Raw genomic sequence first — 256,421 nt, forward strand, 5'->3', positions numbered from 1 at the left:
GACGAGGGAAAGTGACCACTAAAGTGTCACATTCTCCACTAGACTGGAGGGCAGGAACCAATATGACAATAGATGGCTCACTGGGAGTAGGTGGGATATCATCAATTTGATGACAGCATGATTTTGTCCAGACTCAACCCTGCCTACCTCCGGCTTCTGAACACCACATGCTACTAGCATCCTCCTGCTCCATCCCCCAGTCAGAACAATCAAAAGTGTCTCTCTACTTGCCAAAAGTCGCCCACAGCTGTAAGGAAAGGGACACACATGAGGGTGTCATGGTAGGGTGTCCACAGCACATGTGTCTGTCTCCTTCCATCATTCATCACTTTGTAATCCCTGGGCAAAGCCACTTTGTTTCAGCTGAAGGTATTTCTTGAAATACGGAAGGAATTTAGAGTTGACCTAAGTCAAGGCTCTCCTTTAGAGATTAAGGCCCAGAAGGGAGCTCCGTTCACAGGACTAGTAAACTATGATTACAGCCTCATTTCTTGAGTCCTTCAAGACCTCATCATGCTGTCATTCAGATCTCTGGCCTACAGCGTATGCCGTCCAGCCCTTCCTGGGCTATCATTTACCGTGGTGCAGGTAGTAGAGCTTTGAGCCAGCCTTCCATCAAGGGGTGCCCAGCAGGCCCCTTGTTGGGAATGGGTGTATCATATTGTAGATATTTGTTTTGGAAATAGTTCCTTGAGAACGAGAAAAGTGAACTTAGATCATTTACTCATTCATGCAGCAAATGTTTTGAAATGCTTTTGTGGAATACTGAAGACACGAAGACTCTGCTCGTTGTGGAGCAGATGAATGCATGAGAAATAAAGAGATTATTATAAAACAAGGGCACACATGAAATAATAGAGGCATATTGTAGGTGTTGAGGTTGTGCAGAGGGGCCCTACCTAACCCCACAAGGGAAGGCGAGGGCCACATCCAGGAAGAGTGAACCCCTGAACTGCGTCTGAGTGCCTGAGTTAGCCGGTAGCTAGACAAAGTAAGAAAGTGAGCCGACAAGGCGTTTCAGGTATAAGAGAAAGCATGAAAGAAGCACGTGGCCTCGAAACAATGCAGCGAGGACACAGAACACCAACATTCTGGTGTGGGTGGAATGCAAGAGTGGAGGAGCGGTAGAAATCAGATTGAAAGGCCTTCACAGCTGTCCCGAAGAACTTGAACTTATTCCTGTGGGCAATGAGGAGCCGCTGGAGGATGGAGTTGAGGAGCACGAGCCCAAGGCAGAAACGCCACGGTGGGACAGTGCAGCAGTGAGGGAAGAGGGGATGAAACACAGCCGTGCAAGGATGGAGAAGAGGGGAGAGTCAACAGATACTTATGAGGGTGTCAGGAAGAGTCAAGAACGGCTCCCAGGTGTCTAGTGGTGCCTTCCAACGAGACCGCAGACACAGCAGGAGGGGCAGGTTGGGGCTGGGGAGCTGCTGAGCTCTGTTTGGCACATGTCGAGCCTGAGGTGTCCGGGGGACTCCAGGTGGAGCTCTCAAATATGTGTGTGGGGGACAGCTCTGGTTTGGATGTGAACCGTGAAATGTGAACAATGAGTGGAATTGCCCAGGCAGCTTATAACTTTTGTTTCCCAATTGCCCAGACAGTTTACAGACTTTCATTTCCCACCACAAGCCTCTCCCAGAGGCACCAGAATGCTAGCTGGCACCCTAGCCCGGGATCCAGGATCCTTCTAATGAACTGTGAACCTAACATTTGTGGGAAACGTTGTGCAACTTCTAAGGTTTGTGGTCAAATGCGTTCATCCACAACTTAATCGTAAGTGTAGACTCTTAAGAACTAGATTACAGCTTACAGAGGTTGTGGACTGTTTGTTGAAAGCCAAAGACTAGTTCACTTTGGCCGTGTATTTGCAGCTCTGTATGTTTGCAGTGGGGGACTGAGGTTTTCTTTGAACAGTCCTCTCTGCATGTAATTTCCCATGATGAATACCTATAGTGTCTGTGTTTCGCATTAAACATAACGACTTTTCCCCCTGGCTTTTTCCCACGAACTTGACCCTACTCATAAGCTAGAGGCAATAGTACTTGCTCAAACCTTTCACAAATTCTTCTCAACTCCTTAGATGCTTCATCCTTTTGGCAATAATCACATCTTTCAGTCATTCAGCTATTTAACCCTGGGATCAGATTCCTGGGAAAAATGATATTTGAATGATGGGCGTTTCCTAAAATATTTTGTATTTTATTTCATACTCCTATTTTCAATGCGCTTTTATGTATAGTAATTTTTGCTTCTTTTCTTAAGCTTTATATTATCTCTTTTTACTGATGAAAAATTAAAGTGCAGGGCTGGAGGCAGGACTTATAGCCGAGAAGTTGCCTTTATGTGGGTCCAGGTCTGGGTATGGCCCCAGGTCGTGGCCCCAGGCCCTGCCCAGCCTCAGGTGTTGCTGACTGGAAGAAGATTTAGTAGTCACTGGAGTACAAGAAGAGATTTTTTTCCTGTTAGGAAGGAAATGCTTCATAGAAGAATGAAGTCTCCGTTCCTTCTTCATGCACGCTACACTCTTTATTGTGCCTGTGATGTGTTTGGGGTATGCAAGCTGGTATCTCCTCAAAGGTCAGCTTAATAGTGTTCTGGAAACACAGGCCTATTGTGAAGTCCTGACCAATTTCTTACAGCAGAATATAAGCCTGTGAGAACTGTAGGGTTCTAAACCCTACAACTCATAGTCAGTATGGCGAAGTGTCTGGGCAAGGAGACCGAAGTTCTAATCGGGATTCTCCACTAATTAGCCCAGTAATGTTCCTGTAAGTTGTTTCTGCTCTCTGAGCCTCAATTTTCCAATCTATAAAATACAGGGTTGAAGTAGATCAATCTTTCTCACACTGCGGGGTATAGACATATCTTAGGAGCAGTGAATTCTCTATGAGAATTTATTTTTTCCCCAACCTTTTAATTAAAAATATTTCAAACCTACAGAAAAGTCGGAAGAATAAGATGAGAACATCCACACATTCTTCACTTGGTCTTACTAATTATTTGCTTTTTGTCTTCGATTAGTTTTTCATGTTGATAAAAAGTCATACAAGCTTTTCTCTGAATCCTTAAGCTGTCCCCCTTATAACGTAAGGCCGCTGCCCCCACCAGAGCTGGTGTTGGTTGGTGTGTATCTTCCCTTTGGCTCAGGCAGTGCTACTTTCATTTCCGTGGGATGCCCAGAAAAGAAGAGTTCTCAACAGTACTCACAGTGATAGAAGGCCGAACGCTATCACGGGGCCCCATGTAAACGAAGGCTGTCCTGTAACTTTAACAAAGAAAGGAGTGGGCGTGTCAAACACAGAAGAACCTTCTCCAAAGACGTCATTACCATATTCGTATTACCAGTAGCAATTTAGTTTGAGCAAAACAACATCATTTGGCAAATTAAATTAATGTTATTAAGTTAAATTTCATTGCTTTGGTGGTAATCTTTTTATTGAATTTGTACATCTATTTTATTATAGTTGTTCAAGAGCCATGAGCATAAGGAATTTATGTCTATAATAATGTTGGTGCAGACTTGAACAGTACTACTATAAAAATAAAACTGGGGCATGCAAGAATATGTTACTGGGAGCATATCCATTAACCCTGTTTATAAACTGTGAGTTGGAACGTCAACTTCAGGAGCTGTGCCTCCAGGGCTGCCTTGGGGAGAGGATCGGGAAAGAGAATAAGGCAGTTGAAATAAGTGGATTCCTTTACCCCATTTTGGTATATTGGAATTCTGTGCAAGATTTTGTTTGGAAAAAAGGAGTATGAACACCATGGTTCTAGATTATTTCTAAGAACCAATTCAGCTTTAGTAACTAAAACCCACTTATTTTCACTGACAGTGGAAAGTATTGGTAGCTATGGACCCTCTCTCATCCCCATTCCCCTTGACATCTATCTCATTGTCTTTAGTGTGTGTTATGTGAGGTTTTGTGTGTGTACACACATATATATATATATATATATATGAGACAGAGATTCATTTTGAGGAATTGACCCACACAGTTGTGGAGGTACAAGTCCAAGATTTGCAGGGTAGACCAGCAGGCTGGAAACTCAGGATGGAGCCAGTGCTGCAGTTCAAGTGTGAAGGCCGTCTGCTGGGAGAGTTCCTTCTTGCTTGGAGAGGTCAGTCTTTGTTCTATTAGGACTTTCAAGTGATTGGACGAGGCTCACCCATATTCTAGGGAGCAATCTGCTTTCCTCAAAGTCCACTGACCTAAATGTTAATCTCATCCAAAAACACCCACACAGAAACATCCAGAATAATGTTTGACCAACTGTCTGGGCACCATGGTCCAGCCAAGTTGACACATAAAACCAACCATCACAACATGTATCAGCTAGTTTCACCTAAAAATGTTAGAATGGAGAAAAGAATTTGTTCTCAACAATGTCAAAATCCTTCTGAGTGGTGCAGGCCAGGTAGATGCCCATTTCTGAAGGCCTCCAAGTGGCAGGGGCTGTGTCTGTTTTGTTTACTCCAGCACCCTCACATCTAAGCAGCGCCCGGTGGATGCAATCTGTGCTGTCTGTATCTGTGGACTGGCGGAATGAGATGGGATACCAGGCCATTTTGTAGCATGTACCACAGCTGGGAGAAACAAGCTTTATTCAAATAACATTCTGTAAGTCAAGAAGGACAACTAATTACCTGGTTTTATTCATTCTTAGAAGCTGAGTTTTGATAGGGGAAGTCAAAACCTTCCACAATACCTGGCCAGATTCCTTAATGTGAGACTGTCTTAAAGTAACAAAAGTATTTGCTGCGAGTGACTTACACTCTGAGATCTAATGACCCGCGTGGATTTTCCAGCACACAACTCAGGTATTCTTACATACAAGATAAAAAGACTATACCAGGAAGCGAGGACCCTCCAGGCTCCCCACTGAGCGAATGACAGACTTAGCCAGTGAGCAAAGAGCTCTGGCTCCGGTTTGATCTGATTCTCAGCCTCTTGCATTGCCATCCGCCGCTGACGCATCCCGAGTGCCTCCTTTATGGCCCGTTCTGGGAAGGCCTTCTCCGTGCAGCCCATTTCTCTGCAGCCTCCCTTGCAGCTCTGCAGCACAATAGGGCCTGTGCAACCTCCAGGACGATGGCCTGACGTGCTGACTGAAGTGCAAGCTGAAGACGGTGCCCTCCCCACACGCCGCTTATGTGCTTACCTTTGACCTAGCTGGAATTCAACACAATATAGTTTCATTCTATGCCACGGCGTTAAACGTTTTTATTCTGCTCCTCAAATGACTCTGTTCACAGAGTTTGCGCCTTCCAGTGTCATCTCTTTATAAAGCGTAGGGCCCAGGTCCAAACAGCTCTCCACGTAGCACCTCTCTCACGGCGCCTGTGTATAAGCAACTCCTCAACACAAACTTTAAAAAGATGTTTTCTTATCAGAAAAGAAAAATATGCTCCTTAGAAGATATGTGAGAAATACATGAAAGGAGAAAAAAGGTATTGCCACTAATTTCGCCACTGTTAACATTTGAAGGACTGTATGAAGTTTAAAGATTCAGAAAAATGTATAGTAATTAAATCACCTCCCCAAATATCATGTTAATATTTTGTCATAAAAGGTTCGCAGAGACCTTAATTTTATAACGGAAATAGAAGATTACAGATAAAGTTGAGGCTGTCTTTGTTCCTTCCGCGGTCTTGCTCCCTCCTCTCGCCAGAGGTAACTGCTGTCACGCTGGGGAGGGGACGTAGGAGGACAGGAGAAAGGTAAGCACACAGGTTCTAGACAGACACAGCCAACAAGAAAGCTGAGCTTGGGCGGTCCCATCGCAGGCTGCTCAGTCCAACACTGCTCCAAAAGGAGCCGAGGGACACTGGCACTGAGCGTAGGGGGCCAGTCCAGAAGGCCAGGCTTTGAGTCAAAGTGTGGGGTCCGTACAGACCGCGTGATCATTTCTCATTTAACATTACTTTGATTAGTTTCCAAGAGCTTGGGAAAAAGCCATCTGGGAAACAAAAGGGAGATTTGGGTTGGGACTCAGACCACCAGGGAGCCCCTGAGCTGGCCCGCCTCCTAGGACAAGTGGAGCTCGCACCATGGCCCCACGCCAGGACTCCACGGGGCGGTTTCCATGGGTGTGAATAGGCCCACATCAGAATTCCAGGGCACAGAAGCGGATTCCAAACAGAAAGGAACTCTCTGAATAGAGAGTGAAACTTTGAGCGTTCGCATCTCTTCCCCCATCCCCAGCCCACTCTCAGAACCTCCTCCTCGACCCCTTGTCACCTCCAGGTTTACTCACTGGGTGAGAGGCCACACTTGGGAGCCTGGTCTCTCTCCCTTGTAAGCGTCCAAGGGGAGGGCTGTTGCCCCTAGAAACCCGGCAGTGCGCTGTCCTGTCCTAGAGGAAATGGACTGTGAGGCAATGTGAGGCCATCACGCTCTTTTTCTTTTACCACACATCTGGTCTGGCTCCGATTTGTGACACTTCTGCCTATGAAACAGGACAGAGCGGTGACGGGGCCTCCAGCACTCAGCCTTCACTGAGCATGGCGGTGAGGCTCAGCACAGCATTTGCCACATTCTTGGTGTTTTGAAAAAAATCGAGTTCATTTTAGCTGGCAGCTTGTATGTTATTATCCCATAGGGAAGGTGTCAAAAGGCCACATTTCTTACTGTGCGATTATCCTCTAATTTAAACTTAAACCAATGTGGTGAAAGAGACGCCTAAGTTGTCAGACTCTCAAAAGCTCAAGAAAACATATTTTATTCCAGTCCATGTGACCCACCTAGGATCATGAGATGAATAAAATTCACGTCTATGGTGCTGCCAATTAATTCCTTTACTTTTTGGTTTTCTTGAATGAAAAACTGAAACGTTAAATATATTGCTATTGAAATGTATCTTTTTCACGGATGAGGCACTAAAGACTGCTTATATAATAAAGAATTTTTGCAATAATATTTGGAAAGTACTTGAGCGTTTTCAAATCATATACACACAATCTCATTTGTGTGTTTGGATTTTCAGCTCTTGCTGCCTGCTTGTAATCGATCTGTGCGGAAGTCGACTCCATGACGGGCCCTGTTTAACCTCCAATGTCCTGTGTTCTGTGGAGCTGCTCCAGGAGCTGCCCTTCTTTTCTGAAAGAAAAGAAAACTTTCTTTCACAGCTCCGAAACACAACTTCCAGGGGGGGTAGGTGGAACCACATGAAACTGCCGTTTGTAGGCCAGAAATGTTGAGTTACTGGTAACTTCACATAGTCCAACCTAATATTTTGGTCTAAACAAGGTTTGTGAGCAAAGATGCCATTCACTGAAAGTTTACCTTGTCTGGATTCTTCTTTTCTGGATTGCCCAAGGTGGAAACTGTTCTAAATGCTTTAAACATATCAGGTCCTTCAGTCTTCACCATAACCTCCTGAAGTTTGGCCCTCTTATTAGCTACATTTCACCAATGAGAAACCAGGGACCAACAGATTCAATAATTCGCTGTCTTCACCAGCTGGGATGTCATTAAACCCAGCTTTGGGCCTGGCAGTCTGGGTCTAAGACTGTGCTTTTCACTCTGCTATGCTGTCTTCTCACCCAAGGGAACCAGAGAACGGCGTGCCGGGTGGGGGTGGGCCGGGGCAAGAAAAAATGATTCATATGAATGTCAGGAGGGTTTTAGATATTTTCAGCTAAAAGTAAAGGTGAACCCTCACTGAAATGGTGTAAGCCATAGGAAATGTGTTAGCTACCTAAGAAATCTAGAGATTGGGCAGTGGCAGGGCTGGTTTTACAGAACAACAATGTCATCAAGGGCCAGGGGGCCTCCATCTTTGTGCTCTGCCATCCTCCACATACTGGCTTGTTCACTCGGCTGTTTCCCAAATGGCTGCTGTGGGTCTGGGCTTCATGTGCCAACAACAAGACCCAGGTGGAAAAAGGGAATCAACCCTGTCTCTGTCCCATATTAAGACTGAGGAAACCTTCTGGCTCCTCAACAGACCTCTCACATGTCATGGGTCAGAAATTGGTTTAAGCATGGTCTCACAAACTTGCTTAAACCAATGACTTGGCAAAGGGAAGGAGATCGCCATGATTGACAAAACGAAGATTCCATGTTGGGGCTGGAAGGGCCCTAGACTGTTATGAAGGTCAAGGCCATCTAGAGCAGGGGGAAACAAAGCTGGGCTTCTGTCAGCAAGAAGGAAGGTGGGGGATGGCTGCCACAGGTAAGTTCAGAGGTGGGTTGTAGAGAGGGAGCCCAAAGTTTGGAACTGGCCAGCAGTGGAGCCAGAATGAGAACTAGTGTGAATAAATGAGGAAAGCTTCAGCTGAATTAACAGCCTCAAATACCCATGACTTGATTTTATTGGATTGGTAGGTATGTGATAAGTAATATGCAGAGCAATGGTTCTCAAATGTTCCATATGTATATATTCATTAAAAAATAACAATAATAAACTCTTTACCTGGTAACACAAATGACATTCCTTAAACTGTATTTAAACTATAAAAGATAGTTCAGTTAGTAGAGTAGAATTGTTTTACATTTTTACGAGTCTCTTTAATGTCTGAGCTAATAAAAGACAGCTCTCGTGTCTGCTTCTACATTCAATCTGTTGTGATGTGTTGCTTGTTTGAAGAATATGAAGAAAATCACACAGATAGATAGTTGGAGAAGGGAGGAGTATTTTAAAAGCTTTTCCAGATAATTGTGAATATTCTTTGATACTACACCAAAACTCAACAAGAGATAGAATTTAATAGCTGCAACGTGGAATCAGAAACCATAATAATGAACTTTTCATACTTTGTTACATTAAAACCCAGTGGTCTATTTGATGCTTTGAATGGATATTTTACTCATGGATGTTTCAATAACATCACACATTTTGCATTTGAAAAATATTGGTTTCCTGAGTTATGGAAATCTTCAAGTGTCGATAAACCATTACAATACAAAAGAATTCATTAACATCACCACCTATCCTATAAGGAAATTATTAGAAGCTGTCAAACTCACGGTGATTAACTCAAGTTTTACAGTATTCTTATTTTACCCTGAAAGTTCAATTTTATCATTGGCAAGAAAAACTGTCAATTGTTTTCCTTGAAATGGAAGGTCCACGTTGTTCATTCTCAGTACAATGTCTGCCAGACACTCGTCTGAATAATCAGAATTTATTTGTCTGCTGTTCTTTCGAGTAAAAATGGTGTTCCATGACAAAAGTAGCTTGTTTAGCGCACAACCGACACAATTGCGCAGGTGTTTTTCTTTGAGACTACCATCACACTTCAACACACAGCACAAGTGGTTCCCATGTTGTCATGCAGAAATATTAAAAAGACATGCTTTCAAGGAGTAGAGTTTTAACGAAATTAACAACTTTTATAGCTTTATCAAGGACATTCCGAAGTGAAACTGCTTTTGTTTTGTTTTTTAACCGCACGATGAAGAATGCAAAGTCTGATAGTACAATTTAATGCCGCCGCCTTGATCATGCCAGCAGTTTTACTCACTTTGGCTTTTGTATCATCCGTGCAATGTCAACAGACTTGTTCCGGGATAAACCATGAGATTCAAAGAAGTTACTCAACACTTTGTGTTTCTTGCCAAGTGTTCCTGTAGAAGATCTTCGATAATTATTGGTTGGGGCTGATAACAGATGAATACATGCAAAACAGCGAGCCCAGCCACATCTATGGATTTGTCCCATTGCTAAAGCAAAAGTATAATTTCCGCAGATGAGATATTGACTCAGTTGTCATATTGGGTAGTCAAATCTTTAATGCAACAAGCTCCTGTGTCCTTGGAATGTGGCACTACCACGATTTCCGTTACTGACCTTTCATCCAGCAGGCATTCAGCAACATCAGCTGTAAAGGTTTTGTAAGGCTTTCAACTACTGGGTACGTTTCTCCAGCCAAGGCAATAAGATAACTTATTCTGTAAGATACTTTGGAAGTTTTCTTATTTCTAATATGAAAAACTGTAATAATTTTTAGCTTTTAAAGAGTTCATCACATCTACATTTAAAATATTTAATTCGTTTTTCTTTAAACACTGAGTGACTGGTCTCCAGGTGATACCATAACTTAATTGACATCATAATACTTTCTTTTTTCTAAATTAGCAAACTTTATTTTTTAGAAAAGTTTTAAGTTCGCAGCAAAATTGAGCAAAAAGCACAGAGTTCCCATATAGCCCCTCTACCAAAAATACACACAACCTCACAAAATACACATAACATAGTCTGCAAATGAGCCCCTCAACGGCATTCTTCATTTCAGTTACAGTGTTTTTGATCTCTAGCATTTCTTTTTGATTATTTCTTAGAATTTCTACCCCTCTCTTTACGTTATTCTTCCATTCTTGCATGTTGTCTGCTTTTTCCATTAAAGTCCCTAGCATTTTAATCATAGTTTTTTAAAATTCCTGGTCTGATAATTCCAGCATTCCTGCCATATCTGACTCTGGTTCTGATGCTTGTTCAATCTCGTCAAACTATGTTTGTATGACTTTTAGTATGCCTTGTTCTTTTTTGTTGAAAGATGGACACAAAGTACTGAGTAAAAAGAAGCATGGTAAATAGGCCTTTAGTAACGCAGTGGTAAAGTGTGGGGTAGGGGTAGTGTTCTCTGGTTCTGCGATTAGGTCTCAGTCTTTTGAGCCAGGGCCACTAGACTGGCAACTTCCCCAATGCTTCTCAGTTTCCTGCCCCTTCTTTGGTGGGACAGAATGTCTAGATGGCGTAGAGTTGGATGTTTCTCTCCCTGCATGTGGAAAGCTAGATGGGGCTGGAGTTGAGTAACTCCCTTTCCCAAGGTCAGTAGACTCTGATAAAGCCCCAGCAGGTTAGGTTCTGGGTAAACTGTTTCTTCTGAGGGCAGACCTTGTTAAACAGACTTCTCTGGGAATGTCGAAATGGTTCCTTTTCCCTCCCCTGCTGGCCGCATGAGGGAATTTTTCCTGCAGTGTTCACTGTGAGGACCTGGCAGAGCTCTTGGAGGTAAAACTCACAAAGTTACAGGGACTCTCCTATGATTGGGTCCCCCTAGAGTTTTTTTTTTTTCTTTTTAAAGATTGGCACCTGAACTAACATCTGTTGCCCATCTGATTTTTTTCCTTCTTCTTCTTCTCCTGAAAGCCCCCCAGTACATAGATGTATATTCTAGCTGTAGGTCCTTCTAACTCTGCTATGTGAGACGCCACCTCAGCATGGCTTGATGAGCAGCGCCATGTCCGCGCCTAGGATCCAAACTGGGGAAACCCTGGGCCCCTGAAGCAGAGTGTGTGAACTTAACCACTTGGCCACGGGGCTGGCCCCCGACTCCCCGCGGAGTTTTTAACTCTCAGATTGTCCCCTTTGGGTCTCCAGCAATTTTCCATTATAGTTCAGGTCTCCCTAACCTGCTCTGGTTCCCACGGAGTTTTCTGCTTGGGGATTTCATGTCTGGTGAGTTGTCATTCTCTCCGTCCACCTGTCTGTCTCTCTAACTTTTCGGACAGCAGTTTGCCCTATGACCTCGCTTCTCTGACGACAGATCGAAGAAGAGTTGTTGATTTTTTCAGTGTGTTTAGCTTTTTACCTTTTCTAAGGATAGAGTGGTGACTTCTAAGCTCTGTACGTGCTGGACCAGAAACTGGAAGTCATCCATGATAATACTTTTAGAATAGTAACAAAATAAATTATTAACACATATACAGCCAAGGAAAAGATAACATTTGCTATATTTTCATTTCTTGTTCACAGTTTCACCCTGTTTCTTGGAAGATTCCTCCCTTCTGAGTCAGAGCAACATCTTTATACATACACGGGAGCTGTGGGCTGAGGAAGCTAATTCACCTTAAAAATAAGAAAGGTATATTATAAATAAATTTTTTTATTTTGGAAACAAATGCCATGAAATTTTAAAATAGTAAGTTTTAGATAAAGTTTTAAATTTTAGAAAAGTTTTTTAAAATGTAAAACTATATTTACAAATCGAAATAACAAAGTATGCTTACTTTGTGAGTTTCCCCATAAGCTTGAGGCAAACTTCAGGATTTCAAAATAACAATTTACTGGACAACAATGAGTTTAAAGAGATTATAGCAAGTAAAACTGAAGGTCGTATGAGCTCAGTAAAAGTACTGAAAACAAATTTGTTAATCTCTGAAAATGCACGTATTTATATCCTAAACCTACTTTCTTGGAAAATTCTAGAAAACATTCCTGAGCAAATGAAAGTACAAAAGGCAAATAATGTTTTTGTTTTTGTTTTTTAAAGATTTTATTTTTCCTTTTTCTCCCAAAGCCCCCCCAGTACATAGTTGTGTATTCTTGGATGTGGGTCCCTCTAGTTGTGACATGTGGGACGCCGCCTCAGCATGGCCTGACGAGCAGTGCCATGTCTGCGCCCAGGATTCGAAGTGGCGAAACCCTGGGCTGCTGAAGCAGAGTGCGCGAACTTAACCACTTGGCCCTGGGGCCGACCCCTAAAGTTTTAATATTATTACAAAAATAGTTTTAACCTCGCAAACCTCCTGAAAGGGTCTTGTGATCTCACAGGGGTCCCCAGACCACATTCTGAGAACTGCTAGATTAGCAAAAAGGTCCAGAGACAAACAGAAGTCAAACACAGCCACTTGGCCTGACTTACCGATGAGTGCATTTTGTGGTGGACCAAGTGTTTTTCACTTGTGCTTACAATGGAAAACAATGACTATTGTAGAAAGTTCCTTTGAAACATTGAGATATTTTCAGTTAGAGGAGGAAGGAACAGTTTAAATTAGAAGAGAGAACACCACTCCGGCGTCCGAAGTCTTCAGTTTTAATGCAGCCCTTTTTGACTACTGTCTCTTCATCACGCCCTTCATCTGTAAAATGAAAGCTTTAGACCAGGTGTGTGATTTTAAAAATCTCTTGCTGTTCCAACCATTTCTCATTAATTAATGTGACAAAAGCATAGTAATTTTTATGCTCTCACCACTACAAAGCTGTGTCAGTTCACAAGAGGGCAGGAAAATATGGCCTTAGCAGTTTCTACAGACTTGCAGAATGATCCTCGCCAGCGGGGTCCTCACGAGAGATAACAGCCCTGCTGGCCAGCTTCCCGAGATCTCAGTTTGGAGACTTAAGGAGATCAAACTCTGGTTTTAACCAAAAATATCTCCACTATTTGGCCTGCAGAAAAAAAGCAAAAACAAAACCTTTGATTTGACTAAAATACCAGGAGAGAGGGACACCATCTGTGTGACCTTACTAAGGAATTTTGAAACTGAGTGGCTAAGAGAGAAATTTGCGAGTGAGTTGCAGTACTTAATTTACTGTTTTTAAGACTGCCTAGGAAACTTATTGAGGGAAAAAAGAGCAACAGTAACTGACTTGCAACAGTTCAGGTGTCCCACTCAGAACCCAATAGAAACAGACAGTGCTGTGGGGCTGGCCCCACGGCCGAGTGGTTAAGTTTGTGCTCTCTGCTTCAGTGGCCCAGGGTTTTGCCGGTTTGGATCCTGGGCGCAGATCTGGCACCGCTCATCAAGCCACGCAGAGGCGGCGTCCCACATAACACAACCAGAAGGACCTACGACTAGAATATACAGGGGGCTTTGGGGAGAAGAAGAAGAAAAAAAGAAAAATACAATTGAAAATATAATTGAAGAAAACACCTATTTCAATTGTCTCACAAAAAGATAAAATAGCTAAAAATAAACTTACTAATAAATGTGAAGTTTCTACAAAGAAAATTTTTTTCCAGTTTTATTGAGAAATAATTGACATGTATCACTGTGTAAGTTTAAGGCATACAGCATGATGGTTTGAGTTACATATGTTATGAAATGATGGCCACAATAGCTTTAGTTGATATCCGTCAGTTCATATAGATACAATAAATAGAAAGAAAATTTTTAAATTTGCTTTTGGACACGAAAGAAAAACTGATCAAGTGGAAAGTAAACTGAGTTCTTAGCTAACAAGACTCAATATCATAAAGACATCAAGTCTCCCTAAGTTGATCTATAAATTTAGTAAAATTCCAATAAAATTTTTAAATAGATCTTTAAATTAGAGGAATTGAGTCTAAACTTTGTGTGAAAAAAATAAACATTGGGCCAGCCTGAGGGCACAGCGGTTAAGTTTGCACATTCCGCTTTAGTGGCCCTGGGTTCACAAGTTTGGATCCTGGGTGCGGACATGGCACTGCTTGGCACGCCATTCTATGGCAGGTGTCCCACATATAAAGTAGAGGAAGATGGGCACAGATGTTAGCTCAGGGCCAGTCTTCCTCAGCAAAAAAAGAGGAGGATTGGCAGCAGATGTTAGCTGAGGGCTAATCTTCCTCAAAGACAGAAAGAAAGAAGGAAGGAAGGAGGGAAGGAGGGAGGGAGGGAGGAAGGGAGAGAGAGAGAGAGAGAGACTGAGAGAGAGAGAGAGAGAGAGAAAGAAAGAAAGATTTGGCAGTAAAATTCTGAGAAAGAAGAGTAATTAAGGGGGTTGGACCAACCAGATATTTTAAATATTATCAACTTTAATAATAAAATAATATGTTACACACAAATCAATAGAAATGATGAGAAAGTCCAGAAATAGAGCCAAATACATATAGAAATGTATAATATGGTGCAGATGGCATTAAAATCAATGGTGAAAAAACAAGAGTGTTCAATAAATAGTCTTGGAACTACGGGGTAAACACATGGACAAATTCCAAAGGGCTACATATTTATTTATTTATTTATTTATTTGGAAGCCTGGCCCTGAGCTAACATCCGTGCCCATCTTCCTCTACTTTATATGTGGGACGCCTGCCACAGCACAGCTTGATGAGTGGTGCGTAGGTCCACACCCAGGATCCGAACTGGTGAAACCAAGGCCACTAAAGCCAAATGTGCAAACTTAACCACTGCACCACCAGGCCAGCCCCAAAGGTCTACATATTTAGGTATAAGAAAGTAAGCTGCAAGAGCATGAGAGTGGCCAGAGCAAAATTGTTTCTAAGCTTAAAGTGGGTGCAGCCTGCCGCTCCACTCTGAGGAGCTGAGGTGGCAAATAAGCAACAACTCTCGTGAGCTACAAAACCCCCTGGTGATCCTGCCCGACCTTCCGAGGTGAAAACGATACACTGCATCGTCGCTTCTCCTCCCCCATCTCACGTGACAAAAATGCCTCTTCGGCTTGTCCTAACAGGAAACATCCGTGGTTCAGCCTAATCCAGCTGACACATTTCAAAACCACCACCATGAAATGGCACACAATCAAAGTTTTCTATCCTGGCGTTGTTAGTTAAAGCAAAATATTGTGAAGAACCTGTAGGGCCATCGCAAAGGTTCCGGTGAAGCAAATTGTGGTCATCTGTAAACTGAAATACTGCACAGTCACAAAAACAATGAAACAGCTCTTTATTTACTGACATGACACCATCTCTAAAATGTTGTATCAATTGAAAAAGGGAGTTGAAATAAGAGGGTTTTTAAAAGGAAAGAAAATATATTCTTATTTGCTTGTATATGCATAAAATATTTCTCAAAGGATACATAAGAAAGTGTTAATATTCATTGATTCCAGGGAGGGAAAATAGTGGCTGAGGGACCGGGGTTCCAAGAAAATATCCTTTCATACCTATTGAATTTTGAATCATATGAACTGACCTATTTTCGAATTAATCAAATTTAAGAAACAAATGAAAACAAACAAAAGGGTGTGCACTGAACATCCAACACGTACCTGGCACAGTGCTAGATGTTGTCTAGACCACGAAGATAACTCAGCCTTGGAATATCTCCTTCCCTGAAGGAACTAAGCGTCCTCCTGGGTTTTTCTTCTTCCACGTTCCTTAAGTGTCAGTGTTCTGCAGGGTTCTGGGAACCACTTCTTTTCTCATTCCTGGATAACCCCATCCACGCTAGTAGATTCCACGTCATCTATTTGCTGAATTGTCCCAAATGTGTGTCTCTAACTTTGTAGTCACCCCTGGGTTTTAGACATGTGTATCTGTTTCTAGTTCATTTTGACAGAATGGTTCCCACAAGTACCAACACGTCTAAAGTCAAATCAACCATCTTCCCGCTCCCAGAGAGGGCCCCTGGATTCCCGAAACCTGATCTTCCTCCCAAATTTACTATCTGAATGGATTTTTCATTCTGTGCTTTATCATTACCTACTATTTATTATAACAGAAGAGTTAATTTTTACAAGTCTGTCTTTTTTGTTGGCTCATTTTCTGTTTTTCGCTTGAATGCTAAGAAAGGCTTTTCCTACTCCAAAATGAGAAAAAAGAATTGTTCATGTTTTCTTCCATTTCTCTTATGGTTTAATTAAATCTTTTATCTTTCTGAAATTTATTTTGGTGTGAGGTAGGGATCTAAAGTCCCGACACCGCTTACTGAAAAAAAGAATCATCCTTTCTCTTATTTGTTTGAATAAGTTTTCAGCTGAATAAGTTTTCAGCTGATTCTTTGGGGGTTTCCAGGTAGTTAATATAACTAGTGAAAATTTTACTCTCCTATCCAATATTTACACCACTTATACTAGTCAGAATGTTTTGGTTGCCCATAATAGAAATCCAATTTAAACTGTCTTACGCAAGAAATGAAAATACCAGAATAGGCAGAAGTTGCTTCTGTCATGGCTGAATTTGGGGATTCATACAATGTCTTGAACAATTTCTCTCTGTCCCTTGGCTCTGCTTCTTTCTGTGTGGTTCTCTTTTTCAGATAGGTCCACTATAAACAGAGGCCAGATGCTAAATCAACTGCAGGCTCTCACTTGACAGACTTTTTTTTGTCCTGGTGACTTAACTCCACGGAACATTAGTAGGCTGCCTGACAGTGTTATTTTTAGTCACTTTATTTGCCAAAACCCAATGCAGAGGTTATCATCTTGTCATGCTGGGCTAGGCAGCTCTGTGAATAACTTTACCAGCAGTTAAACAGTTGGAGTTGGACCACACCTTCTTGTCTAGTTTTTTTGACAGAAAGAGTTGGCTAAGCTCTGCTTCCCACCAAAACTTCTTAGTTTGGGGTTATGGAGGAAAAATGGACTTTGGAGTTTGCAGAAGGGGTCTTTCCTTTGCACGAACATCCACTTCTGCTGCATTTCAACCCTATTGTCCAAAGAAGTCTCCGGAGGGAAGCCTCTCCATCTCTGTTCCACAGCCGTGCAGGGAGGCAAATGTGAGCAAGGCCTAGGAGTTTGAGTTTTCTAGTAGTTCACGTTCCTACTATGCACCCCCCATTGCAATCGCCAGACTCCAATTTTTAGGGTTTAAACCTTAGCAATAGAGGTGGGAGCAAAGTACAAAATTCAGTTATTGCAGCTTGGCATGATTATTAGACTGGATCTCAGCATTTTCAAATATTTGGCTTTTGTCCCTTTTTGTTTCCAGCCAAGCCACCTTGGTCTGGAAGCTGTCAATTTGCTGGTACATTTTACTAAAGGCTTTGAGTCTGATTTAAGCCTTACTATCAGAGGGCTGAGGTGCAGGGGTCTTCGTTGGTGACTTACGGTAGATTACCAGCTTCCCTTCCTGGGGTGGGGAAGTCCAGTGGCCCCCAGCTCCACATTTTCCCCGAGGGTCTTTTACTTATAAACCAACTCTCTGTACCAATTTCCACCTTTGTTAAAGCCTTTGTATTTGAAACCCTAGTGGAGTGTTTATGCCTACTGTACTCCCTCAAAGTTCTCCCAGGGCTTAGCTCTCTGCCCTTTGCCCACCCCATTTCCACACACACTCCATGCGCAGGTTCTCCTCCCTCGCTACCTCACTGGGTGTCAAAGTCATCTTTGGTTTTACTGTTGCTGGAGGAGTGGAGGGGAGCAATATTCCTAGAAGTTGTCATAGTAAAGCCAGATGGCGGCAAAGCAGACACCAGTGGCAGGGGCCAGGCATCTCTCCTACCTTGGCCTCTCCTACCAGTCACCAGTGGCTGACTGGTGAGGGTGTCTGTGGCAGACAGAGTCAGGTTTCCACTCGTGTGAAGGCTGAACAGTTGACTGGCACAGGTTCCGGATGCAGGCAGTTTGAATTTTCTAACCACATGGGAAGCGAGAGACCATAGTGAAAAATAACAGTGAGATCGGATCGTGAGACGATATTTGCGGTATCTTAAACCAGACATGGTTTAACATCTAGAGTCCACAAGGATAGAAAAGAAGACAGGAATCCAACTGAAAAAGAGGGACTGGCAAACCCAAACGGCAACAACAACAAAATAGGCAATTCAAGAAGAAGAAGCCCAAAAGGCTAATAAGCATGTGAAGATACGTGCCATCTTGGTGGCAATGACAGAAATGAGATCAAACAAGAATGTCTCTCTTTATACTTGCTAGATTGGCATAAATAGAAAGCTGATGATGCTGAGAGCCAATGGAGATGTCTGTTCTGCAATGGGAATGGGAATGGTGCAGCCATTCTAGAGAGGCAGCTGGTGGTACTTACTCAAATCAGGTACTCTTAGCCTGTACCCAGCAGTCCCCTCCAGAAGAGCAGTTCTCACACTGGTCCACCAGGGGACATGTAAGAGGATGTTCACTGCAGCATTGGTTGTTACAGTGGGGATTTGGAGAGAACCTGAGTGTCCATCACAGACAGAATGGATAAGAAAAATGTGGTAGATGTACACTATAGGATACTCCGCAGCAGTGAGAAGCAATGAAATAGATGTGCATGCAGCATGGATGGACCTAAAGAAAAAGTCATTATCAAAAATGGTAAGAAACAGAATGGCAATATAGAACAATATCTTTATGTAAATTAATAATACATACACAATAGTGGTGATGGTTGCACAACATAGTGAATGTACTAAAACTCACTGAATTATGCATGCTAAAAGGGTGAATTATATGATATGTGGGTTATATCTCAATAAAAAATATGTAGTAAATGTTTTCATAAGAACAAATAAAAGAACACAATATCTCAAACACTTTAAAATGCTTGCCTGTAGAGGTTAGGAAAAAGGGAGTAAAAATGAGAGCAAAAATAAATAAAACAATAAAGCTTTGTGTGGGCCAACCATTAAAAACACGGATTGTTGGTCAGTGAGGACTCTAATCCAACAGCTCCAGGACTCTCCACTTCCTGCAGAGGGCCTTCTCTTGCCCACTCACCTGGCTCTTCCTGGGAAATGGTGCCATTTTCAGAATCTCCATCAACTTCTCTCCTACCCTCCTCCAATGTTGAGGCCAAGGTCCCTTCTACACCCAAAAGCCCTATTCTCTTCTTTTCTTTTCTAATAGCCCTTGACTCTACATTAGAAAAAGCCCTGATTGTCAAGAAAAACTGAGCAGTTTTTCTTTCTCATGGACACAGAGGGTTCAGTATTTAGATATCACAATTTTCTGATCTCCCCTGCCTCGAAGGGAGGGCAAATGTTTCCTTCTCTGGGGCAACTTTCTCTCCTCCACAGAGTGGGACAAACCACTGCTAATGGAACAAAGAAAAAACGAGCTCTGTTTTACATCCAAATAGCATGAATCTTCATACCTTGCTTTAACAGGTAATAGAAATCTATTCAAACTACCTTAAGCCAAGAAAAGGAGTTGCTGGTAGAATATAGGAGTATCTCTTGGAACTCAGAGGTTGAAGTATAGTCAGACTTTGGGAAGAAAATAAAACAGGAAGCTGGAAGCTGGAAAGCCGCCAAGAGCCAATAATTTTGTCTCCTGCCTCTCTCTCTCACTCTGTCAACTTTCTTTAATTTTCCATGCACAAGGTAGAATATGGGTTCCCCTACAGTTGGAACAATCAACAGAGATCCATATCATCAATGAACCTCAATTTCCAATTCCTGGGAGAAAAAACTTGATTGGCTCTACTTGAGTCCTATTGATTTAGCTGTTGGGGATGTGAGGCAGGTGTGGTGTTGGAGTGGAGAGTAAGGTCACATGCTCTGAAACCCATCCTGGGAGAGCGAGGACAATCCTCAAAGAAAGGGGCATGAGCTGGCCAGAAAGCTCCAGGAGTCTACTAAATTATCTATAGAAACACTCAAGTATTAATCAGAAATACAAATTTCATTTAATTTCAAGAAGCCAAAAATATACAGGCCACATTCTGTTGTCACAATACAATAATTTTAGAAATTAAAAACAGAAGTTTCAATTAAGACAGTCAATAAACATTTAAAACACTCCAGTGCTCGCTTCGGCAGCACATATACTAAAATTGGAACCATACAGAGAAGATTAGCATGGCCCCTGCGCAACGATAACATATAAAATACTCCAATTATGTAGTAAGGCCAAACCTGTATTCAAGAAAATTCACCAGTTGAAATGATTTCATTATTAATTAGAAAAAAGTTAAAATAAATAAATCAAGAATTCTTCTCAAAAAATTAGTAAAGAAATAGCAAAAAGAAATTTTTTAATCCAAGGAAAGCAGAAGAAAGAAACTGAGAAAGTTAAGAGCTAAAATAAATAAATTTTGAAAAGCAAAATGATAGAATTAAATTCAAGAGCTATTTCTCCAAAAACAACAATCGACAATAAAATAGACATACCTCTAGCAAGTATAATTAAGAAAAATAAATACATTCATTAAATGTTAAAAAGGAGACAAACTTAGATGCAGAAGAGATTTAATAAGTATGAGAAGGACTTCTACAAAATAATATTAATACACTTGAAAAGTTGGACAAAATTAATGATTTTACATAAATGAGCAAAATACTGCAAAAAAAGTGGTAAAACTGAATGGAACAACAACCTTGGAAAAGTTGAAATTGGCCTTGAAAAAAAAAATTGCCAATGAAACAGACACATATTCTAGCTGACTCTAGCTGAGTCCTTTTCAAACTTTCAAAGTGTAAATAGTGCTAATGTTATTTAAAATGGTGCAGAACACAGGAAAAGATTCGCAATCTCCTCTTCATTGTACCAAGATCGCATAACTTTACTATCAAAACTTCATACAGTTAGACAATTAATGCCCAGTGTCACTTCCTCATGCCTCAGGACAGCCCCCTTTTTTGGCGAGTGTGGTGGGAGGTGGTGAATTGATCATTTAGTCCATATGCCCTGGGATGGTAGGGAGGCAGAGCTGGACCAGGTCAAGCCTGGCCGAGAAAAGGAATGAGATGTGGGCTTCCCTCCTTTGGTGTGAGGGATGAGGGCAGCTGTGGTTGTACATGGGGATTCAGCATTTGGTAAACTTTTTAGACTAATATGTATTTCCATATAAAACAAATTAAAAATCTCTAAACAATAGTTAACCTTACAGGTAAGACATTCTGATATTTTCTGTTATTTTATTTCATTTATTAAAGTGCCAAACAACACACTAAATTGCTTTTATTACCATTAATAGGTTGCAACCCACAATTTGAAAATCACTGGAGACATGGGATCACGTTAGGAGGTGCCATCCTTGGAGGAATGAGCATCTGTGTGAGCATGTGTGTGTGTGTATGTGTACAAACACACTTGTTCTCTAAAGGTTGTCATGTCACAGATATCTTCTGAGTATCTGCTTTGATCCTGATCCCCTTTTCTGACAATGCCTTTTTCCATGCATGGGGTGGGACCTGTTTCCTTGGTCATAGCCACTTGGACCAGGGTTGGACCTGAAGCCAGTTGGATTATGGCTTCTGAGAGAGGACTCTGTGGCTCTTAATAATGACTCCTTCACCACCTAAGCTAATTCAAGAGGGTTTCTAAACTTACGACCAAAACATCTCTCATTGTATAAGCATAGAAAACGTAATGTACTAAGTTTGAGATACAACTTTTAAATTCATTACATTGCCTTATTAAATATATTATTTGAATTTTCCATTTCAGGGGTTGGCAAACTATGGCCCAAGAGCCAAGTCCAGCCTATGGCTTGGTTTTATATAGCCCACCAATTAAGAATGATATTTACATTTTTAAAGGGCTGTGAAAAAAACAAAGTAGAACATGAGACTGTGTGTGCCCCACAATGCCTAAAATATGTACTATTTCCCTCTTCACAGAAAAAGTTTGCCAACTCCTGCTCTATATCCCTGACATTTCTTGTCTATTTGATCTGTCAAATATTCAGAGGTATATTAAACACACTCCTATTAAGTTTTTGCTTTACACATTTTGATGCTCTACTCTTCAACACATAAAAGTTTGTGAAAAGCATATCTTCCACATCTCATCATTTTACAAAACATAAAGTCATGTGCCACATAATGGTGTTGTGATCAACAGCAGACTGCATATATGACGGTGGTCCCAGAAGATTGGTACCATACAGCCTAGGCATGTGGTAGGCTATACCATCTAGGTTTCTATAAGTACTGCAGAGGAGGAAGAAATTTTCCCTTACCCTTCTAGGTTCTTCTGGCTGGCCTAAGGATTAAATTGACATGAGACAGATTAACAGGAGAAAAACAAACAAAAGTTTAATAGCATGTGTACCTGGGAGAAACCCAGGAAAACCAAGTAACTTGACAAAATGGCCGAAGCCCTCACCTTAAATACTCCCCTCAGCTAAAGACAAAAGAAGATGGTGGTGGTGGGGAGGGTCAGGGACTTCAGAGGGGAAGAAGGCAATTCATAGGCAGGTGAAAAGAAGCAAACATTTGAAAAACAAGTGTTGGTTTGGCCACACAGAAAAGAACAGAGGGGAGCCCAACAAACAGGTTTTTCTAGGTCCCTCTCTGTCCGTCATCTAGTTCACGTTATGCTAAGGTGATAGCTCACTTCCTGAGAATTTTATCTGAATTCTTTTAAGAAGTTAAGGAGGAGGTAACAAGAACAAGTTTGTGAGTCTTTTGTTTCTTAAAAATAATCAGCCTAAAATAATCCTCATGTTAAAGAGGCACATTTTGGAGTGGCAAATTTTGTTCCTGTTCAGTACACTCCATGATGTTTGCACGAGGACGAAATCACCTAATGATGCATTTCTCAGAATGTGTCCCCATCATTAAGTGATGTGTGACTGTATCGTAATTCTTGCTGTAGGTTTTGTTTGCAGTAGCCTGATATGTTTGCTCATCCTTTATCTTAACACTCTTTTGACAAAATTGTTTTAAGCTGCTTCTTACAAGAAATATAGATTGGTCTTGTTTTTTACTCAATCTGAAAATCTTCGGCTTATAAGAGAGAATGTAATAGCTAGAGTAAAGCATTTATTGCTATAATTTGTTTGAAGCTAGTTCCATTATCTTGTTTCTTGCTTTCAGTCAAAGTTCGGACTGAAATAGTGTATGCCCTAGGATGCTTTTGCCTACGAGTGATAACCTACTCTTTCCTAAACAACTAAGAAAGTTATCATCTCATCAATATATACCATATTCTGGGCCACAAAACAAACTTTAACAAATTTTCAAAAATTGAAATCATATTAAATATGTTCCTTGACCATAACAAAATAAAACAAAAGTCAATAAAAGAAAGATACCTGAAAAAAATCTCAAAATATTAAACAACATGTATATAACCTCTGGGTCAAAGAGGAAGTCTAAAGGATAAGTAGAAAATATTTTGAACTGAATTAAAATAAATAATCAACATGTCAAAATTTGTAGAATGCACCTAAAGCAATTTAGGGGGAATTTATAGCACTAAACACTTATATTAGACAAGCAGAAAGGCCTCAAACAGTCTCAGTCAGTGTGGGCCGCTATAAAAAAATTACCACAGACCGGGCGGCTTGAACAACAAACATTTATTTCTCACTGTTCTGGAGGCTGGAAGTCTGAGATCAGGGTGCCGGCACGGCTGGGCTCTTGGCAACGGCCCTCAGAGACAGATTCCGTGTCCCCTCCTCTTTTTATAAGGGCATTAATCGCATCATGAGGCCCCCACTCTCATGACCTCATCTAACCCTAATCGCCACCCCAAAGCCCCACCTCTAAATAGCATCACATAGGGCTTCAGCATATGAATCTGGGAGGGAACACAAACCTTCAATCCACAACACACAATAATGTAAACTTCCACCTTATGAAATAGAAAAAGAGCAAATTAAACCCAAAGCAAGCAGAAAGAAGAAAATAAAAAGATAAGAGCTGAGATTAATACAATTAGAAACAAAAGAGAAAACAATAGAAAAATCAATGAAACCAAAAGCTAGTTCTTTGATAAGATTTAAAAAAAAGAAACTTTGAAAAACCTCTAGCCAGCTGACCAAGGAAAAAAAGAGAGAAGTCATGAATTGCCATTATCACTATAGAACGTACAGCCATTAGACAGATAATAGTGGAAAACTAAGAAAAAGTCTATACCCATATATTTGACAATGTGGATAAAATCAATCAATTCCTTGAAAGACAAAAACTAAAACTCACTCAAGAAAAAATAGATGTCCTGAAATAGTCCTGTGTCTATTGAATACATTACATTTGTAGTAAAATTAAATTAAAACTTTCTCACAAAGAAAATTTCAGACCCAAGTGATTTCACCAGCAAATTCTACCCAACACTTAAGGAAGAAATAATACCAATTATACACAACCTTTTCCAGAAAATAGAAAAGGAGGGAGTTTTATGAGGCCAGTGTTACTCTGATGCCAAAACCAGACAAAGATATTACAAAAAAAACTATTGTCCAATAATTTCAAATTATGGACTAAGAACAGGTTAGTGGATACCAGGGGAAAGGTGGGGTGGGGGGTGGGCACAAAGGGTGAAGTGGTGCACCTACAACACGAATGACAAACATTAATGTACAACTGAAATTTCACAAGATTGTAACCTATCATTAACTCAATAAAAAAAAAAGTCACGCACACACACAAAAAACTACTGTCCAATATTTCTCATGAACATATAATACAAAAATTCCTGATAAAATATTAGCAAATTGAGCCCAGAAATTTACCAAAAATGATAATACATCACAACTAAGTGGGATTTATCCCAGGAAGGCAAAGCTATTTCAACATGCAAAAGTCAATCAATGTAATTTACCATATTAAAAGACTAAATAAGAAAATATTCATGTAAACAAAATTTGTTAGATTGTGTCTTGATATAAGCCTTTTAAAATAAATTTTGGATGTACATCTGAAAGCTATATAATGTTATAATCCAATGTTACTGCAATAAAAATAAATAAATTTTGTCTTAAAGTTGATGAACACTTTTAATCTGAGCACATAGGTTTTCTTCATCCCAGAAATTTTTTTTTTAATTTTGTTTTTGATAATTGCTTCTGTTTGATTTATTCTGATGTCTTCTGCAGAAATATCTATTATTTACATGTTGGATTTCCTTTCTCTGTCCTCCATACCCACATTCTCTCTTTTTGTTTCTTTGTTATTTCCTTGTTATTTACTCTAATTCTGGGATACTTTCTCAAGTTTGTGTTATCAGTTAGCTACTGCTGTGTAACAAATCATCTCAAAATGTAATGCCTTAAAATGATAACCGTGTGTTATTTCTCAAGAGTCTACAGGTAGGGAGGAGGTTTTGCTAATCTGAGTTGAACTCAGCCCATAGCTTGGCTTGCTCTTATTCTGTGGTCAGCTGGAGGGTTGACCAGCAATTGGCTGTCTAGGTACCTTTTGCTGGAATGATTCAGTTCTGCTCCGTGTGGTCACTCATCCTCCTGAAGGCTAGCCTAGGCACAATCTCATGGCAAAAGCAGAGGGGCCGGTGAAGAGCGAAAGTGCTCAAGCCCTTCTTCAAGCCTCTGTGTGGGTCTCTTTGGCCAGTCAATGGCTGAGACCAAAGACAAAGCGGAACGAGCTTCAAAATTATGGGGCAAGGAGCATGGATAGAGGGAGACTATAAATTAGGGCCATTAATGGGGTCAGTCTCCCACATTTTTCCTTTATGTTACTTATTCGATTTTCTGCAGAATCAATTCTCATCTATAGATTTTATTTTGCTGTTTTCTTTTTAGTTTCCATGTTTTTTTTTTTTTTTATCTTATCCATGGCCCTTTTAATTTCATTCTGATGTCTTTTCATCTTACTCTATTTACTCTTTATGACTTTTCTGTTGTTTTTCATATTGACCATATCTTTTTGCATTCTATTAAGGACACAGTTTCTGAAAGTTTCTTCTGGTTTTTGGAGGTCTCCTCAAAGTCTTCAGTATGCTGTTCCCTTCTCTTTGTTGTGATGTGTTTTTATAGGCCTCATTTGATTTTTTTTGATTGGATAATAAGACTACATTTTTCAATCTATAGTGTACATGTGCTGCCTTTGGCCTCACTCTGTGTCTATTTAGTGATGGTTAAAATCTTGTCATCGATCCTCCAGTGGAGAGGAGGCGGGTGAATCCAGCTCACAGTCCAAGTCTACGTTTCCAGCCAGTGCTTCTGCTCTGCTGAGGTGACACAATCTCCAGATTCTTCAGAATCTGCCTAATTCTGGAATATTCTAAACAAAGAAAATACAATTTGGGTATGCACAGCTTCCAGGATTCTTCCTGTCTGCCCCGACCAGCAGTTGTTTACTTGTGAGGAATATTCTGTACCACCTCCAGTTATCACCTGGAACTTCCTGTCTCTTAACATAGGTACATAGACGACAAAGGGGTGTGGGTGGGCTGGAGGTGGGGCTGGTGGCAACTGTGCTCTGGTATTGTTTAAAAAAAACACAAACCAGTCCCAGCTAGGAGGAGACTGCTTCCCCATTCTTCTGGCTAGGTTCTAGTTGCGTGATGGCCGTGCCCATGAGTATCCCACACACCGTCTCAGCACCAGCACCAGGACAGTATCTCACACGATACTTGAGCACTTAATGTTTGTCATGAGAATGAATGAACAATGGACCCTAAACCTCTGAGCTGTGAGTGGGGTGTAAGCTTTAAAGCATTTTCCACCATTAAAAATGTATTCTCGGGGCTGGCCCGTGGGCGACTGGTTAAGTTCGCGCGTTCCGCTGCAGGCGGCCCAGTGTTTCCTTGGTTCTGGTCCTAGGCGCAGACAGGGCACTGCTCGTCAAGCCATGCTGAGTCAGCGTCCCACATGCCACAACTAGAAGGACCCACAACTAAGAATATACAACTATGTACTGGGGGGCTTTGGGGAGAAAAAGGAAAAAAATAAAATCTTTTGAAAAAAAAAAGTATTCTCTGTTTTGTAAACTGAAGGTGGCATGCCCTGAAATGAAAGTTGGGTATGTGTTTGCAACTTACCTTCATTTGACTTATAATTAAGAATGAGTCCTCCTAGAATCTTTATTGTTGTCCATCAGTCTTAGTTTTTTGTGATAGTATGAACTTTCATCTTCACAGATATTTTAATAAAAGCTTTGGAGCTACTGCATTTAAGAGCTGCTTGCTAAACATTACTTTAAATCAGATTTGGATGAGTAGAATTTTCTTTTAATAAGTAAAAAAAAGCACATAATGCAGAACTCAAAAAATAAAAAGCGTATGCCATGAGAAGTCTCTGTCCCAGCCCAGTCCTCTGACTATCCAGTTTCCCTTCCCAGAGTGAACCACTCCTGTGAAATGATTTTACATCTTCCCAGAGAGAGTCTATACTTATATGAGCATTGCATACACATGTATACACACACATAGCCACATACCAACCACTGTTTTCCTTTGTGATTTTTATCTCTTAACAAATCTTAGAGATATCTCCACATATCAGTATATATATAGATTTCTTTATCTTCCAGCCTTTCTACTGAGATTTTTAAAGTATATTTTAATTTCAATCAAAGAAATAGCCATAGTTAGTTTAAAAAGTCAAATAGTATATAAGAATTGTTACAAAAAAACAGTACCTCTCCTTGCCAGTAATTCCTAATCTTCCCAGAGAAAACATGTGCAACTCTTTTAGTTATTTATGTGCTTCTATTTCTCATATTTCTAATTATTATAAAAATATTAAAATTCTTGGATTTGTTTTCCATTTTAAACATTATCCATTAACTTTTTACAACTCTCACATTTAGATGGCATAAAAAGAGCTAGTGAACGAGATGGAGGTCAGCAGAAGGAATCTCAAGAGAGATTGGAATATTGGAAAAGCCAAGAGAAGTTTGAGTTTCAAGAAAAGGGAGTAGTCAGTGGTGTCAGTGCTTTAAAGCCGGTGAGGATGGAAGGACGGAAGAGCACCCCCTCCACGTGGCTGCTTAGGGTTGACTTGCGCTTCCAGCTACAGCAGCTTCAGGAGGGCTAGGGGTTTGTCATGAAATAAACAGAACTGTCTGAAACTGGTGAACGAAACTAATTCTGGGTTGTCTGGACAATGAGCCAGCTGGGATGGGGAGAGGGGAGGGTACAGGAGGGGGCTGAGAGCTAGAATCCCTGTACCCTTGCTCAGCTTTCCATGGGACGGGTAGCTTCTTTCCCCGAGCAAGGGGAATTGCAATATTTTATGAGCCAAAAATTCTCCCCAGGTTGGGCATCTGGAGTTCCCAGATGGCTCCTTAAATAGCAGGCACCCAAATCCTTCAAACAAGACAGTTTCCCTCACTTGCCCTGAAAAGGAAGACTGATGGAGGGAGACTCCACCACACCTCTCTCTGGGGTGATGGAAGGATCAGAAGGTCCATGACTAACCTTCTCTTCAGTACCTGTAGCCAAGGTAAGTTTTCCCAAAGAATATTAGAGGTCAGGGCGAGACAGCTTCGCTGAAGCCATACTGACTCAGTCACAAAGAGGAAGTTCAAGACCCAAGACCTGGTGGTTCTAACGATACTTCTTGGGCATGCGTGTGTGGGGTGCATACGCTCTGGGAGAGGGTGGGGACCATGTCAGAGCTAAGTCAATGGGTTTATATAGATCATTTTCCTAGAAATTCTGTAATCCACATTGAGAACTCTCTTTAGAAATTCCTCTAATCACAGATAATGCTTTCTTTAAAACAGTCCCATAAATACTCAGCTTGCCTCTTTTCTTCTGACTCTGTGATGTGTGTAACCTTATATTCTTCAGAGCTGTGGAGAAAACCCTGCTCTGTTTGTTCCTAGCACTATTCCTGTTCTGGTAAATTTGCATCCTTCATCTGAGCATTGGGTATCAGGCTGAAAATCCTCTGAACGATGATATCGCATCAGGAACACGAGCTCCTTCGACCTGGGCTGGAATTTCCGTTCTGCTCTTACATGCTGTGCAGCACTGAATGATCTTTTTAACATCTCTAAGCCTTAGTGTCCTATCTGTAAAATGGGAATAATAGTAGTTCTTATGTAAACGTTCACCACGTCAAAATAGAAACATGTAAAAAGTGTTAACATAATATGCAGTGCGTTCTAGACTAATTTAAACTGAAAAAAATATTAGCATTTTTGTCAGATGAAAAAACATTGTAAAGGGATTAAAAGAAAGTAAACAGTCCCCTGTCCCACTCCTCTCTGCCTCCTCTCCTACCGCCATAGTCACCACTTGTAGCCTTGTTCTGTTTTCGTTTATTCTAGTAGTTAGCTCCACGTCAGTAAATGATACATCAACACCGCTATGTATTTATATTACTCTCAATTCATCAGCTTTAAATGTTATCTATCCACTTCCTGCTACGACAGCTAAGGATTTAGCTCCCTGACACCGTTGCAACCCTCAAAGGACACTTAAACCTCGCTCTCTTGTTCCCTACAATGGGCTGTTTCCACAACCTCCCAAGTTGTGTTGTGAATGTTAGCAGCCTGGCTCTTTCTTTCCATCTCCACCTTCGTCGGCTGAACCTTTGTTTTAAAATACCCAAGTTGGTTACATTTATAGACTGCTTTGCAACCATAATGAACTTTTCTGCTCTTTGTCTATAAGTTTATTCTAAACATTAAAAATAATTCACAGAATTTACGACATTACGACTGTAAAAATTGTTCACTAAGTAGTTAAATAGCATCTATAAACACAATGCTTTCTCCTGAGCACGTGCCACTCAAATACGAAGGGTCCTAACACAAAATCAAAGGATGTCACATCTTAGATTACCTTATATTTGGAAAAGTCTTTCTTAGACTTTCCCTCTGGGGTTTCTAATTACTCTTTTGTGGGTATTCTGAGAGGAACATATGTGTTAACAGAATACGTCTTCCTGAACTCCCCACTATCTTCCAGGTTCTTATTCATGTTATCCATTGCTGGAAACTATTCCATGTTTCTTTTTGAAACTTCAGTTTTCATGCTAGACTGTGGGATTTTTTTTCTACAGCTTTTTATTTTCCCTGGAGTTTCTGGTTACCTTCTTGGACCCAATGCCATTATTATGTCTTCATTTACTTTTCCTGAGTGCACAATCATTCTATTTGGTCTAAATAAATGGTCGTACCATTTTGTCCCCAGGGACCTCCCTTCCAGGACCCCCATGCTCTAATCTGGACCTGGTTGTTTTCTGGGACTGCTACACAGATGTCATCGTGGCACCATCCTTCATTACTCCCCTGCCTCGCATCCACTGTATCCTAGCTCCTACTCCTCATTTTACCAGAAAACCTTCCCAAGTGTTTGCAGTAAAGGTAGGGTAGGAAGTAAATTTTCTTGGAACTGCCTATCTGAAAGTGACTATTTTTGCTCTCATTCTGGCACAATGAATATCTTAGCCTTCTTCCTTCCTGTTTTGTTCTCTGAAGGTTTTTAGAATTTTAATCTCTGGAGTTCTCAAATTTCACAGTGAAATTTCTAGATGTGGCTGTTTTTTTTTCACTTATCTTTCTGGACATCCTGTAGTTTCTTTCTCTACAACTTCTGGAATTTATGTTTTGGGTTTTTTTTTTTATAAACTCATTCCTTCTGTTTTCTCTGTTCTCTCTTTCTAAAATTCTTACGAGCTGTATGTTGGGCTTCCTAGATTGAGTCTCCATGTGTCTTATTTTTTGGTTCAGTTTTCTGTATGTTTGCTGTTTTGGTTTACTTTCTTTCTTTCTTTTTTTTTTTTCAAAAAAAGATTGACACCTGAGCTAACATCTGTTGCCAATCTTCTTCTCTTTCTTTTTTTTTAATTCTTCTCCCCAAAGCGCCCCAGTATATGTTGTATATTCTAGTTGAAGGTCCTTCTGGTTGTGCCATGTGGGACGCTGCCTCAGCATGGCCTGATGAGCGGTGCCATGTCAGCATCCAGGATCTGAACCAGCAAAACTCCAGGCTGCTGAAGTGGAACGTGCAAACTCAACCACTCGGCCACGGGGCTGGCCCCCTTGGTTTACTTTCTGAAAGAGTTCTTTGATTATCTTCCAACCCTTCTATTGAATTTGCATTTTCAGTAATTTTTTTCTTTTCCTTTTTTTTTTTATTTCCAAGAGCTGTTTCTGATTTTCTCTTTCTTTCCACAGCCTTCCATCCTTGTTTAATGGACATGCTATTTAGTCGTGTCTCCATGGTGGTACCAGTTATATCATTTAAAGGGCTACTCCTGTCTCATTCATTAGTTCCATCTCCTTTAGGGACAGTTTTGCGCTTTGTTTCCTTGTTCTTTCTCTTCCATTTTGCAGGTTTGACTCAAATGTCTGATGATCTTTGGGTGTCTGTTTATATTTGACAATGAGGAAATTCAAAGACTGAGTGAGAGTCCTGGGCGCAGAGGTAGGAGTTTCCACCTGGACGCGCTCCGCTGTGGTCTGGGCAACAGGCTGGGAGGACGCCGTGGGGATGCAGTGTGCTGAGAGGAAGCGAGCCTCCTCTGGACCACCAGCACCGCTCTAGCCACTTCAGTCCTTCCTGGAGAGTTCTTTTGATTTCTGTAGAAATGATATTTTTTCTCTGCTTAGGAGTTAAACATCTGGCTACAAGACACCTTGCACAGGGCAGTCGGGCAGAATTATGGTAGGAAATTGATTTTAATGTATAGATCTGTAACTAATTCCCACGTTAGTCCCACTTCACTCAATGCCTGCAGTATAGTCCCACCAATAATCTAGGCTTTTTAGAGTCTTTTTCATCAGTCTATACACTTTTTGTTTTACAGAAATTTGTTGAACTCCCTTGATTGTTGATGACAGCCCCTCCTATTCTCTTTATTGTTGGAATTTTCAAAATATTATTTATTAGCATTTTGATGCAGAGTTAATAAATTTATGTACTCAGTCTGCCATCTGAGACTGAAAATCTTCCGTTTCCTTTAGTCATCAAGAAATAATTTCACTGTTGCTGCTTAGGAAGAAATGGGAAGGGTGTTTTGAATTGGAGGGAATTTTGATGGCTAGAATGCCTGGAGTGGAGGAAATTCATGGGATATGAGAGTGTTTCTCTTGTCCTGGCCCCAAAAATGGCCCCTTAAGGGATCAGGACAGGCAGAACTATTGACTTTCCCTGGGCCACTTTACATGTATTTGGTTTCTTTTTGCCCACATCTAAGTGGGCCTAAATGGACACTAATATTTTCTTTAATGAATGCCTTTTATGTGCCATGTATAACACACACATCATTTTATTTAATCCTAGCCACCCTACAAATTAGATGTTATTATCTTTATTTATAGTTGACTAAAAGGAGACTCAGTGAGGTTAAGTATTATATCCAATCTCACACAGCTTCTAAGAGGCAGAGCTAGTGTTTCAGCCCGGACTGTTTCCCACACTCTTCCACTTTCCACTGTGGTGGGAAAAAGCATATTAACGCATAGGTGCTCATCTCCTCTTCCCCACCCCCAAAGGCCGAGTAGTGTGGTGTAACAGAAAACGTACTGGTTTAGGAGTTAGAAAATTTGGATTTTGGTTTTGCCTCTGCCACCTTTGGTGATGTTGCCTTGGATGGACGGCTAGACTTTTCTGAACTTCAGTCACCTCATCTATGTAGAAAGTACAGTAAAATCAGTTCTATGTCGATTACAGGTTGCAGGAGGATCACATGAGACCGTGTGTATTAACAGGCTCTGAATAATCACGGCAGTAGCCCACAGCTGTGTAGAACTTTATAATTTGCAAAGTGCAATAACATTGTGAAATAATGCCTGTTTTACACATGAAAACTGTGGCTAAGAGCATTTTGATGTAATACAGGTCATATTTTGCAAAATCAGAACTGAAACCTAGCACTTATTATTCCAAATTCCATTATTTTCCCACTTGATAATGCTGCCATCGTATTCACTAGAGGAATTTTTTTTAAAGATTGGCACCTGAGCTAACATCTGTTGCAATCTTGTTTTATTTTTTTTCTGCTTCTTCTCCCCAAAGCCCCCCAGTACATAGTTGTATATTCTAGCCGTAGGTCCTTCTGGTTGTGCTGTGTGGGACACTGCCTCAGCATGGCCTGATGAGCAGTGCTGGGTCTGCGCCCAGGATCCGAAACAGTGAAACTCAAGGCGGCTAAAGCAGAGCAGGCAAACTTAAGCACTCGGCCATGGGGCCAGCCCCTGATTCTTTAATTATCAAGTAATTAACAATAGAATTTCTTCACAGAGCTTAGTAGTTTAAAATTCTATTCTTTCTATTCGTAATTTTCTTTACATACTACTTTTCAGGAGCTCTCCTATCGCATTAAGTAGAGTACAGCTATGTTAATTTTCATTTGTTACTAGAGTATAGAAAATCGTATCATAATGGTCAAAAAGTACGAAGCAGTTCTTTAAAGGTGCTTAAGACCAGTCAGGAAATTGGGTCTGGCAGAACGTGGCAGATTTCATAATGCCTGACACAACTCAACACCATTTCTAGTAGATGGGTGATATTTTCAACAAAATAAAGAGCTGACCTGCATCCCAAGAATCTTTTTTTTTTTAAGATTCTAGCATGTAACATAATGTTTACACGGTTCTTTGACTTTAGAATACACCACTGCTGAACGAGCATAAATCCTCCATCCCCCTCTCTGTGGGGTCCTGTTGGTAAAGACATTCTCCCCAGATTGTCTGTTTGTCTAGACTGTGTCTAGGCCTCAACGTCATCTTCTCGTGGATTAATAGAAAACACGCCATCAAGCCTATGACACAGGGCACGAGAGGAAACACAACAGACTGCGGCTGAGACAAAACAGAGAAGCAGAGGGAGAAAGCAAAGTCAGAAAACTAGAAGCAAATAAGAAAAAGGGCTTTGTGTATTCTCAGCATGGGCATCACCTGCGATGGGAAGATGCACAGGAAAGAGAAAAGGGTGCTAATTACTATTCAGGTTACAGAAGCCAAATGAAAAGTCTCTAAGAGTGGAGGTAATTAAATCTCTGCACATACGAAAGAGAAGCTAACGAACACTTACTGACCGCCTACTTCATCGGACTGGTGGGCTTCATGCCTTCGAGATCACAAGTTCTCCGTGTGTTTCATCTCTACATAGACTCGGCTAGTGGCTGGGCCTGACTTCCCACACTCCTCGGGGCAACGGCTGTTTTGCTCACCGGCTGAGGCAGCAGTGACATCAGCTACTTGCTGGACCAACCAATTAATTTCACAAGAGAAACCAGGTCGGCTTAAAGGTCTACAATTCCATTGGAATCCTACCTAAAACAAACCCTAAATTCATCTAAATTATAAGTCAGAATTTAGTTGGAAAAATGGCACATTGTGGGGGTACAACCTCATTGTAGAAACGTTAGAAAATATAAAACGTTTCGAAAAATCATCCATAATCCCATAAACTCAGAATAGTTACATTCTTTAAAGAGTAATTTATGTAGAACTAGGCTCTAAATTTTCCTAGTAGTCATATAAAAAAGGACTGTCTGAAACCACCAAAGGATGCCAACACTTCACCTGCCAAGTAGGATCAAAGGTCATGATTCTATTTCAAATCTCTGTGTACCTTTTTAAAAAATAATGCTTTTAATATTTAGACTCGAATTCTAAACACATTTTGTACCATAAAAAAAATCATAAACAAGCTGCTGCACAGGAAAAAAGAAACCTGTGAATGCTAAATATGATGTTTAATTCCAGATTCACTTCTGGTTTTTTTCTTTCAAGATTTTATTTTTTTCCTTTTTCTCTCCAAAGCCCCCCGGTACATAGTTGTGTATTTTTAGTTGTGGGTCCTTCCAGTTGTGGCACGTGGGATGCCGCCTCAGCATGGCCTGATGAGCGGTGCCATGTCCGTGCCCAGGACTCGAGCTAGGGAAACCCCAGGCCGCTGAAGCGGAGTGCGTGAGCTTAACCGCTCGGCCATGGGGCCGGCCCACTTCTGTTTTCATTGAATGTATTCTGCCCTTCTCAGATACACAAGTAGCTGGTGTGTGCATACGATTTTGCATTCTGCTTTACTCCCTGTATGTCATTTTATATATACATGCCCCTTCACTCATTGTCTAAGCTGCCATCTGCCCCTTACTCTGTTTTGAACTCCACACTGCCATGAGTTTTGTTCTGGCCATGTCACAGCACTGGCCTGATTAAAATCTTCTCTTGGTTCTCCATGGTCTTTAGAATCGAAATCAAACTCATGACACAGAAAACCCTTCCAAGGTGGCCTCTCCCTTTGCCCCCTTCTCCCACACTGGATGCAGAGTGTTAGTGCAGACTCGAGGACACCGCTAGAGCGCTCTCAGGATGCACGCACTGATCAACACTCCCTGCCAGAGCCGACGCCCCACGGCGCCTGCCCACCCTGGGCACTATCCAGCTTGCTGATTTGCTGGTCTACCTGGTGTAAAATGATTACAGATGAGTGGTGCTGGATGCTTTTGGCTTTCTCCTCTGGTGATTGCTTGTTCACAAGGTTCACCTATCTTCTTTTGGAGCATCCATCATTTTTCCATGCTGATTTGCATTAGATGCTTGTCAGTTTTAGATATTGCAAAAATCTGGACCTGTCAAGACTTTATCCATAGTACCCTTTGTGGAAGAGAAATTCCCAATTTTAATGTAAGTAAATGAACATGTTTTTTTCCCTGAGTGTGCTTTTTGAGTTCTAACACTCGTTCTTCAAGATTGTTCTACTATAATCTTCTCTGCGAAATTAGTCATTGCCTCCTCTAGGATACTGAAAGAATTTACTCAGACCTCTTTTATTTTGTCCTCTTTAAAGAATTTCTTTAGATATTCTGTCTTGTTTTCTGAAGTCTGACCTCCTCAAGGGTAGGAACTGGGCATTATTCATCCCTGAATCCCCAGCAAAGTCTGACTCCTGGTAGTTCAGTGTTGGTGCAATGAGTGAATGACTCATTTTGGTGGCCCTGTCATTATCTGTATTGAATTCTAGTAAGTCATTTCCTCTCACTCCCACCATGCCTTCCGCTCCCATGGTCTCTTTTGCCCGAAGTTATTTGGAATTGGGGCTCAGACAGAATGAGTCTGCGGTAAGCAGACACTGGCCCCAAGAGATCTGGAAGCATAGGACAGCCATTCAGGGACATGTATGCTGATCGTCATGGAGTGGGAGGTGGACTACAGAGAGAAGAGGGCAAGAGCCCATGGCGGCAAAGGGAGAGAGACTCAGTTTGCCCTGGTTCTTGACAGGCTTTCTGCTTCTGATCACTCAGGAAGCTGTGGAGATCATAAGATACCTCCAAATTCCTTGACCTGGAGAGAGCTTGAGGAGTTTCCTCTTTTTCAAGTAAAACATCCCAAAGAGACCTATTCATATATTTTCCACATACTCACAAAATCATTGCAATTTTCGCATTTTTCAGTAGATATAATAGTAACTTGTTCAATAAATACTTACCATAGCTGGGACGTCGTTTTACTTTTTTAATAGCCACACAAAAGTGGACTCACATTCACCTTGTCATCCACTGACCTCTTTTTATTCTTTAAGTGGGCACTATCATGCTTGCCTCCACTGAAATCATGAGAGTTCATTGCAATCTGGTTTGTCTTTTCCAATCAACAACATTGATCATAGGCATTGCCAAGTGAACTTTGTTACTGTCTAACATGACATTAATCCTACATTATACTTACAGTTGTTGGCATCCAAAATTTTTCACATGAAAATAGAAGACTCAGATAGCAATTTGGTGCATTCGTGGAAGGACACAATAAAGAGGTAGGAATCAAGATCTCTCATTTATCTGTACATGAATTCTATTTTGTGTTTTAAAAACATAGTAAAACCTCACTAAATCAATTCTCTGTAGTTTCACCTTTGTAATAGTTGATACAGTAACTGGTATGAGTAATATTTTATTCAAAAATTTTTCATTGTATAATAACACACAGACACCAAAACCCACACAAAACAAATATATAGTTTAATGAATAATTATAAGGCAGATGTACCCTTGCGATTACCACCCAGGTCAAGAAATAGAACTTTGCCACTCACCCCAGAAGCCACTCCATGTGCCCCCTCACAGTCACGATCCCCTTGAAGTTAATTTTTAATCATATAAATGACAAAAGGATTAGGTAAACAATAGTGCAAATAATTTCAAAGAGAATGTTTACATATATCAGACTAATTTTTAGCACTCTAATTTAAAAATTCTATTTGCAGTAGAAATTTATTATAATGTTGGAATAATCACCACTCTCTATAGTTTACTGTGTGCTCTTTATAGATAGATGATAGATAGATGATGGATAGATAACAGACATGTATATACTCTTAATAATAGTTTTAATATAGTCATGCACCACATAACGACATTTCGGTCAACTCCAAACCACATGTGCTATCGTGATCCCAGAAGATTAGTACCATCTAGTCTAGGTGTGCAGTAGGCTATCCCAACTAGGCTTGAGTAAGTGCATGCTATGATGTTCGCGCAATGACGAAATTGCCTAACGATGCATTGCTCAGAACATGTCCCTGTAAAGCAATGCATGACTGTGTATCTTCACTACCGCCCTGAAAGGTGTTGATTTAGCAAATGAGGAAGTCAAAGATCAAAGATAAAGAAATTTGCTCAAGGGCCAAAGCTAGAATTGAAATCAGGTAAATCTAACACCCCTTTCCAGTATATCCTGCTATGATAATTCTAAGTGGCTCTTATTTGTTCATTAAAACAGGTTTGCCACAATTTATGCAGGTAGTTCTGATGCTGTATGTTATTGAAAGTAAGAAACTCCATTGTTTGTTAAATTATGTAATACAAATATTTCACTCCTGAGAATGGTCTCTGTTCTCAATTCATCCTAGTAATCCTTCATTTTATTTTTAGCATAAATTATATAGACTGGCTCAAAATGAATATATAACGATAACGACTCTTATGGTTATGCTTTCTGTCAGACTCTACGCAGAGCAGTTAACATTGGAGATTTCATTTAACTCTGAAAATAGTTCTCTATAGTCCCTTTTATAGATGAGGGCACAGAGTGCTGCTGGTAAGAAAAAGAGCTGAGATGTAAGCCCAGGTCTTTCTCTGGCCACACCTCACAGTGCTAGCCCCTCCAACACGTGCCCACGGAACACACCTGCTGACTTCCGCGCTCCCTCAGCCGCCAGGGGGACCTGAGCTGCAGGAGTCTTTTTTTTTCTATCTTGGATATTCTTGCATCACTGAACTGAAACTGTAGCAAAAAGAGATACTAGATGAAGCAAATGAACGAACTCCCAATCCTACATGTGTTCCTAAGGCTGTCTTTTGGCTTCCTTTCTCTGATTACAACGTGTCAGGATAAGCGTTTTGAAGGAAAAGCTAGACTTCATCCAATCGTCAATAGACAGCCCTACTGGCTGCAGTTTCCATGACGGAAAAATGATACACAGGAGAAGAGGTACTGAAACTTTCATGTCATACTTGTTAATTACTTTGGATGTTTTTTAAAATATCAAAGAGTGTTATGTCAGAATGGCAACGAAAGAATAACCTGTTCAATGTGAACTAAAGTAATTTTGAATTTAGTTTGTGCAGCAAGTTACGTAAACCTGCCTATCACTGTAAAAGGGCTAGTCTTCTTTGGTTTTCAAAGTCATAACTTAAATGACAACCAAATATGTTAAGTGGCTTTGTAAACACCCTACAATTTTTGCGTGCCCAGACTTGTCTGGTACAAAGTGTACAAAACAGACATGTGATTTATAAACTACAGGGTACTCAAAAGAATACAAAGGAATAAAAGAATCCTCTGTATTTGAATGGGAGCAATACTTTTAAAATATTCTAAGGAAATCTTCCTTGCTACCATTTGCTTGAATTTTCTTTGATCTCAAAGGGACTTGACTGAGGCTGATAAATTATTCCCCAGGAATAATATCTGCATTATTTTTTACTGGAAACAATGCTTGAACCTCCAAATCATTCTGCTTCTATTATGAGAACCATAGAAACCTAGGGTAGAAAGAATCTCAAGAGATAATATAATTTTGGTTTTTAACATTGGGCCTATTCCCTAATTTCTCTGTGCCCATATTTCCATCTGAAAAATGGAGATATTATCATTACTTGAAGGATGACACAGAAGACTGAAGGTTTTTAAAATGTAGTCGAAGTGAATGATACCCAGCAGTGTGTTCACAGAAGGCAATTTTGTTGATCCATGCACTTTGTAAGTTTTCGTTAGCTAGCTGCTTCTCCTGGGCCCGTAGAGAAAGTAAAGAATGCACACCCCAGTGGCCTGGGGGCACTAGAGTCATTTTGCTTTTTCGAACTCTTAAATATATAAATTGGTCACACAGTAAAAGAATATTGCACGATGACCCCATCACCAAGGGTCATTACATTGCCTTCCAAGGGGCTCAGGCGGCAAATCGTTGAGCATCTTGACCATCCCTGGGGTAAAGGCAGTCTTATTCCTGTTTAACAGATGAACAAATTCAGGCCTAGTGAGGTTATGATATGCTCAAATTCAAACAGATGCAGCACAGATCAAAACTGGCTGGGACTCAGGTTTCAAATTCTGTGTTCTATTAACTAAACCGTTACCTAGTTCATTTTCTGTGTATACTGGTGCTTTCAAAATTGTCCCAAAATATGCAGAAATGGAGTCGTCTTTGATTGTATTAAATGTGACTTTATACAAACTAAATCAAATTCAAATTTTATTTTAACTTAAGAGAAAGATGATCTAGAGCCTTTTGATCGGCCAAAATTACAAGTTGTAATAGAGTTCAAAAGGAAAAAGATGATTTGGACCATGAAGTGACTTCCCTCCATTCAGAATTGTTTCAAGCTAAATTTACTCTCAAACAGCTTGAAAAAGCAAACATCAAGCTTCAGTCAAAACTGTCAGCTGGCAGAACAGTAAGTATCTACATTTGTCTTATGTTGGGTAATACATTCAGCTTACCTTTCTCCACAGCTATAATTCAGGACTAGAGTTCCTAAAATTTTATAATCCTTTTGAAGCATACTAGATTTGCCAGGCTCCTTTTCTTTTTTTATAAACAAAGAAAGGGTATATTTAACAAGTATTAAGTTGGCATAAGTCAGAATTATTAATTCCATTTCACTATGGCAACGGGCCACAGGCCAAGTAAGGCATCTAAGAAGGAGCCGAAGACATCCAGAGCCTTAAGTAAAGTTAGAATGCAACTAAATAAGCAAATTTTGAGTAATTAAGTTTCCAGCCACTTTTCTTCCTTTATAATTTGTAGATAAATAAAAATCCATCCTTAGAACTGGCATTACTAAAACCCAGTCTCCAATCCTCTGCAGAAAATGTCACAGGTCTTGAAGATGAAAAGAGAAAACTAACTCTGACGATCAAGTCTCAAGGAAGAAAGGGAGCAACTCTTTTCCCAAAAAGATTTGTTGATAAAAGCCGTGACAGCCCAAACAGGGTGCATGAAGTGTGCCTGCAGTTGGCCAGGCCAGAGGCCCCTTCCCTGTTCTCGGCTGCTGAGATATTTCCTCAGTCGTTGTTGGTTTCTAATCAACAATATCTTCTTGATCCACGTTTTGCTGGTGTACAAAACAGTAGTGGGATGTTAGATTTTGCTTAAGAACTACAAATTATGGAAGGTGGTGACCTAAGTAAATTCAAAATGTGACCCTGTGTTAATTTGCTAAATCTGAATACTGTATAACCATGGAGAAAGGAATTTGTAAGAACGATCACCTGCACCATGACTACTCTTAAAAAATGGAACTGGCCCCTCAAGGTTGTCTGAATACCAACTGGCAAACTTGGAGGTTACCCGCAACCCCTTCACAGTCCCAGGCCAGCTTCCCTCCCTTTGGAATTCAAATAGCTTTGATTTGCTGGCTGTTATCATTAGGTGCAATGAGTTTAAGAAATTGCAAACCAATGAAAATACTGGTATAGCAAAACTAATTTGGAAAGACAAACTTATAACAAGAAAAAGGTTAACCTTTTTAGTTTGTTTTTGGACTTTCCATGCAACCACTTTCACTGATGTGATAAATTGAGATTTAATTGCTAAAAAGTTTTTGAGGAATAATTATATATTAAAAAAATTATAACACCTTAAGTATATGTAATGTACTGTGCTCTGGAATATTTTGAGGAAAAAAATCCATCCTCCTTTTTTTTGCTTTTCGGAGGGTGTAAATACGATACAGGCCGCATGGCAAGGAGCTGAGGGAGCCATCTTGGAAGCAGCTCCTCCAGCCTCCAGCTGAGGGCGCGGCCCCTGCCGCCAGCTCGCATCCTCCCTGCAACCTCCTGAGAGACTCTGAGCCACTCAGCTACATGGCTCTGAAATTCTTCAACTGTGCAACAATAAATGTGTGTTGGTTTAAGCCACTAAAAAAAATAAGTAAAATAAAATATGATATGTTGTTGGGAGTTAACTACTTTCACAAAGTATACTGGTCTGCCAGCAGGAGCTGCACGAATGGTAGAATCACTGTTGCTCCCTGTGGCACTGGGAAAAAACTCAAAAGCGATTAAAATAGGGTTATAGCATCAGCCTGACTGCTTTTTGGGATAGCACAACATTGGATTCAACCTGGTTTAATTAAGTGAACATTTGTTAAACACCTAATATTTGTAAGATACTACGGTGGATAAAGAAAAAACTTGACACCAAACTGTATGTTCATCAGAAATTGCCTTCTTGTAAACCTGCTTTCATACCTCCCCCTGGTTGCCCCTGGCGATATTTCCTCCCATTTAAGCTTCACATTTCTCAATATTGCAAAAGGCCGGGACTGGAAGGGTCATTCACATTGTTCACTTTCACTCATTTGTAAAATGGTAACCAAAAGATCATTATCTGTTATCATCTGTCTTTCTACCTCACAGAGATGAGACAATAGAGCAGGATTGACTGTGCCGTGTTTTAACAGATACGAAACTGTAAAATCACTTTTTTTGAGGAGAGCCAATGCATTTAACAATTTTGATGGAGAAGAGGTGACATTCTGATTGCTAATTTTAAACTAAGATGATGGCGGAGGGTAGAATTGGAAGTGGTACCCAAATGATTAGGTGGACTTAATTGCTTAGATGACATGACTTCAGAAGCCATAAAGGCTATCTTATCCTTAAAACTTACTACTGCTCTCTAATGTCTGAAAACTTCATATCTTTCCAATTGAAGGCTCTTTCTGTTAAAATGCAGAACAAACACTCTGTGAGAAGTAACACTTTAACTGTTATCAGTCATTTATACGTTTGTAGAAGTGTGTTTTAGATTCTCTCTTGGAAGCAGATTTTGATAGAGAACAGAGGGATATTGGATACTGTGGGATGAAGTAGAGAAGAAAGAAGCATGCTGTTATCCAAGACACCTTCAGACACCCTGCCTGTTTTGGAGTTTTCCCAATGATTGGTAAACACAAAAAGTAGAATCTGATTTACTAAGAAATTGATTTACAGATACCTTTTCTGTAACTTAAAAGAAATAATTTCAAGCATATAGAAAAGTTATAATGGTGCAAGAAACTCCTATATACTCCATCCTCAGTAGGTGAAAGCCCCTACTTGCTGTATCATTGTCTCTTCCTAACTGGACATTTATTATGCCCAGAATTTGCTTAGATTTGAGTTTCCACCTGCTATCGCTTCTCTTTTGGCCACAGAACCTCCTTTAGTATTTCTTGTACAGCAGATGTGTTACGGATAAGTCCTTTTAATTATCACTTATCTAAAAGTATTTCGCTAATCTAAACATACTTGTAATAGCCACTTTAAAGTCCTCGTCTGCTAATTCAACATCTGGGTCACCACAGAGTCAGTTTATATTGGCATTGTTTTTCTTGACTAGGGACGACATTACCCTATTTCTTCTCTTGATTGTGGGTCTCATTTTCCTGTTCTCATTCTTGTAATTTTTGATTGTATATTGGACATTGTGGATGATACGGTGTAGAGATTCTAGATTCTGTTATCTTCCTCTGAAAATTGCTGGTTTTGTTCTTGCAGGCAGTTAATTTGGTAGGACTCAAACTACATCTCCTATGGTGGGCAGCAGCTGAAAACTCTGCTTAGTACTTTCATCCTTTTAGCTATTTGCTTTCTGCCAGGCTCCTTACAGTCTCTTATATAGATTTGTAACTCAGGAATCAGCCAAGGATTTGGCAGAATTTATATGCAGATTTTAATGTTGCCCCTTCTGTGGTTCCCTTCTTTCTGTGATGTTCCTCCTCACTTTTCAGGCTCTCTAGAAGCCCTGAACTCTGTCCTGTTCCTCAAACCAATTTCACTGTAGCTTTCTGCTTGAGTTCTGGCTACTCTCGACTGGTGGACTGGGAAATGAGTTTAGGCAAAAACAATATAACCACAAATCTCGACCAGTGCAGTCCTCTTCTTTCAAAGGCCATCTTCCTTCTTTTTTGTCTGCTTAGAGTTACCTTCGAATAGTTTTTATGTTTTGTTCTGAATTCATAATCATTATCTGTAAGAGAGTTAGTCTGACACAATTACTCTTCCATTACTTCAAGCAGAATTTACAAACACTTTTTTAAAAACATAAAAAATGAAACATCAGGGGCTAGCGCTGTGGCTGAGTGGTTAAGTTTGTGCACTCCACTTTGGCCACCCAGGGTTTCAATGGTTCAGATGCTGGGTGTGGACCTACACACCGCTCATCAGGCCATGCTGAGGTGGCGTCCTACATAGCAGAGCCAGAAGGACCTCCAACCAGAATATACAACTATGTACAGGCGGGGTTTTGGGGAGAAGAATAAAAACTAAAAAATAAAACATCAATTCCATAAATTATTACAAGTAAATTAATTCCACAAGTATTTACCAAGCATTTCCTTTGGGCTAGTTATGCTAATAGTATGTGCTAGAAAGCATTTCAGATATAAGAATTATATTAGATTGTAGTCAACATGAATGGGCCTCGTTTTTTAAACCTCAAAACATTAGAGACACTTGCAATCCCTTCCCCCAGAAATGAATAAAGTAAACATACATTTACTTGTTCTGTCATAAATACTCTATATGTATGTGGTACATCTTTTCAAGAAATTCAGATTTCTAAAGCTGAAAATATTTGCTATTAACACCAAGAGTTGGTTACAGTGAAAAATCCCCTACTTTCTTCAGTTAGTTTGAAATTTGTCAACAATTTTTTTTTATAAACATCCCTGGGATGGAGTCACTCATAACAGTGAGACCTCCGTTGTTTCTCTATTTGGAAGAGAAGAAAGAAACTCTGGAACGAGACATATCAAAAACAAAAGAAATGAACAACATAGTGCTCCTTCAGTGTCCTATTTGGGGCTGAACTGCCACCAAGAAGCCTGGACAGTAAGCAGCCTCCCTTTGACTTGTCTCATCTTCCTACCTAGAATGTAGGATATTACTCATCTACATAAATGGCTTAGCTTTTTACTACACCGAAATAAAATAAAGGTAGAGAATACATCAGTGTAGAATCCAGCGCTGAATGCCACGCCTTCATTTTGGGGTGAGAGGTCAAAGACAGGAGGACCATCTGCTGCTGAGGGTTCACCATCTTAGTTCTCTGCTTAGTTCCGCATGCTTACTCCTAAATCCTCATTCAAGGCCTGTCTCGCCCATACAGACTTACAGGAGGCAGAAGAGGAACAAGAAGAGAGGTGGAAAATTTCTCTTGCTTTATAGCTTTGTGTAAATTTGGCTCCGATTTTATTGGGGAGTCAAGTGGGAAATGGATTAAGACTAAGCTCCAGTCGCTGTTCTATGATGCTATTTTGTATACAGGTTGGAGGTAAGCCGAATGCCCTTTTCATTTCCATTTAGTTTCCCAGCACCTGTTCCTAGTCTGTTTCTCTTATTAGAACCAAACTGTCTATAGAAGTTCACACATGTTGAATGAAAAGTATAATTTACTTTTGTCCCTTGTGTCTTTAACTATATTTTCTAAGATCCAGTTAATCTTATCTTAATGTCAGAAATTATTTTTATCGTCACTATTTTATCTCTTATTTCTACTCAATACTTCAAATATTTCTGACATTACAGAGATTTTACCGTAAACCCTGAATCTCATTTTCTGGTCAATCACATACATAACTCCCCCCGGAAGTGTGAGGTCAACAGCAAATACCTGTGCCCTCTGGAGGCAAACTGTTCCCTCAGTGCAGCTGGCGGGCCCAGCTAAACATCAGTGACTTCACACGCTCAAGCCGTGCAGCGAGAGATGGAGCAGAGCTTACTGCCCAAAGTCTGAGGCGTTAAAAAGAGAAGAAATGAGGAAAAGGAGAACACAAGTGTTACTTACCAGTTTATTAGTCATTCCGTTTTTCTTCCAAAGAAAACAGTTCCATTGAATCCTTGGTGGCTGTGGGGGCAGAAGCAGGACCCTCAGCTGTGTTGCTCTGTAGTGTGGCCGCAGGGCTGCCCCCTACCCCAGCTCAGCTGTTGAAGCAGAGAAGAAACTTCAAAGGCCGATTTGCTGTTGTTCCTGCCAGTGGGGGGTGTGGCTCCCATCAGTTAGTTTCAGAGAAAAAACGAGGAGGAATTCATCCTCTCACTTCCCAAGGTTTGAGGCTCAGCAAGGATCCACCAGTTTTCAGTTATGACTCTCCTCTATCTAGTGGGTGCAAATAACAATCGCAGTCAATTTCATCGTGTTGTCTATTTATTTATGTACACTATTTTTACAAACCATCTGAGATAGTCAGTTTTTGTACTTTGTCCAGCTGGTGCCACGAGTCAGCGACAGCGAATAACCACTCTTGCTTCTGCTTCCATTCTCTGCTCGCGGAAACATACAGTGGTTCTTCTAAGAGCAAAGCAAGGTTTAAGAAGATGCTCCCCTGCTGCTCCGCTCCCCCCAGCCCATAACTGCAACTGTTTATAAGCCTTTAGTCAGTTTTTCATTCTTTGTAGAGGCGGTGCATTCAAACTCATTTGTGAGTTAAGAAAAAATTATTCCATTTGGTCAACACTTCACCTTGTACTATATATACATTTTTGAATGATATAAATTCTAAAAGTAAATGCAATTTCCCTGAATGATTTTATTTGGTCTAAACCTTTTCATTTAAAATTCATATTCTTTTCTTCACAATCATAAACAGGAAAGGAAATAATGCTTGAAATATTAACTCTACCTCTTACAATTAAGAATAGCTGTGATTAAGGCTGGCCTGGTGGCAGTGTGGTTAAGGTCGCGCACTCTACTTCGGTGGTTCGAGGTTCACAGGCTCAGATCCTGGGCACAAACCTACACACCACTTGTCAAGCCAGGCTGCGGTGGTGTCCCACATACAAAATAGAGGGAGACTGGCAAAGATGTTAGCTCAGGGACAGTCTTCCTCAAGCGAAAAAAAAAGAGGAAGATTGGCAACAGATATTAACTCAGGGCCAATCTTCCTCATCAAACTAACCAAAAAAATAGTTGTGATTCAAAAACTAATTCTTTGACAGTTACATGGGCAGTTAAACTTCCCTGCCACTACCCGAATCAGCTTTTAAATAAATATGAAAAATTAGGTAAAAACATTTCATTGTACAGTACAAAATGGTACAAGATATGAGAATCTTCAGGGAAACTTATTATGCTAAAAACGTCTAAGTAACTAGACAGTTACATTAAACATTGATAGTCACACGACCGAAAAGCCAGTTGCTAACAGCAATACAGAGGTGCTCATTTATTGAGCAGCATGTCTAATTCCAGTGTGGCCTAAAGACGACTCTTCTGGTGGAAACGAAACTGTGGAATTAAAAAAAAAACCAAACAACCTCCTAGGAACACACTTAAGGGGAAAAATTCCAGTCACAGAAGCTTCCTCAATTAGCAGATGGATATGCTCCTTGAGGTGGAAAAGACAGTGTACTGTGCAGGTTCGGAAGACTCGAAGATAGTTAATTCAATTGAGGAGTGGTAACAGCAGCAATCAGAACACAAATTAGTCTGTTATCCATAACTACATTTATCACAGAATACAATCTAAGAGGAAGTTATTCCAATGACTGGATTTCTATTTTTTAATTTTACAAAATGCTCAAATCCAAGCTGCATAAGCTCCAGATTCTCACTTCCAAAGATATGTTTATACTCCTGACCGATTGTATCCTGAAGAAATCACAGATCGCAGGTAAAATCCCCATCCTCGTTCTATTGTGTCTCCCTAGCTATGTGCAGACTCCCTGTGTTCAGGCTTTTTGAGCCATTATTTATTTGTGTAACAAATGACCAGGAGATGCAACAAAGCGCACAGAAAAACTGAGAAAAAGTCACAAGTAAAATGCTTTTATGGAGACAGAAGTTTTAAAAAAATGCTGTTCATGATCTAGCGGAATTAGGAGCTGGCTGCCATAGTGTTTAACACCTGCACGCGCTGCTCCCTTTCTGAGGTTTCATTCCACCGAGAGCTGCACACTGTCAGCTTGGTTTTGTGGCTGCTGATAGTCATATTTCCTTGCTATTAAAAACAAACAAAACAGAAACAGAAAAAAAGAGAAAATTAATAAAATAGCAAAATAATTACTAGCTAACATCACTAAATTACAGTCCAGTCATGATTCTCAGTAAAGAATTAGCTTAGAATGAAACAACTTCTCTTCATTAGAGGAAATTTATTATACTTTGTGATCCTCTAACTTCTCAGCACTGCTTATATTCATTTTTATATGTTTATTACCTTTTGTATATCAGGATCATTCAGAGCTTTAAAATATAGGGCAGATATTAATTAACCTATTAAAATTAAATTAACATTTTGTAATTTCCTTCTTTCCTATCTCCTACGTCATCTTAAGATAAGTTAACAATAATGCTTTTTCCCACATCAGAAGGAAGTGGACTACATTTTAACTTATAAGCATAACAGACTTATTATTGAACATTGTCATTCATATAAACTAGAAGAAAAAACCGTTATGCAATTCTGTATTTTTCCATACTTCTGAGAGAGGCTTATTGAAGAAGAATGGTCTTAACCTGAAACTAGAGAAAGTACAAGGCTAAAATCTTTATGAATGTCATTTACTGCTTAGCTTTAAAACTTGCCTTCACGAAGTTTTTACTAGCCAAGAAAGAGATTCTGTTTATGCTACTCAAGGTGAATCCAGATTTTTGCGGCCTAAAGTTTAGACAACTCTGGGAGTCCTTTTTAAGAAAAAGAATTTTGTTTGCCATTTCCTCTTGAACTGCACACTTTGTCAGGACTAGACATGTCACAAACATTAAGAATGATCCAATGTGATGGGATTCGTTAAATGTGCAAATCTACACATACGCTCACTGTTTATAAGAATAATGGCTTCCAAAGATGTCCTCATCCTAGTCCCTAGAATCTGTGAAGATACCACCTTACAGGGCGAAAGGGACTCTGAGGATGATTAGGGTAAGGACCTCGCCAGGGGAAGACTACCCTAGATCACCTGGCCCAACCTGATCACATGGGCCCTGAAGATCAGAGCACCTTTCCTGGCTGAGTTTAGAGAGAGAGGAGACATAAAAATGGAAGAATGACCAGAAAGATGCAATGTTGCCGGCTTTGAAGATGGCGGGGTGGGGCCACAAACCAAGGAATGTGGGTGGCCTCTAGAAGCTTGAAAAGGCAAAGGAACAGCTTCTCCTCTGGAGCCCCCAGAAGGAAATGGAATCCTGCTGACACCTTGATTCCAGCCCCGGGAGACTCGCTGTAGCACTTTTCCCCAAAAAACCGTAAGATGATAAATTTGTGTTGTTTTAAGCCACTGAATTAGTGCTAATTTGTTACAGCTGCAATAGAAAACTAACACATCTTACAAACACAGGAATTGTGATAAATTTTCTTTCATGCAATTGCCATCAAAGAAGAAAAAAACCCATACACTGGGTTTATAATTTATCCTATTGAATATATTACCAATAGGAGATAACTTCTGTCTTGACTAGGCATCAATGAAAACTTAATTCTTTACTTAAACTTTCCATACAGAGCTTCCGGCTCTGTATCTTTTTTTTTCAAATACTTAAGTTTTCTTAAGGATTTTTTCATTGTGGTAAAACATACATGAAGTTTGCCATTTTAGCCATTTTTAAGTTTACAGTTCGGTGGCACTAACTGCATTCACATTGTTGTGCAGCCATCACCATGATCCATCCACAGAGCTCTTCTGATCATCCCAAATGGAACTCTCGACCCACTGCACAATGGCTCCCCTGGCAAGCGCCTTCTACTCTCTGGCTCTAGGAATTTGCCTCATATGAGTGAAATCAGACAATATTTCTTCTTTGTGACTGGCTTGTTTCACTACACAATAAGAATAATTATGAAGCATAGTGTCTTCAACGTTCATCTGTGTTGTAACATGTGTCAGAATTTCCTTCCTCTTAGGGCTGAATAACATTCTATTGTAGTCACATACCGAATTTTGTGTGTCCATTCATCTGTCCAGGACAGTGGAGTTGTGCCCACCTTTTGGCTATTGTAACACTGCTATGTTAAATTAAGATTTACTTCTTATTTTGAACTGGTAACACAAGCATACGGTACAAAATGCAAAAGGAACAAGAGGAAACAGTGCAAAATGTTACCTCCTCCTACCTCATCAGTATTGCAGCTACCCACCCAGTTCCTTTCCACAAAGAAAGTGCTGTTCCAGTTCTGAGGGTAAAATTTATGCTGAAGAACTTTTTAAAGGTTCTACTTGTGTAAGATATATATGTACATATATTTTTTCCTACTTTTCACCTGAAATTCCACTCCACCCAAGATATATACTAGTAACATCTTACCAATCATTCTTTCTTGTTTATTTCTATGCACAAACAGACATTAAAATTTTTTTTTTTGTTTCCGGTGAGGAAGATTGGCCGCAAGCTAACATCTATTGCCACTCTTCCTCTTTTTGCTTGAGGAAGATTATCCCTGAGCTAAAATCTGTGCCAGTCTTCCTGATTTTCTGTGTGGGATGCTGCCACAGCATGGCATGACGAGCGGTATATAAGCCTGTGCCCAGCATCCAAACCCACAAACCCCAGGCCGCCAAAGCAGAGTGCGTGAACTTAATCACTACACCACCAGGCTGGCCCCTTAAATTTTTACTGTAAAAATGTTTCTTTAAAAAATGTCCAGTCTTTTTTCCTTAAGTCCCACACTGTCCCTATCAAGGTAATGAATGTTAATAATCTAATGCCCATCTTTCCAAGCCTTCCTCCATGCTTGCACGATTCTATAGAATATTTATACTATAGGTAGATAATACAAGGGAGGTTTTGGTCATTTGATTTTAAGAGTGGCATCCGAGAATATATTCTTGATATCTTGCTTTTCTCGCTTAACGATACAGCCTGGAAACTACATCTCCTTCTTTTAAACGGTGGCATGAAAGGCTACGGCTTACAGGCACAATTAATTCTGGCTCTATACATTTTAAACTTTGCTTATCCTCTACTACCTACACACTTCTGGTTTCAGTACTAGAGAACATATTGAGACACAACCTCTGGCCTGGCACATTGATGTCACATGCTCTATTCCTGGAAGCCATTCCTATACTGCTTTGGCTTGCAATAATTTAATTATAATAGAAGTGACTGCAAACTCCCTAAATACAAAATCCAAACCTAAACTAAAAGTTGCAGCATCTTGACTTTCCCTTAGCCAGATCCCCAAATGCTCTTGGCCACTTCAACGCCACTCCGTATGAGGGGAAGTGCAAAGGAGGGCCAATCAGAGTAGGAAGAGGCAGCAATCTTAACTGATTCTTAAAATAGCTAATTTTTGCAAACTGCACAGAAATAGGATCACATGCACACACTGCTAGGGCCCTCTCAGGGTCTTAGAAGGGTCCTATACAAGTAAAGGTCCTAAGTATTAACCTCATGCAAATCTGCCTTTGTCAATACTGTATTGAACATCTAAAACAGGTACTAAGTTTCCATTACCAACTATTTCTGATAACCTTTTGCTAACTGGACTCAATTCCGAAAAATCTATTTAATCATGCTTATGTACGCAGTTAAGCACAGAACATACTTACAAATGGAATACATTTCCAGTTGCTGTCTTAAACGAATTTTGCTCATTGTGTCATAAAAGTTGGGCTCTGACAAAGTTTCTGTTGTAGGTGGCACACTGAATATCCTCATAATTTTCCTTTTATTCCTAAATCACAAACCGAATGCAGAAGAGAGATTTGTATTAATATCTACAGGATTGTAATATTCTCATGATCATAGTAATCAGAAGCTACATTAAAAGGACTTAAATGACAGTAAGATCATCTTCTGTTTTGTCTCTGTGAGATGCTTCCTTGGCTCAGGTATTCTTTCTTTCACTAAAAAGTATGCAGCTGTACACGTACAGCCATGGGGCTTTACGTGTAAGAAAGTAGCTGAACGCATCCACCAATATGACAGTCACATACCCCCACTGTGCTTCCACTCTCTCCCACGGAAAGCCTGATGTTGTATGGAAAGATGCACAAACAGCTCATGTCATCCAAATAAAGTTAAATTACCGGGTTAGAGAATAAACGGAATGTGAGCAGACCTCAATGTTAGAAAATAATAAACAAACATATTTCTTAAATACAATAGTATAGCCTCAGTAGAACCAGCTACTTAAAATGAACGACAGTGTGTCCCTGCTTTTAAAACAGTGGTGTAGGAAGGAGGTGGCAGCTATTTTCAGAGGAAAGTTGTTACCGGAAGTGGACAGTGATGATCTGTGGCACCTTTTCCCACCCACCCTGCAGAGTCTAGGCAGCCAATGGGCCAGCTGCTCCAGGGGCCATGCAGCCGGCACGGGTGCATCTGAGAGCAAGTGCAGGCTCTGAACTATTCACCTGGCCAAACACAATTATTTGGGGGTTACTAATTATTTTGAATTATCGAATGTCTTTCTACCTTGGTAGAGGATACCATGAAGCATGCGGCTATAAGCGACTCGAGTTTCTGTAGAATGGACAGACAAGTGATCAGATAACACCAATATTGTGCAATAAGTGCCATGCTATAGTCATGCACAAGAAACAGAAGGGAAAGCTTGAAACGTGTGAAGCGAGAACTGCTGAACACGCAGGCATTAGTGTCTGCATTTCAGGGATGTCGGCCAAACAAATGTGCTCATCCAAGGATGACAATGAACCCAGGCTGGATGATAAAACCGAGCTAGATAAGAAACGATAGAATGAGAGGACCAAGGAGCTGGTCCGGGCAGGTGCTGAGAGTTGCACTTAAATCTCTATCTCTTAAAGCAACAGAGTTTTCAAAGCCAAACTTTGGTGTCCAGGGCTCGAGGACAAACCTGAGGAGACAGTGCTTTCACAGCAGAACAAAAATGCTGACGAAATTATTTCTGTGCATTTAATTCAGATAAAACAAACAACCTGCAAAACTGTTAAATGCCCAGTTTCTTATCTACTTTGAGATACTCAAAAATTACCTCTTGGCATACATGAAGAGACCAAAGCTAACAAGGATCACTACCAAGTAAACGTTGGTGGCTTCGTTCCAGGCCTCGTGAACGCTGTAATCAATTGAGCCATCGTCACCCATCACTCCGTAACCTCCAGGCATGGGGCTGTAAGACAGAAAAGAGAGCACGGCTTCTTTGAGTTAGGAAAGAGATGGCCATCTGGAGAAGGGCTGGCAAACATATGGCCTGCTGGCCACCTCCAGCCCACCACCTGTTTTCGTATGGCCCTGGAGCCAAGAATGCTTTTACATTTCTAAATGGATATACATCTTAAATGGTTAGAAGGATCTATATAATATCCTCGATTTTTGCTTCACGGCCCTCCAAAGCCTAAAATATATATAATCTGGCCCTTTAGGAAAAAGTTTGCCGAACACTGGTCCAGATAACTCAGGCACGTATTTTCCCTTATTTTCAACTTTGAAACATTACATCTTCTACACAAAGGTTAAAATTTGGGATTAAAAAATCTTATTACTAAAAGGATGTAGGCTGAAACGTCATCACACAGTTTCCACCCTGTAACTATCACCCAGAAGAAAGCCACCCAGTACTTTAAAACACAGACCCGGACAAGCGGCTGTCCCGGTGACAGCAGCCTGGAGAGGCCGGGAGCCCTAAGGGCACGGCACAGGCCTCCCCCGGCAGTCGGATCTGGTTGTGGCCTCCCAGCCAAATGTGGTTAAAGGAAGCTATGAGATAAGAAGTTACTTTTTGCTATTTACACAGCTGTGACTTCTATTCAAGGAAATGCATTCTTTGGACATTCCCACAAAAGATAAGAGTGGTAATAGCAAGTGTGTCAAACAGCAAGCAAAGAGTAATGGTTTCTTACTTGTATTTGAAAAGTTGATCAAATTTTTCCTTAAAGAGAAAGTTCCTCCCTTGCGTTAGACTTAAAGGCAAGTCTAAGTAAAATGACCTAATATGTGAAAGAAATACAGAGGCACTGATTTAGACATTCTAGAAAAAGGAGAAAAACTGCACAAAGATAGGTGATAAGTGTGCTGCAGTGTCTAAGAATAAGATGGCCATTTTCTAATACCAAGAAAAAGAGTATCTGGAATATCCAAGAAATGGTGTTGCCATTTTTTTCTAGACATCCTACACTGATGGCACAGCAGAAATTCTTCCACAAAAATATCTTGCAATCTCTCCTGTAAGCTTCCAAAATGTTCTTTAATGTAGATTTGGCTCAGTGAGTTAATAAGCGTATATTAAGGGCAGAATCTGTTTTCTTTCTTATAGCTTGCCTTGCATAAAATGAATGAAATTTCCCCTGAGATGTGCTCCTAAGCCACGTGGTATGTGTGCCCCTTTCTGACATGTGAAGTCTTTGTCACACGTTGGGGGATATACTGTATTCATTTACAATAAAGTGAGTATCATAAATAGGCATTTAACTTAAACTCTAGCCACTGAGGGCAAGAGTAATTTCCCTAAAACATCTATTGATGTCTGATGAATATAAAGACTGGTCTTGTAAAAATTAGCCAGCGAATAATAAAAACAGAACTTACTTTAAATTATAAAAATTCATAGATACATGATCTAAATATTATTTAAATATTAAGCCATACTCAATTCCTAGATATTAAAGACTGGCTATGTATTTTTTTCCCCAGGAGAATCGGAGGCACAGGGGGATTCGGCATATTCACGGTTTCAATTCTTCTTTCTTAAAACTGAACTCCAGAGTTTCTCTGAGTCTAACATTAAGATTTATAGTGAGTAATCAGCCTACTTTACAAATGGAAACTTTTGGAAGACCAGAGACTATAACTGTCTTTATGCTTTATGGAATCTAGAATTTTGTTGGTGCCAAAATGTAAAATATCGACTGTGTTTCTGACAAAAAGAGATAACTTTAGCTGTCTGATGTGAGATGCTGCGGAAGGTCTGGGCTGCAAAGGTGGCAGGATTCAGAAGTGAGAGTTATCGATAAATTGGGGAAGAACAGGGAACGTATAGCAACGGCCACTAGAACATTCTGCAGATGCCCTTTGTCTGACAAATTACAAAGGTGTTTCCTACCTGTTTTCTAACGCCTGAACGGATCTGAGCCAGGTTAATTTCTTGCTTCAGTTTTTCACAAAATTCTGTTCATGTGCCACTCAATAAACGGTGTATTCCCACAGGACTTGTCTTCCTCCTGCTACAAATATGCCAGTGTTTAATTATATGTACAGAAGGACTCGGAATTACTGCTGACCCAGAATGGTAAAATTTTAACGTGAATTATACAACATATGTTATACAACTCGCTGGTATGGAATGACACTAGCATTCCCCAGTTCCAGGGACATGCACTGGAGTTATTTTTAGTAGTGGAGTTGTGAAAGACCTGCGCCGAGGGCAGGCCTTTCCTGCCCAGTCACCCATCATGACCAATGGCATGAGTTCCAAGGACTGCCAGGAACAGGGAACGGCCTTGTGCAGAGTCATAGTAAAGACCCACAGCCCACATGCGGCCTGAACTCTGACCATCCCCGCAGCAGGCCCCAGTCTAACCGAGGGCACACGTGCACACCACCACCGCCGCCTCTGGAGTCTGAAGCGAAAGGCCTGGGGGCCTTACAAGGGTTTCTTCCTGGCAAGTTAAGGCTAAAGACCACCATCTAGACAGCCAGCCATGTGCGTGGATCATCATTCAGGGCTTCTGAGAAAACTGAAGTTTTCTCACATATTTTTTCCTGTACAGTAACGCTTGAACGATTTCAGCAAGGAGATGCTAGGACGAGCTGAATCAAGTCCCAGGTAAACATCAGTATCCAGAGATAAAGCTGCCAAAACGCGACAAATAGGGCTTGGTTTTAGTTTGGTAAACTTTCAGGTGGAGAACTAGAACTTTTCGGGCGATCAAGTGACTGTAAGCTTTAAAATTAGTGCGCTGATTTGGGTTCCTGATACCAAGTCTCGGTGGTTCTAAAATCGAGTATCGCTTGTCATCATGCCTTGAATGTTAGCACTTTTGTCCCTCACTTGGAGCTCTGGTACTTTGATACAAATTCAGATCAGCATCAGTTGCGCAGTTCCACGCGTTCCTCACAACGCGCCCCATCCCCGCGTGAATGGGACTTTCTCGCGGTCCCCTGACCCAGCAGGGGGGCTTTCTGAAGCAGCGGCGTGCCCGCCAACAGGCTTCAACCAGCGGGAAGCGGACACACCGCGGGCTCCCGCGCTGCGCGGCCCGCAGACGCGCCTCCCTCTCCCGCCCCGCTGGCAGGCACGCAGGCTCCCTCCGACAGAGGGAAGGGGGCGGTGGCGCTGGCCACAGGGCTCGCCCCAAGTCCCACAGGCTCGGGGTGGAGCGTCAGGGCTGTCACACGCACCTGCCTCCCCCACCTCAACTCCTCCGGCCCTGACCCCAAGCTGGTGCGACCTGCTCCTCCCGGAAGGAAAGCCAGTCGAGCGGGGGGAAGACGCCACCCCGGCCCGGGCAGCGCCGGGAGACGCCCGCTCCCCCGACCCCGGGAGGCTCCGGCGCGCGCGGGGCAGGCCGAGGCGCCTGGGGCCGGGGCGGGGCGGGGCGGGGCGGGGCCGGTGACGCGGCGCGGGGCCCGGGAGGCGCGGGGCGCGGGGCCACTCACGCTGCTCGCTGCGGAGGCGGCGCGCGGCCGGCCGGCTCGCTCGGGCTCTCCCTGGAGTCGGGCCGGACGCGCGGGAGCGGCGCCCGCCCGGAGCGGACCCCCTCTGCCTTCGTCACTTCCTGCCGGCCCGGCGGCTTCCGGACGCAGCGAGGAGCCAGGTCTTTCTCCCCCGCCCCCCTCAGTTGTGAATGCGAGAGACGCCGCGACGGCCCCGGTGCCGCCCCGGGCGCGTGAGTGGAGCCGGGCTCCTTCCCCCCGCCGCGCGCCCCCGCCCGCCCCGCGGGCTCCCGGGGCGGTGGGCCCCGCCCGCGCCGCAGGTCCGCGTGCGTGTGGCCGTCGCGCGCCGGAGCGGGCGGGCGGAGCGGGGACGGCGGTGCCGCGCGCCTCTCCCCGGCCCTCCTCGGCGCGCGCGGCTCGTGGCGTGGGAGGGGGAGCTGCCCGGTCCCGAGAGCCGAGGCCGAGCTGGGGCTGCGAAGACCTTGTTTTTGCCTGAGGAGGGCACAGGGTTGCTTTTCAGATTTGCGTTCATATTTTCTTAAGAAAGCATATGCTCTCCAAACTGCTTTTCCATTTTCCTTATAATAAATGATGCGTGGCTGAGACTACTGAAGTGTTTTAAAAGCTGCAGGTGCCCAGGACGCTGTAAATAGTGTCAGTTTGAATGACTTTTGGGTATTTTTAAACAATTTTGTGTAGGGACCTGAAAGATGTATTTTTTAGCGAGAGGTAGGAAATGAGTTTATATAGGATTTCAGCATCAGTGTTGGAGTAATCAGATTTCAGTGGTTGGTGCAGCCTTGCAAATAAATGGCCACTTGTCCTTGTGCTTGAGTCTTAAGTATTCATTTTGAGCTAGTTCTTTAGGATCAGCTGACTGCTAATTGTAATTCATAGTAGACCATGTAGAGGTTGTATTCTTAATTGATGAGCAGAGATAAAAGCTAACAGTTAACACTATACCTCTTAGCGAGTTTTCTCTGCTTCTTTGTGGATCATTCTGGTACAGTTAAACTAACCTTTGTCTAGATGAAGAGCATCACTTGGTAAAATAATGCACTAGCTTTGTTTCTACCATTAGTACATATTAGCTTATATATGGGTAATCATATGTATAATTTTTTAACCACTTAGTTTGACTCTAAAGTTGGAAAATTAGGGACAATAATAATGGGCAATGTTGAACACTGTTTGTTTGCCAGGCCTGTGCCAGATGGTCTCCATGCTTTATCTCATTTAATCTTCCCGGATAACTTCTTGCATAAGCATAGATTGCTCAAATATCTTTGAATACACGAGTTTGATTTGAATGTGTCCAAATGTGGAATATGTACCTTAATTACTTCTGTTTCTGCTTCTGTAAAATAAGGGTGTTGGCAATATAAAATGACTCATGGAGTAAATTAATGTGTTTTTCAACTTGAAAGAAAGCTTTAAAATTGCATAGAGCTGCAATTAGTCCCTTTCTTTGGGTATTCAGTAGTTCCCAAAGCCCTGTGTCTCCTATGTATCCAAGTTCCCGTTACATCTCATTGTCACCCAAAGAACAGGCTATGCGAGGACAGAGGAAAAGGCAAATGTTGGCAAAGCCTTTATGGCTCCTTCTGAAAGGCCCTCTCTTTCCATATTCAGTTTCTAAGTGACATGCCTAATTAAGGGTTAACAAATGACAATGAAACAGGAAGAGTAATTTTCCGGTACCAAACCAAGGAAATGAAAAACTGGGTTGACTGTTACTGTGTCGATGAGTCAGACGTTCATGGGTATGTGAATGTAAAGAATGTTAGATCATCTACATTGTTGGGGTCTACCTGTTTCAGTTTGCCTTTAAATATCTTGTACATGTAATTCAGTTTCAAGTCCAGTACTTTGTGCATTAAGTTTTTAATTGGATTTAAATAAGTATTTTTGACTTCCTTAATCTGTTTATTTTGGCTGTGTTTCCAAGATACAATTTAAGGGTTTATAGAGTCATAACAGTGATGAGAATGATGGTGGGGTCTAACAGTTTGCATCTTGTAGGAGTAGAAGTGTTTGAAAGGAGTGGGGAAGATGAGGGAAGTGCTTGGAAATGTGTCTTAGTTGTGATTAGAGCATATTGGACCTAACCTGTCTTCTGATTCTAGAGGGCCATCGTTGGAGAGGAAGAGATTGTGCATGCGCTGCCAGTCAGCATTTTCCTTTACCTAGAGGCGTTCTCTGTGGGGAGGGGCTGAGTGGAGAGTTGACCTCAAGTCTGGATGGATGGAAGGATGGAAGGATGGAAGAAGAAAAGGATGCACTTGTTGTTTCTGGAGTTAATGCTTCCACCCATCGTGACTAACTGATACTTGCCACCACATGCGTCTTCAGGCACTTTCCTAGGAGATATTTGATACTTATGGGCAGGTGCTAGTAGATGAAGTAAAGAGGGGAAAGAAAGGAGGGGAGGAGACGAAGCATAAGGGTACACAGCACAGCATCAGTTGGCTTTCATTTGGGCAGTTTAGGAACTGAGCCTCTGCGATGAAAATCATCCCAATAATGTTAAGTGTATGTGTTCATAAACTTTTACAAGTTATTTGTGTCCAGAAATATGGAGACTAACCCTTTAATGTGCTTTATAAACAATGAAACATGTTTAGAATACAGTACATGAAAAGTTAGTGACTTTTGCATGACAGCCGTTTCTGTGTGTTTGTCCTTGGAAACTGGAGTGACTACGATGCCAGCATTGGCTCCTGTTTGTAGGGCATGTAAGTGATGTGTTTCATCAGATTGGAAGACAAGCCCTTCTCATTCCTTACTTCAAAACTTGGCTCTCACACGGGGTGCCCTTGAAGCCGGTGTCACTCATTGCCATATCCCCACAGCCTAGAACAGAGCCTGGTGTATGGAAGGTGCTCAGTAAATATTTGTGGAATGAACAAAAATCCATTGGAATCATCTTGGCTGGTTTTTCCACTAGTGAAGATCTCACTTTACCTTTCCAGGCAGGCCCACTCAGTCTTACCCTCTGCAGAGTCCGCAGCCGGTGAGAAGCCCTTTGAATATTGCCTGTTTATACCACGTACTTTGGCATTTAATCTTTTATAGGTTTATATTGTTACATAAGTGTTTCCTATGTTATGTTTCCCCACCTAAAATATAGGCTACTCGAGGGCAGGAAATATGTATTTCTACAGTTCTGTGTTTGACAGCTTCCTTGTGCATGCAGTATAATAATATATACAGAGTAGGTTTAAATTTACTTATTGAGTGAATATTAGATACCGTGGGGGAAGCATCAGAGATGCTCACAATGTGGTCCCAGTCCTCAAGTAGGTAGTATTTTAGTTGTGCAAACATTGTGTACACGTGTGAAACAGTATGAGGATTTGGAGCTAAGTAAAACAAAGTAATACGTGTACCTAACGTTTATGTAGTACTTAAAACGTGCCAGACGCTGTCCCAGGTGCCTTTACATGTTAATCTATTTGACTCTCACAATAATCCTTTGATTGCTTTATGGAAGGCAGAAGACAGGTCTAAAAGCTGACACAAGTTTCTCAGCTGTAAAAGGTGCTGTTTTTCGAATTTCAAAGTAGCCTAAAAGATTGCAGTGACTTTGAGCTGCAGAAATACTGCTGGATTTTCTAGATAGAAGAGGTTGATAATGAAATGGGTAAGGGTGCACTGTATTTGGAAATGACTAAAGGCAAGGGGAAAAAAACTGAGTTTTGAATCTGAAAGCTGAGTGAGGATTTTAACTCTTCGTAGGTATAGAATTCTAGGACAGTCATTCACCAAGACACGGGACAATGACTGTTGAAGTTACTAATTTAGTGTCAAAAAATTTAGGTGCAATAAAATAATATTGAATGACACTTGATATCTTAATTCTTTTCTTTTTTAAGCACTTACTAAATTTAAACCCCTGGTGGTAGTAATTTAGCTGAGTGTGTTACTGAAGGGTTCCTGTGTACTTCTGTCTGTTGGCTTTGTCCATATGTGCAGTCTTGATCCACTTTTTCAGCTTGTCTCCGGCAGTAGAGAACACTGTTGGGGCCAGGAGGCCTCTTCAAACCAAGTAATATGTCTTTGGTGGAAAAAACACACAAAACTGTGCTGTTGATTTGGTGACAGACTTGGAGTGGAGTCAAACAAAATCCAGCCAGAAGAAAAATGGTATCCTCTGAGAGCCTAGTTTTGCATCTCTTGTCGGGAGCTGACAGTGTTGTTTGAGGGGTGTTGGGCATCAGCAGAATCACTGAATCTCAGTGACTCCACAGAGAGGGGAGTACATACGTCACCACACCCACGGTCCAGGATCAGAGGAGGAAGTGCCCTTGAGTGAAGCGTGGGCCACAAACCTGGTTAGCAGCTGGGCAGGACTCACGCTCTGCAGGTATGGTATTCTGTGTCACAGATCATTTCTGCTGGGCAGGAGGTCATGTCATTTATCTTGAGGGTAGCTTATAATTTGAGTCGGTGAAGCAGTGACATATGCTGCTGTCATTTTCACATCACATATTTTGGGTTGGCCTCTCAGGGGAGCAACTTGTAACTGAATATTGTCCCAAAGTTGTGTTCTGTTTAAGTATCTGAGGAAATGATTTGGAAGATTTGAGTTAAAATGATCTATATTGAAGTGTTTATCCAATTGGCATGTTAGCCTTCATCTTAATTTTAGGCTCTTCTCTGAATGGGGGAGGTTTTAGGGAAAGAGAAAATGATACACCGTTTATTTAAGCCTCTCAAGCTGGGATAGTTTAATGAAATCTCGACTCCCAGTTTTATGAATTTTAGGGTTGTCGAGCTGGGTCCTGAAAATGGTCTAGCGTGGTAGTTCTTTAAGTAGGATGCTACATCAGAATCACCCAGGGTTTATTTTAAAAGTAACAGATGTCTTAGCCTTGCCCCAGAGATTCAGATGCTTTGGAGCTGGGCCTGGGCATCTGCATTTTAGACCAGCCTCCGGTGACCTATGCCCCCCTCCCCCTGTGGGGAGAACCACCCCTGCATTTTATAGATAAGAAAATCGGGGCAAAGTCAAATGATTGCCTACAGCTGGTTTAGTGACACTAAGGTTTTAATCACCAGATAATATGTATTTCCAGAATTTTATGGCTGAAAGAAATTTTCCGGGTCATCAATTTGCTAGCTCATTTTACAGCTGAATATAAGCTGTGAAACCATGCTTGTTCACACCATTTCCAAGTAAGATATGAAGACAGAGAAATAGTGCTCTCTCAAAGCCTGTCTTCTTTCCTGGCCATGGTAAAGATCAAAACATCAGTCACCAGAATTTCTTTACATTTTTAACTGATGTTTTTCATTAATTTCAGGAAGTGTCAATTATTTGCAGTATTTTCATCATATACCACGTGATGCCCTTTTAAATTTCTTTTGAAAATATATTTAAAGCTGAAGTGAAAGATTAAAATTTTTTATTTGAATTACTTGTTTTCCAGTCTTAGCTAAAATGTAATATTGTGTGAGAATTTGCATTGCTTTGTTAGAGTTTTGTGTTTTTGAAATCTGGTTGATTTCTCATTTTTTTTTTCAGGGCATCCTACCTTGGAAATAACACAATTTGGCTTCCATGTCGTCTTTGAGTATGAGAGAGAATCCTAGTTTCAGCATGTCCTCAATAGAAACCAAAGAACCAGGTTTGTTCCTTCAAGAAGTCTCCTAAAGCCTGTGGAGCGGCACCATTTCCAGGAGTAAATAATAATGTGTCAGATTCCTGTCAATGGACTGTATGGCAAAGGCACTGCTTAAGATATTCATGGAAGAATGATAAAAAACCGAAGAAAAGGCACATTTCAAGAAGCGACCCCAATGCCATTTAGGATTTTTGAGCAGCTGAAAGAAGATAGTTCTGAAAATATGAGTGACAAGACTCGAGCATATTTCTTTACATGTTTCTTACATTATCTTTGTTAACCCATCTGCTTTTGTGTCTAATTTTGGAGTTATTTTCCTCTACTGTAGTAGCTGGTAATCTGCTTATGGTCAGAGTTTTATTCAGTGTGGGTAGGGAAACAGTAGATATAGTAGGAGAGAGAGGAAGGTTGGCCCCCGAAACTGACTGAACAGCTGCTGCCGGGCTGGGCTGGTGCGGAATTGCTCAGCACTGCGTCGCGGTGTGCTGCTGCTTGCTCACCGTCTTGACTTTAGACCCTTCTTCCTTTATCTGCTCTCAGCCTCTGGAAGTGCCTACCTTTTGCTTGCACAGTTTTTTGGACTGAAGATCTGATGACTGTATTTTTTCAGTTTAGAGATAAAATTCTGTCTTCATAAATAGACCTTTCGTATGGCTGCTCTTCTACCCTTGATCAAGAATAGGATCATTTCTATTCTTTTCCAGAGTTGCTCTTTACTATTTTTATGTTCTCGTTCAGTATTTTGTTTTCCTTTACTGGTTCTAGATGAAAATGAAGGATGATCTCTATGTTCTTTTTTCACTTGTCTAGGAGACCAGAATAACATGAGTCAGAAATTTATAGAACATTTAAACCACCTTTTAACCATTATTGTTTTAACCCTCCGTCAGACTTCTTTTTCTCAATATTGATGTCAACGTTACCTTCTCACTCTGCCCTTTCCTTTTTGGGGCAGGTAGTAAGAAGCAGGGTTTTCTCCAAACGCTGATAAGCATGGAGAGAGAAGGAGTGACAGAGAGAGAAAGCTTTTGTAATTAACAAATGAAGCAATTGGTCGTTAAGGTCATTAATGTGTATGCACACATTGTCAGTATGAAAATTAGTTTGTGGATTAGAGCTAAGATAATTAACTGACATAAGTAAATTTTGGTGTTTCAGCTCTTTTTTGCAACTAAGTTGACCTCATAAATTTTTCCTCTGTAAATTGAGGAAAGCTTTGTTCTTATGAATTGAGTTTTACCCAACAGAGAGAAACGTAAGCAAAAGAACAGATTTAAAATTTTAATTTAATAAAGTGAAATTCCAGAAACCATTTTTTTTTTAAATTATTTCTTCTCTGGTAGGCATGTTTCACTTCATCTTTTTTCCTCTCTCTCCCCTGTCTCCTTGTCACCTGGTCTCACTTTTACATTTTTCCTCATCTGTCCAGAATTTCTCGTTTGGTGTCTGTGTTTTGCCTACTTCCTGCCTTTTGCATGATTCAGCCTCCCACTGAAAATGCTTTTGCTCTCTCTGCCCTCTGTTTCCTGGGGCATGCCTCCTTCCTCATCTGCCACCTCATCTCTAGTTGTTATCTCTTGGAATTCAGCTCCCGTCGCAGCTCCTGCCTGTCTCGGCCCTCCCCTCTGACCGCTCACTTGTCCGCTTGCATTCCACTCTTGTCTCCCGTCAGTGGTGATCTCTTCTCTTCCACCTCTGCTTCAGTCTATCGGTCTGTATCGCTCACGGATCCCTCGTGTTTCCGCTAGCTCTGATCCCTTCTCTTCTCTAAATTTGGGTTGTTTTCTTCCCGTACTTTTTAGTCCTTGTGCATTTGCTCCCTGGGCTCTGTTTTGATTTTCCTTGTCCCTGAGTGGTAGGTATTACTAGATGAATTTGTTGTCAGTGTTTGCGTAGAACACAGATCCTTGCTGTGTCTTTCCTGGGTAGCCAGGATGAATCAATTATTACTAACTTTTCTTAGAACATTGAGCTTCCTGTGTTTTTGCTTCTAAGAATTAGATTGGTATTCTAGAAGACTAATATTACTTTAAAGAGAGAGTAGTCATATGATGCTGTCGTTTTAACTCTTTATTCAAGAGTTCATGACATTTGAATCCACTCCCTTGTCTTGAAAGATTAAGGAAGACATCTGAAGCAGGTTTGGGGATGGAGGTGGCTGGAGGGTGAGAAGGGAAAGGTAAATTCTAGAAAAGGACTCATAGTGAATTTCTAGAATTAGAAAGAAAACAAGCCACAAACCACATGCTTTAATATTTATTAGATAAAAGCTCCCCTAAAAGGATGAAAGTATCAGTAATTCTGTTAACCAGTTTTAGTACTAGGTCATCAGTATTTTCACATTTCCCTTTAAATTCCAAGGCCTTTATTTAATGTTTAACAAAACAGAAACTTAATCTTGTAAATATTCATTTTATTTTGAGAGACTTGATGTCTCCTTAAATATTAACCTGTGTCGTTTTGTAATCACACTGCAGCATTCTCAAAATGCCATTTACAACCAACCCTGTTAGTTCCTTTTGTGGGAAAGCATGTGCAGTTGTGTCGTTGAACGACGGGGACACATTCTGAGAAATGCATCGTTGGGCGATTTCGTCGTTGTGTGAACATCATAGAGTGCACTTACACATATCTGATAGCCTACTGCACACCTAGGCTATGTGGTACTAATATTATGGGACTGCTGTCGTATATTCCATCCGTCGTTGACTGAAACGTCATCATAAGGCGCGTGACTGTAAATTGTATTGTCTTGCCCCTCTGGATTCTGTAAAGGTAGCTTTTTGGCAAAATTTTATTCTATACTGTTGATGTCTAACATTGTCTAACGTTGTTCTTTTATTCTTGTGTATACTATGAATGTGGTGCTAGCCTGTAGTTTTCCATAATGTGTATGAACTACTGGAGGTAGACTAATGTGAGTGCAGATGTAGCTTTATCACACTTAAAAAAGAAAAACCTTATACATCACATAACGTGGTGTTTAAATAAGATTTTAAGAACAATCCTACACATTGAGGTTGATCATATTGAATATTCTTTCTGCCTGAGCTTTCCCTCGTTGTGATGGTGGTTGTTGGGTATCTTGAAGCTAAAGGAATGGCTAATGGTCTGATGGTGGTACTGTAAGGTTCGCCACCTGTGAACAGCTAGTACAAACAACATCAGAATCACAGGTAAGCTTACTAACCAGACATTTATGCAGATGTGCTAAGGACAAGACTGTTCCGGGATTACAGAGATGAACAAGGTCTGGTCCATTCTCTCTGGAAGCTAATAATTGAGTAGAGAATATTGATAAGCAAACAATTGCAGTACAACACGGCACATGATAAAATATACATAGGTAGGAGCTGTTATAGGAACAGACTAATTGAGAGAGTCAGAAATTATAGGTTAAAGTAGAGGAAGATGGGCACGGATGTCTTCCCCAGTCTTCCCCAGCAAAAAGAGGAGGATTGGCAGTAGTTAGCTAAGGGCTAATCTTCCTCAAAAAAAAAAAAAAAGAAAGAAAGAAATTATAGGTTAAAAACCTAAAAATGTCATATATAATATGTATATAATGTGTGTATGTATGTGTGTATATAAATTCTGACTGAAGAACTTGCTGGTCTATCTCTTATTACTTTTGTGAATTGGGCAAGTTACTTAAAGCTTTCAGATTCGGTATCTTCACCTTGAAATGGTGATAATATCTAGTAATGTTATATGGATCAAATAAGATAGTCTATATGAGGTGCCAGTATGGCCCCTTATTCAATTATTGTTTAGAATTTGGAGAACTAAACAACCATTAGAGAACATAGTATAGGAATATACTCTTATTTTAGATAATATTGCTACTCAAAATGCTTGGAATTTCCGTTTTAAATTTGCTTTTATAATTTTTAAGAAAACTAACCTTATTAAAAACCTTATAGTCAATCCCTTCTTTCTTTTAACCAGAAGAACTTTAGCTTGATCTGTTTGCCAGATGTAGTTCTCAGTGACACTTGTCTCTTCCCATAAATCAAATCCATTCTCAGAGCATCCAAAATTTGCTACAGTTAAGCATATTTTACAAAAATATGCCAGTCTTCTGGAGTGTTCAGCCAGAATGACAACATCATTGGAGTAGGCCTCCATAATGACTGCGTTTAGGAGGGTTGGAGTAAGACTAATGGGATACAAATCTTTGGAGTGTGTTATGCAATCAGTCCTTGTGTAGTTGTAATCCCAATGCTCAGTTGTATATACTAACCTGAATATAGTTCCTGGATTATATCTATGTTTTTGTTATTTTAAAAGTTGTTTAAATTAACTTCCTTTAACAGAACCAAACTGAACGGTCTGCATTTTCTAATAATGTAGTGGAAAAAAAAGGCACAATGATTTAACATTATTTTGTTTACGGTTAATTTCTTCCTAAATTAGCAGTCTTTAAAATATGGGTCTATGTCCTAGACCATATGATAAATTAGGTCGGGTAAACTTTTCACTTGAAATAAACTTTTCGCTGCGTTGTTTGGCCTTGTTATAAAAGTCCACTAATTCACAGCGTGATTAGACTTGTCTGTTATATCACGGTTTTGTGTATTACAAGGGTTGTATTTGGGGCAATTTAAAAATATCAATATTGACACAGAACTGTCAGCCCAGAATTTTGATAATGATCAAAATAAATGCCTTGTCTAAAACCTCTTTGCTAAAGTTCATTATTTACAATCAAGAGATTTAAATAAGTTTACTTTGTATTTAATGGCTGATGTTAATTTGTATTGACATTATATTCGTGTGTAGGGAAACTGTATTTCCATGGAAAGGGAGATTTGGTGTATTAATATTCCAAAGCTTAATTTAAGCTGGTTATGATTAGAAAAGTGGCTTTTACTTGTGTTCTCTGGAAGGTTCTTGGTAGTCCTGTGAGCATGTTAACAACAGCATGTTTAATTGCCATAATGAATATCTAGTTAGCAGAGATAGAGATGTTTGGGAAATCGTGGCAGATGGTGTAGAATGAGCTGAGTGTACTGGTTTTGTCTTTCACTGCTCCCTGTTAGATTCTTTGAGAAACTGAATTTTTTTCTGGTAATGTTTTATTTTTTTCTTGGATTTTTATTTTTTATTATTGATAACAGTAACACTGTGATGGGGTCTCAGTAGGGCCAGGCTCTTGACATACATGCATTTGCTACTACTTGTGTAATTTTCTAATAAAATTTGATATTATACAATGTATTTTATGTAATATATATTCGTATACAGTCTACAGTATGTGTTTATGTTGATAAATAAGTAAGTAAATAACTGTTAGGCAGTTCTGCTGATCAAGAGGGTGTTAGGAGTATCACTATAAAAATATGAAAATTGAGGGAGGTTATTGAACTGTGCAAGGTCACAAAGGTAGTGAGACCAGGATTTTACTCTGGGTCTGATTAAATCGCATGTTTTTGATCAGTTTTCTATATTACCTTTTAAAATACTTCCCCTTGAGAAAGTAAAATTAGCTGTTTTATAAATGCCTATTATTTTGAGTTAAGGAGTATTCTCTTCTACCCTGTACACCTATTTTTTTCTAAAATAAAATAACTTTGTTCCTGATTCTGGAAGTAATGGGGCTCAGTGTTAAAAGTAATCAGTACTTAGTGGAAACACAAAACCAGGTAACATACAGAAAAGTATAAAGAGGATTGTGAAAATCACTAGTAGTTCTACCTCCCAGAGGTTAACATTTTGATTATAATCTCCCAGACTTTGGTGTATTAATACGTAAGTGTATTTTTAAAACAAAAATAGGTTTATAACATGCATGTTGTTTAATAAGTCCTTTCATTTGTTGTATATTGACCATCATTCCACATCATTATAACTTTCTATCTTCATTTTAGATTTTCTTTTTCATTATTTAGAAATAACATTTTCATTTTAGAGAAGTTTTGGATTTATAGAAAAATTGCAAAGATGGTACAGAGAATTCCCAGTTTCCCCTAGCGTTCACACGTTACGTTAGTTAAGGCTGTTTGTCACAAGTGATGAACCAATGTGGATACGTTATTATTAACTAAAGTCGATCCTTATTCAGGTTTCCTTAGCTTTCACTGCGTGTCTTTTTCTGTTTCAGGACTCTGTCCAGGATTCCAACGACATTTAGTCCTTATGTCTCCGTAGGCTCTTCTTGGCTGTGACAGTTTCTCAGACTTTCCCATTTTTTATTACCGGACAATTTTGAGGAGTACTGGTCAGATATTGTAGAATGCCCCTCCATTGGGATTTGTGTGATGTTTTCTCATCGTTGAACTGGGGTTCTGTGTTCTGAGGAGGGAGCCCACGGAAGCAAAATGCCATCTGCATCACATCGTTGCAAGGATGCGTACTATCTGCATGACCTGTCAGTCTGACGGTGACCTTGACATCCTGCCTGAGGTAGAGATAGTCAGGCGTCTCTACTGCAGGCTTGCTCTGTTCTCTCCCCTTCCATCTGGGGCTCTTGGGACCGAGGGCAGTTTACACTTGATAGAGTTGCGCTCCACCTCCTTGAGGCCAGAGGCAGAGGATCTACTGAGATTATTTGGGATTCTTCTGCACGGGAGATTTATCTGTCCTCGTGTATTTATTTATTCAGTCCTTTATTTATATGAGTGTAGACTAATGGCTATTTATACTTTGAGTTAGAATCCAGTACAACTTTATCGCTCTAATTGTTTCATCTTTAGCCACTGGGTGCTCTTTCAGTTGGTTCCTGTGTCCCTTTGCTATACCCCATCATTGTGGGTTAATATCTTCATTTTTTACATAGCTGCATGGTGGTCCGTTGTAAGAATATACTGTAATAAATTTAATCCCTTGTTGATGGCAATTTAGGTATCAGATTTCTCACTGTTATAAACAATACTGTGATGAGCAGTCTTCAAAAAGTATGTTTATGAAAATATTGTTTGATAGTTCAGGAAAAATTGCTATATTAAAAGGACTGCCCATCTTTCCATATTTTATGTGATATGTGAGTCTTTCTTAAAGATATCCTCAGCAGGTTTCTGAGTGAGGATTTTCATGTCACCTAGGGAAAACAGTGGTGTGTTTATCCCTGGAGTTGCCTGTTCTTTTTTCTTCCCATGTGATCAGAGCTGGTGGCGGGGTAGCACCCGTGGCCCTGAAGAGCTGCTTGGAGATTACCCCTTGTCTTGAGACGTCCGTGCCTTCTCAGTGTGGAATCAGTTCCTGTAGACAGCAAGATGAATTTAAACTCAATTCAGAACAACAAAACAGCATTCTCAAAAAGCAAAAACTTTAGAACTGGAAGAGACCTTAGAAATCGTCTTCCATCCGTGCATTTTAGAAATAGGAAACTGTGTGCTGTTGGGGGAGATGATTAGCCTGGGATTGTGCAGCGAGCAGCAGAAGCATTCAAGAACCTGGATTTCTGCATAAGTCTTAGAGTTCCTTGTTACGTGGGTATATTTTATATCCCATACAAAGATATACAAAACTTCTTATGTTGGAAAATTTCAAACTTGTACCAAAGAAAACAAAGTAGTATAACTAATCTCCATGTCCCTGTCACTGTAGCTTTATCTATTAATTTGTGCCCAATCCTGTTTAAAACTCCCCCCCACCTTATTATTTCTAAGTATATCCCTGATACTAACTCATTTAATCTGTAAATATTTCAGTATATTCAAAAAGAAAACCTTTTTTTCAAAACACAACCACAATACCATTATACCTTAAAGACGTTTCTATGCAAGGAAATCTAGTTATAAAAACTTCCAAAGTTGGTATTCACCGTGGATTAGAATCTGGCATTACTGAAAATACAGTTGGTACAATTCCCCCGGTGGTACCAAAATCCTTGGTGTAATCACCCAGAGGTTATAGAGAGATTCTAGTGTATATCTGTCCACCATACAAAATGGCCTAGGTTATGGCTTTTATCTAAATCTCTAAACCTATTTTTGTTTTAAAAATAGACTTACGTATTAATACACCAAAGTCTGGGAGATTATAAATCAAAATGTTAACCTCTGGAAGGTAGAATTACTAGTGATTTTCACAATCCTCTTTATACTTTTCTGTATGTTACCTGGTTTTGTGTTTCCACTAAGTACTGATTACTTTTAACACGAGATTTAACAAATTGGAGTACAATTCCTAGATCAAAACTTTTTAATGGATTGTTGTAAGCTTGTTTGAAACTACATGCCAATACCAACCACGCTTGTAAATATATAAAGGCAACTATTTCTTAATGCCAGCCATTATAAATAATATATCTGTCCTTTGTTTTAAAATATCTTTCTGTATCTTATGCAGCATGAGTCCAAGTATAGAATCCTGTTTTCTTTTTTGTACTGTAATATATGTACTAAATAAATATTTCATTTTGTTAATGAATCTCCTTTCATAGTTTATTGACATTTTTTTTGTGGGGTGTATTACTGTTCTCAAATAGTGAATTTAAATGGGGGTGATATTTCAAGTAATGGTTTTCTTTTTATCATTCTTTGCAATGTAGTAGATGAATTTTTTAAATATTTATAAAGATTAGCACAAAAAATCAGAAATCCATTAATTGACTAATGTCCAGGAGCATTTCAAATAATTGGTAGAGCGGTGTTGGTTTTGTTTTCCAACATAATGTTTGGGGTCCTAAGATGTTTTATAAAATCATTGTCTCCAAGTTTAATAAGAAATGATAAATCATTAAGGTGAAACTACAAAGACTTGATATGCGAAGGGCTCTTACTTATGACAGCCTTAAATTTAAGTAACTTAGTCTGGCATCAAAAGTCAACATCAGGACAATATAAATTGTGGATGGCAGATTAGTTTTGGCTTTCTCGAATGTATCTACTAGCCTTAAAATAACTGATAAAGGAAAAGCTCTGTAAAAAATTGGAAGAAAGGAAGGAAAAGGATAGAATGTAGAAAACAGTGATCCTTAACTCTGACTGCCCATTCGAATAATCTAGATAGCTTTTATTTATTTATTTTTTTAAAGATTGGCACCTGAGCTGACAACTGTTGCCAAGTTTTTTTTCCTGCTTATTTTTCTCCAAATCCCCCCAGTACGTAGTTGTATATTTTAGTTGTGGGTCCTTCTAGTTGTGGCATGTGGGATGCCGCCTCAACATGGCCTAACGAGCGGTGCCATGTCCGCGCCCAGGATCCGAACCCCGGGCTGCTGAAGCAGAGCACGCGAACTTAACCACTCGGCCACAGGGCCGGTGCCCCTCTAGACAGCTTTTAAAATGAAACACGCACCCATGCCCAGGCCAGTTAAGTTAGAATCTCTGGGAGTGGCACCCAGGCATTGGTGTTTTGAAATGCTTCCACGTAATTCTAATGATCAGCTAAGGTTGGGAACCACTGAACCAACAAGGAACCGCCTCTGCGCTCCTATTTCTTCCCTGTAGAATTTGGTAGTATTTGTGCTCCATGCTTCCCTCTCCTAGGTATTGGACTAATGTGTGTTCCACATCCTTTTTATTTATGGCTCTGTTGAGATGTGTATTTTCCTGAAGGGGGAAAAGTCACACTTGTGAATTGTGGACACATTTAAAGTATAAAACAGCTGTAATATGTATAACAGGAGAGTGCCTATGAAGTGGAATCATTTACCCAAAACTGAGAAACTCAGAATCATTGAAAAGTCAAAAAAGCAATTAGGTTTCATCCAGGACATACTATGGGTGGGACACTTTTTGAGAAATGAGGCATTTACCTGCATGGAGCGTAGGGGTGAGAGAGCTGAGTCCTTACTGATAGATCCTATTGTCAGCCTTCTTTAGTTTTTCTTTCCTTTTTTAATTTAAATTTTTGCTTTGCAAAAGCAATATTTACTTGTAACAAGTGAAAGTATGCAAGGATGAATAAAGAAAAGAATCCGTCACGTACATTCACAGCCCGATGTGAATTCTTCCACACCTTTTTCCATGTTCATAAAAGTATGTTTAATGACAAAACGTTTGTCAGTGTTTTTTGTTTTTTAAATAAGATCATACCCTATACATTATTCTGAAGCTTGCTTTTCATCCTTGATAATATATCCTGGATATTTCTCCAGGTCAATAGAGATAGATCTAACTCTTGTTTTCAAAAAGTGAATAAAAGTTTCAAAATACCATAATTTATTCAACCTTTTCCCTGTGAATGGAGATTCAAGGTTTATTTATTAATTTTTCTTTTGGCCACAAACAATGGTGCAACGTATGTCTTTGTTTATATAACCTTAGGTACTTGTGCTTTTGTTTCTAAAGTATTCTTATAATCCATGGTTTGGTTTTGGTCAGATTTCCTAGTTTCAGGATACCTTGTCTGATAGTGAGAATTAGTTAATGTTAGTTGATTCCAGTTAATCGGCTCCTTCTGGGTATTAAGTTGGGCATTAGATAGAATCAGTGATTGTAGAAATAGATATTAATAAATCCTAGTGACCAGGACTGCCTTTCATAGGTCCTAGAATCCCTGAAGAAGAGCGCCTTACAGAAGGCCAACGGATGGGCTTCTTGGGGGTCCAGGAACCGTCTAATGTTGATTACAAAATTGCGTACAACTGTCCCTTGAATGGCTTTCATCCAATTTTCAAAGGGGCTGTTGCCCCCCCAGAAAGGTTAAAAGCTGATAACACATGTATCAGAGAGTAGTATTTATCTGCAGAACTTGGAAAGTACTTTGAGTTCCCATCGGTAGCGCATGTTTAATCATAGTGTCCTCTTTCTGTAAAGGTCTGGATTGAAATAAATTTCATTTCCAGATGACGTAAGCCTAGGAGAGATGACTAATACCATAGTCTAGATAGCAAACTCTAGATTCTGAATAATCTGAGTAGGTTGTAATAATATTCTAAAATGAGCAAGATGAAATACACTAAGGATAAACCATCTGCAGGGGTTGAGGAAGCTTGGGGTGGAGGACAGGCTCAGATGCACCTGAGATGAAAAGAGCCAGGCGTTTATTTGACCACAAGCTTATATGAGCCATCTCTGTGATGTGGCTGCTAAAAATAGGAGCTAGTTTTAGACCACATCTGATGAATTGTGTTTATGTCCGTGAACCCTTTAGGGGAGACATTAGCAAAGGAGGGAGACGAAGATAGTGTTGGGTTGAGAAGTGACGTCACGTGAGGAGCCACTAAAGGAGTTTGTTGATCTCGGGAGGGGTATGGAGAACGGTGGTAGCAGCTCTGGTGACGAGGGGACAGGGAGACTAGGAGGGCTGTGGAGAACTTGTACGTTGTCGGACGGACACACAGGTGCTCAGTAGGTGTTTGAAAGAATGAATGAGTGAAAATTACAGCCAAAAGATTTTGACTTGATTTAAACTCTGGTGAGATTTCTCCAGTAATGACTTCCTGTCGACAGAGCCCTTCAAGCATGACGATGGGTACCTGAGATAAGTCTGTAGAAGGAGTTCCTGCTCTAAGTGAAAGGTTGTACAGCAGGACTTCAAAACTCGTTTAATTGGAACTTTATATTTCTCCTTTGAGGTACTTTAATTCTAAAACAGGAGAAAACTCTAGGATAATATTGTAGGCTCTTTAAAACTTTACGAGTATTTTTGTAGAAGGAAGGCTTTTGACTCAAAGCTACATGATTGTCATTATTTCAAAGGTGCTGAAACATTAAAATATAACAGGTTTTTATCTGAAACCGCGGTGCATAAAATATTCTGTTAATATGCTGTTAACTCTGAAGTAACTAGCCTAGACTTGTGGAGTGTGACTTAAGATTTTATTTTCGTTACTTCAGAGAGGAGAAAGACTGCATTCTTTTCAAACTAGAAAACGAGAGTAAAAAAGGAAATTTCACCACTTCTTGGCCTTTTTGTGCCCTCAGGAAACAGGCACACTGCCTCCGTTAGACTACCTATTCTGAATCCTGCCTCAGATAATAACAACACAGTATGGAATTAGTGTCATTCTTTCTGATTTACAGAGGATTGCACCCAAGTTTGCATACTGACCTGTGAAAAGTTATCTCTAATATTTTTAAGTTGGTTGAAACAGCATATCCCTTATTACCCTTCAAATATTTGAAACAATATAAAAATCTTTTAGGTTATGGAGATGGATAAATACTGTCAAAATATTTCTATATAAATCTTTAAAAAAAAAACCCTTTGTCTCTTACGCTAACAGTCTTAGAACAGGTGTGGGGCTGCTGCCGCTTACGCCTCCATGGTTTCCACTCCTAACATGCTGGAGAGGCCTCGCTTAGGCTTAGGAAGGTGGGCCACCACTGGCTGGCGGCGAGAGCTGCATCCCTCATGTCTGCTGCCTGGCTTGGGGAAGGCAAGCTGACAGTGCTTAGGCTCAGTGAGAGAGCCCTCAGCCTGGGGCGGGCACATGGAGAGGACTCGATGAACATTCTAGAACTGTATCTTCTGCTCGCCCTCTTGAGCTCCTTTCTATTTTTTTCTGATTTAGCAGATACTGTCATTTGTATGTCGTGCACTATGTTGAAGATGGCATGTTGAAAACTAATTTTTTTATATCCCTACCCGCCCCCCCCATCCGAAACCTACTCTTGCTCTATCCTCCTGTCTCCTCTTTTTAATAAATGGATATCGGTCACCAGAGGTAGTACGGGAAGAAATGAACACCGCAAGTTCTGGTCACGGTGTTAGAACTCTCAAGCTAGAAGTGGTCGTGTCATCCTTAATGCCCCTTCTTTCCCCTCCCCTGGAAGTCATCAGTGCTGTTGCTGCTACCTCAGAAGTCTCTCCTTTCTCATCTGGTTCACGGGTTCTTAACTGAATCCATTTCTCAAAGAGGTTCATATATGTACGTTTTTTGACAAGATGTGCATTCTTCCTAAGGAAAGGTTTTTAGGCTTTATTGTTGCCTCTCACATAGGTCAGTGACCCATAAAAGGTAAACAACTATTGGCTTAGACTCATCCCTCGCCTGTATTCTGTAGCCTGTAAACTGGCATTCTTGCCCCAGTCTCTGTGCCTCTCATCTACTCGTCACACTGTTACTCACTTAGCTTTTTTAAAAAAAATATTTTTACATTGCCGTACTATTTATACAGTTGTGTGGACTCCTGTTGCCTGCAGCAGTGGTTCTCACCCATGACCACATACGAGAATCACATGGGAAGCTTTTTTAAAAATAGTGATGCCCGGTCCCTGTCCTAGACCAATTAATTGATACTGACAAATACCAGACATCAGTATCTTGTTTTAAAGCTTCCCAGGAGATTTTAATATGTAGCCAGAGTTGAGCGCCTCAGGCCTAAAGGGTAATGGACTAATTGTTAGTGTGGCACCTAAGGGCCTCAGTGACCCAGCGCTCACCTCATCTCCTCTTGCAGAGTAGCCCGGCTCTCGCACTCTGCACACATACTTTCTGCTATTCCCAGAACATGCTCTGTTGTTTCCTGCCTCTGAGCTTTTGCCTGTACTCTTCGCTCTGCCTCAAACGCCCTTCACTATTTTTCTGCCTGGTGATTTCCATCGCAAAACCTTCCTCCAAGCCTCAGAGAGAATCGCAACCCTTACTTTTACAAACTTCTATTATAGGCCCTACGCTATGTTATAATTACTTGTGTATCTGTCTTCCACACTACACTGAACTCCTAGAAGGTAGGATCCTTATTTATTTCATTTCTTTAGTGTCTGGCACCAGGTTAAGAAGCTTCCTGAGAATCTGATGAATAAGTAAATGAGAAGGAACAAAGAGCAGCCCGGTCTGGGGAATCAGGAAGTCCGTGGGTTGGCGAAAGTGAGTAAATATGGTGTACTAGATGTGGGCAAGAAGGCTCAGCAGAAGTTTTATCCTCTACTACTACTTTTTCATACTTTTATGAAGATGAAAGATCAAAGTATATGAAGTTTCTCATCTCGGGCTAGGAAAGTGGAGACCAGCTTTGAAAATACCTGTAGACGTTGTTGAATGTTATGGAACATAATAGCATAAAGTCTGTGTCATGTTTGTCTCCTGGGACTCTCCAGAGATTTCTGAATGAGGGATGGAGAATCAGCCAATATGATGAAGGCAGCTGTTTATTTTACCCAGTGGATTATTCCTAACTTAGTAAGTGAGTTAAAGATAGCCTTATATGGACAGTTCTCCAGGATATATATTTCTAATTTTGATCTCACCCCTGGCCTTTGTGTTTTAGCTGCTGCCTATTCCTTTTCTTGGCTATTTTTAGTATTTTTTTTCTCGATATATCTCAGAATTGCCGAATACATTCTAAAGACTCGTAACTTAAATGCGATTTAATCTTCCCGTTTCTTCAGTGCCCAGGATTAATTTAAGTTAATGGTGATTTTGAAAGAGACTTCTTCAGTAAATTATCTCAGAGAGATTCTTTTGGATATTGTACTGGGGATGTTTTGGGTTGCTTATTTGCCCTTTTTCCTGAACGCTGACCCACCACTACACTTTCAGGAGAAGAGATGACTTATTTAACACTTATACAGAAACCAGTGAGTGCGAGTCCGATGGCATGATTTGGGTATACGTCGTTCTGTTCTACTGGGTATGAACAACTCAAATACCCTTTGTCTAACTGGCTGCCTATTATTTTCTAGTCTTATATCTTATAAGCTTGAATAATAAGGACAAGATTTTTCTTATTCAAAATCAAAATGTTAGTTGGATTTATTAATATGCTACACTTTTATGCTTCCATCATCTTATTTTAAAAGTTTTTTAAAAAGCCTTAAACAAATCTGGATCTAGCAAGAGCTCCTCCTTTAAAATGTGGTTTATGTGGAAGGATCTCAATTTGTAAAACTAAAAGGAATAATTTTTAGTTGCTTTTTAAGAGCACTTTTAAAAACAGATCAGAGTCAAAGAACTGGAATATGTACCCTCTCCTGGCTAGTGAGGAGACAGGAATATGATGTTAAGAAAAAGAAGAAACCGGCTGTTAGAATGAAAACGTTAAGGTCTAAAATGGGTAGTTGTCTATTATGTCACGGTCTACGATCAACCACAGCTACCCCAGTACTGTTTGTCCGCTCTTCTTGTTGTGAACCAGGACCTATGTAAGGAACTGGTCTCTGGTGTTTCTGAGAATGGCCTCTTGGATTATTATAATTACTGGGCAATTATAGTTCTTAGAGCTGAGTTGTTAATCCTTCTGATTTTTTGTTTATCGCTGCTGTTTTGAAAAATAAGCACTTACTGGAGCACTTTTTTAAATGAAATACTTAGTGCTTAAGAGGTACAGTCATGTACCATCATCAAGAGACTAGGCCGTGCCCTCCTCAAGAAACTGCCCCCTGCTGGATTCTTGTAGCCAGGAGAAATTAGAATCTCTTAGGAGTATTTCATCTCTTCCTGTGTGAGGCTGATTTTGAAGTGCTTACCCTAAAAGTGACCACTTCTAAGTTTATCTGGTTGGGAACAGGCAGCATCCATTTACAGCAAAACTACTAACAATTAGAGAATAAATTCTTGATTTCCAAATTTTCTGAGTAAATTGGTACCAAGTGTTGTGTTCTACCACACATTTGGGCATCTACTCTTCAAACAAATCTTACAAATGCTTGGGGACTTGAGAGTGGAATAGCCACGAGAACCATGAGCCAGGAGAACATATTTGAAATTATTAATAGTAACCCTGGTGTCTCTGGGCTGTTAGGAGGTTTCTTTCGGTCTTACCCTGTAGGCTCTGTCCACCTGACAGAAGTTGGAGAGAGAAACTAAACACCCAGAACCCAAAGCACATCCTCTCACTACCACGCACAGGTGGTTCAACCAGGAATTCCCCTTCATTGTTATTTTATACAAACTTTTTTTTTCCTTTTTCTCCCCGAAGCTCCCCGGTACATAGTTATATATTCTCATTTGTGGGTCCTTCTAGTTGTGGCATGTGGGACGCCACCTCAGCGTGGCTTGATGAGCAGTGCCATGTCCGCGCCCAGGATTCGAACTGACGAAACCCTGGGCCACCGCAGCGGAAGCGTGCGAACTTAACCGCTCGGCCACGGGGCCGGCCCCCACTGTTATTTTATATAGCTAAAATGTATATTTTTTAAAAAATCTGTTCCAGGTACTGTTCTGAGTGCTGTATGTGCATTAACTCATTTTCACAACATCCTAGGAGGTGGATTCTCGTCCTCATTTTACAGATGGGCAGAGAGAATTCTGTTAAATAACTTGCCTGTGGTCGCAGAGCTTAGTAAGCTTTGACTTGAGTGACCCCAGCTGTATGGCTGTATTCACGTACCCCCTACAGCCCTCTTTTCCTCAGAAAGTCTTACATTTCACGTTAGAAAGTGGGGTAGCCCTTACCCTAAAAAGATTGTAAGTGCTCTGGGAGCAAACTTGATTGCTTGTGAAGCAGAGTGGCTTGACATAAGTATAGTTAATCTTTGGTGCTAATGTACCAAAAGATTTTGGGAGCCAGTGGCTTATTGCCTGATTCCTAATGGTTTCCGCAGAAGTGGATGGAGGAACTGAGAAGGAGGCGTCTGGACTGGCAGCGCAGCACGCTGGGTTAGTTCAGACTCTGCCCTCCAACGTGGCATGGGCAGTCAAGTTCAATTTGTGATGGGTAAAATTTACCTTTGCATTATCTGTGAAAAAGGTTTCTAAACAAATAAATAATGCAAGATTGCAGGAAACTTTTACTTATTTCAACAGCAGAATCTTTTCAAATACTTTTAGTAGTATATATATATTTTAGTGTTATCTGTTAACTGTCTTTAGTACGTCCATCTTAAAAACAGACAGAACTCAGTTTAACATTTTGTTAATAGATTCAAGTAATAAAACTGCATTTAAAAACATTTTCTGTGTGGATATATAGCTACCTGAAGCCAAACTGGACGGGAATTAGTAGAATTTTATTAACCTACCTTTTGAATTACTGTGGCGTTAAATAAATATGTTTTTTACAAAATCTCAAATTACAGTACATTTAGGGTTTCTTGTTTTAGATTAGCCTGAATGCTTATAAATTATAAAGGTTCAGATTGTACTTAATAAACCTATGCTTATTTTCCATTTGAGGTGTATTTATTACATAAATGCTAGTACTCCTTTGTTTGACTCTGGCAGCTGGGCTGTGTCTGTCTAGCAGTCTCAAGTTTAGCATCTTATATCAGCAACACAGAACTGTTGCCCCAAGAGAACGGAGGAAACCCCCGATTTCAAAGTGGAGGAGGGAGAGTCTCTCTTCTTTTAATTGAGTGGAGGCTAATGTTGGGGCAAATGAAAACATGTCCGATCCTTGTGCTCTAGGGCAATTCTCTATGAACTCCAGACAAAGGGGAAAAAATAAAAATATATTTATCCCTACTGCATACCAAGTACTGTTCTTGGTGATATAGCTATATTCATTATGTCTGTCTCTATATTCATACATATCTATCTGTCTATCCTGCTGTGTATGCATAAACATGTGAGTTTATTTAACAAAATGTGTTTATATTTTAAGCACCACACACTGTTCTACATACTTTGTAAATATAAATTCATCTAATCTTCATAGTACCCTATGAAGTATGTATATTATTATCCCCATTTTAAAGATGATGAAGCTGAGGCATAGAGAGAGTAATTGCCCAGGGTCAACAACTACTAAATGATAGAGCTGGAATTTGAGCCCAGGCAATCTTGCTATAGATACTATGCTCTCATTGGATACTTTATGGCATAGACTTGGAGATATCAAGGAGCTTCATGAGTAGCCAAAACAGCTGTTAATTGATAGAGCTGAGTTCTGAATCCAAGCCGTTCCCTGACACATATTATAGCTTTCCTTGTTTTTATCTTTGCTTATGTCATTGGTTCTGTATAATGTTCTTTCCACTCCTTTTGCTATTGAAAGCTTATCAGCCTGCAGAGGCTCAATTCAAATGTCGCTTCTAAGATGCTTTTCTTGATTAACCCAACTGGAAGCTTCTTCTTTTTTCCTTAGATTCCTAATGGAATGAGATTTTACCATTTAGGATACTTACTGATTACTCTCTTATGTGGTAGAAAGTTTGTATATGCTCTCATGTCTCTCATCAGATTGTAGGCCTCTTGAAGGCAGAACTGTCGTTCACACTATTTTCTGTTCTAGTCGTGGGCATCCTGCCATGCATACATACCTTGGAAATGCTTGGGAGTTTCATAATGGCAGGAACCAACTGTTTAATAAATATTTCTTAAAAGTGGACCACTATTAGGAATGTATGGCAAGGGTAAAATTTCCCCATATTATTCTAAGATACTTTAAAAAATCAACTATGTTAAAATAAGTATTCAAACAACAGCAGTAATAATACTGCCTTCACATTCACAGTCCTGCTATAAATTATGTTATAAAATCATGCTGAATTAGCTATTTATCAAAGTTTTAAAAAGAACTGTCTTTGAGAGTTTGCTACTATGTATATGTCTTTTTTTTAGCTTACAAAAAGGTGAACACTAAAGAAAAAATGATTTATTCTTTTTAGAGTTAGATTTCTCTGCTCATATGTGCCATTATTGGTCCCCCAATCCATTTCTGAAGTACTGAGACAGACCGAGTAGCTATGAACTGTGCACTGTCATCACTGTGAAGGCTGGGATGGAGGGATCGTTTCTTTAGCATATATAGTTGTAGCATTGAAAGCCACATATATTTGTTTCAAATTATAGGATGAAATAAATAGAGCACTTACCATTCTAGCAATTTTATAATCAGACCATATCACTGTTTCCTTTTTGTTTAATTAACATAGTAGTTGATATACACCAGATAGAGTAAATATAGTAATCAGAATTGTGAATTTTAAGAATAAGGTAAACATTGATTAATCTTAAAAGGTTTCATTTGGAGATAAAGGGTGGGAATATTGTAGACTTTTTGATATAGTCATGTATTGCTTAATGACGAAATTATGTTCTGAGAAAGGTGCTCTGGGCGATTTTGTTGCTGTGTGACTATCACAGAATGTATTTACCCAAACCTAGATGGTGTAGCCTACTACACACTTAGGCCACATGGTACTGATCTTACAGGACCACTGTCGTGAATGCGGTCTGTTGTTGACCGAAACCTTGCTCTGTGGCGTGCGACTGTATTAGTGAGCTTTTGCTGCATAACAAACCATCTAACACTAGTGGCTTAGAAAAGGAGACATTTATGATGTCTCACAATTCTGCAGGTCACCTAGGTGGTTCTTCTAGTTTGAGCTAGCCTGGCTGGCTTCAGTTAGTGGGCAGCTTGGCTGGGCCTCATGGTCAAGGATGGCCTCACTCACATGTCAGGCATCGTCATGGGGCTGGTGTAGGAGCCTCAGCAGCAGACGGCATGTCTCTGCTCCGCGTGGTCTCCTCATCCTCAGTAGGCTAGCCAGGGCCGCTTTGTGTGGTGGTCTCAGGATTCCAGAGGACAGCAAGGAGAGGCAAGCCCCCATGGGTCAGCACTTTTCAAGTGTCTGGGTTTGCTGTTGTCCTGCTGGTCAACCCAGGGTCAGTGTGGGAAGGGGCTACCAAACGGTATGGATACAGGGAAGCAGGAACAAATAGGGGGTCATTCCTGCCAACACTCTACCAAGATGAGGAATTTGTATGTACTGTTTAGTCAGTGTCCCTAAATTCTGAGTCAAATTTAGGCTAGCAACACAAGGGATAGAATAGAGAAAAACTGAGCAGGCTCTCACAGCTGCAGTTTTCAAAGAGATAGTTTATAGACCCTGTGTTTCCCTGAAATTCTTGACAATCATTTGAAACCACCTTCAACTTTTTATTTTTTGAAGCTTTGAGCTATAAAAGCATGGAGCCTTTAACCCTCAGTCAGTAAATATCGCAAGTTGATCTTCGGGAAGTACTTCACCGATGGTGGAAGGGCTGTGATCATAATGGCCACAGCCTTTGCAGAGAGCTCCTCTGTGCTGATGCTGCACACCCTCTCGGGGTTCTGACTCTGCCCCTGGATGTCGGCCCTAGCCCTGTGTTACAGGCGAGGAGCCGGCTCACAGAGGCTAGCTAAGTTGCCTGAGGTCACGTGGCTGGTAGGTGGTGGACTACGTTTTGGACTCGGGTCTTTCTGACTCCACCACTACAATCTAAAGGAGAGTTTCTTCCCTAATGGGTTGATAATGGTTTTTTACAGCATCAAAGCCTTTGAGTGTTTTATATCATCCTCTGAGGAACTGGGAACCATGGTGAAACATGAATTTTTTTTCTCTTTCTACTCTTGCCCTACTCTACCACCTTCACTAGTTGGATCAAATAGCCAGGTTTCATTTGAAGATGATAAATAGCTCAGAATGGAAACTTTACTGCTGGTTTTAGATGTAATTTTTAAATATTTTGGAATAATTGATCTCCCCCTGACCTCTCCATTGCCTCTTCTAAGATTCCAAAACAAAATTCAGAACCCTGAGATATCCCAAAACATATATTTAAAATTTCATTAGAAAATAACTTTCATTTAAAAAATAAACTGTGTCCCCCTTGTGTGCTTCCACAGCTGTGCCTTCATACTTACCAGAGTGTTGTATTTGCCTAGGTGGGTCTGTTCCCCTCACTAGAATGTGAGCCCCTTGAATACAGACCCTGGTCTTTCCTCTCTGTATCCCTAGCACCGCGCCCCGGAACGGGAACTTCCCAATATTTGTTCCATGATCTTATAACTGAATTCCATGCTAGGGAGAGCTTTTCTTCTCCTTTCCTTTTGGTCTGTTTGGCCTTGTTTTAGTCCTTTCTTTCTCCTTTCTAAATCATTTTTCCTTCTCTTGCAGTCTGTCTCAGTTCTTAGCTTTCCTCAGCTTTCCATTTCTCCCACCATCTCATTAGTAATTTTTGAATTCCTACGTGTTCAAATAATAGTATCTTGGAGATACTGAGTTAAATAAAATCTATTGTTAAAATTAATTTTGCCTGTTTGTTTTTACTTTTTTAATGTGACTCCTAGAGAATTTTAAGTTATGTATGTAGCTGCTCTTTAGGGTTGATATCCAGGTTAATTCATTAATGCGAGTTCGTAAAAACAGTAGTTTTTTTGTTTTTAATGTCATAGATCTATTGGACTAAAGATCCCTTCGATCACCACCCTCCACTTGACTATGCTGCCCATCCCTGCTCCCCCACCACCAAAAATTCATGAGAACAAATGGGAAGAAATTACCTTGCTTTTAATGATGGACACAGATTTTTCTCTACTATCTTAAGTATGCCTTGAACAAATGTACAGTTGACTCTTAAATTATTTTCGCTAATAAAAAGGAAGCAGCAGAATGACTAATGTAATTGGAAGATGCACCATTTTCTTTGGAATGTTTTGGTTCTTACACTTTGGAACAGGTGTGGCTGCTGTTGAAAGAAACGGTGGAGTCATACTCAGCATATTTGAGATATGAGGAGCTGGAAAACTGTTCCATGTCCCCTGCCTTTGTATAATGGGTGTAGGATCCACTATCTTGTTCCTCTGTGATGCGAAATCTGATGCATAAGTAAACTTGGCATATTTGCTTTTTCTTCCTGGTTTAGAAAAGAAATAATGTTTTGGCTTAGAAACTCTTCTGTGGAGCTATCACATAATAGGATAAGGATAATTGTGTCAAATATAGCCTCAGACTGTCCTCTTTTGGCATTAAGAATTCTCGAGTAAGTTTGCTGCGGATCAGAAGGAATTAATTATATTAATCAGAGGTCAGCTATCTTTGATAAGTGGTAAGTTCTTCCTCTCGGTTCTGAGTGGGATGCCCACCTCCAGTGACTGTGTTGGGGAGGTGGTGAGCATGCATCAGCTGCCATTTTGTGGAGGTGGAGCAAGTGTTGGCTACAGCTGCCCACAGTTGGGCAGTGGGGGTGGAATCCCAGCTAGCCACCAGCAGTTTCTGTGAACAACCAGGAGGGGGGTTGTGCTGGTAGTTTCCAGCTCATGCCAATGAAAATCAACCCATTTGCCACTCTGGGTGTGGGTGCCACAGGTGGACAGTGCTTCCTAAGGACATGGTCATGTCTTAAGGATCCATGGTTACCGGATACCTGCCTGCAATAGAGAGTTAAGGAGTAAACCCCTGGAGCTCAAACCTGGGATTTGGGAGTTGACTAGAATAAATCTCCTAAAGTCTAAATTGACATATGACATTTTTTTTTCTTCTTCTTCTTTTTTTCTTCTTCTCCTCCTTCTCCTCTTCCTCCTCCTCCTCCCTTTCCCTCCCCCCACCCCCCCCCCCAAAGTCTCCCAGTACATAGTTGTATATTCTTATTGTAGGTCCTTCTGGTTGTGCCATGTGGGATGCTGCCTCAGCATGGCTTGATGAGTGGTGCTATGTCCACACCCAGGATCTGAACCCTGGGCCACTGAAGCAAAGTGTGCAAATTAACCACTCGGCCGCTAGGCTGACCCCCTGACATATGACGTTTTTAACTTAGGAAAACAAACAGCGCTAAAAAGATCTATAGCATTATAGCTAAATAGTTAATCTGGAAGGCATGCCATGGAGGTTAGGAGGGAGATGGAGTGGTTTAGTGTGGATTCAGAGAGAAGCCTAGGACAGGGCATTGAGTGTCCCTGTCTGTTTACCTCTCTGTTAAAAAAAATGGAAAAATGACCTCTCCCAGAGATGTTTGGAGATTTGATTGATGTTTTTAATGTGCTCTGATATCATTCATGAAGTATGCAGTAAGAGCAAAATATGTCATTAGAACTTAGATGTCTAAAACAAACTAGTCTGAACCCTCTTGAGTAGATATTATGCAGTTCTGTGTCTTTGATATAGGTTGTATTTATTAAGGGAGTTTATATTTTTTAAGGAAAGGTCCCTGGTACTTCTAATTTTTTTAAATATCAGCAGTATACTTAGGGTCTTTAACTGTCAGCTTGAACTTCCCCTTGCTTTATAGATGGCCGGTCACCTCTAGAGGACAGTTTAGCAGTTCCTGCCAGCCAGGTAGTTAAATGCACTTCAAAATGCTTTTTGCCGTGGATGATGCCTTTTGCAAATATTTGAGATGTTTGTTCTTCGTTGTAATTTATTAGTGACCGTGTCCACATGGCAACTCCTTGGGAGGTACAGAAGACAAAGCCAGAAAGCAAGTAGACGAAATGAGTTCATTATATATCAAGAAAAAAGCTTTCCTCGAAGGCTACTTGTTGATAGACTTATTGGTATGTGTATCTGATGTCTATTCAGTTTCCCTTAGCCCCTTATCTAATCCTACTGTTTAAATAATCTGACAGTCTTTTGACTTGGCTTTTCCTTGTGAAGAGCATACAGCACTGCCACCTTGTTGCCAAAGTTTTGTCTGATTTGAAAGCTTAAAAATCAAGTGGACGCCCGTTGTGAAAAACAGCTTGCTCTTTCTCTTTGTCAGTACTTGCGAAAACAACTTAAAAGAAGTTAGCATTATTGGACTGGGTTCAATAATTAGCATAATCATGATGCTATGTATTGTTCCCAGAGCACGCCCCTTGGCCAGATTTCCCATTAAGAGGACACCGATGTTGTCCTGGTGAATAAATCCCGGCACACATGATGCATAGCAGCGAGTTCCTGCCTGCTGTGCTGGGGCAGTTAATTTTAGCGAGGATTTGTTGTATGAGTTGTAAAACTGTTTACCCAAGTAGAAGTTAGTAAGCTGAAATGTGACTTCTCGGCCTAGTGTGATAGGATATCTATTTTAGACTTCAGATTGTGTTTATGATCCGGAGAGCAGGCTTCTGAAGAATTGCGGCTCAGATTTCCTTTGAAAGGACTTGTAAGTACTGGGTGAACTTTTAAGATCTCTCTTTGTTCTTTTCTTCTTAAATCTTCCTAATGTTGCCATCATAGTAATTTTTTATCTCTTGGGAAAACTGGAAGCCTTGGGGTGAGTACTTTAGAGGATTCTAAGGATGGTAGCAAAGGTTTTTCTTTAAATCTATCTTACTGCAAGAAACCTGCCTTATTCAATTTTCCCAAGAGAAAGTATTTCATTCTTACTGTTTCTATCTTTGCAAAAGCAGGCTGTAGATTATTACTTACTTTATCTGTTAAAATATTTGGTTAATGGAAATGGTTGTGTCATTGAGCTTTATTGTCCATAGTAAACTAATTCTTATTAGAAAAAATGTTAAAAGTGGATTCCTGTAACATAGTTACCCTGAACTACAAGTTTATGCTCCAGAAATAATGAATGTCAAATGTAATTTTGTAAAATGTATAGATGGACAGTTTTTATTTTTTTAAGGAAGATTTTGTTTTTTTAAGGAGGATTTTATTTTGCTTAAAAATAGACCATATTCTCCTAAAGAGAAGAATATACTCCTAAAGAAAAAAAGTAAATAAATTTAGGAGGCAGCTTTTAGAAAGTACTTGAAAGCATCCTCTGGAAGATTGTGTTAGTTATCAAAATTAACCAAAGGCCATGAAATTCTCTAATCTTAACTGCTCTTAACAAGTCATTGCCAACTTAAATTTGGACTGAAGAAAACTAAAGGTTTTAATATCGAATATTTTAAATTAAATCTGAATCACCCTGCTTAAAGTGTTTTAATTCAGAGTACACTGACTTCGTGCCAGACAACTTGCCATAACACAGAACCAGGCAGGAATTTCTTTATCAATTAACACGTAAATTGTATCCCCTTAGGAATGTTGATTTTAATGAAACGATTCTAATAGGCGGTGTAGTAGCTGCTTGCCAGGCATCTATGTCTCCTCAGTCCTCTCTGAGCATGCCCTCAAATGCCAATTTCCCATTTTGAAAAGCTTTATTTAAAGACTTTTATGTTATTATGTATTGTCTGATTTTAAATCCAAATGACCTAAGGTGTCAACAATGAAAGGAAATGTTTCAGTGGTACATTTAGTAGGAAAAGAATGTATGAAGGGAAAATAGAACTGAGTTCTTCTTGGGCTATTTTTAGAAAGAAACTTTTTTTAAACTTAAGTTTTTTATTGAGCAGAAGAGAAATTTGCAGTCCAGATTAATGTAATTATAACAGATGCGTCTGTAATGTTATCGTCAGCAGTGAAAGGGACTTTGTTTCAGTATATGCTTCATAATACATACTTTTATCCCAGGAAAGTAACCGTTCTAATTCTTACTCTGGTTGTCCGTAAGGTGCCATCAGGATCTCAGTGGAGTGTTTTTAAAGGTATACTGTAGTTGGATATTAGATAGTTTTCAAGCTATTATTCATAAAATCAATTGTAGTTTAGTCCTGCAAAAAAGAAAAGCTGTTGAAAATTTATCCAGTTTTCAATTTAACAGAAAGAAGTTTCCATAGGTCTTTTTACTGCTAGGAAGCACGTGTTCTTTTAGGTGGAGTTGCTAAAATGCTTGTAAACACCTTGAGAGTGTTAGTTGTAATGATTTATGTGCTGTGAGAGAGTGATATATGTGAAAGAAAGAAGAGAACAGTTAGATTATGTAAGTGTCGGGTCGGAATTTCTCGTGCTTGATGGTGCCGTGATTCTCTTTGATGCTTCTTGTCCTGTGTGCCTGATGGAGTGATACTGGTCATGGCTCCCTCATGAGTAGAGGCTCTGTTGACTAGTTATGACCTTGGGTGTGACAAATCTCACTGAGCTCAGCCCAGAGTCACACATGGGGGCTCCAGATGCTGAGAAACATGGGCAACTCTGTGGCCTGTGGCAGTGCCCGGGAGCCCAGCCTACCCATGTGCCGTGCACACCTGCACCTTCCATCGCCGTCACCTTCGCCGCAGGTAGCTGTGCTATCTGTCCTGCAGTCCTGTTGAAACCGCCCTCGCTGGTGGCCCACCTTCTTGTCCTAATCTTCTGTCTCTTAAAGTAGTTACCGACCCAGCGCTCCTGACTGCGGTAGACGTGTTTTCCTGTGACTTTGTGTCTTGAGAATAGCCATCTGCCCTGGAGCATTGAGGAATTTTTCAGGGAAGCAGAAAGGAATGTTTTTTCTGGGTTCCCTTCATCCACATGAGGTTTTTAATAGGTAACTTGTCTGCATGCCTGTGTGGGAACTACATTATCCAACAGCCTGCCTTTTGGATGTCCAACAGCCGAATGCGAGTGCTCAGTGATCACATCTCTAGAATGTTCTCTTTCGAAAGGAAATTTTGTGGGAATAGGCTTTGTTGTATTGAGTTTCAACCATTTTATCTAGAATGAGCAGTGGGCAGAGGGCTGCCTTCAGCTTCGCTGTCCTGTCCACGAGCGTGTGGTGATGGGGTCGGACCCTCAGCAGGAAAGCAGACTTCTCCGGGAAATACTGGGCCTGCTGTTCTTGTTTAGCATGTGTTAAGCACCCCAAGCACATACAATGCACAAAGCAAGCATAGTTCCTACTCTCAAAGAACTCACGTGATAGAATTAGGCAGTGCACAGAGACTGGGCGCCCGACACACACTGAGTAAACGGGCAGAAAAAAGAATATGAGCACGAAGAAAAAGAAAACAAGAAGGAGTGGGAAGGGTCAAGGGCAGCTCGTGGGTTAGCTTTCAGTTCATCTGGGCTTTGGCTGAATGGATAGGACAGACCGCAGTGCCACCCACGGTGCTGCTTCCTTTCTCTCCCAGCGGCTGGGGAAGGGATGGAGAAGAGTGAAAGACTGACCCGAGGAGCATACCCAAAACTCCACTTCTCTGTCACAGCTCCCCACAAAGGGAGGGAGACCTGGTGGTTTCTCCTGGACCTGGAACTGCCATCGTTCTCTAGGGGAGGTAAACCTGGTATCTCATGAAGTGTGATAAATGTAAGAAGCATCTTTCTGCATGTAATGATATTTGGATAGAAAGCCGAATTTGGATTCCAGATTTTTCTCCCCTCTGAACTGATATGCATTTGAACAAGCTCCTTAACCCTGCATTGGTTTAGGAGGCTGAGTCAACTGTTGAATTAGTTAGAGGAGTGCTTTGAGCTTCTCGGAAGAAAGCATTAGGAAGGTCAGCTAAGCATTACTGCCGCCCATAAAGGAGTCAGAAGAACGTGAATCACAAGGGCGCTAGTGAGGCAAGCTCGGATACTGGAGACTAATAAATAGGAGGACACTGTATGAATCTGTGAGTCATTTTTCCCTTTATCCTCAACCTCATCCAGTCTGACTAAGGTTCTGGGTCTAGTTCATGGCTCCACAACTGAGAGAGACTTGGAGAGGGCTCAACAAAGAACCTCAAAAAATGATTAAAGGGTTGAAAAATGATACCTATAATAAGATGTTAGGGAACTTCTATTATTTAGTCTGGAGAAAAAAAAATGACTGGGGGACTCTTGAATGATTGTTCAAGTATATGTATGCCTTAGTACGAAGGAATGATGACTAGCTAGTATCTGTTTCCATTGAGAATCTAAGGGTTCAGTCCAGCAAAGGTTGGTGAGAACCGTGGTCCTCACAGTGTGGTCCCAGTACCCTCAGCAGCAGCACCACCCGGGAGCTTGTGAGAAATGCACATTCTCGGGCCCCACCCAGGACCTGTTGATTCAGAAGCTGTGGGGGTGGGACCCAGTAATCTATGTTGTAACAAGCCTCCCAGGAGATTCTGATGCATACTGAAGTTTGAGGGTCACCAGACGATATATGAGGAAGAAGGGTATTATAAAATGGAGAATTTGGATACTAGAAAATGTAAACTTTTTTCCTGAAGTCATCTAAAAATGGGTTTATATTTGTTTGCAAAGTTTTCAATATTCTCTCTGATGTCAGGAGATAAATGACCTCTCAAAGTCCCTTCCAGCCCTGACTTTGCTCTGAATTTCCTCAGTCCCTCAGGAAGATTAATAATTAACCAGGAAAATTTTGCAATTACTTTCCTGAACTCGGTAGTTAAGACAATGCCTGCTTACAAATGAGGATCAAATAGTAATGTTGATCAAATAGAATCAAGTAGTAATGCTGTGCTACCAGATATAGCCTACTTTAATTTATCACAATGCTGTTAAATAGACTCCCTCCTGCCGGGTGACTTTTTCACAGCCACCTGAAGGGAAATTTGGGCACAGGTCAAAATGAGGAGGCCCTCAATGTTAGCCTGTGATCATTTCACAGACTGCTGGCTAAACTGGTTGCTTTCTTCATGAAGCCCGTTTCAGAAGATGGTTGTCTGGAGGGGAAGTTCGACTGTGCCCCATTTTCCCCACTCTGTCACTTGCACAGGAAGAGAAGTCAGTGGGGGTGCTGGCACTCCACCTGTGGGAATGCCATTCCCCATCCCTGGTATGGAGAATGCCGTCTGACACCCTGGAAGTAGGGGCAAAGTGGGAGGACTCCAGAGGATGCAAACGCAGGATCCTGTGCTGGCAGCTCAAGGGGTCTCCCCTAGAGGTGGAGGATGGTGACCTACTTCATCTTGACGTGTTTGTATCTGCAGCAAATAGCCAATGGTACACATAGTAGGCACTTAATGCAAATAAATGGTTAATTATCCAGCTAAAATGTGCAAGGCCACAGATGCCCTGCCCTCTTCCATGCACTTAATTATCTAGAGTCAGGAAGTCGGCAGTGCTTGCCCTTCCCAGTCAACATGGGTACTGCTAAGAGCCCCTGTGCTGACCCCTCCTTTTGCACATAAAATAAATGCTTCTTGATTTGGTTACATCTTTGCTTTTGTATATCTTTCCTTTGTGCTCTGGCTTAACGGAATTGTCTTAGGTTGAAAACACCAACTACTGAGAGTGTATCTATTTGTTATACTTTGTACAGCGTTTAGTACAATAAAAGTTCTTTGTGGTCTTAAGGAAGAAAGCGTTCTCTGAGGACGTGTGTTGCCCGTGCGGCTTAAGTGTCACACCAGTGGCACGCTGCCGTCTCCAGAGAAGACATGCTGTCCCGGGGCCAGGGTGGCGCGGCCCTACTATTTCAGTGCTGAAAACCCGGGTGGATAGAATCCTTGGCTTTTATAGCTGTAGTTAATGACAGATTTGCAAAGTATTAAAAACCTCTTGACGTGAGAAAAGATAAGTGAGGGCACTCCGGCTCAAACTCTAGTTTTGCCTTGTCATGGGAGCCAGAGAGATGAAAGTGGCAAGTGCATACACTGTTGTCACACAGTCCTTGGACCCCATTATGTTTAAAAACACGGACTCTCAGACGTTAAGCGCATCAACCAGTGCAGACAGGGTTGCTTTCTCTGTCTTGTCTGCTTACAGAGTAGATGCAGCCCGGGGAGCATGGCACTTGCACACTGATAAGGCAGACGTCTCTCTCCAGTCCGATGGCAGAGAGAGTGAATTGCTCACCCTGAATTAGTGTCTGAGTATAAAATATTTTCTTTAAAACCTTGCGCTCTCAATAACTATAACTGAAATAGGGAAAATGCCAAATGGCTGGTTGGTTCCTAATGATAGCAGGCAGAAGGCTATTTTCATTTCTATACGAAGAGAAATTACTAAATAGTCATTCTTTTCAGTATTTCACCCTGGCAAAAAATAATTTTGTTTCTAAAATCAGTCTTGTATCTAGCCCACATATGTATCGTTAAAGACGAAAGTGGTTAAGTGGTTTGGGATAAACATCGTCTCATTGTAGTTGTTCAGTCGAAAAATTAAACGTGAAGAGAAAGGAGGAAAAAAGCTTTTCTTATTATTAGATTACACAAGACTAACTGACCTAATAATTCAGTAAAATATCCCCAGAAACAACCCAATAAGGTACTAATTAAATAAATACAGCCACTTACAATGATGACATTAGATCTATATTGAGTAAAACTAGCAAGTTACAAAATACATATGTATGACCCTATTTTTTTTAAATGGAAGGCATTGTTTTTAATGGCTTAATGGCTTGAATTCCTTTTTTTGTGTGAGGAAGATTGGCCCTGAGCTAACATCTGTGCCAATCTTCCTCTATTTTGTATGTGGGATGCTGCCATGGCATGGCTTGATGAGCAGAGTGTAGGTCCATGCCCGGGATCCGAACCCACGAACCCTGGGCCACTGAAGTAGAGTGCAAGAACTAAACTGCTATACTACCAGGCCGGCCCCTCATTTTTATTTTGACCTTTTTATTTAATTTGGCAGTGGCCTCTTAGTGGCTTACATAAGTAATGCCCACCCCAATGGATAAAACTAGTACACCAAAATGTACACAAAAACAATGGTTATTTTGTATTGGCGGGCTAGGAGCATTTGTCCTCATTTTACTTTCCACTTTTCTGTTTTTACCAAATATTTTATACGAGTGCATATTTTTTATTTTAGATTTTTTTTAATTTTTTTCCTTTTTCTCCCCAAAGCCCCCCAGTACATAGTTGTATATTCTTCGTTGTGGGTCCTTCTAGTTGTGGCATGTGGGACGCTGCCTCAGCGTGGCTTGATGAGCAGTGCCATGTCCGCGCCCAGGATTCGAACCTACGAAACCCTGGGCCGCCTGCAGCGGAGCACACGAACTTAACCACTTGGCCATGGGGCCAGCCCCAAGAGTGCATATTTTTTAAATGGAAAAATTTGTCTTGATCTTGGCTCTTGGGAAGAGACCTACACGCAGACTGAGGTGTAGCAGTTATTAATAAAGGTTAATTTTGTTAATTCTGCAATGTGAAAGGTATTCAGCAAGGCTCTGCTTTCACTACTTACTGCTCTAGAGGTTCAGTGAATTCTAATATGATCTCAAGTTGGGCAGGATCTCAGGTTCATTATTATTGGGAGAGCAAAATGGAATCCAGCATATTTTTGTCATTAAAATAATACTTCTGGTGTTAGGATTATTCATTTAAATTTTATAAGGGACCATCATTGTAGATCTTAGATGTGAAGTGATGAATGATGGAACCATGTGCCGTAGACCTTGGATAATATTTTGAGTGGCAGTGATGAGGGATAATGGAAAGAACAAGTCATGTAGTATTTCTAAAGCACTTATCTTTGTGGTATCAAAGTGTATCGCACCAGTGTTTACTAAAAATGATAGCACATTAAGAGAGGACTGGCTCCCTCAATTATTTCTGCCAAATACTGCTAGGATGTCCTTGTGGCCTTAATCAGAAGGTTATTTTGGGTAACTGTTTTGGTACTGGTGGCAGTTGATTTAAGGAAATCTTGAGCAAAAACAGTAGGCCTCCCTTTCAACCCACTTTGTATAGTGACACATGAGAATAAGTACTTTCAAGGGTTATTTAAAAGGTCTTTCTTTGAAGTGTATTACTAAGTCTGGGCCTAAGTGAGTAGAATCTGTTACCAGCTTTACCTGGGGACAGAGGTTTAGATTGAGACTGGTTGAACCCACTTTCAACAGGACTGATACGTTAAACTTAATTTAAAGCCAAGGTGCCTTGAGAAACCAAAGGAATCTAGTATCATGTACTACCATGTTTTGGCCTGGCTTTTGGTTCAGACCCTTTGTTACTCATAGAAGAGTGTTTCCTGGAACACTTGGAACTCAGAAAGCTGGTTTGTCAAGTTTCCTGCTTACCGTTTTTATCCTTACAAGGAGTGCTCTTCTTTTTATCCTCTCCTTTCTTTCTTTATCATCTTGTTTCTTTCTCCTGCAAGTATGTGAAAGGAATAATCATGTAATTCTGCTCTACACTGTTGCCTCCTCAAGAAAGTAAAGACACATCCCACATGTCTTTTTCTCTGGGCTGGGGAGAGGAGAAAGAGATGTGGGTGAACCATTTAACGAGAATCATCAGATAGTCCGTGGTCAGAGTACTGTCCCCAGTGAGAACTGTGATAGCCACATCAGCATGTCCTAGCTGCCATGCGGTTTCAACTCAGGTGAGTCACAGAGCTCTCCTGCACACAGTGTGAGCAGGGGGTGTGAATGCCACCTGCCAAGTCAAGATGGACTCAACAGGCAGTTCTGGTTTGTTCACAGAATGCTTTGCAAGTTGAGTGGTTCAGAGGAAGAAAGAGAACATCTTTTTCTTTCATTTTGTGGAAGATTAGCCCTGAGCTAACATGTGCTGCCAATCCTCCTCTTTTTGCTGAGGAAGACTGGCCCTGAGCTAACATCCGTGCCCTTCTTCTTCTACTTTATATGCGGGACGCTTACCACAGCATGGCCACATGCGCACCCGATATCCAAACTGGCGAACCCTAGGCTGCCAAAGCAGAACATGTGCACTTAACCGCTGTGCTACCGGGCCAGCCCCAGAGAACATCTTTTTAAAAGTGATAGAGCAGATAAAAATATTTCCTGAGACTATAGACTAAGTTAGAAAACGTCGGAAAACTGTCTGATGTCTGTCAAGGGAAAGGGTGGCTTTGTAAGAGCAAGAGCAGAATGGATCTCAGCTCTAAGATGTGAACTGACTTTATTTTCTTCCTTTTTGTTTCTTGTTTGTTCATTCCTTTTTTATTTTGTTTTTTTCTGCCTTTACTCTGAAGACTAAAAGCAAAAATAAGAGGTTATAAATGCACTCAACACAGTGGGGTGGTTGGGAGTTATAAATGAGCTCATCTGTTACTCCAAAGGTTTTAAACAGAAAGAGTGACTGCTTTAGACTTGACTTGAAATTGAAGTGGCAGCTGGAGCAGGAAGAGAGAATCACTGGGAAGTTCTGTCACTCTCCGCCTCAGCCTGCTGTGCAGAGTTAGGCGTCCCTAGGGACTGAGAGAGTCGGGCGTCCAGCCATGCACCCCTTTCTGTCAGACCTGATTTTTGCCATCCCTACTTTTGTTTACATTTGTTTGGTTTTCCCCTGATCTTTAAGTCATACTATCTTCAGGCTCTGTGAGACTTGTCAGAAACAATTAAGTAAATCAAGAATTTTTACTTGAAGAAAAATGACTTGAATCCTAATCCAGAAGACACTTCTTTTGATCAGGTATAAAATCTTGACATTATGATACTAACTGTTAATATTAGAATGATGCATTTTTTGAAGTTTAATTTTTATTGTGTTCTGAGGGGAAATGACCCTCAGTAGGCAATAGTATAATAAGAAAGATTTTGTTTTCCATCTCTCCATTAAATATTAAGTAGTGAACTTCTAAGAACTCAAGTGATTAAATTGGATCCAGCTATGCAAGAGCAATACAGGTATAGAGGTATCTTTTTTATAAAGGCAAATTGTGGTCACTTTAAAAGAATTACGTACAGTAAAATTCACTTTTTCTAGTGAAACTGTGAGTTTTTACATACACTCAGGTTTTATGACCACCAGCACAGACAGGATACATAATAATTCCAACTCCCCAGAGATTACCCTTGTGCTGCCCCTTTGTGTTCAGACCTTCCCTCCATCCCATCCTCCCTGAACTGGGAACATCGTCTCCAAGCCCCACACATCCATGGCAAAGCAGGAAAACCTAACTAGCTAAGGGGGCTTGCACACAACCTGTGACAGTAAATGGCTTATGCTGCCCTGTGGGTGATCCCTAGCAAGTCAGACTAAAATATAAAAACAGGGGGAATAAATCTGAGCAGGGATGTTAACAGCTGCTCGCTGTGGGAAAAGTAGACTTCACAGAATTACTTTAGCCAAATAAACAAACAACCAACTAGCAACAACCTCTAGGGGGTGGAGGTATCAGTAACCAGAGTTGCTACAATATATTATCTAAAAGTTCAGGTGTCAACAAAAAATTATGAGGCATGTAAAGAAAATGGAAAGTGTGGCGCACACAGGAGAAATAAAGCAGAGAGTAGAGACTGCTTTTGAAGGGCCCGTATTGAACTTAGCAGACAAAGACTTCAAAGCAGCTGTTATAAATACATTCAAAGACTAGAGGAAACTATTTTTAAAGAATTGAAGGAAGGTACGGTGGTACTGACTCACCAAATAGAGACTGTCCTTAAAGAGATAGAAATGATAAAAAAGGACAAAATGCAGACATGACACCAAAAGCACAAACAGCAAAAGTAAAAATAGATAAATTGAACTACATCAAAATTAAGAGTCTGCACATCAAAGAACATAATTAATAGAGTGAAAAGGCAACCTGAAGAATGGGAGAAAATATTTGCAAATCATACATCTGTGTCTTAGTCACAAAAAGACAAACAGAGTAGGCGCCCACTCGTATGACGCACTTAGAGTCATCAGATTCACAGAGACGGAAAGTAGACTGGTGGTTGCCAAGGACTGGGGTGAGGTGGAATGGGACATTATTGTTTAATGGGTGAAGTCCCAGTTTTGCAAGATGAAAAGAGTTCTGTAGATGGATAGTGGTGATGTTTGTGTTTAAGGTGAATGTATTTAATACCACTGAACTGTACACTTAAAAATGGTTAATTGTAAATTTTATGTTTATTTTACCACAATTAAAAATTTTTTAAAAACAAATGGAAATTCTGGAGTTGAAAAGCATAATAATAAAATGAAAAACTCACTAGAGAGGCTCAACAGTAGATTTGAGTTGTCAGAAGGAAGAATCAGTGAACTTGAAGACAGAACAATAGAGAATATGCAGTCTAAAGAACAGGAAGAAAAAAGAATGAAGAAAAATGAACAGAACCTCAGAAAAATTTAGGCCACCAGTGAGTGTGCTGATGGTAATACCAGAAGTAGAAGAGAGAGAGAGAAAGGGGAAGAAAAAAATATTCAAAGAAGTTAATGAGTGACTACTTCCCAAATTTGATGAAAAACATTAATCTACATCCAAGATGCTTAGCAAACTCTAATTAGGAAAACACAAATAGATCCACACCCAAATATGTTATAGTCAAAATTTTGAAAGACAAAGAGAAAATCTGGAAAGCAGCAAGAGAAAAGTGACTCATCAAGTATAAGGGAACCCCAAGAAGAATAACAGCTGACTTCGCCTCAGAAACAGTGGAGGCCAGAGGCAGTGAGGTGACATATTCAAGTGCTGAAAGAATCCCATATCCTGCAAAGCTACCTTCAAAAGTGAAGGCAAAAGAAAACATTCCCAAGTAAGTGAAAACTGAGGAAATCCATTGCTAGCAGAGCTGCCTTACAAGAAATAATAAAAGACGTTCAGTAGGCTGAAAGGATGTGATACTAGACAGTAATTTGAATACAGACAGAAGCACGCGCACACACACACACGAGTGCTCCAGTAAAGGGAACTAAGTAGGTAATGATAAAAAGGTATTAGGTATTTCTTCTTCTTTCTTAACTAATCTCAAACATCACTAAAGAGCAGCTTGTATCTGGTTGCCCTCTAGTTATTATGAAAAAGCTCTTTGTGTTCACATCAAAGCATCCTCCCTAGCTCCAAGTTTTCCAAAGGAAGAACTGAGGTGAAGAGAGCTGGTGCTCGCACAAGAAAGTTTATCTTAATCGTCCATAAGGAACAAAGTGCCAAGAGCACTCTCAGAATTAGGAGATAATTTTCAAAGAAATCTTATAAACTGTCTTACCTCTCTTATATTTTTTAACTTCTATTTCCATGGTTCTTTGAAGGTGATATCAAACAAATGCTTATGGTTTCTTAATTTAGTAAAAACTTTAGTTTCAGTAGTCTCAGTGGAAGATATGAAGAACTACTCAATTCTGACCTGACTTACTAATCAGAGGAACAATTTTATGGACTTATTGCCTTGTTTAGACTGTTTATACGGCTAATTTGGGAAGTTATTGGTAGAATTGAATCAAATTTGCAGACTTCTGACAAAGCACTTTAGAGATTTGAACAGACTTTCATACATTGCAAAGAGGAAAAGTCTGACTAAATGAGTTAATAATTATTTGTACCCTCTTGCTTTTTCTGCTGTCTACAAACTATTGCTTAAGAACCTCTGGAAGAAGAACAAGAAATATGGGGCTGTAAGTTGAGCATGGAAAATAGTTAAGACAATAATCTTCATCTATCAACTCTTCTATTTATATTAATGTTCCATTAATAGAAAGAACAAGTAGAATCAATGTTTTTATAAGTACCATTCATATTTTTATTGAGCTTCCACTATAATCAGAACAAAATTAGCAAATAAATATGTGAGAACCAAGATATCTATTTACATACGTAGTTCCATTTTAAACTGTGGCTGGAGGGAAAGTATTTTCCTAATATAGCTCTTGAAACTTAGCCAAACAGTCCAACACTTCAGGGCATGGAATTGGAACACGGGCTCTTCGGTTTGCCATTTGACAGAAGTGATGTTAAGTGATTTGCTCATGAAAACTAATCTATTTTTGGTTGTGAGTGAAGAAAAAAAATTACCTGAAATATCTGAGGGAACTTCATCTCTAGTGCATAAAGAAAGGGAAAAATGTTTAGAAGCCATTGCTATCTTAGAGTGGCAATGAATGTATAAAGCTCAGCTGTTCTTGTCCCTTGCTTTCAAGCAGTATTGGACCCAAAACACTTCAGCCAGGTGGTAATCTTTTAAAAAAATCTCTGTGCAGGTGCTTCCACCTTTCCAATGGGAGCTCATTTCAGTGTGCGACAGCCTATTCAATTACATATTTTTTCCCTCCTATCTGAGTGTAGTCTTTCTTAATACAATGAAAGACTGTTTGCTATGTCTTCAAATTTGATAAAAAGTAGGTATCAGTCTACTTCCTTATAGTAACATTTTCATGGAATTATTGAATTGTAAATTTAAAATGGAAACAAGACATAAAAACTTTCTACAATCATCCAGCATACCATCATTCAGATCCACCAGAACATCTTCAAGGAAATGGCATTACACCTTCTGAGGCTGTTTTGCAGCTTTTAAAAGCTATTTTTCATCTAAGTCATGTAGAACCTTCTAAATCTTTTCTTCTTCAGGCCAAATCATTCTAACTCCTTTAACTTTATCTCATTTTAATTATTTTTGCTGTTTATTTCTTTATCCTTTTAAAAATATTTTTTCTTAGTAGATTTACATAATGCCTTCCCAGAGAGCAAAAGACTGTGTGGAGAACATCTAAATAACACAAATGCCTTATGAGCCAACAAGAAATTTAAATGTCGGAATGACAAAAATGCAAGAGGGAGAGTGACTATAGCAGGAATGAGGCCTGGAGAAGAAAAGGGGTGCAGAAGGCCTGAGCCGGCACGGTCTGCAGTGGAAACTTGAGACAGAGGACCAAAACAAGTTTGTTCATGTTCCATAAATTTATGAAGACCGTTGATTGCACTGCTCAAGGAAGGGTCAGAAATTTCCACCCCCGCTCCCCACAGCACAATCCTGTGGTTCATAGTTCCAGGCTAAACCGCCTTTTCTTGGTCCTGTGGTCTCTAGTTGATGTAGTATAATAGAGTTGGACAGAACTCGAAGTATCATCTGATCTTGAAGATTTCCAGGGATGAAGGCTCTGCAGCATTCCTAGTAATCCATTCTCTTTATTACCCTCTTCTCTCTCCCCATTGCCTCTGCCTCCCTGTTCCCAGCTTAGGCCAGGACCCTAGGGAATCTCAACTCCCAAAATAGGAGCTATTATCATTAAGAAGGCCTGATGAATGTCAAGCAGGAGCATCACTTCCTAGTGTCTTTGCTTCCATCTGAGTACCTCCACTGTAGTAAGTAGAGAAAGCATTTAGGGTACCATTATCTAACCTACACTTTCTGTTATGCCAAGTCACGTCCTCAACATGACCAGAATTGGATTAGATGACCTCTAAGTCCCTTCTACCTCTAATGTTCGATGATGCTCTAATTCTGTAACCCAAAGTAGGAATAAAAGAGTAATCATAGGTTGTTTCAGTAAAAAAGGCCTGCAAAGTACTTGGCACTATCAGGACATTTTCTTATCCAGTCCTGATGGCCACCCTCAAGAGAAGCATAAGGAAGATGAAGGAAGAATCCTAAAGAAAGGCCAGCAACTGAGGATGGACGTTTAGAAGCCTGCAAATGGGAATAGAAGACTCTAGAACCATGCAGAGACCCTTCACCAAGTGCTCAGATATCAGAACAAAGGGATGTTCTTGAAAGTGAAAAACAAAGATAAGATAAATAAAACGAGTAGATGTGTTTTACATCTTAAATTGTAGGTAGTAAGCTTGAAGAAAGAATTGTCTGAGAAGCCTACGGTGAAAACAAACACATTTGTGGTAAATTCATTTTGTTTATTAGCAACAACTGAGCGTATTTGATGGTACATTCCTAACTTTTTAAAAAATGTACTTTCCTTTGTAGTGTTTTGAAGAGTTTTTCCAATAATACAAGGAGTCATTGCTCATGGTAGAAGGTTTGGGATGGTAGCAAAAATGTAAAGAGCACCTGGAGAGAGCCACTCTTAACCTTGGGCACGTTTCCGTAGTCTTCTTGCCAGTACATTCTTCCCTGTGGTCGAGATTGTATGGCATGTGACACTTTGTATACTGATTTTTCACTTAGCTTTACCGTGCTCTAATGTCATAAAAAACTCTTAAGTTGCATTTTGGTGGCTACATGATATTCCATCTTTAGGAGTCGCCAGTTTGTCCTCAGCCATTCTGCTGTCTGGGGACAGTTAGATGGTTTCCTCTTTTGCATGATTGTAATAAGTGATGCTAATAAACATCTTTGTATGTAAGTGTTTATTCATATTTCAAATTATGTGCTTATTTTCTTGAATTTTTGAGATTAATGTTGTAAAGAACACCCATGCCCTGCCTGAGTACTCCTCCATCAAGACAGAGTGCTAGGACTGCTGTGCATCTGAGCCCGCCTGGCAGCTTTACAGGCGCCATTTCCAGATGAAAATAAACGCTGTTTCTTAGAACTGTTCAAGTCACAGGAGGGAGCATTTCAGGACTGAGTTAGAGCTGGGATTGGGCTTGTAGCTCAAGGGGCCGCTGCTTCTCGCTTGCTCACATTCTCACTTACTTTAATTGACTCCTTGAAGCTTTTGGTGTGTGAAGTGTCCACAAGTCCAGTCTGGAAGTATCTTCATTTTCTTGTTCTCCGTAGTAGTGATTGTCAGCTGAAATGTGTGTATTTGCCCTAAATTGAGCGCTGCTGAATGGGCTTCCGCCTTTTGGATCCTGTAGAGCCGTGGAAAGGCCCGGCTTTGCTTCTCTCTGTGGAAGTACTGAGCGCCTGGTTTGAAGGGAGGTCAGTAGTCTGTCCCAGCAGCAAGCTTCTCGGGACAGTGTGTCTGAGTACCTCTCTGTGGACTTCCTGTTGGCAGTGCTGGCAGCCACCTCCTCTAGTTGCTCTGTATTGGCCCTTTGCTTCCTGTTGCCACTGCTTTGGACAAGGTGGGCAGCCTGCCCTGAGCCCTCCATTGGTTGAACTGGCTGGTTTTACTTTGTCTGAGGGGAGTGTTCCTTCTTTCACTGAATAAGGGAGCTACTCCTTCTTTCTTTATTTAACTATTTAAGTTTTATAACTTATAATAGGGTGCTGGGGGTTGGGGGGAGACAATGCTGGCAATATAGGAAAGGAAAAATATCAAAAGTGAATATTACCCTTTGTGACTGGTATTTTCCTTTTTTCCCAAATTTAATGAGGTATAATTGACAAATAAAATTGTAGGATATTTAAAGTATATATTGGGATGATTTGATATATGTATACATTGTGAAAAGATTTCTCCCATCTAGTTAATTAGCACATCCGTCACCTCACGTATCGATATGTACCAGTATTGTTTTCTAATCAGTTTTATTGAGGTATCATTTATCTACAAGGAAGTTCACCAGTTGCAAGTGTACCGTCTTGTGAGTTTTGACACAGATGCACAGTAGTGTAACCACCACCATACTCAAGGTACAGAACAAAACGTTTCCTGTGTAGACACATGCTTTCATTTCTCTTGGTAGATGGCCCTCGGAATGAGACTGCTGGCTGTGTGCTGAGTGTAGGCTTTACTTTATAAGAAGCTGTCAAACTGTTTTCCAGAGTGGCTTTACCATTTTGCGTGATTTTTTTTCTTAGCCCCTTTTAGAGTTTCATTTCTCTACCTGTTCATCTCCCTCCACCCCTCAAAAAAGTGCTCGTGCCTTACAATGTATGTCAGTCTTGAACCAAAGGCGAGGCCAGAGTTTGTACACTGAGGAGGAAGAGCAGGACTAGGGGGAGGCAGACTGGATCTATCCGCATGACTGTGAGAGGAGGTGGGGGCGTAAGAATGAGAAAGATCCTTCTAGAAGGATTTTGGAACCTCAAGTTGTTATTCTTCCTGTGACTATGGTGATACCAGTCACTTCAAGTTGCTTGAGGCTAACCACCACTTACAAACCACTTTCGTGTGCATTAGATTTGATCCTAACAATAATTCTGTATCAATAATGAGATTTGATCCTAACAATAATTCTGTAAAGTACATGTGTTCTTACGACCCCATTTTACACGCGATGAAATGGGATTCAGAAAGTGTACATGACTTACCCAAGGTCACACTGCTAGTTAGTAGCAGAGCCAGGATTAGGCCTCAGCTGTCCTGTCCATTGCACCAGGGCTTTGTCCACTAATAATAATTGTCACCGTGTATTGATCCCTGGCACGGAGCTGGGGCCTGTACACAACCACCACATTATGTAGCATTCTTCCCATTTTTCAGATGAGTCATTTAAGTGGCTTCCTCAGGCTTGTGTAGCCAGACAGAGGGCCCAGGGCCTCTGACTGCAGGTCCTGTGCTCTCTCCCCATCTTCATGCAGGAGAAACAAATGTTCCGCATTTAGCAGCAGAGAGAAAAGAAGGTGAAGGACACAGTGCTGGGCGGGAGCCATAGCGTGCTAGCAGACTGTCTTTGCCACTGCTTTTCCAGTTTACATGGGGTTTGGAATCTGTGCCTTGTTCACTCTGGATGTCTTCCATCTTTATCGTCAGGCTTTACGTTCCTCCTCTTTGTCCACAGAGAGTAAACCTGCTTCTATTATCTGTGTCCTTTTTCCTCCGTGTCCCCTGTGTTCCAAGTCAGGTCTAACATTTGGCTTAGCTGTCTTGCCTTTCCTTCTGATATCATTTCCTTTCCCCATGCCTCCCTCTCTTTGTTTCCCCTTCTCATTCTCTCTACCCATCCCTTCCTTCCTTGCTCCTGCTTCAGTCCCAATAGCACCTGCCCTTCTCCAGGCTCCCACACTCCCAAGGACTGCTTTCATATTTGTAAATATGCCATTTAAAGACAGTTAAGGCAAGTTTCAGAACCCTTCTACTAATGTTTCAATTTTTTAATCATCAGTGTGAAGATACAAAAGTCGGTATTTACTATCATAAATATACTGTTACTTATTAAATTATTTTTTTAAATTTAAGAATGTAAAGGAGGTGTTTTTATAAGCTGTTTAAGAATGATCTTAATCGAAACTCCTTAGGACAAGATCTGCATCCTAAATGTTGAAAGAAAAAAATTTCTGCTGTACTATTCTGCAAACAATAAGATTCCAAAAACCTTCCATTTTATTTAAATATTATCAGGAAAAGCTAGTCATTTTTATGTCTGAATAGTCAGGCTCACCCACATGGAGCAGAGAGCATTAGATTTTATATCTATGCATTGAAGAGAGATCTGTGTCTTCCTGTTTTGACCCTAGCTTCCAGGAAGATAAGTTCCACACTTTTAGAGGGTGGGTGTGAGGCACTTAGGGCTTTCGGGGAGGTATTGGAAAATTACTCTATGCGATGCTTCCACTTCAAGGGTCCTCTGCGTGGGGGACCTGGCTCCTTCCCTTCCTCTGTTGGAGGGAGAGCTTGGCCTGTGCAGTCCATGAAATCTCAGGGAAAAGCTCCTCATAGGCCAAAAGAAAACCAATGGAAAGGAAGTTGGCTGTGGGCCGATCCTTTGAACCTGCAAGGTCCCTGGAAGGAGTCATAACTTAAGCCACCATCCGCCACAGACCTGGTTGTCTGGGCCTGGCAGTGCCAAGTGAGGAAAGGGCTGGACTCTAAGACTGAGGGAGGAGAGGGGTGCTGCTGGGAGGGCTGGACAGACACCTCCGCACGTTTGCTTGGAAAGGTCATGGGTCATCGTGGATGTTACCTTTGACAGCATTTCACAGCAGGGACCCTTCCACCCAAACTTCTTTTTGTATAAATGTCTATTAAGTGCTACAACTCAGCAACATTCCTGTTTTTAAACCGTGTGCAAATCTACCTAGAAATATTCTGAGAATGTTTGTTTTCACTTTTTCTATAATGTTGCTAGTAAAATTCCTAGTGTGGATAAGAGGATATTAGGTAGAGTTGAAGCAGATGCTCATAGAGAAAATTACAGAGAGAGGATCTGTAAGCATTTAACTCAGGAGTCCTGCCGGGGCTCTCGTGGGGCCTGGGAAAGACGTAGAGCTGGTTCAGACATCAAGGAACAGAAGGGATGGCAGGCAGAACTGACAGTTGAGAAGCTTGTTCAGAAGGCATTGAGGCTACTGAGAAAAGTTTGGGAGACAGAACTTATGAAAGCCCTCAGTACCTCTTGCAATAATTCAAAACACTGTAAAGTCTCTGTTCCTCAAATGCAAGAGGTCGGTGGCATTTAAAAATTGAAGAATATCTTGTAACCTTCAGTCCTGTGAATCCTAGCCATACAGGGACTTTCATGTAGGGGAAGGAGAGAGAGTTAGGAAGCCTGTTCTAACCCTCCTTTGTGTTCTGACCTTTTTCAGAAAAGCCCTTGAGGAGAGTTAGAAAGAACCAAGGCATTAGCTGGGAACTCTAAATAGCATCGCATCCTTGTGAGAACACTCCCTGAGGAAGAGACGAGGCGTCTCTGTGATGCGTTCACACGTTAGACCTCTCTGCCTCCCCACTACGTGATTTGTGTGAACTCACGTGTTGATTCCTTTTCTTAACTGTCTTTGATGTCATGTCTAGGCTTCTTCGTCCCAATATTAAGTAAATATTTACCCAAGTTTTTACTTATTCTCTTCAGGTTTCCATTTTTACATTTAAATCAACTTTAAATTATAACTTTGGTGTGAGGTAGGTAATTTTTTCCCCTTTTCAGATAGGTAGCAGTTAACAAGTTGTCCCAACATCATTTATTGACTAAGTCAACCTTTCCCCACTGATTTGATTGCCCACCTTCGAAAGCCTACTTTCGAACAGCCAGCAATTTCAGGTCATACCTGGTCAGACCTCAGCCACTCCGAATTTGGGCTTTCTATATTCTTGGCAAATTACCGTCATGGCCTTCTGCATGACGGTCCTCTGGCCTGCCAATGGCCCGGTTTCAGCAGCATTGCCATCTTTTTCTATGCAACAGATCGTGTAGTTATTTAAGCACTTTGTCTTATTTTGCTCATGTGGGATAAAAATTAATGGAAAAGGGAGAAAATCAAGGTGTTGATACTTGCAATAAAAGAGGCCTTATAAATATAGTACAAGATAGAAATCATTTGGTCTCAAAAAAGTGGTAAGCTTTTCTCAACCAGATGCTTATTGGACTTAAGCTGGTTAGCTGAGGGTGTGAACATGAAGGAGAAAAGCCAAATTAAAGAGCATAGACATGATTGTGGAAATTAGTTATGTAAGATTAACTCAGTAGGGGAGGGAATCCCTGGTCTGAAATGATACCTTTGGCACCATAAAGACGGTTAAAAACCTTCTCGAGCAAAACTGGTCTGAGAACATACCTGCTTTGGCGCCTCGTCCACCTGCTGTCTCTTCCGTGCTCCTGTCATTTACTTCTGTGTACAGTGTGTCCACAGGTGAACTGTGGTGGAACCCCGCCCTACGACCTAAAAACAAAACTGAATACAATGCGAAAGAGAAAAACACCTACTCAGTTATTCTCAGCCAATTCCACAAGTCAATAACTATCTACCCTCTCTCAACCCCCATATGCAAACCTCACCATCCCATTGTCTTCAACCGCTGAAATGCCTCTTTAAATCATTTCTCTTCCCTTGATCATTACTACCGCCCTGGGTCCAGGATACCTCATCTTATGCCTGCACCGTGCAGTAGCCGGGTGATTCGTCTCTCCACATTCACTCTTGTCTCCCATCCAGTCCATTCTCCACACTGCAGTCAGAATGACCTGGAAGTCTGAGCATGTCAGTACCCCTCTGATTAGAAGCCTCCATCGGTACCCCGTTGTTTGCATGGTGGCCGCAGTCTTTAATAGGGCCCACCTCAACTTTCATCATGGTTTCCTCACACTGCCTGCCTCCAGCCTCCTGTCCTCATTCTGCTCCTTCCCACCTGCGAAATGTCTGGAATGCCTCCTCCAGTCCCCGAGCCCACTCCCACCATCCTTAGATTGCAGGTGAGCCTTTCCTGCCCTTTCGGACCAGTCGTGCCCCCAACCTTTGCTCTCGTGGTGCTGTGTGACCCGTGCCTCCTTCCTTTGTAGCACTTTTCGCAGTTTATAGCATACATCCCTGTGTTTGTTTGATTAGTGCCTGTTTCCCTCCCTGGACTGTGAGCCCGCGTGTGCCAGGACCACATCCTTCTTCCCTCCTCGTCTCTGGGGAGGCTCTCGGTAGATGTTTGTGGACTCTTCCTCTTCTTTGCCCTGTTGGCAGCCAAACCTGACAAAGCTTCATCAAGAATTCTGGATAATATTGGTCCAAATATTTTTATTTTGCATTTTCATTTATAGATTTAATGTGCCCATCATATTAATAAAATACTCTTTCAGTGGAATATTGTCTTTTGCCTTATGGGTGGATTTTCCTTTGTCTCACATGGGGTCTGAATCTGCAGAAATGCATAAGCTACAAATCTTAGAAAATGATAAGATCTATCAGTGTACATTTTCTATTTAATTTTATGCCTGTAACATTATGTACATAGATGGTTCTCCATGTATGTTTATTGATTATTATATATTACTTTAATGTGAAAAGCACATAACCACAGTATATAGTTTTGGAGGAAAGGAAAAGATCATCTATAGCACTACCACTAAAACTCAACAGCTGTTACAATTTTAGTATGTTACCTTTTAGTCTTTTTATATGTCTTCTTAATGTTGCCATAATCACAATGCACATAAAATTTTGTCTGCTGTTTTTCCCAAATAACCTTAATGTTGATGGATCGTTATATTGTATATGAGCCTAATTTATTCACTTCAATTCAATAGACATTTATTAAGAACTACACTGTGCTAGGTACCATTCTGTACACCTAATCCCATTCAAAGAAAACACACAGGTTTTATATTTTGACTATATTATAATAGAATACCATAGTTCTGAAGCTTTCAGTCACATTTTTACTTCACAGATATATTAATTTTGTGACATCTTCTCTTCATCCCAGAGGGAGGAACATGAAGGCTTTTCTCCATTTGTTAGGGCTTAGCACATGCCAGGCACCATTCTGTGTGCTGGAGATCCAGCAGTGCATCTGACAAAGTCCCTGCGTCCTAGTGAGAGGAGACAGACAAGAATGAGTGAGTGAGCGAATGAATGAGTACGGTGATAGTAGAAAAGAAAGAACGCCGGGTGAGAGGGATGGCAAGTGGCCTGGGGGCAGGGCTGCTCGTTCACAAGGTCAGGGGAGGCCTCTCTGACGGTGACATTTGAGCAGAGGCCCAAATAGAGTGAGGAGCAGCCATGCAGCTGTCAGGGAGGCTTTTCCTGGCAGAGGGCTCAGCAGGTACAAAGGCCCTGAGGTGAGAGAGCTTGGTGCTTTCAAGGAATAGCGAAGAGCCGGTAAGGGAAGGAGTGGACAGGAGCGGAGGTCGGCGACAGGATAGGGACAGGATTTGGCACGGGCTTTAATAGGATCATTTTGTTTCCCAGGCTTCTCTGTTCCTTTGCGAGGCCCTTCAGTTCCCACTCTTGTCACCCTCTGGATGAGTCACTTTGTACCAGAAGCTGTAACCTCTCTTTGAGACACACACAATGGATCATAATGTAAAGTGCGCATTCCTTAGGTGTAAACGTGCAAGGAGAGAATTAGCCACACCCCGTGGTGTCACAGACTCACATGTGGTAATCCCTGTTCTAAGAAATGAGGGGTATTTGAAAAACTTGCTAACTCTGAATTTCTCATTTCTTTATCTTTTGCTCATTTGAGGCAATTTTTCCTTTTTGAAAATAATGACTGCATATATTTTTCAAATTGTGTGAAATCGTATCCTATTAAGGCTTACTATCAGTCTGTAATTATAAAGTATGCTCCAACCTCTGACATTCTAGAAACCAGCTTTTTTAGGGGGGAGGGGACAGTTAACCTAATTATAATCTTCCTAGAGTTGCTTTTTGGTTAGATTTGTCACATGCCAAAATCAGACCCCATTAGCAGGCTTAAGACCTTGATTTCTGAAAGGACGGACTGTTACAGGTCTCGCAGGGTGAGTGATTGCTTTTGTTTTCTTTCTGTTACAGGAGGAGACATCACAGCTTTCCCAGATTGGGAGGAAAAATATGGAATGTGTTTTACTGCTGACTGAACACAACCAAATGAACTGTACTGACAGGAGTTTGAAAACCAGCAGTTAGCAGTTTGCTTGGGCTCTGACATTGTCCAGCACTTTCCAGAGCAAACTCACTGTTTACAAGAACTCTCAGCCTTAGGACGTTAATAACCTCAAGCTTCGTTTATTTAAAATATTTCTGCAAAAGAAAAGTACCCGGAGCTCGCTTTCCAAAATGGCCATGGATGAGTATTTGTGGATGGTCATTTTGGGTTTTATCATTGCTTTTATCTTGGCATTTTCTGTTGGTGCAAATGATGTTGCCAATTCATTTGGTACTGCTGTGGGCTCTGGTGTGGTGACCTTGAGGCAGGCGTGCATTTTGGCTTCAATATTTGAAACCACCGGCTCAGTGTTATTGGGAGCCAAAGTAGGAGAGACCATTCGAAAAGGTATCATTGACGTGAACCTGTACAACGAGACAGTAGAAACACTAATGGCCGGGGAAGTTAGTGCAATGGTTGGTAAGTAGCGTCATTCTTTACACCCATGAGAAATGTGTCCACTTGCTACTTCCATACAGTACTTTTGTTATATCCATAAATGTGGTTTTTGCTTTAATTTTTCAAAAACTGGTTTGATGCTTCCTATTTACTCTATCGTATTTTTGCTTTCTGCATTTTAATTTAATTATGGTTTTTTCAGTGTTCAAATGTCAAGCAAACATTTATTTTCTCATTTTTAGCAAACTTGGTTGTTAAAATAGATTTTGGCTAAGTGAATGCTTTTCATAAAGTACAAAAAAAGATATTTGTAGAATAGCTGTTTGAAAGTTATTAAAGAAATATCATGTCTAAGTGAATGTGTTTGAAAGGTTTACTTATGAGATTTCCTTGAAGGTTTATTTCTGTTTTTTCATAGATTTTTCATCAGTTAGGATGCAATTTTTTGAAAGCTTGGATGCCAAAAAACAGGATTTATTAATTTAATGATGTATTCTGAGTTTAAGTTTCAGAGCAGTTACCAAATGAATCTTAAGTGCTTATGTTTCAAGAGATTCTGATCTTCTGTGTTATTTGTAATCCTGTTGTTGGGTTTTGTTTTGATTATCTGATCCTACCTCTGGGAGCTCCATTTGGTATGTTTGTCTTGTTTTCTGGCCAAGAGATCATTGGTATGTCACCTGTGTCCAGGATGACCTTTTATTGGTAGTTTCAGGTTGTCCAGATGAAGAGACGTGTTGAGGGCCGTGCGCTATGTTAACACGCAGATTGACTGGTCGGACAGTGATTTCTCCATGGCCCCGGTGGCCGTGGACCTGAAGCGCTGTGGGGTGCTTCCTTATGTCCTTGCTGCAGCTGGAAGAAGCCTCAGGCAGGAATGCCTCCAGTGCAGCTGCCAGCACGCTCTCTCTGCTCGCCTCTAGGTAGATGACGGCACAGCCACGGCTGAGCTGTACAGGTAATTTGGTTAGGGAGGAAAGGGTTAGAGAGGAATTCTGCCACCTTCTGCTTTCAACAGGACCTATCCTTTTGTAGGCAGAGTCCTGCAGTAGGAGATAAGATGCTGGTGTACCAAGAACGCAGCTACCTTCCACAGGTCCCTAGGTATTTGTGATTATCACTAGCATTTCTTAAGCACCCAGAATGCGGAGATTATTTGCCAAATTGAAGGTGGCCCATCGTGTTTTTGTTACAGCAAGTTAGTCTGAGAAGTTGCTGAGGCATTCGATCTGCAACAGACAGTGTAGGAGGTATTAACTGTTACCCAGCACAGCAGGCTGGTGGGCCATGCTCTGGAGTTCGTTTCTCAATGTCTTGTGGTTTAAAGATGTGAGGTTCACGATGCTTTAATCCAAAAGCTATTGTAATGACTGAATTGTACTTGCCTTCACTGAACTTGTGTTTCCATTGTAGTCAGATAGGATCAAAATTACAGTTATTTGTAAAATTTACCCTGATAGCCATGATAGATATGAGACATAATATCAAAATTGAGATTTTTCCAATCAGGATGACGTGGACAAGATATGTTGAAAGTAAGGGAGAAATAAAGAAAAACATAAAGTTAAATCTTAAGGGAAGTGTCTCCGTTCGTTGGATGATCTCGGGAATGGTGCTCGTTAGCGACTCGTTAGTGCATCTGCCCCGAGGCTCCAGCAGTCAGAAAGCCTCGTGAGCTGAGCTTCACGTCGCTGTGGACTTTTCGTGTGGACGGTATAACTTGTCCGATGTTTCAGTTTTCCCACCCCTGGCCTTTGGCTCTTTACTGAAAGAATGAAGAATACTTACCTCAACTAGAATTTAGGTTAACCAAAGCAATTTGGGGTTTTGCTTGAATAACTTGATTTTGTTTGCTTTGGTTTCTTCTTCTTTTTTTGTTTTTGGTGGGTGGTTAGAGGAGTCTCAAAGCCTATTTTGTTGGGAATTTGTGTGAGTTACCTAGATTTTTTTAAATTGGATTCCTTGCAAATGGGAGCTATGTAAATTTAACATGGTGGTATAATTATTATTGGCCAAAACCAAAGCTGAATCTATTCACGTGCCTGAATTCTCCCCATCTTCCTCTTCTAAATTCAGCATCCGTTTCTTCTCTCCATCTCTCTCTCTGTCTTTTTATTCTATTCTATTTTATTTTTTCTCTTTTTTATTAAGAAATGTCTCCTCAAACCCTTGGGTCTCTGTGCTTTCTGGTAGAATTGTGGTAGCGTTAAGTTGGTTGAGGGAAAGAAATTGTTCACACCAGCTCAGCTTCCTGAAGAAGTTATCTTCTGGGCCTCTGGCTCAGCCCGAAAGCAATAGTTAGTCTACTTCGTATAGAACCACCAGTGGCTCCAAAAACCTATGAGAATTCAAAACTCACCGTCTTCTCAGGGAAATGCCCACAACAGCATGAAGAAGCCATCTCCTTGAACCACCCCACGAAGGGCACAGCCCCCTTACAGCTTCCTCTGCACCCATGACTGCTGAGCCTTCTCCCCCTCCCCCGAGCCCCTGCCCTCACTGACCCCTGCCTGGTTGCCTCCCTTGTAAGCTTGACCCTTTCTCCTGCCATTCTTCCATCTTCCCAGGAACCTGTAGCCTCAGAGGCACCCATCTTTCTCCCCACTTCCCCTAGGTTTTGTCTTACGCCCTTATCCCGTACTTAATCCCGTTCCTCTTTGTAGCATATCATTATCTCAGGTTAAAATTATCTCTTTCTTTTCCCCCCCGCTGTTTTTCTTAACGTTAATGTAATCACACTTGCCTTCAGAAATTCTTGAGGTTAAGGAGGGCTGTCACACACTCTCACTTTGCTAGGCCCCCTGCCACTGCTCCTTCCTCCTGCTCCGTCTTCCTCTCCTCCTTCCCTCTCTCAGGCAGCCCCATCTTCCGTACCTTTCCTTACAAACCCTCTTGCTCCAGGACATATGTTACAAAGTTGGGCAGAGAAAGGATAGCAGCTTTCAGGAAGGAAAATCTCAGTCTGAATTCATTAGGGTGAGTCTATACCATTCTCTTAACATCACTAGATTATTTTCATTTTTGTAAGAATACAAGTTACGGTTCTATGCCATGAAACATTCTCCAAACTCTGGCTTTATTTTTAAAACAACTAATCCCTGAGGAGCCCTAGGCTTAGATGTGAAGGCTTAAGGAATTGTCCCCGGGGAGGCCTGGGTGCTGCCATGGAGCCTGTCGCCGGCTTGGCAGCACAAGGCTGGCCTCTTCTCCTCCCAACACGCTTCAAGGATAGCATGGGCCACAGCCTACTTGGGTTCAAAGGTCAGCATGCCTGGTGCTCATGGAGCAGCTGTCAGTGTGGCTTCACAAACTGGGACCTGCACCACCTGTGTGATCCTCTGTCACGCAGATATTTTTGAAGAAAATGCCAGGGGTCTGCTTAAAAGTGCTGCTGCTGCCAGGCAACCCGATTTCCAGAGTTAGCATTTGGGATTAATAACGTGCCCTGCCTATCAGCCAAACCCTTTGCTCCCTTACAGTTAGCGCTATATGAGCTTTTCAACAACTGTTTCTGAAAGTGATCTCTCCCAGCCGATGCTTTTAATACTCACTGCAGAATCCGATCTGCTTACGAAAGCGTCCGGAGTGAACTGTAGCCTAGAAAAGCGTTCAGCCTGGAAAAGCATGGTGAAATTGAGGCAAAAGGACACGAAGCAGCCCAAACTAAGGGACCCTCTTAACTCCTAGAGTTAGAAGGCTTGCCAGAGCAGACAAAGGAAAGGCCCACTCCTCAGGGCAGGGGCTGAGAGCAGGTGCCCAGCTCTGGGTTAAATATCCTAGTTACTGCTCAAGTGAGGGGCAGAAATACAAAAAGCAGTGTGGGAATACACTCTCTTTCTTTTTTTTATTGAGGTATAATTGACATACAATGTTATGTTAGTTTCAAGTGTACAACATAATGATTTGATAGTTGTGTATTTCATCTCTCTTGTACAGACTAATATGACATAGCCAGTACATAGCCCTCCTCTTTACGTGACCATCAGTCATAACTACAGCCAGATCTTTGCCAGCATGCAGCCTTTCTTGTTTCTCTTGTTCATCAGCATCTTTAATCTCTTGCTTCCTCTTGGCCACACTTCACGTCAGAACAAGTTCATTGTCAGCACCCTTAACCTAAGTGTGACAAAGGCAATTACTAGCTGGCATCAGGAGACTTTTCTTTAAATACTTTTAACTACTTTTCTTTAAATAAGTCACCATTATTTCTTCAGTGTTGAAGAATGTTCCTCTGACTAAAGCTAATTGAGTGATTTTTGTCAGAGCTTTAGCACTTTGTAAAGAAACAATCCATAGAAAATCAGCCCCAGGGAGTTGTTGCTATGGAGAACAGTAATCTGGATTTCTTCCTGTGGGGCTGTTTTAAGAACTGTACTCTGTATCTGACTTTTCTTTTTTCATCTTTCAAACTGTAGGTTCAGCTGTCTGGCAGCTGATTGCATCCTTCCTGAGGCTTCCAATCTCAGGAACTCATTGCATCGTTGGCTCCACAATAGGATTCTCACTTGTTGCAATTGGTACCAAAGGTGTGCAGTGGATGGAGCTTGTCAAGATTGGTAATTGCCATTTCTTTTACCTGTAAGAAGGAAAGTTTACATTTTCTAGAGTAAGTTTTATTAGAAGTTACCATTATAATATATTTTTCCCTCAAATGGTAAGCTCTAGAAGACCTACATGGGTAATATATTTTCCCTCAAAATTTCTGTTCACAGGAATTGTGAACTACTATGTGTTAGACAATTTTTTTAACTCCAGGCACTCTTTTCAAATATCTGTCTCTTGTTCCCAGGCAGAAAAGAAGTTTATCTGATTGAAGTCAGCCTGTAGTCAGAGGGAAAAACTAGGTTGTGGTGAGTCAGAGTTCATGGTCATGGGGGAGCCTGGAAGTGAGCCCCGTGTTCTTTACCTCACAGCATTCACGAGGTCGCCAGCTGCCCTGTAGAGGAGGCACTCCAGTGTTCCTTCTGGGTTGTAGGCTGCCCAGAGGGGCTGTTCTGGGGGGTCTGATGGCCTGCCTCCTGGCTCTGGCTTTTAGCAGGAGGGAAATCCATTGAGACCCATAAGTACCAACCCGCCCATTGTGAAAAATATTCTCTTTCCCCGTCTCTGTCTTCTGGGTTGCTCATCCTTTTAAGAATCACAGTGGCCTCAAGAACTCTAGGTTGAATGGATTCTTGACCTGCCAAGCAGGGACACAGAAGCCAGGAAAATTGCCTTAGATCCCATTCTTCTAGAATAGTGGTTCTCAACTCTGAGAATTACCTGGGGGAGCAATTTAAAAATATTAATGCCAGACCTCATTCCAAACCTTTTAAATCAGAATTATGGGGGTAGAGCCAGAGCATTACTAGTTTTTGAAAACTCCCCGGGTGCTCCCAATGTGCAACCAGAGTTGAGAACTACTGGGCTAGAGGCTAAAGTGTCATGATGGCAGTACCAACTGAACTTGGACAACGCAATGGAAGGGAGCCCACCATTTAGATAACCCTTCCTGTTGGAACAAGGACCGGTCTCCCTATGGACTGATAAGAAGAGCAGGCAGAAGGGGCTCAGAGGGAATCAAAGGAAGCTGTCCTCTGAGGCTAGAACTTGCTGGACTGTGTGCCAGAAGTGTGCTCAGTTCTGCAGGACTGTGCGTCTGCGTCGAGGATACGTGTGTGAGGGCCAGCTCTGCCAAGGGAGTAGGGCTTGTTAGGTTCTGAGTTTAGGTAGTGATTCCAGGATTATTTATTAATATATGTGCTTATGTTGGTTATCATTGTATTATATAAATATGACCTGAATTATGTGGCATTTTAACATTCATTAGATTTCTTTTTTTAACTATTCAGTTGCCTCTTGGTTTATATCTCCCCTGTTGTCTGGCTTCATGTCTGGAGTGCTGTTTGTACTGATCAGAATTTTCATCTTAAAAAAGGTAAGTGAGGCTTTTATTTTTTTTATTAAGTTTTAGAACTAATTTTGGTTCTACTCAGAAGAAATCTATAGTGAGAGGGTCATAGGAATAATTGTATTTTTACGTTGTTTGGGCACAGCACCCTGGAGTCAGAATCAGACTTTATCATAAAGTATGCGGAAAGAGTCAAGGCCGAGTACACAGGGCTCCCCAGAAACCAGCCTTGCAAATAGTGTTTCTTGCCCTGTGGTTTGGTGCATTAGTCAGCACTCCCAGGCATTGTGCTCAGAACTCAGAAAGGAAAGGTAAGTATTTCCTGAATGTTAAACAGAATAGAGTCAGAGATAGTGTTAAGATTTTGAAATTGACTGTCACTAAAAACAGCTGGAGAATTTCTTTGCCCAAATGTGAAATGTTTTCTATTTTTTAATGGAGAAAGCCAGCTTGAGACACTGCCTTTTTTCTATCCTTGAGGAAAGGATAAAAAGAAGGAAATATATCTATTGGGGTGCGTTTTATCCAAAATAAAATGAGGGGCCGGCCCCGTGGCCGAGTGGTTAAGTTTGCATGCTCTGCTGTGGCAGCCCAGGGTTTCACTGGTTTGGATCCTGGGCGCGGACATGGCACCTCTCATCAGGCCACGTTGAGAGGGCTTCCCATATGCCACAACTAGAAGGACCTGCAACTAAGATATACAACTATGTACCAGGGGGGATTTGGGGAGATAAGGCATTAAAAAAAAAAACGTGGCAACAGTTGTTAGCTCAGGTGTCAATCTTAAAACAATAAATAAATTAAAAAAAACAATGAGATTAAAATAAAAACTTACTGAGATCAGTATTCTAGAAAGAAACTTGATTGCATTTTTCTCTTTGACTGTCAAGTGGTTGTTGCAGCGTTTTCTAAGCCGTAGCGCATGCCTTTGATCCCTGTGTTGCAGCACACGCTGAGCACACGAGGTGCATGCCTATCTTCAGCTGTCTCCTGCTGGAGGAGGCAGCCATTTTTTCTTGGCACTGCCTTGCAGTCTGTTGACGGGCTCATTCTCTTGGATCAGGACAAACTCGCCCCTCCTTCCCCTGGGCTCCCGCCATACTAATATTTCTTTACATCTTGGAAGACGCCACCTTCTGTCACCTGCTAGCCTTCACTTCTTTTATTTCCTCTGCCTGGAACCCATCCTTGCCTGGCAAACTCCTGCTCCTACTCAGCCTTCAGGTGTCACTTCCTTGGAAGCCTTTCCTCTCCCACCCCAGGTTCTGTTGGTTCCCTCTTTTTTATACTCCCGCAACACTCTGTACTTTCCCCTCATTGCTCTATCATGTCGTACGCTGTTTTATTTCTTGCTTAGTGGCCTGTTTGCTATTTGCCTACAAAATCTGAGAGTAGAAATCATGACTGTCTTGTTCACTTTTTATTCCAGTACCTAGCACTGTGCTTAGCACTTCAAAGTTGGAATATTTATTGAGAGGGAATGATGGATGCTTGGATGGGTGGCGGGTGAGGGATGGATGGATGGATGGATGGACGGGAAGAAGGAATGAAAGGAGAGAGGGAGAGAGATAGGAGGGAGGAAAGGAGACAAGTCTTAATGAGACGTTGTCATTTGAGTTTTAAGGATAGGTTATTTGAGAAAATGTAAAGTGATTCAATTGAAAAACATAAACTCAGGACATATGTACCTTCAGGACTTGTTGGTTGGGAGTCTTTCTTTAGCAACTCTTATCCCCAAGAAAACAACATTTTGGAAACCAGGGTCAGTAGGCATTTGAGCATCCCAGCGTTTGGTTCAGTTCAGCCTGGGTTCTTTTCACATGGTCCGTAACAGGTGAGAAGACTGCTGTGCCTCTCATCCCTGGCTCCTGCCCGTCACTTCTTCGCATCTGCTCTTCACATCCCCTGCCTGGTCTGGCTGTGACTCTCATGCAACTGAATCTCTTTCTACCCCTGCTCTTACTGCTCCTTACGCCTCACTATGTTTAACTCAAGCCTCTTGACAGGTGCTGTTGGCCTCTTGAGACATTGCAGAAGAGGCTCTTGATGAGTTTGCTGTTGTGCAAACTTACTTGATTTCCATACATGTTTGCATTTGGCACTAGGAATCTTTGAGATCATCTCTACTTAGCCTTACTCTTCTAGCTCACATCAATGTTGAAACCTGTTTTTCTTTTTATGATGAGTACGTAAGAGATTTGTATAAGTGTACAAGAGTGTCTCACATGGGTATTAGAAATGAGTCCTTTTTTGAATCATTTAAGCAACAACTGTATGCCAGTGCTGCATTGAGGAGTTCCCAATCCATATTTGTGCTTCAGAAGCTTCTGTAGATCTGCTGAAAACTCTAAATTTCTAATACTGTCCAGATGTCATTTAGCCTAAAATGTGCGCACTACTATTCTCGTTGAAGTCTTAGGTGTTGGGAATGTTGTACCAGAAGCCTAAAGTTGTAAATAAATGTTTTATTAGACAGAGAACCCACAGTTCTTTTTAACTTTTAATAGCTGAAGGTTAGATACTGTACCTTATGAAAAGATTTTGAGAATCGTAGCACATGGTAACGTACGTGCTTTACGTATTTTAATAGAGCTGAAGTGTTCTGTGTGATGGAGTGCCATAAAATCTAGTAGTGAGGCAGTGGTGTGTAAGTCATTTGACTCTCTTTGGGCATCCTCAGAGGGTCGGGTCTCAAAAGATTTGTTGAAAGTAGATTGTTAGGGCCAAACCTGAACTTAGCCACAGGTTTTGAAGTAGATGCCAAACTCTGGGCTTCAGCCCCCAGGAGCTGACCTAACAGTTCTTCACTGTTTCTCAATCTGACATCAGCTGGTGTGATTCCAGTGCATGAACGGGTCTGCTGGGCACAACGGTGGGGTCTTTGAAACAGCATTTGTGTAGGAGAGATGGCCCAGGCCACTGCTGTGTCTGTAGTGTGTGGCAGATCACACAGCAGTGGCACTGCCAGCTGTTTGGGCCACGCCAGTGTTTGGGAAGGTTTTCTGGTGACAGTGTTTTCTATCATTCTGCCTGTGTTGGCTCCAGATGCTCCTGGAATCCTGACCTTCCGCTTTATCTCATTATCATGCAGGAGGACCCTGTTCCCAATGGCCTCCGGGCACTTCCGGTGTTCTATGCTGCTACAATAGCAATAAATGTGTTTTCCATCATGTACACAGGAGCACCAGGTAAGAATCCCTTGGACCCTGAAACCCAGCAGGCGAGGTGTATCGCCACTTAACGGTGTTGGCTTCTTTCTTGCTGGCACTGTTGTTGGCTGACAGTAAAAAGCATTACTCATGGTTATTATGAAGTAGTAAAAATAGTAGTAAGTGCATTGACTTGTTTTAAATACCCAAGAGACAGGCGAAATAAAAAGGCAACAGACTTTAAGCCTTAAAAAAAGGAAAATTGAAATCCCCATTCTGCCATTCACCCCGCTGTGTTACCTTAGCAGCTTCCTCGGCTCTCAGAGTCTCGGCACATGACTGACACCACATACCTCACTGAGCTGGGGAGGGGCCAGGGAGGCGTGTGGAGCACCTGGGGGTGGCGGCAGACCACACATGGGTGACAGGCCAGGGAAAGCTCTGACGTGGTCTATGGCTCAAATGTCAAACTCCCTGGACTTGTCAGACCAGTGAATCCAGTAATTAGAAGCTACCCTTTTTTTTCTAGACACTGAAGCCAATGATGATTTCATTTTCAGAATTACTCCCTTTCTTCCCGTTCTGTTGACTTTTGTTCTTTTTTTACAGGGTTTGGGGCTTTTTAGGGGGCAGGGTTAAAAGTTCTTTTCTTTTGCATTTTCAATCGGTAAAGAAAAACTTATATACAGTGTTCTTATTTGCACACATTGCAATGTTGATGAACTGGTAACATTCGAAAATGCAGTGTTTCTGTACATGTTTTGGTTGAGAAGATTCCTCCTGTTCCCCTTGGTGAGGTGCGCCTCCTACAGCCAGACCCTGAGTACACCCGTTATTGTGGGTGTGAGTACCTGGAGTCAGCAGATATGTTAGTTTTTGTTGTTTTTCTTCTTGTTAATGTCTATGAATAAAGATTCAGTTACTTGCCATATCTGACAAAAATCTCCCCCTCTCTGTTCAAAAGAAAAAATTTCTGCTAAACGGCTTGTCATGTTAAAGTTGAAAAGTGCCCTCTTCCAGAATGAGGGAAAATCATTATTATTTTCCCAAACTAGGTTTTCTCAAGGCAGTTTTGCTCAGATTTTATTTTATTAGGCATATCTAATCATCCATTTGTGTGCTTCAGTTTTCTCAAGGCAGTTTTGCTCAGATTTTATTTTATTAGGCATATCTAATCATCCATTTGTGTGCTTCAGTACAGAAAATGAAACCCTGTCTGTGAAGGCTTCTTAGCATTGTCTACCCTGCTCTGGCATCTCGGCACCATTCAAAACCTTTATCTAAAGCTGTGAATCCTCGGGATCAGGACTCCCAGACTCTGGGGGCAGCCCGGGGCGAAGCTGCACGGCTGCCGTAGGTCACAAGAGAAGCACGAGGCGAAGGTCCCAGCGATGGGAGCCGGAGAGCTGGGACCTTGGGCTCAGGGACAGTGGCTGGTGGCCGCCAGGGCTTACAGTGCACAGACTGTGCAGCGTGTCTGTCACAGACTGTTTTCAGGATATAGAATGAAAACCAGAGGCAGGGGAAGAAAAAACAGTTCCATACCACACAGTGAAGCCCGCTCCCAAGTGTGTGACTCTCCAGCACGTCTGTAGAGCCGGGCAGCCGCGGAGCGCCGGGGGAGTGCGCTGCGGCCCCCTCTGTCCACCGTCCGCGTGCTCCTGAGTCCTTGTTCCTAGTTCCCTACAGGCCCATGGAGCTCAGCTTAGCTGAACAAAAAGCCAGGCAACTGCCAATAGCAGACGCCTCCGGCGTGGGTCTAAGAGGCGGCGTCGCAAAGGCTGCCCTGCCTTTGTAGCGCCGAGTCCTGGAAACGGCAATTGGTACAAATAAGGATGATTTATTTTTTATTCTGCGTTTTATTTTTTTCTGCCGTCTGTTCTTCTTGCTCCCTGGATCTTCTTCCGAATGTCAGCAGAAATCAACTGTGTGATTTTCATTAAAATTTGACTTTTTCTGTACTTGGCCTATTTTTTCCATCTCTTCTTTTTTTTCTTTTCCTCATCTTTTGCTGGAGTTTTACTGCCAGTTTGCTAAAAGAATCATCTTAATGGGAGAGTAAATTATTCTAGAGAAAATTAAACTATATAATGGATGAGACACTAAGGGTAATATAAATGCTTCATGGAGAGGTTGTGAGAAATAAATAATGTAAATGCTAACTTTTATTGAGTTGAGTTTTACATGAATTAACCCTTTTAGTCCTCTGAACTCCTCTTGGAAATTGGTAATATTGCTAACTCCACTTTACAGATGGGAAACTGAGGCACAGCAATGCTGAGTACCCATAGTCATACACATAGTAAGGTGCAGGACCAAAATTTGAAGCAGGCATTCCAGTCCTGAGCCCCAGTTCTTAGTTATGACATTGCACTGCTGTATGACGTGGCCTGGGTGAGGCACCTAATACACAGCGCCTGGAACCTAATGTCACCGTTAATGACAATCAAAATACATCCTCCTTGCTATGTTCTTTCCCTTGTCTTCACTCTCTTTAAAAATGGCTTCCTGTATATTGGGAAACCCGGCTATATGTTTTGTGTAAATATTTAATATACAGGTTATGTGAAGAGGGTGGTGACCTCTTTAATTAGGAATGTTAAAAAATCTGTACAAGAATCTTGAAGATCATTACTTAGTTGAAAGCACAGCATATTCCCAGTGCTAGAGTTAATGCTAAGTAATGTGTTTGGGCAGCTGTGCCCAACCAAACGTCACATCGCTTCACCTCCCTGAGCCTCTGTTCATTATCACAGGGGACAGTGGGAGGACGTCCGTGAGAGGATGCCGTGTTACATGAGATAACGTGGGGAGGGCGCTCAGCACAGTGCCTGGCACAGGCTAACTCTTGATGCTGTTAGAGGCTATTGTAGTACCATCAACCAAAAGTAGCCTCATCGTTTTGGCCCTAAGTTGCCAGCATATCCTGAGTCATCCTATCTTTCTATTTTTTCCACACATATTGATATGGAAAATTTCTTACTTGAAGTTTTCCGGGGGGCTTGCCTAGAGGAGAAGGAAGGAGAAGAAGGTCATGCCTCTGAAGGACCCTCCATTTTGTTCCTCCACTAAGTCAGAAAAGGACTTTCCTAATATTTTGGTTCCTGGGGAATGTTTCTAGAATATCCAGTAGGTGAGTCCAAGTCTTATTTTTATTTAAACATTGAAGGTTAACTTTGGCCCTTCAAACAAGACTCTAATTACACACTCTTTCTTCATGTGGGACCTCTCTGCCTGTGCAGCCATATCATAAATAGCCGTGGTGTCATCTTTGGTGATAAGGCTGAGCTGAGAAGAGTCACTTCAACAATGACTCAGTTCATCTGCTCCTTTCAGAAGAAGTCTGCCTTTCTGCCAGCCTGGAATTTATGCTTCCCAGTTCCCTTTCTTTCCTCCATAGAATGTTTCCATTCAACATAGGGGCCTCAGAGATAAAAGGAAAGATGGAAATTCCCTAACAAAAATGAGTGGCAGCATTAATCTTCCCAGTTTCAACTAAGAGGTTTTGATAAATAGCATTTTTATGCGAGGAGATGAATTCAGTGAGGACCCACTGGATGTTGAGTTATGATGTTTTGATTTCCTCTCTTCCTCCATTCTAAGTTATTTTGAAATTGTTTATGTCTTAGGCTTAGTTTGATTTGTTTTGCTTTGCATTTGACATGACTTTTCTCAAAAGTCATTCTTATACTTCAAAGACTGAGTGAGCACTTTAAAAAATCATCTTTGCATTTTTGTCCTTAAGAAAATAATTTGCAAGAAGCAAAAATAACTTTGGGAAATAAAGTGCTCACTTGGTTTGGACACAAGCCTGAAGTTTATTTTTAATGAAAAAGTCTTTGGTTGTGTGGGACCTGGTTTGTGTTCAGCATGTAAAGAATGAATCAGCTGAAATTCATTGCATGCCTCTTTGCGTAGTCAGAGCAGATCACCTAGTTAAGCTTCTGGTCGTTATATATAACTTCTAAGTCAGAGTGTGGTTCCCTAAACCAACAACATGAGCATCACATGGTAACTTGTCAAAATGCAGGCTCCAGGCCCAGCCCTAGACCCGTAGTCTGCCATCTGGGTTTTAGCAGGGAGCCCTGTGGGTGATTCTGATGCGTGGTCCATCTGGAGAACCACTGCTCTGATCACCTCTTTACCGTAACCTTCTACCACAAACACTGCTACCTTATTGCGGTTCTTATGTAAAACCGGTGTTCTTCAAAAGTTCCAGCTAGCAACCCTCCATCACTCTTTTTTACCAGCAAATGAATTCTCAGACTTAACCAGGCCTGGTTTCTGGCTTCCTCAGGACAGTCTGCACCTGAGACAGGGCTGACATTGCCTCTCCTCCCCCTCCCCTCCCCTCCCCTCCCCCTCCCTCCCTTCCCCCTCCTCCCTCTCCCCCTCCTCCCTCTCTCCCTCCTTCCTGTCCTTCTCCTCCTCTCCCCCTCCTCCTTCTTCTCCCCCTCTTCCTCCTCCTCTACCTCTCCTCCTCTCCCCCTCCCGCTCCTCCCCCTCTTCTTCCTCCTCTCCCCCTCCTCCTCCCCCTCCTCCTCCTTCTTTCCTCTTCCTCCCCCTCCTCCTTTTCCTCCTCCAGTTGCAGCTCTTCTGATCCAGTCCCAAGGAAATCAGAGCATCAACAACCCTCCGGCCCCTGCTGTCTTTGTGAGTAGGAGCTTTGTTCCCAGAGGAGCTCTGTCTTCCTTGTTACCATTTTAAGGTTTCAAGCTCTGAGCTGTAGAGCAACCACAGTGGCTCTTAGCCCTGGGTTGGGGAAGCCCTGGGGTAAGAAGTCTCCAGTATCACCAAGGGCTGGATTCAAACCACACGCAGTGATTTAAGTTCACTTCCTTTTCAGAATTATTATAAATGAACCCTGATTTGAGAATGCTGGTACCATACACACACACACACATACAAATCCCAGTTATAGGACACATTAGGCAATAGCATTTTTTAATTTCAAAGGAATGCTTTATTTTCTTAAGGAAGCTGCTCCAGGATTCCCTTTATGCTTTTTATGCTTCCTCTAATGCTTTGAACATGTTGATCTAAAACCAAGAGAACAAAATGGAAACTAGTAACAGCTATCCGGTAAGGGAGGACTAGTAAAAAGTGATTCTGCAAGGGAGGTCAACGTGTGTGTGTGTGTCACTGTGGAGTGATGTCCACAATATACTGTTACGTTAGGAATGAAAGCACAGGACAGTCCAGACAGTCTGATTCTACGTCTGTTAAGTTTAAAAAAAAGGAAAAAAAATTCTGGCAAACATTCTACACTGTGTGTTTGCTTGTATCTAGAAAATACATGGAAAGATACACACCAAATAGTTAGTGTTTCTCTGGGAAGTGGGTTCAAGAGGGGAGAGTGATGAGGAATTTTCATCTTTGTACATCATACAGTTTTGTCCTGCTGGTATTTGTATAATCACGTATTATTTATAAAATTAAAAAGAGAGAAGAAAGAAGGTTGGAGGGAGAGGCTGATACCCATCAGGGGCATCGGCACACTAATATGGGCTCCAGCCCTATTGGTTTTAGACAAGTTTTATTTATTTTGTAGATTCTAATGATGATTGTTAGACATGAAAAACAAGAAGTGTAACAAAGTCATGACTCTGAAAGACTGTGTTTCTAGAAAGTTCTATTTTCTTCTTCCCCAACTCACTTGAATATTCTGATGTTTGGGGGATTTGGAACAGAACTGTAAAGATGCTTGAGGTTAGACCTAAATCACTATTCACCGTGTCTTTGCTGTTCAGAAACTGGAGGAGCTTGAGGGGAAAGGCCGCTGAGCGGCTGGGGGAGGGCTGGTTCAGAGCTCCCAGCCTTGGCTCCTGGCAGTGCTTTTGGCTGAGGGACCTGGAGCAGGTCAAGCCGTGTCCTACTTTGCCTGTCCACGGAGTGCAGTGGCGCCAGGCCTTATTGCCCTCTTAAGGAGTAATTATTGGAAAACGATTAGAGCCTCACAGGAAGAAATAGAAAAATATTTTTGTCTAAAATTTTGTTATGTATAAGTCAACCTTAAGTTTTCAGAAGAAAAAAGCTTTCCCGTGGAAGCACATTGATTCAAGTGCTTTTCTTTGCTGACGTTTTGTGTTTAATTATTTTTTATTCATGAAACTTGATTATATATATTTGGCACAATTTGGAGGTATATAGCATAAATAACTGCCAGCCTGCATTTGTTACATGCAGGCTTTAAACGTAAATCCTCATGTTCTTTTGATGCTCTATTAAATTCCTAAACTGCCGCAATAATTTGGCAAGATCCAAATTCGGTCCCCATTCTGTCCCCCTCTCGTCTCTTACTCGCTGTCCATGATTTCCCCCTGGTTTCCTGTGCTCCTTCACTCTTTCCTCCACCTTGATTTCTTACTCTGTCTCCCCCCTCCACTTGGTGGTGTCTATCCCCTGCTCTCCCTTCCAGTTTCTTGTGACTAGGAGGGTGACTTCAGAGCTTTCTGGCCATTGCCCAGCCCAGACCAATGGCAAAGACGGTTGCCATGGTAAAGGTTCAAGGGGCAGGTGACATTGTAGCTTACTGTCTAAGCCAAGGATCAAGTTTCTCCTTTTCAGGTGTTGGTCCTCACACCCTCTGGAATCCCCCGTGAGCCCACGGAGAGCGTGGAGATGGGCCTGGAGGGATCACATCCAGCAGCCCTTGTCTGCTTTTGCTGTGGGCTCTACTCAGCATGGATGGGGGAAAAGGGCCTGAGAGCAAAAATGTTCACTTATTTAAAAAACGACTTATATAACTTACAAATTGTTTCTCTCTCCCCGCAGTTTCCAGGGCTTGTCTCTCTTAGATCAGGTTAACACAATGAAGTCAAAAGTAGCACAATTAACAGTTTTACCATCAACTAAACCAGGAGCCACAAGGGAAACCTCTTCAAAAAATCAAATACTTTTAAGCCGTAAGAGTGATTGGTGTTGATGTTAATCAGTTTGATGTTGGTAATTAACAGTTACCACTCAGTTGGGCAAGAGGCAGCTGTGGAGTGATCCTTTCTCACGTGTTAGACGCTGCTGACATGAAGATAGACAGCAGAAACCAGGCAGCCGGGCGCACAGGCACAGCTCAGGGAGGTCAGCTGGAGTCATTTACAAGCAGCTCCAAGCCTCCGTTTGGGGCGGAACCGGGCCGGAGCGGGCTGCAGCTTACACAGTGCAGGCCTGCTGGATCCACTGTTTCCGATGTGATGGGGAGTTTGGGAGTGGAACATTCTAGCCCCTAAGAGTCTGTACTCCTGCCAGTGAGCTCTTAGCTGTAATTAAGCTAGGTGATTCTGATTTTTTGTTTTTCATATTTATAAATGCTAATTCTCTACTCCCTGTTTATAGAATTAACTACCTATTCTATCTTTTACAATTACCAAAATATTTAATAATACCTTAATTGAATAACTTTGAGTTGGTTTGTATGTATAAAATGGTTAACGATGTAACAAAGCATCATTAAAGATTTATTTAATCTAAGAGCAAAGATCAAAGTTTTAAATAGTTCACTCCTTTAAAACTTTTTAAAACCTTTTAACAATTCACAAAAGTGACGTGCTTATTAAATATTTTAAAAGTTAACAATACAGAAGTATATGTAGTAAGAACTGGAAACCCCCTCCAATTCCCATCTCACCACAGGAGTAACCCTTGGATCTTTCCAGAACTTTATATATTCCCACATATGATAGGGTGTAAATGTGAGGCTATTTTCTTTCTCTCTCTTTTTTTCTTTTCGCTAAGGAAGATTCCCCCTGAGTTAACATCTGTGCCAGTCTTCCTCTATTTTGTATGTGGGTCACCACCACAGTATGGCCACCAACCAGTGGTGTAGGTCTGCACCCAGGAGCTGGTCCAAGACTGCCAAAGCAGAGCACACTGAACTGAACCACTAGGCCACAGGGCCGGCCCCTGTTTTCTTTTTTTAAACATAAATTGGATCATGCTACACATACCATTATCCGGCTAGCCTTTCTTACTTAACTAGATCTTGGGTCTCTTTCTTTATCAGTACACATGTATAGATCTACCGCATTTTTATGACTGTGCATTGCAATTATTTCACATTTCCATACTAATGCGTATATTCATTGTCTTGCAAATTCTTATTATTACAAATAATGCTGTATAGTTCGTTTTCTTGTACATTTATCTTTGTGTTCCTGCACAAGCATGTGTGTGTAAGTTGTACACCTGTGAATGTGTGTGACATGTGCCTACTGCCACCAGTGACAGAAGATGTACAAAATTCAGAGTGTTGAGCACTGAGGATGTTACACTGTTAGGGAAATACAAAGTTCCTAAACTGTGTGCACTTCTCCCCTTTTATTGGCTAGTGTAATTGCAACTTGGTATGCATTATCAGATTTTAATGAAAAGTTTTTCTATGTTGTAATTCCATGAGTTGAGACTTCAGAGAAGTGTTAAGTTTGAAGGTCAATGTCTTTTTAAAAAAACTTATTTCTAAGCTGATTTTAAGAAAGGTTTGTATATGTGGTCAGAGCATCATGTCCATTTAAAGCACGGCTGCTGACTACTGAGGAACCAAAGGAGGCAGCAGTCAGCGGCTCCGTGCAGCGTTTCCAGACCTCAGCTTCTCACTGCCCGTGGAGTGGGCTGCCTGTTAGGAGAGAGGATGGTGGGCTGCTTTCTTAGCCACGTTTAGATATTGAGATAACACATACGTGGTTTTATTCCCAACTTAATATGCTGTTTGTGCCAAGTTGGTAAAATTTTAATAATTAGCTTACTAACCAGTTTAACCGCATATTTACAAGGTGTAGTGTGTCTTAAACACACAGCTTTCTACCCCAAAAAGTATACCACATTTTTTTGGTTGAGAGTTTTATTAAATACAAAATCCAGGTGATTCGTTTAGGTTTGGGGAATGAAACATATGCTGACGTGAGGCTTGGCCTTTCAGAAAGTGCCCCTGACAACACTGCTGTCCTTTTTGTTTCCAGTGCTCGGTCTGGTCCTTCCCATGTGGGCAATAGCGCTCATCTCCTTTGGGGTTGCGCTGCTGTTTGCCCTCTTTGTGTGGCTCTTCGTGTGTCCATGGATGCGGAGGAAAATAGCAGGTGAGGGCTTTTGGACTCTTCTGATGTACAAGAGTGTTCCTGATTCCTGAGCCTTCGGATGTAATCCCCGGTTATCCTCACCGTCAGAGGGAAATGGAAGTGTGGATAACCCTGCAACATACACCAAGAAACATGCCCAGTCCTTGTCTCTTGGCTCCTGACTGCTTTCTTTCTAAAACTTTTTCTTGATAACTTGTGACCCAAGTGAGCAGCAGTTCAGTCCCAGTTGCATGGAAACCGGAAGTTGACTGTGCAGTCAAGTTCTACCAGCCTGATGAAAACATGCATCCTTAGGGAAATGCAAATTAACACCATAATAAGATATCACTTCACGCTCGCAAGAATGGCGAAAAGCCAGAAGAGCAGCGATTCCAAGTGTTGATAAAGAAGTGGAATAACTGGGGCTCTCCAACCTTTATGGTGAAATGTAAAATGGCACACCCACTGTGGAAATTAATGTAGCAGCTTCCTATACAGTCACCATGACCCAGTAATTCCACTCCTAGGCATTTATCCAAGAGAAATGAAAATATATGTTCATAAAAAGACTTGTACACAAATCATTTAGTCACAATAGCCAAAAACTGGAAACAACCCAAACGTTCATTAGCAGGTGAATGGATAAACAAATTGTGGTATATTCATGCAACAGAAGACTTCTTAGCAATAAGGAGAATGAACTACCTGTAAACGCAACAACATAATCATTTTCACAGATTATGTCAAGCATGTCAAGCAAAAGAAGGCAGATACAAAGAGTACATACAGTATGATTCCAGGGAAAATTAATCTCTAGCATAGAAGTCACTGGTTGCGGGGGCCTGCAGTGGGTTCAGGAGACTAGCTGCAAAGAGTCAGGAGGGAACTTCTCGGGGACATGGAAGTGTGCTCTGCCTTAATTGGGGGAGTGGTTATGGGGTGTACTCGTTTGTCACTGGTCATCCACCTGCACATTTGAAACGCACAAATTTGGGGCTGGCCCATGGCCGAGTGGTTAAGTCTGTGCACTCTGCTTCGGCGGCCCAGGGTTTCACTGGTTCGGATCCTGGGCACAGACATGGCGCCGCTCATCAGACCACATTGAGGCAGCATCCCACATGGCACAACCAGAGGCACTCACAACTAGGATATACAACTGTGTACAGGGGGGCTTTGGAGAGAAGGAGGAAAAAACAAGATTGGCAACAGATATTAGCTCAGGTGCCAATCTTTAAAATAAATAAATAAATAAAATGTATTAATTTTATTGTATGTAATTTATGCCTCAAGAAAAACAACTTTTGAAAGAACAAGAATATGGCTTAGAAAGCTGCTGGAACTATTTTCCTGTCACTAACAACATAATTGAATTCCAAGCCTTGAGGCCACATGCTTTTACAGAGCTCGCAAAAGAAGTGTTTCCTTTTGTCCTCAGAGTGTGCCTCACAATTATGTTTTAGTGTGGACATACCTGAATTTGAAAACTCATATTTCGGAGAAGATCAGAACAAATGAGGAACATACCATGCTCATGAATTGGAAGACTCAATCTAGTAAGGATGTCAGTTCTTCTCAAATGATCCATAGATTTAACACAATTTAAATAAAAATCCTAGCAGGAGATTTTGTAGATTTAGACAAGCTGCTTTTAAAATTTATCTGGGGGCCGGCCCCATGGCCGAGTGGTTAAGTTCGCGCACTCTGCTTTGGCGGCCCAGGGTTTCTCTGGTTTGGATCCTGGGCACGGACATGGCACCGCTCCTCAAGCCATGCTGAGGCAGCATCCCACAGGCCACAACTAGAAGGACCCACAACTAAAAATATACAACTATGTACTGGGGGCTTTGGAAGAAAAAGGAAAAATAAAATCTTTAAAAAAAAATTTATCTGGAAAGGCAACAGAACTAGAATAGCCAAAATAATTTGAAAAAGAACAAAGTTGGAGGATTCATACTTCTCAACTTTGACCCCCTGTAAAGCTACAAGAGAGTGGGGTATTAGTGAAGAAACAGACGCCTGGATCAAAAGAACAGGATAGAGTCCAGATATAGACCCAGGCAAATATGGCAAATTGATTTTCAACAAAGTACAAAGGCAGTTCAGTGGAGAGAGCATAGTCTGTCTGACAAATAGTATCAGACTAATTAGACATCTGTAAGCTAAAAAAAAAGAACCTTGACCTAAGCGTTATACCTTGAAAAAAAATTAACTCAAAATGCATCATAGATCTAAATGTAAAATAGGAAATACTTTTAGGGAAAAGAAATAAGGGAAAATTTTTGTGATCTTGGGTTAAACAAAGAGTTTTTTTTATATGACACGAAAAACAATTCATAAAAAAAAGTTGATAAATTGCACTTCATCAAAATTAAAAACTATTGCTCTGTGAGAAACATTATTAAGAGAATGAAAAGACAAGCTACAGACTGGGAGACAGTTTCAAGTTCCCTATCTGACAAAGGACTTGTTTTCAGAATATATAAAGAAATCTCAGAAAACAACGCAGATGAAAAATGAGCAAAAAATTTGAACACACACTTTATCAATAAAGATATGTGGATGGCAAATACATCCATGAAAAGGTGCTCAGCATCACTAGCCATCAGGGAAATGCGGATGATAATCACAATGAGATATCACTGTACACCTATTGGAACAGCTTTAAAAAAAGCAGACGATGCTCAGTGCTGATGAGGATGAGGAGCAGCTGGAACTCTCAGACACTGCTGATGGGAGTGTAAAACGGTGCAGCTGCCCGAGGAAACAGCTTGGCAGTTTCTTATAAGGTTAAATATACACTAGCCCACTCCTAGGTTTTACCCAAGAGAAATGAAAATTTAAATTCACCCAAAAATCTGTACATGAATGTTTATAGCAGCTTTATTTATGATCACGAAAAACTAGAACAACCCAGATTATCCACAGAATGAATAAACAGGCTATGGTACACCCATATATTGGAAGACTTCTTAGCAATGAAAAAGAATGAACTATTGATACATGTAACAACTTGGGTGAATCTCTAAGGCATCATGCTGAGTGAAAGAAGGCAGTCTCAAAAAATTACATATCTATGGTTTCATTTATATGGCATTCTGAAAAAGACAAACTGTAGGGACAGAGAGCAGATCCGCGGTTGTCAAGGGTTAGGGCTGGGCCGAGGGTCTGACTACAAGGGCAGCTTTAGGGGATGATGGAACCTTTCTGTATCCTGACTGTGGTAGCAGTTACACAGATCTAGACATGTGTTAGAATCAGCATGCACACACACACACACACACACACACACACTCACGCAGAGGCAGTTTACTGCATGTGAATTTTAAAAATTTCCACATTAATACATACAACTTCAAACTCAGTAAGTAGTAAAGCCACATGGACAATGGATTGACACCCAGCTGCTGCTTCCTCTCCCGTGTGGGCGCTCCCTGCCCTCCGCCGAGAGTAGACTTCACCTCCTCCAGCATGCAGAGCACTAGCCTAAGAGGAGCCCCTCACCCACTGCTCAGCTGCTTTGACCCCGGGGGATGATAAACTATACGTAGATGCTTTGATTTTTAAAGGCTTTTCCCAATAGCTGAACCTTCATGTCAAATGGAGCATAAAATCTTTGCTTTCCAACTTTAGGCTATAATGTCATAGAGGGAAACTGACATTGCTCCCCATTCTGGCTTCGCCGGAGACTTTTTTGTCACTGCTGTATATTTTGATATTTCAATGTGTATTTCTTGCTCTGTTATTTTAAATACAGACTAGTGATTAAGGGCACGGACCGTAGAGCCAAACTGCCTGCCCTTTACTACCTGTGTGACCCTGGACAAATCACTTAATCTCTCTGTGCCTCAGTTTGCTCTTTAATAAAGTACAGAAAATAATACCTGTCTTGTGTAAATGTTAGCAATTTTTGGTTTATTATTATAATCTTTACAAATGTTATCTTCTCTCAGGTAGATTATAAGCAACTTGGGGTCAAAGATCTGTACGTACATTTTTTTGTTCCCTGTAGTTCGTAGCAGAAACTTTGTTTTAAAGAGCCTGCCTGTAGGTCTGACTCACGGTAGACAGATGATAATCAGAGAGAGGGATGGCGGCCGAGCGCCTCCAGCAGAGGGACCGAGAAGAGTATTTCCATTTCAGTTCTGGAGGTGAGAGCTTAGAACTGTGCTCAGAAAAATATGCAAGCAGCAAGATCAGTAAATCAGGAGCACCACATAACAGGTTTGATTAAAAAGAATGCTGTCGGGCTTTAAAAGCGCTTTTTTGAAATCCTTTGTCTCTTTTGAAAGTAAAGGATTTTTCAAAGTAGGTGGGATCTCTCGGTTCCTTTTTGGAAGATGATTTACTTATTTCCTAAGATTTGGTGACCAGAAGAAATCTGAGAGCAATGATTTATTGAACAGAAGAAAGCCAAACAGACCATAACAATATCTCTGAGGACAAAATGGATAAACATTCAGTGATTCTGTGGTTCATTTAGGAAAGTGGAAGCCGGGGCTCAGTAGTCGTGGAAGGTTAGCGCTGGAAGGGCCAGGGTCGAGGCTGGAAGGGCCAGGGTCGAGGCGAGGCCTCTGTTTTTGTTGGTTCTGGATGTGCTCACTCAGTCTCAGCCCCTATCTTCTCCTCAGTAGCTGAGTTTTCTGTCTTGAGTTTCCCAGATAATTGAACTCTCTATTTTCTCTGTGTGGCTCTCACCTTTTTTCTCATTTCCAAAGTAAGTACCAAGTATGAAGATAAATATTCACTTTTTATATTCATTTTTCGATAACAAGATTGCTCTTTCAAAATTTTCAGTTACGACTACTATTGTTTTTTAGGCAAGTTACAAAAAGAAGGTGCTTTATCGCGAGTCTCTGATGAAAGTCTCAATAAAATTCAGGAAGTGGAGTCCCCAGTCTTTAAAGAGCTACCAGGTGCCAAGACGAATGACGACAGCACCGTCCCTCTCACGGGGTCAGCTGGGGAAACGGTTGGCGCCTTGGAGGGCAGCTCCGTGGGACACCACCCCCGGGCCACCTACGGTAAGACCCATGTGGCCGGGGAGGTGTGCGGGGGCAGAGAGCCAGCGGGGCCTGGGGGTGCTGGCGGGGCCCGCGTGTGAGCAGTTAGGGTTTAATGCACAAAAATGCCCCCCAATTTTATGTTTTGAGAAAACTCAGGGGCTAAAGAGGCCTCGGGAAACCATTCAGTCAGTAGAGCAGACTCACTCTGTTCTGGGGTTTTCTCCCGAGAGCTGCTTCCAGGCTGGCCCGGTGCCCACGCCGCCTCCGTGTGCGAGTTACCTCCGCTGCGGGGAAGGACGCCTGCCGTGGGGAGGACGCCGCGGGAAGGCTCCCACGAACCAAGGAGGGCGTCCTACTGTGGAATCAAAGAAACCTCCGAAGCATCCAGACTGCCCTGGGGGGGTCCTTTTGTCTCAGAACATTTGTGGACAATGAGGGGCTATCACCAGCCTCTGCCAAGCCTGTCCGGGCAGCTTCCCGCCTCCCTGCCACGTGGGGCCCTGGCACCCACTTTCCATAGGTGCCACTCAGACTTGGCCCAAAGAAAGCAAAGTAGTTTTGCCCCACTGATCTGCCAGATGCTGCCTGTGACAGTCGGGATTGGCCTTCCAGGGAGCATCTAGAGTCGCTGCCTCACAGGGCACTGGGTTTGGTCCTTCATGTGTCAAGTTTTTCTAAAATAAGTTCTATGTACAGATTCTCCCTTTATTGGTTACTAGAAACAGGAAGAGTGCCACAGTAATTTCTGGAGACACTTTTTAGGAGAGCATAAATAACGTTTGTTAAATACCATGTTATTAGTTTTACCATTTTGTTGGATATGCCCACATTGCCTTTTTATTTAAAGCATGTTACATGTCCTTTCTGGTCAATTTAGGAAGGAAAACGTGCAAAAAAATTAAAATCACCCATAATCCAGCCTTCCAGAGATGACCACCACATAAAGAGCGGGGAGTATCTCCTCCCTGACACGATTTATATTCAAAAGACTGGAAAATAAGACCTTTTCTTTCCACCTGTTTCAGGAAGGGCACTTTCCATGACTCAGGGCTCTGGGAAATCGCCCATCTCCAATGGCACGTTTGGCTTTGATGGCCACACGAGGAGTGACGGTCACGTGTATCACACTGTGCACAAAGACTCGGGGCTCTACAAAGACTTGCTGCACAAAATCCACACAGACAGGGGCCCTGAGGAGAAGCCCGCACAGGAAAACAACTACCGGTTGCTCCGCCGGAACAACAGCTATACTTGCTACACAGCAGCCATCTGTGGGATGCCAGTGCACTCGACGTTCAAAGCTGCTGACTCGTCATCCGCACCAGAGGACAGCGAAAAGCTGGTGGGTGACACTGTGTCCTACTCTAAAAAGAGACTTCGCTATGACAGCTACTCAAGCTACTGCAATGCAGTAGCAGAAGCTGAGATAGAGGCAGAAGAGGGAGGGGTGGAAATGAAGCTGGCCTCCGAGCTGACGGATCCTGACCAGGCTCCAGAGGACCCTGCAGAAGAGGAAAAGGAGGAGAAAGACACACCCGAGGTCCACCTCCTGTTCCATTTCCTGCAAGTCCTTACTGCTTGCTTTGGATCTTTTGCTCATGGTGGCAATGATGTGAGGTGAGTACATTCATTCATTCAACAAGTACATCTCCAGGGTCTACCATGTGCCAGGCATTGTTCTGGGTGCCAGGATACAGCAGCAAGCAACATGGACAAAATCCTGGCCAGGAAGGATGAGGGATGGGGCACAGACAGTAAACAAATAAATAAGTAGCTCGTGTAAGATGCTAGACAGTGATCAGTGTTAACGGGAAAAATAAACTAGAACGGGGGAGGGGCGCCTCTGGGTGATTGCGATGTTGGAGAGCCTGCTCAGGTAAGGGCTCACAGAGTGAGATCTGAAGCGGGTGAGGGAGCCAGGCATGTGAGCACCCAACGGAGAGCGTCCCAGAAGAGGGAACAGCAGGTGCAAAGGCCTGAGGCAGGAGTGTGCCTCGTGTGTTCCAGGACGAGCAAGGAGGCTACAGAGGGAGAGAGTATAGACTGCAAGGTCAGCAGGTGATGGAGGCCTGGAATGTGTAGGGAATACGCAGGAGTATGTGGAGAGTCTCCGCTCTCTTCTTACTAGCTGGGTAGCCCTAGACAAGTCACTTGACTTCCCAAAGCCTCAGTGTCTCAATCTGTAAAATGGGGGTAAAACTAGTAGCAAGCTCATGGAGTTTCCATGAGGATTAAGTGAGCTGCTTTATTTAACATGCTTAGGACAGGGCTCCTTAATCCGTATCTATACATTCTCACTGTTACTCTCAGGATGATTTTCGTGCAGGGCAAATGTTTCCATCCAGACCAGGACAGTGTGCTATTGTTGCATTTTTTATTGCCCAGTTACCAGCTGTGGGTTTCCATATACTGTCTACCCACGTGCAACTGCATTTCTGTTCTCTTTCAAAGAAGTCTTCCCGCAGACAAGAGGCCTGGATGTCTTGTGTTCTGCTCAGGGTTACATAGGTGTCGCATGTGGTTTTATTTGAGGCACCACGTTCCACCCTATGTTCTTAATTTTTGACTCTCTCGCTCCTGGCACGACCCAACCTCCTCATCCTTATCAAGAATTCTTTTCTTAAAAAATTAAAAATTTTTTTTATTGCAGTAACATTGGATTAATAACATTATATAGCTTTCAGGTGTACATTGTAATATATTTCGAATTCTGTGTAGATTACATCATGTTCACCACCAAAAAACTAATTATAGTCCATCCCCGCACATGTGCCTAATCGCCTCTTTTGCCCTCTCCCCTCCCCCCTTCCCCTATGGTAACCACCAATCCAATCTCCGTTGCTATGTGTGTGTTTGTCATTGTTTTTATCTTCTACTTATGAGTGAGATCATATAGTATTTAACTTTCTCCCTCTGACTTATTTCACTCGGCATAATACCCTCAAGGTCCATCCATGTTGTCACAAATGGCAGGATTTCATCATTTCTTATGGCTGAGTAGTATTCCATTGTGTATATATACCACACCTTTATCCATTCGTCCCTTGATGGGCACCTAGGTTGCTTCCAAGTCTTGGCTATTGTGTATTATGCTGCAGTGAACATAGCAGTGCATGTATATTTATGCATTTGTGTTTTCAAGTTCTTCGGATAAATACCCAGCAGTGGGATAGCTGGATCATATGGTAGATCTATTCTTAATTTTCTGAGGATACCTCATACTGCTTTCCATAGTGGCTGCACCAGTTTGCACGCCCACCAGCAATGAACAAGCATTCCCTTCTTTCCACATTCTCTCCAACATTTGTTGTTTCCTGTCTTGTTAATTATAGCCATTCTGACCGGAGTGAGGTGATACCTCAATGTAGTTTTGATTTGCATTTCCCTGATAGCTAATGATGTTGAGCATCTTTTCATATGCCTGTTGGCCATCTGTATATTTTCTTTGGAGAAATCTCTATTCAGATCTTTTGCCCATTTTTTAATTGAGTTGTTGGTTTTTTTGTTGTTGAGCTGTATAAGTTCTTTGTATATTTTGGATATTAACCCCTTATCTGATATATGGTTTGCAAATATCTTGTCCCAATTGTTAGGTTGTCTTTTCGTTTTGTTGATGGTTTCCTTTGCTGTGCAGAAGCTTTTTAGTTTGATGTAGTCCCATTTGTTCGTTTTTTCTTTTGTTTCCCTTGCCCAGTCAGACATGGGACTTGAAAATATGCTGCTAAGACCAATGTCAAAGAGCATATTGCCTATGTTTTCTTCTAGAAGTTTCATGGTTTCGGGTCTTACATTCAAGTCTTTAATCCATTTTGAGTTGATTCTTGTGCATGGTGTACAATAATGGTCTACTTTCATTCTTTTATATGTGGCTGCAGTTTTCCAAACACTGTTTACTGAAGAGACTCTCCTTTCTCCATCATATCTCTTGGCTCCTTTGTTGAATATTAGCTGTCCATAAATGTGTGGGTTTATTTCTGGGCTCTCGATTCTGTTCCATTGATCTGTGTGCCTGTTTTTGTGCCACTACCATGCTGTTTTGGTTACTATAGCTTTGTAGTATATTTTGAAATAAGGGAGTGTGATACCTCCAGCTTTGTTCTTTTTTTATCAGGAATCCTTTGGCTATTTGAGGTCTTTTGTTGTTCCATATAAATTTTAGGATTCTTTGTTCTATTTCTGTGAAAAATGTTGTTGGAACTTTGATAGGGATTGCATTGAATCTGTAGATTGCTATAGGAAGTATGGACATTTTAAATGTGGTAATTCTTCCAATCCAAGAGCACGGAATAGCTTTCCATTCCTTTGTGTCTTCTTCGATTTCTTTCAACAATGTTTTATAGTTTTCAGTGTACTGGTCTTTCACCTGTTTGGTTAAGTTTATTCCTAGGTATTTTATTCTTTTTGTTGCAATTGTAAATGGGATTGTATTCTTAATTTCTTTTTCTGCTACTTTGCTGATTTTTGTATGTTGATTTTGTATCCTGCGACTTGAGTGTATTCATTTATTATTTCTAAAAGTTTTTTAGTGGATTCTTTAGGGTTTTCTATATATAAAATCATGTCATCTGTGAAGAGTGACAGTTTCACTTCTTCTCTTCCAATGTGGATCCCTTTTATTTCTTTTTCTTGCCTGATTGCTCTGGCTAGGTCTTCCAATACTCTGTTAAAAATAAGAGTGGTGACAGTGGGCATTCTTTTCTGGTTCCTGTTCTTAAAGGGATAGCTTTCAGTTTTTCTCAGTTGAGAATGATATTTGCTGTGGGTTTGTCATATATGGTCTTTATTATGTTGAGATATTTTCCTTCTATACCCATTTTATTTAGAGTTTTTATCATAAATGGTTGCTGTATCATGTCAGATGCTTTCTCTGCATCTATTGAGATGATCACGTGATTTTTATTCTTCATTTTGTTAATGTGGTGTATCACGTTGATAGATATGTGGATGTTGAACCATCCCTGCATCCCTGGAATAAAACCCACTTGATCATGATGTATGATCTTTTTAATGTATTGTTGTATTCGATTTGCTGGTATTTTGTTGAGAATTTTTGCATTGATGTTCATCAGTGATACTGGCCTGTAATTTTCTTTTTTTGTGTTGTTCTTGTCTGGTTTTTCTATCATGATAATGTTGGCTTCATAGAATGAGTTAGGAAGCCTCCTCTCCTCTTCAATCTTTTGGAGGAGTTTGAGAAGGATAGATATTAAGTCTTGTTTGAATGTTTGGTAGAATTCACTAGGGAAGCCATCTGGTCCTGGACTTTTATTTTTTGGGAGGTTTTTGATTGCTGTTTCGATCTCCTTACTGGTGATTGGTCTATTCAAATTCTCTACTTCTTCTTGGTCCAGTTTTGGAAGGTTGTAGGTTTCTCAGAATCTATCCATTACTTTTAGATTATCCAATTTGTTGGCGTATAGCTTTTCATAGTATTCTCAATATCTTTTGTATTTCTGAGGTGTCTGTTGTAATTTCTCCTCTTTCATTTCTGATTTTATTTATTTGAGCCTTCTGTGTCTTTTTTTGGTGAGTCTAGCTAAGGGTTTGTCAATTTGGTTTATCTTTTCAAAGAACCAGGTCTTGGTTTCATTAATTTTTTCTATTGCTTTTTTAGTCTCTATTTCATTTATTTCTGCTCTGATTTTTATTATTTCCTTCCTTCTGCTGATTTTGGTCTTTTTCTTCTTTTTCCAGTATCTTTAGATGCACTTTTAGATTGTCTATTTGGGATTTTTCTTCTTTGTTGAGGTAGGCCTGAATTGCTATAAACTTCCCTCTTAGAAGCGCTTTTGCTGTATCCCATAGATTTTGGCATGTCGTATTTTCATTTTCATTTGTCTCCAGGAATTTTTTTATTTCTCCTTTGATTTCTTCACTGACCCAATCATTGTTCAGTAGCATTGTGTTTAATGTCCACATTTTTGTGGCTTTTCCGGTTTTCCTCCTGTAGTTGATTTCTAGTTTCATATCTCTGTGGTCAGAAAAGATGCATGGTATTATTTCAGTCTTCTTAAATTTATTGAGACTTATTTTGTGGCCTAATATCTGATCAATCCTGGAGAATGTTCCATGTGCATTTGAAAAGATGTGTATTCTGTGGTTTTTGGATGGAATGTTCTCCATATATCCACTAAGCCCATCTGGTCAAATGTGTCATTTAAGGCCAGTGTTTCCTTATTGATCTTCTGTTTGGATGATCTATCCATTGGTGTAAGTGAAGTCTTAAAGTCCCCTACTATTATTGTGTTACTGTCTATTTCTCCTTTTATGTCTGCTAATAATTGCTTTATATATTTAGGTGCTCCTATGTTGGGTGCATACATATTTACAAGTGTTATATCTTCTTGTTGGATTGTTCCCTTTATCATTATGTAGTGCCCTTCTTTGTCTCTTGTTACAGTTTTTGTTTTAAAGTCTATTTTGTCTGATATAAGTCTATTTTGTCTGATTGCTACCCCCGCTTTCTTTTCTTTGCCATTTGCATGGAATATCTTTTTCTATCCTTTCACTTTCAGTTTGTGAGTGTCTTTAGGTCTGAAGTGTGTCTCTTGTATGCAGCGTATATATGGGTCTTATTTTTTTATCCAATTGGCCACCCTGTGCATTTTGATTGGAGCATTTAGTCCATTGACATTTAAAGTAGCTATTGATAAATATGTATTTATTGCCATTTTGTTACTTTTTTTTCTGGGTGTTTTAGTAGTTCTTCTCTGTTCCTTTCCTTTTCTCTTGCTCTCTTCCCTTGTGGTTTGATGGCTTTCTTTAGTAATATGTTTGATTTCTTTTGTCTTACTTATTTGCTTAGTTATTATAGGTTTCTGGTTTGTGATTACCATGAGGATCCTATATAATATTCTATGTATATAACAGCCTGTATTGAATTGATAGATTCTTTAGCTTGAACTCTTTCTAAAAGCTCTACTTTTTCACTCCCCTCCTCCCACATTTTACGTTTTTGAAATCATATCTAGCCTCTTGTTTTGTGTGTGTCTATCCATTACCCTCTTATCATTGAATAGGTAATTTTAGTACTTTTGTCTTTTAACCTTCATATTATCTTCACAGATGGTTGATCTGCTACCTTTACTATATTTTTACCTTTACCAGTGATTTTATTTCCTGGCTTTTTTGGGAGGGGGGGTTGATAATTTTTTTATCCCTATTTCTGGTCATTGCTTTCCCACTTAAATAAGTCCCTTCAGCATTTCTTGTAGAACTGGTTTCTTGGCGATAAACTCCTTTAATTTTTGCTTGTCAGGGAAGCTCTTTATCTCTTCTTCCATTCTGAATGACAGCCTTGATGGATAGAGTATTTTGGGCTGTAGGTTTTTTCCTTTTAGCACTTTAAATATGTCATGCTGTTCTCTTCTTGCCTGTAGGGTTTTGGCTGAGAAGTCCACTGATAGCCTTATGGGGTTTCCTTTGTATGTCACTTGTTGCCTTCTCTTGCTGCTTTTAGGATTCTCTCTTTATCTTTAATTTTGGACATTTTAATTATAATGTGTCTTGGTGTGGGCCTCTTTGGGCTTATCTTGTTTGGAGCTCTCTGTGCTTCCTGTATTTGAATGTCTGTTTCTTGCCTTAGGTTAGGAAAATGTTCATCTATTATTTTTTCAAATAAATTTTCTGCCCCTTTGTCTCTCTCTTCTCCTTCTGGGACACCTATAATACGAATGTTAGTGCACTTGATATCGTCCCAGATTTCCTTTAGACTGTTCTCATTCTGTCTAATTCTTTTTTCTTTTATCTGTTCAGCTTGGGTGGTTTCCTCTAGTCTTTCATCCAGCTCACTGATCCGTTCTTGTGTACCCTCTACTCTGCTATTGAGTCCCTTTAGTGAACTTTTCATTTCCAGTATTGCATTCCTCATTTCTGATTGGTTCTTTTTTATATTTTTCCAGTTCTTTGTTGATGAGCTCACTGTGTTCATCAGTCTTCTCCCAATATCTGTGAGCATCCTTATGAGTTTTTGTTTGAACTCTTTGTCGGGTAGGTCACTTATTTCTGTCTCATTTAGTCCTTTTTCTGGGGCTTTGTCCTGTTCCCTTGCTTGGAATGTATTTCTTTGTCTCCTCATTATGCCTCTTTTTCTGTGCTTACATCTATGTATTAGGTGAGTCAGCTATGTCTCCTGATCTTGGAGATGTGGCCTTATGTAAGAGATGCTTTTTGAGGCCCAGCAGTGTGCTTCCCTCTCATCACCAGTCCAAAAGATCCAGGAGTGACCCCTTTGTGGGCTACTTGTGTCTTTTTGCTATGGTAGGGTTGCTCTTAATGCAGGTACCCCAGGAGTCTAGTCTTTCCTTCCCTGGCCAGCTGTTTGTAAATCCGGTTTGGGGAGCCTCAGCACTGTTGGCTACAAGGTCTAACAGCACACTCCTGTTGCAGTTTTCCTGTTAATTGGGCAGGTACCCAGTGTAGCTGGTTGCTAGGCTCAGGGGCTTACAGTTGCTATAGGCCTCAGGCCTACAAGGCTGTTGTCAATTCTCTTAGGAGTGCAGCTGAGTGGGGATGGCCCTTGGCATGGGAGCACTCAATTGTTTCAGGTTTTGGAAGGTGAGGCTGATCCTTTTTATGGCTATTTGTGAAGCATAGGTCTTCTGCCACTGATAAGCCTCACCCCCCACAGGACCACACACACCGTCAACACAGTCCTGGTCCATGCACACTTCCCAACCCCCTGGAGCATACCCCAATGCCCAACTACAGAGGCCCCCACCTCTCCACCAAGGCCCCCCACTGTTCACCTGGTCCTCACACAGGCCCTGCCCCACAGAGGGAGACACTCCCCTGCCTGTGGAGGATCAAGGCACCCAGTCAATGCAGGCTGAAAAGTAGCCTGAGGGCTTGCTGTTGCACAGGGCTGGTCCCTAAGGTGGGCTGCCTTCCCTGGCTGAACTGGATTAAATCTGGGCTCTAGCAGGTGTGACAGACCCCTGGGCTAACCGGCCAAGGGATGAACCTCAATGGCATCTGCAGGGTCTGTGTCAACATGCCTGGACCGGTCAGAACAATGGCCCCCACCAAAGTCTCAGTCTCTGGAGAGGTCCCTCCTCTCACCGAGATGCACCCAGAGCCCACCAGGTGACTCTCATTTCATCAAAGGACTGTCAGCCTTCTCTCTGGTGATTTTAGGTTGCAGAGACGGGTGAGTTTGTGTGTGGGCCCTTTAAGACCCGGGTCTTTCAGCTTTCATCCAATAGTTTTTCTGGGGGTATCCTCGCTGTAGTTAATAGCCAGCAAAGCCAGACAGTAAGACCCTCATCTCAGTTGCACTGAGTCTGAAGGATGCTTATAGCAGCATCGGCCCCATTCTGGACCTCACTCCTCCAGGGAGGGCTGCGTACCTTAGGGTGGCTCCTGCCTGGCTGGCTGAGAAACTCTGCTGCTCCCAAAGCTGGCTTTATTTCTCTCCAGCAGGAATTTCTGCCTCTTCTGCTTAAGTCAGGACTGTCCCTTGTTGTGGGGGTTCTTTTTATCCAGTTTTCTGTTTTCTATCCAGGGTTATTTTTCCAAAAATAGTTGTAACCTGGTTGTGTTCGTGGGAGGAGATGAGTTCAGAGTCTGCTTACACCGCCATCTTGATGAGATCTCAAGAATTCTTTATTGAAGGCCTGTTACTGGCAATGTGTTATGAATTGGGTCCCTGTCCTTTAGGAGTTTAAACTCCACTTAGGGAGATAAGAAAAACATGTACATGGAAACGTAACAAACCACCCAAAAACAGTATTTCAAGGCCTAAGAAAGAGTTTAGGCAGTCACGGCTACAGGTGACCAGAGTTGAGAGCAGTTGCTTGAGGTTTGGGGGCTGGTTTTGAGGCTTTGGAGCAGGGATATGGTCTGATAAAAGCAAAGGTCCGAAATAATAATGACAGTGAAGAGGGAGCTCCTGTCCACTCCACAAAGGCTTTAAGTTTTTAGCAGCCTTCAGTGCTGAATCATTTATCTCTTACTCTATTCCTCCTCAGAACAGCCCTCTGAGGTCGTAAGTAGTGTCCTTCAAAGATTGGGAACCTGAAGCTCAGAAATGTGATGTTTCATGCCCACAATCACACAGCTAGAGAGAAGCAGACTTCAGAGCCAGTTCTTCATGACTCTTAGCCCGCACTCTGTCTACACGGAGTGTAGAGTGGGCTGGAAGGAGGAGACTAGAGCTCCAGAAGCTGTTCTCAGCCTGTGTGTGGTTCTGCATGGAAAGAGCGTGGAAGTTGTCGCTCTATCCTGACAATGAGTAAAATACTGAACAGACTGAAAAATCAACAACCTTTATTTGGATCCATAAGAGAGAGGACACAGGGCAGACCACCGCCCCCAAGATAAGAGAGACAGACAGACAGGGAGTCATGGAGGAGAGACTCACGAATGGAAACTGCCATGGAAACCAGGGCCGGGTAGGAAAACCTGAACTGGAGTGATGAGTCCTGGAGGCTCCTTGTCTCCTATGGAGACACGTCTGAGAACTAAAGACTCCAAGGGCACCCAGTGATAGGGGGACCCCATGACGTGGTGAGTTTTACCTTTAGAAACTCTACCAGGTTCTCACAGTGAACATCTGAGGAAAAACTGCCTCCTGCTTCTGTCAGGGGCAGGGGAAGTAACCACTTTGACATACCCAGAGCACTGTGTTTTAACAAGGCCCGCCCTCAGGGGAAACTAGTTAACCAGAGCCTAACTTGTGAGGGTATTATCAGAGCCTAATTCACCAAGGAAGGGGAAATACCCAACTCCAGCCCACCCGAGCCATCCTGTCCTACATAAGAAGGAGAAAAAAGACTGAGAAGCACCTGTCAGGCTCGCAGTCCAGAGGCACAGGCTCACTGAAAGACTGAGACCTGGTCCTAGGACTCCAGAAACTTCCCCTTCCACACTCCTTCCCCCCACGCCACTAAGGCCTGTGTACAGTGCTTCCTCTTACCCAGTACATCATATCTGGCTATCAAGTAAAAATTACAAAGCAGACCGAAAGGCAAAAAGCACAATTTGAAGAGACGGAGCAAACATTAGAACCAGACATGGCAGGGATGTTGGAATTATCAGACTGTGAGGTTGAAACAACTATGATTAGTATGCTTAATGGACAAAGGAAACAGCATGTAAGAAGAGATGGGCAATGTAAGGAGAAAGAAGAAAATCCTAAGAAAGAACCAAAAGAAATACTAGAGATTAAAAAACACTGTAATAAAAACAAAGAATGCCTTTGATGGGCTTGTTAGTAGACTGGACATGGCTGAGGAAAGAATCTCTGAGCCAGAGGATATCTCAACAGAATCCTCAAAAACCAAAAAGCAAAGAGAACAAAGGTTAAAAAAATACAGACAGAATATCCAAGGACTATGTGACCATTATGAAAGGTGTGACATACATATAATGGGAATACCAGAAGGAGAAGAAAGAGAGAAACGGACAGATGAAACATTTGAAACAATAATGACTGAGAATTTCCCTAAATTAATGCCAGACACCAAACCACAGATCCAGGGAGCTCAGAGAATGCCAAGCAGGATAAATGCAGAAAAAATCCCTAAACCTAGGCATAACATTTTTGAACTACAGGAAATCAAAGATAAAAAGTCCTGAAAGAAACCAGAGGGAAAAAACACCTTACCTATAGAGGAACAAAGATAAGAGTTACATCCCACTCCTCTCAGAAACCACACAAGCAGAAGAGAGTAGAGTGAAATATTTCAAGTGTTGAGAGAAAAACGACACCAACCTAGAATTGTGTACCCTGTGAAATTGTCCTTCAAAAGTGAAGGAGAAACACTTTCATAAACAAACAAAAATGGAGGGAATTTGTTGCCAGTAGACCTGCCTTATAAGAAATGCTAAAAGAAATTCTATAGAGAGAAGGAAAATAATATAGGTCAGAAACTCAGCTCTGCAGAAAGTAAGAGAGCATCAAAGAAGGAATCGGTGAAGGTAAAGAAATTTTTATGTTTTTTATTCTTAATCTAACATAACAGTTGATTCAAAATAATTATATATGCTTATGTATTATTATATGTACATGTATATAATTACATATATGTACATATATCTATAGTTTACTATATAAACACATCTGAACAAATTTGAAAGAATAGAAATAATACAGTGTCTGCTCTCAGACCACAATTGAATTAAACTAGATATATGTATATATGTATTTTATATATATATATATACACGCACACATATGTATGCTTATGTATGCGTATATTGAGTGAAATGAATGAAAGCAATGATACATGGAATAGGAGGGAGGAATTAGGATTATTTTTTTATTTCAAGGACCTACACTACCTGTGAAGTGGTATAGTGGTACTTGAAAGTGAACTGGAATTAGCTGTAGGTATATATTGCAATCTCTAGGGCAACTGCTAAAAGTTTTTTTGAAAAAGCATAACTGATATGCTAAGAAAGGGAAGAAAATAGAATCATATAAAATGTTCAATTAAAACACCAAAGGTAAAAAAAATTAGAAGAGAAAAACAAGAACAAAGAACAAGGGCAGCAAATAGAAAACAGTAACAAATATGGTAGGTATTAATCCAACTGTAGCAATAATCACTTTGACTGTCAGTGGTCTAAATGCACCAATTAAAGGACAGAGATTGTATCAAAAAACAAGACCCAACTGTATGTCGTCTACATGAAACCCACTTTAACTATAAAGACACAGATGGATTAAAAGTAAATGGAAGGAGGAAAATACACCATGCTAACACTGGTCAAAAGAGAGCAGGAGTAGCTATGTTGATTTCAGACAGAGCAGACATGGACAGATCCAGTAGCCAGAAAATCAGTAAGGACATAGTTGGACTCAACACCACCATCAATCACCTGGGTATAATTTACATCAATAGACCACTGCATCCAACAGCAGGATTTACATTCTTCTCAAGCTCACATGGGACAGTCAGCAAGACAGGCCACATTCTGGGTAATAAAACAGACCCTAACACATCTAAAAGAATAGAACCAAGGTAGGGGGCAGGGTAGGGGGGAAGAAATGGGTGAAAGAGGTGTAAAAAAGTTATCGAACAATTTCAATGAAGGTAAAATTAAAATCCTATAAATATTAGCGAATTCATTTAATCAATTTTCAGTTCACATACAGACACCCCATGCAGAATTGGCCAATAAAGTTCTAATAGTGAAATAAAATTTGGTTTCCCATTAGAAAATATATTAATGCAAGGTAGCATGTTAATAAGTTAAAAGAGAAAATTATATGATCACTTGAGTAAATGTATCATGAGTCTTAAATGTCTTTAATACCTTCAACATCCACTTTATAAAAATAACTTAGAAAATTAGGGATGGAAGTGCACCTGTAAAAATAAAACAAACAAAAAGAGTAAAGAAAGGGGGAAGAAAAAAAAAAACAGCCAACAAATAGTTGTAAAAAAAAAAAACAAGAGTAGAGAATCATGGGATAGCTGATGTGACTGCTCTGACTTCCTCCCCTGCGTCTGTGATAAGGCTGGTTGGGCTTTTTAATAAACTGTTACAGCTTTTCAAGAAGAAACAAACAAATACCCAAACTTTTCCAAGTTTTCCAGCTTAAAAATCTGATTTTGGTCACCACTGCCGTTTCTAATTCTTTTGGGATTGGTGTGATTTTTTTTCCAGCCATATTTGTCTGAGCCACATTTGTCTCTGTTCCTTTTAAGCCAGTGTAAAAGGCTCTCAAGAAAAGGCCTTGGTGCAGAAGACCTACTCCTACACTAGCCATGATATTGGCTTATTTCCATGTAGCCTAAATAAATAAATAACACTGAGATACCATTTGGTAAACACTACAGGTAATAATTGTTGTGGGTAAGATCAACCAATAGATGCTAAAATTAGTGGGCAAAAGTTTAAGGAGAAATAGGATATTTGCATAGTCTTAAAGGATCTCTCCCAAGATATATATTAATTATAAAGGGAAAAATAATAACTTTATAGTGAGGAAACTTAGCAGACACTATCTTAACCAAGTGATCAAGGTTAACATCATTAGTAATAAGACATATCAACATTACGTACCCTGACATGATGCTCTGAAAAAATAAAAAGAACTAATAAAATGTCTGCTCTCAGACCACAATGAAATTGAGCTGGAAGTCAATAACAGAAACATAACTGGAAAATCCCAAAATACTTGGAGATTAAACAACATACTTTGAAATAACACATGGATCAAAGAAGAACTATCAAGAGAAATTTTAGAATATTTTGAACTAAATGAAAATGAAAACACATCAAAATTTATGAGAATCAGTGGAAACAGGGCTTAGATGGAAATGTATAGCATTGAATGCATATATTAGGAAAGAAGAAAGATATAAAATCAATAATCTAAGTTTTCCACCCTAGAAAGCTCAAAAAACAAGAGCAAATTAAATGCAAAGTAAGCAGAAGAAATAAGAATTAGAGTAGACATCAATGAAATTAAAGTCAATAGAGAAAATCATTGAAACTAAAAGTGGGTTTTTGAAAACATCAATAAAGTTAATAACTTCTAGCCAGACTATCTAAGAAAAAAAGAGAGGACAGAAAGTACTAGTATCAGAAATGAAAGAGGAGACATCACTATAGACCCCATGGACATTAACAAGATAATAAAGCAATACTGTGAACAACTCTATGCCCACAAGTTTGATAACCTGGATGAAATGGACCAATTCCTTGAAAGACACAATATGCCAAAACTTACACAAGAAGAAACAGACTATCTGATAGGCCTACATCTATTAAAGAAATTGAATCAATAATTAATAACCTTCCAAAACAGAAGCATTGGGCCCAGATGGGTTCACTGGTGAATTCTACCAAACATTTAAGGAAGAAAATATACCAATACTCTATAGTCTCTTTCAGAGAATAGAAGTAGAGGGAATACTTCCTAACTCATTCTATGAGGCCAGAATTACCCTTTTACCAAAACCAGGGAAAGACAATACAAGAAAAGAAAACTGCAGACCAATATCTCTCATGAACATAGATGCAAAAATCCTCAACAAAATATTAGTAAATTGAATCCGACAATGTATAAACAGAATTATACACCATGACCAAGTGAGGTTTATCGCAGGTATGCAAGGCTGATTTAATGTTCAAAAATCAATTAGTGTAATCCATCACGTCAACAGGCTAAAAAATAAAAATCACATGATCATGTCAATACATGCAGAAAAAGCATTTAAAGTCTACCACCTATTATGATAAAAAACTCTCAGTAAACTAGGAATAGAGAACTTCCTCAACTTGATCAAGAAACCTACAAAAAAACCTATAGCTGACATCAGACTTAATGGTGGGAAACTCAAAGCTTTCCCACTGAGATTAGGAGCAAGGCAAGGATGTCCCCTTTCACCATTCCTTTTCAACACCGCGCTGGAAGTTAAAGGTGCATTGGTGTAAAGGTGTATTGGTGTAAAGGTGTATTGGGAAGGAGGACATAAAACTGTCTTTGTTCACAGATGATGTGATCGTCTATGTAGAAAATCTGAAAGAATCAATTTTAAAAAACCTCCTGGAACTAATAAGCAGTTATAGCAAAGTTGCAGGATACAAGGTTAACGTGCAAAAGCCAATTGTTTTCCATACATACCAGCAAAGAACAGATGGAATTTGAAATTAAAAACACAACACCATTCACATTAGCACCCCTGAAAATGAAATACTTGGGTAGAAATCTAATAAAATATATACAAGATCTATATGCAGAAAAATACAAAACTGATGAATGAAATCAAACAACTAAATAAACGGAGAGATTTTCCATGTTCAAGGATAAGAAGACTCAATGTTATCAAGATGTCAGTTCTTCCCATCTTTATCTATAAATTCAATGCAATCCCAATCAAAATCCCAGCAAGTTATTTTGTGGATATCGACAAACTGATTCCAAAGTTTATGTGCAGAGGCAAAAGACCCAGAATAGCCAACACAGTACTGAAGGAGGAAATTGGAGCACTGACACTACCCAACTGCAAGACTAACTATAAAGCCACCGTAATCAAGACAGTGTGGTATTGGTGAAAGAACAGACAAATCAATGAAACGGAACAGAGAGCCCAGAAGTAGACTCACGTAGATATAGTCAACTGATCTTTGACACAGGAGCAAAGATAATACAAAGGAGCAAAGAGTCTCTTCAGTGGTGCTGGAACAACTGGACATCCACATGCGAAAAAATGGATCGGAACACAGACCTTACACTTGTCACAAACATCAGTGCAAAATGGATCACAAACATAAATGTAAAGTGCAAAACTATAAAACTCCTGCAGATAACACAAGAGGAAACCTAGATGACCTGAGTATGGTGATGACATTTTAGATGCAACACCAGAGGCACAATCCATGAAAGACTTCATTAAAATTGAAAACTTCTGCAGGGCAAAAGACAATGTCAAGAGAATGAGAATATAAGCCGCAAACTTAGAGAAAATATTTGCAGAAGACACATCTGATAAAAGATTATTATACAAAGAACTCTTAAAACTCAACAATAAGAAAACAAACAACCCAATTAAAAAATGGGCCAAAGATCTTACCAGACACCTCACCAAACAAAATATACAGATGGCAAATAGGCACATGAAAAGATGCTCTACGTCATATGTCATCAGGGAAATGCAAATTAAAACAGCAATGAGATCCTATTACACAACTGTTGGAATGGCCAAAATCCGGGACACTAGCAACGCCAAATGCGGACGAGGACGTGCAGCAACAACTCCCGCTCACGGCCGGTGGGGACGCAAAAGGGGACAGCCACCTCGGAAGACAGTTTGGCAGTTGATTAAAAACTAAACCTAGTCTTCTCAGCCATACAAAAGGATAAAATCGTCCTATTCACAACAACATGCATGGACCTGGAGGGTATTCTGTTAAGTGAAATAAGCCAGATAGAGAAAGACAATTTCTGTATGACTCCACTCATATATGGCAGCTGAACATGTAGACAGAGAACAGATTAGTGGCTACCAGGGGAAAGGGGGTGGGGGAGGGCGCGGAGGGGGAAGGGGTGCACCTACAACACGGCTGACAATAATGTACAACTGAAACTTCACAAGGTTGTAAACTATCATAATCTCAATAACAAGTTAAAAAAAAACTAAACATAGTCTTACCATGTGATCCAGCAGTCACACTCCTTGGTATTTACCCAAAGGAGTTAAAAACTTACGTCCACACGAAAACCTGCACATGGATGTATATAGCAGCTTTGTTTATAACTGCCAAAAGCTGGAAGCAACCAAGATGTCCTTCAGTAGGTGAGTGGGTAAAACTGGGCCATCCAGACAATGGAACATTATTCAGTGCTGAAAAGAAATGAGCTGTTAAGCCATGAAAAGACATGCAGGAAACTTAAATGCATATTGCTATGTGAAAGCAGCCAATCTGAGAATACCGTATGATTCCAACTATATGACGTTCTGGAAAAGGCAAAACAACGGAGACAGGAAAAACATCAGGGGGTTAGGTGGGGGGATGGATGAACAGGTGGAGCACAGAGGGCTTTTTAGGGCAATGAAACTATTATATATGATACTATAATGATGGCTACGTGTCATTGTACATTTGTCTAAACCCAGAGACTGGACAACACCAAGAGTGAACCCTAATGCAAACTGTGGACTTTGGATGGTTCTCTAGTGTCAGTGTAGGTTCATCAGTTGTAACAGATGTTCTTCCCTGGTGGGGGATGTTGATGGTGAGGAGGTTATGCATGTGTGGGGCAGAGGGTATATGGAAAATCTCTGTACCTTCTCCTTAGTTTCACTGTGAACCTTAAACTGCTCTAAAGAAATGGTCTTAATTTTTTTTGCTGAGGAAGATTTGCCTTGAGCTAACATCCACTGCCAATCCTCCTCCTTTTTTTGCTTGAGGAAGATTAGCCCTGAGTTAATATCTATGCCAATCTTCCTCCATTTTTTTGTATGTGGGACACCTCCACAGCGTGGCTGGTGAGTGGAGTAGGTCTGCACCCAGGATCCAAACCTGTGAACCCAGGCCACCGAAGCAGAGCACATGGAACCTTAACCACTCGGCCATGGGGCCAGGCCCTAAAAATTGTTTTTGAAAGCTGTAGCATTAAAAACAAAAGTCAGTGTGTGGCTACTAAGAACCTGAGTGGCAGGTCTAGGGGAAAGGGCATGAGCGCCTGAGTGAGTCTTGAGCTCCCATCCCAGTCCTGCCTGCTGCTGGGGACGTGACTTTAGCATGAGTTTCCTCATCAGTAAAATGAGAGGTGCAACACCTAGTTTGCAGGATGGGTGTGAGAACTAATGGTTAGTAATAATGTTTGTGATCCCATAGTGTGGAGCCTGACGCGGCGGCCCAAAATTGGTAGCTAATATTAGCAGCAGTGCTGGTGGTGAAAAGAGAACGAAATAGAGAAAAAATGGAAGAGAAAAAAGAACTTGTTTTTTGTGTCCACTTCTTGTGATTTTTCAGTACTTCGAAGATAATTGGTAAATCACAAGCCCATTAAGATGGCTACTATTTCAAAAAAAAAAAAAAATCCCAGAAAATAACAAGTGTTGGCAAGGATATGAAGAAATTGGAATCCTTGTGCACTGTTGATGAGAATGCAAAATAGTGCAGCTGCTATGGGAAACAGTCTGGAGGGTCCTCAGAAGATTCAAAATAGAACTGCCGTGTGACCCAGTGATGCCCCTTCCGCGTATTTACCCAAAAAAATTGAAAGCAGGGTCTCGAGACATTTGTCCGCCCGGGGCCCTTGCAGCATTATTCACTATAGCCAGGAGGTGGGAGCAACCCAAATGTCCATCATCTGATAAGTGGATAAAGAAAGTGTGGTATATATAAATATACAGTGGAACATTCAGCCTTAAGAAGAAAGGAAATTCTGATTTATGCTACAACATGCATGAATCTTGAGGGTATTATGCTAAGTGAAATCAGCCAGTCACAAAGACAAACACTGTATGATTCCACTTAGATGAGGTCCCTAGAGGAGTCACATTCATAGACACAGGAAGTAAGATGGCGGTTACTGGGGGCAGGGGGCAAAGGGGATTACTGTTGCTTAGGTATAGAGTTTCAGATGTGCAAGATGAAACGTGCTGGAGATCTGTTTCACAGCAGTGTGCAGATATTTAACATGCTGAACTGTACACTTAAAACTCATTAAGGTGGTAAGTTTTCTATTACCTGTTTTTACCTCAAAAAATATTAGATCATTTTTATCACCACTAGATTCTGTAGGCAAGCCACGGTAAAACGGGCTGTCCTCAGGCCTGAGAAGTACTGCACGCTGTGCACAGGGCCGTTTGTGTGCGCACAGGACGTCTGCGTAACTAACCTCTCCTCCTCCCAGTAATGCCATTGGCCCCCTGGTGGCCCTGTGGCTGATTTACGAGCACGGCGCAGTCCTGCAGGAGGCCGCTACTCCCGTCTGGCTGCTGTTCTATGGAGGCGTTGGCATTTGTACGGGTCTCTGGATCTGGGGGCGAAGAGTTATCCAGACCATGGGGAGAGACCTCACTCCCATCACCCCTTCCAGGTAAGCCAGGGTGCGGGCCGGCCGCGGGCTCGTCCCGCGGCTGCAAAGCCCTCGCCGCTCTTCTGCCCCGACGCCCGGCATGGCCGCTCCGCAGCCACAGGGAGGAGAGGGGCCGAGGGGAGCATGCCCCCGACCTTTGCTGCACCCCTCCCCCCCGTCACCGCCCGCCCTCGTGCACTCCTCGGCCCCCACGCACAGTGGCACTGAGATGAGGGAGGGAAGACGAGAGGGGTGGGAGGGTGGAAGGGAGGAGAAGCTGAAGCAGAGCAGGAGGGAGGAGGAACAGCAGCGGGCACTCTGCAGCCCCCGTGCGCTCCCACTGGCGGTCTTTCCCGCGTGACGTCCAGGAGCGAGTGGGAGGGAGCCCACGCAAACTGCCCCGCGGCGCAGGGCCGGCCGCCCCAACATCCTCGGCCACACCAGCCACCCTTCTCCCCCGCCACCCTCCTGAGGACCCCTGGGGACCCTCCCCAGCTCTGCCGGGGGGGCGCCTCGGCGGCCTGGGGGCGTCTGGGAGCTTCTCCCGCAGGGTTTGTCTGTGGTCCTTCTGTTGTGTAGGCGTCAGATGTGTTAGGGGTTAAATAAACTTAGAAGAGCACTTTCAGGATACACCTAAAACTGAGAACTACCTAGTGCAAGAAATCTCCTCCTCGAAAGTTTCCCCCTGAAATTCATTTTAGTGAAAGTTTCTAAGATTGATTTGAAGAGAAGTTAGTAATCTGAGAAAAAATTCACTTTTCATAATAAGTACACATTCTAAAAATAAGAGCATCATTTTTCCTATGCCACTTGAGAAATGACTGACCATTTCCACACCGCAAGCATTGCTGACCCAGTTACTGCGGCGTGTGGTTTTGGAGAACGTATCAGAGGACCAGGCTGCGTGGCCTGTAAGCAGTGTCATGCACTCTTCGTGTGAACGTGGCCATTGTGCACAGGTCCTGCTCTGTGAATGTCATCTGGCCCAGTCAGCAGTCCACGGGCCGCCCAAAGAGCGTTCCGGCGAGACTCTGGGCCCCCGGGGTGTGGGTGAGGCCCCCCAAACAGCCCCTGTGATGTGTCCCTTGTCCCCTCCGCAGCGGCTTCACCATTGAGCTGGCCTCGGCATTCACGGTGGTGATCGCCTCCAACGTGGGACTTCCCGTCAGCACCACACACTGCAAGGTAGGCCGAGCGGGCGCCCGCCGGGCCGCGGGGTCGCTGCCGTCCGGGGCTGAGCGGCGGGGCTGTGCCCGCGGCTGTGGGGCGCGGCCCGGGGCGCGGGCTCTGCGAGCCAGCCGCGTGTGCGCGCGGGCCTCCTGCGGCGGAGCGGACCGTGCTGCTGCGGCGCATGCGCGGCCGGGCGCCCCGTCGAACGCGTGCGCGGCACCCTCGCTGCGCCCGTGGCTCGTCGTTCCCACGGCGAGTTTGCCGGCGAAGTCGCGTCCCTAACCACGCTCCGGGCTCGGAGGGGCCCGGGAGTGGACGGCGGCGCCGAGAGAGCAGGAATCCTCTCAGTGGGATTCTCAGACAGCTGGTTCCCCTTTTTCCTGAGATGACGGTCACAGGCCCACGCTGCCTTAGAGTGAGTTCCCAGTGGGGTGAACGCCAGCTCCTCGGGGCTGGGCGAGACGGAGCTCCTGGTCGCGGTGGGGGACGCTGGGGCGAGGAGCCTCGACGATCCAGGAAGAGGAAGAGGCTCGTGACGGACGCAGTTATCCGAGGTCACCCAGGGGGCAGGCCGGTCTAGCACGCAGGTCTGAGACCCGGGCTGCCCAGTCCCGGAGCGAGTTCTTGGACACCCTCAGCGGGCCTCCTGTACACACACGTCCACTCACCTCAACAAGGCAGACGGCGCTTCCAGATTTCTCCTAGGTCCGTGTGTTCGCGTGATGCAAGAAGAACTCCGCTGCACCTGCTGCGGGGGGACAGCCGCAGGCCCCAGGGCGGCCGCAGCGACCGCACGGGGATGGCCATCTACACTACCCACGGCTCACCCCCGGCCACGTTAGAAACGGGTCCCACCAAACGGGCACGGCCGCTCAGCGGCGGCTGACGGCGCGGGAGCTCTGCGCTGGGGAAGCAGCCTTGTGGGAAAGGGGTTTTTCTGTGTTTTCCTTTTTTGCCGTAGAAGATAAGCCTACAGGACAGTATAGGAGAACCTGAATTCCGACGAACCTTCCTTATCAAAGTCCCTTCCCCTCTGTCTGCAGAGCGCCCGGCGCGGGGTGCAGTGCTCGCACGCACAGCAGGCGTGCCGTCCCCACGCAGCCCTGGCAGGGGGGCGGCGTGAGCCCCGTTTGCGGTGGAACACGGCGGCTTCCGGAGGCGGGGCCCCGGCGCAGCCCCACGCGGGCGCGCGCCTGCTCGTCCCGGCCCGCGGTCCCGGCGCCGCCGCCGCGGCTCCTCTCGGCCTCGCAGGGGCCTCTGAGGTGGGTGCGGGCGCTCCGTGCTGGACCGAGGAGGAGAGCGAAGCCCAGAAAGGCCGAGTCCCCTGCTCCAGATCACACGGCCGGGGAGGGGCCGAGCGGAGGGGCCGGCACGGCCGTGCGCGTCGCCCAGAGGCCCGCGGCCCGCGGGCGCCCCTCCCGGTGGTTCGCGGTCGGCGTCTGACTCGGGGCGTTTCGGACTTGCGCGAGAGCGCGCGGCCGTGGAGTGTTTCCCGCGTGGAAGCCCGCGGAGCGCGCGGCCCTCCCGCCCGCGCCCGCCTGCAGCCCTGCTCGAGGCGCCAGGAGGCTTCTGGGCTGGGTTTAAATGCACGTTCCTTCACCTTCTTAGTGGTTAACCCTGCACGTGAGCAAGCCCAGTGAGGCACACTCCTACACACCACTTGAACGGTCTCTGGAAGACACAGCACAAGTTTGGTTTTCTAGGTTCTTGTTACTTAACTATGTTGGCAATCTAACCTATACTAACGTGTGAAGTGTTATAACTCACAATGCTAAGGTTGCTAATAACACTAAACTCTTTAATACGTAATAGAAGTAGATGAAAAGTATAAAATGTCTGTAAAATACTAGTTTGATATTATCTTTAAATGGCATTTCCCCGATATTTATATTTATAGTATAATAAGGGGGTACTACTACAGATTTATGTCCAGTTCATACAGGACCTTACTGAATAAATGTGTGTTATCATCATCCTAAAATGTCTATACAGATCGTACGGTGGGTTCTGTTTCCTTAGAGCTGACGATAAGTAGTGTTAGGATAGCTCATTGGCGCTTAAAACAAGTCTCCTTGACGTGGGACCACGGTGGATTTCGTCCCTCAGGCAGACGTGAGACAGGGCTCCACTTGGATACTAGTGGATTTGTCCACTGTCGTCGACTGTGGCCAGAGCCAAGAGCTGGTCACTGCAGCAGCTAACGGACCGAGTCCTGGCTCTCAAGAGCTGGCAGTGGACGGGAGAGCAAAGTGCAGATCACAGGAAGGCCAAGTGGGCTTCACAGTTGCTGTCACCCCATCAGCCTTATTCTCTCAGACCACATGTTTCTTCTGTATGCGACAGTCCCCAAATGGCAAATGTCGGATGAAATATGAGACATAGGATGGCGTTAAGAATGAGGCCCTGTGCGAGCAAAACCGCGAGTGTGGAAGCATTCAAACGTGTTGGTGTCCACATGAAATCGTCACTGAACCCCGTCGTATTTTCAGGAATAATCATAGCCTGTGTTGGACTTCTCCAGCTCTTTGCTTCCTCTCCCATCCACATGTTAGGTTTTGTGCTTAGAGCCACCTCTGTCAAAAGGTGGGCAAAAGTTGGGAAATTGGCAGGAAGAAAGATGGAAACTATTATTGAAAATGAGCTTTTGAGGACCGGCCCAGTGGTGCAGCCGTTAAGTGTGCACGTTCCGCTTGGGTGGCCCAGAGTTCACCAGTTCGGATCCCGGCTGTGGACATGGCACCACCTGGCAAGCCATGCTGTGGTAGGTGTCCCACCTATAAAGTAGAGGAAGATGGGCACGGATGTTAGCTCAGGGCCAGTCTTCTTCAGCAAAAAGAGGAGGATTCACAGCAGATGTTAGCTCAGGGCTAATCTTCCTCAAAAAAGAAAAAGAAAATGAGCTTTTGAGTTTATCTGCGTAGATTTCGTTTATTCGTGCTTCCTTCTAAGTGTATATAGCGAAGTGCATAGTTTAAATTTTATGGTATCCTGTTTAAAACGTTTATAAGTGTTAGCTGAATGTATAATTTGGAAGAGAATAATTAGAAAAATGTTGTCACATTTTATTCCAGAAGGCATGCATGAAACAGTCTCCTTTGATTATAAGTTTCACTTTCTCTAAGCATTTCAGTGTTACACATTTTTCTGTTTCATGTCAGAGGGCACAGCCACTAGATATTTTCCTGGGATAATACCTGTGGTTCAAGTCAAAAGCCTTGATTAAAGGAACAGAAATGAGTCTTTAAAATAAAAGCATCCACAGATGTACGTTTCAGTAATTTGTTAATTGTTCTTCCCTTCTGTGAACTGAATCGGTGTTGGTCTGCAGCCCTAACTTACGACAGACGGGGCCACTATGGAACCCAGACACTCACCTGTGAGCTCTCTAATAGGAATTCACGCTGGTGTTATCCAAAATGCTTTAGTTCCGCGTTGAGGTGGTTTAGGATCATTCTTTTTTGTGAATTACGTTATTCATCTCTGTTGATGACTTTGATGATTATTCAGCTAGCCTTTGGATTTGGAACAGCTTACAGGAAATACTACCGATTTAAAAATTTAGGATGATAATTTCTAGTTTAGTTTTCCAATTCTTGCACCCTGGGTCCCCTACTTCTCAATGATTCCATTGCTGTTAGTGCCTGATGGTGGCCTTCAGCTGGAAACACACTCAACTTATTAGGAGGGAAGTTCAGAACACAGCTAAGAATACCATTTTATATCAGCCAAAGACATAATCAGTAAAGTATTGAACAATAGATTTAGAGCACTATAATTAATAAAGGTACATCAAATTTTACACTACTGATCATATGCCTTCTTGTCAAGTATCATGAAACATTTATAAAAATCATAAATTCAGAAAGCCACGATAAAATTCACTATAAAATAAGAACAGGGGCTGGCCCTGTGGCCGAGTGGCTAAGTTTTCACACTCCGCTGGTGGCCCGGGGTTTTGCCAGTTTGGATCCTGGCCCCGGACCCGGACCCAGCACTGCTCGTCAAGCCGTGTGAGACGGCATCCCACATAGCAGAGCCAGAATAACCTACAACTAGAATATACACAACTATGTACTGGGTGGGGGGGGGAAGGGGGGGGCTTTGGGGAGAAGAAGGGGGAAAAAAGAAGATTGGTGACAGATTTTAGCTCAGGTGCCAATCTTTAGGGCAAAAAAGAACAGAAGTTGTACTAAACATAATCTCTAATCACAATTAAGCTAGAAATTTATTATGTGTTGGAAAAAGGAGCTGTGTCCCCTTGGACATTTTTAAATTCTCCTTTTATGTAACAGTTGAATCAAATAGTCTAAGAATTACAATGGTAGCTTTCTTAGGAAAAAAAAAACAAACTGTGTGTGTGTAAGTGTGCGTGTGTGTGTACATTGCAAAAGCTATGGCAACCAGAGTTATTCTCAGATGAAATTCGTATCTTTAAATGGTTTAATTGAGCAAAGGGAAAATAGAAGAACTAGACATTTGGGGCCGACCTGGTGGCATAGCGGTTTAGTTTGTGTGCTCTGCTTCAGCAGCCTGGGGTTTGCAGGTATGGATCCCGGGCACAGACCCACACACTGCTCGTCAAGCCATGCTGTGGCAGGATCCCATATATAAAATAGAAGAAGCATGGCAACAGATGTTAGCTCAGGGCAAATCTTCCTCAGCAAAAAAAAAAAAAAAAAAAAAAGAGCCAGACATTCAAAGTAGGATTTTATAAAAGTGCAGAACAATAAAAATTCTGAGGCAATAGTAAGAAGGATATAAGTATAAAAGCAAGATAAATTTAAAAAAAAATAGTGAAGGGGAGGGAGAGAAGAAAGTAGTTACTAATAAAATAATATCAAATCACAGTACGAAAAAGCAGGGAGGGGAATTAAGTTAGAAGGAGAAAGACATCATAACAACAGATATAAAGGAGAATTTTTAATTTCTAAAAGAGACCATACAGCTGTATGCTAAGGATTTGAAAACATCCATAAAATGAATTACTTTCTGCAAAAATATACCTGACAAATAAATATTGACACAAAAAGTGGAAAACCAGACCAGAGGAATAGGAAGAAATTAAGGAAGTTCTCCGGAACGATTCTTCTCACCTGAAAAAGCCAAAAGGAAGGGGACAGGCTCTCTCCACTTCTGGGTGGATTCATTAGTTCATCTTTTCCATTTTAAAAGAATAGATAATTCTTACATGGCAGAAACTTTCCAGAATGTCGGAGAAAAAATAAAACCGGCAACTTCCCAATTTCTTCTATAAAGCATGTACTACATAACCCTCATACCAAAACCTGCTTTAAACCATCACCGTGAAAGCTATATGTACATGTGAATATTGACAGAAAACTTTAAGATGCTAATACATGACATCAACAGTATGGTAAAAGAACATTTCAGCAGGGCCAAGTTGATCCTCTGGATTACTGGAAAGCAGGCTCTGAAGGCAGGTCTTCTCCTCCGCCAGCACCTACACAGGGCTGGCTCGTCAGGTGCCCAACAGGTGTTGAGTGAATCCCAAGAAGGTATGCAGACATCTTCAATATAATATGGCGTAGCAGTCCTTTAAAAACAACCATCAAAAAACAACAAATGAGGGGCTGGCCCCGTGGCCGAGTGGTTAAGTTCATGCGCTCCGCTGCAGGCGGCCCAGTGTTTCGTTGGTTCGAATCCTGGGCGCGGACATGGCACCGCTCATCAAACCACGCTGAGGCAGTGTCCCACATGCTACAACTAGAAGGACCCACAACGAAGAATATACAACTATGTACCGGGGGGTGTTGGGGAGAAAAAGGAAATAATAAAATCTTAAAAAAAAAAAAAATTCTTAAAATAAAAAAAAAACAACAAATGAACATCTATTGAGATATGTGCAAAAAAGACATTTGACAAAATTCAGAAGGTATTTCTAAAACACTACTAGAACTCAGTAAAAATAACCAAGTCCATGATAAAAATACAAAAATCTAGAGCTTGTCTGTCAGCAATAGCCAGTAAGAAAATGTAATAAAAACAAGAACACCTCAGAATTGCAGCAAAAATAAAAGGTCTTTCAGAATAATCCTAATAAATGTGAGTGATATATTGGAAAAAGGCACACAACTTTTCTCAGAGGTAAAAGGAAACCTGAGTATGAGATGTGCTGTTATTGGATGGGGAACTGAATTTTGTAAAAAGGTCAGTTCTCCTCAAATACAACCCCAACTGAACTTTTCTTATAACTTTACAAGATGAGATTTGATTTGGGAGGTTAAATTAGCAAGGACATAAAATGATCTAAAAAGAAAAGTGATGAGGAGGAACTGACCTTACCACGTGGAAAGATATTTTTTAAATGCCCCCTTTAACTAATGATCCATTTCAGGGAATATTTTTTAAAGCCTAAATATAAGCTATATGAATGAATGAATTAGTCACAAAACTATTTCTAATAGGGAAAAATTGGAAGCAAATTGGAAATGGTTAAATTAAGGTACATTCACCGAAAGGGTGTACCATTTTACGTGATAATCCTAGAGGCTGTGAGCACTATGGGAAAATGTTTATAAACAGTATAATGTTAATTCTTTTTAAAGAAGGGAAATGGTAGTGTACCCTATTATTTACAAATAAAGGTGTATTTATAAAAATACTAGAAAGGAATATATAAATATGACAAAAGTGGGGTTCTGGGTAATTGTTCAACCCTCCTATTATAGAAACTTGCTATAATATTATTATTACTTTTATCCTTTTTTTAAAAAAGTGTTTTAAGAAAGGAAGAGGGCGTGGATAAATATTGAAACTTGAGCGCATTCTCCCTAAGGAATCCAGGGCACGTGAGAGCGCACTGCTGAGGGACGTGCTCTGGAGGGACAGTGAGTAACAGGGAGAATTTAATCCCAGGAGCTGGTGTTTGTGGATTTGACCGCATCTGGACCAGCAGAACGTAGCTAATCCTTATGCGTGGGAATAGCTCCATTGTCTGGCGCGGTCTAGGATTGGCTCAGCAGTTCAGCTTCATCCAGTAGACTGGTTATAGCCAAGAGTTCGCATACAATCATCGTGTGGATGACCCCTCCTGTGGGTTGTCAGTTGCTGTCCTGGAGCTGTCCGGAGTTGCTGGTTAATCATGGCTAGGGGTGACAAAATGTCAGGTTAACTGCCTTTAAATATGCTGCTGTTTTTGGTGTCCCAGTTTGCTTCCATAAACAATTTGCAGTGTTGGGTTTTATGTTTTCTGCGATTAGACCCCGCTTGCTATTTGAACCTGCGTGGCCACTGCTGATTCTGCAGTGTCTGAGGGTCGGTAGAGACAAAGCCTGCTTTATGGAGATCTTCAAGATCCCCCCCCAGGTGGTCAAGGGCACCCCGTTGAACTCTGAGCTTCCCCATAGCCTGAGTGAGGCATGCGGGTTACAGGCATTGTACTTTCTTATGAGTTTCATTTTTAGAATACTTAACATTGTGTCTTTTTTCCTTTTTCAAACTTTCAACAAACCATAATATGTGCTGTGTTTAGAAAAATATTTAAATCAGTATTAATATTCTGATTTTCAAGTATCTCTGTCATTTTGTGAGGCATATGACAGTTTAGATCCAATAATATTTATGCTTCATTAATTTTTTTAATGAGCTAAAGTACAAGGACTGCAAGGCAGTTTGAGATGGTGGAGCCCAGTTTCACAGGAAGAGGCCTGGGTTCTAGTCCTCGATCCGCCGTAATTTAGTGTCTCCCCGTGCCCCAGCCCTCCGGGGGTCTGGCTTGTCCTCTGTAAAACGAGCGACGACATGGATTGGATATTCTCAAAGGTCTTCTCCAGCTCCAACATTTCATAATGCTGTTATTCTAGAAGGATACATTCCTGCCATTTCATGATGTAATCAAGCAGGTTCACTATTGTAGTGAGCAGCATCCTACACGGGGGAATGTGTAGAACAAGGGCGTTTGTAGTTAGTTTATAAGGTGCGAGAAAACCATTTAATTGGTTAAAGTTCCACGCAGATGAACAGAATATAGGGGGAAAAGCACATCAGAAATGTATACTGCGTAGAATAATCCTAAAATAACTATACCTAAAATATAAAGTATTTTTAAAACTTTTAGCAAATTTAGGGGAAGGAATTGGTAATTTTATGTAGTTTATTTCTAAGATGGGCAGTTTGCGTTGGTTGAATGTACCCCGGTGTCTCCTGTTTAAATTTGTGGGCCTCCATTTTCACATTCTGTCTGTGCTCCTCCAGGTGGGCTCCGTGGTGGCCGTGGGCTGGATCCGCTCCCGGAAGGCCGTGGACTGGCGCCTCTTCAGGAACATCTTTGTGGCCTGGTTTGTAACTGTCCCGGTGGCTGGGTTGTTCAGTGCTGCTATCATGGCTCTCCTCATGTACGGGATCCTTCCATATGTGTGATTTGTCGTCTTCCAGCCAGTAAACAGGGATAGTCTGCTGTGGGTATGTGTGGGAGGCGTGTGCCCACATTTCACACCCGCATGCTCGTCCTGCCCACGCACGGGCTGTCTCCCAGCCGGCTTCTCTGTGTCCCTTCCCAATGGTTCCAAACCACACTGTTCACCTAGGCTGTAGAGAGGCATCCTCCAGAACTACTTAACTACTGTACATAATAATGTGCATTAAACTGGTGTCGTGGTCATGTAACGTGGTGCGGTTACTTATATATTAAATATATATTGTATACATAGAATAGGTAGCATTATTTCAGACATACTCACAATGGGAGTGGAGAGAATTGCCTAGAACCCAATATTCAGAAATCTTTGTACATAATGATTTCAGTGGCAGATTTTAAGAACCTTTTAAAAGGAAAGTATGGATGGGAAAATGATATTTTTCCTCTTTAATATTGCTGTAAGATAAGTGAGATACAGGATGGATGATACAGATTTGGGAAGGTGTATGTACGTCAGTGTGCTCTTGAGTAATACTGGAACCAGAGTTCACAAGTGCTTTCACTGGGAAATTTGTTCACATACTGTGTATTGATGTGTAATATATCATAATGGCTTCTGTAAATACTTCAAACTGTAATTTTGTAATGGTGTGCTTCTCTTATGCTTTTGTGATCAGAGACTTTTGGAAAGTACCAAAGAGGCGGGGGAATAGTTTGCCAGTATTATGTTTCATATTGTCTGTCTCCCCTTCTCATTAATCGCACCCTTACCCTGGGATGTGGCGAGACCACCATGCCCTGACCTGCCCCAAAACAGTGTGGTGGTGAGGCACCAGCCCGCGCCGTGGGCATGTTGCACGGTGGCTTCTCCACCCCGCTGCCCCGCCACTGCCGCCCCAGGCCAGAGCCCGGCGGCCTCGCGCGTGGCCCTTTGTGTCGTCAGAGAATGTACAGACGTGAGGACGTGTGATCGAGCACTACATTTCAAGTCCGGTGCATACTGCCGCCCCATCCTCCCCTGCAGCCTGAGGAGCGGAATTCCTGTCTCAAAGGCGAGGCGAGAGCTTTGACCCTCTAGAAACTTCGGGGGGGGAGGGGGAAATATTGGGCGGTACAGTGGATTTGAGGATTTCCTTGAGGCCTTTACTAAGCTGAACGTCCCGATGCTCTGCTGTGGCCCCATGGGCCTCTTTTCTGACAGCGGGAGGGAGGGAGCACGGCTAATGCTAGAGCCTGAAACTGTGGAAATGCTGCTAAAATTTTTATATCGACAAACATTTTCTCGGTACTTCATTGTGATTTTTCATTAATCAACCATATTAAATTTATAATTAAAATGCCCCTCAAAAGTTTGCTTCTGAAGTCTTTTTCTAAATATCTATATAATGTTTTTTGTTCAGTTCCCACAAAAATAAAAGCTATATAATTTGGTTACTTTTATTTTTCACATACCTTTCTGTTCTTAGTTTACTGTTACCTGTTTGTGCAGAAAACACACAGGAGCAAGAAAAGGCAAGACTGGCCCCCACAGCCCAGCACCCAGAACCCCTGTGCTCACACACACTGACCCTTCGGTGGAGGGCTGTCTGACAAGAGCGTTTGTCCTGGACGCGGCTCCTGTGAAGGGAGGACCCCTGCTGCCTGGCCTCTGCCACGTTGCAGCGGAGGAGGGGGTCGCGTCACATGGTTGGGACTAAGGACCTAGCAGGAGAATGCACATCTTGTCTTCTTGGCTCAAGCAGCCAAAAAGCAAAAAGCAAAACACACCTGCTTGAGCTTTGGGAGCTTCTGAAGGAAGCTTCTCCAGCCTCTGAAGCTCAGTTGCCTTTCGGAACCAGGAAGGTAACAGAGGAGGAAAACAGGCCGGGTGGAAAAAGTCCTTCATCTCCACGAAGAAATTTGCCCTCTTTTTTAAGATGGCATTTTAGGCCTTTCATTTCCCTACTTTTGATAAAACCATAGATTCAAGAAGTTCAGTTTCCTCAATTTATTTATAAGAAAAATAATGGCACAACACAGTGCCCATTGGCAAGCCGTATGCTGGGAGAAGGGCTGCCATCTTGGCCCAGCACAGCCCCAGCAGCCAGGGTGGCGGTGGCAGAGACCTGGAGCAAAGTGGGACAAAGGTCACACCCACTGAGCCTTTGAGTGACTAAGCTCCAGCCCTGTCACCAGCACTGTGCAGAGAGAGGCCCGGCCCACTGCCCCTCTGCCCAGCCCCTCTGTTCCCTCGCAGGGATGGTGAGCTCAGGCAGAGGCTGGGTCACCTTGGGGGACTCTGGTGGAGGGCTCCCCAACCAGGCCACCTGAGAGTCTCTCCTGAGTTCATCAGTCTCATCCTTTAAAAATGCAAATACTCCTCAGACAAGGGTAACGCCTGCGTCCCTGGCACTTACTGTGACTTTGTCACGGGATCACTGCGTAAGAGAGCTGTGTGGTGCTGAGGAGCCCCTGCGACGGGCCTTCCCAGCGTCTGGGCGCCACCCAGAGGGGCAAAGTCTGCATGCAGCACAGGCTGGCAGAGGAGCAAGAGCGCTGGAGACAAGTTCTCTTCATTTTCTGCCTTTCCAAAAGCACTGACCTTTTGAGCAAATATGTAAACACATTCATTCGTTTTCAACAAGGCAATTTTTAAAACAAATCCTGTCTCCTCAGAATAAGTTGCACAATAAAAATTAAAAACAATTCCATCGTTCAGAAAGTAGTGCAATTTATGGCATCAATGAGCCGATTCAGTTACAAAGCGAGGCAGGAGAAAGGGCGCTGGAAGGGGAGCCAGCGCTGTGTTTGGATGCGTTACTCCCCTGTCCCTGGGGAGACCACGTCTGCCCCCTGCCTTGCAGTGCTCCTGAGGGCATGACTCCTGGGTCGGGCGGAACTGGGCTCCGAGCGCCAGCCTCCTCACGTGGGGACAGTGAGACTGTCGCAGGGAGCTGTAGGGACTCGTGCGGACTGTAGTGAATGGGCCACTTCAGGCCTGGCCCAGAAGAGAGTTTGTTCTCCTTCCCTTGCAGGTGAATGGGTATTCACTACCTCATTTTTATGGATGATTCCTGTCGGGAGGACTGCTCGGAGGAGCATTAAATTAGCTGGTGGAGAAAAGGAACGGACAATAAACCACAGTTAGCTGAATGAGACAAAACAGCTAGACTAAAAGAAACGGGAGCAGGATCCTCCGGATGCTTAGTAGGGGCGTGGAGGGGGACTGGTGAGACATGTAGAATATGGTTAAGTTCTCATACTAGGAAAACGTAGTCCTGTTCTTGGGTTAATTAATTGTCACCCCCTTAAATGTTTTTATAGCATATCATCCTTTATTATTGAAAAAACAGTGAAACAACCCTGAAGTATATTATGAAAAAAGGAAAAAGTCACCTGCATTCCATCATCCCACCACCAGCCTTTTTGGAAACACTAGTCTTTGAAGCACCTGGAGCTGACCAGACACTGGGGAAACTAAGGCACAGAATGAGGAGACGTTCAGGCAGCCAAATGGTAACAGGGCCAGAGTAGGCCCCAAGCTTCCTGACCTCAGTCTCTTCCTGTCCGGCGGCTGTCAGACTGTCCACAACGGTGGTCTCCAGAGGAAGGAGCACTGTGCCACGGGCCTGGGAGGAAGGTTCAGAGAAGGAAGGTTGATAATCGGTGATTGAGAACCTGGAAACAAAGCCTGGGAAGAAAGGGCGACAAGTTGATCCTGCCTGCTTTTATAAAGAAAACGTGAGGAATTAAGTCTGATTTTAAGTAAGGAATTTCAGACTCAGCAAGGGTGATCAACTGTTCTCCATCTCCACCTGCTAGAACAAAACAGAACCTCAAACAGAACAAAAAGGATTGGGGCCTGAGTCGGATGAGGAATTTCCTTGTCTTTCCCCAAGGCTTGACAGTTAGAGGTTAAACCAAACCCTGAATGTAGGGATTCCAAACTAGGAGTCATAGGTGTTGGGGGAGGGAGCAGGGAGGTCAAAAGGAAGGAGACAGACTGATCTCCAGGGCAGAAGGCACGGAGCCCAAAGCTGGGCCATCATCTTCCGTTGGCAGCGACAACAGCGGCACCCCGTGGGCTCACATGTAATTGCAATTATGACCATCTTTCCAGAACCTTTGTAAATTGCAGCAGTGGTCACCTCACAGAATGTTAATTATATATCAAGAGTTGCTAGAAATGGCAGAAATTACCTGTGATTCTTTGATGGCCACAGGGAACCATGAGCACTTGCTGAAGGAGAACCTCAGGCCATATGCAGAAATCTCCATGCCTGGGAAGCCCAACCAAGCCCACCTGCCTGATGGCTCATTTTCACTCATTCAGCAAACATCCATTGGGTGCCTATGGTGTCAAATGCCGGCCTGGCCACTGGAGGTAGGAAGACAAAAGGATAGGCCTCCAGCAGTTCACAGGCAGGTGGGGAGGCGGGTCAGCAGAAGTGCCACACTGACAAGAGCACACCTCCACAGAGGGTAGGACCCCAGAGAATGGCCGGCAAGCGGCTTCGGGAGGTCACGGACGCTTTCACAGAAGAGGCCGAAACTCGGCTGGGACTCCCAGTGCAAAGTGGACAGTGAGAACACTGGTTCAGTTTGGGCAACAGTGAGTTTCGGATCCCTGCCGAAGGTCCAGGAAGAGGCGTCTGACAGGTAGCGTGCAAAAGGGTCTGGAGGTCAGCAGAGCCTCTGAGATGGAGACAAGGTCTGGGAGTCATTAGCGTCAGGAGGCAGCGTCCAGGAAGATGGGAGCAGTGGTGTTCAAAGGCTGAGCAGGGTGGCTGTGTGAGGACCCCCCAGGAAGATGTGCTGAAGCATATACTCCAGTCACCCCAACACCTCGAGGTCTGGATACATTTCCCAGGTGGACACCCAAGTCTCGGGGAGGAGGCAGGCATTGGCTATGGCTTAAACGCACACTTGGAAAGCTGTGCCCCATTCTTAAGGTCTCCTTCCGTGACTAGACGGCCTTTAGCATCACACTCCTGCCTCTCTCTACCCTTAGATTCCCTCTGCCAGAGGAAGGGAGTGCATCTGATTGGTACATTTGGGAAGGATGAACTGGGCGTGTTGGAGTCAGTTCCTCCTGTCTTCCTCTTGGGAGGGAGACTGACATCAGAGCACAAGAACTCCCCTCTCCTCCACGCCCTCCAAGCTGGACAGGAGGGAAGGCCTGCCCCGGCCCAACACTGCTGTCATTCTCACCCTAAGCAAGAGTATCAGCTAGTCTTCACAGTGGTAAAGATGAAGCTTTGGGCTCGATCCACTGACACCTTGTCCTAATTTACAATTTGTTTAACACCTAAGTGAGGAAGAACAGCGTTATCATCAGACCACCCTGACTCTGAGAAGGCCCCTGAGACTTACCACAATCTCCGAGGACAGGCAGATGTCATTGGAAAAAGCTCCTCACGCAAACATGCCAGGGTGTGGAGTTAGAGAAGGCTGAGGACAGAACCTCAACGTCACCATTTAAGTGGAGGGAAAAGGATTTGTTTCTAAAGGGAAACAGGCAGAGGGAACTGAATCAAAGAGTACACGACACATGAGCAATCAGAGGCTACAGTCTTAAAGGGAAGGATGGTCGTCACGCGTGTATACGTAGATAACACTGGAGGATGGCCCCAAAAGGCTCTGGCTCGCTCTTAGAGCTCCTCTTGTCCGAGGTTCTAGAACCTGAGGCTTGGCCAAGTTGACAGTGAGCTTCCAGGGCCAGACATAGTAACCAGATGAAACTCTGGGATATTTACTGTCCTCTGTCCTTCGAGCAGTGATGCTGAGGATGATGGATCAGCAAAGCAGCATGTCATCCTCCCGGTCTCTTTCAGAAGTAATTAACATTTCAAATATAACACGTGAACTGTAATCTCTTATTCTGACAAACTTTAATAAAAACCTCATGCCTATTAGTTCCTAGTCACAAGTAACACCAATACTTTGACCCATGTCTCTATTTGGGTAATACTTTGACCCATGTCTCTATTGGGTAACTTTCTTAACAGTAAGAACCACTGCTGTCTCTTGCCTGGGCCAATGCCCTGGGATTCGCTGCCCTCCTCAGACCAGGGGGCACAGCACCTGCTGAGCCGCAGACAGACTCGCCACCCATCAGACACGCTGCCTGCCGTGCTGCCACAAGGGGCCCTCTACCTTTTTCAAACAGTAAGATTAACTAGAATTTTTCCCTAGTTACAGAAAGAATAAATTCTTTTTTAGAAAAATATAGTAAAGTATAAAATAAAATTACTTAGGATTCCACCTTCCCAAAATAATAGTAATATTTTGGAGCATTTTCTCATATATTTGCACATACTTTTGTAAAAAATAAAATTGAGATTAGTTTTTTACTTTGCTCTATTTAACATATTGTGAACAATTCTCAGTGGCTATTATTCTTCAAAAACATGAATTTTAGTGGCTGACATTCTATTTGATGACCCTGCATGCCATCGTTTATTTAACCCCTCCCCTGTTGTTGCACATTTGGATGGTGAGCAGTTTTTCTCTATTATAAAGAACACTGCAATGAGAAACCTTGTACATAAATCTTTATGTGTCTGATGATTTTTTTAAGGCCAATTCCACAGAGTGGAGTCACTGAATCAAAGAATCCACTGACATTCAATACATATCTACTAGAATGTTAGTTCTCTGCTCCAGGTGCAAAGCTCACAGGCTGTGGTAAAGGCCAAAATAAGTTATCTTGAGAGGAGGGCTCAAAGGCAAGATGGGGGATCCCGGCAAGGTCCTGAATGAATCAAGTTAAAAAATTAAAGAAATCAAATAAATGACTGGCCATAGGAGGCTAACTGGGGAGAAAGAGGAGAGGGAAGATGAGGAGGAGGAAGCTGGGGGAGTAGAGGGAGAGGTGCTTGCGTGCATTTTATGGGGAGAGAAGGGAGCTATTGAGAATCCCCATTATGAGAAACCACAACAAACTGCGCCATGCTAGAACACCTCATGGCTTTCTTTCCTGGACTCCAAGATGTTCGCAGTTATTGTTATGAGAATTAAATAGATTATGTCATATAAGACAACCAGCACAGTGCCTGGCACAGCAGCTCAAGAAATGTGCTCTCCTTTCTGCTACAATTTAATGACTCCCACAATGATGAGGGTACTGAGAACACAGCCTCGCCAGCCATATGATGCAATAAAACGACAGTCACGCGCCACTTAACGATGAGGATACATTCTGAGAAATGCATCGTTAGGCAGTTTTGCCGTCGTGTGAACATCACAGAGTGTATGCACACTCCCAGATGGGAGAGCCCACCATACACCTAGGCTCTATGGTACTAGTGTTACGGGACTGCGGTGTGTGCAGTCCATCCTTGATCGGAATGTTCACACGCGCGTGACTGTACTGAGGAAAGGCTGGATTTAAACTACCTACGTTCCTATCTGGATTACTGTACCAACACACAAAATGCAGCTTTTTAGCAATGCAGTGACAAATAATTTAAAAGGGATAGTATGAAAAAGGAAAAAAATACAACCTACAGCAATCTCCTTCCCATCTATTTCAGGCCATAAATTCAACGACCTCATCAGATAAATAACTGAGAAATTACCTGGGGGTGTATCTCATCAGTGTTCCCTTGCATTTTCTCATGCCCCCTTGCCAACTAAGGGACTTGGGCATCTGCAGATTTGGGGATCTGTGGGAGTCCTGGAAGCAGTCCCCACCAGATACCGACTGAGGACTGTCAAGTTAACTAGACACAGGTGTCAACAAGCCAGAATGCATCTGTTGTTCCCTCCCTCTCACTCCCTTTTCCTTTCCTGTCATACTTTATCTCCTGTAATGGTGGTTCAACCACAAATATAATGAGAAAATAAAATTGTATCCTGTTGTTGGTATCATAGATATTTTCCGACAGAAGAAGTGGTGGTTAGAATTTCGGTTCTAATAAAGATAATCTTTGGTAGTGTAAAGGTAAACCTTGCGGCACTGAAATTTTTCAAAAAGCAACTGTGTCTAGATTTTTTTAGATGACTCATCTGGAAACTGAGCAAGGAAGTTTGAATAGGCAAATCAGAGAATTATAAATGATCAGTAACATGAAAACAACTCCATCTCACTGGCAATTAGGGAAATGCAAATTAAAACAAGATACCATTTCCCAGTTTCACTTGAAACCGGTAAAAATTTTAAAGTTTGCTATCATTCACGTTATTGAGGATGTGGGGAAATGGGCACTCTTAACCTCCACTGGTAGAAACACATAGTGATACAAAATTTCTGAAGGGCAGTTTTGTACTACTTATCAAAGGTTCAGGCCCTATGACTCAGCAGTCTCATTTGTAGAAACCTATCCTATAGAAAGACTGTAGCACAACAGCCACTAGCCACATGTGGCTATTTAAATTTAATGATACACAATTACAAACTGAGTTCTTCCATTAACCTGTTACATTTCAAGTGCTCACGAGCCACATGTGGCTAACAGCTACTGCATGGGACACTGCAGACACAGATCACCTTCGTCACACAGAGTTCTACTGGGCGGTGCTGCTGTGGAAATGTTCAGAGTGGACAAGGATATTCAATGACGGCAGTCTTTGTAAAGCAAAAACTGAATACAGCAAAAGGGCAGTAGATAAATAATTAACGTATAAGATGATAAAAAATGAGGCAGAGCTATATGAACAAACAGAAAGATGTTAAATTTAAAACTATGGTGCAAAACAAGATGTGCACTTTAACATTTATATATATAAGTACATACGTAATCTTTAAAGACACTGAAAACTATCTGCAAGGATATGTATCAAACTGTTAGCGGTAGTGGAGGAAAGGACGACCGGAGAGGGCAATGGGAATTTTCACTTTTATTTATATCTAAGCTGACTGAGTTTGTTGCAACCAGTATATATTCTGTGTTTAAAAAAATACCAAGATTTTCAAAGGGAGTTCTACTTTTAGATGATTTACCAGTAAGCCCTGAAAATAATATTCATTTCTCTTCCAAACTGGTATTGCCAGCCTTTGGTTATCATTGTCCTTGATCTACCCGTTAACACGCATTTTCCGGAGCCTGCGAGGAGCCAGACACACCCTCGTCCATGGCTTCTCTGACCAGTCCTGCCCGACAGCAGCTCCGCCAGCTGTGCTCTTGCCTTTGCCCGTCTCTTCGCCCACTCATACCCTCACTCCTCAGCAGCTTTACAGAACAACCCTATGACACCGCTCCATCGCACTGCAACAGGAAGCAAGTACCCTGACACGTGTGCTTCTGCCCAGCATGACCAAACCCACTGTCACTACTTGGCCTGACCGCAGAGGAGCAGGGAGAGAGGTGAACAAGAGTGGAGGGACAGGCAACAGCACGCAGATTTCAGACATCCCACTTTAGAAACAAACCCCACCTGTGAGTGTTTTTCAAAACAAAATCAATCACGCGAATATAAGAAAGCCACCAGCAGCAAGTCAGATAAGCAATTATGTTCCAAATGTGATGGGTTTATTTTATTTTACTCTGATGCAAAACCAAAAATTCCACTATAGCACAGAGACCGATATATTAAAAGGTCATGAAAAAGTGGTGTGGGACATGCAGGACGTGATGTACAAACTGGAGGATTGGGTCATTTCCTTTATAACATGACACTACATTGTCGCTGAGGAACACATTTAAAAATAACACTGCGGAACTGAACTGAAACGTGGCACGAACGTGACAACTTCCAAGCATGCCTTCAAGCACCTCCCATACGACGGACCTGCGATCTCTAGACTTCAGGGTGGGGAGGATTATAATTCTTTGGAAGAATAAAAAGTTCACACTTGAAATTTCACAGAAGAATTTTAAGGCCAAAACATAGTGGGTTCATTTCTCTTCACCTCCAGATCAATCTGATACTTTACTCAAAACCACATTAAGCTTCTAGTTCAAATCCCAACCCAACCTTGTGACCTCCTGCATTGAAGTTCTTTCCATCGATTAAAGCTGACAGGGTCAGTTTGACTCCTACGAAGAAGAAAACACCACAATCATTTGTATCACGTATTACAACCAGATCTGAATTTTCTAGAAGCGATATATGGAGTTAATGGCATGGATTACAGCTAGGTGCAGGAGTTACAAGCATACTAACTCAACACAGAGTTATATCTAATCATCTAATCTGTAATGAGTAAAGTATAATCATGGCAAACTTTATTTAGAGTTCAGGGTTAAAATAATGAGTGATCAACCAAACTCACAAGCCAGGGTGAGCTAGGTAGAAACAAATAAATAAAAATAAATATTAAAAATACATAATAAATATTTTTAATAAGAAATAAATAAAAAAAATATTTTTAAGCAAAAGTTCTTCATCTGTTTCTTTGTATGAACCAAATGTTATAAAATGTTTTGAATCAACCTACAGTGATGGTAGGTTCTTTTGTAAGTGATTTTCATTACTCCTCTGTCATAACCCCATTGTTATTAATTCCTTTACTTACCTGGTCGAAGGGTCTGAGTATAACCCAGTCCAATCAGGCTGGCATTGTTTACTTTAGCCTAAGATTAGGAGATGAAACAGAAACAGTTAGAAAACAATCAATTTTGTAACCTGTAAGTCCAATACAACCACCATTTCAGGCACCATATTTCCAAAGCTAAAGCACCTTAGGGCCAATTTAGAGTTATTGAAACTGAAAATTTAATTAATAAACAGATAAATCTTTTAAGAAGTTAATACGACTGGTGGGGACAACAGGGACCTTGAGAATGCAAGCTTAAAAATGCCTCAAATTTTTTTAAAACACTGTGCAGCCAAACATCCCCATGTACTGAATTCTGAGATGACAGTTTACAACTTCTAATGGTGCTTAGAGCATGAACTCTGATGAGAGACAGACCTCGGTCCAAATCTTGGCACTCCACTTATTGTGTGACCTTGGGCAAGTTACCTGACCTCTCCAAGCCTCGGGTCCCTCATCTGTAAAATGGGGATGAGGATACTATTCACCACGTGGAGTAGTTGTGAGGATTAAAGGAGATCATACATGTAAAGCCCTTAGCACAGTACCTGAAACTTAACAGCTCCATTAGTGTTATTATTAATAAGAATTACTAATAGCAACCAGAATAGCACTCAAATCCCGTGAATTTACAAATAGGAAAATTTTGAGGCCAAAGAGATAAAATGATTTGAAACGGTCAGACAACAGCCAAATCCAGGAGGAAGTAGGACTAGAACCCACGTTTCGTGACTTCAGGTGTGTTACTCTTCCTCACCACACAATGACTAGCTAATTCAAGTTAATAAAGAACACACAAACTACAACGATATCACAGCATCCGTTCACAGCTTAGACGACGCCCCAGGAGCAGACCCAATCTGGCAGCACAGTCTTACAGAGAGAGAAGTTCTGCAATCCAGCTTGTATTTAGCAGCAATGCCAAAACGGGTGTTGTTACTGCCAGCCGTCCAAGCGAGGTTTATTGACGTCTCAATCTTCTCGTTAACCTTCTGGTAGATAGACCCTCCAAATTCAGTGCCATCGTTCCTATTTTCACGGTATAAGAAAAAGTCATAAATATCTAGTTTGTACCACCATCATGATATGGAAACACATTCTAAGACCATCTAAACAAGGATTTCATTTTGGAGCTCTAGATTTCAGCCGACTTCTTGCATAATGACTACCAAACACAACAAAGAACTCAATCCAGTTATGTAATTTTTAACCCCTAAGTGAAATGTAGTTCACACCTGATTCGTTTACTTGGCTCCTCCACAGATGTACATTTCTTAGACATAACTCAATTACGCACGAAGGCAGACACCTCAGGTAAATATGATCTATAAGATCTCTTTGAGATGTTCACAGAATTTAGAAACTTAGAAGTAGAGTTCAATGAAGATTCTGGCAAAAAATATATATAGCAGTACAAGTACGGTCATGCGCCATACAACCATGTCTCGGTCAATGATAGACTGCACACACCACAGTGGTCCCATAAGATTAGTACCATATGGCCTAGGCGTGTAGTAGGCTATACCATGTAGGTTTGTTAAGTACACTCTGATGTTTGCACAACGACGAAATCGCCTAGCAACTCATGTCTCAGAACACACCCCGTCGTTAAGCAATACATAACTGTACAGGAATAACGGCAATTCTGGATTTCATTAGAAACACAATCCTAGAGTTAGAAAGCACCCTCCCTACAATACCTAGGGTGCACTGCTCTAGAGAATTACCTAAATTATTGCTTCAAAGCATCCCAGAAGTTAGTCCCTGAGTTTTCATGATTTTCCTAATAGTGTTTCATCAATTTTAATGCCACTGTCTGTACCACTGCTTGACTTTATTTTAGTCCCCATAAGTGAATTAGAATGCCTAATGGAGAGCAATCTGCAACACTTCAAAAAACAGACAGCTCATCCTTTGCTTTTTCTTCCTGGTATAGTAGCAGTGCCCAGTGCACCAAGACATAAAAGACAATTTAAAAGTTCAAATTCATTTAACCAAACAGCGTGCAGCCTACTGAATTGAACCCAGGATGGCTTTGAGGACTTCTGCTACATCTGAATGCAACAGGGGTGGCTGGGTTCTGACCAAGGGTACCTGAAAACCTCCACAGAATTACTTCGGATGCTCCAGGATGTTGGACCTATTAGGTACTTGTTCTTCAAGATTCAAAGAGACCTGCTTCCACATAATGCCAAGCTGTGTAGGGCACCAGAGTTAGCTGGAACATCTCCAAAGGATCCCTTATATCAGGAGGTGACCCATGCCCTGTGCTCTCTCCACATTCTAGAGCTTCCTCAAGTTTGGGGTACAGGTTGAGAGGCCAGTAACTACCAGCAGCACAGCACAATGCACCAAGTGCACTAACATCTGGCAATGTTCTACTGACTATGAAAACAGCACAGCGAGGGTGGATGTCCACCAAGGCATATGAAACGCAAGGACCATCACTTCTAACCTTCTCAACTGCTAATGGCTGCCATCTTTTTGGGTGACTGCACTGGCACTAAAGGAGTAATGAATTATAAACACTCACACATGAGTGTGCAGCTGGAAGTCTGCAGCCTTGTAACCCAGGGCAAAATTATTCTGTGACAGTTTGGATTTGGCTGTGTCAAAACTCATCTGATAGCCAGCAAGCCAACCTTCAAAGGCTAACACAGCCCAGCCATAGATGGTTGGTCCAGAAAAATCTATATCAACATTACTGCCAAGACTGAAACAATCCCGTTTATAGGAGGCCTTCAATTTCCCACTCTTCTTTCTGTAAAAAACAAAAACAACCCAATGAAAACAACATACGTTTCTATTACTGTCCAAAATATTTAGCATAAGATCATCTCTCTTCCGTAATGTAAATATTACTTTGGTAGATGGCATATATATAGTAAAAATGTTTCAAATGACTTAGCTCTGCAAATATAATTTTGTTAGGATTAAAAATATATATACTATTTTGACCTAATCCTCACTATAAGTTCAAATGATACGGTATTTCGTGATTAATTTCATGAAGCCATGAACAAAAGTATAAAAAGGAATAAGGTATTTCAGTACCAAATTAATAATCTGAATATGTATGTAGACATACAAGCAGCTAAATTTCTTTAAATGTTTCTAAGTGTCCAAATGCTACAAAAGTTAACACTCCACACGCTTCATGTCTAAATTATTAACCTATCAGTGGAGAGAAGTGTCCTTGTTTTTTTTCAAGGGTTCAGCCCTTTGGTAAGCATATTTATTTCCCTGAGGGTCACTGTTTTCTCCTTGGACAATGCTAGATGGATGGAAGTACACATTTTTGAAGGAAGATACTGAAAATATGAAATTAGTTCTTTTTTTTTTAAAGATTGGCACCTGAGCTAACAACTGTTGCCAATCTTTTTTTTTCCTCCTTCTTCTCCTCCCCAAAGCCCCCCAGTACATAGTTGTATATCCTAGTTGTGAGTACCTCTGGTTGTGCCATGTGGGACACCACCTCAGCATGGCCTGATGAGTGGTGCCAAGTCTGTACCCAGGATCTGAACTAATGAAACCCCAGGCCACCGAAGTGAAGCACACGAACTTAACCACTCGGCCACGGGGCCAGCCGCTGAAGTTAGTTCTTAATAAACCTTACCCCATTCCAATCAGGCCTCTTATAAGAATATTTCTCCTGAAGATAACTAAAGTGTGTGGCAAGAAGGACACACCTGTTGCCACTCGGCCTTTACCTAGCACCTCTGTCCTTTAGACAGCACTGGCCCACATTAGCCAGAGGGGAAACACCACAATCCCCATTTTTTAGATAAAGAAACTGAGGTGGAGAAGTTGGGGGATTTATAAAGGCTAAGAAAGCAAGTCGGTAGCAGAACTACTGGTTACAGGTTCCACAGCCAGGAGATTACACTGTTTTCTTAAGAAAGTAACTTCTCAGCAAAATACCGCATCCATGAATCTCTAGAGTAGCTTAAGAAATGTCTAGTCTCGAGCTCATCTAGCTCCTAAACTTTTTCTACTAGATGCCTCTTTGGACTAGATTTATATTTCTGTTCATCTGTTCAATTTTCAAATCAAAATCTGACCCTGCCTCAAGAGAGTCTTGCTTTCTCTTTACTGCATACACAAGGTCTCTAGGATTCCTAACAGCAACCTCCTAAGCTCTTCCTGCATTGAAACTTCTCATTGCAACTCCCGATTCTAAACCTCTCTATCCCAAAGGGCTACAAAGACATTTCAAAAAATGGGGTTTGGATAATTACCCTGTGTTCGGTACAAATATGGTATCAAGAGTCAGTTTCAACCCTTCAGCCAACTGAAAAATAAAGATTTAAAATTAACCATTTTTAATTTTCAATTCTTCTTTTGACTCAAGAAAACAATTCTAAAGTTTTCTCTAACTTCCTAACAAGAAAAGCAAGACATGAAAGAAAGTCAAATATTAAATTATTTAATGAATTACCTCTTTATCCTTCCCTGTCCCCTTGCCCCTCTCCCCGCACTGCCAGGCTTTATCATGATTCTCTCACCAGAGTTTAAAATGTGTAGGTCAAATCCTATTACAGCCAATAACATAAATTACAAAACAAAAACAACAAAATTCCAACACAACAAAATAATCTTGATACTCTCCTGAAATCACTGTAATGAGATAACCTGACATTTAATGAGCCAACCTGAGTAATTTATTCAGCTACACATATATATTTTCCAAATATGGTAATATGCATATAGACATACCTCAAAAAATAGTGCCATGTACATAGCAGGCACTTGACAAATATCCGCTGATAATTTTCTCTCTTTGAAAACATTATAGATTTTAGAAACATTTTTCTGTGGAGCCAATTTTGCAATGGTTACAAAACAAAATTAAACTAAATCATTGCAAACAGTGTGGTCTACCCAAGAGAGACTCAGCTATATAACAGAATAAGGACAAAAGGCCAGAACAAAGATGTGATATGATAATTATGTACTCACAAACGAAGCCTTACTTCCTAGAAACATAAGACATACCAAAGAAGGCCATGTGCAGAGAAAATATATGACTACTAGATAGGTCGTAAGATCTCGTTCAGATTATATTTGGGTTTGTTCATCATTTTATCTGCAAGATAAATTAACCTACAAATAACTTCTGATGCTTTCTCTTACCTTATTCTCCCAAGAGATTTCTGTTCCAAGAGTATTGTCTGTGTTCCATTTCTGGGTGAAGGTAAGTCCATAGTTACAGATCTTATATTTGGTCTCTAGGTTGCCTGATGCTTTCCCTGTGTCAGTGTAAGCATGACCAGAAGTAGAAAATTCCTGATAAGCAAGAAAAAATAATTACTTTAAAATCAAATAGAAAATATTTGTTTCAAAAAGTAGTAGTCAATAAATCAGAAACCAATACAATTTACTTTTACCACGGCCCTACTCTACAGCAACTTATTTCCTGCTTTCCTTCTTTCTTTCTAATCTCTAAATACTCTCACCAGTTTTAGATCTTTCCATTACTCCACCTCTTTTATTGATATTTCCTATTTCATATACTCTCTTATTAAATGGGAATCTTAAATTCCTTTCTTTAAAAGAGAAATATCTTTACTGAAAATAAACGCCTTTACTAAAAAGACAAAATATTGAATTTCGAACATTTTGCTCTCATGACCTGAAAAAGATTATCCATTCTCTATCATATCTTTCAGACTATCAGTTAATTTTAAAGTCCTTAAAAATCCCAAGACACCAGGAAGCACCCCCCCTCCCCTTTAATAGGGTCAGAAATTTATCGCATTTAGAATTTTTTAAATTTTTATTGCAGTAGAATACACTTAAGATAAAATTTACTTTTTTTTTTTTTTGAGGAAGATTAGCCCTGAGCTAACATCTGCTGTGAATCCTCCTCTTTTTGCTGAGGAAGACTGGCCCTGAGCTAACATCCGTGCCCATCTTCCTCCACTTTATATGTGTGATGCCTACCACAGCATGGCTTGCCAAGCAGTGCCATGTCTGCACCCAGGATCCGAACCAGCGAACCCTAGGCTGCTGAAGCAGAATGTGCAAACTTAACCGCTGCACCACCAAGCCGGCCCCAAAAATTTACCATTAAAAATTTAAAAAGTGTGGAGTTCAGTGGCATTAAGTACATTCACATTGTTATGAAAACTTTATTGCTTTTGTCCACAAAGCAATCTGTAAAACTTTCAGCATAAACAATTTCAGTATTTGAAAGTATCTACCCATATTTCACAACAAAATGAAATAATTTCTCTCTTTCTCCCTTCTCCCCCATCTACCTTTTAAAGTGCTTTCTATTAAGTAGTTACAATGAATGCCTAAAAATATATCCTTCTCCCTTCTTAGGTGTCCTTTCAGTCATATGACAATATGCAATTAGAAACAGATCTCCTTCTAGGGAGAAGCAAACAGTCAACACCTGTCACTGACAATCTATGAACTGTCAAGAAAAACACATTCTGATTGGCCCTGTGTTTAAAGAACATTTCTGAAATACTGCCAGCAGTGATGGAATGCGGCCAATCCTGCGCAGCTCTGGCTCACTGTCTGCAACATGAATCCTCCTTTACCAAATACCCGGTTCATAACTCTAGTTCTACAGGCTGATGAAACAACTGGGAAACTATGATCTGTTTATCAACACCACACAGAAAGCGTTCCAACAGAATCTCATGCTGCACAGTTAGGGCAAGGCCTTAGTAAACAATGATAAAGTGCTAGTCATGTTTAACAGCTCACACACATTATTTAATGTGACCATTGCTTTTTTTGTAGTAGATCCAACCATCCACCGTTTTATGTTTTACGTTTACCTTTCACAAACTTGAAACTATAGCAAATATAAACCTTAATTTTGGAGTTAGGAAAACTTTATGCACAAAATTAAGGTAAAAGAATATTTAGTCCATATTTCTTGTTTTCATCATCATTTCTTAGTCTGAAGCTCTGTCAAAAGTCTAAAATGCCAGAAGTATAAATCTCCAAAAGAGGCTAGAGTTTTTCTAAGTTGAAAATTTAGAATTGGCGCACAATTGCTTCAGTTTTTGTCTAATTTCATAATTAGATCTAATAGTGCAAAATATATTTATAACATGCATGTAACATCTATTGCTCTAAATTAAATGCTAGTAAGCAAGAAAATAATCATTAAAATGTTACTGTTAAATAGATAGCATATGATAAAAATATAGATACAATCTAAGAAATTTGGAGCAATGGATAAAATTTACCCTAAATCAATACCAGAGATCAAAAGCAGCCATAAAAACAGGCACACAAATATGCTGTTTTTCTTACCATCTGAATGAGTATTTCCACATCACAGCAGCATGAAAGGGAGATAAAATTTTTAGATGATGATTTTTGCAACACAAACCTAACTTGAACAAATTTTGAAACCCTACTCAAAATGAGTGTAATTTTCCTATTTTAACAGAACCGTTTAACAATATGTCCATCCTAGTAGGGTAGCTGCATATGTATTTGTTTACTACGAGAAAACTCAGAGAAAGAATGAGAGTGACAAAGCAGGATTATACAGAGTATGAGACATGCCTCCAGCTCTTCCATTAAATGCATATATCCAGAAATAAAATTTGCACTGGTGTGAACATGTAAATACCAAAAAAAGATGCAGCCAATGAGGACAAATCAGAGAACGAGGTGAATGTAAAGTTAACCTACTCGCTGAGATTTACTGAATAAAAGCTCTGGTTAATGATGCTTTGAAAATATACCCATATATCCTTTACTATATTCCTAACTTCCAGTAAAAAAGACTTTATGAACATCAATAAAAACTGTAGACTAAGCTACATGCATTTTATTTCTACATTTGTTTCAACTAATCATGAAGGGACAGAGACTAAAATTGTTTTGTAAAAGGGCAATAAAACTTACATGAACCCATTATAATGGAAGCAAAGTTTTTAGCGCCCATATACGTTTTCATGAAAGTATAAATATGACATGGGTGAAGAAAATATATATATATGTTTTACATCTTCTGAGAGTAAGACTCATGACAAACACAAAGGCCCTCCAAACTTCAATCTGTTTGTCCCCGGGCCTCCGTGGCTCAATGAGGATGCACCCTGAAATCTGAGAGCAGGACAAGGCTGTGGGGAGGACAATGAATTGCCAAGAGTACGCTGTTTCATATAACTAAACAATGATTTCTAAACAACTGCCTTTATTAATTATGCTACATCTATTAAAAATATATTACGTACTTACCACTCCACTACATGACTTGGTTTTCAGATCTATTTTGACCATGCCAAACCCTAGACACACAAAAACATAGTAATGTACAAAATGTGACATTCACTCCAGTTTTTGCAACTTAGAAATCATGAAAATAGTTCATAGTACCTTCCATATGGAAAATACACAGTATTTTCATTAGGTGAGAATTTCATGAGAAACTGAATTATAACAAAATAAGAATAATTTTTAAGCCCCTCAAAATAATAAAGACATATTTTAAAAATATAAGTTAAAGAACAAATGAAAGGGATACATACTATTATAAGCACCAAAATTAAGAGAAAATATTATACTGATATAAATACAAGCTTATACAATTAACATTACTAGTTAATAAGAAAAAATCAATGTGTACAGCTCAAGAAATTAAAAATTTAAAGATTAAATTTTAAATACCAAAAAACAAATGTCTATTTGGGATCAAAGAATATATATTCCTCCAAAGAAGTCAAAAGTTGTATCCTCACTGTCATGAAAACGGTGCCATTATTTGGAAGAGGAAAAATGTACCCCCACTTTAACTGTCCCCAGGACTAGCCAGAGGAGGCATAAATATTATAGATTTATTTATATTACTTCATCTTACAGATAATATGAAATATGCATATGTATGTATATATGTAGATAAACAGCTTTCAATGCTTGCAAAGCACTCAACCTCTAAAGAGTGACGTCTAATAACGTGTTAATAGTTATCCCCTTAAATCTTGTGAAGGAGATTAATATTGACAACCTCATTTTACTAGTATAGTATCTTGCATATAGTAGGCATTGAATACTAACCCTTACCCCAAACTGGATATTTCCAATAGCACACTTACCATATCCTTTGTTGAAGACATCCTTAGCAGCCTTTCCTAGGTCACAGTAAGTCGGTGTGTTACACATATCTTATAAAGAAAAATGGAGAATAAGGAATAAAAAGAACCATTTAGCATTTATTCACCCACAGTCCTACCTTTTAGTCGTGTGAGAAGAGGTATACAGTTTTCTCTTCCTTTGCAACGTTAATGCTTATACCCTAATGCACGCAAAATTAGGAGAGGGCATTCTGCTCCTTTAAAAAGAGCTTTCTAGAACACTGGAGAATAAAAGAATTTTTTCATGAGATTCACAGAGGTCATCTTTCTGATTTCATTTCAAAGAAAAGAAATTTCTCTCAGGCTGAAGATGCTTTGTTAAATGGGACTTTTTACTTAATTTATTCATCCTGAACATACCCTCTCTCAAAGCTCTTCTCAAAGTGCTATGATCTTCCCCATTAACCAGAAATAGGACAGATTCTACCTGCAGTAATCTGCTTACAAAAACTGGCGTACACTTGAAGGTTAGAGCCTTCAAAAACGCCAGATGCCTTGACTCTTCATCTTCGATACTTAGAATGCATCCAGAGTTTCTACTGCCAATATGACCCTCATATCAAAATTCTCAGAAGCTCTATCAACACTGCTGAACATACCATTCCTTTGCCGTCTTTGTATAATGGGAAACCCTTTCCAGCAGCAGCCTCAAAAGCCACGTCTACCAATTACAGAACCACGTCCAGCAACCCCATTAGCCCGGTTACTATACCAGAAAAATCCAGAGCACCAACCAGCCCTTGCAATTACTATGCCTGAACCATCTACACAGTCAAACTAATATTTATTTGTATTTAGCCTGGCTCTTAATCTGGCCTTCTGCTAAGTTTCTGCCTATACCATTATACCTGAACATAACATACACTTATGATGCACTTCTTAATCGTGAATTCATTTAAAATTTGCTCCTTAACCTAAATCTGTCAAATATGACAGACATTATGATATGTTAAGAGGACAGAGTATAGTGTAACTATACATAAAAGTTAAGAAGAAAGAATAAGGTAAAGATGAATCGGGATAAATGCACTGACTCATACCATAACTAATCTTTGTTCTAAGCCACAGGGTTTCATAGTTCACTTCCAGAGCAATTATTTTACAATTCAATCCCTTGTAGTCAAATGACCAAATCTAGACTTTTTACACATTGCCAATTGCAATTTCATATTACTCTTTATAATCACAAGTGACACTGGTAGCTGTCGAAATTTTGCCAGAAGTCTATAATTCGGGGAGGTAAGTATGGAAAAACTGGCACTATATATTCAAATAGAAATGTTAAGCCTTTACAGTCTGGTTTTTCATCTACTGACAAGAAAAAGACACACTTACATGTTGACAAAAATCCATCTAGGGACTAATCACAATCTCTTAGCATTTTGTTTATTTTTCAAAAGCACCGCCAGTTTGCACAAGTCGTGTGGCTGGCTTAGTTTGCTAACTCATCTCAATTCCGCCTAGTTCAAGCTTACTTTTTCAGGCCCAAGACTCTGATGGGTAATGCACTGATGGTATGATCAAGCAAAATCGAGAAGACACAGAGCCACCCTGTTACTCGGGAGCAAAGCTATCATCACATCTATCTTCTAGCCCTATAAAATGCACTTGTTGTTTGTAGACATGCACAACGTACTCAGGTTGCATTAGACGCGGGGGGGGCGGTGGGCAGGGGGCGTTAAACCATTACTAACCATTACTCTAAACCACTACTAACTTGAAGGTCAGTAAAGAGGCCCTTTTGTTCCTCGTTTCGTCTTTCTGAGTTGCACAGACAGCATCCTCCCTTCGGCGGTAAGGGGTGGAAGAGCTCCCCTGATGCTGGACAACTCCAGAGAGGAAGCTGGGGGCGCGGCGCGGGTTTGGGGTTCGAGGATCCAACTTCCCTAGAAACCAACCTCCCTTTGGCCTGCCGCCTGGAAAGAGCCCTGCGGGCGCAGCGGGCGGAGGGAAGGGCGCGGCGCCGCGCCTCCATCACCTGAGGGGCCCGGGGAGCAAGATCCCCTCTGCCCTGTGCGGCCCGGCGCGCCCGCGCCCCGTCAGGCTGCTCTCCCTCCCAGCCCTCCGTCAGGCACGCGTCCGTCGGCCCCCACTCGGCGGCGGCCCCCTGGCCGGGCCCGGCCCAGCCCGCCGCCGACCTCAGCTCTCCTCACCTCCAGCCAGGGAGCCCTCTCCGCTCCGCCAGGGCAACGCTGAAGGTCTTCTTCAAACCACCGCCGTCCGCGCCTGCGCGGCCTCGCTGCCCCCGCCGCGCCTGCGCGCCCCTGCCTGCCCCCCGCGCCGCGATTGCGCCGTCGTGTCGCGCCGGGGTCGCGCGCCGCGGCTCTGAGCGCGGAGGAGAACAGCTGGGGCGAAGCCACGCCACCAACTGTCTGGCTCCGTGCGCGCGCGCGTGCGCGGGAGGACACAGCGCGCAGGTGGCTGGGCGGGGGTTGATGTGCGGCGGATCGGCCTGGGGTACCGCACCTTTGTCCCCGAAAGGGCTCGCTCTCGCGAGAACGCCCGGAGGTTACTAGTTACTGCTGCCATGGGAGGGGCCACGGGGAGGCGGACGGGGACGACGTGGGATTCTTCTACTGATGGATGGATGCCATGGCCTGGCCTTTCAGACCCGGACCGGTTCATTCTCTGCCTCGCAGTTCTTTATGAGAATTTCCCCTTTGACTGACTAAAAATCAAGAATGTGACCCCTAGGTCATCTCATCTTAAGGATGAGAAAACCTAGGTCCTGAGGGGGTAAGTGACGTGACTTACTCAAGATCACGCGGTGGATCATAATTCAAAGGGAGAGAGGAGATGGAGGAGGGAAAGCTGTTCGTTAGAGGAAAATACCAACTAATAAATGGAGAAGAAATTATAGAACTAGAAAATCACCATTTTTGAACGACCAATAATTGATTCAGGTAAAAATTATCAATAAGTGCTGAACGGTTGAGGATATTCATAGTTCCAAAGCATCACCCCACAGATGACTTACTAAAGAGAAAAGGGCACCGTCACATCAAAGAAATCACCCTGAACCAAGTGATGAAACTTAAAGTCGCCAGGGGTGGGACAGACTAACATCGTGTGCTCCCTTATGTGATGCGCAGAGGACACAAAGATAATATTCTTGCCAAAGGTGTGGGATTTGTCTCTATTCATGAGGAAACGATCAGACAAATCCACATTGAGAGGCATTCTGCAGAACAACCACCTGGTCTCTTCTAAAATGGAAATTTCATGAAAGAGTCAGAAAAAGGCTAGTGAATTGTTCTAGATTGAAGGAGACAAAAAAAAGATACGACACTAAGAGCACTGTGATCCTAAATTGGACCCTGGATCAAAAAACAAAACCCAGCTCTTGAGGAACATTATTGAGACATTTGAGAAAATTTGAATGCAGACTATATTAGTATTCCAACAATGTAAAATTTTCTGAGGGTGATGATTATGTCTTGGTTATGCAGAAACGGCCTTGTCTTTAGGATATACGTGCTAAAGTGTTTAGGAATTCAATAGCATGTGTCTGCAACTAACTCTCAAATGGTAAAGAAAAAGAAAAAACCAAATGTACAAAATGTTAACAATTGGTGGATCTGGGTGGAGGATATGAGGGTGTTCATTGCACTATTCTTGAAACTTTCCTGTAAGTTTTAAATTTTTCAAAATAAAAAGTTGGGGAGAGAAAACCTGCACAAAATCTTTGATGTTCAGTCTACAACACCAGGTTCCTACTGGAATCAGTAGGCAGACATCATTATTGGCCTGCTGTGTGTAAGGCACTTCAGGCTAATAAGAGATAAGTAAGTTAAATGTTCCCAAAGGACTCATAATGTAGGACTTGGACAAATACCTGCCAAATGAGGCAAATGTAATTTCACAAGGCAAATGATAAATTTCATAAGCAAAGCAGTATAACAGTAGGCCAAATAAAATGAGCTTTGGAGTCAAAAGAGGCTGAGTTTGCATCTCAGATCTGCCAACTCTGTGGTCTTAAGCAAGTGTCAATGAAAATAATCCATAACCAATCTATAAATGAAAATTTGGGGTGAGTTTATTCTGAGCAAATGTGAGGACCATATAGCCCAGGGCCTTCCTTCCCCAAGGAACAAAGGGCACCAAAGAAGTGGAGTGTACACAGTGGTTATATACCCTCAAACAGCAGGTTTCACATACGATTGGAATGTCCCTTTTACAATAGTCACGAGACTGCTCTGTCAGCACAGCGATTGATGGACACAGCAGGCAGTAGGTCTGCTGTCTCAGTGGACACAGCAGGGTAGCAGGTCTGTTGTCTCAAGCCGGGTGGTCATAGGTGACCACAGCCATCAGCTCCTAGCCTAGGAAGAGATGGTTATCCTTAAGGAGATGCCAGTGTTGGGGAAGTTGCATGTTTGTCTTAAGGGCATTTGTTCTTGTCTTTGAGACATAGGAAATGCTTAAAGCAGATATAAAACGCATGCTCAAAGGCCACATCAAGCCCTTTTGGAAAAACAAAGGCCAAATTAGGTTTGTACCATACGGCTTCCTCATGTACTCCAATATATCCTATTGCTTGCCATTTTTATTTGTCATTTTCCCACTTTTGATATATAATCTTTCAATAGAAAGCATTGATGATCAGAATATTGTCCCTCGGTGCCAGGGTGGTTGCTGCCTGCCCTGGGTCCCTCAAGTCCCTCGGCACCAGGCTTTTATCTCATTTATTTGCCCAGTTGTCCACATTAGCGGGAAATAGTCAGACAAGCATAGAGGTATATACATTAGCAGAGGAAGCATTTCATAGGTTATATAATTTTCAATTAATTTTAGATTGTTGCACAAACATTGTACATGTGCTTTTCTGTGACTCCTTATGTTTGCATTGTTCACAATTATGGAACAAGTACAGTAGCAATGACAACAGTTCAAGATATTTGAAAACATTAGTTTGAAATGAGTTCTTAGGCATAGTCCTTATCAGAAAAGGAAATTTGTCCAGGGTTAAAAGATTGATCAACCGTCTTGAGTCACTGAGCAAGCATTACTCTAGTTTGCATGCCAATCTTACAACACTGAGTAAAGAAAACAACAATTAGTTTGAATATTATGACTAGTACAGGAATTCCAAGAAGTAATAGAAATAGGAATTGCCATCTGGAACAAAAAAGGGAACAAATGCTGAAAGGGAGCCAACCAAAGAAATCAAACTGGGTGTAGGATTCTTTAAGGCATTCACCTGTTTCTTCAGGTGCTTTAGCAGAGATGAGACACTGGAAGATTCATCACATATAAAAGCACAGCATTCAGTCTGAGTGATTGCATATGTACCCCCTTGGGATGCTGTAAGAATATCTAAAGCCATTCTATTTTGAAGGATCGCCTTTTTCATTAAAGATATTTCAGTATTTAATATGGGTATTTCCGCTTGAATATCATTAAGGGCTGGTTGAGTAAATTTAGTCAGGGCTCCCATATGTGATAATGACATCTTTTAGCCCCAAAGAAGGAGCAAATATAGCTGCTTGGTGGCCATACCAGTGGAAGAGTGAATGAACCCATCTGGCCTGAAAGAGAGGGAGACTGGCAACAGGTGTTGGCTCAGTGTGACTCCTTCCCTGCTTTTAAAGGAAACTCAGGGTGCAGTGTTTTAGCCATCCAGGCAGTAGCCAAGGCCAGAAATTTGTTCCACATAACGATTGAGTTCCATTAGGAGTCACTCGATAAATTCCTGGCCTTCAAGACCAGTCTGTTCCAAGTCAATTTTTTTTAAGTAAGATAGCATTTTGAAAGCTTAAATGGAGCAATTATAAAATAGGCATACAGTTTAAGCATAACAAAGGTTTAAATGAGGAGATATAAGGTCAGGAATACAGGCCTGGTCCGGAGTCTTGGGACAGCTGTCTACAGCAGATGCCGTCTTCTCATCCTGGTGTGGTCCTTTCCAATGGGCTGCAAAGAGTCTTTTATTTGATGTCTCTTCTGGTAAATAAATTCCCCAGGTTACAGTCCATGATCCTTAAGGTCTGGGAGCTCTCTGTAAAACAATCAGCTACCAACCTTTCATTCTTTTAAGTATCTCAATGAGACCCTGACAATAATATAATATATCCCTTAGGCAAAGTTGGTTCATACATTTCTTCATCTAATTGCATGGGCTGTCCTATTATTATTTCAAAGGGAGACAGCTGATGTTTACCAAAAGGTGTAGACCTAAGATTAAGGAGCACTAGCAGAAGAGCTTTTGGCCACGAGAGAGTAAATACTTCTGAAAGCTTTGCCAATTCAGTTTTGATTGTGCCATTAGCTCTTTCCACCAATCCTGAGGATCGGGGATGGTAAACACAGTGGAAATGCTGCATCATTGGCCAAATATTACAAATAGATTTAATGATTCGTCCAGTAAAAGAGTCCCCCAGTCACTGTGTGACTTGGTAGGAATTTCTCTAAGAGGAATTATCATTTTCAATAATAATTTGCCTAAAAGCCCTCACTCTTCTTCAAGGAAAGGCCTCAACCCAGTGACCCAGTGTGAGAACATATAGATCATTACAAGATATATTTATATCCTTGAGATGGTGGCATTTGGACGAAGTCCACTGTCATAGCTTTAAGGGTCCCTTAGGAAGGGAAAGCGGCCTTGTGACCCATGATGTGGTTTCTTTGGATTATACTTTGGGCATATAGCACAACAAGTAGAGGATATCAGTCCCTGTGCGAGAAAGTTTCCAAAACTATCATTTTCCCCCTTTTGTTGTCACCTTTATATATATATATATATATATATGTGTGTATATATATATATATATACATATATATATGCATATTATATATTATATATATGTTGATATTTTTCTTCTGTGGCAATTTTTTGAGCCTATAAAAGGAAATCTTTTACTGGGTTAGTAGAGTTAATAGTAGCAGGCATTCCTGAGGCTGGACAGTGTATCCAGATTGATAATATCCTTGCTTATCATTTAAGTAAGACCCATCTGTAAACAAATTAAATAATAGGATGTAGTCATGGTCTTCTCCCCTTGTGATGTTGGAAGCAATGTAGCAGTGTTAAAATAGTGGATAATATTTACCCACACAATATAACCTAAGAAGGTTTGTCATCATTTACTTGATGATGCTTCCTGTGCAGTTTGGCATTCCAAACAACCCTAATTAGTAATTAGTATTCCTCCTTTTATAGGAAGAGAGAACAAATTTCTCTGAGAAGTACCAAGGGCGCTCTGAAAATTCTTAAAGAATGTCAAATAAAGACTTCATTTAGGATATGAATTATGGGGAGCTTGTCAAAAATATCAAAAGATTTAAAAACACTTATTTAAACAAGACTAAGGGGTTGCTGATCTTGTCATCATGAAACAAAGGTCACTGAAACAATGCTTTGTAAAAATATTTAACCAAAGTGACAACAGAAACAGTCAAAAACCTTAATAGAGAGACCTCCGTCTTTTTGAACACAGGAAATTATCTTAACAAAACACAGATCTTCTGTCCCTGAGGTAAACTTACTCAAAACAAAAACCTTTTATAACCTCTTTTCCAAGAGCAGACTAAGAGTTTAAGAAAATTATCCTTTTAAGAGAGAAAGCCAAATTCTAATTTTTATACAAGCTTACTTTTTATATTAAACCTTATTTACTGGAATTTATTTTAATCTTAACCAACTTGACCATGCATAAAACTCGTCAGGGTTTTACCTCCGCCAACCTTCTGTCATTTTCTTTTACATCAGAATTTGTCTCATGCCTTTCCCTTTTTTCCCTCTTAGTACTTTAGGACAAAGTTGTCTTTCCTAACCAACCAAACAAAAATATTTCCATTCTTTATACCTTCCTTACTGAAAAATTACATCTTGCTTTCTTTGAATACAAATATGTTTTCCTTATTAATTTCTAGTAGCTTTAATGGTATATTAGAATTTTTAACCCTTATAAACCATAATTTTTAGTGAAAATTAAGAAGTAAGCAATTATAAACTATCTTTTACATTAGCATTCTGTGCCTTGGCAAATTTATAAATACCTTTTATAATTTCTAAAAACATGTTACTTCATAGTACAATCTTAATAAAACACAAGACACATTTACTAATACACTTAAACACCTTTTAGTTTTTTCTGTAATAAAAAGCCAAAAGTAGGGAAACCTATATTTCTATTTCTAAGATAGAGTCCAATACTCTGTCTTATTTGGAGATGATCTAGATATTTAATGAATCTTTATCATTTAAATTAACCTAGCAAAACGTCAGTTTCAAGTTACCAAAGAGACTTTGGAAGTTTTTAAGTGCATACACCATAACATTTAATTATTGTTAAAAGTTTGCCCAACATTCATCTCTTTCACATCTGCTTAGTTACTTGTTCCCAATAATCATATAGGTTGCCTTCAAGGCTTCATGAGACATTGGACAAAATTAGCCATCCTTGTAAGTTATTATTTGTGTTAACCAGTTTTGTAAGAGATAACATCAGCTTGTCTGACCAATGATCATAGAGCAAGCTCACATGCCTGCATCATAGCCAATGCTGACAGCTTTGAGGACATGCCTGTTTTAATCAAACCAAAAAACTTAAACAAGCTTTCATTTACCAAAGATTATTTCATCTCACATTAACTTGAAAGACATTTGGGTTAGTTACATTTAAAAAAAATTTTTGTAAGCATTTACCTTAAGTCAATTGAATAGAGCTCTTTAGAAATCATACCATCTGGGGCCCGTCCCATGGCAGAGTGGTTAAGTTCATGTGCTCCACTTTGGCAACCCAGGGTTTCACCAGCTCCAATCCTGGGCACAGACATGGCGTCGCTCATTGAGCCATGCTGAGGCAGCATCCCACATGACACAACTAGAAGGACACACAACTGAAAATACACAACTATGTACCAGGGGTCTTTGGGAAGAAAAAAGGAAAATAAAATCTTAAAAAAAAAAAAAAAGAAATCATATCATCTGGAAGCAAAATACCACACATTTATAAATACGTATAGACACACAGATAAACAGCAGACAGATACATCAAGAATTTTCCTTAGGTTTCTGGGGTACAGTGTTCTCTTAACAGACAGCGGCAGCAAAAACTTGTTTTCCCAGTTTTTTCCTCTTTCTTTCTTTCTCTTTGTTAAGCCATTGCAATCACAGCATGAAGCCAACTAGAGTTTGGAGGAGGCTGCCCATTTGGGAACTGATCAGGCGTTCTTAGAAGCTCAATTTCCCACTTTTCTTTGAATTTTGTTTTGTTATAAAGTCAAAACAACTTCTAAGAACAGTGTAGTGGGTCAGACATGTGCTGCTTGTGAGTGTCACTTCCTAGAGAAAGGTTGTAAACACTCTCTTACATGCCTCGGTTTCTTCCTCCAGCAGTCTAAAACTGCCGTGGGGGCTCGGAGCATGGGTGACCAGCCCATTGTGCTTCCCTGGACAAGCTGTAATTAATTAACGTGCATGAGAGTGGAGTTCCCTATGGGACCACTACACATCACAAGGCATTCGATCCTCAACACTCCCACTGAGGTCGTCAGTCACCTGATTACGCCTTTCAGCTGGGAGAAGCATTGTCCCTTTTCTTCAGAGCTGAACACATTCAGTTTCTCATTTCTCTATCAATGAGTTTGTTCAGACTTTATAAACACAATTCTTTCCAATTTAAAGCCAAATTAAAAGGTCAGCCTGCCCCATTCACTCTGAGGTTCCCCCTAGGCTCCCCTGGCCTAGGAATTCCCCCTGGGTTCCTCAGTCCTAGGAATTCCCCCTAGGTTCTTCTTATCTAGGTTAGGTACCAGTACCCTCTTAAGACACCTACTCTTAAGACCGTAAATAGCTCATATAAACTCTTGGACCATCAACTTAAAATAAGGAGGTCCGAGTCTCAGGAGAACTCACCAGGGTCACCTGAAGAATGCAGTGATCTGGGGGGGCTCAATGGGCCCTTACTGGTACCAAATGCCAGTTCAGTGTAGATTCCAGGTGGTCTCTGGTGAGTTTCTCTGAAATCCTGCCAACTATGCCAAGAAATGTCAACAAAAATAATCCATAACCAATCTATAATGAAAATTTGGGGTGAGTTTATTTGGAGCCAAATGTGAGGACCATTATAGCCCGGGGTCTTCTTTCCCCAAGGAACAAAGGGCACCAAAGAAGTGGAGTGTACACAGTGGTTATATACCCTCAAACAGCAGGTTTCACATACAATTGGAATGTCCCTTTTACAATAGTCACGAGACTGCTCTGTCAGCACAGCAATTGATGGACACAGCAGGCAGTAGGTCTGCTGTCTCAGTGGACACAGCAGGGCAGCAGGTCTGTTGTCTCAAGCCGGGTGGTCACAGGTGAGCACAGCCATCAGTTCTTAGCCTCGGGAGAGATGGTTATCCTTAAGGAGATGCCAGTGTTGGGGAAGTTGCATGTTTGTCTTAAGGGCATTTGTTCTTGCCTTTGGGACACAGCAAATGCTTAAGCAGATATGCAATGCATGCTCAACGGCCATGTTAGGCCTTTTGGGAAAAACAAAGTCAGGCCGAATTAAGTTTATGCCATATGGCTTCCTCATATACTCCAATATATCCTATTGCTCGCCATTTATTTGTCACAAGCAACTTAACTTCTCTGTGCCTCAGTTTCTACATCTGTGGAACAGAACTAAATAAGACCTACTTCAGAGGACTGTAGTGGACATTAAATGAAATAATGCATCCGTAGCACATAACAGTTTACCTGGCATATGGAAAATGTTCATTAGTTAATAACAGATGGAAATCAATATGCCATAAGAGTTTAAAAGCTATACAGGCAAAATCTATATTTATTCATATATATATAAATATTAGAGCCACTACCTCAGTCTGTGCTTTGGCACAAACCTGGCCTTTGTCGGGGACAGCAGGCCACTTAGGCTGCAAAAAGCACCTTGAATGGGAATGTGGCAACATTCCTTCCTTTGGCTTCTATTAATTGAAGACGGCTTCTGTTACCCAAAGACCTTTGTTCAGAAAGGACTGATGACACCGGTCCCAGGTCCTGCAGAGACACTTCCTCTCTCTCCGACACCTGATGCAGGAAGGTGATGAAAGAAACTGTTAAGGCAACAGCTGCTGGAGGGAGTCCTTCCTTGCTGCCCGCCTGGCCCCGCCAGCTTCGCTGGATTCAGGTTAACGCTCGCTCAGGCCGTGGCCACCTCGAAACTGCAGTCGGTTCTCGTTCCCTCACCCCGCTGGGATCTCAACTCTTGTGACGTGTAGAAAGGACTTTCTCAGTCCGAGTCCTAATAATACGGCATTCTTCCCCTGTGAAGTCTCTAGAACAGAATTCTAGAGCAGGGAGAGGACTTTGGACTCCTGCATTTGGGAGACGTTGCTAAGTGCTTACCGTGGACCAGGCACCGAGCTCGGAGCTGATGCGTGAGGAAGCCCCCCAGCGTGTCGGGGATCTGGGGTCCAGAGCCCCAGGAGATGGTGTCACCTGGTGAGCAGGTTCCCAGTACAGGTCACCTGCTCTAGTCAGGATCACCTGCTGATCTGCCTATGTTGCCTTTCTGAGAGAAGATCTCAGAAGGTCATATAGTTTTACCCTCAGAAACGAGAAAACAACTGAGAACAGAAGCCACGCTGTGATGTGATTTGGTAGCTCAATTACATAAAGTGTAAGAAAAATCAAAATTCCGAAGCCAGTGGTGTTACTTAATTCCCTCTTTTTTTTTAGAAAAAGGGCCCACTTGTTTGTTTTCAAGTACTCCAAAATTCTCATGTAGGGTGAGGATTCCCTAGTTACTGAAAGCCAAAGGCATCTGTGCAGAGGAGGAGGTACAGGCCATGTCCCTGGGCCTTGTCCACAGGGGCGGCAGAGCACAGGGCCCCGGGGGAAGCTCCCAGCCGAGCCCAGGGACAAGACTGAAGGCTTCTCTGAGGAAGCCACGTGTCAGAATGGCTCAGGTGGACAGGAGGGGAATGGCTTCCAGCACAGAGGGACAAAACTATCAAAGACTTGAATATAAGGCACGCTGAAAGCCCATAGATTTCACATGGGCTTTAATAATCACAGATTTGTGCAAAGATTCATCTTGAATACTTTGAATGATCTAGAGAAGCAAAAAATTAAAACCACCTAAATGGCCAACGGTTAAAGGATTCATTAAATAAACTGTAATACACCCACATCCTGGGTTATGGTACAGCCATGTGTTCTGATAATATCTTATGATCCGGGGGAAAGGCTTGGTGGAAAAAAAAGGAGGAAACAAAAATATAAGTACAGTGTAATCCCGCGTATGTGCGTGTGTGTGTGTGTTGCAGTTTTACTTTAAGAATAAGCAAGGGGGGCCGGCCTGGTGGCATAGCGGTGAAGTTCGTGTGCTCTGCTTTGGCAGCCTGGGGTTCACAGGTTCGGATCCAGAACTCGGACCTACACACCACTCATCAAGCCATGCTGTGGTGGCATCTCTAATACAAAATGGAGGAAGATTGGCACAGATGTTAGCTCAGCGACAATCTTCCTCACCAAAAAGAAAAAAAGAATAACCATCAACAGCAGGGTATACCTCTGACAGGGAGACAGACAGAGGGACCGGGTAGAGGAGGCACACAGGGGTAGACGTGGACGTTGGTAACGGCTAGTTCTGGAGCCGGTGATAGATTAGTTATATTGTATATTAAATAAACAAATGCTATGTATATGAGTGTATATGCACCTGTACAGAAAAAACCTGGGAAGATTTTACCAAAATTTGACAATGACCATCTCTGCTGGGTCAGAGTATATGTGATTTTTATTTTCTTCTTCACACTTTTCTGTATTTTCCAAAGTTTCTAAAATTTGGAAACATGCATGTCTGTTGTAATTAGAAGAGGTGAGCCTGCTTTCCCAAGGCGGGAAGGCACCTGGGTTGTGAGAAGGGGACTGCTGTGCCTCGGGAGAACTTCCACCGAAGATTGGGAAATTCTTCTGGAATGGAGTACCTGGAATTTACATTGGGCCTTCCGAGGGCTCACTTCACTCATGACCACAAGGGGGCGAAGGAGACAAGGTGACAGAAAAGCTAACCCGGCGGCTGGGTGCTGGGCTGGGGTGGAGCTGGGGCGGGCCTCCCCTCCCCTCGCTCCCCAGAGCCTCATCCCAGTTCTCCACGAGGTTATGAACAGTTTTGAATCCTGTAGGATTGCACGGTGTGTCCGGGGGCTCCCCACCAAAGTCAGAGCCTAAGTTGACTGTCAAAGGAGCAGCAAATATTTACAAGTTGTTTTCATGAGGAAACGAATTCTGTCAATGAACCACAGGTGGACTGGGGTACAGCCCGGCTGACACAGCCTGGAAATGGTTTCATCTTAACCACTTTCTGGTGGCTATGGTTTATAACCACTATGAACATATTTACATAAAGGATAATTTAAGAAAAAAGGTGCCATACTCCTGCAGTTGTATGCAATCCGAAAACAGCAACAGGCAGTGTTCCCTGTGATTTTAATTCTTAGTGAATATATAGCTATGTTTCAAGCGAGTTGATACGTTTGGGAATGGACTGCAGTTAGCAAGCTGTATAATGTGGTATAGAGGAAAGAACAAACTTTGGAACCAGAAAACTTATGTTGAAATCCTAGGTCTGCACTCACTAGCCATGTAACCTTGGGCAAATTACTTGACCTCTCTGAGCCTCAGTGTCTTCATTTTTCAAAGGGAGGGTCCTCAGAAGAAAACTCCTGGTCAAATGGGGCCCACCCAGAGGGCTCCAGCCACAGGTAGCTTCCTTTGGCCAAAGTTCTGAGGAGGCTTGGACCACAGCCAGGGTAGCAGCCTGGGACAGGGAGGGCCAGGTCACAGCCGGGGAATCAGGTGCATCCCGACACCCAGGAAGGTGGACTAACCAGATGGAGACTCAGCCTGAACAGGGATAGGAGGGGCCGTAACTACTGCGGAGGGACATAGAAGTAGGCAGGGCCCCTGGACAGCGCCCCAGGGAAATTCAAGGAGCACAGCCTCTCCCTGAAGTGGGGATTCCAGAGCTCATGGGTGCAGAGTCCAGGGGGAGCCGTTCTTCTTTTCCTAGCTTTGTTGATGTAAGATTCACATATAACATCGTGTCAGTTTGAGGTGTACAATGTGATGATTTGGTACACGTATACATCGCACGATGTTTACCACAATAAGGCTGTCTAACACACACTTTACCTCACAATATTGCATTCTGCTGCTGCCGTTGATTACGGAAGCTCTGCTCTCACAGTGGCTCCCAAGCCCACGACACAGCCCTGTTGACGAGAGCCACTGCGCCATTCATTTTCAAACACTCGTTTCTGCAGACTTGAGGCTCCAGCCAGGCTTGGGGTCTCCTGATGCAATAGGATTCCCCCCCTACTTTTGAGGAAAAAGAAACAGACCCCAGTTAGGGTCCAGACCAAAGGATGGCAGAACCTGTGCTGTCCTGGGGGAGAGGCTGCAGGCCAGGAGGCCTCCCCTCCACTCGCTCCTGCCCTGAAACAAGCTTCCGGGGGGCATGCGGATCACCACTCACGTCCCCTCTCTGCCCCCAAAGTCGTACACGGTGTCATAGCAGAGTCTCCGTTCCTTACCCTCCCTCTGCAACCCTTCCAGCCTCCCACTTAACAGACGCCAAAAAAGGCCCTGGACTGGATCCAGGGTACTTTTGGGATCACACACCTACATGTAGAGGCCACTGGCCCCACCTAGACAACTGCCACAGGGCAACAGAGGCAGGCCCGAGCAGCAGCTCACTGTGCCCAGAGGCTCCGAGTGCCACCAGAGAGCCGTGCAATGTGACAGGACATTTGGATTAATAGAAAAGAGAATAAGTGGGGTTAGTTATGAGGAGGCAAAGGGAAGAGAAAATAATGAAGAGAAATGAGGCAAAAGAGAAAGACACAAACGATGGAAAAGAAGAACAGAAGACAATGAATTTAACGGAAAAGAAGAATGAAAATTGTGCTCTGCTCAGTCTTCTAGATTTCCGTCCTCCTCACGCCCTTTACCTCCCCACAGTGTGCGTACTGTGACATCACGGTCGGTAAAGAGAACAGAACAAAGTGAACTCTCTGGAAAAACCTTGCTTTCCAAAGTGTTGCTTCACATGAGAGAGATTCACAGAACCAAAAGGCTGAAGGAGCTCAAGAAGTCAGTCATAAACTACTCTAGAAACATACATAGAATTCAGTTTCTTAAAAAACACCACAATTTGACGTATGTGATCAGTAGAATGCTGCCGGGGCACACAGTGGCATCGACAAAGGACGTCACAGTCATGGCATCGACGAAGGACATCACAGTCACAGGCCAGAGCAATGCTGATAGTCCACTCAGATACGTGCAGGTCCTCTTCTCAATTCACTGCCTCCTGCACTGACCAGTGAGCAGCATTGTCATGTTTTCCAACCAGTACATACTGAGACATGGCCGCCTTCTTTTTCATCTTTCCTTGCCTCTCATGGCAGCCTGTATTGCCACACTCCCCCTCACCCTTGGCCCATGTTTTTTGTAACGTAAGCATGTCAGCGATTGCGTGGCACAGAGGAAGAAGGGTGTTGCTGTGGTCTGAATGTTTGCGTCCCCCCAAATTCACACGTTGAAATCCTAGTGTCCAGCATGACGGGAGGAGGAGGTGGAGCCTTTCGGGGGAGCCCTTACGAATGAGACCAGCGCCCTCATGGGGGAGACTCCACAGAGTGCCCTTGCCCCTGCCTCCATGCCAGGAGACAGAAAGCTGTTTCTGAACCAGGATGCAGGCCCTTACAGACACAGACCCTGGCCATGCGGGCACCCTCATCTCGGATTTCCAGCCTCCAAGACTGTGAGAAATAAATTTCTGTTGTTGACAAGCCGGTCACTCAGGTATTTTTGTTATAGCAGCTCGAATGGACTAAGACAAGTGTGGAGAGTGGCCAGGAATAGGGTAGGTGGACAAGGCATTTAGGATCTATGACATCACACACATCACGTAATTTTTTTAAGCACAAAGAAGGCAGAGCACGTCCTTGAAGTAGGAAGGCTCAGGGATTCCTGGCGCTGTTCCTAGCCAGAAGCCTGGTGTGGAGTCAGGAGAACTCGGACGCTATTGCTTCTGGAAAAGGGAGGTCCCCAGCGCCAGCACAGCCCACGCCTCCAAAGGGGGCCATTCACATAGAACGGTGAATGCTATGAATGGCGCCTCCCGGAGCTGTGCAACATGGTGGCCAGGGGGACCCCACAGTAAACTCCCAGAAAACTGGTCTGTAAGAGGCCCTCAGGATCATGAAGGTGAGAGGTGGCGCGACCTAGCCAAGGCCACACAGTCAGGCAGGAGGCTAGCTCAGTTCCCTGGCCCCCCCATCCTGTCTCCAGATGCGCCTCCAAGCTGAGTTGCAAGACACCTGACAAATGACTCCTCAGCGATCGCAGTTTGCTTTACCTTCTGACCCCAGGTGACTAAACGGCAGCGCTCACATCGACCTGATCCTACCCTGCCGTCCCTGTCTGCTCCATCCACACGTCTCTTCTCATCTTTTATCTTGTTGAACGTTTCCTGTGAGATTCTGCCAGGGACCTGCTTGTTTCAGTTCCTTTGATCTTTTTTTTAAGAAAAGCAAAATTTATGGGAATCAAACTGGGTTTGACACAGGAGCCATAACACATAAAAATCTCCCTGCCGAAGCGACTATAAATCAGGGTCCTGACGGCGGCCTTTGACTGAACCGCGGCAGCTGCCGTCCCGAGGCCGCAGGTGCCGGCCCCGCCCGCAGTGGTCCCGGGCCCGCATCCCCGGGGCGCCCCAGAGACCTCCAGCGCGAACCGGGCCCCAGGCAGCTGCTTTCTGGGACCTTTCATTGCCTCCAAGCTCAGGCAGAATTGCTCGATTTGAGCGCCCCTTTGGTCCAGGTGCTCACTGCGGAACTAAGAAGATCAGCTGGAGATTTGCAGTTAACTCGTATTCCTGGCCAGGGGGCATCCAAACGGCAGCATCTTAGGGCTTCCTTGGCTGTGCGCCTGACGCGGCTCCCGGCATCTCTGTTCGAGCCAGCCGCTGCGCAGGGGCCCGGGCTGCGGGGGGCGCTGCGGCGCTCTCTGCCGCGTCCGCTGGGGAACTTGGCGGCCCGACCTGCGCGCACAAAAAGGGCCTGTCGAGCCGACCCGTTTTCAAAGCCTTGCTCTCCCCGCTTTCGGCTGCCTGTCCTCCTGCTCTCACCGCCCCGTCGCCTCCAGTCCCCACACAGGAGACGCGGCCGCGCCGAGGGGAGGCCGCCACGGGGGTGTCTCGTCCAGGGTGCTGGCACCGCGGCCAAGGAGAGCTGCGCGGGTGGACGGGCAAGCAGCCCCGGCGGATTGGAAAATAGTCCAGAAGTCGTTTTTCGGGGAGATTTCACATACTTACTTTCCTCAGAATTGCCCTGGCTTTTGAGGACACATAGAAATAGTAGCCTTATTGCAAAATGAGGCCTCAGGTTAGGGGCGATTTTTCTTTGATGAATTGGTTTGAGCAAACAGCCGTTGAGATGGAAGGGCCATGTGTTACGCTGGGCACTGAAGTTCACGTGATGATGGAAAGCTCTGGCATGGAAAATGGGTGAGACACATTTGTTTAGAGTTTTATGAGTGTCAGTTACTATACCGGGCCCTACACGTGCATTCACACAATGAACCCCCAAAATACACGTGGGGGAGTGGTGCCAGCTTTACAGTTGAGGATACTGAAGCCTAGAAAGGCGACGTAACTTGCCCAAGGTCACAAAGTTACTATAAATCCATTTATTTGTGCATTCACACCTCCATCACATAAACAAATTCATGGAGCTTCCATTATGTGTCCCGCAGGATACAAAGATGAATTCGCCGTGGCCCTGCCCTCCCAAATCTTGTCTTCTAGCTGTAGAGACAAATGCGTAGACAATTAGAAGAGAGTTTTCTAAGTGCCAAGAGAGGCAGGTGGATGCACGGGGAGTGGGTGCGTTGGGGGTAGAGGAGGGGCCCGCCTTGTGATCAGATCAGATTGGCCTGACTCCAAATCCTATACAACACAGACAGGGACCGGGACCGGGACCGGGAAGTCTGCTTTCTGTCTTGTGCCATGCCCCCATGCCCTGCGTGTAAGTCTCCAGTGTCTGGCCCTGCCCGGCTCCTCTCCTCTGTCTGTAGGAGGCCAAATGGACAGCATCAGTCCTGGAAGACGTGATGGTTCATATTCCATCTTGATATTAGATGTCCAGCAAAGCCTTGATGATTTGGACAATTTTCTCAAGGCCAACTGTCACCTTGCCTCTTCTCACCTGCTTTCTGGCCTGAATCCCCTGTCTGCAGTGCCATCACCATCCACCCAGTGTACAAAATGAGATGTGGAGAGTTAGCTCCTCCCTCTCACTCACTCCCCACCCCCCACATCAAATGACAGGCTTCAACTTCAGAATCCCATCCTTTGCTTGGTTCTCATTGTCACTGTGTCACTGCCTTACGCTGGCCTCCTCCTTATAATGGGGGCGATTGCCCAGCATCCCCTTTCACCTGCCACAACCCTAGCTCCATACTGCCGCCAGCACCGCTTTCCTAAAAAGCAAATGAGATTGTGCCATTTTCTATCTCAAATATCTCTGCGTATAAATCAGATCTCACATTTCCACTGCATCTAAAATAAAACCCGATTGTCTTTGTTTGGTACATTGGGTTCTTCACAGTCTAGCCTCATGTCATCCCTCCACCATCTGCTAGAGTCACACAGCATCTGTCCCTGGAACCGAAATGCTCCTCCCTGCACGTGCACAGCTTCCCCTCTGAGCCTGGGGTGAGACCACCCTCTGCTTCTCCACCTAGGAAACTCCTACTCATCCTGTGACACCCAGCTCGACTATTCCCTCCTCTGCAGATGCATTCCTTTATTTCTCCGGAAGGTCTACTCGTGCCCTCCTCTGTGATCCTCCAGCTCTGAATTTATACCTTTATCTTAGTGCTTGCCATAATACATTGCAATCATCTCTCTCTCTCTGTCTTCTGCCTGATACCAGCTCCGCAGGGGCAAGGACTGTGTTTTATCTTTTGTTCTCAAATCTAACCACAGGTCCTGCTCTCCTTTGTCCTTGGTCCTCATTGTCCAACTTCAAAATAAATTCTGTGACACACCAGTCACCAGGCGTATCATATCATCCTACGGTGTTTGACGTTGTCAGTTTAAGTGAGAAAAAGTAGTACTTGCAGCAGAAGTCGCTCCCGTCCCATCGTGTGAGTGGCAGACAAGCAGCACAGAGCGAGGAAGAGTGCTGCACAGGGGCGCCTCAGGGCGGCTGTATCCGCAGGTGAATGGCCCTGGGCTCTGAGGTTGAGAAGGTGCCCATGGTATGGACTGTCAATGCACCGAAGTTAGGTTGTTCTGGATGGAGAGCCAGGAATACTCACATTGCAGCTGACAGCGGAGAAGACGCAGTTTTAGATTTTAAAGGGCACCTCACACCTGAGGTACTAGGATGAATCTGCACTGAGAACAATGAAAACAATGAAGAGAGAAAAAAAGGAATTTTTTTGACCCAGGTCTAGATTGTTCTACCCTAAAGTATGTAGGCATGGTAAGCATATGTCTAAATTACTTGACTTCTCTTACAGTCTGGCTGAAAAAATAATCAGACAAAAAAGGAGGAGGCAGAAGTTTTTGAAAGTTCAAATTAGGGAAATTGAAAACCCATCTGAAATCAGCTAGCAGCTTGGGGGCTTGGTCCACTAAGGAGCTTAGCACAGAGCAATGCGGATGAGTACATCGCCCGTAAAAGGGATCCAAAGCTTCCTGTTGAATTGTCTAAATCTGTATAAAATGGGCTTTCCGTGGTTGTCGCCATCATCAAAAAAAAAAAAGGGATTTTTATAAATCTCATTATTTTTCCTAATTAAATAACCCTAACTTCAAACAGTTCAACTTTCATTTTAAGGAGAATTTTTTTCCAATTGACATTTAGTCGGAACAGACGCTATTATGCTCACACTTTTTGAGCTATTGGATTTTTACATCTGGATGCCAGAGCTGATCAGAAGGCGTTTTCCCCCTTTTCTATCTGTCTTCGCTATCTGAAGCACAGTTTAAAGTGTCTCAGTATAGTTTGTAACTCATTAGCTTTTGGCATCCTCTACGGCATATTGGCCAGTGTGATTCGTTCTTTCTTTGAGCACAATTAGCTGTGAAAGGAGATCTTAGAGCAGACCCCCTCCACCCACAAAGGATTATTGGAGGTAGGAAATGCAGGTGATTATCAGAGTCTGCCTTTGATACAGACATCCTGCGCTCCGGCTAGCCCTTTGAACTAACTTTGATATGCAATAATTAAGAGGGATCCAACCCCTGGAGGAGAAGCCGCTGTGGCCCTGCCTTTTCCCTCCCTCTGTGGAGTCCTTGTTTTGAACTATTGATCAAACAGATTTGAAGGGATTTGTTGAAGCCTGTGTAGGGTAAGAAGGAAGGAAATGGAGGAGGGTGGAGGAGAGAGATGAGGGGGCACATCTGGCTATAAATAGTTTCAGGAGGAACCTGCTGGTCAGACCTCCCTTATCCTATTTCACACACCTTGTTTCGACGAAGATTTGCTTCTCTTTCAGAAACAGCAGTTACAGACACTAGCTAAAGCTTCCATTTTGGCCAGAGCTCTGTGAGGGTTCAGAGCCACCTCGCTTCGGAGGACGTGGAGTGCTGAGGGGGCCGAGGAGACCGTGCGGAAGGATGGAGGCGGTGGTCTTGCTGGGGCTCAGCTGGTTCTGCGCTCCCCTGGGAGCTCTGGTTCTGGACTTCAATGGCATCAAGAGCCCTGCCAAAGTACCAGGGGCTCAGAAGGTACCGCACAGCTGGGGGGGGGGGGACTCTGTGCGCTCATTCTCAGGGGGTGCTGGACTGGGGTTTAAGGGAGTTATTCAGATTAAGGTCTGAAATATCTTAACCAGAAGGTAAACTGGCTTGATTTAGGAACTGGGAAGGCACCTGGTAGAATCCAGTGGCCTTAGCAAACTGACTTTTCAAGGCATCAACTATAAATTTGCCTATAAATCAGGGAGTAAGCTAACATTTAGAAAGCTCTACCCTGTGCCAGGCCTTTTATACATAATATCTTATTTAATCTTCCTCACAACTGGAGATAGGCATGACACCTCCTCGTTACAGATGACAAAAATGAGGCTCAGAGACACTGAGGAATTTAACCAGGGCCACACAGCCAGGAAATGTGGGAGTTGGATTTTAAACACCGAGGGCAAAGGTGCATTGTATTGTCACCTGCTCACTTCACAGAATTGTTTTACGGATTCTTTCATATGTATATGTACAAAAAAGCATCAACTGTAGATGAGAAAAATTGGCCTTGGTATCTGTTTCTCTGCAACGAGGCATCGCCCCCAGTCAAAGGGCAGCTCCTGAGAAAGGCTCACCGGGGCGCTGAGGGATGGGCTGCGCTGGAGTGAAGCATCATGCAGGAATGCCACACGCAGCAGCAGCAGCAGCGCACTGGATCACCCTGTAGCACAGCTTCTGGAGTTAATAGACACACGGAAACATCTCACAACCGTCCGTAAGACACACACGGAAAATGTTTTCTTCCATTTTCACAAAGAGCAGAGGAATATTAAATTCTGAGTTTTAAAAGTAGGACGATTTTTCAAACACAATAACCTTCACAGCACGTAGGTCTCTTGGCTGGTGGGTTGATCTCCCCTCACTGGGAGAAAACCAATTGTATTAAAAAATTAAGATGCCGCCTAAAGTTTGTCACGGCCATCAAAGTGCCACTGTGATTTGGCCTCCCACCCTGAAGTGGAGAGTCAGCTCACATCTTGTTGGGTTCCCCAGCCCTGTGACAACAGGTTCTCTTCACAGGGTTCACAGTGCTTGTCTGACAAGGACTGCAGTACCAGGAAATTCTGCCTCAAGCCCCGACATGAGAAGGCATTCTGTGCGACATGCCGCAGGCTACGCAGGAGGTGCCAGCGCGATGCCATGTGCTGCCCAGGAGCGCTCTGCTTGAACGGTGAGCTCTTATACCCCCTGGCAGGGCTGCTTGCCTCCAGCCGACAGTGGCTTTTACACAGTGAAGAAAGCATCTGCATCTCATAGACTATTTCCAGACAGGCGCTCTCTAAGATTTCCTGGATTCATTCTTGAAGTAAATTTATGCAGCTGCCCTTTGTAGAAGCAACGAAATAGTTTATTTCCTGGCAAAAACTCTTGCCAGCAATTTGGAGATTAATAATTTTAAAGGAAGGGTTCAAGTTGTAATCTTTCAAAGTCTCCCATCTTCACTTGAATTCCACTAGTTACTTAACTACCTTCTTTGCCATATGTGATCACGTATTCAGTGCATATGTGCCAGAAATCTAGAAATTTACATATAAACAGAAGGCAGAGGTACTGCCAGGCTGTCACAGTATGATAATCAGCATGTCTGTGGTTCTAATCCTTGAAGTTAGTAACTCTACCCCTGCTTGTCTCTCAGATGTTTGTACTGCAACGGAAGATGCAACCCCAATATTGGAAAGGCAGATTGATGACACAGATACCAAAGGAACAACTGAGCATCCAATTCAGGAAAACAAACCCAAAAGGAAGCCCAATATTAAGAAATCACAGGGTAGTAAGGGTAAGAGCAATATTCTGAGTAAATCTTTTTTAAGAAAAATATTTTCTCCTTCTAGGCTGTTAAGGATAGGCTGAAACTGGCTTTTTTCCTCTCCGCCCCAGGAACACACAGGGGGCATGTCCTGTTCCTAATCTTTCTGTGAGCAGCTTGGGAGAGTATGTAAGGTAGTCATCAGGCCAAGAGCACAGGGGAATAGCCGTAATAACAGACTGGCTAGCAAAAACACTTTTGTTTAATTGAATTTTACACACACATCTTTTTACACTCTACAATTCAGCAAATGGCAGTTTCCCTTTCTAGATGCTCAGGATACAAAATAAAAGAGAGAGAAACATAGACGCATTAACTTTTCATTCTCGGACAAAATACAAACTTCACTAAGATGCTTTTTACAAAATTGTAGTCTCCAATTCCATTCTTTGACATAAAATAGCTAGAATGTTTGAAGGTGGTGAACTGGCCATTCTTGTTTGTGTCTTCAGGTTAAGTGGCCCCTTTATAAGTAGTTTTTGTATCAGTATAAATCCCATTTAATAAAACACTGATGAGTGATACTTATTTCATTTCTCAAGACAGGAAATCCCTTAAATGCTTTAACTTTACAAAACTACGGATTCTGTTAGCCAGGACTGAAATTCCCATTTCATTATCGCTTTCAGCATAAGATCTAACTCTAGGAGACGTGCATGCTGTCTTTATTTTTACTTTGTGGCCTTCGGTCTTACATCTCATGCCGTCAGCCCAAGAGCAATCCCCCAGGTGCCACTTTCCCCGTTTCTTGGTAAAGCCCGTGTTAATGTTGTTACAGGACAAGAGGGAGAAAGCTGTCTCAGAACTTTTGACTGCGGAACTGGACTTTGCTGTGCTCGTCACTTTTGGACTAAAATTTGTAAGCCAGTCCTTTTGGAGGGAGAGGTCTGCTCTAAGAGAGGGCATAAGGATGCTGCGCAAGCTCCAGAAATCTTCCAGCGCTGTGACTGTGGTCCCAGGCTATCATGTCGAAATCAAGTGACTGGCAATCAACAACATGCACGGTTAAGCGTATGCCAAAAAATCTAAAAAGCTGCAAATATGTCAAAATAAAGACTACTCTTTATTGTATTCAAGCAGAAATCCCAGACATTAATTTTAAAATCTTTCCATACAGTTATCTTTTCAAATCTTGTAGTAAATGAAATAGACTGAGCTAGAGAACCGTGACATGCAACCTTGTGACGAATGGGAACTAGCTTAGGCTTTTTGTATATTTCTGCAGAAGAGAGATGTGATTCTATAACAAAAACAATGTAATTTTTATCTAGTGACTCAATTAGTTCAACTAAATCTTTAAGTAATTTCTGGTGAAGTTCTGGTACCTTACATTAGCTTTGGGGGAAAAAAAGTGACAGTATCTGCAGTTAAATTAATTCTTGTATCTTACTAGTGAAAATTATCACAGCAAATACTATATTTTTCTTTAAAGCCCTATTGTTTATTTTCTTTCAGTTTTTGGAAGGGAAATGCCATTTCACTACAAAATAATTTGGTTAATAAAGAAATAAGATGCAAAAGGTAGTAATCTTATGTTTGTATAGTCCTTTGCAAGTTACAAAGCATTTTCACGTATTCTGTTTTCAATAGCTTTACTTACATTTGATAGTTTTTTACATTTTGTATTTACATAATTTTTATATTTCATAGGTAGGGTTTTCAAGAAGTGTTTTTACTTATATATTTTGACCATTTGAACTTAGACATTATGTTGGAGGAAAACTAGAGCCAAAAAGGTGAAATTGTTGTTTGTGTGAAGTATAAGAGGGGTAGATGTTAGAAGTGGTTTTTGCTTAGGGAAGCTCTTTCTGATGGATTACAACCAACTGCTATAGATTTCATTTAAGAGATAAAGCACACACCTGTTCTTCTCTTTAAGTTACAAGTATATACTACAGAATTGAATATGGACAACCAAAGCAAAACAATTAAATTCAAGAAGGTCCCTAGTTTCTAAAAAATATTGAGCCACCTTCCAGAGGCTAGCTTCTGGGTGCACCTTAATTGACTAATTTGTAATTAGTAAACAGGAGGAAAGGTAGTGGGGTAATGTGGTTGATAGCATAAAGGCTGAAAACGAGAAAATAAAAATTCCCATTAAAGATTAGCTATCATCTCATCTCTTAATTCTCTCAACTAAACCCTAAGTAAAGAGTGATCCATAATATGTAAATTTAAACATATTTGCTAACAAAATAAGAACAAGATCATCTGATAATAGTATAAGAGGCTTTATTGACTACAGTGCAAACTAAGCATGAAGAAGAAACAACCACTTGAAAACACCAAAGACCCTTACATAGCAAAGGTTAAGAAATAAATTAAGACTCCTGTGGGGCTACGCCTGGGAGGAAGGGCAGGCCTCATTCACTTCGATCCTTGGGTTCTCGGTATTTCCACTGGATGTAGTCAAAGATGTCTTTCTCACTATCCACTGGCAGGGGCTCTCCAGCAACCCCTGCAAGTAAGGAGAGAAAAGGAACTTACTTGCGACTGTGTTTTGGAATTTAGTTACAGAGGGTTCAGGACTGAGAGCTGTATGGGACTCCCTTTCAGAAGAAAAGAAAATAGTTACCAAGCCACTAAAAATAAGACAGCGAGTGCGCCTGGCCTCCCGCACGAGCTTGTGTTTGAGCTCTGTTCACGTCCACTACCAGTGCTGCAAAAGGAACCTGGGGATCCCAACTGCGGCCGTTTGGAGTGAGCCAATTCACAATCTTCCTCTAGGCTGAATGTCCATTGTAGCCACACGCATTACATAAAATACCCTAATCAGTTCCTTTGCAACTCAAAATGTGGTCCCTGGACCAGCAGTATGGGCATCACTTAAAAGCTGACTAGAAATGCAGAAGCCCGCTCAGACCCACTGAACGAAAATCTGCATTAAGGAGGCCCCCACGTGGCGGTACACACACTGACATGTGAGAAGCACTGCCCTAGCCTTCCAGGGATCAAAGTCTTATTTTATGCTTCTAGGACACAATCTTCAATTTCCTAGTAGAAAACAGCAAACCACATGGTATACAGTGAAATGTTAACAACATCCAAAAAGCAGAGACTAAGAAATTCTTACTCTCTAATCTTTAAAAGCATGAGGCCAAAGCCACCAAGTTTGGCCTGGCACTAAAAGCAATGACACCTGGGTTCTTCGGAGGTCTTGGAGATACACGCAGAAAAATAAAACCCCTCTAGACCAAGACGATGTTTTCCTGCCCATCAAGGGTACAAGGATTTCATCCCATTCTAGCAGAGCTGGAAATAGCTCTTGCATCGCGGGCCTTCAAATGAGGATCTGAGAGCGCCTATGGATTATAGCTCTTGTGCTGCCTGAGGGACTAACGATACAAAGAAACAACAATTACCAGGCACAGTGACTTAGAGGCTTTATGACAAAGCAGAGGTGCCAAACTGCAATATCTTTGAAAATAACTTTCTCTCCAGATGACGGCACTGCCTCTCATGCGGACACAGATACGCACCCGTGACTCCCAGAGGACGGATTGTGTACTCGTTGATCGTGAAGCCCTTTTCTAGCGCATGAGCTCTCATATTCTTATTGAAAATATCACTCCCGGTGAAATAGAGAACACCACAGTAATACTGGTCCTTGGGTATTAATCTAAGAAAGACAAAAACAAAAAAACTGATAAATCTTTCACTATACATTTCAAATTTTAGCAAAAATAAGACTCTGAAATCAATAAGGCACAAAACACCTAAAATAAGTCTCTGTGGTCTGACAACCTGAAGAGGAGACTATCATTGGGTGGACTACTGACCAATTCCTTCAACCTCGCGGTTGGTTTAGGTTTCGGTCAGCTACGCTCTGGGAGAGGGATGGAGAAGTAAAAAACAGTATCACTTATTACAACGCACTTGCCCCACACAGGAAACTGCTTTTGAGCTATGTAAGGCAACATGGTGAGGCAAATCTAGAGAAAATACATCAGATTCTGTAGACAGTCGTTATTCTTTACACATTTTCAGGCTAAACATTGTTTATAGCAGGCACATACAGCCCTTCAGAGCGAACAGGAGTCCTAGACATTTATGTGAATGCCAAGTCCTACAGAGGGAGGGGGAAGGGAGAAAAGAAGGAAAAACTTAATAGGCCAGCAACAAATTTTGAGTAATACCTGATATCAATTCTCCTGTGTGGGCGCTCCTTTCCATCATTTTTACTGGGAAGCTGGCAAACACCCTAAAATGGATATTTAGAATAATGTTTAAAGATGTTTTAAACTTAAAGCTTAATTTTAATCAAATGTTGCTAAATGTGAGGTTATTTTTGCTTTCACTGGAGGCAGTTTTAGGAATCAGAGCACTTTTAACGTAGTAGCTTTTCCAGGCACTACATATTATCACCACCTTCTATTACACTTCATGATAACTAAAGAACTATGTGAAACAGCAGGCAAGCACTCTACTTGTGAGGGTGTGGCCTTTGGGTGATTCTAAACAAGAAGTGAATCAAGTAAAGCACCAAACATGATAGACACCAAAACAAACAGAAAAGCAACTTAGGGACGGGCCCAGTAGTGCAGCGGTTAAGTTCGCAAGTTGCGATTCTCGGAGGCCCAGGGTTCGCCGGTTCAGATTCTGGATGCGGACATGGCACCGCTTGGCAAGCCATGCTGTGGTAGGCCTCCCATGTATAAAGTAGAGGAAGAAGGGCATGGATGTTAGCTCAGGGCCAGTCTTCCTCAGCAAAAAAAGAGTAGGACTGGCAGTAGTTAGCTCGGGGCTAATCTTCCTCAAAAAAAAAAAAGAAAATGCAACTTAGAAGAAATGAGTATTTGGGGAAAGGAAAAAAAAAAAGAGCTATCAGTAACATTTTCCGATAACAGAAGAGATTCCATCCATGAATAAGGGCAGAATACCACAGAAAAAGAATGCTCAAGGAAAAGGTTTAAATCAAAATAAAAATTGTGATAGCAGAAGTAGAAGAATTTGAAATTGAGGAAATCTCCCAAAAATGAGAAAAGGCAGAGAGATGAAAAATTTAAAAGATAAGAAAATTCCTTCTCTACAGTTGAGTTTTCATTAAACTCCTACAGTTTGTAAACAAAATTATCAAGGTCTGTTTTGTTATCTTTTCCTTTTCCAGAAAAATGGGGGAAAATTCTGGACTGGGCAGCAACCCATAAATATGTAAAAAGAGCCACAAACATCACCCAATTTCAAATTAAAAGTTTCAAATGCCACATTCTAAGAAAAATATACAAGTGACAGGCTTCTGGTCCTCAAGAATACTCAAGTTGGTATATACAAGTCACTAAAAGCCATGCTTTTTCACTAAGCAACATAGAAAAATTAAAATCTAAAACCTAAAATGGGCATTTTCTTTAGCTGTTTCCATAGCTGAAAGATTAATGAAACCTGTTTCTCTTGAAAATATGAAACCTACCTTCTTAGGCACTAACAAGTTTCAACTCAATCTTCAAATGCATCAGAAATGGTTTCCATCTGGAATTACCGTGAGGTATTTCCTTCCGGATGTGGGTGTCTGAACGCCACAGGCAGTGATCTTGCTGTCTGTCACATCAGTAACAGGATTTCATCTAACGGCTTTGCTCCTTTCCTCGAGGCTAATTTTGTCTCCAGCACTTTTTCTGAAGTGCTGATGTTAAATAATTTCTCTGTGTTACTGTAAATCCTTTATTAGCTCGAGTGGATTAGTTTTGTTTGGCATTTCAATTAGGGAGCTTCATGCTGAGTGTCTGAAATGAAGCCTCTTCATTTCCTCAGGGTAGTCAAGGAATCTGCTATTGTCCCTTGAATCTTTACTGTAGGTATTTCACAGAAAACCATCCAAGGCCGAACTTGCACAAAATGCTAAAATTTGAATGGTACTTATCATATACACGGCAAACAGGCATCTAATGCAGAGGAAATTATTTTATTTCTTTCAAATGTTATTATATTCACAGGAAGAAAAGCTCAATTAACTAAAGACCATGATTTTACATGAAGATTTGGTACAACCCTGGCATTCCTAACGTTTGATTACTATTAGTATAAAGGAATTTATGTTCTGAAGATAACTTGAAAAAAACACAGATGACCACACCTTTAAAACTATGTAGTCACCGGTTACAGCAACAAGAGGTTTTGAAATCAAGTGGATACAGAAAGAAAATGGTTTATTCCACCTGATAAGCTGAATTCATTTTGCAGGCAATTTTCTTTCAGAACCCTAGAGATCTTACCATCTTTGGATATCTCCGCCCATGCTCCTGGACTTAGGCTCACTGCTCCGACTCTTGCCTGGCTCTCCTTCCCCCAGGTACCTGCTGGGCTAACTCCTTACCTTAAGTCTTTCCCCAAGTCTCATCTGCTCATGGAGGCTGCCTCTGACCGGCTCCTGCACTCCCATCTCCCCAGACCCCACTTTCTTCTTTTTTTTAGAATAGTACCTATTATCTTAACCTAACATGCAATTTCCCTATTTTTTATGTTCATTGTTAACTCCCAGTCCCTCCCCACACCCCCCAAATAAAAGTTCTACTTAAAATTCACTGATACACCCCAGCTCCTAGAACGGTGCCTGGAATGCAGTAGATGCTGAAGACATATTGCTTGAAATGACTGAGCACCTCATCCCATTGGCACTCAGTCTCCCCATTCTGTTCTTTCATATATATCGTCCTCCTCTCTGTCTATCCCTTCTTTTGTTCCCCAATTTGATCCTTACCAGGTCACCTTCCTTTACTGATCTACTTCCAAACAGAAACATTATATTATTTTTCTATTATTATTATATATTATATTAATACAGCACTCTCTACAACTCTCTGAAGATTCACTGTCTTCAAAAGACATTTGTACAAACCCGTCCAAGTTTCCAGGTATATTATGTAATTTGATTTTCTTAATAGTCCTTTGACAGAGGGTAAATGTATCATTTTATAGATTAAAAAAATTAAGCCTTTAGAAGTAAAGTGACATTAGTCACAGTGAACTCCTAATGGCGCAGAGTAATCTTTGCTAGAGATCTAAGTACTAACCTTCTATCTTCTGGATGCAAATCTATTCTTCTACAGCAGCATACCGATGCCCACCTGCCCCTTGCAACAGGATGCAAATCACCTCTTACTGCCTCTCTAATGAATTGATTTGAAACTTGACCTGGAGTGCGTCTCATCCTAACAAATACTAATTATAAACGTCAAAACAGCAGGCTCAAACATGGCATTTTTTAAGCCTCAGGGAATATATAAACCACCTGTATAGTATCCAAACTTTACACAAAAACCATCTACTAAGATGGATTCCCGTGTCACAACATAAAAGACTTAGTTTCTTGCTCTTATTGTCATCTAAGCCTTCTACACTTTAAAAACAAACAAAAAACTCACCGCCTTATTTTTTAACCTGTTTACTTCTGGAAATGGATTTGGAAGATTCCCCTTCTGGCAGTGCCTGTACATGTGCTGCCAGGAGTATGACTGGGAGAATGGGAAGGCAAGAGAGAGCAGAGTTTCCCACAACTCCAGCCGTATGCGAGGATGGGGGGGTCGCCCTTAGTCTTTCGTATGTCACACGCACAGAAGGGCTAAACTGGCCTGCTCTGTAGCAGGCCCCGGGATCTGGCTGTCCCTGCACTTCCTAGACAAAGGTCTTCTCTTCTTTGACTGAGCAGCCACTAGGATAATGCAATTCCACTACTGTCAGCAACTCTTCATGTTCACATACTCCTGGCCACCCACCTTTCCTTTCAGGTTACACCCAGCCACAGCTTGTAATTTTTTCCTTGTATTCTTGTTAGCTGGGATACTACAGCATCTGTTGGTTTTTCCTCTGGATCTCCTTGAGCACAGCAGAATACTGTTCAGACTGTAAAAGAATGCTTCTGCTTTTGTATTGCATAAACACCTTCCTGGTTGCTAACTCTGAAAATAGCTGGTTCATTTCCCATTAGGGAGTCCCAGTGCCTTTCAAAGAGATGACTATTGGAGGAAGAGAGATAGGCCAGAAGGGGTCCCCAGAATATGCCCAGACATACCAAAACACTTTGCTACTATGAAAAAAAATCCAACTTGTCTAACACATATTCTCTTTAGCATTTCATCTGACTGTTTCTTAAATGTAAGATTAATGCACATTCATTTTGAATGAATTAACATCAATCTAAATTTTACAAGGATGTTCATGGAGTATACACAAACCCTATTTTTAATAACATCTCCTGTGTGTATATATTTTTGGGCATAGAGTAAGAGCTCAAAATCTAAGAGATTCTGGAAGACAGATTTTAGATTTAATTCTAAACTAGAATTTTTATTTTTACCTTTCCTAAATTTCTTTTGAAAACATTGATAGTGTGACCAACTTAAGCAATACACTTTCATAGCCCATTAAAATCACTATGGTGAATTTAATGACATGATTTTTTTTTGCATGTATGATGAAATATACATAAAATTTACCATTTAAACCATTTCAAGTGTGCAGTTCTGTGGCATTAAGTAGATTCACACTGTTGGGCAACCATCACCACCATCCATCTCCAGAACTTTTTCATCTTTCCAAACCGAAATTCTATTCCCATTAAACACTAACTCCTCAATCCCCCCGCCCAGGAACCACCATTCTACTTTCTGAATGACATGATATTTCAATTATCTATCTCAACCAGCTTCTATTTCTGGCTAAAACTACTGTCAAATCTACGCATGGAGACTCTTGCTAATTTTAGCACATCCAGTATCCAAAAGCACAGTTTTTTTCCCTTCAGTCACATAACTGGGGGGAAATGGAGGGACGGAGAAAAGGGGATCCAAATGATGTATTTAAGTGAGCAATGGGATACCGGTAAGCCTTTATTACCTTAGTCCTAGATTTCTAACTGCCTTCCTGTCAGTTTTTCTACAGGGCCACCTATTAATCTGTTTTAATCCACTGCCATTTGTCTTGAGTCTTCAAATCTTGCTCCCTAGGAAGACTATAGGATTTTCGCAGTTCCTCGGGATGGGTCTCGTGAAAATCTCTGCGAGTGTCCCCCCGTTAACTCCCCTACTTCTCATTTCACACAACGTGTTTCTTCCCCTGGGCGTTCTCTCACATACCCTGACTCCTTTTCTTTCTTTGGTCTTGGAATAGATTAATACTCTTGAGACAGTTTTTTTTTTTAAGATTGGCACTTGAGCTAACATCTGTTGCCAATCTTTCTTCTTCTTCTTCTTCTCGCGCCCAAAGCCCCCCAGTCCACAGCTGTATATTCTAGTTGCAGGTCCTCCTAGCTGAGCTCTGTGGGACGCCGCCTCAGTGCAGCTTGATGAGCCAAGGAGTCCGCGCCCAGGATCTGCTCTGGCGAAACCCTGGGCTGCCGGAGCAGAGCGTGTGAACTGAACCCTTGGCCACGGGGCTAGCCCCCTCTTTAGACAATTCTAATCTCACTTACTAAAGAATTCTGAGTCAGAGAATATGAGCACATTTGCTATTTTCGGGAAAAACTTACTATGCGTCAAAGTCATAATTATCTATTCCAACGGCACATATTATTTATAAATGGGGAATTTAAAAGAAAATTCTTACTAAAATATTCTGAGACTAGCATCCTGCTAACCCTCCTTTTCTAAGGTCTCCTGGATAGCCTATTTATTGACTGTAACACTAAGCCACAGTGAGGTCACACGATCAGGATGGTTACTGAACCGTCTCCAAGGCTCTTTTTTCACATGTGAAAATTTAAACAAGTACTTACCATGAACTTTGTTTCACCTTTTGACAGAGTATCTGTAATAAAATGGACCTTCTGTAGCTGCTCCACAACACGATGCAACAGCTTTGGCTGCAGAATCACAATCGGGGAATAAGCAAAGAGCAGTCACTCGGTTACGGCAAGAAAACACTTTTGACACGAGTTTTCTGATTATCTGTGGAGAAATGCCTAGTTTTCCTATGTTCTGAGTATTTTTTCCTTCTAACAGAAAATTCATCTTATCAAATAAAAAATATTTTTAGGAACTGTTTTTCACCAATATCATGATACTCCCAAACATCTGTATGTATCTGTTTCATTAAATTAAAAAGATAGCTGCTTCATCTTTAAAAAGTAGACATTCCAAAATCAAAAAATGTTTTGCATGCATGGATTTTTCTAATAGAGGTAAAGTTTCTTAACACAAGATTTTTTAATAAAAAAATATTCCTTTAGGGGCTGGCCCAGTGGTGTAGTGGTTAAGTTCGAGTGCTCCTCTTTGGCGGCCCAGGGTTTGCAGGTTTGGATCCCGGGCGCAGATCTACACACTGCTCATCAAGCCATACTATGGCGGTGCCCCATATACAAAGTAGAGGAAGAGTGCACAGATTTTAGCTCAGGGACCATCTTCCTCAAGCAAAAAGAGGAAGATTGGCAACAGTTCTTAGCTTAGGGCCAATCTTCCTCACAAAAAAAAGAAAAAGAAAAAAAATATTCTTTTAATGAAAACCTAAACATTACACTGGGTAGTTCTAAAATATCTACAATAGACAATAAAGTAATTCTGAAATATTTTACTAAATCTCATCTCTTTCAAATGTTACATTGTCCTCTCAATTCCTTGTGGAAAAACGTGTATCCCTTTTAACAACTTTCTTTGCCTTTCACAGAATCCAATTAGTACAAAACACTTCAATTGACTTTTCAGAAGGATTAAAACAAAAACTCCTTCTGAAAATACCCAACTATCATTTAGAAAATTATACTCACTGCTGTGTAAGACTCATCACATTTAATTATAAACTCTGAGGTACCTGTTTGGTTGATTCAGAGGTAAAGCTTGGATGGGTCAGAAGAACATCCATGTCGCCACTGGACTCTGCACCTGAGAGATGAAAGACTGTGTAGGGAATTCCGCACATACACTGACCACTTAGGCAAAGAGAGAGCCCAGGGGATGACACACATACAGAGCCTTACTTCTTAGAGCCTAACTTTCTATTTCACTGTGCTTCAGATTCAGAATTAGTTACAACATTTCACTTTTCTGTCCAACTATTCAGGTATATTGAAGTAAACAGCAGAATCTGGGATAACAACAGTAACTGGCATTAGATATACATTGCATACAATTCGTTAATTTAACATATTAAAATGCGCCTAAGTAACTACTCAATAATGAATAAAAAGAACATGTAAAATTAGCTTTAAAATACATCTATGAACACTATATATCCAAAACCCCCAAATTAAACAATATGCTCTAACTCTGTAAAGGTTAATCATAAAACTCATTTCAACTCCTTAGGCCTGAACTCATTTCACGAGCGTTGGTGAAAATGACTCTCACAGTGCCAGGGATAAGAAGAACACAGCACTTTATAACGACTTAGGCTTTCGTTTTGACCCCCACTCTACGACAACCTAACTTCAGGTAGGTTGTATACAGCTGTTTAAACCTTTCGTTCACTGTAGTACTATGAAATTTTGTCTCCATTTATGTGGCTTTTTCCACTTTCAACGTCTTTTTCCAGTACTGCAGATGAGGACTGCATACTCCTCTAGGCCTCAGTTTCCCTGTCTAGAAACTACTAAAAACTACTGTGTAGGCCACTGTGCAACTAAGTAAGAACATACGCAAAACATCTATAATAGTGCTAGCACACAGCTGGCAGAAAATAATCCTGTTTATCTCCCTTCTTTGCAGTTTTATAAGTACATATATATAAAACGTACTTTTGGTCACTGAAAATCTAGCAGTGTCTCTGGATCATTATCCTACACATCAATAATCTTTAAGGAGACACTTAAACATAAAGATGACTAGACTGAAGTTGCTGATCCCAGGACATTCATGGAGTTATTTCAACAGAGAAAATTTTATTGTCTTCTTTTTTCTCATTTCTTTCTACTAAAAGCTGAACATCTTTCACCATTCACTTACTACCAAAAATGTATTACCCCATCCATTTAAGAAACAAAAACAAACTACTTGAGCAAAAGAAGGGAGACAACTCAAGGGTCCGTTAAGAGAGACCAGATAACTAAAGTATGGAACATCCACACAAACCGAATGTTATGCTATAAAAAAGAAACAAGAGGCTCTCTATATACTGATCTGGAAAGATCTCCAGGACGTACTTTTAAGTGAAAAAAGTAAGGTGCAGCACTGTGTATATACCATGTTACCTTTGTAAAAGAAAGGGAGGGAGTGGAGGAAATCAAGAATGCATATTTATATTTATTTATATTTACATGCAGAAACATTGAAAGAATACACAAGAAAGTGGTTATCAATGGGACAGTGGTGGGAGGGAGTGGAAAAGAGTGAACAGGGACGGGGTAGAAGAAAGACTTCCTAGTGTATCCCTTATTTATATTAAAACATGTAACCATATAACCTTCTGAACAAAAGTAAAAATAAAACAGAAATATATAAATCAAAAAGGTTATGATATACAACTGAGCATGCATTTGGCTTGCTGTGCACCAAAGTCTATGTTTTGAAAATATGGATTCTAAGGCCCCACCTAAAAATATCCTTATTTAGTAGGTTTGTAACAGGATGCAGCAATGCATATATTTTAAAAAATTTCCTAGGTATTTCTGGTGCATAGACAGACCTGAACAACTGGTTAACTTTTATCCTCTCATTTTGCAAATATGAAAAATAGGATGTGGAGAGACAGACTTACTTAAAATCAGACAGTGATAGCAGGTTTAGCCTCAGAACCTAAGTCCTTTGGCCCCAATTCAGTGTTCTTTCTACTTATCAGCAATTACAAATTTAGTCCTTTTCTCTCCCCAACTCTAGATTCTTAGAGCAGCTACCCAGAGAATTTCTGATAGCCCATCACCGCTTCCTAAGCAAAACTCCAGAGGTGGCTAGAGATATTGTCAGATATCTATCCCAAAAGTTTTAAAGAAAGTTCTTCTGTTCCAATTTTTAAAGTTAATATTTTTAAATTTATATTACCCTTCTAAAATTTTGCCAGATAAGAGACTAGGATTGTGTGGGTCTCACTTTGCTTATATTTATTCACATAGTAAATCAAGATCTTCTGAAGAAACTCGTTGTTGTGAGAATTGGTTTTGAACTGGTGCTTCTGAGACCTTATTCTTAGATCCATTATGAAAAACTTAGGAAATGAAAAAAGTAAATTAAAAAAAATACTAACCACAGCTTCTCTAGCATCTAGCCAGACAACCACTACTAGGATTTTAACATACATAAAATTATTTTATAAATTGTATTAAAACTAGTCATTAAAATAGCATCGTATAATAAAATCTGGATGAATTTCATCAAATTTTTAATACATATTCCCATCCATAAACAAATAAACTTAGCTAATCCTACTGGGTCTTAGTACATCTATTAAGTAACACAAATTACACCTTTTTAATCCATGTTTTTCATATACGTTAGGCAATTTTAACATCAAGACATGAATAACCTAAGATTAGGAAGTATGTTACCTCTTCTGAAACTGCCACAGACTGTAGCAATGTATTCAGAATCCACTTTTTTAACTTCATTTAGTACAATATCCTAATAGAAGAAAAATTAAGTCAGTATTCTAAAAATGGTTTTTCACCAAGTGATATTCTCAATTCTCATCAAAGGATACAATTCAGCACACTCTTACTTGCATTTGTAACATCTCTTCACGAGGAATTCTTTTCTCAAAGTCCTCAAAATATCTATAAAGACAGAATAAGTAGACAGAAGGTTTCTTGTGAAATTTAAATCTTCTTTAAAACTTAAACTGCCTACCATATCAAGTGTCCTTATACCAGCAGATCATTCAAAAATCAAGACCAAAATTCATTAAGAAGACAACAGTAAAATTACGGAGTGGGGAAAGGTTTATTCCTTAACTCAGATCAAAATTCTTTAGTGTCATCCTTTGTGATATTCCAGATACTCCATCTATACTTATTTTAAATAAGCTTCACATTCACATTCCAAGAGTAAATAAATACATTTGTTAGTATGTTTGCAAGCTAGACTGCTCCCTACTGGCAAGTCAAGGGATTACATTTTATTGCTATTGAATCCTGCAAAATTATTATTTTGTGAATGAGCCCAGACAACATTATGTTGAGTAAAATAAGCCAGTCAGAAAAGATCACATATTGTATGATTTCATTTATATGAAACGTCCAGAACAGGCAAATCTATAGAGACAGAAAGCAGATGAGTGGTTACCAGGGGCTAGAGGGAGGGAGAGGTGGTTGGAGAGAAATGGGGAGCGATTGCTAATGGGTTTGGGCTCTTTTTGGGATAACAAAAATGTTCTAAAATTGACTGTAATGATGGTTGTACAACTCTGTGAATATACTAAAAACCATTACATTGTACACTTTAATGGGTGAATTGTATGGTAAATGAATTATATGTCAATAAGGCTATTATAAAAATATTGTCTCAGTATGAAGGAAGATCTAAGGAGCCAGCCCTGACGGCCTAGTGGTTAAAGCTTGGCACACTCCACTTTGGTGGCCCAGGTTCGCTTCCTGGGCACAGAACCACACCACTTGCCTGTCAGTAACCATGCTGGGGTGGTGGCTCACGAAGAAAAACTAGAAGGACCCAGACTATACAACTATGTCTTGGGGCTTTGGGGAGGGGGAAAAAAAGAGAGAAGATTGGCAACAGATGTTACCTCAGGGCAAAAAAAAGAAAAAGAAAAAACAACATCCAAGAATGATAAAGCATCTGTTCAAAATACCAATTCTCACAACAACCAAGTTTTTCAGAAGATCTCTATTTACTATGTAAATGCAAGAAAAGTGAGAACTACACTATCCTGTCTCTTACTGGCTCTAAGTTTTGGTAAGGCAGCATAAGTTTAAAAATATTAACGGTAAGGAAGGCACCAATAAGCAATCTCAGAAGGTTATTAGGACTGAGTCACCAACAAGACTGTTTAAGACTGGAGGATACATGCTTACGCATGCACATAGCTTATGCACCACCTACCGCAAATAATCAGTTAGAAAGGGGTTTCCAGACTGTATCTGGCACAAAAAATAATTACTGATGCTGACATACAACATGCTTACTAGTTATTCCTACATTGTTATTTAGGTGTTTAGGGTTTTTTCTTTTCTTTTTTTTAATTTAGTGTTTCATGTTCATGTCCTATCTTCTCAGGTAGACTCTAAACTTCTTAAGAGCTACATTGAACCTCTTTATATCCTTACCCCAGACATAGTGCAATGCTTTCTACAACGTAAGCACACAATCAACAGCTGCTGACTAACCGGTGCACTCACCTCTATGCATTTTAAAAGGAAGTTCCCTGCTAAAGTCAAGAGAATGAAGAAAATACTCAAAACAAGCAAACAAACTAGAAAGCAACAACAAACCATGAATATAGGCATATCCTCTACAGGAGTCCGCAACAAATTAGCATTTCTGAATAGGAAAATGGCTGTGTTCAGCTAAGTTGGAAGAATTATTATGGTGTATGGAAGAATAGCTATAAAAAATTTTACTTTCACATCTCAAATGTCAAAGGAAAATTAGCTTACTTCAGCCCAATTCGTTGATGATGGTTCAATTTGTCTTCATTTTTTCTGAGATCTGTATAGAAGATAAATAAAGTTGAGGTGATAATTTAAATATTATTGGGGAAAAAACGTTAAATTCAAAGATCCTTTTTACAACAAACTACCTGGAAAATACAGTGAAATGACCTTGAAAAGACAACAGAAAAAAATTTCAGACATTAAGCACTAGATAAAAGTGACTTCTTCAAATCAATGTAGTAAAACCTAACAGTAGATTTCATGATCATTTTTATTTACTGAACCAACATTTCAATTATAGTTACATGGAATAGTAGATAAAACATACCAAGATCATACCAAATTTCACAAGGCTGCAAAAAGCAGCCTTATAAGAACCTATATTGGGGGCCGGCCCCATGGCCAAGTGGTTAAATTCATGCGTTGGCTTCAGCAGCTTGGGGTTCCGCTGGTTCAGATCCTGGGCAGGGACCTAGCACTGCTCATCAAGCCATGAGGTGGTGTTCCACATGATAGAACTAGAAGCACCTACAACTAGAATATACAGCTCTTTGCTGGGGCGCTTTGGAGAGAAGAAGAAAAAAAATGATTGGCAACAAATGTCAGGTGAGGGCCAATCTTAAAAAAAAAAAGAACCTATATTGCTTAATTTATGGTTAATAGCAGCAATAGTAACCACAACTTCTGAATTGATTATGATTAACTGAGTTCATTCATTCTGTTCATTTGTTCATTCACTCCTTCATTCAATTAGTATTTCTTGAGTATCAATTTGTGAAGGCCCTGTACTAAAAATCCTGTTGAGGGGCCACCCCGTGGCCAAGCGGTTAAGTTCACGCGCTCCACTTTGGCGGCCCAGGGTTTCACTAGTTCAGATCCTAGGCGTGGACATGGCACCACTCATCAGGCCACGGTGAGGTGGTGTCCCATATAGCACAACCAGAGGGACCTACAACTAGAATACACAACTATGTAATGGGGGGCTTTGGGGAGAATAAGAAAAAAAAAGAAGAAGAGATTGGCAACAGATGTTAGTTCAGGTGACAACCTTTAGAAAAAAAAAGAAATTAAAAAAAATCCTGTTGAAAGGAGAGGTATTGTCTTTATTTTTTAATTAAAAAACTGTCATATCATAACACCCTATCTTAAATCTAAAAGTGACTTAGTTCCATTTGAGTGTTCCTTTACTGGGCACGAGTACAGGAGTAAGCCTTGTTAAAGAAACAGCAGAAGATAAATATGCTTCAAATGCAATTCCTGCAGTCACCCTTATATTGACAAACAAATTCTCTCTGGAGATGCAAAGTGGAGAAAAATAAGCTGCTTTATGATACATGGAGCACATAATATTTCTCATAGTTGTGTGCACACAGAAAACACTAAAGTATGTGACTGAAAATGAAACAAATACTGAGTTTGTTATACAGATAGATATATTGATAGTTATATTACAAATATAATGTAAAAACCATTACAGTAGATCCTTGACACTCCCAAAGGATGGAACTGAAGACCTTGGAAAAACAAATTCTTGACATCTTTAACCAATGTTTCACTCAGATAAACTATACATGCCACAACAGTAAAGCACAAATCCTCTGAGATGCAGATGTAGTAGAATTCATTCTCTAGCTATAAGACTCACACAAATTCTTAACTCAGTAATATTACTAATCCAGCATGCCTCTTAAGAGTCAGTTACTATTTTTAAGTACTTATTAGGTACCAAGCACTCTGCTAAGTGCTTCACATACATTATTGCATTAAATCATATGAGGCAGAAACTGTGATACCATTTTGTAGCTGAGAAACGGAAGCACCACAGTCATTTATTCTAATAAAGTGGTGGAGACGGGATTCAAACCCAGGTCAGTCTCTCAAACCTGTCCTCCTGACCATTTGGGTTGCTTACCACTAGTTGAATTCACAAGTATTAATCCCCAAATGCCACAGATGTACTGTAAAGAATCCATACATATAGTATACACCCTTGAAAAGCATGAAGAGATAAATTAGATTTAAAGGCTTGCATATTAGGTTTAAAGAAAATGTTTTATACTTACTTGACTTAGGCTCTATTTTATCACTGAAAGCAAAAATTCCTTCAATAAGCACTGGAAGCCCCTTACAGAATTTTTCTCAATAAATATAACTCGCATTTTAGGCTGAATGTGTAAGACTTTGTTGTCTAGAATTTTATTACAGAAACAAAGGCAATTTAAATCATCTAAAAATCTGGAAATGAAATCACTGACTTTAAGCCAAGAAGTCACCTCTTGCTCTTCTTGATTTTCTTCTGAATTATAAACCAAACATGTCAAAGTGAGAACATAAACTATACTTTTTATCTATTCTCTTAGAGTTAAAAGAAAATCTTATCGTGTGTATCCACTAATTGAGAAAGAGTTTTTCAAGTTCTAGTTTGTTAGAGCATTAATGGTCCTTCAGAACCATATTTGACCTGGAATTAGTGACTTGTCGTACGTACTCACCTTCTAATGTTTTAATTCCTTCGTCTACAAACTTCCTTGCAGCAGATGGACTACAAAGAAAGAAGAGCATTATCTCAATATCAAGTGAAATTCAAGATCCTTGTAACAAATAACCAGTTACATCTTCTCTTGTCAAACATAAACAGTTATTACTATTAAGCTAAACAGGACTTGTTAAAAATGTTGCATTTGATAATGTTCAATTTTATCCAAAGAGGAGAATTCTTGACACCTCAATCTAGGAAGACAACCATGAACTTGGACGTGAAAAAGACATCTAAGCAGCTAGGCGTCATAATACCCATGTCCTTTATCCATAAAACGGACATACAGGCACCTGAAAACTATTCATTCAACCAAATGAGATTTACTGAGGGCCTGTTGTGTGTCAGATACTCTTCTAGGTGCTGAAAAGAGAACAAGACTAAGGCAGATAAGAGCTCTGGTCTTACCTATTTACATTCCAGTGGGTAGAGAGAGACAATTAATAGATATATAAACAAATAAAAATATCAGGTAGATGAATTAAAATAGGGTAATATGACAGAGTGGCTGGTTTAGATTGGGTGGTGAGGGAAGGCCCCAGAGATGACATCTAAACTGAGATTTTAATGACAAGAGCCTTTGTACAGAAACTGTATGGTACAGAAACTGAGGTTCACATCAGGAAGGCAATGTGGCATAGAAGAAATAGAGCTGAACTGGGAGTCAGGTGGTATGGGTTCTAATTCTGGCTCTGCCACAGCGATCTCACTTTCTGTACTCAGTTTCCTTGCCTGGAAAAAGAAGATAAGATAACACAAGTTCTCTAAAACAACTGCTAACATTTTATAATGGCCTTGGTTACCCAAGGAGTCATGCTCATTTTCAGTATACCAGATTTAAGAATTTAATATATTTTAGAATAACTTTCATCAAAATGTTGCCATTTAAAGGAACAATCATCCTATTTCTAAAAGAATGCCTCATTCTATAAAGATGAGAGTTAACTAAAGCATTACAGCCTTATTATTTCAATGTTAATCTTTACTTCGTCCAGTGTCAAAGAAGCCTCCTTTCATGCTAGCTCAAATCTTAAGATAAAGATTCCTTCATTAAAAAATATTTGAGTGCCTGGTCCAAATTCATATGCTAGGTGCTGTGGAAAGAAGCTTAAATGCTTAGATAAATATCATACTCAGAGAGGCAAAAAAGTCTGGAAAGACTGATAAAATGCACACAGAACAAGTGTTAGTGGAGCTAGAGGAAGGAGAGATTATTTCTGGCTGGGGCATCAGACCGGCGTCATGAAGGAGATAACGTCTGCCTTGCACGGGGCTTTTAAAGTAGAGGCAGCATCTGAAGAACTGGCCTCAGACATATAAGATATGCAAGAGTGAACTCCATGGGCAAATGCACAGAGGTGGAAAGGTGGAAAGTTTTGAAGAGAAACATAAAGTACTTTAGTTTGGCTGACATAAAAAAATAAAACCAACCTTACTTCTGTGTCTGCTTAAAAAATAGTTCTTACCCAATGCCACTAACTCGAGTCAGGAAATTGATGGATGAACTCGTATCATCCTGCCGAATCTTTAAGAAAAGAAAAGGTCTAACAATGATTTAGGAATGCTTTGAGGACTCAAATGATCTTATTGGAAATAACACCAATCTGCTAAGAGTCCCGAGGAGCCATCCACATTTGCCTAGATAACTCACACAGAAGTATTCAAATACCACTTCCATGGTTATAGGTGAATAACAGCAGGTGAAGATGTCTCATCCCGAATTTATCCAATACTTTAAAAAGGCTTATTCATAAAATGAGAATTCATTCATAAAATGACACGTACTATCATCAGGGTGAAATAAAACCATAAAAATGCTTAGGAGAGCTTAAGCATTAAAATTCTAAAAGATAATCTTCTAGTCAAAGTTTATAATCTCCCTTCTGAATGGTACTGAAAATAAGGAGCAAGTTCTAGCATATATGCTAACAGTCTCTTAAAAGCCACACAAAATAAGCAAACATTTTATAGGAACAACATTCACATTTTTAAAACCAGAATATATAAAGCCATAAACTCCACTCTCTCTTCCTTCTGTCTCACTAGGGTGCATGACATCAGTCACCCTGCAATGCTGCCACAAGATAGTTGCCATCAAGGCAGACATTAATCAAATAAGCAAACAAATAAGTTAAAATTTTACCTTTTCCAGTTTACGCAATTTTCCAGTCGCTAAAAACTCATCAATCTTCTCAGCAATTTTTGTTCCTACTCCAGGCTACATAGAAAATTAAAAATATACAAGTCATATAAATATAATATTTACCAAATCACTAAAAGATAAAGTCAAAAGTGGGAAATGAAAAACAAATGATCTTCACATGACCAGTTTTGAAATAAAGGTAACAGAAAATTGAGCTCCAGTAAAACTATATTCTTCCAAAGACAAAATTTTAAGTGACTGACAAAAGAGGAGCCCTAATAAAACAATTCTAAATGACTCTTGCTTTTTTAAAATTAAATTTTGTTGTAGAAAATTTAGAAAATATACAGTTGCATAAAGAAAAATACTAAAATCACTTGTTAATTTCATCACCCTGACAATTAAAATAACCTGTAACCTCATCACTTAACATCTGCTATATATTGACTCCTGTTTATATAAAAGCAGAATTATGTACATTGTGAAAATTAATAAACAGAAACTTCATTAAATTGGAGTTGGGAAGCCAAAGGGGAAGCTCTCATGCCCTCCATCAATAGCAGAGCCCAACAGGAAGAAGACAGACTTCCTCTTCTTGACCACGAAGAAGCTCAGCCAAAGAGAGACTGTCACAGCTCAGTCAAGCCACTGCAACTCCAACTCTTTGTTTACAACAGCACCCCCCAACTTCCTCTTTCCCTCTATAAAAGAGTTTCTCCTCTCTTGCTGCTCTGGGACTTGCACATTCTCACCATGGTTGCAGACCCCAAATTGCAATTCTTTGCTAATCCCAAATAACCCCTTGTTGCTGGAGAAATAACTGGCTGTCTATTTGTTTAAGGTCAACATTTTGGCAGCTTGTGCAAGGATCCAAAGAAGGCTCCTAAGGACTCCGAGGCTGGTGAGCAAACAGGTGTGGCCCCACAACAGGGCCCACTGAGCACGCTGCTTTTCTTGCAGACCCAGGAACTTGACGGTGAGACTTTTTCCCGGATCCCAGCTTCTGCCCTCTTTGGGTTTGAGGCTCTCTAGGCTTTATTTGAGATCTTTTTTTCCCCTGTGAAATTGTATTTATACTTTCTTTTACCAGGTACAATGTGGCATTTACTCTGTTTTCCGAGATCTATTTTAAGGCTTCGTCCTCTTCTGGTTAAGGCCATGTTTGTCTGCCAGGTACTAGGGTACTAGGGTCGCACTTCAGCCTGACTCTGAATCAGGCTGTTACTTGGAATTATGCTAGCTTTCCACCCAATTCCTTTTGGAACCAGACTGTTTCTTCTGAAGCTGTGCTAGCCATTGATCCAACTTTTGGCTGTTTCACCGGAACTGTATCAGTCCAGTTTTTGCCCTGACTCCTGGGAGCAGACTGCACCTTGGAACTGTGCAGATCGACCGTTGGTCTCATTTCACTTGGAAGTGGACCGTTCTTTGGAACTGCCTGATTCAACCTTTGGTCCACCTTACTGAAATCAGATTGTTCTGTTGGAAGTGGCTGGTATTAAGTCTGCAGGCCGTTTGGGCTGCGGAGCTGTTTGTTAATTATTTCTCTGCTCTAGAGAAAAACCTTTAAGAAATGAGATCCTAATTATCTAAATATTTTAAGGGTACTTCCCACAGGAAGCCCCGATGATTTTGTATTTAAAAACTTTGGTCATTCCTCATGCGCATTTCTAACTAAATGGACTGATTTAACCAAAAGTAATTTAGAATACCAATGGCCAACGTCGGGAACTTTTGAACTCCCCAAACTCACTTTCCTTAAAACCAAACTGAGGGGCCAGCACTGTGGCAGAGTGGTCAAGTTTGTGCACTCACTTTGGCAGCCCAGGGTTCAGTGGTTTGGATCCTAGGTGTGGACCTACACACCACTCATCAAGCCACGCTGTGGCAGCATCCCACACAGAGAAACTATAATGACCTACAGTTAGGACACACAACTATGTACTGGGGCTTTGGGGAGGAAAAAAAACATACACACAAAAAAACTCAAACTGAATAACCACAGCTCTGTAATTTCCAAAGCTGAATGGAATGCCTATTTCAATTGGTATTTTGAGGCTTCCAAATGTCACCAGGAGCCTAAAATTGCCTCTTGGCAAAATAAAACTTCAAGATCAATGGAGGCAAACAAACGATTAAAGAAAGATAAAACGGCTTCCGAAGCCTCATATTCCTCTCGCCCACTCCTCACGCTCAGGCGCCCCTCTGGCATCCTCTTGCTCCCTCCCTTCCACACCCCTGCGCCTCCTCCATACCCTCAGGCCCCCACACTAACTCTCTGGCCAGACTTCCCCTTTCCCCTGAACCTCTCCTCACTCCCTCTTCCTTGGAACCTATCGGAAGCTGTCCCTTTAAAATTAAGCTTTCTGAGCATCCAAAGGCTAAACTCTTAATTTCTTATACTCCCTGGACTACAGCTGAACTGCAAGCCATAGTTAAAGATTTTCCAAAGGAATTGAAGATCCTCACCGATTTGCTGAGTCATTCAAACTTATCAACCCAGTTTCTCTCACTTATATCAGCTAGTTCATATGCTTGTCAGCGAAGGCCAGGCCCAGCATTGGATGAAAACCACTAACTGGAAAATCCTGAGAAGTCTCTAGAATTACAACCAGGAGATCAACTCGCTGACTTAGTGTATGATCAGGCTCAGGCAATCGCTAGACGACTTCCTCGGGCCATTCCTAGGGCTTTCCCAAAGCCTGCTGATTGGAACGCAACTCAGGCTCGTGCACAAAAACCTGATGAACCTGTTCATGACTATTACAATCAACTTCAGATTGTTTTTAAAGGAAACTCCGGTCTCCCTTAGAAGTTGGTTCCATCCAGGTAGCTTCTACTTCTATGTTGATTAATAGGCTGAAGCAGGACCTTTCCCTTCTGGTAAAAAGGACCAGGATGGAATGGGAACCTGTGTCCAATCCAGATTTGGTTAATCTGGCAAACCAACTGTCCCCCACTCCAGATGAGTCACCTAAAAGAGAGACTGCTAAAATTCTTAACCTTCAACTCCAGCAAATGAAGGCCCTTTAATGAAACCAAAAATCTCCTAGTTTCTGTTATTATTGCAAAGAGCCAGGACACTGGAAAAGAGATTGTTATAAATGTAAATGCTTCACACACCTTCAGCCCTCTAACCAGCCTTTCCAATGTCCTCCAAATTCCCAATGACGGGCTCCAAGGAACTACAGGGGCTCTTCCCAATCCTCCCTCTTAAGTGGCTTGAAGAAACGTTTCTCCAGACTGGAGATGAATCTCTCTGTTAACTGACAACAGAACCACACTCTCGGCGCTCAACTCCACTACTGTAAAGCAGCCCCGCCTCGGAGGACTAAAACAGTTCAAAAAGTGGGGATTTCTAATAAACCTAGACCGGTTCCTCTCTGAACCTATTCCCTTTTGTTTAGGCCCTTTGAGAGAAACACACCCTTTTCTCCTTAGTTCCTCCACCCAATCCATCTTTTAGGCCAAGACTTCTTGGAAAAATATCATGCTGGAATTTCTCCTGAAAGGAGAAAATAATTCTGGAATTTGATAGTCATTATCAAAACAGCCAATCAGGTGAATTAAACAACACTGACATCTTTCATTTGCTCTGTCTCTGATGGTACTAGAGTTCTATAAACATGGATCACTTGTCCCTATTGTATCAGCTACCATCCTCCTAAGGGGCCAAATCTCCAAGTGATATTGACAAAATTCACAGTGCACCTGCCATCAAGATTCAAACAGATTTCTCAAAAACCTTTCCCCAGAATTAATCAATACCCTATAAGTAAAGAAGCCCTTCAAAGAATAAAGCCCATAATAGAGGATTACAAGGCTCAAGGCCTCTCTATCCCTTGTACTAGTTCCTACAATACTCCCATTTTATCTGTGAGGAAAAACCAAGGGCCAAAGGTAAAGGTGTGTCCAGGATCTCCAAGCAATAAACAACACTGTTATCCCTTGACACCCTATTGTTCCCAACCCTCACATGCTACTAACATCTATTCCCACTGGAAGCAAATTCTTTACGGTAAGTGATTTATGCAGTGCATCCTTTAGTATTCCAGTTGATGAAGCTAGCCAATACCCTTTTGCCTTCACTTTGGAAGGAAAACAATTCATCTGGACAGTAATGCTTTACATTTTTACTGAGGGCCCTTGTTTCTCAGAAAATCCTGAAGGCTGATCTGGATGATATAAAGTTTCCTAAGGACTCCACTGTGTTGCAGTATGTGGATGATTTGCTTCTTTGCTCTCCCTCCCAAGTCTCCTGACAGGAAGACAGCATCCACTTGCTAAAGCTTTTAGCCTTAAAGGCACATAAGGTCACCAAGGAGAAACTGCGGTTTGCCCAAATCCAAGTTCAATACTTAGGGCATCTGATATCAGAACGAGGGCTACAGCTAGATCCAGATAGGCTTCACGGTGCCCTGAGTTTCCCAAAACGCAAAACTAAGCATCTGCTGCGTGGTTTTCTCGGGCTATTTGGATTCCAATTTTCTCTTTTATGGCCAATTCAAAGAACCACCACCTCAATCCAATTTTATGGGAACTGGACAACACAGCCTTTAAGGCCTTCAAGTTTGATGAACCCACCCGCCCTTGGACATTCAATTATCAGATTCCCTTTTCCCTATTTGTATATCAACAGGAAGGGAATGCCTTTGGGGTATGCACCCAAAACACAGGGACTACCATTAACTCACAGGGCATTCTAGCCAGCAACTGGCCCCTGTGGCACAGGGATACCCACTTTGCCTCAGAGTCATTGCTGCCACCGCCCTTTTGGTTAAGGCCAAGAAATTGTTGTGGGATGCCCTTTAACCATTATTGTAGTACTTCTCATGCAGTAGAAGCCCTACTGAACTCTCATCACACTCAACATACTTGTCAGCCACCTCACCTCCTACGATATCCTTTTGTTAACTGCTCCTCACGTAACTCTTTCAAGCTGTAATGACCTTAATCCTGCTACGCTTCTCCCCTTTGTTGCCAATGAAGTCCCTCGCTACCGCTTAACGCTGACGGATCCCCTCCTGACCCCTCCTGACGATCTGCAGGAGACCCCTCTGGGCAATGCCGACTTCTCATGGTTCACTGACGGTTCTCCTTGAAAGGGTGACCATGGCAAACACTGTGCTGGGTATGCTACGGCCACTCCTTTTGATGTCACTGAGGCAGCAGCTTTACCTATGGCTAGTTCAGCCCAACAGGCTGAATTCTGCGCTCTGACACAGGCTTGTACTTTAGCCAAAGGCAACACTGCCAACATTTATACTGAGATTAGACACGACTTCAGATTAGCTCATGATTTTGGAACGTTCTGGAAGCAACGTGGCTTCCTTGTTTCCAGCGGCAATAAAATAAAAAATGGCCCCTGTGTTCTGGAATTATTAGATGCTATACTTTTACCTCCCGCTTTAGCTATTAATAAGATTCGGGGGCATTCTAAACTTGACTCTCTGGAAGCTAAAGGAAATCACCTTGCTGACATTTCCACAAGAAACGCAGTAAAGGAACCAACAGCAGCCAAAGGGATATTTCCCCAAATGATAAGTTAGAAAAACTGGCTAGAGAAGCCCAGCAATTGGGTTCAGAAAGGGAAAACAAGATTGGAAATTCAAGTTATTGGTTTGATTAAAAGACAAAGCTCTCCAACAACCCAGTCCTAGCAGAGACTCTACAATTCCCGCTCCTAACCACTGTACAGACAAAACCATTGGTCTACTGAAAAAATGACAGCACTCATGAATCAGTATTGGTGGGGAAATATGAACAAGGCCGCAAAAAATGCCTACCCGACTTGTCCAAAATACAATCCAGAGAAGCCTGTTCATAACGGCTCCCAGATATTTTAAACTGCCTAATGGACCATTCAAGGTTTGGCAAATGGATTTCATACAGCTTCCCCCCTCTCATGGAGATAAATATGCTTTAGTCCTGGTCTGCATGTTTTCTCGCTGGACTGAAGGCTTCCCTTGCAGACAGGCACCGCCTCTTCGGCAGCTGAAGTCTTTCTGGAAAGGATTATCCCACCCGGGGACCTCCTCTCAGGCTTCACAGTGATCGTGGAACCCATTTTACCAGTGAGGGACTTCAACAAGTCTGCACTGTTTGGCCGGTTTCACAACACTTTCACTTTCACTGAACTTACCACCTTCAATCCTCTGGTTTAGTTAAATGCACCAACGGCATCATTAAGACTCAACTGGCATAATTTGTAGAGACCCTCCAGATGCCTTGGCCAAAAGCACTGCCGTTGGTCCTTCTAAATCTCAGATCCACCCCCTCTGGAACTCACAAACTCTCGCCCTTAGAGATAATCACAGGACGCCCAATGCGCTTGGCTCCTGCCTCTTTTGACCCACAGGCTGATGAAGGAGCTACACTCCAGTACGGCAAAGGCCTAACGGCTTCTATTAAAAGTAACCGTGCTCTGGTGGAGCAGTCTTTCACAGCGCACTCCAGCGAGACGAAGACCTTAAGCATCACACCTTGCAAACTGGAGATTCTGTCTATTGGAAAAGACACCTCCAGAAGGACTCTCTTCAACCTCGCTGGAAAGGCGCCTGTCAGGTGCTGTTACTAACCCTTGTGCTGCCAAACTCCAGGGCCTAGACTCTTGGATTCATGTGACACACCTAAAGAAGGCACCAAGCCCTGACTTGACCTGCACATCATCTGGTGACTTAAAAGCAAAGATTTCCTGGAATTGAAGCAGATGACGTCTGTCAGACAGCTTTCCCAAGACGTCCAGACCAGGCCTGCTGGAAGTTTGTCTGCCAAACCTTTGACGATGACTTAAGGCTTCAAATGATCTCCCACGCCTACGACGGTAACACATGGACTTTAGAAAAGAGAAATGCCTGAGAGCTCCCCCTTCTACCCCTCCTTGTTACCTGAAGGTGACCTCAATAGGTTTCCAATCTGTGCAGTTTCCCTCTGACATGGGCCACCATACTCAGGAAAGGTCCTTCCTGGCATTAAGGGACAAAAGGCTGCTGAAATAGGGAAAACCTAGCTTGATGAGTGATGATTTCAGAGAAAGATCTCTATGAAAAGGGGAAATATGGAAATTAATAAATAGAAACCTCATTAAACTGGAGTTGAAAGGCCAAAAGGGGGAGCTCTCATGCCCTACATTGATAGCAGAGCTCAAAAGGAAAAATAAAAAGACTTCCTCTTCTAACCAGCAAGCTCAGCCAATGAGAGACTGTCACAACTCAACCAATGAAAAGCTACTACAACTCAAACTGTTTACAATAGCCTTCCAACTTCCTCCTCCCCTCTATAAAAGAGTTTCTCTTCCCTTGATGCTCAGGGACTTGCCCCTGGCTCACCATGGTTGCAGACCCTGAATTGCAATTCTCTGCTGATCCTGAATAAACTCATTTGTGCTGGAAAAATAACTGGCTGTCTGTTTGCTTAAGGTCAACAATATGTGTATATATATATACATATATATACACATATATATGTATGTATATATACACACACACACACTTTTTTCTTACAAAACCAGAATTGTACTGCATTGCAAAGTGTTTTTTAACTTAAAAATATGTCTCAAACAAATTTCCATAACAGTAAATACAACTACAATATCTTTAATGGCTGCATAGTATATCGTTGTATGAATGTATCATAATTTACTTAAATATCCTATAGGAGAACATTTAGATGGCTGCCAATTTTTGACATTATAACAATGCTATGATGAACTTTCTCTAGAACAGATGTTCTCAAGCTTTGCAGATATCAGCATTGCCTGTGGGATGTGTTAAAGTCCCACCCCAGAGTTTCTGATTCAATAGGTTGCACGTCTAACAAGTTTCCAGGTGACGCTGCTGCTGCTGGTCTAGGTAGCACACTTTGAGAACACTGCTCTAAAACTGCACAGTCTAATATGGTAGCCAACAGCCACATGTTACCATTTAAGTTTACATTAGTTAAAATTAAAAATCCCTCAGTCACACTAGCCACATTTCAAGAGCTCAACAGCAAAATGTGGCTCACGTTTACCGTACTGGATGGCACTGCTCTAGAATACAAGCTCTAAGAGAGCAGAGATCCTGTCTTTTCTCTACTTTATCCCTAGCATCTGGTGAATACCTGGCATAGAGGTGCTCAAAAAGAATGTATCCTTGTATACACATATCTCTACTGGTTTCCTTAGGATAAACGCCTCAACGTGGATTTGCTGGAACAAAGGATATATACATCTTGTCAACATTCTGCCACGCTATCCTTCAGAAAGGCTGTAAACAACCAACACTTTGATCAGCAGTACAGAAGTGTCTTTTTCCACATCTTTATCCACAGTGCACATTATATTTCATAATTCAATAGGCACTATACAGCATCTTATTTTAATCTGCAACTCTGATTACTAGTGAAGTAGAACTTTTTTTTAATGTTTATTGGCCCTTTTTAGTTAAATGTTCAACATGCATAACAACATGTGTGCCAGTTATTTCCTACTGTCTCTTAGCCCCAAGTTCACCCTTCTATATTCTTGATTTATTTAATGTTTAATAAGTTCCCAAAACTACTGCATGCATATTCAAGTTTTGAAAGTAGCAATTACCAGATAGAAATGAACAAAAGATTTAGAAAGCAGAATAGATTAGAAAAGGGGACCTGCTTAGGTTTCTCATTTCCTCTGTCAGAAGATACACACTGACCTAAAGCAGTGTAGGCCCAGGCTATTTTCTACACCTAACATTAAGGAATAAAAGGCTAAACATTCTGGAAATTTCAGATTTCTAGAATTATTGAGAAGCACTCATCACCAGAGAGTAGGTCTGTAATTCTTAAAATAATAGTGAAAAGGAATAATAAGATATTTTCATATTAAGTCCTGTCTTATAAGGAATTTTGGATACATCTGTGTTCTTTCTAGGGAAATACCATAAGCTCAGATTCAGGATGAAGTGCATTAGAGTTTGTCAGAAGTTTGCCTCTAATAAATGAGCAGGTTATTTACAATGAACATAAAAAAGGAAATTCAACGGGCATAAAAGGGGAACAGAATGGATGCAGAAGTGGCTCCAGAGGTTAACACTGGGTCAGTTCACCAAGATAGAAACTCAGAATTGAAGTCTAGTGTATTTATAACTTGCTTGGCTAGTCTATTGGGGGAGGATATACTGATGTTGAGAACTGTTTATTGCACAAAGGATTTAAAACCTATATACACAGCAGAGCATAACTTGTAGTGAGTAATAAATTCAAGTGAAGATGTGGCACATGATTAATATGGATAATTTGTCACTCAGTCATAAGATGTACAAGATTTATGGTAATGTTATGACTCTGGAAAGTGAAAATATAAGGACAGTTATGGTTCATACTCTGAAGGTTCTCACAAGAAAATTAAGCACAATCAAATATTAATACCTAAATTCTAGAGGGCTTTTATGAAGCACAAATGGGTAAAGAACAGAAGAAGGTGATAACTATCAGGACCTGGACTAATCAAAATCCGCGTTAGTTTGAGATCTTTAACAAAAGATGAAAAAGACATGGTCCTTAATTTTGAGGAACTTAGAACTGTTAGTGAGATTTAGAACAATCTGAATATCAATAGGTAGATTTTCCTAGGATATTCTTAGCAATGTTAATACAAATTACCAAGAGATGTGACCCTCTACAAACTGTGACACTACTAGCACACAGGACTTCAGAGAAATTACAGAGAACAGGGCTAAATGCCATAATATACAAAGGAGCTTACTCATGCGCTTATTAGTAGATATCTCTTTGGGAATACTAACTCTTACTAACTCACATAAGTTTCTGTACCTGGCCATCAGGAAAAAAACAGCTGGGGGTCAGACATGCTAGTACACTCTGTCACCATACCCTTCTTGAGGACTAACACTCAAGCTGAAATTCACTGTGAGGGTGAGTACATATATATACAGCAACGTAGAGGAAGAAAACTGTAATTGCGTATATTTAAAAAAATTTTAATCTACCCCCTCCCCCAATAAAAACATTTTGAGCTTGAAAAAGTATGCTTGAAACAGCCTTAATATTATTTCAAGAAATCAGGAGCAGGGAAATCCTGTGTGGGTCAAGGCAGCTTCAGAGAAGCAAATTTAGTTTCATGGGAACCCAACAAATGTGTGGATTCTTGGGGCCGGCCCACGGCCAATGGTTAAGTTTGCATGCTCCGCTTTGGTAGCCCAGCGTTTCCCCGGTTCGGATCCTGGGCACAGACATGGCACCGCTCGTCGAGCCATGCTGAGGTGGCATCCCACATGCCACAACTAGAAGGACCCACAACTAAAAATACACAACTATGTACCGGGGGGCTTTGGGAGAAAAAGGAAAAATAAAATCTTAATAAATAGATAAATAAAAATGTGTGGATTCTTCAATCAACCTGCTCACTAAACTTACCAATTTCTTAGCTTCCGCTCCACTCTTTATTTTGTGTGGGTATTTTGCTATCACAGATGCTGCTTTTCTAAAGGAACAAAAAAAGGGAAAATCAATGAGAAATCCAGTGAGGTCTTAATTTTTCTTAAACTGGAATACACATACAAGCAAATATGCAGCTTAAACTTTCACCAAGACAACTAATTTTCCACACCCATGTAAAACTTAAAAATTCAAATAAGCTGACAGACCACCCTCATTTCTAACTTTTAGAAGTACCTTGAAATCCTTACACTTGCAGATAATGTGATTTTCACTATATACGTAAAACTAGGGAAATTCAGGAAACTAGTAGCCTTTCCTTTTTGGGATTAAGTGGAAAACATCATTGGGCCTTTTTTTTTTTTTTAACAGTTTTTAGAAGCTGTTCATAATTCTCTTTCATAAAAATGTGTCACCTAGTAGCATTTGAACTACTAGATGCCAAACTGGCTTAGGGATGGCTATTTTTAAATCCGTGGTTTCCCTGCATTCCCCTATGTTCTGGGGTTGAGGGGCGGTCTTCTTTTTAGAAGTGGTTCTCTCAGTTCTCCTTTCTTTCCATTGCTCTCATTTCAGTTCCGCATAAAGCAGTGACCTGTGATTCTCGTCCATCTCCACACATCCAGCTCAGTAATCTGGTGGCAGATTGGGTACACCTTAGGAGCTCACTGACGGTATCCTGTCTATAATTTCAATGTTAAATGTAGTTTAGCATTGATGGTGATAAAAAGTAACAGTACATCTAAGTCTAAAGCATAAATACTGGATAGTCTTTGGAGCCTTGGTTTTTCATTCTATTCTAGCACAAATAAACCTTTAGATTTGGATTTCAACTTCTCTATTAGGATATTACTGATGATGAGTCTGGAAAGGTAGGTTGAGGGCAGTTTGTAGAGGGAATTGTTTCATTAAAGGCAAGTAGTTCCAGATAATTGGTACTATGGGACAAAGCCTGAAAGGGAAGAATTAGACCATGAAAGCCCTTTTGTATGCCACAATGAAGCTGGGCTTTATCAAGATAAAGAGGAAATATTTAATTAGCTGATATTGAAGAATGACAATATCAGGTAACTATTTTCAAAAGAATCCTTTGGCCACAATCAAGAGAGATGTATACTGGGGTGGGAGGAGCATTCAGGGGCGGCAGGGCAACACCTGCTTTTCTAGACCCTATCCCATAACCAAACTGAATTACTGACTTCCTAGAAAATGTTATGTCCCTTCATGTATCAGTGCCTTGGCACATTTTGCTTCCTTTCTCTAGATTATTCTTCTTCTCACTAACTGCCTGGTGGGCTCCTTCAAAACTAAACATCTCCTCTCTGAAGCCTGCTGTGACTCAAATACAATATAAGGTTGAATCACTCTCTGATTTCTAGACCCTCAAATGTGTGGATGATAGTACAATTATTTTACACAGGAAGTCAAAGGAGGTAAGGAAAGGAGAGAGTGTAATCAGTTTTGAATTATGTTGAGTGGGAAGGGAAGGAGGGAGTTTTGAAAGAGTAGAGATAAAGGTAATACAGGCCTAAATGTGAAGAAATCTAGAGAAAAGTCCAATGAGATAGAGATTTGGAGTGACTGACATAACTGGTATCCAAAGCCAAGAATGGTAAGATTGCCAGGGAAAGCACGAAAGTGAGAAAAGAGGGCTATGGGCAAACCTCTGGGAACCACCAACACAAAAAGATAATTTAGAAGAGGTGAAAGAATTGGAGGTTGTGCATCCCGGAAGTCAACAGTAAGACCCAAATGGAATGAGGTGGTGATGAATGCCACTGAGAGTCCAGTAAGATGGGATGCAGGTGAGAGCATTTTCAGAAGAATGGCAGGTTGGCAACTATACTGCAATGAGACGAGGAATGACTTGGGATGAAGAAATCCAGGCAAGAAACACAGATTATTCAAGAAGGATAACTGTAAAGTGGAGGAAAGACATAAGGTGCTAGCTGGAGGGTGGAGGAAAGTCAAGAAGATTGCTTTACTTTGCTTTTAAGAACTGCAGGACTTGGGTGTGTTTATAGGCTAAGGAGCAGAAGCAGGGGAATATGGCAACAATGGCTAGGATAAGGCTCCTGGTGAGATGAACAAGAACCCGATCCAAAAACGTGACAGGATCAGCCACAGACCAACCAGCTGCAAAGCCCTCATTTCTTGAATCACATCTATTTGACAGCACGGACTTCATCCACTGTCTTTCATTATGGCTTAAAATCGTACTGCATTTTCAGTAATTCACGTCTGATGAGAGGAAAATACATATCAGCCTATTTTCAATCAGAATTGGGAACTGCTCAGGATTGATCCTACACAGCTCTGCCCAAATTCTCCCAGAAATGCCGCAGAAAGGTACCACTAGAGTCAATACCCTCAGTTCCTGGTTTTTCCTCCTCTTGCAGATGGTCCAAATATCCACTGGACCCTCAGCCCTGTTAACTGCCACACGTCCCAGAACGCATGCTACCAGAGCATGCTGCACCGTCCCACCTGTAAGCATTGTACTTGTGGATTGCCTGGTTCACGTTCTTCTCAAAGTTTGCGAGTTCTGAAAAGGTAACAAGAGGCTCAGGTGAACAAGAACCACGAGCAAACAAATGAGAACTGAGTTTCCCGGAAAGCGGACGAAACAGCCTCTCAGCGGACAGTGACCCCCGGCTTCTACACGGGCCAGGCCAGGCGGTGACCCGAGTGACCAGCAGGACTGACAATCAGCCACTGGCGCCGAAGGAAGATCCGCACGGAAGACTCCCCGCTGCGAGGGGCCGAGCCCATCCCCTGGGCGGTCGGGCCGCGAGAAGGAAGGGAAGGCGATGGGGTGGGAGGAAAGGAGAAGGAAGCCGGCGGCGCCCGGCCCGGGGCTGACCTGTGAGCATGTCGGTGATTCCCTCGTTGAGAGTCTCCTGTGGCGCCTTCCGTTTGCTCATGGTGGCCTGCGCCTGAGGGCCGCAGAGGGCTCAGGGCCAGGGACTGGCCCCCTCTCCCAGCTCTAAAGGTGGGGCCGGGACCAGAAGAGGGCGTAGCACCCACCCACCCGGCAAAGCCGGCGCGACGCGCGGAACAATGGCTGCCTCTGACAGGAGGCGCGGCGCGCGGCGCGCTGGTGACGTCACGCGGGGCGGGGCCGGGCGGGGCTGGGCGGGGCCGGGGCGGCGCTGCCCTAGCGAACAAGAAAAGCAAACCTGGAGGGTGGGGCAGAGTGAGGAAGGAACCCGGCCGGAACTCGGACTTGGCAGGGGGCAGAGGGATGCCTCAGGACCACACCCCGTGGGGTTCCTCTGGGAAGACCGAGATTCTTAGCCTAAGACATTATGTCTGTTTTCCCACCCGGTACTTTTCTCGGCACTCCTCTCCCTAGAAGGGGGAAAAGAGGAGTCCGATTTTGACTCTGACGTCAGAACTTCAGATGGTGGAGTATATAAGATGGTGAGGCTGGGGACAGGATACTGAAGACTGCTCTCATGCACGTATCGTATCTGCACAATAATAGTTACTGAGTACATGACGTATTTTATACGTGATACGAGGCAACCCCGGCGTCATAGTTACTGTCAAAACTTTCAGTAAGAGTGTGGTGCGGTCCACACTGCGGCGGACGTCTGCACTAGGGTGCGCAGGAGCCTGGGATGAAACAAGCTGACAACAGCAGAGCCCCCCATATAAAACTTTTTAGCAGATATGGCAACCAATGTCGAAAGATACTTTATTTTTTATTCCCCTGCCTTTTGCGGTAGGAGCCAAAGTGAAAAAACCACTAGGAAGGGAGAAGGGCTCAACCTAGATTCTGAGCAATGAAATTATCATTATAATATGATGACCTTTAGCTGAGGAATTTACAGTTCTGCTTGAGAAATGGAAATGTGACATCAGCAATATTTTATTTTACAAATGTAACTCCTAGGGTTCGTACTGAACCGCTAATTCCAGGCAATTGCTTTGTGTGTAAATAAAATTCAAAGCTTATTATAAAATGATACATAGTTGCTGTTGAAAAATGTATTAAAGGAGAAAAGAAAATGAAAATCAATGATCATCTCACCATCCAGCTTAACGACTGTTAATTTGAGGGGACATATACTTCCAGCCTTCTAATCCTGTCCTTTTAAAGTTTCCACTATTTTTCTTTCTTTCCTTCTTTTATTTGGTGAGAAAGATTGGCCTTGAGCTAACATTCATTGCCAGTCCTCCTCTTTTTGTCCTTGAGGAAGATTAGCCCTGAGCTAACATCCATTCTAGTCTTCCTATATTTTGTATGTGGGATGCCTCTGCAGCAGCATGTCTGATGAGAGGAGTTTGTCAGCGCCTGGGATCCAAACCTGCCGTGGAAGCAGAGTGCATGGAACTTTAACCACTCAGCCTTGGGGCTGCCCCCAGGAGTCATTCTTTTTTTGTTGTTGTTGTTTGTTTTTTTTTTTTTTATTGAGTTATTGATAGGTTACAATCTTGTGAAATTTCAATTGTACATTAATGTTTGTCAGTCATGTTGTAGGTGCACCACTTCACCCTTTGTGCCCACCCCCCACCCCACCTTTCCCCTGGTATCCACTAAACTGTTCTTGGTCCATAGTTTTAAATTCCTCATATGAGTGGAGTCATACACAGATTATCTTTCTCTTGCTGGCTTATTTCACTTAACATAATTCTCTCAAGGTCCATCCATGTTATTGCAAATGGAATGATTTTGTTCTGTTTTGCAGCTGAGTAGTATTCCATTGTATATATGTACCACATCTTCTTTATCCATTCGTCTGTTGATGGACACTTAGGTTGCTTCCATGTCTTGGCTATTGTAAAGAGTGCTGCAATAAACATTGGGGTGCACAGGACTTTTGGGATTGCTGACTTCAGGCTCTTTGGATAAATACCCAGTAGTGGGATGGCTGGATCGTATGGTAGTTCTATTTTTAGTTTTTTGAGGAATCTCCATACTGTTTTCCATAGTGGCTGCACCAGTTTGCATTCCCACCAGCAGTGTATGAGGGTTCCTTTTTCTCCGCAACCTCTCCAACATTTGTTGCTATTGGTTTTAGATATTTTTGTCATTCTAACGGGTGTAAGGTGATATCTTAGTGTAGTTTTGATTTGCATTTCCCTGATGATCAGCGATGATGAGCATCTTTTCATGTGCCTATTGGCCATCAGTATATCTTCTTTGGAGAAATGTCTGTTCATGTCTCCAGCCCATTTTTTGATTGGGTTGTTTGATGTTTTGTGATTGAGTTGTGAGAGTTCTTTATATATTAAGGATATTAAGCCTTTGTCAGATATATGACTTGCAAATATTTTTTCCCAGTTAGTGGGTTGTTTTTTTGTTTCAATCCTGTTTTCATTTGCCTTGAAGAAGCTCTTTAATCTGATGAAGTCCCATTTGTTTATTCTTTCTATTGTTTCCCTTCTCTGAGAAGGCATGGTGTCTGAAAAGATCCTTTTAATACTGATGTCAAAGAGTGTACTGCCTACGTTTTCTTCCAGAAGCCTTATGGTTTCAGGTCTCACCTTTAGGTCTTTAATCCATTTTCAGTTTATTTTGGTGAATGGTGAAAAAGAATGGTCAATTTTCATTCTTTTCCATGTGGCTTTCCAGTTTTCCCAGCACCATTTGTTGAAAAGACTTTCTTTTCTCCATTGTATGCCCTCAGCTCCTTTGTCAAAGATAAGCTGTCCATAGATGTGTGGTTTTATTTCTGGGCTTTCAATTTTGTTCCATTGATCTGTGCACCTGTTTTTGTACCAGTACCATGCTGTTTTGATTACTGTAGCTTTGTAGTATGTTTTGAAGTCAGGGATTGTGATGCCTCCCGTTTTGTTATTTTTTCTCAGAATTGCTTTAGCAATTCGGGGTCTTTTGTTGCCCCATATGAATTTTAGGGTTCTTTGTTCTAATTCTGTAAAGAATGTCATTGGGATTCTGATTGGGATGGCGTTGAATCTGTAGATTGCTTTAGGTAGAATAGACATTTTAACTATGTTTATTCTTTCAATCCATGTACATGGAATGTCTTTCCATCTCCTTATGTCGTCATCCAATTCTCTCAGAAAGGCCTTGTAATTTTCATTATATAAGTCCTTCACTTCCTTAGTTAAATTTACCCCAAGGTATTTTATTCTTTTTGTTGCGATTGTGAATGGTATTGTATTCTTGAGTTCTTTTTCTGTTGGTTCATTACTGGAGTATAGAAATGCTACTGATTTATGCAAATTGATTTTATACCCTGCAACTTTGCTGTAGTTGTTGATTACTTCTAACAGTTTTCCAATGGATTCTTTGGGGTTTTCTATATATAAGATCATGTCGTCTGCAAACAGCGAGAGTTTCACTTCTTCCTTCCCTATTTGGATTCCTTTTATTCGTTTTCCTTGCCTGATTGCTCTGGCCAGGACCTCCAGTACTATGTTAAATAAGAGTGGTGATAGAGGGCATCCTTGTCTTGTTCCTGTTTTCAGGGGGATGGGGTTCGGTTTTTGCCCGTTGAGTATGATGTTGGCTATGGGTTTGTCGTATATGGCCTTTATTATGTTGAGGTAGTTTCCTTCTATGCCCCTTTTTTTCAGAGTTTTTATCATAAATGGCTGTTGGATCTTGTCAAATGCCTTCTCTGCATCTATTGAGATGATCATGTGGTTTTTATTCCTCAGTTTGTTGATGTGGTGCATCACGTTGATTGATTTGCGGATGTTGAACCATCCCTGTGTCCCTGGTATGAATCCCACCTGACCAGGAGTCATTCTTAATTGCTCTTTTCACACCCCATATCCAATCCATCAGCAAGTTTGTCTGTTCTGTCTCCAGAATATATGTTCTGAATTGGATTACGTCTCACTGCCTCTACTGCCACTATCCTCGTCCAATCTACCGTGGTCTGGCTCCCGATTATTGCCATGGCCTCCTCAGTGAGCTTCCTGCTTCTGCTCTTGTTGCCACAGGCCATCCTTCAAATAGAGCAAGAGTGAGCTTTTTAAAACGTGTATCAGAATATGTCATTCATTTGCTTAAATACCCTCTCATTGCACTTAGAATAAAATCCAGATTCCTTTCCATGGCCCACAAGGCCTCATCTCCCTCCTGCCAACCCTCCTACTGCAACTCTCCTACTTCCTACTTCTTCATTTCTTGCCACTTTCCCCTTTGTTCAGTACATACGTGTCATTATTTAGTACACACATGTACCTGCTTCTGGGCTTTCCTCTCATTGTTCAGGCCTTTACCTGGCTGCCTTCTTGTCATCATTCAAGTCTCAGCCCAGTAGTCCCATCCTTGTCACACTCCTGAGTGACACCCAGGCACTCTCTATTCCGTTGCTGTGGAATGACTGGAAGAATGGAGCTGCCCTTTAAGGAGATGGGATGACTATAAACAGCATGTTTGGGAGGGACAAATCAGTTGACTTCTGGAATGTGAGAGGTCTATTATACATCCAGTCAGCAGTGCTGAAGAGGCTGTTGGGTGTATTATTCTGGAGTTCAGGAGAGAGATCTGAGCTGGAGTTATAAATTTGAAAGAATCAACATTGTATGGTATTTAAAGCCGTGAGGTGGGATCAAATCACTTTTACACTAAGGATGGAGCAGAGGAGAGAACTGGGGAGCAGGGCTCTGACTAGTTTAGAGGTCAGGGAGATGTCATGGAATCAGCCAAGAAAACAGGAAGAGCCACCAATGAGGATGAAAAGGATTGGATTAGGTGAGGGAAGTGAAAAACTTTCCATAAAGAAGAAACAGCACAGTGTATATCGGGCAAGTAAAGTACTGTACGGAAGTCGGTGGGGTATGAAGTTAGAAACCAAGATAAGGATCAGGTATGCTGGCTTGTGGAGACCAGACTTTAATCTTTAGGTGCTGTAGTGTCACTCGAAGGTTTTAAGTAGCCCAGTGACACTGTCTGATTTTCGTTTAGTAAAATCGCTCTAGCAACACCGGAGAGGATGAATTTTTGTTAAGTTGGAGATATTAGAAAGTAATCTGAAAGCAGGGAGATTATTTAAGAAACCAAGGCATGAGAGAGGAAATTTTTTTTTAAAGAGGTGAGAAATAGGCGGGAGTGAGGAAAATGGAAGAGTCTAGTCTGATCATGAATCTCTGGCTTATAGGACTTGGTGGATGGCAATGCCAATACCTAAAATAAAAATTACACAAGTAACAAGTTTTGGGGAGAGGAAAATAATAAATTCAGTGTTCTTGAAATATTTAGATACATTCACCACTGGTAGATATACAAATTTGAAGTTTAGGAATAAAACTGTAGATTTATGAGCCATCAACATAAAGTATAAGCACATTTCAGCTATTAAATAAATGTAAAAATCTCAAATAAAATATTAGGTAAGTGAATTTTAAACCAAAAAATTATAGGGAAGTGAACTACTCCGTATGATACTATAATGGTAGATACATGTCATTATAAATTTGTTCAATCCTATAGAATATACAATACCAACAGTGAACCCTAATGTAAACTAAGGACTTTGGATGATAATGATGTGTCAATGTAGGTTCATCAGTTGTAACAAATGTACCACTCTGATGGGCATGTTGACAATGAGGGAGGCTGTGCATGTGTGGGGACAGGGCGTATATGGGAACTCTCTGTACCTTTTGCCCAATTTTGCTGTGAACCTAAACTTACTTTAAAAACTAAAGTCTATTTTAAAAAATCATGAGCAAGTAGAGTTTATCCTAGCAATACAAGAACAGTTTAACATTAGAAAAATCTAACAATGCAATTCCTAATGGAATAGAGGATAAAATACATCACGTGATTATGTCAATATATAAATAAAAAGCATTTGATAAAATTCAAACCAATTTATGATTTTAAAGGGCTCAGAAAACTGGAATAGTAGAAAATATCCTTCACTTGATAAAGACTCTTTGCCAAAAGGCCACATAAACATCCTTTTGGACAGGGAAACTTTAGTCTCAGAAGACGGCAAGGATGTCCACTATCGTCACAACTGTACAAACAGCACCAAAGATCCTAGCCGATGCAGTTAGACAGGAGGAAGAAATAAAAGGCCTCAGGCTCAGAAGGGAAAAGACAAAACTATAATTATTGGCAGCTGAAAGTAACTTTTGTATAGATAACACAATACAGCCAAGATAAACTGTTAGAAGTAATAATGTTCAGTAAGGTTCTCAGATATATGATTGACTTATAAACATTAATTAATTCTTTTCCAATAGCAACAACCAATAAAAAAGAAATTGTAGAAATAAAACACACTGAAAAATGACCTAAGTTACAATGAAACAAAACTGCAAAGTGTCTGGGAATTTTTTTAATGCACATGATCTAGATGGGGAAAATATTTAAGTTATTTAAAAGCTTTACAGAAGACCTGCATGAAATGGACAGACCCAAAACATGGATGAATCTCACAGTCACAATGTTGAGGGAAAGAAGCCAGACACAAAAGAGTACATATTATATGACTACATTTATATGAAGTTCAAACAGGCAAAACTAATCTATGGTGATAGAGGTCAGAATGCTGGTTCTCTTTGGTGATGTGGGTATTGCCTGGAGGGAGGATCCACAAGGTATGAGTAAGTTGCATGAGCAGGTGGCTCAGACCCCTTCAACACTGACTCCCTTTCCTTCGCTTCCTCTCCCTCAATCCATTCCTGTGGCCTCTTGGGGTGTTCTTTATGGCCAGTTGACTAAAGAAAAAACTTGCCTGGGTTATGGCTGACTCTGCATGACATGCTGATACTACCTGAAAGTAAATCGCTGCAGCACTACAGCCCCCTCAGGGGTAGCTCTGAGGCACAGTAGTGAAGTAAAATCCTCTCAGTGGGCAGAACTTTGAGCAGTGCATTTCTGTCCACTTTGTCTGCAATGAGAGATGGCCAGAAGTGTGGATCTACACTGATTCAGGGGCTGTCACTCAGGGGTTGGCTGGATGATCAGGGGCTTGGGAAAAAATGGGACCAGAAGATTGGTGGCAAGGAAATCCTAAGAAGAGGCATGTGGATGAACCCATCAGAATGGGCACAGACTGAAGATATTTGTGTCTCTTGTAGACGCCCACCAAAGGATATCCACTGCACGGGAGATTCTTAATAAAAAGACTGACACAATTCCTTAGTGAGTGGACATCAGTCAGTCTCTTTGTCACCCCGCTGTTTGCTCAATAGGCCATGAACAAAGTGGCCGTGGTGACAGGGATGGAAGAATGCACAGGCTCAACAATATGAACTTCCTCTTACCATTATCCAGGCTGACCTGGATAATGCTACTGTTAACCTGCCAACAGAGACTAACACTGAACCCGCATTACGGCACAACTCTCCCAGGAAACAAGCCAGCCAAATGATGGCAGTTTGATTATATTGGAAGGAGCAGAGATTCATCCTTATCATTCCTCGCTAGAACAGACACGTAGTCTGGATGCGGATCTGCCTTCCCTGTCTGCTTCTGCCAGCACCGTAGAACTCATGGCCTCACAGAACTGCATTCCCTATAGTGTTGCTTCTGATCAAGGAACTCATTTCACAGCACAGGAAGTCCAGTCACATACCCTATCATCTAGACGTGGCAGGCATAACTGAAATTGGAATGGCTTAATGAAGACTCGGTTACAATACTAGTTGGGACACATCTCGAAATGATGGGATTCTGTCTTCCGGGATGCAGTCTATATGTTGAATCAAAGATCATTATATGATTCTATCTCCTTCAAAGTGAGAATACACAGGTTTAGGACTAAAAGGGTGAAAGTAGGGGTGACTTCTCTCACTATATATACAAAAACCCACTTCCAAAATTTTTGCTCCCCACACTGGCAACCTTGAGCTCTGCTGCTCCAGAGGTCTTAGTGCCCAAGGAGGGAACACTTCAACCAGCAGCATAACAATGGTCCCATTGAATTGAAACATGAGACTGCCACCTGGCCATTTTGGGTTCCTTACACCACTGAGCAAGCAGGCCAAAAGACAATATACTGATTAGAATGATTGATCCTGATTTCCAAGGAGAAATTGAGTTGCTGCTACACAATTGGGGCAGTGAGGACCATGTCTAGAATCCAGGGGATTCTCTGAGGCTTCTCTTGGCACTTTCAAGTGCAATAGTTAAGATTAATATAAAATTACAGAAAAAAAAAGGTGTACGCTTTTGGACTTGGATTGGTTATGAATTAAGATTTCAATCACTACAGCTAGCAAAGAATCTTGACCAGCTGAGGTTGTGGCTCAGGGTAGGGGAAATATGGAATGGGTAGTGGGAAAAGAAAGCCATAGCTATCAATTACAGCCTCGTGGAAAACATAGGTATTAGTTACAGAAACAAAGACTGCTGTAGCTTTGTGTATTTTCTCTTTGCTTATTATGTATGTTATTTGTATATGCTATCCATTTTCTTCTTCTCTCTCCTTCTTCCCAATATTATTTTATATACAAGTTGTTGCAGATGAACTTTACAATTTAGTGTGACTGAATTTGGGGAGTAATTAATATAGCTGGCGATGGATACAGTGACTGTTGGGTCTGTGACTCTCTTGATTTGGGGGAAAAGGTAAGAGCTTTTTCATTTCTATGAAGGGTAGCTGTATCTTGTTAGGTAGAAACAGAGTTTAGTTGTACGAAGTTTAAATGTATGTAGAAGGATGCACATGGAAGCTGAGAAGTCAAAGGGGTGGACTGTGCAGATTATCTGTTGCCTCTTAATTCCAAACCCACCCTTCACTGGCTTGTTTTTGATACTGGAGCATCTCTGCCTTGCTAGCTGGCACAAATTTAAGCTTTGTCACAGGCAACACGAAAGACACTGGAGGAGGAAGGGGCTCTTCCTGGCTCTGGTGTGCTCCTCTTGGTGGCTCCTAGAGTGTGTGGCAACCAGCAGGAAGATATCCCTGGAACCCCAAAGGGTGACTTCCCCCCACACCACCCTTGTAGGCAGTTTCTCAGTGAGTTGTGTGGTGTAGCAACTCTCCATGGACAGCTTCTCCCAGCATCCAGAGAGCAGCATCCCGGAGAGGCCTGCCAGCACAGCACCTCCACAAACTTCTCCACCAGGCAGGGGACAGCCACAACCACACCTTCTCCTGAGGCTGGGATCTTAGCCAGGGCAGTGGAGTGGAGGGGGGTCTTTTCCAGATTTGTTCTTTCCTCAAGTGCTCTGCCTCAGCCATTGGGGCAGTGGCTGCTCTCTATTTCTGTATTCTTAGTTTTGTTTACCACTTAGAAGCCAATTCCCTCTTATATAAAGTTTCCTTGTTAAAACTACTGTGTAGTTTCATTCTCTTGGTTGGATTCTACAAGAATTATGATAATGGTCTTATCATTATGTTGAAAAAACAGAGGCTTAATCTTTTAGAGAAACATACTGAAGTATGTATGGGTGAAATGTTATGACATCTGAAATTTGCTTCATTAATAAAACAGGAGGTGAGGAAAACACGTGATTGGCCATATATTGATATTTTAATCTGGGAAAACAGAATATAGAATTCACTATACTATTTTGCCTGTTTTTGTACATTTGTCAAATTTTCCATAATAAAAAAGCTTTTTAAAAACTCTGGACATCCCAATGTTCCTGCACAGTAATTTGTGCAGGAGCACAACATCCCATAGGAACCATCATTCCAACAAACCAGGGGGCAGTTTGTGTTGGGAGAAATCTGACTCCTGCCCCACTCCCTAAGCCAACTCTTCCTAGAGAAAAGGAGTCACTTTTTTTTTTTGGCTGAGGAAGATTCACCCTAAGCTAACATCCACTGCCAATCCTCCTCTTTTTTTGCTTGAGGAAGATTAGCCCTGAGCTAACGTCTGTGCCAGTCTTCCTCTATTTTGTATGTGGGTCACTGCCACAACATGGCTGACAAGTGGTGTAGGTCTGTTTCCAGGATCTGAACTCATGAACCTGGGCATCCAAAGTAGACCATGTGGAACTTAACTCCTATGTCATGGGGCCAGCCCCCAAGAAATCCACTTTTAAAAGATTTCTTGGCCCTCTCAAGGAGGTCAAATTTAATTTAAGCTTATTAAAGTGCTCCTTGCCTCAGTTTCCTTACAGATAAAATGAGGATGCCTCATTAGAATTGTTGTGAGGACTATGGAAGACTGTATTTTAACAATCTTAAACCCATTGAATTGTAAGAAACACCATTACTTTATGCTCCACTAGGAAAAAAACGCTATCAATTGAACTATGGCACAATGTCTTAACAATAATCCTGCATAACGAACGGATTAGTCATAGCAGCTTCTTGTTGCTTCGAATTTTTTCAGCTGTTCTGAGAGATTTGGCCATTTCTCTCGCCTTCAGTTGCATTGCTTGGCATGTGTGATAGACAGACCTTTTGCAGCAACAAACAGGAAACCTCACCTACCTGTAGGTGTATTCCTTTCTTATGACCCATGAGAATTTGGTGGTTATTTTGAAAGAAAATATGGAATTATGGGCATATCTCCACAATAAATATTTATTTGACCAATATTAGATTTATGCTCCCTGCTCTGTTTCTATGCCTTTATGTGTACACAATAAATTTCTGTTTCAAGTCAAATCAAAGGGTAAGATTCTGAATTTTATTTTTTTAAAGATTGGCACCTGAGCTAACAACTGTTAACAATCTTCCTTTTTTTTTTCCTTTTTCTCCCCAAATCCCCCCAGTACATAGTTGTATATTTTAGTTGTAGGTCCTTCTAGTTGTGGCATGTGGGATACTGCCTCAACGTGGCCTAATGAGCGGTGCCATGTCTGTGCCCAGGATCCGAACCAGTGAAACCCTGAGCTGCTGAAGTGGAGCATGTGAACTTAACCACTCAGCCGTGGGGTTGGCCCCTGAAGAGATTTTAAAAGACAATTAAACTCAACATCGGTAGTACCAAATGTACATAGCTCAACTGAATGACAGCTATGACCAAGTTCATACATGCAAATGGCAACTGTAAGACAACTACCACCTGACCTACTGTAATTGTAACATGCCCCTGATGCAAAGACATATCCCACTGTGAAAAAAACGCTTTTTAGAGTTGATGACACATATATTTCAAGCAAATTTAGTTCCGTGCCTGGCATACATTAACTACTCTATACATGCTGGTCCTGCTCCAAATATATCTTTTAAAGACTGTTTTTCTGGAGTGAAGTCAGCATCATGGTGGACTGAGCTTTCCCAGTAATCTCTCCCCTCCAACATACAATGAAAAAGACATTCATATTCCAACAGAGGACATCCAAACACAACACAAAAGATGTTTGAGAGACCCACACAGCCATATAATGGAGGGCAGAGAAGCTGGAGGCCCCCTCAGAGGAGGTGGAAAGGGGTAAGAGAAAACTTCGCTCTCTCCCCAAAACACTGCAATCTGGGACTGAAGGCAGCCTCCGAGAGGGAAGGAAGGGGGGAGGCGATGTTCATTCATGGGAACATCAAAGATCCCCAAGGGCCCTTGCAGCCTAGAAGGAAGCCCTCTACTGGTTTGAAAGCTATTGCGAGGGGTGACCTCATCAAGCCAACACCTCAGGAGAGCAGATAGTGAAAGCAGAGCAAAAACCCCTGAGAGCATGCAGAAGAAAGCGCCCCTACCCCCACCCACCCAGCGCCGGCTCCAGCACCTCACATCTCTGTGGAAGGTAGAGGGCTCAGAATATGAGGCTCTTGACCCCCACTCAGTGGCGATAGGTGGTAACTGCAACCAAATAATACCACAATGCACAAAACCAGAGTCACGCCCTCTAGCAGTATCAAAAATTATATTAAATCTCCAGACCAGAGACAAAATGACAAGTACCCAGAAATCAGTCCTGAGGACACAGAAATATGTAATCTAAATGACAGAGAATTCAAAATAGATATCATCGAAAAATAAATAAGTAGATAATAGAAAAAATAAATAAATAATAGATAAATAAAATAAATAAATAAATAATAGATAACAGATAAATAGAAAAAATAAATAAATAATAAATAAATAAATAAAATAAATAGAAAAATAAATAATAGATAAATAAAATAAATAAATAAAAAACAGACAAATAGATAAATAGAAAAAATAGATATCATCAATGAGTTAAAAGAGAATGTAAAGAAACAATTCAACAAGTTCAGGAGCTATGTCACAAGGATCGAAACTATAAAGAAAACTCAATCAGAAATATTGGAGATGAAAGACACAGTGGAAGAGATAAAACAAAATATGGATTCCCTGAATGCTCGAGCAGACATCACAGAGGAGCGTATCAGCATAATAGATGATAGACATGTTGAAATGCTCCAGATAGAGGAGGAGAGAGAACTAAGACCAAAAAGAAATAAAGAAAGTCTATGAGAAATATCCAACTCAATTAGAAAAAGCAACATAAGAATTATAGGTACTCAAGAGAGAGAAGCAAAGGAGAATGGAGTAGAAAGCTTGTTCAAAGAAATAATAACAGAGAACTTTCCAAACCTAGGGAAAGAGAGGGAAATCCGTGTGGAAGAGGCTACCAGATCTCCTAAATATGTCAATGTAAAAAGACCTACTGCAAGGGATATAGTTGTGAAACTGGCAAAAGAGAATGACAAAGAAAAAATATTAAGGGCAGCAAGGCAGAAGAAAATAACCTACAAAGGAATCCCTATCAGGCTTTCAGCAGATTTCTCTGCAGAAACCTTACAGGCTAGGAGAGACTGGAATGACATATCCAAATATTTGAAGGACAAAAACTTTCAGCCAAGAATACTCTATCCAGTGAAAATATCCTCCAGATATGATGGAGAAATAAAAACTTTCCCAGATACAGAAAAGCTAAGGGAGTTCATAGCCATGAGACCCATGCCCTGCCCCCACAAGAAATCCTCAAGAAGGCCCTCATACCTGAAAAAAAAGGGAGAAAGGGGTTACAAAGCACAGAGTAAGCAGATAAATAGGTAGACAAAATCAGAAAATTGTAGCTATATGTCAGAACAGGTTAGCAAATGCTCAAGTATAGCATTAAAGATAAAGGGAAGGAAAACACCAAAAAAAAAGATAATCTTGTCATTTTAACCACAAACTCACAACATAAGATGGAATAGGACGTGATAAAAACAACTTAGGAGGGGAAGAGGAAAGGGACTGAATTGGTTTAGTCTAAGGAAATAAGAGGACATCAGAAAATGGACTATCTTATCTACAAGATCTCATGGTAACCACTAAACAAAAAAGCAAAACAGAGACGAAAATAATAATTAAGAGAAAACAAAGAAACACAACATAAAAAACCACATAATTCAATTGGTAGAACAAAATGCACAGGACAAGAAACAAAGGAAATGCAGGAGAACTGGAAAAAGAGTGACAAAATGGCAGCAATAAGCCCTTGTATATCGATAATCACCCTAAACGTAAATGGATTGAATTCTCCAATAAAAAGACACAGAGTGGTGAGATGGATTAGAGAACAAGACCCAACAATATGTTGCCTCCAGGAAAACATCTCAGCTCCAACAACAAACACAGGCTCAGAGTGAAGGGGTGGAAGATGATATGCCAAGCTAGTGGCAAAAAGAAGAAAGCAGGTGTCAGAACACTTATATCAGACAAAGTAGACTTCAGCACAAGACATGTAAAGAGAGACAAAGAGGGGCAGTATATAATGATGAAAGGGACACTCCACCAAGAAGACATAACACTTATAAACATACAAGCACCCAACACAGGAGCACCAAAGTACATAAAGCAACTATTAACAAACCTAAAAGAAGATATTAATAATAACACAATAATTGTAGGGGACCTCAACACTCCACTCACATCAATGGATAGATCATCCAGAAAGAAAATCAACAAGGAAACTGTAGAATTAAATGAAGTGCTAGGCTAGTTGGACTTAAGAGACATATATTGAACACTCCATCCCAAAACAGCAGAATATACATTCTTCTAAAGTGCACATAGAACATTCTCAAGGATAGACCATATGTTGGGAAACAAGGCAAGCCTCAATGAATTTAAGAAGATTGAAATAATAACAAGCATCTTTTCCAATCACAATGCTATGGCTAGAAATTAATTACAAGAAAAAAGCTGAGAAAGGGACAAAGATGTGGAGACTAAACAACATGCTATTGAACAACCAATGGATCATTGAAGAAATTAAAGGAGAAATCAGAAAATATCTGGAGACAAATGAAAATGATAATATACCATACCAACTCATACGGGATGCAGCAAAAGCCGTATTAAGAGGGAAATTCATCACAACACAGGCAAACCTAAACAAACAAGAAAAATCCTAAATAAGCAATCTCAAACTACACCTAGCTGAATTTAAAAAAGAAAAACAAACAAAGCCCAAAGTCAGTAGAAGGATAGAAATAATAAAAATCAGAGCAGAAATAAATGCTACTGAAACAAAAAAGGCAATAAAAAGGATCAATGAAACAAAGAGCTGGTTATTTGAGAAGATAAACAAAATTGACAAACCCCAAGCAAGACTTACAAAGGAAAAAAGAGAGAGAAAGCTCAGATAAATAAAATTAGAAATGAAAGAGGAGAAATAACAATGGATACCACAGAAATACAAAGGATTATAAGAGAATACTACAAAAAGCTGTATATCAACAAAATGGACAATCTAGAAGAAATAGATAAATTCTTAGACTCTTACAACCTCCCAAAGCTGAATCAAGAAGAATAGATAATCTGAATAGATCAATCACAAGGAAAGAGATTGAAACAGCAATCAAAAGCATCCCAAAAAATAAAAGCCCAGGACCAGAAGGCTTCCCTGGAGAATTCTACCAAACTTTCAGAGAGGATTTAATACCTATCCTTCTCAAGCTATTCCAAAACACTAGGGAAGATGGAACACTTCCTAACACATTCTACAAGGCCAACATCACTCTGATACTAAAGCCTGACAAGAACAGCACGAAAAAGGAGAACTACAGGCCAATATCGCTGATGAACATAGATGTAAAAATCCTCAACAAAATTTTGGCAATCTGAATTCAGCAATACATTAAAAGGATCATACATCATGATAAAGTGGGATTCATACCAGGGACACAGGGATGGTTCAACATCTGCAAATCAATCAACGTGATACACCACATCAACAAACTGAGGAATTAAACCCACATGATCAACACAACAGACTCAGAGAAAGCATTTGACAAGATCCAACATCCACTTATGATAAAAACTCTCAATAAAATGCGTAGAGAAGGAAAGTACCTCAACATAATAAAGGCCATATATGACAAACCCACAGCCAACATCATACTCAATGGGGAAAACTGAACGCCACTCCCTGAGAACAGGAACAAGACCAGGATGCCCACTCTCACCACTCTTATTTAACATAGTACTGGAGGTTTTGGCCAGAGCAATTAGGCAAGAGAAAGGAATAACAGGAATCCAAATAGGGAGTGTCTCTGTTTGCAGACAACATGATTTTACACATAGAAAACCCTAAAGAATCTATTGGAAAACTATTAGAAATAACCAACAACTCTAGTAAAGTTGCAGGGTACAAAATTAACTTACAAAAATCAGTTGCATTTCTATACTCTAATAACGAACTTACAGAAAGAGCTCAAGAGTACAATTCTATTTACAATTGAAACTAAAAGAATAAAGTATCTAGGAATAAATTTAACCAAAGAGGTGAAGGACCTATACAATAAAAAACTCTAAGACATTATTGAAAGAAATAGATGATGACATAAAGAGATGGAAAGAGATTCCATGCACATGGATTGGAAGAATAAACATAGTTAAAATGTCCATACTACCCAAAACAATCTACAGATTCAATGCAATCTCAATCAGAATCCCTATGACAATCTTCACAGAAATAGAACAAAGAATCCTAAAATTCATATGGGGCAACCAAACACCCCGAATTGCTAAAGTAATACTGAGAAAAAAGAACAAAGCTGGAGGCATCACAACCCTGACTTCAAAATGTACTACAAAGCCATAGTGATCAAAACAGTGTGGTGCTGGTACAAAAACAGGCACACAGATCAATGGAACAGAATTGAAAGCCCAGAAATAAAACAGCACATCTACGGACAGCTAATCTTCGACAAAGGGGCCAAGAACATACAATGGAGAAAAGATAGTGTCTTCAATAAGTGGTGTTGGGAAAACTGGACAGCCACATGCAAAAGAATGAAAGTAGTCCATTATCTCATGCCATACACAAAAATAAACTCAAAATGGATCAAAGATTTGAAGATAAGTCCTGACACCATAAAACTCCTGGAAGATAATATAGGTAGTACACTCTTTGATATTGAACTAAAAAGGATCTTTTCAAATACCATGTCTTCTCAGACAAGGGAAACAAAGAAAAAATAAACAAGTGGGACTTTATCAGACTACAGAACTTCTACAAGGCAAAGGGAACCAGGATCAAAACAAAATGACAACCCACCAATTGGGATAAAATATTTGCAAATCATATATCCAACAAGGGGTCAATCTCCATAATATAAAGAACTCACACAACTGAACAACAAAAACACAAACAGAACAAACAAAAACAAAAAGAGCCTGATCAAAAAACAGGCAGAGGATGTGAACAGACATTTTTCCAAAGAAGATATACAGATGGCCCATAAACACATGAAAAGATGTTCAATATCATCAGGGAAATGCAAATCAAAACTACACTAAGACATCACCTTCCATCCATCAGAATGGCTATACTCACCAAGACAAAAAATAACAGATGTTGGAGAGGTTGTGGAGAAAAGGGAACCCTCATACACTGCTGGTGGGAATGCAAACTGGTGCAGCCACTATGGAAAACAGTATTGGAGATTCCTCAAAAAATTAAAAATAGAAATACTATATGACCCAGCTATCCCACTACTGGGTATTTATCCAAAGAATTTGAAATCAACAATTCAAAGAGACTTATGCACCCCTATGATCATTGCAGCATTATTCACAATAGCCAAGATGTGGAAGCAACCTAAGTGCCCATCAACAGACGAATGGATAAAGAAGATGTGGTACATACATACAATGGAATACTACTCAGCTGCAAAACAGAACAAAATCATTCCATTTGCAATAACATGGATGGACCTTGAGAGAATTATGTTAAGTGAAATAAGCCAGGGAGAGAAAGATAATCTGTGTATGACTCCACTCATATGAGGAATTTAAAACTATGGACCAAGAACAGTTTAGTGGATACCAGGGGAAAGGTGGGGTGGGGGGTGGGCACAAAGGGTGAAGTGGTGCACCTACAACACGACTGACAAACATTAATGTACAATTGAAATTTCACAAGATTGTAACCTATCAATAACTCAATAAAAAAAAAAGACAAAATTGTCCCATTTACAACAATCTTGATGGACCTAAAGGGTATATTACATTAAGTGAAATAAGCCAGATAAAGACAAACACCATATTATTTCACTTATATATGGAAGATAAACAAACACACAAAGAGAACAGTTGAGTGGTTACCAGAGGGGAAGGGGCACAAGGGGTGAAGGGGCGCATTTATATGGTGACTGACAAATAATAATGTACACATGAAATTTCACAACGTTATAAACTACTATGACCTCAATAAAAAAAAAGGAAATTCAATAAATCAAAAATCAAAGTAATAGTAAAAACATTTTTTTTTTCCACTCGGTTCTTCTTTACATCTTCTGTTTCTTTGCTGAGAATCTCTATTTCTTTTTTTTTCTGTTTTTTTTAAGGAAGATTAGCCCTGAGCTAACTATTGCCAATCCTCCTCTTTTTTCTGAGGAAGACTGGCCCTGAGCTAACATCCGTGCCCATCTTCATCTACTTTATATGTGCGACACCTACCACAGCTTGGCTTGCCAAGCAGTGCCATGTCTGCACCCGGGATCTGGGCCGGTGAACCCAGGGGCCGCTGAGAAGCAGAATGTGCGCACTTAACCGCTGCGCCACCAGGCAGGCCCCTAGAATTTCTATTTCTTTCAAGCAAGTTCATGATTGCTGTTTGAAGCATTTTTTTATGATGGCTGCTTTAAAATCTTTTTCAGATAATTCTAAATCTCTGCCACTTCTGTGTCTGTGTCTGTGAATCATCTTTTCTCAGCTGAGGTTTCCTTGCTATGATGAGTGATTTTAGAATGAAACCTGGACATCTGAGCACTCGGCTATGAGACTCCACATTCCATTCAATCCTTCCATCTTAATAGACCTCCTCTGACATCGTCCCAGTGCGGGAAGCAGAGCGCTGGCTCATCACTGCCAAGTGGGAGTGGAAGCCCAGGCTTCCCACACCTGGCTTCTGGGAACTCCTGAGTAGGGAGGGCTCTTCGTCACTGTTGGGTGGCAATGGGAGTTCAGGCTCCCCAGCAGGCCTCCGTTGACACCTGGGGACAGAAGCTCCTTGCTGCTGCTGGGCAGAGGCGGGAGTTTAGGCTCCCAACTGTGTCTTCCAGATTGGAAAAGGCAGAGATGCCTCCTTCCCATCCCCCACCTGGTCTCCACTGACAGCAGATTTCTCGTCAGAAACCACTGAAGCCACAAGAAGTGGTACATTTCTGAAAGTCAAGAGAGACCTTGTTACTGCCCAGCATCTATGAAAGCCCCAGTTCCTCACCCATGTTCTGTGACATCACTCCAATTGGGCACCTAATTACAGCCTGATGTATGCGGAAGTTTAAGCTTCCACCTGGTGTTTGCTGGCAGAGGTGGGGCCAGTTTTTCTGTGGTGTTTGGCTAGAGTAGAGTGGCTACTGTTTAAAACTTTTCTGCTTTGCTAGGCTGAACCTGTCCTCGCCCTTCGGCTAATGTAGTGGGTTGAATGGTGGCCCCCAAGAAGGTACGTTCATGTCCTCATTCTCAGAACCTGTAAATATTACCTTATATGTCAAAATATGCCATTAAGTCAAGGATTTTGAGAGAAGGAACTTATCCTGGGTTATCTGGATTGGCCCTAAATTCAATGGCAAGTGTCCCTGTAAGAGACACACAGGAGAGACATGACAGGTAGAAGAGGAGGCAAAGAGACCACACAGGCAGAAATTATACAGGTATAGTCACAAGCCAAGGGTCACCTGGAGCCACCAGAGGCTGGAAGAAGAAAGGAATATGCCTCCCCTTGAATCTTCGGAGGAAGCACCGCCCTGACAGCATCTTGATCTCAGACTTCTGGCCTCCAAAACTGTGAAAGAACACACCTTGGTTGTTTTAAGGCACCCAGTTTGTGGTACTTTGTTACAGTCTGGAACTGGGAAGTGGGGTGCTGCTGTAACAAACGCCTAAAAATGGGGAATGACTTTTTACATAATAGGTGGAGACCAGAAGAATTTTGAGATGCATGGTAGAAAAAGCCTAGCTTGCCTTAAAGACTATTGGTATAAATATGGATGTTATAAATAATATAAATATTGATGATGAGGGCTCAGAAAGCGAGAAGCATGGTAGAAAAAACCTCTATCATCTTAGAGAATACATATGCCATCATGAACAGAACGTTGGTAGAAATATGAATGTTACCTGCCTGATTTGTGTTATACCATTAGGTGGAAAGTAGAATTTGTAAGCAATGAACCTGGGTATTTAGCTGTGGAGATTTCCAAGCAAAATGTTGAAGGTGCAGCCTGATTTCTCCATGCTGCTTATAGTAAAATGCAAGAGAAAAAAGATAAATTGAAGAAAGAACTGTTACGCAAAAAAACCCCCCAGCAATTGATGACTTGGGAGGTTCACAGCCTATCCAGATTGCACAGAATGCTAAAATTAAGAAATTCACTGTTGGGAAAGCATGCTCTAGAGAGAGGCCCAAGGGTGTAGCTGGACAACCCTTTGCTGAAGAGATTATGTGTGTGACTCAAACACTCACTCAATCATCTCAGAAGCCAGGAACAGAGATGGGGTTATCCAAGAAAGATCTGTGAATCTTATCTAATGGTGTGGACTCCCAACACATACAAAGAAGACCCACAAGATTTTTGAGAATGTTATATCAGCAGACACCAGCTTGAACTGAAAAGGACGAGGAGAGGAGGAAACGAGATAAATCTGTTGGACTTTCAAAACTCTACAGGCAGAAAATGGTTGATAGAGTCACTCAGTTGTAAACACGTGCTAGCCTTCAGGAAAAAAGGAAGGATGATTCCGAGGGCAGAGCCACGGGTTCAGAAGCAGAGTCTGGAGAAGCAGGTAACACAGGCAGCGGGTGCAGAGGCGGGACCTATGGAGTCACTGTGAACAAAAACTCAGAGGGCTATGGAGCTGCCTTGGGCCCAGCTGGCAGAGCCTCAAAAGACAGAGAATTACCCTCGCGACTTGAAACCTAATGGAATTTGCCCTGCTGGATTTCAAACTTGCGTGGGACTGGTGACTTCTCTCTTCCTTCCAATTTCTACCTTTTGAAATGGGAATGTCTATCATATGCCTATTCACCATTGCATTTTAGAAGCAGATAACTTGTTTTCTAGTTTCACAAGTCCACAGATGGAGAAATTTTGTCCCAGGATGGATCATGCCCAGAGTCTCACCCAAACCTGATGTAGATGATGAGTTTCAGGACTTTTGAGCTGATATTATTCAGATTTTGGTATGAGAGTTTATTGTGTAATGGGTTGAGGCATCTGGGGATGTTGAGATGGGGTGAATGTATTTTGTATGTGGGATGAACATGAATTTTGGGGCGCTAGATGGTAAACTGAAGTGGGTTCAATGCTGGCCCCCCAAGAAGAAATGTCCACATCCTAATTCCCAGAAT

The 256,421-nt window shown here is 41.5% G+C and overlaps 5 protein-coding genes and 1 pseudogene across 42 annotated transcripts; 3 read left to right on the forward strand and 3 right to left on the reverse strand.

The window, feature by feature from the left end:
- Positions 1–20,074: 20,074 nt before the first annotated feature.
- On the forward strand, positions 20,075–20,173 carry LOC111770984 (U6 spliceosomal RNA; annotated as a pseudogene).
- A 16,684-nt stretch (positions 20,174–36,857) lies between these two features.
- SMIM19 (small integral membrane protein 19) lies at positions 36,858–56,065 on the reverse strand. Of its 11 annotated transcripts, none has more exons than XM_023630906.2 (6): positions 55,927–56,065; positions 54,371–54,488; positions 53,172–53,258; positions 52,304–52,441; positions 50,898–51,022; positions 45,538–47,347 (listed from the first exon to the last, which is right to left on the reverse strand). In XM_023630906.2, exons 4-6 carry the CDS (start codon positions 52,435–52,437, stop codon positions 47,283–47,285), a joined length of 324 nt encoding a protein of 107 aa, XP_023486674.1. In that variant the 5' UTR covers positions 52,438–52,441; positions 53,172–53,258; positions 54,371–54,488; positions 55,927–56,065; the 3' UTR covers positions 45,538–47,282. The 11 variants fall into 11 exon arrangements, 10 of the variants coding, with proteins under 10 accessions (XP_023486674.1, XP_023486673.1, XP_070109462.1 ...); XM_023630905.2 differs by having other exon boundaries at positions 54,371–54,491; XM_070253361.1 differs by lacking the exon at positions 55,927–56,065 and adding an exon at positions 55,669–55,807 and having other exon boundaries at positions 54,371–54,491.
- Positions 54,746–161,421, forward strand: SLC20A2 (solute carrier family 20 member 2). Of its 26 annotated transcripts, none has more exons than XM_070253357.1 (15): positions 55,892–56,084; positions 58,896–58,936; positions 59,918–60,289; positions 61,451–61,553; positions 107,419–107,971; positions 108,660–108,908; positions 112,366–112,506; positions 113,782–113,867; positions 116,932–117,028; positions 125,941–126,057; positions 130,854–131,057; positions 132,065–132,656; positions 150,361–150,546; positions 151,626–151,710; positions 159,910–161,421. In XM_070253357.1, exons 6-15 carry the CDS (start codon positions 108,878–108,880, stop codon positions 160,072–160,074), a joined length of 1,704 nt encoding a protein of 567 aa, XP_070109458.1. In that variant the 5' UTR covers positions 55,892–56,084; positions 58,896–58,936; positions 59,918–60,289; positions 61,451–61,553; positions 107,419–107,971; positions 108,660–108,877; the 3' UTR covers positions 160,075–161,421. The 26 variants fall into 26 exon arrangements, with proteins under 26 accessions (XP_023486663.1, XP_023486666.1, XP_070109455.1 ...); XM_070253344.1 differs by lacking the exon at positions 108,660–108,908 and having other exon boundaries at positions 59,918–60,069; positions 60,174–60,289; XM_070253343.1 differs by lacking the exons at positions 58,896–58,936; positions 108,660–108,908 and having other exon boundaries at positions 55,965–56,084; positions 59,918–60,069; positions 60,174–60,289.
- An 8,081-nt stretch (positions 161,422–169,502) lies between these two features.
- On the reverse strand, positions 169,503–182,155 carry VDAC3 (voltage dependent anion channel 3). Of its 3 annotated transcripts, none has more exons than XM_023630404.2 (9): positions 181,795–182,155; positions 179,603–179,671; positions 178,749–178,798; positions 175,665–175,817; positions 174,770–174,822; positions 173,065–173,292; positions 171,410–171,560; positions 170,511–170,568; positions 169,503–170,031 (listed from the first exon to the last, which is right to left on the reverse strand). In XM_023630404.2, exons 2-9 carry the CDS (start codon positions 179,667–179,669, stop codon positions 169,940–169,942), a joined length of 852 nt encoding a protein of 283 aa, XP_023486172.1. In that variant the 5' UTR covers positions 179,670–179,671; positions 181,795–182,155; the 3' UTR covers positions 169,503–169,939.
- Positions 182,156–200,148: 17,993 nt separating this feature from the next.
- On the forward strand, positions 200,149–203,737 carry DKK4 (dickkopf WNT signaling pathway inhibitor 4). Its single transcript, XM_001915312.5, has 4 exons — positions 200,149–200,391; positions 201,424–201,574; positions 202,040–202,183; positions 202,992–203,737. Exons 1-4 carry the CDS (start codon positions 200,281–200,283, stop codon positions 203,240–203,242), a joined length of 657 nt encoding a protein of 218 aa, XP_001915347.3. The 5' UTR covers positions 200,149–200,280; the 3' UTR covers positions 203,243–203,737.
- Positions 203,738–204,428: 691 nt separating this feature from the next.
- POLB (DNA polymerase beta) lies at positions 204,429–235,925 on the reverse strand. The gene is made up of 14 exons (XM_023630756.2): positions 235,632–235,925; positions 235,256–235,313; positions 232,748–232,814; positions 222,353–222,427; positions 221,676–221,734; positions 220,166–220,215; positions 217,677–217,728; positions 215,786–215,840; positions 215,616–215,688; positions 212,951–213,021; positions 211,920–212,006; positions 206,350–206,414; positions 205,693–205,832; positions 204,429–204,671 (listed from the first exon to the last, which is right to left on the reverse strand). Exons 1-14 carry the CDS (start codon positions 235,690–235,692, stop codon positions 204,577–204,579), a joined length of 1,008 nt encoding a protein of 335 aa, XP_023486524.1. The 5' UTR covers positions 235,693–235,925; the 3' UTR covers positions 204,429–204,576.
- Positions 235,926–256,421: the final 20,496 nt, after the last annotated feature.

The sequence above is a fragment of the Equus caballus genome, chromosome 27 (genome assembly GCF_041296265.1).
Source record: "Equus caballus isolate H_3958 breed thoroughbred chromosome 27, TB-T2T, whole genome shotgun sequence".
Taxonomy (NCBI): Eukaryota; Metazoa; Chordata; class Mammalia; order Perissodactyla; family Equidae; genus Equus; species Equus caballus.

Coding starts and splice junctions, on each gene's coding strand:
- SMIM19 (XM_023630903.2), bottom strand. CDS start 52,437: ATGCCTGGAGGTTACGGAGTGATGGGTGACGATGGCTCAATTGATTAC. Junction 51,023..52,303: donor CTCTTCATGTATGCCAAGAG/GTAATTTTTGAG, acceptor TTTGTGATTTAG/GAATAAAAGGAAAATTATGA. Junction 47,348..50,897: donor ACTGGAAATGTATTCCATTT/GTAAGTATGTTC, acceptor TGTTTTTAATAG/CAAGGAAATATGACTATCAG.
- VDAC3 (XM_023630404.2), bottom strand. CDS start 179,669: ATGTGTAACACACCGACTTACTGTGACCTAGGAAAGGCTGCTAAGGAT. Junction 175,818..178,748: donor CCAAGTCATGTAGTGGAGTG/GTAAGTACGTAA, acceptor CTTGCTTATCAG/GAATTTTCTACTTCTGGTCA. Junction 174,823..175,664: donor AAATCTCTTGGGAGAATAAG/GTAAGAGAAAGC, acceptor TTTATTTTTCAG/TTGGCTGAAGGGTTGAAACT.
- SLC20A2 (XM_023630895.2), top strand. CDS start 107,683: ATGGCCATGGATGAGTATTTGTGGATGGTCATTTTGGGTTTTATCATT. Junction 131,058..132,064: donor CCACCCCCGGGCCACCTACG/GTAAGACCCATG, acceptor CACCTGTTTCAG/GAAGGGCACTTTCCATGACT. Junction 132,657..150,360: donor CATGGTGGCAATGATGTGAG/GTGAGTACATTC, acceptor TCCTCCTCCCAG/TAATGCCATTGGCCCCCTGG.
- POLB (XM_023630756.2), bottom strand. CDS start 235,692: ATGAGCAAACGGAAGGCGCCACAGGAGACTCTCAACGAGGGAATCACC. Junction 235,314..235,631: donor AATCACCGACATGCTCACAG/GTCAGCCCCGGG, acceptor TTACCTTTTCAG/AACTCGCAAACTTTGAGAAG. Junction 222,428..232,747: donor GAGCGGAAGCTAAGAAATTG/GTAAGTTTAGTG, acceptor TTTTCTATGTAG/CCTGGAGTAGGAACAAAAAT.
- DKK4 (XM_001915312.5), top strand. CDS start 200,281: ATGGAGGCGGTGGTCTTGCTGGGGCTCAGCTGGTTCTGCGCTCCCCTG. Junction 200,392..201,423: donor AAGTACCAGGGGCTCAGAAG/GTACCGCACAGC, acceptor TTCTCTTCACAG/GGTTCACAGTGCTTGTCTGA. Junction 202,184..202,991: donor GAAATCACAGGGTAGTAAGG/GTAAGAGCAATA, acceptor ATGTTGTTACAG/GACAAGAGGGAGAAAGCTGT.